This window comes from Meles meles, chromosome 1, assembly GCF_922984935.1.
Source record: "Meles meles chromosome 1, mMelMel3.1 paternal haplotype, whole genome shotgun sequence".
Taxonomy (NCBI): domain Eukaryota; kingdom Metazoa; phylum Chordata; class Mammalia; order Carnivora; family Mustelidae; genus Meles; species Meles meles.
The window spans coordinates 115,369,491-115,641,682 of record NC_060066.1 but is presented as its reverse complement, the minus strand read 5'-3'; the positions used below and the strand labels follow the sequence as shown (position 1 = coordinate 115,641,682).

Below are 272,192 nucleotides of genomic sequence, written 5' to 3'. Positions count from 1 at the left end.
TCGATGGAATGGGCATGAAAGGCTTTTCCAAAGAAATGATATTTGCACACAGATAGGAATGAGGAATTGAGTCGTGGAAGAAATGGGGCAACGTCAGACCAGGAAATTTAGACCAATATTCTCACTGCCAACTAAAATACCCAGACGAAATTTAAATAAGGCCAAAGGTAGTTATTAAAGCAGTGAGGAATTACTGGACAAAAGCTAGGAGAAGAGGGGTATCATCACACAGAGCCACTGTCGCCCTGTGGACACCCATGTGTGTGCAGTAACTATCCACAAAACGGAGCTGAGCTTTTAGTGGTCTCAGAGAGTGAGGGGACAACCATCAGAGCCCAGGGAGAGGGTGGTGGGCTCTAAACCTAAAGCTGGGATTGTCCAAGAGCTATGCCCTCAGGGTAACTATGAACCAGAATCAACTCTGCCTTCAGGTCATCTGACGCAGCATGAGACCTTGAGCCTGGAACTTGGCTTCAAGTGGGACCAGACTGCGACTAGCACTAGGTACCTTCCAGAAGTAAATGAAAATCCCTTCAGGAGGAAAACAACAACAACAACAACAACAACAACAACAACAACAACTATCACCCCGGGCCTCAAATTATTCCAGAAGGAAAACCTCCAGCATACAGCCGGAGATAACCAAGAAATAAGACAAGGTGAATGAGAACCAGCAGATACAACAGAAAGCTGGAACAGGTCCACAAAACCTTGAGAGACTGAAGTTATCTGACACAGCCAATGGAGCACCAAAGCTTACTCTGTTCAGAGAAATACAAACTTGAATTCACACTTGGAAATTTTGTCAGAGAAATCAAATCTGTAGAAGGATCCAGGAGAAGAGCTCTGCCGGCAAGTGCAATGGCCCTGGGACAGGAACAAGCTTGGCATGTTTGAGAGCTAGAAACTCAGTGTGGCAGGAACAAAGCGAGTGAGGTAGAAGTAGAAGGTGAATTCAGAAAGGAAGGCAAATGCCAAATCTTGAGTCTTACAGGAATTTGCGTTTTATTTCATGCATCAAGGGAAACCACTGGGTGGTCTAGAAGATTAAAGTGACATGACTTAATTTACATTTTTTTAAAGGCCCATCTGGCTGTTGTATAGGAAAGTCTATAGTGGAAGTCTATAGGGAAGAAAAAATAGATGCAAGGTGGTCAGTTTGTAGATTACTGCGTAGCCCAGGTGAGAGACGATGGAAGCTTTGCCTGGGGAAGTGGTGGTGGAAGTGGTGAGAAGTGGACTCAGATTGTGAGCTGACCACTCTTCCTGCCAGATTAGACATAGGGTATAAGGCAAAGACCAGAATAGCTGCTCACCCCAATATGCTCTCTATATGACCCCATTTTCCCCCCGACACCACATGGTGTCTATTTCTCTCTCAGCAGACAACTCTGACTAACTAGCACTTTTAGCTCAGTCCTTCCTTGCTTTACACCTAGAGAGCCAACTGCTTTTTGAAATGTTCTACCAGGATGTCACCAGACCTTAGACTGAATATGCCCCACTCATTATTTTTGCCTGGAATCTATTTTTTCCTCTTCAATTTCCCATCTCCATTAGTGATACCACTTTTCACTCAATCATATAAGCCAGAGCCTTTAGATTAATTTTAGACTTCTCACTTTCCACGGCCAATCGGTAATTGGAGCTGCCAACTCTATCTTCTTAACATCTTTTGAAGCTGTTGGTTCCTTTCTGTTTTTGTGGCCTCTGCCCCAGCTCAGGCTTCAGTTCCTCTTTCTAGACTGTTATCCTACTTGTCCATATGCTCTCCCAGGTGATGATCTCACTCTCTGTCCATCCCTCCTTCTAAAGGGCACATCTTCCTAAAGCATAAATGTGACCCTTCTGGGGCCGCCGATTGCTTACGAAAAATTGAGACTCCTTAGAATAGGTTACGGGCATGCCTTCAACTACCCTTGATCTCGCTCCAACTTTTCTCGGTTCTTGATTATTCCCACTACGATCAGGTCTTACCTGGTTACCAATAGTTTCCTGGTTTGGCCTTTGTACGTGCTGTAATTCTGCCTGGTATGCTTTGTCTCCTGCCATGACCCATCAATTTGGCGAACTCCCAGCCTTCTTGTAGAAGCAACGGAACCCCCAGCTTCTCTATGAAGCCCTCCTTCCCGCCTCGCCACTGCTTGCCTTCTTCCGGCATTGAGTTAACCACTGATGAAAGCTCTGTGCTTAGTATAGTCCTCTAGGGTAGTGCTTTTTCGCTGATTTTGGTTATTTGTTTACATGTATGTTTACCTAGTGGGTTTCCTGGGACCAGAGACTGCCCAATGTAACAGTGTCCTCTGTTCCCTGCACTATGCCTGGTGCCTAGAGGGCATTCAACTGAAGTTTTTTGGAATGAATGACGGTGAGGCTAAGCGAATACCCTGGACTCTACCCGCAAGCCCACAGAGTGGGCCTCCAGGCCCTGGGCTCCAGGGAGCTCCAGCAGCCTGGGGATAGGGGTATTTCATGAGTTTCTGCTGGGCGATTTAGTCCCGGGTATAGCAGACACCAAGCTGCTTTGGATAGACGGTTCATACAAATAAGTAGGAGGGCAGATTTTTGTTTCTGCTTGTACCCAAGAACTTTCATTAGTGATCACCCTCTAGCTCCCTCCACAAAGGCCCCTGGCAAGGAACATCTGCCCCCTACAACACAGCCCATCTCCCTGGATCCCCGAGTCTCACCCCAGCCCAGACCTCAGAGCCTGGGGACTTCATCAAGGAGATCATCTCCCCTGACACTTTGGACAAAGCTGACAAGGCATAGGAGGCCACACGTGTGCCATACATTCACAACACAGAATATAATACATGGAAGTCGGCAGGCTTCTTTCCCTTGTAATTCTACAACACTTCTGTGACGCCCTCATCCTCTCCTCCTTTTCCTCAAGGATAATTTCCTATTCATGAAAAAGGAGCAGAAAAGAGAAAAAAAGAAAGGATGAAACAAAGGAGAACAATTGGGAAGGGGGAAGGATTGAAGGAAGGAGTAGAAGGGAAAGGAAAGAAAAAAGATTGAAAGGAAGGGAAGGAGAGAGAGAGAGGGAAAGAAAGGAAGAAAAGAGAAGGAAGGAGGAAAGGAAGGAAGGAAGGAGCGAGGAAGGAAAGAGGGGAGGAAGGAAGTATGGAAGGAGGGAAGGGAGGGAGGGAAAGAAGGAAGGACGGCAGGAGGGAGGAAAAGAAGGAAAAGAGACAGAACCTTACATTAAGTAAGCAGGCATTGTGACTGCCAAGTATATCGGAAGTATCTCTACTTAAACAGCAGGGACCTTGTGGCAGATATTAAACGTTTAATTGACTAGAGAAACCAATCCTAGAACAAAGCCCTTTTCTTTGAGAGCTATCATATGATAACCCAAACACAGTAGTTGCTATTTTTCTCTAGACACTATCAACCACAGCTGTCTGTCTTGGTCCTAGACTGTTTAAACAACAACAACAACAACAACAACACAACAACAACCCTTTTCAAAAAAATGTGTATATGTGTCCATCAGTCCCAAGACCAAAGTAGTCTCTGTTGCAAATGGCCAACCTGTGGTGTTCAGCACTGACCCTCCCAGCCTGCTGTTGGCCACCAGACATCAGCTGGTGGCCCCCTTCATCACCCACCACAGAGCCATCTTGGCTGGCATAGTGCTGGGGGTTCTGGCTGTTTCTGAGCGTTGTCCCAGGTCTGAGGGAGGCTTAATCGCCTGAGGCCCGCTGGGGGGAGGGGAAGGAGCAAAGCCTCCTGGGAGCAGAGACCGGATGGGGTTATCTGCAAATGCTGCTTGTTCAAGGGCTTCATTTCAGCCTGGGAATCCAGTGGTTAGCATGAGGGAGAGAGAGGACAGACTTCCTAGCAGCCTTTGAAAGAGCACCCATGAGCTGGGGGACATGGTGGAGAACACACCCTAGTCCTCACCCCGGGGTTTGCTTCCTGGGTGGTCCTGCAGTCTGCTACAGCCCCAGGAGACAGCTGGATGGTTCCAGACCCCACCACTTCCATCACCTCCATCACTGACCCTTCCCTCACCGCCTTCTCTTCCCCCTTTCCCGCTCTTCCTGCTCCTCCTCCTCCTCCTCCTTCATAACTAGGAATTTGGATGAGCAAGGGCAGTCACACCACACGAAGATGCTGACCAGAGGGCCACTGAGCTGCCCGCCCCCTCGGCCACGAGAGAACGCCAGGAAGGCAATGACAGTTTAGCTTGCCGGTCAAGAGCTCGAATCTGGGGGCACCTGGGTGGCTCAGTGGGTTAAAGCCTCTGCCTTCAGCTCAGGTCATGATCTCAGGGTCCTGGGATCGAGCCCTGAATCGGGCTCTCTGCTCAGCAGGGAGCCTGCTTCCCCCTCTCTCTCTGCCTGCCTCTCTGCCTACTTGTGATCTCTCTCACTCTTTCTGTCAAATAAATAAACAAAATCTTTTAAAAAAAGAGCTCGAATCCACACTTGCCCTTGCCCTTGCCCTTGCCCTTGCCCTTGCCCTGGCTCTGGGACTTCAGAGCAGTTATTTAACCACCCAGCCTCAGTCTCCACACCTGCAAAATGGTGGCAATAGTGCCTGGTTCACCAGAGGAGCTACTGCAGTGGTCTTTGCACAGGGCTAGCATGGGGAGTCCGAGGCCAATAAACCGGGTGACGTTTGCAGCCCACAGTCAGTCCTCAATGAATTCGGTCACTTCACAAATATAATTAAACACCTAAAAATGGCAGGCTCTAGTCCACGCTTGGGGGAGGGGAGGACAGCAAAATAGGTGAAAAGGAAATCCTGCTTGAAGGGAGTTCACTTTCTAAGACAGGGAGACAGACAATAAACAAGTAAACAGGTAAAGGGTGTGGCGCAACCCTGACAGAAAGCCCCAAGAGAGAAAGAAATCCTGGGGTTTGGTGGGGGGTAAATCTGCCCTGCGAAAGGAGGGATTGTGACCTGAAATAGAGCAGTCAGGACCCCTCTGTGATGTTTCTTTCTTTTTTTTTTTTTTAAGATTTTATTTATTTATTTTAGAGAGAGAGAGCACAGCACACGCACAAGCAGGGAGAGTGGCGGGGAGAGGGAGAAGCAGATTCCCCACTGAGCAGGGAGTAGAACGCAGGACTCAATTCCAGGACTGCATGGGGCTCGATCCCAGGAACCCAGAATCATGACCAGAGCCGAAGGCAGAGGCTCAACCAACTGAGCCACGCAGGCACCTCCCAGACCCTCATGGTGTTTGAATAAAGACCCAGAGGAGGTGAAGGAGCCCGGCCCCAGATGTTTGAAGGAAGAACATTCTGGGCAGAGGAACTGCAAGTCCAAAGGCCCTGAGCCAGCCATGCACTAGGTACAGGTGAGAAGCATCCAGGAGGCAGGTGAGACAGGAGCTGGGATGTGGTGGGGGGGGGGGGTGCGCAGCTGGAAGTGAGGTCAGAGAGGTAATGGTGTATGTGTGCAGGAGGGGAGGGTGGGAGCAGGGAGAACAATCGTGTGGGAACTTGCTGGCCACTGTAAAAACCTGGAAGACTTAAGGAGAGGAGTGATATAATCTGATTAATGTTTTAACATAATAGCTCAGGCTGATGTGTTGAAAACAGATTGCAGAGGTCAAGAGTGACGGTAGGGAAACAAGCTCAGGGCCACTGCCATCATCCAGGTGAGAGATTGCGGTAGGAAGCATGGTGGTGAGAAGTGGCCGGGTTCGGAATATGTTTCTTAAGGAATTGCTGACAGGAGTGTGATGACGGATTCGGGGGGGGGGGGGGGGGAATGTGACAAGAAAGGAGTGCCAGAGTGCCTCTAAGGCTTTTGGCCTGAGCAACGGAAAGGATGGAATGGCTGCTTACTGAGATGGCAAAGACTGTAGTTGGAGCAGATCGGGGTTGGGGGGAGTAGACGCTGTGAATTCTATTCTGGACATTGTGAGAAATTATTACCTTCCCCACACCCACACCCAATAAGTCATGCACTGGGTCTCGTGTTTGGGTGTTTGCCTTCTTAGAACACTGCCTCGGCCATGTAAGGAGCCTGTAGCCGTTCCCTCTAGCTGTCAGAGGAGGACAACCAGAGGTTCATGGTCAGTATCTCCAGCTAACGGCCAGATGTGTATGAGGACGCCTTAAAACATCCTGTCACAGTATAAGCCTCCAGAGGACATCAGTCACATGAGTGACCCCAGAACGACCAGGCAAATCTTCCAGTTGAGCCCAGCCCAAATTGCCCCAAAGCTTTCGGGTTTGCTGTGCCGCGATAGATAATTGGTACATTTGTGTTACGTTTGATGATGCCTTATGGACATTCAGATTAAGATGTCAAGTAGGCAGCCGGATGTCTGAGTTTAGCATCCAGCTGATAAGCTGAAAATGCATCTCGGGAGTCCTCAGCACATAGAAGATAGTTAAAGCCATGGTACGGATACTGGGGAGTTGAGTAGAGGCAGGGAGGTCCAACGACTGAGCTCTCAAATAGCATAACATTCAGAAAGGAAGAGGAATTACAAAGGTGGCCAAGAGGGTCCAGCAGGTGCAATGGGAGAAAAGCCAGCCACAGGAGACATCCTGGGAACCATGTTATGTCAAATACTGCTAACTGGGCCAATAAGTTGAGGACTGAGAGCTAAACACTGGATTTAGGCAATGAACATCCTTGGTTACCCTGAACGGGTTTAGTTAGAGCTCTGGGTCATAACCCTTCTGAGGGATTCTGTTAGAAAGGAAAATAGATAACTGGACTGAGAGTGGTAGAAGGATGCAAAGTCAAGAGGGGATATTTTAAGGTTGGGAGCAAGCGGTTTATGGGTGGGAATGATCTAGAAGACAGAGGCAAGTCAAGTGGTGCAGGAAGTGGAGGGATTCGCTGGACAATGCCTTCGAGTAGGTGAGTGGGAATGGGAACTTCGTGTAAGTGGAGGCACTGGGCTTTGCTGGGAGCAAGGATGGGGCACACTTAATGTGGGAGGAAAGGCAAAACATGTGGGCACTGATGTAGGCTGGTGGGTAGGTGTAGGTAGAACATGGAGTGTCTTCGTCCAGGTTTTCTCAGCAGGATCATTGGCTGAGCTTGAGGACAGGAGGGGAGTAGTACTGGAAGGTACGGGAGAAAGGGGATAGAAATGAATGGTAGCTATCATGAATCATTATTATCTATCCGTAGGAAGTCAGTTTTCCCATCCTACCTGTTACTACCCAAGAGCTCAGGACTCCTGTTCTGGCACGTCCCGGCTTTACAACAGCCTTTAACATAGAAGGACTTTAACTGGCACCATTGTGCATAGACAAAGACACCTCTTACTTCCACCTTGACCTGGAACCCAGGTCTGTGCAGATACGTGGGGCCATGTGCTTAGGAGGGTCTGAAATTTTTCCCAGACCAAGGCTGTGAATCTTGATTAACCTGAGTTGATCAAGGGACTTCTGTTCTTTTTGCCAGCCCTTGTTTTAGGCACCAGCATGTGTTGCAATTCTGATCGATAAAATGTGTGAGAGGAGGTCTGCTGGCAGCCTCTGGGAAAGATTTTCCGTTATAATAAAAAGAGAATCATAGAAGGAATGATGATGTTTCTTTGCTTGCCAGTGTTGTATCTGTGTGTAGAATCTGGAACTGAACAGCCACATTGTGACTGGGTCTAAGGGGGGAGAAGGGGTGCTGGCTACACACCTCAGAAGGCAGGCCTTTGATGACATCACTGAATCACCAATCCCAACCCCAGAGCCTCCTCTTTACCTCCAGATTTCTTAGTATTTGTGATATTATTATGTATTTTCCTTGTTGACTCTATCCCTTTTTTGCTGGCTCATCTGTGATTTGCAACTAGAAGAATTCAGATACACAGATTAGCAGCAAAATGCTTGCGGAATTCAGCTTGGCCTTATTGAGGACCCAAATTCACATTCAATGCGATATAGATAAAACGAGAACAATGTACCAGGCATGGTATTATACCCCGATGAATAAAACTCCTTTACTGTGAATGTCTTATAACAAATCTGTGTGTGTCTGGATTGTGGACTGGAGATAACAAAATACAGAAATTACCTTCCTTGAGAGCAGAACATAAGTGCCTTGAAAAAAGATACAGGAGGTCAGAGAAGATAGTGATGACATCCATTTAGGGAGATGGAAGTAGTCTCAACAAGGAATTAGAATGAAAGTTGGGTCTTGAAAAGTAGGTGGGATGTGGGGGAACGGAGATGGAATGGGGGACTACCTGGGTGTAGGAAGTGGGGAACTGTGATAATAAAGCTAGGGTCTGGAAGGTAGACTGTTCTGGAAAACCACATGGTAAGTTCTGTTTAGCCGGCTTGTGGAGCGTGCCTAGAGGAGAGTGGGCTTGATGGTGGAAAGTTACATCAGGTCAGGATTTGAGAGGCCAATAAATTAGGGTTTGCTCAGCTTGGAAATGGCAGCCCTGAGAGAATTTCTCAATAGACTGGTAACCTTATCGGAGCTGAGTGTGGGAAAATTCAGCTTCAGAAGGACCAAAGGCATTTCTTCTTTTGCCCAATAATAACTGTTTTAGTTATTTGCCACACCCTCAATAGGCACACATACTCATACAGACCCACCTAAAGCTTCAGCAAGAATAAACAAGAGAGAATTACACTCTCAGGCCCAAGCAATGGGGAGGGAGGAACGGGGACCAATGATTAGCCTTGACCTCCTACAAACTTCTCCACCCCTACTTCCTGCATCCTGCCCCCTTCTTTTAGGCTCCCTGCAATGACGGAGAGCCCCCATTCCACTTAAAACATGCCTCCAGAGCCCAAATTTGCACCAGGACAGCAGTTCTCTAGCCTCTGGTCTCTATTTTTTCATATAATGGGGTTCCTATCGGTCATGGTACCTTTTGCAGAATGCCATGAAATATTGATATATTTAAGTCCAAAATACAGCCTCTGATTTAGCAAAAAATTACATATTTAGCTACTGTATGCTTAAGTTGCTTAGAAATGTTAAATTTAATTAAATTTACAGGCACTAACACACAATGTAAAACCACAACCATAAGCCCAAACACCTGTCCACAGAAAAAACAAGCTGTCAAACGAAGCACCAGCGGCTATGTCTGGGCCCATTAATATTCATTTGTTACTTGCTAATTCTTTCTGTCATCTGCTAGCACTGGCCAATGGACAAGGAATAACAGGTGCCAAAGATTTAATAAAAATGTAGAGAGAGAAAAAAGTAAAAGCTGGAGAAATTCTATCCATTAACTTAATTTTTTCTGGGAATTAGTATATTTCTTCATTCATCCAACAAAGATTGATTGAGCCGTACTGGGGACCAGGCGCCATGCCAAGCGAAGGAGACACAAGGAAGTAAGGCTCAGTGCTGCTTTCCAGAAGATGGCTATTAGAGGTGGAGGCGATGAGAAAAATGCTACCAGGGGAAGTGAGCGTGATGGGCCGTAGCGAGCAGAGTGTGGGGCCTGGAGCCAGAGAGAGGGCTTCGTGGAGGAGGAGCCATGAGTCAGTCTGGAAGATCAGCTCAGTATTCTCAGTTTTCTAACCCCAGACTCATCCAAGAATGGGGTTTCACACCCAGGACAATGTTCACAGAAGTGGGGATCGAGGCTGAACCAGCAGACGGTCACCAACCTCTATGATCTGTGACATCATTGCTGTTCAAAATATCATCTCCATTACCGTAATCTTATAGATGGAAGGACATTTTCGTACCAAAAGAAAAAGAAAGGAGAAGGACATCACTTTAGGAAAAAATAAAGAAGAAGAACGGTCCTCTCATTGGTATAAATTCAGTTTTGGGAAGATCTCCTCACATTGAATTGTCTTAGTTGGTGGCAGATTCCAGAAAACACAAAGCACAGAGCTATAGTTGGGCGAGAGGCTGGGGAAGGTGCCACAGGCAGAGAAAAGGAACAGGGAAAGAGGTCCTGAGGTATCTGGGTACCCTGGGTTTGAGAGAAGGTTAGGGGTCAGAGCCGACCAGACCCCAGGACTGCATCGTGGCCTCCTACAGCCTCGGAACATTTCCTCGCTGGGACTCTTCTATAAAACAAATTACAAATTACATTTTTTATTGTGTTGGCATGAAAAATAATATAATCTTTATCCCTAGTAGTTCCTGGTTTCCCCCCTTTGGGTGTTAAAAGAACTTCACACATTTTTGTGGGCCGCTCAAAGTATTGGGGGCCTAAGGTGCTCTGCCTATGATGCCTGGTGAGTAAGTCAGGCCAGACTGTCTGGAGATTTGGGCAGCATCCTGGGGGGTGAGGTCCCAGAGGACCTGTGTCATCGTAACCACCTCAGTGTTTTTGTCTATGGAGAACTCTGGCCCTGTTGGGATGCAAGGCATGCACTAGAGGAGATGAGGCAATACGGTCACATGTTGGCCAAAGACCATGGAGATGTGTGTCTCTCGTAACCAAGCACAGCCGGGACTGGATACGCAGGTGGGCAAAGGGCCCCTTGCCAGTGGTCAACGGGACAGGCTGGCCTTTCTGGCTTCAGGGACAGTAAGCAGCAGGAAGCTGCCTTCTTGAAACTCTGCCGGATGCTCTAGCATCCTGGGCTTAGCCTGATCTACATTCTGGCGGCCAGGGCCAGACCCAGCCTTCCACAACTCTGAGCCCCTCCTCCACCAAGACCCTGACCCAAAAGCCACCTCTATTACGGACTGGATAAACGAAAGTTAGATTTTAATCATGGTGTCCTTTTTTTGTCAAAGTCTCAGGGGCGTGCTTATGGGAGGTGGGGGTTGGGGACTGGGACCGATGCTCTTTTCCTCACTTCTGCTCAAAGGAAGTCTTAGCTGGGATACGTGGGGCTGAAGGGCAAGGACCAAGGTCACTTAAATGCATGGTGCATTTGAGATCACTGGTGGGGAGACAAGGGACGGGGGTAGGGAAAGGAGAGAGACAGAGACAGAGTCAGAAAGAGAGAAAGAGGCACAGTAGGAATACATAGCAGGAGCCCAATTAATGTTTTTGAAAACACGATGCGTCCTTACAAGAATGTGGACTCATATGCGACCCAGATTTTTCTAATTTAGCCTAGGTAAGAGAAGTCCAAAGGTAGGTGCATAATAGTAAAAATTGAGAGGATCAAAATGGATAAAATGTAAATGTCTCATTGGAATACTGTCTTAGTGAATACATGGGATTTTCATGCTGTCTGCCAACATCTTCTCCCCCAGTATTTTATAGTGAAAACGTTCCAAGCTACAGAAGACTTGAAAGACTAGCGCAATGAATACTTATGTGCCCCTCCCCAGATTCACTAGTTAGCATTTTGCCACATTTGCTTTTTCTCCCTATGTATCTCTGTCTCTTGAGTGTGTGTGTATACAGGAGTATATTTGTGTGTGTGTGTGTGTGTGTGTATGTGTATCTTTTTCAAAACCATTTCCAAGCAAGTTACAGACATCAGGACACTTCACTATGTAACTACTAAGAATAAAGACACACTCCTAAAATATCATCATCAAGCTGAAGAAATTTAACATTGATGCAACAGAATTATCCAATATGTAGTTTAATTATCTGAAAATATGTTTTCGTAGCATTTCTGTAATCCAGGATCCAATCAAATTCATTTGTTGCAATTTGGGTGCTCTTAGTCTCTCTTAATCTAGAAGTGTCCCCTGCCTTGACTTCTTTATCTCAATGACCTTGACAGTATCTCAGTGGAGTTTGGCTGGCTGTCCTCTTGGATGCCCTAGGATCTGGGATTTGCTGGTTGCTCCCCCATGATTATATTCAGGCTAAGTGGTGGAGACAAAAATCCCACACAGGCGAATGGTGTGCCTCCCACTGAAGGCATCAAGAAGCTGTAGGGCCAGCTGACCTCACTGTGATGCCAAGTTTCATTATTTGGTTAAAGGAATGTCCATCTGATTGCTCCATTGTAAAGACAACTTTTGATCTTTGTAACTAATAATTACATTGTTGGAGCTTTTTGTTTGCATGTTTGTTTGTAGGGGCCAAACGCCATCAACATTTCTTGGAAAAACCATCTCTCTTCCACTGTCCCATCCAAACCTCCTGCTACCAACATGGAGGGCCTTAGGGCTCATGCCAGCATCCCAGAGGCTGCTCCGAGAACAGGAGGCTTTGTGACTGTAATAATTAATAATCAGAACTTTTGAAAAATATTTTTTTTATTTATTTGACAGAGAGAGAGAGAGAGAGAGAGATTGTAAGTAGGCAGAGAGAGAGGGGGAAGCAGGCTCCGTGCCGAGCAGAGAGCCCGATGTAGGGCTCGATCCCAGGACCCTGAGACCATGACCCGAGCTGAAGCAGAGCCTCAATCCACTGAGCCATGCAGGCACCCCGATAATCATAACTTTCTTAATGCTTCTGTTGCATCTTAGAATTGGCACAGCATTTTTGCCCATATTACAGCTTTTTATTGCCCCCAAATTTCCTTTTCTTTCTGCAGGAAGCTTAGAAACATCCACTCATTCATTTACCTGTCCATTCATCCTGACCACATACAAGGTGCTGAGCCAGAGTCAGGGGGCTTTCCAAGATGAGGGAGGGGATCCCATCCCGCAAGTAGACAGACACGTAAACTACAGCACAGCTTAACGAGGACTGTAGGGAAGAGACTCGCTCTGGTGGAGGGAACATGGCGATGAAAGCGCTCCCCCTGACCCAGGAGAGAATCACAGGGAAGTGGAAGCCGAGTCTCCAACCTGCCCTAGCAATTATCACGTGGGAAAATGTATTTCCTCCTCTTTAAAGCATTGCCAACTGGGCTTTTCGTCATCGCAGCTGAATGCACCCTTGCATGTACTCATCGTGGCCTTGCATTTCAGATAAGGAAATTAAGTCCCCAGGAGCTGCATGAGTTTTCCAAACGACACTCAGCTCGTAAGTGCATCAGGAGGCCCTTGACCCAGAGTGCCCGATTCTCTGTGGCCTGTGCTGGTCACCTAAGGGAGGAGGCCAGGAGAGCCCCTTTAACCCAAGCCTGAGTGAACTCTTGACTCCCCTCCTCTGGACGCAAGTAGACATGGCTAGACAGGAGAAAAATGCCCAGGGACAGTTAGTTACTCAGGTGGCCTAGGCACTGGTCATTTCCTTCCAGCCCACTGAGTGATGGGCATCTCAGTCTCCAGAATCGGGAGCGAGTTCATCAAGTCCAGCATTATCCACACAGACGGATGGGGGTGTGCCCAGCTCATCAGCCCAATCAGATGAACAGACTGTCTCAAGGACACAAAGTACACCATGAATAATTCCTGTAAATCCAGACCAATGACCCCGTTTCAGAGGGACTGACTGAGTGTGTAAAAGACAGAAGGGCCCGAACAGGAACAGGAGTTAATGGAGGGGAGGAATCTATGGGGGCTGAGGCCAGAGAGGAGCTCAGCAGAGCAAAGAGCAGGGCTCCCCAGCCTGCTGTGAGTTTGAAGTATGGGAGCAATTAGGCAAGAGCTATTTGTAGACAGAAGGAGAAAAGGTGAGCTCAGCCGCTCCATCCCATGTGCAGGCTTGTTGCTGAGACCGTCACCCTCGCTAAAGGCTATGAAGTGATGCCGAGGGTCATCCTTCTGGAACGCCGGGGGGACGGCTGGCCCCATTTAGAACACCCCTCCTGAGCTCTCAAAGAGACATCAAATATATCTATAAACATGAAGGTGAAGAGTTAAAAGCTTGGCTGATCATTGTCCCACTTCACCGGAAATCATTTCATTAGAAAATGCCAATGCGCCTGTATTTGTGGTGTGTGGTGTGGTGGGGCATTGTGTGTGAACATACGTGCTAGCATGCGCCTGTGTGTAGAGGAGGTGGGGGGGTGGGGTTTTTTGCCAGCATTTGCCTTTTTGTTTTGTTTTTTGGTGGGTTTTTTCCCCTGCTGTTCTCCACCCCTACAATAAGCTGAGGCAGTATAAGTTACAATTTATTAGCTGGTTGCTATGGGTTACACCAGCGCTCCACAGATATTCCCTTCAGAAATAGTAACATTTAATGTAATGTAAAACAGAACTACTGTATCACCACTTGGTTGGCTTCTGCTGGCTTGCAATATTATATCCTTCCCTGCTGAGATCGAAGCCTGGGGAAATTAGCTGGTGCCGTTATTTTATTATGGTGATGGGAGTCTGCCATACCCCTGGTTTTGTGAAAAAGAGGGCTTACAAACCAAAGGCGTCTGGGGGAGCTGGGGTGCCCGCTGATAGTGCCACCCGGTGCCCAAGAGACCCAACGTTTGTTTCATCTTCCTGTTCATTATGTAAGGCAGACTTCCTAAAGCCGAGTTCTGTGAGCCTGAGGCCAGTTACCATTTTAGGAAGGGCAGTTGTAAATACCGGTGGGTTTTATTTATTTTGCCATCTGTAGACCATTCCTAGCAGGCTGGTTAACAAAAATTTGTGGGCTGATCAATTTTTAGAATGTTATTTAGCTGGAAGAGTCACACAAAAGGAAATGGGTAAGAAATGGCAGTCGTCTGAATTTAAAATAAACACGGGACAAGAGAGACCGGTGTTTTCGGGACACCTACATCCTCTCTCATCTGCCCCTGTCTCCATCACCCATGCAGCTCCCCACCACATCACCCAGGGCACACGTTCAGTCTCCTGACTCTCTGCTCACACGCATCTCTCCCTGGTTCATGGAGCTCTGCTGCTGTCTTCCGCCTATAGGTCACTGAGTCCATGTACAGGTAACTTCTTCCCAAACAGGGTCTGCTTCTTTTTTTTTTTTTTTTTAAGATTTTATTTATTTATTTGACAGAGAGAGACCATAAGTAGGCAGAGAGGCAGGCAGAGAGAGAGAGTGGGGAAGCAGGCTCCCTGCTGAGCAGAGAGCCCGATGCGGGGCTCGATCCCAGGACCCTGAGATCATGACCTGAGCCGAAGGCAGAGGTTTAACCCACTGAGCCACCCAGGCGCCCCCAGGGTCTGCTTCTATACAAAGGCTGGGGTGTTAGGAAATCCTGGGCTCTGGAGCCAGATGGTCTGTGCAAACCCTGGCTCTGTCGCTCTCTGGTTGTATGACCTTGGGCAAGTCACAGCTCTCTGGAGCCCTGTTTCCATGTTTTAAAAAATGGGATAACCATATTTACCTGCTTGCATTTCCTAAGGATTAGAGGTGGGCCTGTGTTCTTCCTACCTTCTGCTCTGCTGTGGCAACTTCTGTACCCCTCTGTTGGGGCTGGTGTGCTCTGGACTATCAGTCTCTCTTTGTCAGTGTTAGTCATAGTGGCAGCCACTAGACTGAGGGACAGCAAATGCCATAGTCTCTATGGTTCAGATGACTTTGGCTGCAAGTAACAAAAGATGCAACTTACAATGGCTTAGTAATGAGGAAACTTTCTATGCCCTGTAAGGAGAAGTATTGTTCCCCAGTAATGTCATTGATGACCCAGTTTCTTCAGCTGTACCAGGCCTTGTATCCAGATCAAAAGACAATGTCTGTTTCTCTTTTTATGAAAAGAAAAATTCTTTTAGAACCCCCTTCCCTGACCCTGTGGACTTCTGCTGATGGTTCTGGCGAGTATTATGTCGTGTGCCCTTTCTGAATCTAGTTACGAGCACAGGGAAAGGGAATAATATGAATGGCTCAGTAAAACACACAATCATGAGTAGCACAGGTTGCCAAATAAAATTTGGGTTTTGGTTATGAAGGGAAAAACATAGGGGTAAGGTTATCTTGAATGTGAAACCACACAGCTTCCTATAATGACATCCATTCACTCAGTTGTTCATTCAATACATAGTTACTAAGTACCTAGCCTGCATTAGGCATTGTGCTAAAAGCAGTGGACAAGAAACATAGACCCTGCCCCTAAAGGAACCAGCATTTCAATGGGGGAAAGAGATAATGAACAGGGAAACAGATAAACAAGGTAACTATAAATTGTTTTAAGTGTTAAAAAGGAATTAAGTAGAGAGCAGACACCCACTAACCTGGGTGGTCAGGGAAAATATCTCTGAGAAGGTAACATTTGGCGGAGTGTGGAACACAAGTCAGGTGAAGATTAGAAGGAAAAATCTTTCAGGTAGAAGGACCAGCAAGTGCAAAGGCCCTGAGGTAGGAAGGAGGTGACTATGTGACTAGAGCAAAGTCTGTGCCTAATGACTGATCAAAAGTTGCTCCTGGAAACTAGCCCAGCTCCTGCCCCAGGCTGGAAACAGATCACTGGCAGCAACTCCAGCTTCCTGGAGCCTCTCCTGCCCAGACTTGCAGCCCCACCCAGGTCACAGGCACAGCTGCCGAGTCCATAGGACAATGGGCTCGGTTGTGGGCTCAACTCTGTGAAGAAAGGAAAAGTCACTGTGGATTGGATGAGGAACACACTAATGGGGTCAAAGGCTTCTTTGGGCACTGTTTGTTTAGGTAGCAGCAATTTCCCCTGCCACAGCTATCAGGGGGCAAGGGAAACATGGACCTACTTTCTCTGTGTGTCTTTAAGGGTTTTTCCCCTGGTAGCTCCCCCATAATGGCGGGCTGGGCCAGCTGCTTCTCTTTCACAATGGGGCAAGGCAGGGCAGCTCTGCCAAGCTCTGAGAAGGCAGGGACTGGTGTTCCGGACTGTTGGTATAGTAATCCCCCCCCCCCCCCCATTACCAACCCCTTTCTATAACCTAGCGGCTGGGTGGACATAAGGATTGATTGATGAACAGGTCCCCAAATCTTCTTCCATTTTTGAGACTGGTTGTTCCTCATTTTTCTTCCCCTTGTCTGCAGCAACCCCCTCTCCCAGGTTCAAGTTAGCCCTATGCATCCCAGCCTGACCCCACCAGGCCTGCCTGCCTGCCTTCCTTCCTTTCTCCCTTCCTTCCTTCCTTCCTCTGTCAGCAGGGACACCCGGCATGCTCATCAGGCTTCCTCTGGAGGAGGGTCTCCCTGCCTTCTGTTTCCAGGCAGCCATTTTTCCGAGAATGAGGTCAGCTGACCTAGCTCAAGTCTGGGTTTCCTTTGAAGCTCTAGTGAAATCAGAATAGGCTCATGGGAGCTCCAGATGAGGCCAGATTCACATCAGTTTCCTGTCCCTGGGTCACTACACCACCCATGACACCAGGCTGCTCCGTGTTTCTCTGGCCCACAGCCTCTCTGCCAGTCCCTGGGGATGTCTCACCTATGTCTGCAGATTGCATGGCTTTCCTGGACCTTTGGTCCCAGCACCCTGCTGGGGAGTCAGAGAAGGAGAATAGGTTCTTGTTTTCCATTTGACAATACCACAGGGCCCTAGAGCAGGGTCACTCAGCATCTGGGGCACTGGGAGTGTGGTGAGATGCCCCAGCTGTCTGCTGGCCTCTGGGTGTCTGGTTGTGGTAGAGGCCACCACACTTGATGGGACCTCTGCTTCCTCCTGTCTTGGAGCTGTGCTTCTGGGTCCTTTCCCTCTAAGGATGAGCTGTTTCCTGGGAGCTCCATGTTTGCCTATTGCCAACATCTCCCCACCTGCCTCCCCTCCCTGTCTTGAGTCCGTAGGCAGCTCTTCACAAACACAGCAGGGTTCTTCCTCTGGAGCTCCAGAAATCCAGGTGGGAACGGGTGGGAGAAGAGGTCATACCACCATCCCATGTGTCTAAATCTGAGCTCTTTCCCCAGCCTGCTATAGAAGAGTGATGCCAGTGGGAGTGTGGAGGTCAAGGCCAACTAGCTCATTTTGCAGAGGAGAAAACAGAGGTCCAGAAAGGCAGGCCCGAGCCCAGGACTCAGGCCACAGAGCTCATGGCAGGGCCGGGCTCCCCATGTCTCCTGATTCTCAGTCTGGGTCTCTGTTCACTGGGTCTTCTGTCCTCCCAGTTTCAGAGTTTTATGAATGGTCCTTTTTAATTGGAACACCTCCCTCTTCCGTCCCCATACCCCCACCATACTTGCATGACCTCTGATAAGGAGCCTCAGCCATGAGTGGCCCTCCTGGTTTGTCTCGAGGACGAGGACTACTTTTGTGGTCTCCCTTCTAGCACATAGAGGGGGATCAACACGTATTTATGGAATCAGATTATGGCATCATTTCCCATTTCCTTCCTACTCTATAGTGTGTTAGTGGGAGTGCTATGAAAAATAAATGCATATTTTCGGCCCAATTAGGTGAAGCAAACTTAGACTGTTGTTTTTGCTGCACAACTTAGAACTTCTAGTAGGCTAAAGGGTGCTGTGACGTTGGCTACACAGTATGAGCCTGTAACAACTCCAGAAAACACACTCGGTGCCACGTTTGGGGAAATGCTGTGTGTGGTGGGTACATAGAAAAACGGAGCCTTCCTTGCTACCCCACTGGGACCTTCTGGTTTCCTGGGACAGCCAAAGCGCTGGCTGGCCTCTGAGATGAGTGTTCCTACAACCCAGCTGAGCTGCCTCTCCATGGCCTCAGGGCTGCTGTGGGGCGGGCCAGCGCCCAGATCACCCCATTTGTACAGGTGGGGCTTCTGCAGTGCTCCCTGCTCCCCACTTCCTGGAACAGTTTAAGGAAGCCAGCTGGGCTTTTGGCCCAGGAGACAAGACATGAAATGAAGCCTGTCTTCCGACAGGCATTCTTCTGGCTTTCCTTCAAGTGGGATTTGGACTGTAGAATTGGGCTTAAACATTGAATTTCAATTTTGTACACACACCCACCCACACACACACACACACACACACACACCCCAAGAGGCCCTGGGGCAATGGGGGCGTTTGTAATGAACACCAGCCCAAGTCCTCTACCTGCCAAGTGTTCGATTAAGCTGCTTAGGTCTGTTTCCACCATCCTGTCTTTCAAATATTTATGTGGCAGATTATAGGCAAGCTTCAAAGGCAAGGAAATGCAAATCTGTTCTATAAATCATAGAATAACACAGCTGCTGTCTTCCTCGGAGTGACAGCTTACGAATGGCAGCATTTCTATCTGCAGAAGGGGTGGTGGGAGGTGGGCTTTTGCTCTCAACCAGGACCGGGGTGCACGTGTGTGTGTGTGTGTGTGCGTGCACATGCACAGGTGTGTGTGAGTGTGTGTGTGTGTGTGTGTGTGTGCATGAATTGGATGTACAGGAGAGAATGGGAAGTTCTAACCATAATTGCCTGTTTGCAGAAGAACAGATTTTATTTGTATTTTTCTCCCACTACTTTCCCAGTAGTTAAGGAGTTAACTAATGTGAAGTAAGGAGTTAATGAATCTCAAACAAACTTGTGGAGGGATGGGACCTCTCCCGGGACCTGATGCATCCAGGGAGCTAAAGATGGGAGTAGCTTTCAGTTCTGGGGAAACAGACCTAGAACGTAAAGTAAGACGGGGAGAAGTTACTGAGCGAGAACTTGGAGAATTCCAAAAACGAATTTAATTTAGACTAAATGTGTAAAAAGTAAATTGTGCATTGCAAATAGGTATACACATTAAGGTCTGCCCCCAGGGTCTTAACAATCTGCCAGTGGAAGTCCCAGTACGCTGAAGATGAGGCTTTTATGGGCTCTGCTCAGCTGTTGCCCTGAACACATGGATCTGGTACAGTGGCGTTCAGTGACACTCTGATGTCCGCCAAGACCAACACTGGGGTTTATGGTCCTTGCCCAGCAGCTGGGTCTGGCCTGTTGTCATCCTGCACCAGTACCTGGGGAAGGCTACACTCAGCAGCGTGCAGAGGTCCAGGGGAAGGGGTGTACAAGAGGAAATGTGTTGGGAAAATGCTTGCTGGGTATTAGTCAGAATTTTGCTGCAAGTGACTCAAACCCACTTAGGCAATAGGTGAATTTTCTGGGTCATAGAAAGGAGTACTGAATAAACAAATCATGGAGAAGGAAGGGATGGAGGTAGCTGGGCTTGGGAACAGCTGGAAGGGACTGGAATTCTGCCAGGGCTCTCTGCCATCACCTGTCTTTAATTTTTCTCTGTGTTGGTTTCTAACATGGCTGGCAACCACTAACGGATTTTGTACGTAACACATTTTGCCACTCTCAAGTCCTGTTTTGAATAATCCCAAGGAAGAACTATGATTGGCTCAAATGGGATCGGGTGCCCATGTCTGGACCAACCAACTGTAGGGAAGGGGTGTAGGATCATATAAAAACATGGCAATCCTTATGGTTGTGATACTAAGAAGGGGAGGTCTTCCTACCAAAAGGGGTGGGAGAGCTTTAGGCAGACAATCCAATTACCATCTACTATAGCCAAGGGAAGGCTGGGGAAAAAATAGAGCAAACAGAGCAGTGAAAGGGGGCCTTGGAAGATGGTGGAATAAATTAGTTATACATTGGAATTCCACTGACTCCTTCCTTGAAACTCTGTTCCATAGGATTCCTAATGACACTATATTCTCCTGGTTCTCTTTTATTTCTTCTCCTTGATGTCCCTGGATCCTCCTCTTCTCTGCATTGAGGATTCCCTCAAGATTGCAGTCCCTTTGCTCCCTTGTCTCTAAAGAAGACGAGTAGACTGCTTCCTTCCAAATGCACGAAAAGCCCTTCCTGTCTGGACCCTCCCCTTATCTTTCAAAAGAAATCTATACTTGAAAAGGTGGTTAGTCACTTTTAATGCCTTGCTACTCAAAGTGTGGTCCCGAATCAGTGGTATCAGAATCCCTAGGAACTTACTGGAACTACAGGAGCTTGGGACTTACCCCAAACTGCTGAATCCTTTTACATTTTAACAAGATGACCAAGTAAGTTCATCAATTTGAGATGCATCACTTTAACCCGTTGCAAATTAAACTCTAACTTTTCTGCCTTCAGTGCCTAAATAAATACTTCTCCACAATTTTCCCATAAGGTCAAAAGCAACCAATTTCATAATTTTTTTTTAATTTGAGACATAATCTTTTAAATTTAATTCAGTTTGGGAGAGAGCACACGTGCATGTACATATGCAAGTGGGGAGAGAGGCAGAGGGAGTGAATCTTCAGGCAGACCATGCTGAGCATGGAACCCAACTGGGGGTGCCATCCCATGACCCATGAGACCATGACCTGAGCAGAAACCAAGAGTCAGACACTCAACCCACTGGGCCACCCAGGGGCCCCCAAAGGTAACCACTTTCAAAAACCCAGACTCACAACAAAGGACTGATATCCAAGATCTATAAAGAACTCCTCAAACTCAACACCCAAAAAACAGATAATCATGTCCAAAAATGGGCAGAAGACATGAACAGACACTTCTCCAAAGAAGACATACAAATGGCTAGCACACACATGAAAAAATGTTCCACATCATTAGCCATCAGAGAGACTAAAATCAAAACCACATTGAGATACCACTTTATACCAGTTAGAAGGGCCAGAATTAACAAGACAGGAAACAACAAATGTTGGAGAGGATGTGGAAAAACCCTCTTACACTGTTGGTGGGAATGCAAGTTGGTGCAGCCACTTTGGAAAACAGTGTGGATATTCCTTAAAAAACAAAAAATAGAGCTTCCCTCTGACCCTGCAATTGCACTATGGGTATCTACCCCAAAGATACAGATGTAGTGAAAAGAAGGGCCATATGTACCCCAATGTTCATAGCCGCAATGGCCACAATCGCCAAACTGTGGAAAGAGCCAAGATTGCCCTTCAACAGACGAATGGATAAAGAAGATGTGGTCCATATATACAATGGAATATTACACAGCCATCAGAAAGGATGAATAACCGACTTTTGTATCAACACATACAGGACTAGAGGAGATTATGTTGAGTGAAATAAGTCAAGTAGAGAAAGTCAATTATCATATGGTTTCACTTACTTGTGGAGCATAAGGAATAATATGGAGGACATTAGGAGAAGGAAAGGAAAAGTGAATTGGGGGAAATCAGAGGGGGAGATGAACCATGAGAGACTGTGGACTCTGAGAAACAAACTGAGGGTTTTAGAGGGGAGGGGGATGGGGGGTTGGGAAAACCTGGTGGTGGGTATTAAGGAGGGCACGGATTGCATGGAACACTGGGTGTGGTGCTTAAACAATGAATCTTGGAACACTGAAAAAATTAAATTAAATTAAAAAAAAAACCCAGACTCATGATAACCCTCAAAATTATTTTTTTAATACTTCCTTGTCTTCCTTACCTCTATCCAATCCATCATTAATTTGTACCTATTAATCCCACTGTCTCATCAGTCTGCTTTTTCCAACCATGCCCTCATCGCCTAGAGCAGGCTCTAACAGATGCCTTTGCCAGGCAGCCTCCTCATTTATAAATTTTTTAAATGGGTCTAATAATACTAGGCCTCATTTACATATTTACATATTATCCAAATTTAATGGGTAATTATTTTCATCCTTGTAGGTGTAGTTTTCAACCACGGTTTTGTGAACAGTTGTAGGGAATATTGAAAACAATATATTATGAATTAGAAAGCACTGTAATTTATGACTGTTTCACTGATGATTATAAGCAGGAGTTTTATTCCCTTTGTTGCAAACCCACCTACGCCAATTTGGCTGTTACCAACCTGTTAAATATTGGTCGCCCCCATAGTTAGAGTTTGGGGCAGATACAATATACCACAAAACAAATGAAGCCAAATACGAGAACTCTTCATTTGCTGGCCCACTTCTGTGGTCCTCAGAGGGTCCCTAGCCATCTGTTTACATGGCGGATGTTTTTACAAATTTTGCAGAGGACACATATTTGAACCACAATCAATGAAGTCACCTTCTCTTTCCTTTATGAATTTCTTTCCACCAAACCCCATTAGTCAGGTAGCGTTGAGAGCTATAGGCATTTTGGGGAAGGAACTAAGGAAAGTTCAGTTGGTAATATATTGAGTTTGGGTTGAGTGGCATGTGTTTCTGCGGTCTGCAGACATTTCCACATAGTTAACTGACTCTTATCTGTCCTCTGCAGGAGTGGTCTTACCGCCCACTGGGTAAACTTTCCCATTGACACGATGGGCAAATGCAGTACCAGGGGGCCTACCGTGAAATGAATCTATTCTAGAGCACTAGCATTGGATGTTTAAGGGGAGAGGAAGAAGAGCAAGGTTCTATGTGCAAAGCCGGAAGCTATGCTGCGGAGAGTTTTTCCAATTAAACCCAGAAAATGATAATCGGAAGATTCAGTTCTCATCAATTCTTAGTAAGGGAAACTCTGTTAGGAATGTATGCTATGTGCAGCGTCTGCAATCATAAACACTGTCCGCTATTTTTTTCTTTTTTGAAGACTTGTGCAAAATCAAATTTATCAGAAGTCCTATATTTATAGGGCACAAGTCTTATGGAAGAACTACGGTGAACATGTCCATTACAGTTGCATGTTTTATGAATTGTATAAATTAATGACTCACAAAAAAATTTGATCAACCAAGTTAGAGGAAGAATGGAATTATTTTATTTCTATGGAAAATATTAAATAATAGTTGTATCTATAATATATAGATCATACACATCTATATACTGTATTATAGCTATTTTACATATCCAGCTTTTATTTGTATTATATATCTCTCATTGTACATCAGCCATTAATAAAAAAAATTACGCAGTTTTCTGGACCTTTGTGAATTTATTAACTGTTTAAAGTTCAGAATTTGCTATTTCTTTTCTCATTTCTATACAAATACTCACTTTTGAATACTTTAGTTTTTGTCATTTTTAAATATAAATAGTATATTTTAAATATAAATAGTAAAAGTATTTTTAATACCATTTTTCCCAAGAAGGCCCTTAAATACCAGATCTGGCCTCAGCTAGGGGAAGATAGGGCTCTTCCCCTTCATAACCTTGTTACCGGGTCACAGCAAAGGCCAATGTCAGGTTAGATTCTGCCTCACGTCACAAACACACATGATCAAGCTAGCGGAAAAGCCATCACTGAACCTGTTTGGTAATCACAGTGAAGACCCACTTCTGTGTCCTTGTAGGTGCCCTGGCAGGACATTTCATGGAAAGCTTATATGCAGCAAACACTACTATTCGAAAGGCAGAATTCTGCTAACCATCCACTTGGAGTCAGAACAAGGCTCTTCTGAATCAGCAGCCACAACCAGAATTATTTAGTGATGGAGCCCAGGTGAGAAGTAAGCACTCGCTGGATTCCTACACCCTGTCCCTGCAAGGTGGGAAGCATCTCTAGAAGATTTTATTCAGTCCTCCTGACCTTCACTCAGCACCAACAAAAAGCATTTCTAACATCCCGTATGCTTGTGATGATGATAACTGAAGATAGGAAGACTCTGAGGCCAGAAGACCTCCTCCCAGCTTGGGGAAGAGGACTCAGAAGGGAACAGAGGTGGGATGGTCAGAGAGAGCCATCTGACCTTGTGTTTAACCTTGATCAGTTTGGCCCTTGGTCTCAGTGATGATGTAATCATCCAAGATGACAACCTGGTGCTTCCAGGGGCTTCTGAATGGAGAAGCAAGCCCCGCCCTGCCTGATGGCAAAGCTGGGAGCATGTGAGGCTGGTGGCTGGCAGTCATGCTTCCGGTCTCGAGAGGAAAGTCGCTAGAGGAGCACAGAGCTACGGCGCAGTAAGCTGGAAAGAAGGGTGAGAAACGCCCCAAGAGCCTCCAAGTTCCAGTTCTACCATCACTCCTGCCCCACTTGCTTGGATTATGACCTCACAAATTCTCTGTATTGCTTGAGCTGGTCAAAGTCAAATTTCTGTCACATTTTCAGACCAACATGTTTTAAACAAAGCACTAAATAAGGCAGCAGAATTATAGAGCTCGATAAAATAAAAGAAACAGAAACAACAAGAAACATGGAGGAGATGTTGTAATCTCCAGGAACAAAATAACCGGGGGTGGGGGGGGGATTAAATTTGCCATCTCGGAGGTCCACATGCACTTCAGGGTGCAGGGTATAGACCTGAAAAAAGGGACCCTGGAATTTTAGCTCAGGAAGACAAACATAACTATTGGCATCACCAGCCTTGGAGGATGAGATGGGCTAGCAGCAACAGAAGAGTTCCTTTCTTTTGGTAGGAAGGGGAGGACAGGCTGACCACACGGGAGGATGAGGACACCTGCATGGGCGCACACAAAATAAGGGTAGAGACGGTCATGGAGAAGACGAGGAGAGAGAGAAATGAGACTCTGGCACATGCTCCCGGGTGTAGGACCAGAGGTGGGGAAGAGGTGGCAGGCTTCCAGAGCAGCATCGCAGGCTGGGTGCTGGGCTCACTCCCTGGGAGCAGGGGGCAGGGCTTGAAAGCACAGGGAGTGGCTCCAGGAAGCAACCAGCACGGGGACTCTGGGGCATGAACCACCCTAGATGCCAAATGGATGCACTCAGGAGCAGACAAATATAGGTTCAAGGTCAATCTAAGGGTGCAAGTGAGGGGACGTGAGTGAGTAAGATCTAGAAAGAGAGCCTAAGAGTCAGACACTGGTAGAGGGAGGAGCCCAGGAGCAGATGCTGGCGAGGTCCCGTGGGGTGTGTGGTTGAGGCCAGTGGGCACTGGGCTGCAGGCAAAGGCTTGTGTGCAAGTCCGGCGGACAGCTGTCTGTGCCAAAGCTTTGCTTTTACGCCTGCTTGTCCACAGGCGCGTGGCTCTGCCTGGGGCTCAGGGGCTGAGCGGGCCTTCTGATGGCACATATGAGCTCCTTGACTGGCTCGGCAGCAAGATCCAGTGGATATAGCTGGAAATCTCATCTTACTAGACACAGGGTGTCTGATCAATTCTCCTCGTGCCTCTGTTTCATCTTTTGTAATTTAAAGGAAGAAATAAGAAGTGCTCCCTTGAACCTAACTCTTGGCATTCTGCTCTGTAGATGTCCGTGACAGAGACCCTGAGGGGAGCCAGCCTTTGGGAAAGCTGGTGACATCGAGGGCCCGACCAGGTGGGGGCCCTGAACCCACTGGGAAAGCAGGTTTTAGAAATGTCCAGATAAGGGTTAGAAATATCCAGAATAGCTTTCCTTGAGCAGAGACTCAGTGAACTGGCAACCTCAGAGGAAAGGGAGGGTAATTGGGGCTAATTGGGACTAATTGTGTGTTGTTAACCAATGAAAGCAAGAAAGCAGACCTCAAATAGGACTTTATTTCCAAGTTCTCCATCAGGAAGCTGAATCTTCAGACTGGAAAAAGGCAGAATTAATGCAGGTGAGAGGGAATGAAGCCACATGTAAACGCCATGAGCAGACTTCACACACTCACTAAAATCCTAAAGGCCTGGCAGGATTTATCCCCCTCCAAGAGTTCCTCAGAGAGGATGCCCAGGGTGCCAAGCTGCCAAGGCTTGTCTACTGCTCAAATCCACCCCCCTCCTGCTAATGATACTCAAGGGCCTAGCCCCGTACAGGCCCCAGCCAGCCAGGTCTACAGCTGCTACCAGTACACATGCCTCAGGGTGAGGGGCGCCAACAGCCTTCCCTCAGCTCCCCAGAGCACCGCTGAGATCAACTGACCCTCCTGGATCGACAGTCCAGAACACAAGCTGCACAAGGGCAGGGCATCTGTTGGACCCCACTCCACCCTTGCTCTGGACCCCCAGGAACAGTTCCTGGCAGATAGCAAGGGCTCGGGAAATCATAACTCTAAACCGGTCTTTACTAAACATTCCAAAATTAAAGATGAGACAGAGAATGCGTAACAACCGTTGAAAGATGTTGCTAATTTTGGGGTTCTCAGGCCCAAATTTAGGAATGCCTTTGTACAAATTATAAAAAGTACCCCCTCCCCCTCGAGCAGGCCCATGGCTTTGCATGAAGAAAATGCTTTTGTGGAAAGTGAAGGGTACGCTGGGCTGACAAAATAGAAAAAAAAATGCTTCCGCTAGGGCATGTACATTAGAAGGTGATCCCACTTGGTGGGCACGGCTATGGGAAAAGGGCCTGGTTGGTAGGTGGTAACTTTGTGTAAAGAATAAGACTTGCCAGGGCACCTGGGTGGCTCAGTGGGTTAAGCCTCTGTTCGGCTCAGGTCATGATCTCAGGGTCCTGGGATCGAGTCACACATCGGGCTCTCTGCTCAGCGGGGAGCCTGCTTCCTCCTCTCTCTCTCTGCCTGCCTCTCTGCCTACTTGTGATCTCTCTCTGTCAAATAAATTGCCTGCCTCTCTGCCTACTTGTGATCTCTCTCTGTCGAATAAATAAAAATCTAAAAAAAAAATTAAAAAAATTAAGAGAATAAGGCTTGCCTTAGAAGAAGACGGGAACAGAGAAGAACTATAAAAATCTTAAAATAAGTAAAAAAATGGCAATAAATACATATCTATCAATAATTACCTTGTGGGGCGCCTGGGTGGCTCAGTGGGTTAAGCCGCTGCCTTCGGCTCGGGTCATGATCTCAGGGTCCTGGGATCGAGTCCCGCATCGGGGTCTCTGCTCAGCGGTGAGCCTGCTTCCTCTCTCTCTCTCTGCCTGCCTCTCTGTCTACTTGTGATCTCTCTCTCTGTCAAATAAATAAATAAATAAAATCTTAAAAAAAAATAATTACCTTGAATGTAAATGGACTAAATGCTCCAATCAAAAGACATAGGGTGATGAAACAGATAAAAAAGCAAGACCTCTCTATATGCCCCCTATGAGAGACTCATTTCAGACCTAATGACACCTGCAGATTTAAAGTGAAGGAATGGTGAAGAATTTATCATACAAACGGTTGTGAAAAGAAAGCCAGGGTAACAATACTTATAGTAGACAAAACTGACTTTATTTTTTAAAAGATTTTTTAATTATTTATTTGAAAGAGCCAGAGCAAGAAAGAGAGAGAGCATGAGCGAGGGTGGGGGGTGGTGGGAGGGTGGAAGGGATAGATGGAGAGGGAGAAGCAGGCTCTACCACTGAGTGGGGAAGCCTGATGTGGGGCCTGATCCCAGGATATTGGGATCATGACCTGAGCTGAAGGCAGATGCTTAACCGAATGAGCAACCCAGGCACTCTGGACAAAATATACTTTAAAACAAAGACTGTAACAAGAGACAAAGAGGGATACTATATAATCATAAAGAGAGAAATCCAAGAAGAAGATAAAACAATTGTAATTTATGTAATTATGTAACTTATGTACTCAATATGGGAATACCCAAATACACAAAGCAGTTAATAAACATAAAGGAAGTAATCAATAGTAATACAATAATAGTAGGGGACTTTGATACCCACTTACATCAATGGGTAAATAAATCATCCAAACAGAAAATGATTAGGCAACAATGGCTTTGAATGACACATTGGACCAGATGTATCTAACAGATATATTCAGGACATTCCACCCTAAAACAGAATACATGTTCTTTTATTTATTTGTTTGTTTGTTTGTTTGTTTTAATTAAGTAGGCTCCACACAAAACATGGAACCTAACATGGGGCTTGAACTTACCACCCTGAGTACAAGACCTGAGTTGAGATCAAGAGTCAGAAACTTAGCCAACTGAGCCACCCAGGTACCTTTACACATTATTTTCATGGAACATTCTCCACAATAGATCACCTATTAGGCCACAAAGCAAGTCTCAACCAATTCAAAAAGATTGAAGTAGATTATGCATCTTTTCTGAACACAGTGCCATGAAACTAGAAATCAACCAAAAGGAAAAAATCTGAGAAGAACACAAATACATGGAGGTTAAATAACATACTATGAAACAATGAATGGGTCAAAAAAGGAATCAAAAAGGCAATAAAAAAATACATGGAGACAAATGAAAATGAAGACATAACTGTCCAAAATCTTTGGGATGCAGCAAAAGCTGTTCTAAGAGGAAAGTTAATAACAATACAAGCCTACTTCTTGAATCATCTCAAACAACCTAACCTTATACCTAAAGGAGCTGGAAGAAGAAGAACAAATAAAACCCAAAACCAGTAGAGGAGGGAAATTATAAAAATTAGAGCAGAAATAAATGAAATAAGGGCACCTGGGTGGCTCAGTTGTTAAGTGTCCACCTTCAGCTCAGGTCATGATCCCGAGGGTCCTGGAATCGAGTCCCCCATCAGGCTCCCTGCTCAGTGGAGAGCCTGCTTCTCCCTCTCCCTGCTGCTCCCCCTGCTTGTTTGCCTTCTCTTGCTGGCTCTCTATCTCCAATAAATAAAATCTTAAAAAGAAAGAATGAAAGAAATGAAATAGAAACCAAAAAACGATAGGACAGAAACCAAAAAACAATAGGACAGATGAATGAAACCAGGAGCTGGTTCTTGGAAAAGGTTAACAAAATTGATGAACCTTTAGCAAGACTCATCAAAACAAAAAGAGAAAGGACTCAAACAAAATTAGAAATGAAAGAGGAGAAATAACAACTGACACCAGAGAAATAGAAAGATTATAAGAGAATATTACGAGAAACAACTATAGGCCAACGAATTGAACAACTTAGATGAAATGGATGAGTTCCTAGGAATATATAACCTCCCAAAACTGAATCAGGAAGAAACAGAAAATTTGAACAGACCAACTATCAGCAATGAAATTGAATCAGTAATCCAAAAATTCCCAAAAAACAAAAAACCAGGACCAGGACCAGACAGCTTCATGGGTGAATTCTACCAAACATTTAAAGAAGAGTTAATGGCTTTTCTCCTCAAACAATTCTAAAAATTAGAGGAAGAAAAGCTTCAAATTTCATTCTATGAGGTCAGCATTACCTTGATACTATAACCAGATAAAAACACTATAAAAAAAGGAGGGGGGGGACTACTGGCCAAACATATCTCATGAACATAGATACAAAAATTCTCAACAAAATATTAGTAAACAAAATCCAACAATACGTTAAAATAATCATCCACCACAATCAAGTGGGATTTATTCCTGGGATGCAGTGTGGTTCAATATTTGCAAATCAATCAACGTGATCCATCACATCAACAAGAGAAAGGATAAGGATCATACCATCATTTAACAGTTGCAGAAAAAGCATTTGACACTGTACAACATCCATTCATGATAAAAGCCCTCAACAAAGTAGGTTTAGTGGGAACATACCTCAACATAATAAAGGCCATCTATGCAAAACCCACAGGTGACATCATCCTTAAAGGGGAAACACTGAGAGCCCTTCCCCTAAGATCAGGAGCAAGACAAGGGTGTCCACTCTCACCACTGTTATTCAACATAGTACTGGAAGTCCTAGCCACAGCAATCAGACAACAAACAGAAATAAAAGACATCCAAATTGGTCAGGAAGACGTAAAACTTTCACTGTTTGCAGATGACATGATACTGTATATAGAAAACCCTAAAGACTCCACCAGAAACTACTGGAATAGATAAATGAATTCTGTTTGTATCCTATTTCACAGGATACAAAACCAACATACAGAAATCCATTGCATTTCTATATAATAATAATGAAGCAACAGAAAGAGAAATTAAGAAAACAGTCCCATTTACAATTGCACCAAAATAATAAAATAACTAGACATAAACTGAACCAAGGAGATGAAAGACCTATACTCTGAAAATTCTGAAACACTGATGAGAGAAATTGAAGACAACACAAACAAATGGAAAGACATCGCATGCTCATGAACTGGAAGAAAAAATATTGTTAAAATGTGTATACTACCCAAAGCAATCTACAGATGTAATCCCATTCCTATCAAAATACCAATAGCATTTTTCACAGAGCTATAAAAAACAATCCTAAAATTTGTATGGACTCACAAAAGAACCTGGATAGCTAAAGCAGTCTTGCAAAACTAAAACAAAAACTTGGAGGCATCACAATTCCAGACTTCAGGTTATATTACAAAGCTATAGTCATCAAAACAGCTTGGTACTGGCACAAAAATAGACACATACCTCAATGGAACAGAAAAGAAAACCCAGACATGAACCCACAATTATACGGTCAATTAACCTTTGACAAAGCAGGAAAGAAGATCCAATGGGAGAAAGATTCAACAAATGGTGTTAGGAAAACTGGACAGCCACATACAAAATGAAACTGGACCACTTTCTTACACCATATATAAAAGTAAACTCAAAGCGGATTAAGGATCTAAATGTACGACCTGAAATCATAAAAATCCTAGAGGAAAATACAGACAGTAATTTCTCTGACATTGGCCATAAAACCGTTCGTCTAGATCGGTCTCCTGAGGCACGGGAAACAAAAGCAAAAACACACTATTGGGATTACATCAAAATGAAAATCTTCTGCACAGCAAAGGAAAGAATCAATGAAACTGACAGACAACCTACTGAATAGGAGAAGGTATTTACAAACGACTTGTCCAAGAAAGGGTTAGTCTCCAAAATATATAAAGAGCTTATATAACTCAACACCAAAACCCCTCAAATAATCCAATTCAAAAATGGGCAGAAGACATGAACACATGTTTTTCTGAAGAAGAAATACGGATGGCCAACTGACACATGAAAAGATGTTCGACATCACTTACCATCAGAGAAATGCAAATCAAAACCACAATGAGCTATCACCTCACACCTGTCAGAATGACTAAAATCAAAAATGAAAGAAGCAACAAGTGCTGGCAAGGACCTGGAGAAAAGGGAGCCCTCATGCACTGCTGAGAATGCAAACTGGTGCAGCCACTCTGGAAAACAGTATGGAGGCACCTCAGAAAATTAAAATGAGAACCACCATATGATCCACTAATTCCAGTATTAGGTATTTCCCAAAGGATATAAAAACCTTAATTCAAAAAGATGTATGCACCCCTATATTTATTGCAGCATCATTTACAATAGCCAAATTATGGAACAGCCCAAGTGTCTATCGACTGATGAATGGATAAAGAAGATGTGGTGGATGTATACAATGGAATATTACTCAGCCATAAAAGAGAATGGAGGCAAATGCCATTTGCAACGACATGGATGGATCCCAAGAGTGTAACGCTAAGCGAAATAGGTCAGAGAAAGACAAATACCATATGATTTCACTCATGCCGAATTTAAAAAACAAAATAAATGAATATAGGGCAAAACAAAAGAGGAGAAAACTCTTAACTCCAGAGAACACACGGATGGTCACCAGAAGGGAGGTGGGTGGGGGATGGGTGAAACAGGGGATGGGGATTAAGGCGGGCCCTTGTGATGAGCAGCGGATGATGGATGGAGGTGCTGAATCACTCTATTGGATACCTGAAACTAATATATAACACTGTGTTAACTATACTGGATTTAAAATCTTTTAAAAATTTTTTAAAAAAGTGAAATACGTGCTAACAATGCTAAAAATAATTTAAAAAAAATTTTTTTAAATAGTGTCCTGAAGCTGCCAATCACCTTTCCAGAAAGTGCTGAGTGACACAGATGATTAAGCAGCCGACTGACTCTTGATGTCAGCTCAGGTCATGATCTCAGGGTCATGAGATGGAGCCCCTTGTCGGGTGGAGCTGGCAAGATTCTCTCTCTCCCTCTGCCTCTGCCCTCCCCCTCCTTCACTCATGTGCTCTCTCTCTCTCTGTCTTAAAAAAAGGTAAAAAAAAAAAAAAAAAAAAAGGAAGCAGAAGAAAGAAAGTGCTGAGTGACAGCTAAACGAAAACATGGAATGATTAGGGTGGGGCTGCCTGCTAAAACAATGGAGAATTTTTCCCTGTGAGCGGTGTAGTGAATTGTATTTGACACACCTTCTCCAGATGGATGAAGAAATAGACATATTTGGAGGCCCCAGAAACTTGACATGGCTTTTATCCTTGTTACATGTAATGTTCTTATGAAAATGATGTGATGGCGATGCTGCTGATGAAATGATTATAGGATTATCAAAATCCTGTAAAACATATCACACACTTTTACATATGGGAAGGACAAATAAAAAGAGGTGAAATAGGGGCGCCTGGGTGGCTCAGTGGGTTAAGCCTCTGCCTTCAGCTCAGGTCATGATCTCAGGGTCCTGGGATCGAGCCCCACATTGGGCTCTCTGCTCAGCAGGGAGCCGGCTTCCCCCTCCCCCTCTGCCTGTCTCTCTGCCTACTTATAATCTCTCTCTCTGTCAGTTAAACAAAGAAAATATTTTTTAAAAAAAAGAGGTGAAATAACCAAAAAAAAAAAAAAAAGAAAGAAAGAAAAATGAAAGATGAGGCCTGCCTTTCTCCCAGCAGGGGCCGGCCTGCACCGGAGTGGTCACAGCCCTGTTCTTGGACATATGGCCTGGTGTTACCCTTTGGCCACACGCCTGGGTTCCGTGGACAAACTGCACTCTTCTGACAGGGCCCGTGGTTGGCGGAGCCAAGAGAGCTGCCTGTTTGCAAGCCGGCGGGAGTCAGGCCAGCTCTGCCGAGAATCCCAGCCCCACCCCACTCAAGGTGGGGAAAGGACGAGGGGTTCTCCAGCCTGCCTCCCTCCACTCATATCCTGTCCCAGCAGCTGCTCTCTGGTGACTGGTGATGGACCTCCTTTCTCCCAGGAAACCAGCCCTCATTTCAGGTCTGCGATCCTGTCCTGCGGTGACCTGTAGAACAGTCCAGAACACAGCAGTCCAGAGGGCTTTCCGTCATGCCATGGGGAGGACAGGAACTGTCTGTCCCAATTATGCTGTTCTGAGTGGCCTTCGTTTTCTTTACAGTCTTTCTTCTAGGAGAGGTAAACACTCTGCCCAGATGTCCCTGACAGTCTTCTGGACCCTCAGCTCCCGCCAACAATTGCTCAGACAAAAAATACTCTCCACTGTGCAAGAATGAGCAAACATTCGAACTCCCAGCACGTTCACAAAGTTTAGAACTATTTCTCCCCAGAGCACCTGGGTGGCTCAGTGGTTAAAGCCTCTGCTTTTGGTTCAGGTCATGATCTCAGGGTCCTGGGATCAAGCCCCGCATCGGGCTCTCTGCTCAGCAGAAACATGCTTCCTTTCCTCTCTCTCTGCCTGCCTCTCTGCCTACTTGTGATCTCTGTCAAATAAATAAATAAAATCTTAAAAAAAAAAAAAACTATTTCTCCCCTTCTCTGAAAGCAAGATCCCAGAGACCAAGCTCAGACTTCAGTGTGTACAAAAATAGACACCACCAAGTAAAACATTTATCACCAGTAACCTAAAAATAATAAATAATATTTATTATTATAAACATAATAATAAATAAATAATATAATAATAAATTAATAATAATAATAGAATAACCTAAAAATCATCATCCAGACTCATAATGACTTTAGTCATTCCAAAGAGCACACATGAGACACCTGCTTCATGCGTGTGTGTTGTGTTTGTCCCAAAATGACTTGCAAACTAGTATGTTGTCTGTCCGGATGGATTCAACCCACTGTCTTCTTTCTGGGCAAAGATGGACACAGGTGTGAATGGCAGTTTCCTCAGATTCTATCCATAGGCAGGATTCTCAAAGGGAAAGGCAAGGGTCAGCCTCATCCAGGACACGCCCATCACAAAGAAATAACAAAGGGAATTTAAAAGAGTTTCTTACTATCCGAAATGGTGTCAAGTTTCTTGGTCTGAAACTCTTTTAAGCCTTGGATGCCTAGACATCTTACAAATGTCATTGCTGAGTAACCATTTTTTTTTTTTTTTTTTTTTTTTTTTTTTTTTTTGCTTTTTGAGAGGACTATTGAGCTGGGGAGTCTGAGACAGGGGTCTGTGATTCAGGAAGAAAGCAAGATTATTTATGCCTTCTCTGACACTATAAATCAGAGGTTGTACGTTGGCGGCCCAGGGTGTCCTGTGTTTTGCTTGGCTCTGCCCAGCCAAACACAAAAACAAAAATCAAAAGCAATGATGCTTTTGATTCAGTTGCCAACATTTAAACAAAGAGGGAGCATGGCAGGTGATATTCTTGCCCCGTTGTCCTGTTCTGTCCTGCCCACCCCCACGCCCTGAAGCGGCCACGGGAACAGCACTATCTCCTCCAGAAAGGTGGAGAAGCAGGCCTTCAGGCTTCTCCCCTTGCTCGGGCTTGGCCAGGACACCCACTTTGGCTGATGGAGTGTGGACACCAGTGACCCATGCCACCTGGGAGCTGTGACTTGAAGGGGCACCGCGTGGGTCTGCAGGCTCTCTTTTCCCTCTGCCACAAGATCGCACAATCAGGATGGGACTGCTCTTCAGTCCGGACCTGGGGAAGGGACAACCACTCTGAGCAGAGCCAACCCTGCCAAGCTGTAACAGGAACAGAAATGGACCTTTGCTGCTATAAGCCCCTGATATTTGGGGCTGTTTGTTACTATAGCCCTAACCTAGAGAAACTGACCGATAGAGGAGCTATTCCCATATGAATCTGGATCTTCCTCTGCTCTCAAAGCGTCCGAAGATCGACGACACGGGCCCCCAGCCCCATGGCAATGAATGGCTGGATATGAAGGATCCCCGGCCCCCCTTCTCGTGGAGACCGGTCACCACCTGCCCACTTTAGTATTTTTATTTTATTTTATTTTTTTTGCAGTTTTCTTTTTTAAAACTTCAGTTCAAGGTAATTAACACACAGCGTATTATTAGTTTCAGAGGTAGAGTCTGGTGATTCATAGGTTGCCTAGAACACCCAGTGCTCATTCCATCGCGTGCCCTCCTTCATGCCCATCTCCCCTGGCACCCCATCCCCCCACCCTTATTCACTTGCATAGCGTGCCAGCCCTTCCAAGCTCCCGACTCAAACCCCAAGCCACTCCTGTCAAACAAGAGCCCCAGAGGGCCTGTGAGAGTCTCTCCTGGATAGAACTACGGGCATCTGTCAGCTCTGCCACATGCTTACCATGCTTCCAACCACACCAGCTCCCTCCCGCTGCCCACCACCTGCACTCCTCCCTTCAGCCTCAGCTCGTCTCGAAGCATGTCTCATGGCATAAACCACAGGAGAAACAAGGGTTGTCTCGCTCCTCTCCCAGCTTTTGAGACCCGTCGCTGGAAGCCAGACTCCTAGAGTTTACCCCCCGTGCAGACCCACATATTATTGTCTGTGCACCTGTGAGATCCCATTCGCCCCTCCTCCCATTCCTGGAATCCTCCACACATGCCCCATGGGTGGGGGAGCTTGGGGCATGCAGGAAGTGAAGGGGTCGTGAGTTCTGCCGCTGTGGGGATGCAGCCATATAGAAGCTACCAGAGTCTGGGAAGGCCCACTGCTGACATTTGGGTGGCTATGGCTACCCATCACCGACATCAGTCTTCCTTGGGCCTTGCCTGACTGGAGAATGTTAACCGTACTCATCTGAAATGCAGCGGCATGGTCTATACTCCCATGTGTCCCCTCTCTGGGTCCCTGTCAGGCACCAGGACCCTAAACAACAGGATGGACCTAAGGCCTGGGCCTCCCTTCAGTGGTGGCTCCTGGTGCATTTGCAGGCCTGGGTTGGTGGCAGTGACCCATCAGGATCCCCTGTCCCCAAAGGGTCCCTGCTGGACAGCGAGAGAAGATGAATGCAGAGCTCAATAAGGATTCAGAGATCCATTTTTTTTTTTTTTTAAACATAGACGCCATGCCCAGTGTGGAGCCCAACATGGGGCTTGAACTGAGATCAAGCAAGACCCATGAGCAGAGATCAAGAGCCGGATGCCTAACTGACTGAGCCACTCAGGTGCCCCTCAGAGATCTGCTTTTTGAAACCACTGCCTTCTCCTGGAGCCCACAGTTTGATGAAACTAGACCCAGCTGGCTCCCACCTCCTCAACCTGGCACAGGCAGGTAGAAAGTGGGAAGAGCGTCCCAGGCTCCCCCCACCCCCCGCCACCCCCGGCTAGAGCTAGGACCCGCTGGTTGTGCTGTTTTCCAAAAGTGAGGCACTGGGGTCCTCAACTACCTCTAGGACGTCTCGGTATATGTGCCACACTGGGCCACTCATCTCACGCCCATGCCAACCCCATCTACTGGCTGCTGCCAGAGGAGCCTCATAAAACGCACCCCTGATTATGCCATTCCCCGGCTTCCCCCTCTCCCTCCTGGTTCCCATCGCTTTCAGGATATAGTTGAAGCGGCTTAGCACAACAAGCAAGTCTGTTCATGACCTGGCCCCACAGGCCTCTCTGTCCTCCCTTACCGACTTCCCACCTGCCTCCCTGAGTTCACACCATATCAAGCGGCTCAGGGTTCTGCAAACCCACCAGGCTGCGGCATGTCTCCTGGTCTCCCCTAGGCCAGGAACACCTCTCCTGGCTTCTTCTCACAGCCAGTCCCTCCTGAGTGTTGCCTCCTTTGGCAAGCTTCCCCGGGCCCCTCGAGCAAATTCTGAGGCCCAGCCCATGAGATTCTGAGCAGCCCGGGCTCCCTGAGATTGAGTAGTGTAGTTCTCACCATGCGCTGATGCCTGTGGTCCACAGCCCCAAGAGAACAGGGGCTCCACACATCTGGTGTCCACAGCGCCTCTGCTATCAAACGATCCTTTACTTAAAGACCCTTGGGATTGCTCATCTGTTCATTCATTCATTCATTCATTCATTCATTCCTTCGTTCACTCATCAAACATTTACACGTGGCAGACACTGTGTGGAGTGCATGGGAACCTCTCCATTCCAGGGCTGTAAGAAAGATGGCAGACAACTCAGGCACGGAATGATAAGCTAGTAAATAAAGACCACCTCAGGGCACAGGGTATGTCATGAAGAAAACTAAAGCAGTACAGGGCGGTGGAGCCGGGGTGGCAGGTGAACTCCTCCTTCCTTAGGGACGTCCGAGAGCTAGTGTGCGGGCTCTCCCTGAATGCCAGGGGCCCGGCTGGGCTGCTGCCTGCCAGCAGCAAGACCACACTGAGGCTGGGCATCCGAGGGGGCCAGCTAGCCTCCTCTGCCCATGACTGGGGACAGCGCCTGGCTGTTTGAGGCTACAGAAGGAGGCTGGTGTGACTGGGGCGGAAGGAACCAGGAAAGGCGAACAGGGTGGGGGGTAGCAGGTTGGGCGGTGAGCAGATGATGTCAGCCCCTTCAGGTCCCTCCGAGGACTGTGGGTTTTATTTTTGAAATGGGAGCCCTCGCAGGGTTTGAAGCTAGGCAGTGCATGAAATGGCTACTATTTCAAAGGGGTGCTCTGGCCGCAGAGTAGAGAGCAAGGCTGCTGAGGCCGGGGTCGGGGTGGGAGGGCACAAGTAGGCAGAAGTGTCTGGAAGTGTCTAGAGCTGTCCTACAGGGGCGAGATGATGCTGTCCTGGACCAGGTGAGAGGGCAGGAGGGTTGCGGACCCTCCTAGACAGAGCCCCAAACGGGATAGGAAGGACCATGACCTCTCGTGGACTCCCACTCCTGCCTTCTGAAGAAGCCAAGGGCTGGGGAAAGGGTCAGACAGTATTTTAGGCTTTACTGGCCGCGTTGCTTCTGCTGTAGCTACTCAGCCCTGCCGCTGTTGGGCAAAGCAGCCTTAAACAATATGTAAATGAATGAGCATGGCTGCGTGCCAACACGGCTTCATTTACCAAAACGGGTGGTCAGCTGGCCACGTTTGCGGACCCCGCGCCACCAGTCCTGCGGAGCCCAACTTGTCCTGTCGTCCGTGCCCCCCGTCCCTGGTCAAGACAGTGGTGGCGGGTGCAGAACGTGACTGAGAGCTGTGTCACAGCTGAAAGTCTGGGCGACAGCCACTCCCAGGGAACCGAATTTCTTGTAGTAACGCTTGTGGTGTAAGAATGAATCACGGCTTCCCACTGCCTTTGAGCAAGTTCGCTCTTGACAAAGGAAATGGCTTTTGGCAAAAGCCCTTTTTATTATAGTTCAGGCTCATCAGCTATTCTTCTCTAACTAAATACCTTTATTATGTGTAATTAAGGCAGCAACTGAGAAAAGATGCAAATGTGCTCTGAACACTGACTTTGCAGCAGCCGAGAGCTCTTTTTCAAAAGTTGAAATGGGAGAAGGAGGGAAGAAAAGCTAAAGAGAGACATGGAAAGACAAGGGGGCTGCAGCGTGGTGCTCAGGCTTTCCTGCCAGTCTAGCGGGCACCGCATGAGACAAACTGGCGTGGCCCCCAGAGTTCCAGGCAACAGAAACATCGCAAGCGGCCCCTTTTCCAACTTTGTGCATATTCTCTTTCTCAGAATTCCTTCCGCTTCTTTTCACGGCGAGTTGTACAGGGTGACAAGACAGAGCAACTGGGGAGCATAAAAGGAGGCTGCAGGAAGAGACTATCTCCTCGCCTCATTTATGATGAGGAATGGAAGCCAGAGACAATCCATTCCTGTGGCCCAGGCTTGTCCAACAGAACTTTCTGCAGACTTGAAAATGTCGTGTATCTTCACGGTTCAGTAGGATAGACACTAGCCCTCACGTGTGGCTACTGAGCACTTGAAAGGTAGTTAGTGCCACTGGGCCATCAAACCACATTTTAGGGGCACCTGGGGGGCTCAGTCAGTTAAGCGTCTGCCTTCTGCTCAGGTCATGATCCCTGGGGTTCTGGGATCGAGTCCTGCCTCGGGCTCCCTGCTCAGAGGGACATCTGCTCAGGTTTCTCTCTCTCTCCCTCTGCCCCTCCGCCCTGCTCATGCTCTCTCTCTCTCAAGTAAATAAATAAGATCTTAAAAAAAAAACACACAACAACCCACATTCTATTCTAATGACCCTGTATCTAAATGTACATGGATACTGGTGGCCAGTGAGCATGGTATGGGACAGCAAACTGCAGTGTGTTGGTTAGGAACATCGGCTCAGGAGTCAGACCCAGGTTTCAAAGCTGGCTTCCCGCTTTCTAATGGTGACCGGGCCAGATACTTACTGCCACTTATCCGTTCGCTTCCTCATTTGCAGGCTGGGCACAGTTGTGGTCGTTTGTGGAGTAGCTCGGAGAATGAGGTGAGGGAGGGAAGATAGAGCACTGCACACAGGTCCTGCCAGAAGGTAGACACTCAGGACCTGCTTATTGCGTTTGTTATTCTCTGGGATATCCTCACGGGACCCAAACCCTCCTTCTGAATGTTTTAGAAAGGTCATTCCTAAGGCCTCTGTGCTGTTTTCACATGATTCCACATAAATTGGACTAGGGAGAATGATGAAGGGGGGCAGAAGGAGAGCCAGATGCCACAAACCACACCTTTGACTCCCTCTGGTCCTCTTTGAAGGGCAAAGTTGCTAGTTGCTCACTCGGTCTTTGTGGTGGTGTGACCAGCTGTTTCCCAGGCTGTCCTGCAGTTAGGGGTAGTCAATAAGGTGTAAGCAGACACATTAACTGTGACTTTCAGGAAGGCTTTAGAGGCATCAGGCCTTGTGTACGTGCCCCCTTGTCTGCTTACCATTCCTCCTACTTCCTACCTAGAATGCAGACATGATGGCTGGAGCTCCAGCAGCCTTGAGGAGCTGTCCTTGCGGATGAAAACCCCGAAGACTAAAGATGGAAGAGCACAAACTGAGAGGCCTGGTTCACGTACACTGTAAAACCACCACACAAGCTTGACCCCACTCACTTCCAGACTTCTCTCTTATATACAAGAAAACTTTGTATCATGTTTATGCCATTATTCCTTTTATTTTCTTATATGTGGCAGAAGCTAATATCGGCTGTGACTATTCCTGAGCGAGGATTAATTCTACAAGTCTAGGTTTCTGTGGCATACGTTTAATGAAAGAAAGGTTGAGATCAGTTCAGTCCTCGTTTCCTCATTCTGCCTGCAGGGGGCACCTAAACCTCCTGCAACATTAGAAACCATGTATTCTGGCCAATCTTTTTTTTTTTTTTTTTAAATCATCAAGCCTGTTTGCTATTTTTTTCTTCTATCAATCCCATATTTCAAAATAAGCTCTCCTCTTCCACCACCGATTCAGTCATAATTGGCTTACTCATCATAAGAAACATTTAACAACCATAATGGACTTTTGTCCTACGGGGGGACTGTCCAGCTGCTGGTCCTCTTTCTCTGTCTGGGGAATTCTCCTAACACGATAGAGTTTCTGAGGACCTGCCACTTGCTGTCCCTGTCATGAGCTGGACATGTGCACAGAAAGCTGAAGATGAGCCAACTGGATGGTCTGACGCAGGGCTTGGCATCCAGAGTGAGTGGCCCAGAGCGGCAACCATGATTTGGAATTCATTACTCAGGGCAGCAACACCCTGTGCCCTAGAGAGCTGGTTCCAGGGGCTCAGAGTCTAGTGTCCAGCGGCGCTCCCCCCGGGCTGCTGCTGTGGGGTGACCCCGGCTGAGCACCCCATCCCTCAGCTTTCCCTGCTAACAGCCCATTTCCAGAGCCTGGCTGGCCCTCCTGCTTTTCTCTTTCTTCTGGAGCCAGCTGACATCATTCCAGTGCGCTTGTTCTTCGCCCAAGTCAATCAGACTTGGTTTCTACTCTTTGTAACCAAGAATCCTGATGGATGGATATGCTGAGTGATATGATTTTACCTGTGATACCGCACAGAACTGCCATCGTTCCAGCCAGATACACACAGTCTATGTTAGCCGGTACAGCCTCTACCATATACTCTTGGGCTTTAAAAACTTGAGTCTTGTTGACTCTACTTCTCCATTTTTCCCACTAGTGAATCTTTAAGGACTGGGAACTCAAGCCTGGAAACCACTGATATCATTGCATTTCCTCATTTTACAGATGACAAATGGAATCCCAAAGAACTTCTCAATAAGGGTCACTAGGCATTTGCTCTCACACTTGCTTGGCTCAAAGTCAGGACACGTTGTCTCATGGACCTCAAAGTCAGGCAGGAGGGTGGGTGATTTAAGGACATGCACAATTCTGCCTTTCTGGAGAAAAGCTCTGGGAGAACCACAGAGACGCAGATACCATGGAAATGGGCGGGTGAAGATATTCAGGAGAGATGTATAAGTGAGAAGACAGGAATGTGACCCAAGTTTTGAGAACCCATACACAATGGATGAAAGCAGGCACTTGGCAAGGCAGCCCAGAGCACCTGCAGATGAACCTCTGCTCTGGACCAGATGAGGAGGGGTGCCTAGAGCAAGGTGGGGTGCAGGAGTGGGGAACACAGGAAGTCGTTTAGTAGAAAGCTTCCAAAGTCAGAGAGTGAAACTGATACGTGCTTGTGTCCTGCTTGAAGAACGAGTGATCAGAAACATCTAGAGAAGTAAAATAAACTTTAGAAAGATGATTGACTTTAAAAATGGATCCTTCACTTTAAAGAGAGGAAGACACATCTGTTTCCTAGGGTTCCAGGACTTTTGCTTGGCAGATTTCTTTTCTATAACATTTTAAGGCGGAATGACTATGCCCATTTCACAGATTAGAAACCGAGGCTCAGACAGGTGGTCCAACCAGTCCACCAACTGGTGGACTGAGATGTCTGGCTCCAAAGGCACCATGTTTCCCGGTCCTGCCCTGCCACCTCCCACGGAGCTCCCTGAAACAACAGAGCACTCGGAATGCATTTGGAAGGCACTTCTCAACCGAAGAGACTCAATTTGCAAAGATTAGATTTGCACACGATTCTGAGAACATATCCATTGCCCAAAGCATTATGCAATAATGTAAGGATAAATAGCATGGGTCCCATACAAAAAAGAGGGAAATAATAGAGGAAGTGTGGTTAATTAATGCAGTAGAAACTGAAACACACAGGAGCAGAAACACATGCACTCCCGCAATACGATACAATAAGCGGCTTCATTAGGAAGACAATTTATGTGGTAGGAGAGATAATAGCAAGAGAGAGGGAAAACGTAAAAACAAATTAGTCTACTAGAAAACACCGATTTGAAAATATTTTACAATGATGGATTGGTAAGAAATCCTCTGCAGTAAACAGACACGGAACTCTTGCTTTTTGAGATCTTAAAAAATAGGTCAGCTTCTCTGGGTTGGGCAGGTTTATGTGTGAATTTTTCTCCTCCTCTTCGAGGGAAGGGGCTGCTAGGGATTTTCAAAGGCTCCCTTTAGTTTAGGATTCTAAGGTTCCACTCACGGGCCTTTCTGTGACGGTCACTTTTTAAAGCTGGTTAACTCGGTGTCTCTATTTTTTTCCCCCTCTAAATTCCCCACAGGGCTTAGAACTGAATCAGACCACATTTGGAGTCTCGTGTCACTTGCTGGGCACCACGTTTTAAAAGGGACGTTGACCTGCTCTGCCTCCAGAGAACGGCACCGGGACAGCTGAGTGGAGGTTGCTCAGAGATCAATTCTGACTCAATACGAGAAAAGCCTATCTCCTGCTATCAGAGCCCTCTGACAATGGAACCGGCTGCTTTTTGAGACAGTTTGCTCCCAGGGATTGGAAACACTGAAGCAGGGGGTGTTTTAACAGCTGTCAAAGTTGCTTTGGAAGAGATTTTCTTTCTTTCCTTTTTTTTTTTTTTTAAACTAAGTTTCCTTTCAATTCCAACACTGTATGATTGATTGATCCTATAACTCTTCAGTATGTTTTACCAAGTCAATAGCTCCTTTTTAGGTCTTTTGTCTTCATCATTAGCCTCTTCCCTTTCCACCAAAGGGAGGGGGAAGAAAGGCAGTTGGCAAAAAGCAATGTAGAATGACAGTAACAGTTGCAACGTCAAGGTCTTATTGTCCTTTCACGGTGCTGCCTTCCTTCCACTGGGGAGGGAGGAGGCGATGCGGCCTCTAGATGATCAGAGTAAATGTCTAGAGCCCAGTCAGGGTGATGGGGGCAGCGCTAGGACCTCCAGATTGTCCCTGGGGAGGTCCACATGCAAGAACAAGGGCAGCCCAGGCTGACAGAGCCATGCATCCTCTCCAAGGGTCCCCATCTTGGTTAATGGCACCTCTCCCCATCCAGATTTGTGACCCTCTCTGTGCCCCCACCCCACCTCACTATACTCAGTCCTCCTGCTCACTTCCCATCCATCTTCATGACCTCTTTGTCCTCCAAGCCCCTCCCCTCTCTGTCATCAGAACCTGCACCCAGGCCACACGGGCTCCCTCCAACGTGCTGATGCAAATCCGGGCCCCTCCGTCTCCCCACTGCTCACACTGCTGCTGGGATGAAGGACCTTGGCCTCAGCCCCACCTGTCCAGGCACCCGTGTGCTTCCCCAGTTCTGTCTGACTTCCTGTCCCCATCCCAGTCCTCTCAACCCACTCACACTGACCTTCTTTTACCCGTGAGTCCTCCCCACATATAGGGCCTTTGCCCTGTTCTTGTCTCTGCCTCAGGCAAATGCTCTTCCACCCTCCTGGCCCAGTAAAGGCTCACTGGTCCTTCCCATCCCAGGTCACTGGTGCTTCCTCAGGGAGGCCTCTCTTACCTTGCTGACTCGATCATGTCCCAGGGGGCAGGCCCAGTGCCCACACCTCTCCTCCCCAAAACTTCTCCCATTCACGGGGGTCCCTCTGTTTCTGCGATGACTTCCTCTCCGGACTGGTAGGAGCCATGCCTACCAGCCTGTGTGCTTGGCATGGAACCCCTGAATGAATGAATGAATGAACAGAAGCTGTGTGAGCTACTTTGTCCTTCCAGTGGTTCTCAGAGCCTTAAGAACCACCTGGACCCTGGAGGTGGTCATCAACACGGCACTCCAGCCCTTGGGTCTCCACTCCCACCACCCGCAAACCTCTGCAACTACCAAGTCAGAGGTCTATTGCTTGGTTAACCTTGTCCTCACATTTCAGTCTTCTTTGTAAGGCAAGTAAGGGAGGTGAGAGGGTCCCTAACACTTGTGTTTAGCCAACAGTTCAATCTATTCCTAAAACTCTCTCTCTAGCAACAAACGTCTGACTTACAAAAGAATACTAGGCTTCAGAGGGTGGAGATGGTGGAAAGATTTAGGAAGGAAAGGGAATGAATTATGTCCCAGGTGCCACACACTACTGGAGCCTCTGGGCCTTGGCCCGTGGGGTTCTACTGTCTGAAATGTGCCCCTTGGCCTCTTGTCAAAATCCTAGTCATTCAGCAGAAGCAAGCACAGGAGACTCTTAGAGGCCTTCACTGGCCTCCCCTTGCAGAGTGGCTTCCTCGCCCTCTGAGCTGTCTGGGCATCTTGTCCTTACATCCACCATCATGGCGTCTACCATCTTGCAAAGCTCTGCTGCTATGATGCTGCCGTTACTGGGCTGTGAGCTCTTTGAGAGCAACACCCTTATCTTCACACCTTTATCCCCAGGGCCTGTCATCATACCTGACTGTATCAGTCGGTAGCGAGCCCTACAAATCAACTTGATCTCCTCACTTGAGCAAAAAAGGACGAGCCACTCTGGTTTGCTGAGCGTGCTCCAGCCTCTCGGCAGTTCCTCCAATTTCTCAAAAACATGGCAACCTCGTGGGCGAGCCCTTCACAGGGAATAAGCCAATAGCTGTGCCCTGACCACGGAATGGTCAGCTCCGGAGGAGAGGGAGAGAGGGGGACAGGGAGGTCTGTGCTGAAGACCAGGCCAGCTCCATGTGCTTTAGTTTGGGGCCACGCCCATGGTTCCAGACTCACCATGGCCAAGGATGCCTCTGTCCTTCCCATCTCCCTCTCCTGCCTCTCCTTTCTTTGCTCAGCTCTGACAATTCGTGAAACTCAGGAAATGGGGCCTCACGCTGGGCCCCCGGCATGAGCACAGGGCTGGACAGCACCATGAGCTCCATGCCCGAGTAGCCGGTCACAGGAAGGCTCCCGTGAAGGTTCAGAAGCACGGCGGGAGACCCCTCCTCCCTGCCAGCATCTACCCCACTCTTTCCTCCAGGTGTCCTCACTTTGTAATTGCTCCATTTCTTTTCTTTGTTTTCCTAGTTAAAGGCTAACAAAGAATGAATTGGGTATCTCAACCGTTTGTGGTCATCATTAATTTCATGGTCCTCTGCATTTATTAAGTCTTATTTCCTCTCTATAATCTCCTTTCCCCTGATATTTGTAAAAGCACATCTTATTCTCCTTAATTGCTTTGGCTGGTGTGATCCAATTCTGATTTTTTTTTCGCTACTCTTATCTTTTCCCGGGAAGCTTTAACTGATGCGGCATATTCTTGTTTAATTCTCTCTTTTTTTTTCTCCGCAGACAGGAGAGTATTTCTTTCTCCAGAGCTTCCCAGCAGTCTTTGGGGAAGTTGTACTGATTGCATTTTGTTTCTTCTCTAGAAGTGCTGGGCTGGTCTTTAATTATTGGCGGGGGGGGGGGCTCCCCCCTTGGCCACACGCTTCTTCCCTGAAAACCATCCAGCTTTCTCCAGTCCTCCCTCCGCAGCCAAACCAAGTGCTCTTTGCCCCTCCATGACAGATAATTCTTCCCCTGGCTCTCTCCCTGCTGGAACAGAAGGTTGTGCCTGGGGCAAGAAGGAAGAGGGAGCAGGCACAGTCAGATGGGCTCCCTATTAGCGGCTCTGGTACACAAACCGATGGTGAAGCTAACAACTGAAATGGTGCTCCATACCTTGCGGGGTCATGGCCGAGGATAATTAAGTGCTCATTACCAATGACAGTGAAACTCCACTCCTGGGCTGCCGAGAGTCTGATCTAAATGTCTACCTGTCTGTTGTCTGTCTCTCCATCTCTGACCCGCAGGCATCACAATTAGAGCTTCTCCTGTGTATTTTGCTTATTCTTCTTATTTAACATCGATTTCATTCGGCCTTGACTTGGGGTTAGCCATTTATGGGTCTCTCTCTCTCCCATCTCCCTCTCTAACTTGTCACTTCCCTTTGCAACGGAAATGTGCTTTGGATCCCATGGTCCCCATTTCTAGTGGCATCATTGTCTAAACTATTCTAGAAATATCTCCCACCTCTCTTCGCCCTCAGCCTCCATCTGTGATAGTTCACTGACTCGGATCGTTGATGTGCACCCCCTTCCTTTCGCACTGGATGCCCTGTTAAATTCTCCCGGAAGGCAGTGGACCCTAGCAGTCAGCTACATCCAGTCCCCTTCTCTCAACGATCACTCTTGGTTTTCTTTCCATTATCTGTGTCTCCCCAGATGCTGGAGGAAGCCGGTGCTACCCAGCGCTCTGGGAATAGAGCATGTGGCTCAGGCCCAGCCCAGTCCATGTAGCTCCATCTCCTGGCTATTCTCAGTGGTTCGGCGGTGAGTACATGACACCGTTCAGACCAACGAGCCAAGAGAGGGACACTTATTGAAGACTTCTGGAATGAAAAGCTTCCTTGCTCTTCTGAGAAAGGTTCCACGAGCGGGCCATGAGGTGCCGGTGGCTGATTACCACCATATGGATGAGCCCACCTGAAAATGAAGACAGTGCAGAAGAAAGCAGAGCCAAGAGCTGCAGAAAGACAGAGTCCCAATTTTGTTATCTGAGCTCACAGACTCAGCTGTGCCTGAACTGCTCCTAGACCTTTATCGTATACCCACATGACCCAGAAGCAAATCCCACCGGCACCGCCTTTGGGATGAACCCTTAATGCAACCCTTTCTTGTGTGTCTGCTGATGTTTTCCTGGTCCTCTGGCTCAGACCGTCACCGCAGCCCTCACAGGGCCTCCAGTCCTATCCTTTATGTAGCCAGAGACCCTATTAAAATCCAAAGTCAGATAATACCAGTGCTATGCTCAGAAACCCCTAAAACTCTCCATTCAATCCCAAGATCCCAAGATCCTTAGCTTGTCAGGAACAGGCCCTTCCTGACCTGCCTGTTCCCCTCTGACCTCATCTCTTACTACCCTCACCCCAGCTCAGCCCACTCCATCCTCACTAACCCTTTAACTCCTACGTCAGGGCCTTTGCACTTGCTGTTAGAAATGTTCTTTCTCAGCCATTGCATGATGTATTCCTTTCCTTCAGGACTCTCGGCTCAGCTGTTGCCTATTCAGTTAGGCTGTCCCTGACATTCGGCCCTAAAATGGCACTTCCCCATCACTCTGTATCCCCTGGTCTTGCTTTATTTTTCTTTATAGCGCTTAGCACCACCTGAAAATGTATACATTCACGTGGCTATTCTTACCTATATCTCCCCCATTAGAATATACATCCTATGAGAAATGGGGGCTATTTTGATGGAATTCTTAGAACAGCAACTAGCACCTAGCGGATACTCAAAAAAGTGCTGTCAGCTTACAGACTGACTGACTGAATGAATGCAAAAGCTAATCACCTCCCTTTTTGAGTAAGGTCTTTTCTTTTTTTTTTAGGGAACGTGCTCAAATTTCACCACTAAGCATGACGCATGTTGTTTTTGTGTGGACATATGTTTTCAATTCTCTAAGGTACATGCCCAAGAGCGGAACTGCTAGATCACATGGTAACTTTATGTCTAGCTTTTTAAAAAACATTGCTTATTGAGGTATAATTGACATATAACATTATATTAGTTTCAGGTGGACCACATAAGGATTCAGTATTTATTCATTGTGCAAAATGCTCACCACCATAAGCCTGGCCACATCCATTGCTCTGTACGGTTATGCAAGGCTTTGTTTTTTTTCTCATGGTGAGGATTTTGAAGATCTAGTCTTTGCATCTCTCAAATATGCAATTCAGTGTTATTAACTCTGGTCACCATGCTGTATATTACATTCCCATGACTTATTTATTTAATCACTTATTTGACCCCCTTCCAATACTTTGAGTAAGGTATTTTTCAATTGCCTTTGCGCACCTTGCAGACAAAGTGTCCTAACACAGGCTTTAAACAGTATTTGCTCTAAAAGCGGACAAATGAATACCTTAGTATTGGTCAGATTGTAAGTTACATCTCCTATAATAATGATTCCTGGCCCCTGACAGTCCCTTTTGAGTCCCAAGGCTCATACCAGGTTCACATTGGTCTTTGCCCAATAAAGGGGGCAAATCTCTTCCTTGCCCCCAGGCAAAGTGGGGTTTCGACATGTTCAACAACAGAGCAGGGACCAGATCTCACACTTCCTGTTTCCTTGCATGTTTCAGTTTTGCCCTTCTGTCCACAGATCTGCAACTTCCTAACACCCACCCACCCACAGGCTTGGGGGAAGGCTGTGAAATTCTGGGCCATGTGGTCTCTATTTATCTAACATTTCCAATTCCCTCTTCTCTGAAAGCCAATAAAACTGAATTTTTCCCACATGAGATTGTGGACTTTTGGAGGGAAAAACAAGCAAGCATATGGCTCTCAGGAAATCAAATCTGCCTTGTGAGATTTAAAAAAAAAAAAAATCCCCCTGTAAGTCAGTCCATGGCACCACACTCTTTGCAGCTGCCTTTGACATGTTGGGGACGAGGACAACAGACATGTTCTCCCGCCTTGAGTGGCCATAATACATAGCAAAATCTCACTCTGCAATCCTCTTCCAGAGTGGCTTTCCCCTTCCCCAGCTATTCCCCGAGGACAACATTAGCTCCCTTTTTAATTCCTTTCCCCTCGCTGCACACTCTGATGTTACTTGCCAACCCCCAGTGGACATGTGGAGACTTACTCAGTTTCACATGTAATAGATAAAACAGCAGGGGCTTCTCATTGGAAAACGTTTTCCAGGCTGCAAAAGGCTGCAGCAAACCACAAAGCTGCCAATATGGTTCAGAGTTTATTAATACACGCGTGGCACACGTTGGCACCTGCCCCTGCCCCGGCCCCCCGGGGGAAGGGAGGATGGATTAGTTGTAAGTTTATAGACAAAACCCATAGGGGGACGGAGGCCTCAGAGGCAGCCCTCTTTCCAGGGACCTTCTGGAGACCCCCTTTGTTGTTCTTGTTTTTGTTGTTTAAAAAATTTATGTATAATTGATATCCGAAGAATGGGGCATACTTAATATACACAATTTGTTGAGTTTGGACGTATGTGACCCCATCCCCATGATCAAGGGAACAGACGTATCCAATACCTTCCACAGTACGCTTGCGTCCCTTTGTTTTTGGTCATAAGAGCGCTTGACACGATGGTACAGCCATTCTAGAAAACGGCGTGGAGTTTCCTCAAAACATTAAAAATAAAACTACCATGCGATTCAGTAATCCCACTTCTGGGGATATATGTGAAGGAAATGAAATCACCTTCTCAAAGGGTTATAGGCACCCCATGTCCATCGCAGCACTACTTACACTAACCAGACATGGAAAAAAACGTTCTTTCATTGATGAATGGTTGATATACACCATGGAATATTACCGAGCCATAAAAAGAACAAAATCGTGCCATTTGTAACAGGATGGATGAAACGTGAGGATGTGATGCTAAGAGGAGCCCAACGAAGACAGATACGGCATAATCATACTTCAGTGTGGCGCTACAGGACTCCTGAGGCTAAGTCACAAAAAGCTGGGCAGGTGTGCCGGATCCTCTTGGAACCCTGGCTCTCTGCTGGCCCACTCCTGGGACACTCCTTCTGAGAAGGAGCCCCCCCACACTGTGAGGAGCCCAGACCCATGCAGAGGCCACATGTGGCGCTGCGATCCATGGTCCCCCAGCCTTCTCAGTGCAGGCATTGAGCCTACTAAAAAAGTCACCAGTATCACTCCAGTACATTGGGTCTCACTGGCGGGGCTACAGATACGGCAGGTCAAGGAAGAATCATGCTCACGGTTCTGCAAGCATGATACGGTGGTGGTGGTTTTATTCTACTATGGTTGTGGTGGCTTGCTATGCACCCCAGGACCCACTCCGCACCACACCGGCCTCACCTCCTCTTCCACAGTCAAATCTAGAGTAGACTGCGAAGAGGCTTCCTTTCCCCTTGCTTTCAACTCAGCAGAAAGGACCAGATTGCAAGGCAGGCAGCATTGAACAAACCCCCCGTGACTTCCCATCCAGCCCGCCTGCTTTCCCCTCCCTGTTCTCCCCACTTACTCCTCCCTGTCCCCCACATGCACCAGGCATGGCTTCTGCCCACAGGCTCGGGAGTACTCCTCCCCCATAGCCCTACTCGACTGCCTCTTAGGTCCTTTCAGTCTTCACTCGCCACCACCTTTGCAGCTGTCCTCACTCAAAGACCAAAGGCCCTGACTGGCCTCCACTCCCCTTGCTTACCTCGTTTTCCTCCCGTTGTCACACCCCAAATACTTCGATGTTATTTGTCCATGTTGTTGAGTATCTGTGCCCTGGAGAGGGTGAGCTCGGTGAGTCCGCAGGGCCCCCAGGGCCTGGGAGGGCCTGGAACAAGGATAGCAGCCTGTCAATAAATACTCACGGAAAAAACACATGAATACTATGGAACAAAGTGTCGGTTTTGCTGTTATCCTTAGAAACAAACAAATGCATGCTTGTCACAGTCCTAGTTCTCAAGAGAGTAAGTGAAAGATAGGAGGAACCCACAGCCTTTAGAAAATAGTGAGTTTCATCCTTCTCTGCAACCTCCGATTGCAACCTGCCTGCCTCTCTCCCCTGCCAAACCGAAGGGACCCCGTTCCACCAGAAGCTCCCTGGTGTCTGAGCTGCCCACCTGCTGAGCCCTGTGCCTCTTTGCCTTTCACTGACCTCTTAATGACCTTGTATCCTGCCAGTCTCTCAAGGTCCAGCTCAGGTACCACCTCTCCCAGCTGGAGCGCCTTTGAGCTGGGAATTCCACCTGAACCAGTCTGGGGTTCCTCTCAAGGGTACCTGGCTTCCTGGGAACAAGTCTCCTCCCTCCCCTAACAAAGGTCCCCGTGAGGAGGGGGCTGCATACGTCACCCCTTGCCCCTGGGCAGCCTCAGATACAGATGGGGTATGGGGAGTTGGAGGCCACGGTGGAGGGAAGGGGTAGGAGGGGAGGTCGGGAGAACGCCATGCTCAGACTCAGACCGGCCGGAGTAGTGGCAGAGCTAAATGACACAACCCTGGTGACACCATAAAGAATACAGGTCTTAGAGACTCTGGACTCATCTCCCAGCTGAGTCTCTCCAAAAATTCATTTAGCTTCTCCAAGCTTTGGTTTGCTCAACTACAAAAATGCTTATACTGCAAAGATATTTTGCAAAAACGACAGAATGTCATTTTTGAGGGGGGAAATGCGTATAACCTGAAAACACTATGCAAATACACACTGTTGGCAAAGGTGAGGTGTTCTAACCATCGGCAGAGAAATTAGCAAGGGTGCAGTTCAGCTTCTGGCCAGAGGGTGGCAGAAACAGGCAGAAACTTTTGCCTCGAGGTCCTTAGAAATCGGGCAGCCCTAGAAGCTGCCGGAAGGGGATGGATTTCCTCGGTTGCCCTGAGGTGATGGTTCTCTTTTCTGCAGCCGACCCCGAAGCAATTAGCCTCTCTCCCATTGTGGGATCCCGCCGAGGCTGAACTGGATCGCAGAAACCTGCCCTGGCTGGTCTCCCTGCCTGTTTCTCATGGCCACGCCCGCCAGTCTGGCACTGTCCCTACCCTTCCAGGGTGCAGTGTAGCTTTCTAACTGGTCACTTGATCTGGCCCTCACCACGACCTTTTGATCTAAGTCGAGCAGGCAGAGGGATGCTGCCTCCCCGCACCCGCACCGTCTGAGACAGGGCCCAGGCTCACACCCTGGAGACCACACAGGTGGCAAGTGGGGAAAGTTCCAAAGCAAATCTTACCGGCGGGTCTTCCAGCTGAAATTCTGTCGCACCAACCCTCCCTTCACCTTCTCCGTTCAGTTGTTTCTACAACCATTATTGGGCTCTTGCTGTGCGTTGGAGCGCCCGCCTGGGCTTCCAGCCCCGTAGGCCGCTCTGAGCCCCACCCCGACCTCTGCCCTCCTCCAAACTCCTGCACCCGGCTTCAGGACAGGGCTCAGTCTATCGTCTCTACTCCTCCTTGTGTCCTTGTATTCCCAGTGTGTTCCCTTGTGTCCTTGTGTTCCCAGCCTGGCAGCCCAGAGGTGCTCTGCCTCACAGCTCCTTAGATCACAGAGAAATCGGGGGAGGAAAGGTACAAAAGTCAAAAGCAAAAGAGGCAGGTAACCCAGGCCTAAGGAACCTCATCAAATTTCCTAGTTCCAGCTGGTCTAAAAATGCCCGACTTGCTTGCTGGTGAGTATTCAGAGGCCCCGAGAGCCTCAGGCTTTTCCGGGCTTATTTCTGAAGGTGAAGCTTCTCGAGTTTGTCCCCTGGCTTCTTCACTTGAGTAGGCCCCTCTACGAGGAATGGGGTGGCAAACAGGAAAGAAAGCTGCCAGTTGTTGAGGGTCTCTCTGGGGCCAGGCACCGACCTGGATGCCCAACACGTCACCTCACTTGACTTTCAGAACGAACTGGAGAAGGAAGCCTTTGTCCTCTCTCACAAATGTGGAAACTGAGGTTCGGCGACACGAGCTGAATGCTTGGATCCGGGTGTCTGGTAGGGGGTGGGCTGGGTCGGTGTGGCTCAGAGCTGCTTCTCTACAATCACGTGATTACACGGTTGGCCACCGGCCGTCGGTACCCCTGCTCTCAGAAGCCTTTACCTGCCGGGGGACTTCCAAGCTGGTGATGCTCATCTCAGGAACCCAGACTTCACACAGAGACGGTTTCCGTGGGCTGATTCTGTCCTCCCTGCTGTGTGGGCGGGAGACACAAAAAGATAAGAAAATTCAGTTTTCACCCGGGAGGAGGTAATACTTAGGAGGAGGAGGAGGAGGCTTTCGGAGAAGGGGGGGGTCCCCCAGCATGAATATGCCTGAGGGGCCACCTTTTCGAGAACACCCCACTCAGTGTCTGTACTGCTGACAAAGACACTGGTTCTGACGTGACTGTCCGGACACGACCCAGATGACATGGACCGGTCCGGGCTGCCAACAGACTCGGGGTGTGGCTTTTTGGATCACCCTGAAGACACGGCATCCTTGGGTTTTAGGAGCAAATACTACATGTGGCCTCCTTTCTCATGCTTCTCCCCTGAGCCTGCAGGAAGGTATGAAGGGGGGCTTCTGGGAAGCACCAAAGGGAGGAGATGGAGGTCTTGAAGGAAGGCAGGACCAAACTTAGTGATTCCTAAATCAAGGGAGGCCAAGGTGACCTTGAGGTCTCAGTAGGCAGCAGACAGTGTCCCAGAGGCTGGGGATTCGGCTATTGAACTTGGCCTCCTGGACTCAAGCCCCTCCACTGAAATGTGGAGACCAGATCCCTCCCTGAGTTTCCTTCTGCTCTAAAATCTGACAACTGATGACGTTTACCTGGGTGTGAACTGCCACAGAGTCAGCACGGCCTGGATCTCACTAGTGTGTTCCCTTCACTTGGAGTGAGGGCAGTGGGGGTCAGGGCCGGAGGCATGTCCCCGGTCAGGAATAGGAGCTGGTCCTAAAGAAACCTTTGAGAATGTTTTTTTTCTTCCTCCTCCTGCTCCACTTCTTATTGCCTTCCCTTTAGTCCATTTCCTCGGGAGCATTAGTTGGGTGAGAAAAAGGGTCCATGAATTCAGAACAGGAGAAACCCCAGATGTCAGCAAGGGTGGTGAAGGAGAAACTGGGATGAGTCACCGGCCAGGTTTTCCCGGAACCTCTCACTTAAAGACAGGGACTGCGCCCACCCACAGTGCTGGAACTTCCACTTGAGAATCAAAGTGAAGAGCAATTTCTGTGGAAAAGCAGTATCTGTTCAAGTTAGAAATACTAGAAGCCCAGCAACAACCAAGTTCAACAGAAAATAGCTATGATCACCCCACACAGGGACCAACCCCTGCTGGACAGCCTTCCAGAACACAAACCCAACACTTTTTTTGAGAAGCAGAAATGGGATCATATTGTTTATTGTGACCTCCCCCCATATTCAGTTTGTCCACATCATGATTTGTTTAACCAATTTCCTCCTTTTGCATGTTTAAATCACTTCCACTTTTGACTTGTAAAAAAATACTACAGTATACAAACTTATAGGCAAGTCTTGTAAGTCCTTCCTTATCTCCAGAGGATATAATCATTGTCGTGGACTTGTTTGGCCAAAATATCAATATTTTTGATGCCTTGTGATTCCCACTGGCAAATTTTCCACCAGAAATTCTATACCCGTCTGCATTTCTTCTGGCCATGCACAAGGGGGTCTGTTTCCACCATCATAACACTGTATATTTTAATTTTTTTTAATGAAAGATAAAAATCTATGTTAAAACATGCTCTTCTGATTTATTACTAAATTGATTACTTTTTCATGGCCTTATTGTTCACTTGTATTTTTCTTCTTTTGTGGATTGTCCCTTTTACAACCTTGACCCATTTTTAACATTAAAGTGTCCATCTTTTCTTTCTACATCTACACAAAAAATTTTAATTTTATTAACCTGTGTCATACATCTTGCAATTCATTTGCCCCTTTTAGTCCTTTGTCTTTTAGTGTTTCTTATGGTTTTTTAAAAAAGATTTTATTTACTTATTTGACAGACAGAGACTACAAGTAGGTAGAGAGACATGCAGAGAGAGAGGGGGAAGCAGGCTCCCTGCTGAGCAGAGAGCCAAATGCGGGGCTCGATCCCATGACCCTGAGATCATCACCTGAGCCCAAGGCAGAGGCATAACCCACTGAGCCACTCAGGCTCATAACCCCGTTATGGGTTTTTGTGTATGAATGTTTCAAACTTTACATAGTCCATCCATCCCTTCCTTTTTCATGGTTCTTGCCCTTGAAGCTATGCTCATTACCCAGAATTAATGAGATGGGAGAGAAAATTAATGTTTCAAAAAGAACAGAAAGCCACTGTCCATTTGCTCCATGGTAGCATAGGAAAAATGATCAGAAAAGTGGGAAGAAGTGGTGGAGGGAACTGCCTTTAAAAGCTGAGGCAAGGGGGCACCTGGGTGGCTCAGTGGGTTAAAGCCTCTGCCTTCGGCTCGGGTCACGATCCCGGTGTCCTGGGATCGAGCCCCGCGTCGGGCTCTCTGCTCCGCGGGGAGCCTGCTTCTTCCTCTCTCTCTGCCTGCCTCTCTGACTAGTTGTGATTTCTCTCTGTCAAATAAATAAAAAATATTAAAAAAAAAAAAAAGCTGAGGCAGGGCACCTGGGTGGCTCAGTGGTTTCAGCCGCTGCCTTCGGCTCAGGTCGTGATCTCAGGGTCCTGGGATCGAGCCCCGCATCAGGCTCTCTGCTCGGTGGGGGAGCCTGCTTCCCTCTCACTCTCTCTGCCTGCCTCTCTGCCTACTTGTGATCTCTCTCTGTCAAATAAATAAATAAAATCTTAAAAAAAAAAAAAAGCTGAGGCAAGTTACGCAATGGTTACCACCACGTGGTCCATACCAGACCTGTCTGAAGTTGGACCGCTAGCAGTGGGTGGGCCACTTACAAGTCGAAAGCTAGATGCTAATAGTTTCTCAGACCCTGCATATACTTATTTTTAAAAATAATTTTGTAACTGTCCCTCAGAACAATATATTACTTAAAATATAACCCATGAGAAATTCTACTAGTTACCAAGCATGTTTAGACACAGCCTCAAAAAAAACACATACTGGCAACAGGCTTCTGGGGGAGAGGATGATATACGGCCTTGAAGCCGAGCAGCTGGGGATGGCCGGCCCGCTCAGGGTGGACCGCCGCCTGCTTCATTTTTCTCTTATCTCCCCTCCCCTCTGAGAGCACTGGTGGCTAATTAGATAAGTCCTTTGAATCTGCTTGCTCAACTATAAACTTTATACTGCTTGACCAGACATATTTTGCTTTCCTTCTTGTTTATCTACAAGGCATATGATTAATGTGTAGCCTTTTTCCACTCTTCTGATTACTGTCTGTCTCTAATAAAAACGGGACTGAGGAGTGGTTCGGAGCAACAGTCTTTTCTACTGTCGTCCCCTGCTCCCTTTCTCTTGCAGCTGACTTGTTTGTGCTTCATTCTTCTCTCGTGTGCCATCAGGAAGTGGCAAGTGGCGCCCGAACAGGGACCAGAAATGAAACAGGAGAAGAAGCCCCAATGTGAGTTTTTGCATGGCCATGACTTTTTCCCAATGGTGAGTTGTGGGTACTTATTGCAGGGTATGGGTAAACTACAGAGCACAAACGATTACCACCCTTACGTATGCTTACTGAGACAGCTCCTAAAGGCAGAAGGAGCAAAAGTCAGTGAGAGTCAACTTGTGGAGCTTTTAAAAGTAATTAAAGAACATTGTTCCTGGTTCCCTATGTTAGGGACTTTAGATTTACAGACATGGGAAAAAGTAGGTCATAACTTAAAACTTTTGCATGCTAAAGAAAAACCAATTCTGGGCACCTAGGTGGCTCAGTGGGTTAAGCCTCTGCCTTCAGCTCAGGTCATGATCTCAGGGTCCTGGGATTGAGCCCCGCATTGGGCTCTCTGCTCAGCAGGGAGCCTGCTTCTCCGTCTCTCTCTCTGCCTGCCTCTCTGCCTACTTGGGATCTCTCTCTCTGTCAAATAAATGAATAAAATCTTAAAAAAAAAAAGAAGAAGAAAAAAAAGAAAAACCAATTCCAATTACTATATGGTCTACTTGGACCCTCATTCGCTCCATTTTGGAGACTTTATAAACCCTGATTCTGAGAGCGATAATGAATGTTCAAGAGAAACTAAAAAAGAGGAACCTGAACATGCCATCCAGGAGGAAAAAGAAATTACTAAGGCCATCCTAAAGGAATATATAAAGGAGGAATCTCCTCCTCCTCCTCCTCCAATAACAGAACAAAAGGTGCAAATGGCACTGCTGCCATCGGCCCCACCGTCCTATGAGAACGCACCGTTTAATGTAAAAAAATAAAAAATCCAGGAACAACCCCATGCCCCTATTCCGCAGGAAGAAGTTACAAAAGATGAGACCTTCCACCTTCAACAACCTTATAAAAATTTAAGGGTCAAAAATTATTATAAAAAAAACGTTGCTATGGTCTTACCTCAAAAATCCTATCTAGGACCGGTCTCTCAGCACAAAAATCAAAATTAATGACAGTTATTACATCGTTTCAATATGTTTCTTCTGCATTCAATCTGTCATCTGATTCTTTATAAACAGTGTATGTTTTACAGCACATTGGAACGACTACTGTTTCTACACCTGATGTAATATGATGGCACTCATTAAGGTAGCCGTAAGTCTTCCTGGATGTTATGCACAGATCGATAACTTTACTTATTGGGCTTATATACCCAATCCTCCCCTGCTCCATCCAGTAGAGTGGGGAAAAAATATAATAACAATTTATTTAAATGCCTCAAAATGAGTACCTGGAATTTTGGATCCTAGATTGCCACTATTGCCCCTAGAGGAGGGCACAAGCATTAATCTTACCTTAGGATATCAAAATAGACCAATTTGTATTGGCAATCATTCCAGTTGGCTTATCCCTGATGGTCAAAGACGGTTGGTGGACTTTCCTACTAATAATTATCTGACTAAATTTCAGTTACATTTATTCTCCACTAAAGGATTCCTTGATTGGGGTCCTAGATGTAGCACAGCAGCACCCCTATTCCCGAATACAAACTGACACAAATGTGATCTAATAAGAAATTCGCCCTTTATGGGAAGATTGTCAAGCTTCTCACCCCAGTATCATTATTAATGATTCCTATGGGATTGTATGGGACTGGTCCCCTAAGGGGATGGCAGTCACCAATTGCACTGGGAGACCCTGCTCCTCTCATCAAAATTTTAAATGGCAAGTTTTGGGTGATCTCATTTTACCACAAACCTTAACCTCAGAGATGAGCCTCTGACCTGGCATGCGCAAGTACTTTCGGAGCCATCCCCTTTTGTTAATATCATAAAAGACAAAAAAATTTATAAAAGGTCACATAAGAGTTTGGAACAGCTCTTACATTTACCTGTCTAATAACTATACATTCTCCCTTTTCTTGTTAAAAAAAGAATGGGTAAGAGCATGTGTTAGAGAGCCCTATGTTTTTGTTATTGGAAAATGACTTTTGATCCTAACAATAGAAAAATAAACTGTCCCAGATGTAAAATGTTCACATGTGTAAATAAAAATGTTTATACAGATAATTCTATCATTCTAATAGCTAGAAGAAGAATAGGCCTCTGGTTACCAGTGAAATACCACCGTGTTTGGGAAAGCTCTCCAGATAGATATACTTTTAACAGTTTTAAAGGACTGGGTCCATAGAACAAAAAGATTTCTTGGTTTGCTTATAACAGCTATTCTAGGAATGATCGCCATTACTGCTACAGCTACCACTGCAAAAATAGCCTTGCATCAAACTATACAAACCACACAATTTGTACAAAAGTGGCACAAAAATGCAAGCAAAGCTTGGAATCAACAAATGATCATAGATCAAAAATTAAATAAAAGTATATCTGATTTAGAAGCAGCCATGATATATATAGGAGATGATCTACAAAATATAAAGCTTAGGCCTCACATTTTATGTGACTGAATGTTTCTTCCTTCTGTGTTACTCCCCATGCCTATAATAAATCAGAAATATCATGGAGCAAAATTCGCTATCATATTACCAATCATTATGGAGATAAACTTACTTTAGATATTAAACAACTTCAAAATACTATTCAAGGCATTACTCACTCATCATTACAATCAGTTCCAGAAATAAGTTTTGCACAAAAAATTAAAAATATTCTGTCTAATTTAAACCCTTTTACTTAAATGAAACAAACTGGTCTTGGTGTTACAGGTAAAATGATTGTTCTTTTTATTGCTATAATCTTTTTATACTTAGTCCTCAGATGCACCCGAAAATCCCTCCAACAACTGATGAATCAAAAAGTTACAAAATCAACTTTCCTACTTCTGCACAAACACAAAGGGGAAAATGTAGCTGTCCCTCAGAACAGTGTATTACTTAAAATATAACCCATGAGAAATTCTACTAGTTACCAAGCATGTTTAGACACAGCCTCAAGAAAAACACACACTGGCAACAGCCTTCTGGGGGAGAGGACGATATACGGCCTTGAAGCCGAGCAGCTGGGAATGGCCGGCCCGCTCAGGGTGGCCTCATTCTTTTGTTTGTGCCTCATTCTTCTCCCGTGTGCTGTCAGGAAGTGGCATATTTAATTTATTTATTTGACAGAGAGAGAGAGAGTACAAGCAGCCTGAGCGGCAGGCAGAGGGAGAGGGGGAAGCAGGCTCCCTACTGAGCAAGGAGCCCAATGTGGGACTGGATCCCAGGACCCTGGGATCATGACCTGAACTGAAGGCAGACACCTAACAGATTGAGCACCCAGGCGCCCCAACCCTGCTGCATACACTTTGAAAACACATGCATGTCTAGAGGCTCCTTTATTTTAAAAAAAATAAATAAATAACTTTTCATTACAAAAATAATGTGTTGGTTACCAGGATTTCTGAGTTCACAGAAGATGATAAAGTAAAAAGTGCAAATTTCGAATCAGCCTCCTTGACATCTAAGTTTTGAGAGAGAAGCACTGTTAAAAGTTCAGCATGAACACTTCCAGACTTTTTTCCATGTATACACTAATTATATAAGGTGATGTGATACAGTATAATTGTCACTTTTGGGTCTTCTTTATTCTATTTGAACCGTTACACCGTATTTCATAATATGAATCTACCATCATTTTAGTTGTTTGCAATTTTCTGTTTCAAAAAAATGCTATGACAGACATCCTTGAGCAGAATTTTTGCACATTTATTTAAATATCTGTGTAGGATAGATTTCTCAAATTAAAATTACTGTGTAAAAAGAAAAATATATATATATATGTGTGTGTGTGTATTTTTGAAGTCTGGCAGAAATTGCCAAATTCCATCCCCCGTGAGGTATGGCTTTATAGTTCCTTCAATATTGTATGAAGGCGCATGTTTCTTTCTATAATCTGGTCAATAATGTAAACTATTATCTTTTCTAATTTTGCCAGTCTGGTGGTGTTAATGGTATTTCACGGCAATATTAGATGTCCTGTCATAAGTTTATTGACATTTCTTCTATTAAACATTTCTTCTACAAACTGTTCATTTGTATCTTTGTCCATTTAAAAAACTGAGTTTTCTTTTTTCTTACTAATAGGTATAATTTATGTTCTTGGATATTAACAATTTTTCATATATATTGCAAATATTTTCCATCATGTCTTTTCCCTTTGTCCATTTCTTTGCCTATAAATAAATGCCCCATTTTTATGTGATCAATTGTGTCCAGCGCAAAACTGGACATTTACTTTGGAAATCTGTCATTGCGTGTCCCTTTTTGCCGTGGCTGGCTCCTTCGGTGCATTTTTTTTTTTCTGAGTGCATCCAATACCTCACTTTATTTCTCTCCCTGAATCACAGATTTCTTCCCTCTTCCCCTCTGAGTCCTCTGTCACTTCCCCTTTTCTCTTTATCTCTTCCTTTCCTTAACCATCGGTAGTATTAACCATCGTAAATGCTCTGAACGATTCGTTCTGGTAGTTGGATAGTATTCCCCAGCTCTATTTTTGTTTGCTTGGGAACAAGTTCTCATTTACCTAACTGAATTTCAGCAGAGTTGTAACATGTGTGCTGAATATAAGATCTGGGGATTTCAAGCATTTACAGCTGAGAGTCCATTTATGTGTCCTTTTAATCACAAAGAATTTTAGAATGTAAAAAAACAACTGTTTTAGAATGTAAAAAAACAACATAAAAAGCGTCTTGTTGGAGGCAGCATAGGGGAATGGATAGAAGCAGTCTGAATGGTTAAATTTGGCTCCTTGTTAACCGAAGGGGATCTTGAGTGATTTACTTAGCCTCTAGGTTCCTTTTCTCTTTGATGGGGTAACAAAACCCACCCAACTGTTGTGAGGATTAAAATGAGATAAGAAGACACCCACGCATGATAAACACACCTGCTTTGGTAAAGGAGCCCATCAGCAGGTTGGTTTGCTGAGTGTGTGTGTGTGAGTGTGTGTGTGTGTCTGCGTGTTTTATGCTAACTGTAAAAGAAGTAAAAAAGAGGCACGTGGTTCAGCTCTCAGAGGGTGGATTCCACTGGTCTCACTTCAGTTCCTTTTGCAGGAAGATCTTAGAGGCATAAGAAGGAAACTAACCCTGAAGATGAGACTTGCCTATCAAGTCTTAGCAGGCTCCCTTCTGATTTCCATCGTTTCTACCAAAGGTAAGTTGGTGTGGGTCTCCAATGGAGTGAGCATGCTAAAGTGAGCCTGAGAGTTAGAGGTCGTGGCCCCACTTTCTCTGGCCGTGCGTTTCAAGATCTCAGGAACTGTCTTGCTTTTTATAGGTGCAGACCCTGAACACAAGGTTGTCTGGGGTACCCTGGGTCATGACTTCGAACTGAACATTTCTAATTTTCAAATGAATGACAACATAGATGATATACGATGGGAAAAAGGAAAAACCAAGGTTGCACGACTCAAAGGGGGCAAGCTTAAAGAGGCATTTGAAAGATGTAATGTATCAACAAACGGAGCTCTGAGAATTCAACAGCTAAAGACAGAGGACCATGATACCTACAAGGTGACTATCTATGATACAAATGGAAAGAATGTCTTGGACGAAACCTTTCGATTGATAATTCAAGGTAAGTCTTTGTTCGCCAAATTTCTCCATCTCAGTCTGGGTGCCCTTTAGCAAGTTGGGGAATAGCATGTATGGAATGGTTCCAGCCTGACTTTGGCCTTGGGGGAGCCCTAAAAGAGATCTAATGCATCTCTCCCACCTCAGTGAAGGCTCCGTCCGTGGAAGAGATGGAGTCTCCACGTGGGGAAATTCGCGGCTGTGGAACCACAGTTCTCTTCGCCTAAAATGCTCTCCTCACTGGTTACGGGGATGTGATCTGCGTGTAGAACCTCCTTTACGGTGGCATCAATCAGGAGGAGAGGAACATGTGAGCAGAAGGGAAAAGTGGTCACTTCGGGAGGATGAGGAAGGAGCAAGGTGGGTGTGGGGCAGACTAACTGGAGAACAGGAGGTCTTCCATCCACAGAGACGTTTCAAACCAGCGTGTCCTGGAAGAATCATTATATGGCAGGAAGGGGCTGGAAGTAATGAATTTAAAGATGAACAGTCCTTGGTTCAGATCTGCTCACCATCAGGGTGATCAAGAGAGGAAGATGACTTTTGCTCTTGCTGTAGAAAACACACCAGGTGTGGCCATACGTATGGGATGCCCTGGGAGAGCTGGCGTGCCTGGGTCCTGAAGACAAGCCCAGGGAGCTGCTGCAGCCACTGTCCGAGGGAAGTGGGTGGGGGGCTGGGGGCGCTGCTTGGGGATTCCAAAACCACCTGATGGTGGTCTGTTCGAGTCAACAGAGACTAGGAAAAGTTACCGGGGCCAAGGGCCCAGCCTAGACCAATCAAATTAGAATTTCCCGGCATGGGTCCTGGGCATCAGTAGGTGCTCAGGCTCCCCAGATGACCCTAATGGGCAGCCAGAGCTGAGGGCCCCCGGAGTCGATAAGGGGTGCCTGCAACATGAGGAAGTAAGAGTATGCCCAGGACACTGGGCAGAGAAAGGATGGGCAAATGGTTTGGGTGCAGGAGGCTAGGAAGAGAAAGTGAAATGGAAATTACATTGAAGTTCAAAGTCTAGGAACACTTGGCCGGGGGTGAGAAGAAGTGAGAAGGGGAAGAAGCACCTGGAGACAGGAACGCCCGCATGAGCACAAACCAGAGATTCAGTAGGCAAAAAAAACAGTATTACCAGGGCTTCTTCCCCTTCCCAGGATCACCCTCCAGCGCTGCTCTCAGCACATGGGCCTGGCAGCAGCCTCCGCTCCAGCGATCCCTGACGTGCCTGTTCCAGGGGCAAATGACAACTCTCGGTACCCTAGTTCCCTACAACCTTGAATGGAGAGCACATTCCGGAAATGGGGCAGGACTGAGAATGGAGCTGGAAGAGGGCTGCTTACAGGCTCTGGGAACCCAGATCTCATGACTCCTGTCCATATGGGCTCCAGTGTTCCCTTCTAGAACATGAGCCTCACGTTTGTGTCTTGTCTAGTAAGGCAGTGATAAGGGCTTGCCAGCTTGATGTCAAGTGCTTTGCTCCACAATCTTACTTAAGGTTCCTGACAATCCCCAGAGCTAGTTGTTATTTTCCTCTTATTATCTACAGGGACACAGAAGTGACTTCTCCCAAGTCTCACAGCTTGACAGGAGCAGAGTCAGGGTACAAATCCAGGGTTTGTCTTAACAAGGGTGGTGACATTTTTTTCCCCTGAACAGCTTTAGTGAGATAGAATTCACATACCAGAAGTTCACCCGCTTAAAGTGTACAATTCAACGGCTTCTGGTATATTCACAGAGTTGTGCAACTGGCACACAATTGACTAGAACATTTTCATTACCCCCAGAATAAACCCCACATTCCTTGGCCCAAAGACAGAGATCTTTCTGGACACAACAGCTGCCTGCCGAGTGTGTGTCTGTGTGTGTGTGTGTCCCAATGTCACACAGCATCTTAATTCAGTGTGTGGTCTGGTCCCCATGACTTGCCACATGTCTGCTCTGAGTCTGCTCCTTGTAATAATTACTCCATGGGATATCAATGAGACAGCTAAGCAAAGATCCCAGCACCTGGGACCCAGTACCCATTGTGCAGTGCCGATGCCCTCCCCCACCCCTGTTTCTTCATGCTTCTCGTAGCTTTGTTCTCTGTACCCGTATCTCCTTAATGAGGGCGCTGCTGCTGCTGGCTGAAGAGGCACTGGAAACCCTCTTAAGAGCATGTGTCAGGGGAAGAATGAATAAATCCTAACAACTTAGAACTAAGGAGTTCTCACTGATGTGATGTGCCCTCACTTGATCCAGCCATGCCCCTTCCGGGAAGCCACCTTACAGAGAGAGCTTGTCCAAAGACTTGGCTTCAAGAGCCTGCTCATCGTCGTGTGGCTTATATTAGTGAAATGCTGGAAAAGATTGCAGGGTCCCCAGTGGTTATAGACTTATTCATTAAATTAAGAATACATCATTTAAAAAGATGGTAGAGGTGAATATTTATCAATGCTCATAAAGGAAAGAATTTCATAATAGATCATCAGTAAGGAGGAAGTACGCAGACTACAAAATCATGATCCAGTTTTAGTTTTTAAAACATTACTTATAGGGGTATTATATATAGAAATCACCTTGTAAGTATATACATAAAAATATTAAGAATTATTGGCTCTGGTAGTAGAATTGCATGTGATATTTTTTTAAAGATTTTTTTATTTGAGAGAGAGAGCACATGAGTAGGGGGAGGGGCAGAGGGAGAAGCAGACTCCTTGATGAGCAGGGAGCCCGATGTGGGGTTTGATCCCAGAATCCTGAGATCATGACCTGAGCCAAAGGCAGACGCTTAACCGGCTGAGCCACCCAGGTGCCCTTGCATGTGATTTTTAATCTTGAAACATTTTGCTGCATCTGATCAATCTTTACAATGATTGGATGTCTCCGTTATAAATAGAAAAAAGTTTCTTTCCATTTTGAAGAGGCAAGTAAACATCTTGATTTGACCCCTAGACTCTATACTGACTGCCTTGTAGACTCTCCATCTTCTTCGTTTTGGATCACTCAGAATCTTGGGATGGGAAGAAAAATGAATTTCTACATGCAGATATACTAGGGCAGAAATGAAATCTGATGGGAAAGTTCATGGAGAAGATACGTTGTCCGGAAGGCAGGGAGGAAGAGAGTCATTGAAAAAGAAGCCATCTGACTGCATAATGAATGGAGAGAAACTGAGAGAAAGGTGGCAAGCCCGGGGAAAGTAAGGGTTATATGGAGGACAGAAGAGAACAAAAAGGAGGAGGTCCCGCTAGCTAAGAAGTGGTGGAGTTAGGATTTGGACAGGCCCCATCTGAAGCCAAGGGCTTTGTCTTTCATGCCACAGCCTTGGCGTATTATGGTGTCAGAAAAAGAGAGACAGGGAGTTTTGGATTATGAACAAAACAGTGGCCACCGATAATGTCGGTGATTTGTCCAGGGCTCTAATGATTTGTCCAGGGCTCTGTCACATGTTGTCCCTGTTAGAACAGGCGGGGCATGTCTTCCTTATTATCCATCTCTTACAGATAAGGTCCAAGGTCAGCTGAGGCACAGTAAGGGGAAGAGCAGCTTTGGGTGGGGAAAGGGGCTAGTGCCCACTCATTCCAGCCCGGCCCTCTGCTCCCAAGACCTGATGGATGAGTGGGGGTGGGGTTCGTTTGGGACCAAGGTCCCAGACCACACATGGAACGATGCCCCCAGGCTAGGGTTCCTATGCTGCTTTGAAGCACTGCCGGCGCCTTGGGCTTGTGGTGATCAGGACATGTTAACCACGGTACCCATGCTACTGAACTTGGACTTGGAGGAGAGAGCTCCTCCCCAGTCTGTCCTTTATTAGTGGATGCCCTTAGTCCACCATTTAACCCCAGGTCTTGGGTATGGCCTCTGTAAATGGCAAGAAAACATCATCCTCTTCTGCCTGTTAGGATTAAACGATATCATGTAAGTGAAAACATTTTAAGGTATAAAATAGCACATAAACACTTGCGAGATATATATATATATATATATATATATATATATATTTTTTTTTTTACTCATGTACTGTAGCTATGAACTTCACCAAAAAAAAAAAAAAATGTGTGCTGAATGTGCTGTATGAAAAAAAGAAAATAAAAAGGATTTTCAAAAATAGCTAGTGGTCTTGGAAACTGTTCCCTGGTCCCAAACTAACACCATTCCCCACCTCTATTAATAAGTATGTCTACTAAAATCGGAAAATTAGCTAATATGAATTGGATCTTTTTTTTTTCCCCAGAGGAGGTTTCAGAACCTGTGATGTCCTGGACTTGTACCAACAAGAGCCTGACCTGTGAGATAAGAAGCGGCACTGACCCGGAATTAATGCTGTATCTAGATAATAGACCAATAGATAATGCTGTGGCCAAAACTATTTCTCGCAAGATTGCCATGAACAGGTGGACGACCAAACGGAGTATGTTATTCAACTGCACGGCCAAGAACAAAGTCAGTGAGCAGAGCAGAACGGTGACCATCAATTGTTCAGGTGCGTGGCAAGCACTGGTCAGAAATCCTGAGCTCAGTTCGCAAACACCATCTACCAGGTCCAGGGCAGAGACTCACTTTAGTGCCTGGGTCTCCAGGCTGGGAGGCAGCCTGGGTTCAGGGTGAGAACTGAGAACACACTTCCTTCTAGAAACCTCTAAGGGAAGACTTGGAGGAGACAGAAGGTGGTCTTCTATGGTTACCCATCATGGGCTCCACGGAGCATCATGTCACCTTGGAGAATTACAAAGATCCTTTTCTGGGAGAAAGAATTGCCCAGCTGAAGAGCTAGAAGGAGCTGTAGAGGTTATCTCATGCAAACCCCCATTTCCCAGAGAGGTCAACTGATTTGCCCGAGGTCCCTCAGGTAATCAATGACCAGGATTGTGACTCCCAGGGTAACAATGGAAAAGGGAGCAAAAAAGATTGCTTTCTGGAGGGGTGATGAGCAGTACCTCCTATCAGGAGCCAGAGTAGAAATCCAGAAGTGAGGGTCATGGAGAGAGGATGAGCTCAAGGCCAGGGAGGATGGTAGACACGGTGAGGCAATGTTCCTCTTGCCATAGAGCTGACAGCCCCATGTCAGGAAGTCTTGAAACCCAGGAGTGTAAGCTCATCCCCCAGAGTCCTGCTTGACATGAGTCCCGGAAGTAATGTTTGAGAGGCAGCCTGTCGTTGGGGGAGCTCTGGGAACCAGAAGCCTGGACTTCTAGTTCACATCTGTCCAAATTCAGTGGGATTACCTTGTCTGAGTTCCTTCCCCTCTCTGGGTTTCAGCCTCCTGGTCCACAAAGAGAACGAACCCCATGATCCCTCAGTTTCCACGTCTGGCACTCTGTCTGCTTAACCCTTCTGAAGGGAGACTGAACACAGAAAAGTAGTTCCTCAGCCAGAGGCCCTGAGGTTCTACAGGGACTATGGCTGCTGAGTTACCTCAGGAGACAGCCCTGGAGCTGGTATGGAGTCAGACGTCAGGCTTCCTTGTATAGGCCTTGAAGGAGTTATCTGCCACGGCACAACAAATTATCTTTGTTGGTGGCTTAAAACACCAGAGACTCTCTTGCAGTTTCTGTGAGTCATGAGTCTGGGAGAGTCTTCCCCAGGCAGTTGTGGCCCTTACATGTGGCAGCAGTCAGGAGGCTGGCCGGAACCACAGTCAGGTGGGCTGGGTCCAGGCTCTGCGGGGGGGGGGGGGGGGGGGGGGGGAAGACCCACATCAGGGCTCGCTCTCAGGGACTGTTGGGCCGCCTCACACAATAAGGCTACTCACTGTCCTCAGGGCAGGTTAAGAGAGAGCCTGAGGGAGTGCCCAAGGCAAACGCCAAGGTCCATCCATAACTTAGTCTCAGGGGTACTATCCCATTGCTTCTGCCATATTCTGTTCTTCAGGAGCGACTCAGTAAGGCCAGCCCATGTGCATAGGAGGGTTTGCACAAAGATGGGAATACCAGGGGGCCGGGGGCTTTTGGGGGACATTTTAGAGGCTGATCATTGCACGCTTAGAGGGGCATCACTTCACCTCCCATGTCAGTCCACCAGCCATGACTCCATAACCCCCCCCATCATGAAGGTGCAGTGAGCAAAGCTGCCCTTCCTTGACTTCATGGCCTCTTTTCTCCCTTCAGGGAAGGACATACTTCTACTAAAAGTTATTCATTGTTTATCTGAAATTCAAATGTAACTGCATTTCCTGTGGTTTATTTGGCAACCCATTTCTTCATGTTTATTCTAACCAGATCTCACCAGTACAGAGATCTCTGTGCATCGGGGATGGTGCGGGGGGGGTGGGGGGTGGGGGAGGGGCACGTGCTTTTGAAGACCCTCAAAGGGATCATCTTCACGGTCCAAATCAGGGAGAGGCAAGGAAAAGACCACCCGTTTGACTCAGAAAAGGCGAGCATATCCTTGAAACCAAGGCACTGAGGGAGGAGCAGGAATGGACACAGAAAGGCCACCTTACTTGGACTCATGGGCACATCATCTCCATGAAGGCATGCAGGAAGTCGTAGGCTTGGATTTAGAGATGGTGAGGATGTGGTTTTGAATGATGGAGCCCCAGCTTCCTCTGAGACCAGCTGGAATGTTCCCTGCCGAGAGCACCCCACGTGCCGTGGAGGGCCCTACTGGACACACCTGTGAATGGACAGTGTGAGCCGTGCCTCCACTTCCATGAGTGCCGCAGACAGAAGTGTGCGAAGTGTGTGAGGACTCAGAGGAGCTGAGCAGAGGCTGCATGGCTCAGCCTGTGCTCTCTGACCTATTCCCACCAGGTCAGACCCTGGGAAGGTCAGCCTGAGAGAGACTCCTGCAGCCCCTGGCTCTAGCCTGTGGAGGCTTCAAGGACCCCCGTGCTTTCTTGGTCCCATGCAATGTTCCAATGGAAGCACCTCTGTCCACAGAGCAGGGGAAGTTGTGTGACTGGCAGGCCGAGAGTGGGGCAGAGAGGAAATAAAGTGAGGAACGAAAGTGAGAATTAACAGACTGTTGCTGTCGGAAAATCTGTTTGGTTTGGTTTTTGGGCCTCTGGCTTACTCCCAGGGCTCATTCCGGGATTTGCGTGTATCAGGATCTTCCGAGGGATGTTTGGCTGGAAGAGGGTTTCCTTGTGATGCTGGCTGAGCTCCACTTTGTCCGCCAGATGCACGAGTCCCCTGACACCCGGCCCCAGCTGCGGCCTCTCTAACTGCGCTTGACTCACTAAGGGCAGACGGCCCAGTCCCTCTCCTGGGGACACAGCTCCCAGAAACGCTGGTGCACAGAGCTCTACTAAGAGCCAGAACTCGCCTCTGTGTGTTGTTTTACAGTTTACAAAGCACTTTCACATCCATTATCTGATTGACCTCCAACAGCCACCTTGTGATGCAAGTTTCCTGGTCTCCTTTGTATGCCGAATGGAACAGGTTCAGAGAGGTGGAGTAGCTTGCCAAAGATCACACAGCTCCTGCCTAGAAGAGGCAATGGCTTCAAACCCATTTCTCTGAACACTGAGTGGTTATCCTCATTGAGGTGCGGCAACTGAAGGTCTGCAAAGTCACCCTAGATTGTCTTTCAACTCCTCAGAGTGAAACTTCTGTGACATGCTCCTTGAGAGGGGGGCAGAGGGTGATGGGCAATGCCTAGCACATGAAGAATTTGACATTTCTAGTACAGAGCAGCAGCCCCCCCACCCCAGGAGCCATCTGGGGGGCTTATCCCAGACTCCGTGCCCTTTCAGAGATCAACACAACGGAAAGCCTTCTTGAGTTTGGCTTTTCTGAGGTGGAAAGCCCCAGGAGGCTCTTTTATCTCCTTCATGTGGGAGGTGGGAGTCCTTGGCCAGCGCCATGAAACAGCCCCTCCGCCCAGGGCCCCTCACCTCTGTCCATTTCTGTCCCTCTTGCAGAGAAAGGTCTGGACATCTATCTCATCATTGGCATCTGTGGAGGAGGCTTCATCTTCTTAGTCTTTGTGATACTACTCATTTTCTACATCAACAAGAGGAAAAAACAGAATGGTAGGAGACATGGTAAGGTCCCCCGCTTCTGTCCCATAGCAGGCCCCGGGCAAAATCCCCGTGGAAAGAACTCATGGGGATGACACTGCGAGTCTAGAAGGAAAATGATGGAGATGGGGAGTTTCAGAATGTCAAGGGTTATAACCGGCGGTTACAGGTTTTTCCATTCTCTGGTTAGCTTGATCTTTGAAAAACAAATTCTTCGTGGTGACAGTGGGAGAGCGTTGAGAAGCCGGATCCTGCTTGGCCCCTTGGAATCCACCACCAAGTCTGGCTCAGTTGAAGCCCTATGTGGACGTATTTTGAATGAACCACACATCTCTACGTGGGTAGAATGTTTGGCTTCAAAACATGAGCGAACATCTCTTCCTCCCTTTACGTGGGAGGCGGAGGGGGGCAAGGTGTGTTCAGAACCACGCTCCTAGGAACACAGGCAAAATTTCTGGGGCCCACAGGACACATGTGGTCTAAAACCGGGGAGTTATACCCCCTTTTTCAATTTGGTGCTCAGAGGGGATGTGCTGGTGCTGGGACTGTTTCTTCCTCAAATCAGGCCTGTCCTGATCAACCCAGCAAGAATGAAAACGTCATGCTCATAAGTAGGGAGCTGGGTCCTGGAGCACAGGCCACCCAAGACAGTGAGTTCAGAGAATGGCAGAGCAGGTGTCCCTGTAGACTCTGGGGGTGCCAGGACCCCATGCTGCAGGTGGACCCCGCAGGGTACATCCAGCCACAGCAGGACAGGCAGCCAGGCAAGCAGGCCCCTCGAATTCTGTGCAATCTGACATTCCCAGCAGGACTGGGTCCTCTCACTCTGGGTCTCTCCCTAGAGAAGGCCCAGGATGCCCACGCCAGTGGCCTGCAGCACCACCCAAACAAGGACCTGGGCTGAACCTGCCCAGGCAGGGGTGGTCTTAGGCCCTCTTTGGACTTGGCTTCCTTACTTCAGACTTCTCGCCTTGGGTCCCCTTCGGGTCACTGCCCCCGGCATGGTGCCATGTTTCCACTGCCATCTTTCCAGTACTCTCTGTCCGCATGGAGCAGAATTTCTTGTAAGTCCTGTGGACACCCATGGCTCCCTTGCCTCTGTGCCCTGTTCAGGCTATTTTCTGTCCAAGTCCCCTTGCAAAAGCCCTTGCTCCATTGCCTGAGGGTCAATGATCACATAGTCCTCCAAGCCGGTGACAAGGCAGTCCCAGCTTTCAACACTATAATTAGCTCACATTGACAAAGCAATCACTTGGGCCAGGGACTAACCTCTGTCATATAATGCTTTGCCTTCATTATTGTATCCAACTTCCCAAGTCATCTTCTGAGATAGATAATATTCATACAGATGAGAAAATTTAAGCTCGGTGTGGTTAAGTGATTTCCCCCAGATCCTGTAGCCAGTGGGCTGAGTCAGGACTAGGGTGAGACAAACAAGGTGTTCCGTGCCATTGAAGGAGACCGTCACCCTCAGCCCCCACTCTGCCCTTGCTCACCCCTGGAAGTGAGGGCCCTTCCATTATGTGCCCTGGCTCCCTTACTTGCTTCACCCTAGCCTGGACCCTGGGTGCAGAACCAGGAGGTGAGATGAGGGAGGAAACTAGGCCTGGATTAATTCCCGGGAGCAGATGTTTGGGCAGTGGCTGCTGTGACCAGGGTGGGCACACTGGGAGCTTCCCCCGTCCTGCTCTGCCAGGAAGGCTGCTGAGAGCCACAGCTCACCTGTCTGTGCAATGCAGCCTGGGGGCTCTGCCGCTTCACTGCACTCGACTCCTCCCCCCAGAACTCATGGGACTCTGTCTGCACCTCTCTGGTGACTCTGGGCTCTTACCAGAGACTGACATTATGGTTCGCAGTCCTGGTTCCGGTCCCTTGATTTTAGGCTTCCTGAGGGCAAGTATCTTGTCCGGTCACTGTCTTGTATCCGAACCATTGCTGTTACTTAGCAATGGCTCCTAAATCTAGAAGGTGGGCAATAAATGCGTGAAGGACAAATGTACAAAACAGGGGATGGACAGACTCCTAAGCAAATGGGGAACCCGAGCTCACCTTAGAGGCAATGAGGGAGGCTTCTCCAAAACCACATGGCGGGGAACTGGACTCGGTCGGGGTCAGAGTCCTCTCCACAGCTTCCCCGCCCGCCCTCAGCTTCCTCAGGGCATCAGAGATGGTGTAGAGGATGCGTTTTTCTCTTTCTGTGCCCTTTACCTTTTGTGCTTAGAGCACTCTGGCCCTCCTGTGTCACAGCCACATTGCTGGACTCTGAGTCTTCATGTGGAAACTGCCTAAGGCCTGGATTTCCAGCCCTCAGAGGAGGCTGTGCCCCTGACGTCCTCACGTCAGGGCAATGTTCTGAGGGGACCAGGGCTCCTAAGCTGAACACGCCCATGTCAACGTGAGGGATACTTCACGGGCCCTGGGAGAACATTCTCTTCCTAAGTCCCTCGGGAGCCTCACAAGGATGGCTTTGGACAGAGGGACTGGGACACCGTCCTTGGAGCCCAGCGGAGGCTGGAGGGCCAGAGGGGCTCCTCAGGCCTAGAGAAGCTGAGCCTCCTCATGCATTCCCTGGGTAGTTTTTTGTTTTTTTTTTTTAAGATTTTATTTATTTATTTGACAGAGATCACAAGTAGGCAGAGAGGCAGGCGGTGGGGGCGGGGAGGAGCACGCTCCCCGCCAAGCAGAGAGCCTGATGTGGGGCTCGATCCCAGGACCCTGAGATCATGACCTGAGCCGAAGGCAGGGCTTTAACCCACTGAGCCACCCAGGCACCCCCACCCTCCGCCGTGTAATTTTAAAACATCAAAGGAACAACCACATTATTGGGAGTTGTGGGCCCGTCTTTGCGGACTGCTGTCACACATCACGGAAAATCCCAGAGGGGTGATAGGCTAAGAAATTCTTGTCCTCCCAAGCCCATGAGGATGGGGCTTGCTTATGAATTTCTGAGAAACTAGCAAGTTTCTGAGGGCTAAAGGGCCCGTTGCCTATATTCCAGCCCCTCACCAGAATGAGGGCTGTCTTAGAGCAAGAACCAGATGAAAGGCAGAGCTCAGGGAAACCCACCTGAAAGCAGTTACTAACGTCCCCTCTGATTCTGGAGCTCCTATCCTAAGACCTCTAACCCCAAGGTGCTCTCAGGGCGTGGTCTCTAGGGTAACCCAGAGGCTGGGCTCTGAGATCTGAGTGCCCTCTCCATGCGCGGGACAGCCAGGCACAAAGGCCTCTAGCTGCCTCTTTGCCTCTGGTTCCCTGAGTTCCTGAAAGCCTGGGGCTCTCACTTTACCCTGCCAGTAGGCGCTTCTGTCTCCCCTGCAGGACCTGGAAATTGTATAGGGTTAGAGTGGCTTCTGCTTCCTCACTGCTTCCCCCCACACAGTTAGCATGACATCTCGTAGGTATTATTATATACCTATTTAATATACCTACATTATATTATTATATATTATATTATAAAATATATTATACAATATATTATAAAATATATATTATATATTATATTACATATAATATATATTAATAATATATTATAATATTATAATTATATTATAATATAATATATTATATTATTATATTATAAGTATTATTATATACCCACATTATATTATTATATATAATAATATTATATATTAATATATTAATAATATAATATACAATAATAGTATATTTATATTATATTATATTAATTATATATATAATTATAATAAACTCATAATATAAGTATATTATATTATAATATAATAATGTGTTATATATAATATATAATATATTATATTATATTATTATATACAAGGTCACTATTAAATCGTGACCTTGACCCTGTCTCACCAATAGAACTCTCAGAGGTTTTATTGTTGCAGATGAAGAGCTGGAGGTAAGAACATGCAGAGTAACCTCCAAGGAAAGACGCCAGAAGCCCCGCCAGGTCCCAGGAGCAGCTCCTCAAAACCCAGCCATGTGCCAGCCTCCTCCACCACCTAGTCATCGGCCCCAGGCCCCGTGTCCTCGGCCCCCGCCTCCGAGCCACCGTGTCCACCACCACCCGCAGAAGAAGGCTCCTCCTGCGTCAGCCACACAAGTTCATCAGCAGAAAGGTCCTCCCCTCCCCAGGCCTCGAGTTCAACCAAAACCTCCCCATGGGGCCACTGAAAACTCGTAATTCTGTCACCTGGCATGGTGTTCCCTTCCTTGAATTCAAAGAGATAGGAGTTGTTCTTTCCCATGAAAGCACGGTGGAGTTTCCCCGCCGCGCAGGATCCACACCCGCGCTTGCATCAAGTGCATTCTGCCAGTTAGGATTACTGCCCGCTGGGCTTGTGGGCCATGGCTGGGCCCTCGTCTCCCAGCTCCTCCATGTGCATGGACACCTGGAGCCTCTGGCCTCCTCCCGGATCCTCATCACACCAGGAAGGGCTGGCAATTCAAGGGCTAGCATCGGGATGACAGGCCACCGAGCACAAAGTTCTAGACCTCTCCTCGCCTCCCCTTGGGCTCATGCACAGACAGGAGATGTCTTGCCGCCCCTGTGGCTCACTGCAAGCGGCCGACGTGCCTGAGAGAAACTGCTGGGTTTCTTCTGTGCCTGATGAACACTCGTCCACCATCTTAAGGAGAGAAGTGAAATAAAAGCTTTGATTTGACCCAGTGTCTGTTCATTGTAGAAAGAAACACAGCAGCAAGCTGCTGGGTGAGAAAGAGGCTGGGTGGTGTGACAGCAGGATCAAGTTTGGTCACCCCGGTTCACCTGGACCACCAACTTGTCCCATCATGCCACCAGAAAATGTTCCCCAGGTCTCGGCTGCAAAGCTGGCCCAACAAGCTATTGGTAGATTTGTCTAATGCATTGAAACCTCTACATGCAAACTGCAACCAAGAGGCACCAGCAAATGTAATCGTTTGGGTCTTACTTCCTTGACGGTTCAGACATAGTCACAGTGGTCTGTAGAATCGTCCTTGGTAAGAAGGGAATCATGACTCCCGCAGGTGCTGTGAGGCTATCAAACATCAGCAAAGGGCAGGCTAAGAGTCACCTCTGGAGCATCAAGTCCCCAGGGTCTTACATGGCCACGAGGCAAAGATCATCCCCCATCCCCAGCCAGAAGCCGTGCTAGCTGTACGGGGGGAAGTGGAAAGAAAAACAAAACAGTTTTCAGTTAAGGTCTTAAAACAATAGGCAGTGAGCAGGCACCTGCTTTGAAATGTTTGGTGCCATGTTTGTGGTCCTGTCTGCCCTCCTTCTCCTGGCTTCTTAGACTTGCTAAACCTTGTCAAGATCTGGCAGGAAGCTCTGAGGTCTAAACCGCAAAGCCTATGTGTACTCAGGACTTCCTGTGAGAGCTCGCTCAGGGAGGAACCGGGCCTGCCTCTGAGCCTCAGTGTCTCCTGTGTCGGTACCTGGAGTTAATCTCAAGGGTGAGGATGCATGAGTGCCCACGGCCTCCTGAAATTCACACATGAAATCCAGCCAAAGAGCGGTCATCCCAGGACCCACCGGGTGGGAAAGGGAAAGGTCTTAGCACTGCCCTCTTCTCCTTCCTCACGACAATCCTGAAAGAGTCCATCAGCCCTCCTGCCAGCATGGTTCGTTCCCATTCCCTTCGTGAAGCCTTCTCTGGGCTTCATGAAACCTTTCCAGGGCAGGCCCTGCCTTTCTTCTGAAATCCGGGGGTGCAATTACATAGGGCCAAGGTCATATATGGCCTGTAACTGCTCCACAGTCTATCATTCAGTCGTTCAACATTCACTGAACATCTATGTACCCAGACTCTCTCCTAGGGAGTAGGAACACTGAGGGGTAAAACTGTGTCTTTGCCTAGACTCAGCTCACAGTCTGCTTAAAGAGCGGTGGACCGATAACCAGACAAATGTAACACAGCCTGGGAAGTGGAGGTCAGAGACAAGTATGGTAGCCCAGAGGAAGGATTTTGAATCTACACTGAATGGGGGGACTGGGACAACGTAGAAGTCTTCCTGGAGGAGGTGGCATTTGAATCGAGTCATACTAAATCAGCAGCATTGGTGAAGCTGATGGGCAGAATCACCCGTGCAGAGGGAACAGCCTGGGCAAGCTCATGTCAGCTCCCTGTGTACACACGTATGTGATTCCTTTTTCAACCACTGGGTTTCATTAGCTTGAATATAGCCTTAAAACTAAGGGGCATCAGTTTTTTGCAATACCGCAAGAGAGAAAAAACACTCTTCGCTGCATTATAACAAATGCTAAGATAGAGTTTTTAGGCGTGACACCATTTCTGAGATGTTAAAATAAAAAAATAAATTAAAAAAAAAAAAAAGCTTTTTTAGAATCGGTAAAAGCTTCCTGAAGACAATGACCGTTTCTCAGTGTGGGGTACTAAATATGTCACTAGTGACCAGACTGAATGGGGGAGGACAGCCCTGTCAAAAGAAGGGCAGTGGACATATGTGGCGTCCACAGATGTAAGCCACATTCCCTGCCCTTCTAGAATCTCCGCTTTGAGGTGGAAAACATGGGCTTCGCTCAAGATTTGTGCTGCAGTCTCCCCACGTGTCCGGTGTTGAGTGACCTCCCGCTGACCCTGTCTGGAGCATAGACTTTCTGAGAAATGATCGGGTCAGCTGCGTAAGAACAGACTGTGGATAAAAAAAATTTAAAAACAAATATGGCCCCTGGGTGGGTCAGTCAGAGGAGTGTGAGACCCCTGACCTTGGGGTCATGAGTTCGAGCTGCATGTTGTATGTAGAGATTACTTAAATAAATAAAAATGTAAAAAAAAGAGAGAGAGAGAGAGAGAGAGATTGAGACTGGGGAGCTTGTAAAAGAAATACTAATGATTCAGTAAGTTGGGTTGGGGCCCAAGCCCTTGGGTTTTTAATGGCCTTTCTAGGTAATTCCGACAGGAGTTCAAATTGGAGAAACACAGGATCCTCAAATTATTACTCATCAGTGGCTGGCCAAGCTTGAGGACTTACAGATAATACAGCATTGAAAGAAAAACAGCAACAGCCCAGTATTTAACTTATTTAAGCCTCTGAGGGGAATTCCCGATACAGGAAAGTCCACCAAATTGGAAAAAATATCCAGGTAATTCGAGGGACGGGAGCAACCAAGAGCGTCATATGAAGATAGGAAAGTTTGATCATTTTTATATGCTGCTCCCCCATACCCCACCCCTGCCATCCTCCCTGAAGAGCAGTCTAACCCTAGCTGCTGGGCCAGACAGTGGACTCAGTCCCCCGCCTGCAGCCGCCTACATGGGCCCCCTGGGGGTCGCCATGCTTGCCAGCGTGGTCATGTGTCCCGCTCTTCAGGGCTGTGGCCCACACGGTTCCCCTGGATCCTCGCCTCTCTGCCTGTCCACAGTCTTCTATCAGGATTCAGATCCCAGGTCATTAGAGAGGCCTTTCCAGATCCTGAACTCTGCTGTGAGCTTGTGAAACCGTTTCACCCCTGTGACTTGCTCTGTGGTTCTCCAGCTCAGAGTGGGAGAAGGCCCAAGGGTACCAGAGCCGGAGTAATTTACTCAGCCTCACTGACCACTGGTTTCCTCATCTGTCAAATGGAGAGAATGGTTCACTGGGTCAGAGCGCAGAGTCACTGGAAATAATGTATGTAAATGTAATTGGTGTGTCCTGCTGAGCAGAAAACATCTCAAAACTGGACTTTCCACCTGGCTTGCGGCCTGAATAAGAATACCCCAGATAGCAGGGGCATCTGGGTGGCTCAGTGGGTTAAGGCCTCTCGGGTCCTGTGATCGAGCCCCGCATTGGGCTCTCTGCTCGGCTGGCAGCCTGCTTCCTCCTCTCTCTCTGCCTGCCTCTCTGCCTACTTGTGATCTTTCTCTCTCTCTCTCTCTGTCAAATAAATAGATTAAAAAAAAAAAAAAAAACCCAGATAGGGATGGCTGGCTGTCTCTGTCAGTTAAGTGTCTGCCTTCGGCTCAGGTCATGATCCCAGGGTCCTGGGATCAAGTCCCACATCAGGCTCCCTGCTCAGCAAGGAGCCTGCTTCTCCCTCCACCAGCTGTTCCCTCTGCTTGTGCTCTTTTCTCTGACAAATAAATAAATAAAATCTTAAAAAAAAAAAAAAAAAAGAATACCCTGGATAGGGGTGCCTGGGTGGCTCAGTCATTAAGTGTCTGCCTTCGGCTTGGGTCCTAATCCCGGGGTTCTGGGATCGAGTGCCACATCAGGCTCTCTGCTCGGCAGGAAGCCTACTTTTCCCTCTGCCACTCCCCCTGCTTTTTATTCTCTCTCTCACTGTGCCTCTCTGTCAAATAAATAAATAAAATCTTTTAAAAAAAGAAAAAAAAAAAGAATAACCCAGATAGCAGGTATAAATGGCCCAGTTATTGGAAAGGGACAGAGTAGATTATAAATTAATAAATAAGCACACAGTAAGGCAACTTGTGCTGTGAGTTTGCTTCACCTGAGTTGGTTTCCTGATGTTGGACCCCATGGGACAACTGGATAAAATCTGGTACCAGATGTATTAAAAGCTAAAGATCAGTGTGATCAGCGAGACCATCCCACAAAGTCTAGACAGAGCCACCAGCCCGGCTGTCACCTCCTTGGCCCTAGAAGCAGGGCTACCCTGATGACCTACATAGACTCCGTAAGATAGCGTGGCGGCCATTCACAGCGACTCAAAGCAGGGGAGAGGGAGGTGGAGGAAATTCTGGTCTTTCTGATAGCCTACCTGTCCACGTCAGATCTACCCACTAGTCAGAGCCAACATGGGGAGGTGGTTATGGCAAATGTTTGTGTTGGGCAATCGGCCTTCATGGATTCAAACAGTCAACCCATCCTGGAGGTCCGAAAGGACCCAGTAGAAGAGCCCAGCCATCGGCACGGGGCAGGGGATTTTCTAGTTAAGGGTAACAGCTTCACTCAGGCATCAGCCTTTACTGCCTTCTGAAACCCAACCAAAGTGACATTACGCTTCTTAAAAATTGAAGACATAAACCATAAAAGCAGGGGCACCTGGCTGGCTCAGTCAGCAGAGCATGCAACTCATGATCCCGGGGTCCTGAATTTGAGCCCCACATTGGGCATAGAGCTTATTTTAAAAAAAAATAAAAAATTTGAAAAAAGACGTAATCACAAAAAAAGAACAGAGGGAAAAAAAAATTCATTGGCATCATCTGGGTAGTCGGAAAAAGCCGAGGGAAGGGCAGCGGATGACTAAGAAGACTTCAAAAGTTACAACAATCTCAAGGCAGCAATGGGGAAAGCCATGGTGCAAACCGATTTACTGCATTAAATATACAAAAGGCATAGGAGTTGGTGGCACAAGGTATCTCCAGAAGTAGGAATGATGCATGAGGCTAAAACTGAAAGGCTGGTTAGAGATTTACATAAGAAGCAGTTGGATCTCAGATTCCATCCCCTACACCATGCAGATCAGTTACTGCCCAGCAGGGGCCTGCAGGGTTATTCTCTGGATTGGGGGATGCCAGGAAGAGTTCAGTGAAGGGGACTATATTAAAAACAGGGGGATTAAATAAAAGTTTTCCACTGAACGTTGGAATTGAGCTCCTATCCCACCCAGCTTACGGAAACTCGGCAGAATATTTATGTATTTTTCAAGCAGGATATTAGAAAAGACCTATCAGCTCAAAAAAAAAAAAAAAAATCTCATCAAAAAGATCTTACTAAAAAAGACCCGAACAACACTAACATCCAGGGTTTCCCAATGAAACCAGCCAACTAGATGACCCTGGAGTAAAGTCTGCAGTCACTAAGCCCCTCTACCCACACAGAATTGTCTTTACAGTTCTTCTCTTAAATATGAGCAGACAGACAAGAACCCCATGGAAATGAAGAAAGCCTCTAATATGAAAGACAAAGGTTCAAAAAAAAATCAGAAGTGAGGGAGGAAAACTTAAAAAGCACGCTACCTTTAATATGCTCAAAGAGATGAGAAAATACTGCATCCCTAAAAAAAGAACAGAGTGTTATGAAAAAAGAATATTCAGAGAGTGTTCTTGGAAAATACAAATACAGTAGCAGAAATGAAAAATCCAACAAAGGTGCGGGAAGATAATGCCGAAGAATCTTCTCAGACGATAGAGCAAAAGGACAAAGAAGGAAAAAGTGGTAAGAAAAAGATTATTAAATTGGAGAACAGTTCTACTAGGTCCAAAATCTAAGTAATGGGCATCCAGAAAGAGAAGAGTGGAAGCAGAGGGGGTTTACTGTCCATGAAATAATTCTAGAACATTTCTGGAATGGAAGGATATAAGTTTCCATTTGAAAAGGGCTCACTAAGGACCTAGCACCATGAAAGAAAATGAACCTACAATAAGATATATCACTGTAAGACTCCAGAACATCAAGACCAAAAAACGGGAGGTAGGGAAGGAAAGGGGGAGGGAGGGAGGGATGGAGAGAGTGAGGGAGCAGCGAGGGAGGAAGGAAGGAAGGAAACACTGACTGGTACAGAGAAAGGGACCAGGGAAGATTTATTCAAGAAGATGAAATTAATAAAACATCTGATACATTTAAGCATACTGAGAAAAGATTTTCATTTCTGAGGGAGAGTTTGAGAATAAATTAGGGATAAGTACAGAGCACACTACTCAACAAACAAAAGATAATAATTAACCATAGGAAAAATAATAACTTGCACAGAAAAGCAAATCACTGCATCCCATAGCACTTGGCAGTCCATATCACTTACATGACCACTAATAATATAAACACTGAATGTTGATCTATCCCAAATTATAATGTTGCTTTACTGGTAAGATTAGGGGAGGAGAGTCTATACATAATGCCTAAAATGGAAAAAAAAAAAAAAGTCAAGAAACAACTATATAATCATATTTAGAGACAGGGAAGTAAATACCAAAAGAATCAGTTTTATTTTTTTTAATATTTTATTTATTTATTTGACAAAGAGAGAGAGATCACAAGCAGGCAGAGAAGCAGGCCGAGAGAGAGGGGGAAGCAGGCTCCCCGCTGAGCAGAGAAACCAACATGGGGCTCGATCCCAGGACCCTGAGACCACGACCCGAGCTGAAGGCAGACGATTAACCCACTAAGCCACCCAAGCGCCCCAAAAGAATCAGTTTTAAAATGGTTCTCTCGGGGCGCCTGGGTGGCTCAGTGGGTTAAAGCCGCTGCCTTCGGCTCAGGTCATGATCTCAGGGTCCTGGGATCGAGTCCCACATCGGGTTCTCTGCTCAGCGGGGAGCCTGCTTCCCTCTCTCTCTCTCTGCCTGTCTCTCTGCCTGCTTGCGATCTCTCTCTCTGTGTGTGTATAAATAAGTAAAATCATAAAATAAAATGGTTTTCTCTGGAGAGTGGGCACTGCAGGGGTGGGGATCAGGAAGCTACTATTAATGTTCATTTTCTTTTTGGTAATACGTTTTTTGGGACTACTTGACGTGAAACTATTAAACATATTAAATCTTGATCTAAATTAAAATGAAATATACCCAAAGAAGAAGGAAGTGTGAAGGCAGATGCTTTTTTAAGCATAGAAAGATGACAGGATAGATAAATTGGAACCCAAGAGGACCTCAGGCTGGAAAAGTTAGACCCCATCAGAAAAGAAACACAGTTGTGTGGGAATTTTAGTCAAGAAGCATCACAGGATTCCCAAAGTCAGTCCCAGAATCCCACATTTTGAAACAGTGTAGTGGGAAAAGCAAGATGCTATAAGAGTATAAAAGGTGTGTGAGCTCTGGCCGGCATGGGGCATGGTTTCCCAGATGAGCCAAATAAGGCTGGTGAAGTTTGTCTCCATTCCCTCTCTTTGATTTTTCTCTTGTGCTTCTTGTTGTGATTTCATACTTTAAAATGCCCTCCTCAAAACTCACTGTTGATATTAGTCAGCTTGGGGGTGTTCTAACAAGCCTGGGTGACCTAAATACCCAAAATGTATTTTCTCACAGTTCTGAAGGCTGTCCAAGATCAAGGCGCCGGCGAGGCTGATTCCTGGTGAGGGCCCTCTTCCCGGCTCTCAGATGGCCCCCTCTTCCCTGTGAGCCGGGTCTCCTCTTCTCCTTGTTAGAACACCAGTCCTATTGGGTAAGGGCCACAGCCTTCTAACTTCATTTAACTTAAAATGCCTTCTTTAAAGGACCTATGTCTGAATGCAGTCAATTTGGGGATGAGGGCTTCCACGTGTGGATTTTGGAGGACAAAACAGTCCATAACAGTGCTGAAGTGCTATCTAGAATTTCTAAAGACAAGAAGGCTCTGATGTGTCTTACGGAGAAAATGTATGTTTTAGATAATTTTCACTGAGGCATGAGTTATAGTGCTGTTGGCTGTGAGTTCTAGTTAATACATCAACAATATATCTTAAAGAAGATGCCTTTAAACAGAAACCCAGATAAAATAAGGTTTTGTGTTGGGGCGCCTGGGTGACTCAGTGGGTTAAGCGGCTGCCTTCAGCTCAGGTCATCATCCTGGGGTCCTGGGATTGAGGCCTGAGTCAGGCTCCCTGCTCCTCAGGGGAGTCTGCTTCTCCCTCTGCCCTTCCCCCTTCTCACACTTTCTCTTTCATAAATAAATAAGTAAAATCTTAAAACAACAATAACAACCGAAGCTTATGTGTTGGTCAGTTGTTGAAAATATTGTGACCAGAGGCTCACAGGAACTGAACCCTGTACCTCGCCTTGGAGCGATGGCTTGGTGTTGGCCAACTCCGTGTCATGGTGATTTTCGAGAGCATAACTATTTTAAGTAATGAAAACTGTGCAAGTGTTTGTTTTTTCCTTTTCATTGCCTTTGGACTAGTTCCCCTCCCCTTCTCTACCACAAGCTGATGGGAGTGTTGCCAGGAATTGCAGAGGTGACGTGACAAGGTAGACCACAGCCCAGGGTAGGAGTCCTTTTCTGAAGCCCTTCAACCTGACTTCTGCCTGCTTCTCAAGCATCTCCCATGCTTACGTCCATCATGAAGTTCTAGGCATATTGAGCTCCATTCAGTTATTTAAAAATACTTAAACCCTTTCACTTCTAGACTTTTGTACAGGCCTGCCCTACTATATTATTTGGACAACTTCTATCTGTTCCTTATTAAACATCATTCTTCTTACCTAAAACCTCACACATTCCCCTAACACTTAAGAGTCCTAGGCTCCCCTTCCCGGAATTCCTCATGGCATCCCGTCTGTCCCCTCCTACAACCTTCCTAACATGTTAGAGCAGTCCCATGCTCGAAGCCCGACTTCACACTGGGCTATGCATCCTGCGTCTGTCTGGTGGGCCTCCGAATCACCAGTACTTAGCATGGTGTCTGAAACATAACTGGCCTTCCCTAAATATTTTCAAACAAACTCCTCTACTTTCCATTAAAACCCATTTGTATGGCGTGACTGTTTGGGGAGCCAGAGGGCTGTCTCAGGAACCCCATCAATGCCATGGTGTCTCACATACCCATGTGGTAGGTGCTTCCTGAGTTGGTGCCAGGGGGCACAGGCTGTGTCTAGCTGAAGAGATGACTGGCACCATCTGTGAGAGACAGGGAGTTGGCAACAAGGGAGGAGCCCAGGGACCTGTGGCAGGTTCCCCATTCATGCTACGTGGTCCCCTCAGGGAGGGAACTTGAGAAAATATGGAAACAATTCCTGGAAGACAAAGATATCAGTGTGAATATTTTTATCCTTCTACCCTCAGTGTCAGCAGACTGAACATCAACCTTCAGAAAGATTTGGAAGAAGGCAGGTGGTCTCAGGAGGCAGGTTTTCTGTCAGCGAATGCTGCTTTGGTTTGCTCCCACCCCCAACTTGACTTGAAAGGATACTGTTGGGGCAAGGCTGGATACATGGGTCTTCACTTGCTAAGATCAGCAACGGCCTAACGATGCCAGAGTGACCTAATCAAGACCACCAGATAAATGTTCGGATGAGAAGATCCTACATCAACATGTTCATCAAGGGAGGCAAACCTTGACAGGAAAAAACAAGGTGTCTGTGACCCAGAATGGTCATTGCGTTAATTCCAGCCCTCACAGAGCTGATAAACGAATGCAAGCAGGACTGTTGCTTATACCTGAGAGATATGTTTCTCTGTGAACACAAGAGGAAACAAGCAGCCATAGAAATTCCTGTCCTAAGTGATCGTACCCCTTACCTCTTGGTGGCGGGTCTTCTGTGAAGCTTCAAGAATGTGAAGGAAAGTCAGTCCCCTTCATTGCATCCTGGAGATCCGTGTCTTAGAGCTAGGGCAAGGAGAGCCCACTGGTGTGATTTCTGAGGGGCTAGGAAGGACCCCTGCTTCCCTAGATGGCTCCCATACCACAGGTTGATAACTGAAATTTCACTATCATTTACACCCTGACTGTTAAAGCTCTGTGTGTAAGGACTGAGACCTACATGTAAGAGCCATCAGGCTAGCCAATGATTTCAGCATGAATGTCCAGCTACTAACCTTTTAGTGAGTAAAGAGCCTTGCTGGTTTCCTCCCTGACAATCAATCTCTTATTCAGTAGAGTAGGTATTCTAGATCTTGAGATCACACATTGCTTTTTGTTTGAGGTTTTGTTTTGTTTTTACAGTTTCATTTCAGTGGGAAGCAAACAGGCTGGGGCCCTACGCATTTCATTTTTCCAGAGTGCAAAGATGGTTACTCATCTGTGCATAGGGGTTCTTACCCTGTAAGAATGCAAGTCCTCCTAGAAAAGAGCAGCCTTTGTGTGTGGGAAGAAGAGCCTGTTGGCTGGGTGCTGAAGGGGTGAAAATGGTAGGATGGGACTGGGTGTATAGAAGGAGAAGAGTAATGTGGGGAGCATGTTGGGGCAATTCCTCCCCCACCCCCCAGAACTCTGCCTGAATTAGCCAGCCCTGCTCAGAACCCTCTGGGCCTCAGAGTCCCAGAGCAGAGGGATGGAGGTGGTATGAGCAGGTCAGCTTGCCTGACGCTCTCCAGAGCAGCTGTCAGGTCCATGGAGGCCTTCACTGGTAGCCTCCAAGAGCTGCCAGGAAGATGAAAGAGAAATCTGTCCTCTGCTGAGCCTGAAAGTCCTCAGTTCTAGAGGAGTCTTTTCTCAACCCAGAGCTTAGGGGAGAATCTGTGAGAAAGAGAACAAAAGAACCTTGCTCAGTGGGAGCCATCCTCTGGAAAATTCTCCTCAGGGGGCATACCTTTTGGAGGGAGCACTCCTGGGGAGAGTCGTCAGGGGAACACTGCTCAGGGGGAGCATCCCTCAGGGGGATCTCTTCAGTGGGCATGCATTTCAGGGGGAGCACTCCTTCATGGGGAAGTCCTTGGAGGGAGCATCCCTTAAGGAGACCTCCTCAGTTAGAATGTGTTTCAGAGGGAATACTCCTCAGGCGAACACTCCTCAGGGGGAGAATCCCTCAGGGGGATCTCCTCAGTGGGCATGCATTGTAGGGGGAGCATTAATAGGGGAGCAGGAATTCTCAGAGGGAGAGCATCCCTTAGGGGAAGTCCTCAGGGGAAGCTTGTTTCAAGAGAGCAGTCCTCAGGAGACACTCTCCTCATGGGTAGCTCTCCTCAGTGGAGCTTTCTTGCCCTTCTACCGTTCCCCCTCAGTGTGGGTTCCAGCATTTTCTCAAAGCCAGATCAGTTCTTGCTTCCTGACAGGACAGAATAAGACACTATCATTTACACCCTAACTGAAAAGCAGTTACACATATTCACCACAATGATTCCCCTCACCAGGCCATGTGCAATTAATGGAGAAACCTGGTGCCCTCTAGGAATTTCAGCAAGTGTGTAAGGAACATGGTAAGAACTGAGAACGCTTCTCTTTCTTCTTCAAACCATACTGTGTTTGTGACTGGTGCCAGATGTAACACCCAGCTAGGGCTCCTGCAGAGAGACACTGGGAACAAGTAATCAACCCTCTCTTCTGCCTGCTGCCCTGGGTGGGACAGCACCTGACTCAGAGCCCTGCCCGGTGGAGCTACTATAACTTTTGCTCAGGGACCTGACCCCCACTCCCCACCCCATCCCCAGCCAGCAGGAGCGCTCAGGAACCTCCACCATAAACCACGTGTGTATATGCTGAGGTTGGTACTCGTGCCACGGTGAAAAGACTTCACAAAAACAGGTTGGGCAGGAAGCTATGGAAAAGGCAGAAATCTCTTTTGAATCGTAAAAAACAAATACCATGTAAGAACTTGTTTTTGGTGGAAAATTACTCTTTATGTGCCTTCGACACGTTCTTCTCTGGACCAGCCAGGGCTCTGGCAGGAAGTCGAATTCCATTCAGATGGCTCACCTATAGAGATTCCGAGGAAGGGACCACTCACCACGCGCGGGCAAGGTCGAGGGAGCTAGTAGCGGTGCTAAGGTATGCAGAGGTTAGGAACTGTACGGAGCTGTTAGCCCCTACACTAGAAAGGACAAGGGGTCCATGACAGCTAGAGCTGCAGGGAAGGGGTCACCAGGAGCGACCAGTAGTCCCAGGAGGACAGAACTATAGTCAGAGACATGCATGGAAGAAAGTGGGGAAGAAACCCCAACTTCTCTCTGCTTCTTGTGGCTACTCATTGGCCAACCTCACCAGCCACCAAGTGTAAGGGAGCCCCGGTGACATAGTCCTGATGCGCAGATGGATGGAGAAGGATGGAGAATGAATTATGAGATGTGAGGCCACGTGGAGAAGAAGGAGTACATTCATTGTTATGATGTCCATTCTTTAGGTATAGTATTATCATCAAATATATTACAGAGGACAGTCCCTTGTGTTTTCACTCTTTATGCACATCAGTGTCTCCCGTCCACCCCACCTCACAAATTACTTATAGGAACCATACTTGTCTTCATGAATCATGAAGACTACCTTGGACCTGCCATATATGTAAGAGACAGACTACTGGCACCTTGAGTGACCCTTGTTTTCTTCCTGTCTACAGAAGTTAGTCAGTAAAGGTATAATGGATGAGAGCCTACAGGGCAGTTGGAGAAAGTAGCGTCCCTCTTTCCCTAGACCTGCTCCCAGCCCCCTTTCCACTGGATACAGTCTTCTGGTGAGCACACAGAACTTGTGGAGAGTTAACTCTGCGACCACAGGAATATAACCAGACCTTGAACTGTGGGGAAAGAGGGTGACAGGAGGCAATTCTGAATTTCCTTTGGTGTTAATGAACACATAGAATCTCTTGGAAAGTTCAGGAAATTGCCCAACCTTCTTCAGAAGCTACCTTGACTCCTTCCTCTTCAATTTCCTTTTCTATTTTTCAGTCCAGAGGACCTGCCAAATGTAAGACGTGCTCTTCCTTTGGTTGTTCATTCACCCACCCATCTCTCCAGTAATTTTTTTACGGCGAACATCTATCATGCCAGCCACCATTTGGGGCATTGGCATTAGAAGATGCAAAAATACTACAGTTAGCCTGGAAAACCCACCATCCAGCTGAGGTGTCCAAACACTTATTTGCCAAGTCTCCCCAGCCTGGGCAGAAGTGACAAGTGCCATGGTATGTGACCCAGAGGAGCCCTACAGGCAATTGCTCGATTCTGAGCACCACTCTGAGTCCCAGAGGCAAACCCTCCATGGAGCTGCCGTGGATGCCAGCATCATTCCTTTCGGTCCCAGACAGAGACCCACCACCCACCCTGCTCCTGCTGCTGCTCGGAAGCTTGGCCTGGGCTCTTACAGCCCTGATTCCCATCCAACCTGCTGTGTCCATCGAGATTTCCAGGCTCTGAGATCAAGGCCTGCTGCTCCCACAGCTCCTTTTATCTGGGACGTCACTCTTTTGTGATACGGTGAAGATGGCATCGGCAACTTTGGGGATCATCTACTCATCTCACCTGAAGCAATTCTGGTCAAAGTAGCTGTGATACCAGATCTTTCCTGATTTTGAGAAGCAGGAAGTTACTGACCAGGGATAGAAGGGGGGGGGAGATTCCTGGGTGTTGGGGGACCAAAAAGAAGGGCAGGAGCGCCAAGAGCAAACTTCAGCCCCTGACCCGGGCCAACCCCATTGGGCTGTGCAGACAAATAAAGATCGTGTAGTCCATGTCTTATTAGAGGAGGGCATAAAGGTCTTGACAGTGTAAGTCACATACCTTTGAACATCAGAACATGACATTTTCTCTGCTAGATTACCTCCTTAGTCCATCCATCCCTTAAACAAATATGTGTTGATCTCCTCTGTGCGAGGACTGAGAAATGTGTGGGAAGCGGCTCAGTCTGTCAAAATGCTACATTTCTAGCCCAGGGAGGTGATAGATGGAAGGACGAGTTTTTTCTATTTCCTCACCATCTCCTCCCCTTTTTTCTACCTCAGTATCCAAAATTTCCCTTCTTCCCCACACCAGGAGCAGGAGATGGAGAGAGAGTAACCGACAAGGTATCCAGGAGTTCAGACACAAGGAGAGGAAGGACTTGGGGTGGTGCTGGGCAGGGAAAGGGTTAACTGACTGGCAAGGAAGGGGGTGGCAGCAAGAAGATCAGGGGCAGCTGGCCACCCACAGTAGCTGCTCTAGTGGTAGGCAGACCCCAAGTCTGAACAGAGAAGCCTCTGCCTGTGACCTGAAGTATAGACAAATTAGCTGAAGTAAATTGGAATTAGGGCTAGGGGTTAGGGTTAGGAGTTAGGGTTAGGGTTAGTGTTTAGGGCTAGTGTTAAGTTTAGTGTTAGGGTCGGAACCGTGCGTACTTTGAAGCATAAGGCTTGAGACAGTAGGTAAAAGCTGGTTTTACCTTCGAAGTCAGTCTGTTTGTTCATTGGACCCCATGATGCCTGTTTAAATCACTTACCTGCTGTAGTCCTCTCTGCCTTCTTTGGCCAGCACAGTCTGGCAGACAGGAAATGGGAACTGATGATTACCCTTCCTGAACCCGAGTGACCCACAACTCAAAGGCCATTTTTTTTTTAAAGATTTTATTTATTTATTTGACAGAGAGAAATCATGAGAGGCAGGCAGAGAGAGAGGAAGGGAAGCAGGCTCTCCGCTGAGCAGAGAGCCCGATGTGGGACTCGATCCCAGGACCCTGAGACCATGACCTGAGCTGAAGGCAGCGGCTTAACCCACTGAGCCACCCAGGCACCCCTCAAAGGCCATTCTTGTGTGTCTCTTCCGCCTTCCACGGACTACCTGTGTGTCCAGGTTTCTGACATATGTGGAAATGGTAAGTATTTCTCACAGAGTGATTTCCATGTTCAGGGAAAGGTGATGTTAATGCCTTCTGGTGTGATGGAAAGATATTTTGACAGAGGGAGTGATATTAAAAAGGAGACTTAAAGGACATCTATAATCTGGGTTTGTGGAGATAGAAGGAGACGAAGTTCCAGGCAGAGAGAGCAGAGGTGAAATAGGAATGGGAATGAGATGTGGAGCCTTTATTTATCAGGAATGTCGTGGGATATCATGTGGAAAATCAGTGCGATGATTTATCTCCATGATGCTGACCTCTTTGCCTCTTTGTAATAATAACCTTGGCAGGAACTTGCATAAAATCCCAACTGGAACCAAATATTCATTCCTTATTTTTAACTAATCTGTAGATCAAACCAAACTTGAAACACACATACCTGCCATATATACACCTAATTTTTAACCACACAATAGAATCCTACACATTTTCAACAAACACAGATTGTTAGGAAAGGTGTATGTTTAAATTCTAAATTACATTTCTCTTCTAAATATAATACCAAATTTATTCCGGTAATCTGAGTGTGTCAGCCTTCCCTTTATTAGACACAGAATGCAGTGAGGCACGGCTGTTCATAATATTGATTTCTGCATGTAGCTTGCAGAATTAGTCTTCATAATTAACCTCCGTACATTGCTTTATCCACAGGCTATCAGTCAGGGTTCTTAACTGTAAACACCGGCCCCCGCTTAGCTGGTTTAAGCAGAGAGGGAATTTATTATAGGCTAGCAGGTGTCACACAGACTCTCTGAGAAGGCCAGAGGGTCAGGCTTGGAAGCTCCACTGCCAAGGGTAGGACACTAGGACTCTGTAGAGGCTGAGACCGCACAGGCAGCATGGTCATGCCCCCCGGGGAGGGTGACAGTGTGCAGAAGCCCTGCCACTACTCCCTGGAAAAGGGACATTCTCCTGCTCTTTTGGCCCAAAGATACCTGCCAGTGTTCTGCTCTTCACCTTGGTCCTTTCCAAATTCAAGTTTCATTCTGTGCGTGAGACAAGCAGAGTCCAGATAGCATGCCTGCCCCCTACCCCTGCCTGAGAAGCTGGAGCAATGAGTTCTGGGTTCCATCTTGGGAGGTATAAGTCCACAATGTGGGAGGTTCCCCAAACCTCAAATGCAGGACGCCATTCAGATGACACAGGGGTGGCCCCAAAGCTTGGCAGACATCTGCTGCACATGGATCTGGTGCCTTGTGCCTTGGTGCTCTTTCAGTCAATTCTATTGACATAAAATTCTGTTTCATTTGTTTTGCATTCTGGAGATTTCTGTTTCTGGCAGTACTGCAAACGACGCAGCCTGAAAAAATACCCCACTGTAAGACAGAAATTCTGGGGGAAAAAAATCTATCAAGTCTCCTCTGAAAGGCATCACTGATCTTGACAAATAAGACAGTGAAATATCTACAGAACGAAGCTGAAGCTTGAAAACGTGGAGATGAACTGACCCTAAAGCTAGAGGTGCTGATCCCTGGTGACTTGCTGATCCCTGTAACCCGGGGTTCTGGGTTTGGTGGTTGCATAAGGACCAAGGTTAAAGTTTTGGGCCCATGTCCAGGCAGGAATTGGAACAGATTCCCCCATGTAACCTTGGGATAGTCAAAGAGGCTCAGTGAAACCTGTCTATAGAGAAGCTGCTCAAAAGCAAGGGAGTCATTCAGGGTTTTTTTCAGGGCTGGTTGGTTGGTTGGTTGGTTTGAAGCTGGCTAGGGGGAAAAAAATCTCTCCTACAACTCTGAGTTTGGCATTTGATCCTTTACGGCCTGTGTTGGCCAAGAAGGCACAAGCTGAGACAGGTGGTGACGTGCCACGTGATGGCAGGTAGACATGAACACTAGTTGCCTCTAAAAGGACTATTAGCACAGCCCAGGTCTCTCAGGATCCCCGCAAATACAATTCAGCCAAACAAGAGATTGTATCCTGAAATTATGAAAGGCGTAAGGAAACAGGCCACCACAGGCAAGAGTCAGTGAAAATAGCAAACAGTCGAGTTAGATCAGCTAGGACTCCAGCTACTAGAACTACGGTACCGTTTAAAATGCTAAGAGAAATGGGTAACGGGAGCCAGGAAAATGGTATCGTCCAAAAAGGGATGGGTCACACAAGAGTGGATACACAGCGGAAGGCAGAACGGGTGAACTGAAAGAAATTACCCAGAATGCAAAGAGTACGACAGAAAGATGGAAAATACAAAGGGAAGTTAAGGAGTGAAGGAAATAGATGTGTCTAATGTGTGATTAACAAGAACAAGGGGCACTTGGCTGGCTCAATCGGATGACCATGCAACATTTTTTTTTTAACCATGCAACTCTTCATCTCGGGGTTGTGACTTTGAGCCCCATGTTGGGTGTAGATTACTTAAACACACACACACACACACACACACACACACACACACATAGAGCAAGAATTCCAGAATAAGAGACTAGGATTAAGGGATATTAGAGTTTAAGGGTAAGGCCAATAAATGACACTCCATCCTCTACTCTGTTTGGAACCAGCTGACAAAGGTACATTAGATTCAGGCAGATGGAGATAAAACTGCCAGGTTTATTATTGACGGAACTTTTGAATAAATATGCCTTAGTAGCCTTCCTCATCCTGTATCCCAGAATGAAGCAAACGTACCCACCCCATCATAGGCAGTGGTGGACCACTGAAAACCTGTCTGCTTTCCCCCACCCTTCAAAAGTCTGCCCTGAAAAGAATTTAGTGCAGAGGAACAGAAAGGAATATATACTTCCTATAGTCAGCTCCCAAAGAGAAAGACACAACAGGTGTGGCTGAGCATACTCAGACGTGAGCCCAGCCTCACCTCCTGGATAAGTCATCTTCCTACCCAGGGGAGGAGAGGATGAGTGGACAGAGAGAGGCTGGGAGTGTTACTCTCAAAGGCTCTCCTCCTGTTACTTGAAGAGACAATTCATACTCTTCTGAATTGATGACTACTTTAATCCTTAGATCAATGAAGCATAATAAATGCTGAACAGGATAAATAAAAATAATCTACACTTAGACACACCGTAGTAAAACTGCAGAATACCAAAAATGAAGGGAATTTCAAAGCAATTAGGAGATAAAGACAGATTACTTACTAAGGACTGTCAGAAGACTTGCCAACAGTGAGATGTAAGCCAGAAAACAGTGAAGCAAAATCTTAAAATTGCTAAAACAAACAAATAACAACAACAAGAACAAACACCATCAAATTAGAAATATACCCGGCACGGGAGCCCCTGGCTGGCTTAGTTGGAAAAGCCTGTGACTCTTGATCTCCGGGGCCTCAGTTCCAGCCCCACATTGAGCGCAGAGATTACTTAAAAAAGAAAGTGAAAAAGCACACAGAAATGTACCAGCAAAATTACTTATCAAAGAGAAGGCTAAAAGAAAAATAGTTTCAGGCAAACAAGTGAACCTGGAGCCCTCCTTACCAAAGAAACTTCTCAAATGTGTTCGTTTCAGGAAGAAGTGGGACATGGGCTGGATGGGAGGTCAGAGATGGAAGACGAAGCCTAAGGGTCTCTTCCACCCCCCACCTTTCCTAATTCAGGCCCTTTGCAAAGGATCGTGGCTTCATTTTGTGGATTTGTTATCTGGACTTTGGCGTGGAGGCTGTAACTCGACTTTAGAACCTAAGCAACGATCTACCTCCTTTTCAGGGGCGGCAAGCCCATGGTGGTAGGGGTGAGGAAAAGGGAAACGAAGGGAGGGGGAAAACCGAAGTCATGCGACGCGCTGTACTACCAAGGAGGCCAGATCTTCGCCAGGAGCCGCGGAGAAAAATATTGCTCCAGTGGGATTTCCGCTGGAAACGTGGCGAGAAAAATCCATGCCTCCACGTACCATATGGAAGGGAGAAGGAAGAGAGTGTTTTATCAGCTCGGCTCTCTCCAACCTCGGCCTCCTGTCAAAGTCGGCCCCAGGCGGAACTCACGCCCCCGCACGTTCGTGTGACGTCGCTCAGCTGCTCAGAGAACCTGAGAAGCTCCCGTGCTTCGCGGTGCATCATTTCCTTTAGCTTCCAGAAGTGGCAATGGGACTTGGAGCAGATAAGGCTTGGTGTGGGAGACAGGAAAACTGCTGGTATCAACTAGTCTCCAGATGGCTCCGAAATCTTGGCAGGGGGCCAGCAGAGTGGTGCTCGTGATGGTACTGGTAGGGAGGCCAGCGGTGCCTCCAGAAAAAAAAAAAAAAAAAAAAAAAGAGGCGATCAAGGGACTCTGAGAAGGCGGGCAAAGCTGGACTCCTCAAATAATTTTTCTCTTGCAAAGTTAACTGACTTCTTGGAGATTAAATCCGTGTCTGTGGCCTTATTAGAACTGCCCTCTAACCAATGAGCTAATTAAACCAGATTCCATTTTTTTTTTAACTGAAAATTAGAGGAAAAATCAAACCCTGTACCAACCAGGATAGGATAGGCAATGCTGTGATAACAAACACATATCTCGTGGTGTAACATAGCGAAGGTTTCCTTCTCATTTGTGCGACATCCACCGAGGTGTCCGGTGGCTCTTCCGGGCAGCAGTCCCCATGAGACGTCTCAGGGAGTAGAAGCTCTGCCATACTTTGCTGCTCCAGCTCAGCGAGTGACTCCTTCGTGAGTGTGGCGGGAGAAAAGCATGGAGAACCCTGCACCAGTGCTGAAAAGCTTCCTCCCGGAAGTGGTACATAGCACAGTGGGTGGCAAGCATCATCCAAAGTTAGTCCACGGGCTCTGGCTGACTTCCAAGGATGGGGAAGGATAATCTCCCACAGGTCCGAAAGGGGAAGAGACCACTTGGAACGTCTACCACAAACATGCTCTTAAAATAGGATTTCTGGGACCCCTGGGTGGCTCAGTCCATTAAGCACCTGCCTTGGGCTCAGGTCATGATCCCCGGGGCCTGGAATCCAGCCCTGCACCCTGCTCAGCGGGCAGTCTGTTTCTCCCTCTGCCTGCCACTCCCCCTACTTGTGCTCTCTCTCTGGCAAATAAATCAATAAAATATTTTTAAAATAATAAAGTAATATAAAATAAAATAGGGTTTTTACTGCAATCAAGTATACATTTTAGGGAAATTGAAATTCATTTATTTTGATAATCCCATCATTTCCAGAAGTTTCCTAACGAGAAGTCCTATACTTGATTTTTCTTGAAGTTCTAATAGTAAAGTCAAAATCAGCTTAGGAAAAACAGATCATTTTTGACATGAAAAGGACTTTAGAATTTCCCAAAAATGTGTTTTTAGCCGGATTGGCAGAAATCTACATAGTCAAAATAAGAGTTTGATTTTAATGTCAGTCAGTATCTGCTGTGGAACCGCTGTCCCCATTATCACGCTGTCCTTTTCCCTGCCTCACCCTCCTGTGGCCTCATCACCTCTCCCTGTTATCTGCCAGCTGCCGGTCTCTTTCCACCCCCGTCGGTCCCATCCAACCCACGTCCCCCACCGACGCCCCAGGTTGCTCTTAACATTCATCTCTATTCAGAAAATGGTTTTAACTATCAGACACTGTCTCTAGAATTTTTTTATTACTCCCAAAGTGTGCACTGCCTCTCTATCAAAACTGAAAGCTCCCGAGGATGAGGAGCCATTTCCTACATGGTGGTATATTCTCTCCCCTCCTTGTTCGCTGCCTTTTCCAGCACCTGGCCCTGAACACTGTGCATTCACAGTGCACTCAGTAAATACTAGTTGAATTGAATTCTCTAAACCGTCCTAATTATTCATTCCGCTCAAGTTCCTGCGTCTATGTAGAATGATGGATTTCCAGACACCAGGACTGAGGGTCAATTCAAATCTCTTGAGAGCCTATTGGATTTACAGGGGCACGGCACCTTCCCCTCTCCCTGCTGGTAAATAGAGGGCACGGGATTACGCCGCCCGGGTTTTCTAGACAGCTGCCCTGCATTTCATGCCCTCCCGAGAACCCGTGTTAGTGGCAGCCATGAAAATAAAACCACCTTTTTTTCTCTCTCTCAATTCTGTCAACAAAAGGGTCAATGACTATCAAACTCATGACTCATTGAAAGTCCACTGCATCCTGTTTCTCTGACTTCTTGGAGGAAGTAGACCCCAAGATTTCCGAGAAGGTTCTCAGCAGTTTGTCTACTAAGCGTTCCTCTCAGATGTTTGCGAGAGTGACAGTATCTCCCTTATTATAAGTCTAAGACTCGGAGACATTCCGCGCCGTTTGACATTTGAACGTGGTCACAGTGTATTTCTACTTGGGAGTAAAAATGGTGGCTAGTTTGGAGGAATGCCGTGGGTCTCAGCTTTTTGCTTGTTCTTAGGTAATGGGATCATGCAGGTACGAACACGCAAGATTTCCTACATAGCGGGAGTAGACACTTCTTATTGCTGGGATCAGTTTTAATACTCCACCAAATAAACCGGCCAAACCGCAGCTCCCTATGTACGGAGCACAAAACAGAGAAACTGCACAAGTCATAACACACAGAAACATTGCCCCGGAAACGTGCTAGATGAATCACTGTGGGCCATGGGGACATACAGCCCTTACTAAGATGCCAGAATCTTCTTTCACACAAATGGTCTGACCTGATTGAGGTATATTCCTTACACTCTGGATTTTTCCATCATTTTTTCTAATGCTGTGGGCTGGAAGTACAAAATTTTAGGTTTTCATAATGAAGCTTGAGACAGGATGTTTGTCCAAGTAATTTGACTGAGCCAAGAAACCACTTGGGGGGTAGCTTATAATGAGATCCTTGAGCTTTATACATCGTTTAGCTAAATAGCCCCCCAATATAACATGATTGTACAAACTTGCCTATCTCACTAGTATTTTTAGTAAATTCAATAAAGTCATTGTGGCACTGTACAGTAATAACATCGCTGGGCTTCTAGCCACAAAAAATGTGAGAGATAAACCGCATGCGTGGAGTCACTATGAAAAATAAATTAGCTTTGCTGTTTCATGCACACCTTTCAGAAACAAGAACTAAGTTATATAAAACTTTGGAAAAGGTCATAGGTTAAAATACCCTAATATCGGAAGTGACCATATGATTAAAATGTATTTTCTTCCAAACAGTGGAGACTTCTATTATCTGAGGAGTCCACTCATTCATACTCTCCACATAGAATAATAACCAATTAAAGATGACAGCAGTTATTAGATACTGTTAATGATTCAATTTTGAGACAGTCATAAGACACTCTATTCCCTTTTCAGGCTTCTGGAACAGTTAATTAAAGAGCACTGTTAGATCTCAGGCAAGCTATTTTTTTTTTTTAATTTACGTTTTGTGATTTCTATTCTGTGTAATAAGGATTTTCTCAATGTTGTGCCTTCAAAACAAAACACAGGGGTCAGCTGGCTAATATGAGATTCAAGCCATTATCCATAATCTCAGTCTTAAAGTTATTGTGTTCACCAAAACAGCCTCATTTTTGACTGATTGATTTGATACTACATAATTGGTATGAGTTTGAAGTAAAAACTAAACCCAGTGCAATATTAGGGATTCAGACCAAGAATTTAAATTAGATAAAAAGGATTTACTGCTAATAAAAGTATTTTTAAACAAGGGAATATACTTCAGTCATATGGTCTTTGAGATTCTAGGACCCTAACTGTGCCCTTTGGGGAGCACTTTATGGGTCAATCATGGTCATTTAACAAATAGATCTGCCAAACACTGACACTGTGTAATAAAATGACATTCGTGACTCAGACGACATTTTACACTTGCTAAGACACTTTCATATTCCTTGTGTCATGTAATCTTCAGAACAGTCCTATGATACAGAAAATCGCCTTCTAAGGCTAGACGGACAGTGGACCAAAGATGTGGGTGGTGTTACATCTGAACAGATGGTCAGAAGAGGGAGGAGACAGGAACGAATGGAGATGGAACAGTCATAACTGATCCACGGACTCCCTGACTTTTGTACAGACACGTTCCTTGAGGGCTGCATGGGAGGCACAGTGAAGAGTGGTGAAACCTGGGGCATCTTCCTTTGTCCTTCAGTCCTGGAGGGCATCACTATAAATGAAAGCAAACCAGAGACACACGGAAGAAAGCTGCTGGGAGTCTCCACTGCAGAACCCACTCAAAGCTGGTTACACTGATGTGGTTTCTCTCAGTAAGGGACCCATCAAAGGGTTTCACCCAGTGCCGGGGAAGTTGCACGGCTTCTTGGCCTCTCGCTGGTAAGCACACAAAAAGAGTAGCAGGAATTTCTATGTAGTGAAGACAAACTATGTGAAGGAAATGCTGAAAAATTCCTTGGGGCAGAACACACCTATTTAATGCAAAAACACTGTGGACTAGGGGCTCCTGGGTGGCTCAGTCCTTAAGCATCTGCCTTCGGCTCATGTCATGATCTCAGGGTCCTGGGATCAGGCCCCACATCAAGCTCTCTGTTCAGCAGGAAGCCTGCTTCTCCCTCTCCCACTCCCCCTGCTTGTGTTCCCTCTCTCGCTGTCTCTCTCTCTGTCAAATAAATAAATAAAATCTTTAAAAAAAAAACAACAAAAAGCAAAAAACAATAGACACTGAAGACGAGGCTGAATGAGAAGGCTGAAGCATAAAAGGGAGAAAACTCAGGCCAAATCACAAAACTGTACACAATCAACATTTCTTGGGCACCTGTTTTTATGTGTAATATCCTTCAAACTTTCCATTAACGCTATGGAAAAAGTAAGCCTCAAATAGTCTCGGTTCCTCTCTTGACATCTCATGACATTTTGAGGCCCTGTGTGAGATTTGAACAAGGATCTGATGACTGACGGCAGGCGGGAGTCTTACCAGTCCACTCAGCACTTTTCTGATGTGTCAGAAGAAAATCTGAAATTACTTGTCATGCCCAAGCAGAGGAGTTAACATAGCAGCTGAAGAGGGTGATCCTTGGAAATACCTGCTCTGCGCAGTTGGCCGTCGACCGACATCTGGGAATTACATGCTAAACCCTTCCCTAGACTGATACAAAATTTTCCCTAAATGATAACCGTGGCTCGCTGTCCCCAAACTGTGTAAACAGTGGGGCTTGTGTGGGACACATAGTTGTCTTCCGGAAGTCTGGAATTTCATCTCTTCTGTGCTAGGCTGAGGGTGTCTACGTGACTGGCCCCCAGTAAAAACCTTGAGCGTGGATTGTCTCATGCGCTCCCCGGGTAGACGGTATTTTGCATGTGCTGTCTTAAGGCATCGCTGAAAGAACAAACACGTTTTGTGTGGCTTCACTGGGAGAGAACTCTTGGGAGCCTGTGCTCTGGTCTTGGCCCTGGTCCTTTTCTCTTTGCTGACTTTACTTTGCTCCCTTAGCTGTAACAAGCATCACTGTGAGTACAACCGTATGCATGCTCAGTCCTGTGAGTCCCTCTCAGCAAATCAACGGGGACCCCCCCAACTTCATGCCACAAAAATAATAGTGATAGGTTTCAAGTCACTAAAATTCTGCGCTTCATAGTTAATTACTGATTCACAGAATACTTGCATGAAGACTTAAACCACAGCAAGTGCTAGAAGGTTTACAATAAGGAAGGGCAGTGTCTTACCTCTTGCCTATACCTGTTTTCCTCCCTATAGGGAGCCATTTCCAACTCCTTCAGACATTTCTCCTAACATTTATATCTGCATTGATGCATATATGCTTATACTTAAGATTTCTCGATTTTTCAAGTTTAGTTACTATCTATTGCCCTCCTCCTATGGAAAATGAGGATTTAACTATCTTATGACCACCTCCCCTCCAACACACCCACACAAATTTCTCTTCTTCCATCCTGGTAGTATGTTTTTTCGTTGGGGGGGGCAGGACTGATGATTTTCTATTTAAAAAATCAATATTCAGTGTTTATACTATTATGACTGTACTATGATTCATCTCCTTTCTTCTATAACTTTTTCAAAAACGTCCTGGAAATAAGGACCATGTACTTTTACTGTGCTATCACTACTCTTCCTCTAACTCTCTGTCAAAACTTTCAAGCAAGGCAAATACATAAGGTAATTTGTCCTTTTCATTTCTCTTATTTTTGATAGATCCCTTTTAGGGTTCTCTGTTCCCTCCTGCTGTGGATGTGTCTGGGAATTCTGTTTGCTTGTCTCATACGTTGGATGCCCTGTTTCACCTTCTCATGTTTTCCTGTTTCCCGGTTTGATGAAGCACATTCTCTAGGAGCCTCTTCAAAGTGGCACAAGGGAGTGAAATGTCTGGGATGTGCCTGTCTGGAAATGTGTTTATTCTACCCTCACACTTAATTGATAGTTTGGTTGGGTAGAGACTTCCAAGTTGGTCATCACTTCTCAGAATTGAGAAGGCATTCTTCTTCCCCTGTATTCTAGTTTCTTGGGTCGCTGACTAGGATTGCTAGAAGTCCAACTGGTTTTCAGACTCTAGGATCTTATTTTTTTCCCAGTTGTCTAAAATTTCACAATGCCTTGTCTCTGCATCACTTTTCCAGGAACTCATGGCCCAAGAGATTTCAGTAGGGAAACTCATGGCCCAAGAGATTTTCTTATAGTACCTTTTTAAAAAATTTCTTATTCAACTTTGTTATCTTTCTCCAGAATGCCTTCTAAAATAGTTTTATTTCTTGAATTGATGCTCTAACTTTTGTGTTTTTCTGTATCTTTGCCTTTTTGGTTAATTTCAATGAGATTTCTTCCACTTTGTCTTCCATCTACTGTTGAGCTTTTAAGATCATTATCGTAATTTTGATTTTCCATTTTCTGATTATTCATTTGATTGTTTTTTTCCCTTTCTGGATGCAATGTCTCAGGCCTCAGGTGATAAGGGCAGGATGTTCTTTTTTCTTCCAATTTGTTTCTTTCTGTCCCTTTGTAAAATTGTGTTACTAAACCTGTCTTTTAGGGACAGGTTTTCTTCAGGTGCCTGGTGATTCCAGGTATCTATTTGTATTTATGAGAAAGGAACAAAAAGCTGGTTACAGGCATAGCTGGAGCCTGTTGACCAATGAGCTTCACCACAGGGCTCTCAGGGGAAGCCTGGTCATTAGTTGTAGAACCTTAGGGCCTCAGTGTCTTAAGTCTTTCCTCCTGAATCAGTCTCTTTCTTCCTTTCTCCCTCCTTTCCTCCCTCCCTTCCTTCTTTCTCTCTCTTTGTCAGAGAACGGCAGGCAGGCTCCCTGCTCAGGGAGCCCAATGTTGGGACTTGACCCCAGGACCCTGAGATCATTACCTGTGCCAAAGGCTGCTGCTTAACCGACTGAGCCACCGAGTCAGTCATTTTCTTGAATGCAGAATCCTCCTGCCTAAAGGATGTAATCCTGGATGCTAGTGTTTGGGGCATCAAGGAAGGAAGGAAACTGGGAAATCTCACCTTCAAATATAAGTATTTTCACTTACTCCTTTTCAAACCCTTGCAGTATGTCAAAAGACAGAAGCTACATTACTAATTCAAGCAGAGAAAAATCAAAATAAAGAGATGTTAACTTGTGCACCTGGGTGGCTCAATAGGTTAAGCCTCTGCATTTGGCTCGGGTCATGATCTCAGGGTCCTGGGATGGAGCCCCACATCGGGCTCTCTGCTCAGCGGGGAGCCTGTCTCCCCCCACCCCTCTGCCTGCCTCTCTGCCTACCTGTGATCTCTGTCTGTCAAGTAAATAAATAAAATCTTCAAAAAAAGAAACTTTTACTTGTAAAAAGTGATTAGCTACAAAGAAAAGGGAGGGGAATCTCTAAAAGCTCCAGAAGTGGTAGCAGGGTGGGGGGAGGCGGGGGGGGGGGGGAAGCAGTTATTACCTTCAGGTTATTTAGATTAAGGGAAATGAGACTAGGAACTAGGAGAGGGACACCACAGCCCCATCCCCACCAAACACAAAAGGCTGCGATTAGACCCTCTCAAAGAGGGCATAGCTACTATGGGAACACCAGCCCAGCGCTACCAAAGAGACTACCAGAGGACACCCACCAGCAATGATGTGTGGAAGTGTGGATGGGCTGAGCTGCTGTGGAAATGGCCATCAGGTGAGGAGACAATTACTTGAGGCCCCGGCTACAGCTGCTATGGAAGGAAGTGGCTGCTGGGCGGATGGAGCAGGAGCTGAGTGTAGCTGGAGCTGGTCACCAGGGACATTGGGGTGAGCACCATCAGGCCTCCCTCACCAATCCGCTGGCTCCCCCACTGAATAAAATGGCAGCAGAAACAGAACCAGAAGGAAAGCAAGCACCTTCTTTCTACTGTCACCTCGTGGTATCACTCTAGAAACTTCTACTGACAAAGTCTAATATTGATCCCATCAGCAAAAAACAGTGCTCACAGGGTTCAAGTCCAGTATTACAAATCAGGGCAAGGAAGGGTGGATTTGGAAGAGAGATAATAAATGGGCCACGGGCACACCTGCCCGACTCCGGCCTGGTGTCAGTGTCTGAGTTTAGCGCCTCTTTGTCAATTTCTAGAGCATGAATCTTCTGTTCCCCGCAGTGGGGTGCGGAAGGGGACTTGTGAACTGATTCCTTCTTATACAGACTGTGAATCAATGCTCTTTTCAGCTACATTCCTCATCTCTAAGCTCAGAGGTTCCTAGTACCTCTGGTCTCCAAGCCTCTGAGGCTCACTTGAGCAAACCGGCTTCTCATTATCACTTCTCCTACTGTACAAGGAGATTTCTGCTTCCTCAGCAATGCCACACCATTTACTGCTTGTCTGTCCACTCTGTGACTCCCAAGATCCTGTCCACAGTTCTCTGCCAGTGTCATATTTTCTCTCATTTTTCTCTGTTCCTGTAGATTTCTAGCTTTTACAAAAATCTATTCACTGTCATTTTATTGTAATGTAAGGGGAGATATAGGTAACTATGCCTTTCAATTCCCCATATTTGAAACACCAGGCTTTTATTGAAAATATAAATATTTATTTATGAATTTAAAAAAAACTAGCTGGACTAAGTAGTGATTGATAACAAATTGTTTTTAGTTTGGGAGGTATTTAAATTACACCCACAAGTGCATACTTCCAAGCTTACTCTGTAACTATCAAAGATTGGTTTCAGAAACACAGGTATCAAGATCAAATTACATATTTGTTGAAAATGCATATTCTTAAATCCACCCTAGATTGTATGCATCAGACTCTTTGGAGGTTGAGCCAACTAATCTGCATTTTTAACGCGTTTCTCAGATAATCAATGAGTCTAAAGTTTGAGAAGCACTGTTCTGTTCTGGATTATTAATGCAAGACAGAATATTTTGATTTAGCATTTTGATGAAAAGCTACATTTTGTCAGGAAAAAGACCATTAAAAAATGACTCTCAAATAAGGAATATCTTGTTTGTTTGCTTGCTTTTTCGCCCTACCTGGGCGAGCCTCACTGGTTGGTGCACACAGCCATCAGTGGAAGGACCATCGCTCATCTGTTGTTTGCGACCGGCAGTGGAAGGAAAACGGTCTAAAACCCTTCATAGACTCAGACACATTGACAGTGACAATAAATGGCAACAACTGCCTCCATTAGACTGTGGATAAAAATGAATGTGTGTTCCAAGGTCTTGATGAGCGAAATCAATTATGCAAAGTGAAACTCTACATTACTCTTTTGTTCCATCCCGAATCTCGAGCTGACTGTAAAGTGGGAAGTCAGCCTTCAGTAGTTCCAGGAAAGCCGGAAGCAGGTAACGAGCCACCTCCTCCCTCCATCCTCCAGGCCTTAGCTGTACAGTGGTGGGTTTTGCTCTTTAGTAAGACGTTTCCTACTCAAGATATTTTGTATCTCCTTTTCTTTTAAAATGATAACACTAGGGGTACCCGGGTGGCTCAGTTGGTTAAGGGTCTGCCTTCAGCTCAGGTCATGATCTCAGGGTCCTGGGATTGAGCCCCACATTGGGCTCCCTGCTCAGCCAGGAGTATACTTTTCCCTCTGCCTCTGTCTGCCACTCACCCTGCTTATGTTCTTTCTCTATCAAATCAATAAATAAAATCCTAAAAAAAAAGAGGTAACATTAATGTTCTTTCTGACTGTGAAAGCAATATATGCTAATTGAAGGCAAATTAGAAAACTGAGAAATTTTTTATTTTTTTGATGAAATTTTGATGAAAATTGAGAAGAAAATAAAATTTATCCAGAGACAGGCAGTGTTAATGTGTTTGTGTATTCCCACCTAGTCTTCTGTGCATTTTACATGCTTGAAATAAGGCCTTTTAGCTAGTTGCGTACCTTGGTTTTTTTCCACTTAACATTTGTAAGCATGTCTCCATGTGATTAAAGTTCTTCATAAACACTTTCAAAGGTAGTAGAACATCAATTTTGTATCTACACATTCACTTAGCCACTCCCCAGTTGCTGGATATTTATGTTGTTTCTGACTTTTTTACTGTTTCAAATAACACAATATGAAGCTTTGTATATTAATTTTGGCCCACATTCCCAGCTTCTTCCTAAGGATGTATTCCTAGAGATGATGAATATTTTAAGGCTTTTGATAGTTATCACACTATTTTCCAGAACACTTGTCTCATTACATACTCCTACAAGCAAGGATGAAGAATGTTCCCCTCACTACTGTTTCATCAGGTCTGGAGATTCCAAATACTTCCTTAATCAAAATGATATATGCACAAGGTTTAAAAAATAAATTTCTATCAAGAGACATAATTTAAAAAACACTAGTCCCCTGACCCACTGTGCTCTGCCTTCCTGTCCCCAGCCCAGGACCAATCCACTCTTAACTTTTATAGCTATTATTTTAGATGCTAACCTCTAGTAATAAGTTTGTTCCATTGCTTCAAAGTTGTAGACATTATCTAGTCAATTGTTCATTTAACACTCCTGCATGCCTCCCCCGTGTTTCATCCCTGCCTCCCCCTGATAAACATATCACTACTCTGCTTAACCAATTATAGGTTAATAATTAATTATTAAATAATATAATGATACTATTATCTCACTGTGATTGTCATTAATATATTAATAGTTGTTACAATTATAATACTAAATTATTACTATAAATACTATCCAAGAGACCCACATTGTATGTTAATAACACACTTAGTTTCCCGCCCCGGGTGCCTAGGCCAGTATTTCTCATTGTCCTTTTCTTCTTGCATTGTCTTCCTTTGGCGTCATTCTCATTTTCCTAAATGTACCGTTCCATCAGGGATTCTGTTGAGTCTCCCTTATTTTCCTGGAGATCTTCCCACCAAAGTTCTTCATATTCCTGCTTCAAGGTGTGTCAGGAATGAAACTGTTTTCTAGACAGACTTTTAATGAGTCCTCTGGTTTTTAATTCTCCAAGGCTTTTCTTTCCTTTGTAAAAAGCGCCTGGAGTTTCGGAGCCCGCTGGGGCAGGGACAGCCCGTAGTCACCTGTTCCGCATCCTACGGTGGCCCTGTGGGCACACTCGGCTTTGGCTTCCTCCCGCCTGCTCCATCAAACGCTGCTCTTCAAGAATTTCGTTGTGATTTCTCAGCCTCAGATAGCCCTCATCCCAGTGGTTCTCAACCAGGGGGCTCATTTGTCCCTAGAGGGATGTTTGGCAATATCTGCATTTTTTTTGTTGGTTTTTTTTTTTAATGTTCAGTTAGCCAATGTATAGTACATCATTAGGGGTTCCCCCCCCCTTTTTTTTTAAGTACATCATTAGTTTTTGATGTCACGTTCAATGATTCATTAGTTGCCTATAACACCCAGTGCTCCTCACCACAGGTGTCCTCCTTAATACCCATCACCCAGTCTGCAGACATTTTTAATAGTCACAACTTGGAAAGGAGGATTGCCACTGGCTTTGAGGGGGTAGAGAGCAGAGATGTTGTTCGACATTCTGCAAGGCACAGGATGGCTGCTAGAACATAGAATTATTTGTCATTTTAGTGGCATAGAGAGTATGTATATATATATTCAAATTGATGTCTTTATATCACTCAATCTCTCAGAGAGTCAGTTTTTTCATTCATAAAATGGGATTGATACTTGGGACTATTTTAGGATTAGCAGCCCAACACATACAAATTCTTTTAGACTATCAGAAGTTTAGGGACACCTGGCTGGCCTCAGCTGGTGGAGGGAGCAACTCTTCATCTTGGGGTTGTGCGTTCAAGCCCCCCGTTGGGTGCTGAGATTACTTAAAAATAAAATCTTTAAAAAAACCCATCAGTAGTTACAGTTCAAAAATTTTTTGATAGTTTGACAGGTTTAAAAATGTTATCTTGCTGGGGCGCCTGGGTGGCTCAGTGGGTTAAGCCTCTGCCTTTGGCTCAGGTCATGATCTCAGGGTCCTGGGATCGAGCCCCACATCGGACTCTCTGCTTGGCAGGAAGCCTGCTTCCCCCCCTCTCTCTGCCTGCCTCTCTGCCTACTTGTGATCTCACTCTCTCTGTCAAATAAATAAATAAAATCTTAAAAAAAAAAAAATGTTATCTTGCTTACATCACTTTGTACTGACAATGTTAAATGGTTCAGTAAGCTTATTTTGCAATTTGCAGTCATTCTGCTGTGATTTATCTCTTTAACTCCTTTATTAAAATTTATTAACATTCAATGTTCTTTATGACTCAAGTACTCTGGCCCCACCAGCTTCCGACTGCAAAATAAAGTCCCATTAACTTTAATACCCAAAGTATCACTCTGAATTGCTGTATCTCAAATTGATAAGAAATTCACTATGGGGGCACCTGGGTGGCCCAGTCGGTAAAGGTTCAGCTCAGGGCATGATCTCCCTCTCTTTTGGCCTGCCGCTGTGCTTGGTCTGTTAAATAAATAAATATTAAAAATCTTAAAAAGAAAAAAAAAGAAATTCACTATGTTACAGGGTTACTTTTCCCAAGTATCACTGAGTGAATCCAGAGTTACTTATTTTTTATTTAAAATTTTAAAGATTTATTTATCTATTAGAGAGAGCGAGTGAGCATGCGAACAAGTGGGAGGAGGGGCAGAGGGAGAGAATCTCAAGCCAACTCCCTCTTAGGGTGGAGCCTCATGGGGGGCTCCATCCCATGACCCGGAGATTATGACCTGAGCCGAAACCGAAACCGAGAGGCAGATGCTTAACGCCCCCCTGAGCCATCCAGGTGTCCCCCGCCCACCAGATATTCAATTGCCTGTCCTCGGCACTTGCTGCCCCCTGCTGGGAGAACAGGAACTTGCATTTGCCCCCACACCAGATGGGCTGCACTCTGGCTGTTCCTCTGCCTTCCTTCCTTGGGACTCCTCCTCCTGGTTTCCTGTGCCTCGCATGTCACCATTCAGCCCCTGGTGGTGGTTGCAGCATAACAGGACAAACCCCTGCAAGCCTGCAGAGACAGAGCTTTTTACCTGACCCAGGACTCTTGTTTCCACTCCTTCTGGTGCAGGAACTGGCCAACCCTCCAAGGTAGACGTAGACTCATCAAGATAGGACGAAGCCTTCTGTATTCAGGTCAATGAGGATTGCTCCACAGTGAAACTGCGGGAAGTCCGAGTGAGTGAGCTCTTCGATGACATGTGTGCGCTTAGTGGTTTTCTATATAACTTGTACTGAGCATTGGCTCTGTGTGAATTGAGGACTTGAGCATCCCTGTTGGAGGCTGGAGGCTCTGGCCTGCACGTACTAGCTCAAGCCTGTACGGTTACTTAACTCATCGTCACAGGGGTTGGTAATAACACCTCTCCCACAGTGTCGTTGTGAGGTTTGATGACAGTGCGTGTGGAGTACTTAACGGAACCCCGGCCATCAGACATTGACCACAGTCCTTATACTTGCATTCCCAGGGTCGGCTGCAGGCCCCGGCCCCAGCAGGTGCTATATGCACTCTTGTCACTAATGTCACCATCATCCACTCACTGAGTCACATGTCTCAAGGAGCCTGTGAACAATCTCCAGGTCTGGGGAGTGTGTCTGCCCTCCCGGAAAAGTACACAGAGCCACATCTCCATTACCTGTCTCCACGTTTCAATCTAAGTTTGGCCCGGGAGAGAAAAAGCTCTGTCAAGTCGAAGCCTTCTGCAGTAATAGTAATAATACGTAATACGTAATAATAACTTCATGCACTCCCAGGAATTCATACTGTTTTGAAGTTTGTATCTAAATTCTTGACTTAATTAGATCTTGTATCTTTTTTTTTCTTAAAAGCAAAAACACAGAACCAGAGGATGGGGCACCTTGCTGCGTTCCAGATTAAGCCGCCTTGGGCCAGAATGGGCTCTATTTCTATTTCACTCTGACCTGAGAGTCAGCTAATGTTCTGCATTCGATTTATAATTCTTACTCTAAACCACCATTAGGAACTTATTCCTTAACTCTTAAGAAAGAAGGCACAGCATTTTTGTCCCAGTAAGGATGACTTACCAATTGTAAACACGGAAAGAAGTCTAATTGTAAGTCACTGCAGACGGTGGCAATGTTTGTCACATCTTTGTACCCCCATGGCTCCTGCCACCTGAGGTCTGGTACATAATAAGCACTCGCTACACTGAATATTTCAGTGACTCTCTCTCTCTTTCACTTTTAAAAACAATAGGAAGTAGGAAAGAACCTAAATAAGTGTTGGATATTTAAGGTGATGTCATAAAAGTAACACTGAGCCCAACTTTTACTATTAAGAGGGGTGCTGCACACATATAAAAACACAGAAGATACCATATAGGATTTAAGATGAATGAAAGACAAAAGAGTGGACTGTTTCCTTAATCATTTCATTGTAGCCTACTTAACGTATTCTATAAACTGCTTTTGAGCACCTGTCTTCTGCTGAACACGAAAGAAACTCCCTCAACCCCATCCATGTTCCTGAAAAGGTTCCAACCTAATTAGGAGACAGCCTCTCTTCTTGTCCTGTCCACACGCAGTCGTGCTAGGATCTCGAAGCCTCGAGATAAGGCATGGGGAGGCCCCAAAACAGATGAGAGCAGTTGGTGGGTCTGGCAGAAGGCGGTGGCCATGAGGACTTTGCGGGAACCCGCTGGTGTCCGTGCAGTGCTGGGGCCCTTCACAGAGATTCCTGGGCCGTGTTTTGGTTACAGCCACAGAAGACTATATCCTGAAGACTGAAGTGTTTGAGTTCTTGTCTTGCCTTCCTCATTAGACACTGAGATTCTTTTTTTTTTTAGGATGGGCAGAGCCGGCTGAGGCTTTATTTGGGACAAGACACTCGAGTTGGCTTTTAGTTGGAGGCATGGACAAGAGGGGGTACCTAGGGCAGCAGACTCCCCCCAGGGGCAGGCTGAGGACTGGGGCTGAGTGAGTCTTAGGTGGGTCTCCTGTTCCCGATGCTCCCCTGCACAGCTCCTTCCCCCAAAGGCTCTATGGCAGCCACGAGAGCGGGGAGGCTAGGCGGGACCACCGTGGTTGTTCATTTGGGCAGGACATCAGACGACTTGGACACCAGCTTCCCGTCACGGGTCTCAATCTTCTTCACCACCACAGTCTTGGAGGAGCTGCCTCGGCTGAAGGACGCAGAGGGGCCAAAGCTGGACTGGAAGGAGCTCAGGCCATAGTTGAGGCCAGGGCTTGGGAGGCCCCCATAGGTCGAGCTCAGGCCACCGCTGGTGGTCTTAGTATGGATACTCACGTTCTGTATCCCAGACTCCAGCGGGCTCTCCTCGCCCTCCAGCAGCTTGTGGTAAGTGGCGATCTCAATGTCCAGGGCCATCTCCTGGTACTCGCGCAGCTGCTGGGCTTGGCTCTCTGCAGGGCGGCCTCCAGCTCGGCCAGCTTGCTATTGGCATCCTTAATGGCCAGCTCCCCATGCTGCTCAGCATCGGCAATGGCAGCCTCCAAGGAAGCCCTCTGGTTTTTGAGGGCCTCAATCTGAGCCTGGAGTCGGCTGATGCTCCCGTTCATCTCAGAAATCTCCATCTTCGTGCGACGGAGGTCATCTCCATGCTTCCCAGCCAATGTCTGCAGCTCCTCATACTTGATTTGGTACATGGTCTCGGCCTCAGCCCTAGACACTGAGATTCTTAAACCAGAGATGGTCCTTAAGTGCCTTCTGTCAGCTGCTCCCCTCTTACACCTTGCAGGGTATACATACTTCATGAAACCAGGTTCGTCTGTTATCTTAAGGGATGGATAAAAGAGTGACTGCCTTCCGAAGGAAGAAGAGAGAACTGTCTCTTCCCTCTGCCTCCGCCCTCGCCAGGTCCTCATAGGTGCGCGCCCATGCTGTCACCCACCAGCGCTGAGCCCTGAGCCGTTACCCAACTGAGGTTCCCACGTGTCAGGGGCCTCAGCACTCTGTCTACCTCCTGGGCCAGGCGTTAGGGGACCTCAGACTGCATCCCAGAAGCAGACACTTGCTCCTGTGTTCTTCTCCACCTTCTCCCCTGATTTCCCTTCTTGGTCCCATGTCAGCAGCAAGGGTCCAGCTTCCCTGGTTCCACACTGAGCCAGACCCAAGCTTTCACTGCCCCTAGGAGAAAATCTCTCCACCTACCACCTCCCCATGGCCCCACTCCATGACAGCGGTGGGAACAGGACCAGTCTGCAGTCTTGGGACCTGGTTCTTAGATCAGGCTGATTATACCTCCTGGTGTCCAGGTCCCATCCAGAAGCAAAACACAGGCTGGAGGTGTCTCTGGGGCCCTATTCGACCGTCGCCATCTGGACCTGGGCCCCTGTCCTATTGCCCCTGCACATTCTGACCTCTGGATGTTACCTGTCTATCTACCTGACCCTGAGGATTGATAAGTATGACATTTCTTGTCCAGTGCCCGTTCTTCCTGCATTCATCTCACGCTTCAGGCATGGTGACCTCCTTACTTACTGACTTATCCCTGCAGCCGGAGGCCAGGTTCTCTTCTTCCTGCTCTGTCCCATCCTCCTCCAGTTGCCCTTCCTGAGTGAGCCTCAAGTGTTGACGTGGACAACAGTTCGGTTAAGGAGATTTTGATGGACCCAAATAACCAAGCCCAGACAGTGTGCAGCGACGGATTAACATGTTAGCTCCAGACGGGGATTGAAGGGACTGGGTCTTCTTCAGTTGTGTAAGCTGCATCTTTCTTGCTCTCACTGGTACATTAATGTTTATTTGGTGAGTGGGTGTGCAAACAAATGAACAAGCAAACAGGAGGGGAGCCCCTGTAGAAGTTCACTAGAATCTATCTCCTTGCCCTATCCGGTTCAGCGTTTCCAGCAGCGGGCTGCCTTTTGTGACCCCCAATAAATGGTACTATGGAGGGTAAGATTACCGAATTGCAAATGACAGGATGGGAGTTTAATAATAGCGTATTTCACGAACTCTAAGATGCGCATTTGAACATGTCTAAAATCAGAAGCAGTGCACAACGGATGGCAAGTCATAATTTAATTAGCAGCGTTTCTTCCTTCTTCGTAGGAAATGTTTCTTAGTGGTCCATTTTACAATCAAAAGAGGCTTATACTAGATGAAATATGGTATGGGTTTCATCAATGGGTTGATGTAATCCAAATCAAAGATGATCAACAGGATAGAAAAAATGGAATGACTCTCACAAGATGGTATTTTGTAGTGATAAACAATACAGTCCTGCACTTAAGTTCAAAAAATCAATTGCACAAGTAAAAGATGAAGACAACTTGGCTGAAATTCAGTTCCTGTTACAGCGGCAGAAATGGGCTCGAGCAGACTGTTAACAAAGAGTCAATAACAATGTCGCTGCCCAAGAAGCTAATGCAGCTGTAGGCTGCTTTAATAGTAATACCGTGTCCCCAAACAGGCAGAAATAGCTCATTGCGATTTTCTTGGGTCACATGGATTCTGAGATATTCTCTTGGCATATTTGGACAGGCACGTTAACAAGCCAGAGTGCACACTTTCTTTGCAAGTGTGCTTCCGAGTCAAAACCTATGTCTATACTGAGAGGTGACTTTCTAAGAAACAGCTGGAATAAGTGTGTTCTTGAATTTATCTTAAGAGAATTGTTAGGTGTGTTCTTCTTTAGGAGGACCTGGAAATTTTTCTTTTGTTTCCAGATCCAGGAGTAGCTGTGTTTCCTGTTTGCTCCTATGAATGGGGTAAGTGCCCATGTTTCCCTTTTGCCTTGGTTGCCAGTAAGCTCAAAAGACAAACATAGGGCCCGCATCTAGCCAAGTCCAGAGAACTATATGGTATAACGTCTGTGTTATACCTATGTTGACCTGGGGTCTGCATTTCCTGTACTGATTTCCCCTTTGCTGACCTTTCCTTCATCTCTTTTATAATGTTGTCCTATCATTTATGTTCTGCAAGTTACTTCAAATCTCCTATGGAATAAATTGGGGATCTGAATGAATAAACACCAGAAATAAGTATGTGAAAAACAGGTGCCTATTCAGAGGAGAGCAACTGGGAAAGCAAATGATGAGGACAGTGTTCCTGAAAGATAGGGGTGAGGGAGCTAGAACCATCTGGAAAGATACTATCTACCAGGAAGTGAAAGCAATCCTAAAGGTGTTGGCAGGACTGCCATATTGGAAAGTGGTTAGATTTATTCTGCGAGACCCTAAGATAGAAAAATCAGTGGAAATTAGAGGGAGATAGATTTTTTCCCCCTTGATATAAGAAAAGAAAAACTTGATAAAAATAAGTCAAAATTAGGGGCACCTGGCTGGCTCAGTCGGAAGAGCATGCAACTCTTGATCTCAGGGTCTTGAGTTTGAGCTGAGGTTGGGTGTAGAGATTACTTAAATTATTAAACAAATGAACAAAGATTTAAAAAAAAAAAAAGCTATGCGGAGCCTGGGTGACTCAGTCAGTTAAGCACTTGGCTGTGGCTCACTCAGGTCATGATCTCAGGGTTGAGGGATGGAGTCCCATGTTGGGCTCTCTGCTCAGCAGGGAGCCTGCTTCTCCCTCCCCCACCTCTAATCATGCTCATGCTCTCTCTCTCTCAAATAAATAAATACAATCTTTTTTTCTTTAAGCTAAAATTAGAATGGCTACAGTGTGAGTTATGCACTCCGTTTTGGGAAGTGCTCCAAGGGAGGCTGGAGGGCCACCTGTCAAGGATGTGAAGGATGGGATCCCTGAAGGAGCGTGGAATTCCCACCTGCCAGGGACTAAGTGCTTGGTGAAATGGAAGCCGGGGTGAGGGAGGGGGAAGCCACCGGCTGGGGATGAGGCTGAGAACCTGGCCTCTGTGGGATGGGATTCAGGGCAGAAAGGGCCTATAGGGAGAGAGTCTGCCTTACCTCGCCGGGAGGACTGTCCCCCTGCCCCATGGAGGCATCCCTCCCCCGCACGCACACACTGAAAGGCGCACAAAGGGAACTCAGGATTACTGGATTAACACCCAGCCCATGGGTCTCAAGCTGGCCTTCCTGCTCCTGCTCTCACCCTTCCCCTCACAGAGTTTCCGGGGCTGTAGCAGGGAGCGGTGGGGGGAGGGGGCAAGAATGTGGCACTGTCAGTTCTCCCAGGGGGCCTTTCAAATGCCGTCCTTCACTCTGATTGGCCGACAATTACCTCATTGTTCCCTCACTTGTTGAAAATCACTTCTCCCCTCTCCTGGTTTTTATTCCAAAATGACAGAGGATTTCCCTGGCTGTGTCTTCCACCCCTCAAGTTCAAAACTCCCATTGTCCTCGACCCCAAATACCCAGGCTCTGCTGGCTCCTCCTGGCTTCATTAGCCCCGCAGATTCAGGCCAGGCTTCACTCAGTCCTGTCTCCCCACTCTGCTCAAGTTCATGTTCAGTATCCCCCCACCCCCTTGTGCTCTGCTGATAGGAGCCCTCATGCCAAACGGCGCTGCCCAGAGCAGCAGCCATGAGTAGGAGGGGAAGAAGGCGCTAGGAATCCCCCACCCCCAGCTGAGGCTAAAAACAGACCTGGCAGCCCCCCGCAGCAGGTTCCAGGGATCAGGACCCTCTTCCTCCTGCTCCATTCCTGCCATCACTCCAAAACAGGAAGCCACAAATCACACAGCCCCGTGGGACTTCTTTTCTCGACGAGGCCCCCAGAATGTTCGTCTTCATTTGAGGGTGACGGTGTGATCCGTCCTCCTCTCCTCGCCCACCTCGAAGCGGCCTGGGCTTTGGCATAATTTACAGCCTGAGACCTCGGAAGGCTGGAACCTGGCCAAGGCCAGGCCATAAACTTAGTCTGAGTGCCGTTCGATTGTTTCTGGTGAAGGACAGACACCACTTCCTGGCCGTGGGCCTGCCCTTTCAGTAGGGCGCACCCCCGCTGCTGCTCTTCTCAGGATGTTCCCAGGCGTGTGGTGCTGAACCGCAGCTGGTGAGGGGACACAGTTCCTGAGCCGTGAGTGTTCACACGCCCACCCGGGCCCTCTTGCGCCAGGGTGCTCGTCCGGCCAGGTCCTTGCATGCCGAGCTGGGGCACAAGCAGAGGTCAGGGTCAGAGTGGGTACCTGAAGTGGGATTGGGGGCAACCATCCAGGAAGGTAAGAGGGGCCTTGCTTGATGCCTTGCTTTGTCTAACTGGGGAAAGGATATGCAAATGAACTCCAAAAGCAGCCTTTGTGGGAAAAAGACCACAAAAGAAGAGGGGTTGGTCGGGGAGCGGACAGGCATTTATGGTGCTGGGTGGACTCACTGTGTGCCAGGGTAAGGAAAATGTACGTGGCTTTGCCAAAAGTGTCTAAATGGAAAGGTCACATTTCTACTTAAAAACAAGTTGTGGAGGGGCGCCTAGGTGGCTCAGTGGGTTGGGTGTCTGCCTCCCACTGGGGTCATGATCTTGGGGTCCTAGGATTGAGCCCCACATCAGGCTCTCTACTTGGTGGGGAGTCTATTTCTTCCTCTCCCTCTGTGCAGTCTCTCTATCTCAAATAAATAAATAAAATCTTTTTTAAAAAATGAAAAAGTCGTAGAACCTATCCTAACCCCTTCTTACTCCAGGAAACTTGTTTGCTTCCCCCGACCCCCTTCTAAATATTCCTGGTAACCTGCGCCCCAGGAATTCTTCCCTGGTTGGCACAGCTGCTTTGGCTGATGTGGGAAACAAAGGCAGAAGAAAAATTATTAAATTTCCTTACTACCTACAGCCCATTGACAAGTCCTGGAAACGGGCAGAATGACATTCCTCTAAGGGACTCAACTGCTTCAATGTTGACACTTAGCTAAGGGCAAAAGGCAATCCAAGCCCAACCGCCAACCCCCACACTCAGGATCCTATAAGCCTACTTTAGCAAATAAAAATTCCTTTGGAAACTTCCTTTATCTCTGCCCCCCAAGATACATGTTGGCAATCATCCCCAAGCATATGGCCCACTGATATAGGTCTGAAGGGTCTCATGACTAAGGTTTTATTAGACAGTAATAAATGACCTTTTCCCAATAATAGCTAGGCCCCTCAAGGTCCTGAAAACCTTGCTTCCAAAATTCCTTAAGACTTAAATTATCCCTAACCCCCTCCCAACTTGGAATGGGCCACTCCTCATGACCCCCCAGTGCAGCTCTTTCTGCCCATGGGTCCTGTCCCTGTGCTTTAATAAAATCACGTTTTGCACAAAGATGTCCCAAGATCTTTCTTAGCCATCAGCTTCAAACCCAGTGTCTTTCCTTCATCACTGGCCAGCCTGAACCAGTCCTCCAAACTGGGTACAGTCCTGTCCCTCAATTCCTCACCATGACAGCAAAAAAGAGACGATAGCACTTCACAAGGTTCCTGCCTGAAACTGAGGCCAAGGGCATCACAGAACATCCACCAAACTAACATCAACCTCCATGCTAGGTGCAGAGGTTCACAGAACCCAGGGGTCCTTACTGGATGCCACCCCACTCCCCTTTCAGCCTGTGTCACTCAAGGAGACGCCATTCTTTCTCACCCCACTCCTGAGCTTGAAACTCTTACCCCCGATTGTAAACTAAGGACTCCTTCAACAAATACTTGCAAATATTTACTGAGGGACTACTATGTTCCAGGCACTGTTCCAGCCACAAACCCCTGCCCTCAGGAAGCTTATCTCTTGCATTTCTGTGAAGATGAAATAGATCAGAGCGTGGAAAAGCCCATTTGTCTATTTTCTTTTTTGTTTACTTAACACCATATATTACGATAGCTGTGTGTTGTTGCACATATATCTATGCCCTTCCTGTGTCCCATGGTTGCCACCCCCACATCTTACTTGCTCATTGTCCAGCAAGAGAAATGTGGGTTGTGTGAGAAGACTCAGAGACAAGTGTAGTTAGACAAGAAAAGCAGAAGTTTCCATATAAAGAAGGGCAAAGGAGTCAGCCTTTAGAAGAGGGGTTTTTCAAATAAAAACCACAACAGGTATTCAAAGGAAAACGTATAGGGGCGACTGGCTGGCTCTGTGCTTATTTCATTTGTTTTACTCTCTTTGGGTTCCATTTGCTGAACTTTCTCTGCTTTCTTGAGATGAGTGATAAACTTTCTTCTTTTCTAATGTGTGTGTTAAGAATTATGAATGTCGGGGCGCCTGGGTGGCTCAGGGGGTTAAGCCTCTACCTTCGGCTCAGGTCATGGTCTTGGGGTCCTGAGATCGAGCCCTGCATCTGGCTCTCTGCTCAGCGGGAGCCTGCTTCCCCCTCTCTCTCTGCCTGCCTCTCTGCCTACTTATGATCTTTCTCTGTCAAATAAATAAATAAAATCTTGAATAAAAAAAAATTTTTTTTAAATAAAAAATAAGGGGTGCCTGGGTGGCTTGGTGGTTTAGGCCTCTGCCTTCAGCTCAGGTCATGATCCAGGGTCCTGGGATCGAGCCCTGCATCAGGCTCCCTGCTCGGCGGGAAGCCTGCTTCCTCCTCTCTCTCTGCCTACTTGTGATCTGTCTGTCAAATGAATAAAATCTAAAAAAATAAAAAATAAAAAATAAAAAATCAAATTATTCCAAAGTGGGAATGCTGGGACACAGAGTAAATTACATGGTAAGCTATACAGTTAAGATAATGCTCCAACATATCGACTATCTAGTAATACATTTAAAAGGAATGTAAGGGAAACATGGCAAATATATCAGAATATATTAGAAGATTAAGCTGAATATATGTTCCAATGAAAAACAAAGACTGTCAGGTTTAATGAAATAGTTTGGATAGACTACCTAAACATTAGGCTATGGAAATTTTAGAAGGAAAGAGACAAAAAATATGCTATCTGAAAACTAAGCAAAAGAAAGTCCATATTACTATATTAAAATCACACAAAGTAGATGTTACAGCAAAAAGCATTCCTAGCTAAACAGATGTACTCTTTACAGTGGTAAAATGTGCAATCTACCAGGAAGACACAGAATTTTAAGTTTGCATGCAGCTATAAAATAGCCTCAAAAATGTGAAGTAAAAGCTGACAAATATAAAAAAAGAAATAGACAAACTGCCCAATGTTAGAGGTTTTAATACACTATCTCAGTATTGACAGAACAAGCAGATTAAAAAAATAGAAAGGGTTTAGAATATATGAAAAAAACAGTATCAGCAAAACTGACCTAATTAACATATAGAGAGCACTGCACCCAACATCTGCAGGATACACATTCTTTCTAATTGTACATGAAATATTTAGAAAAATTGACCATATGTTTGGCCATAAGACAAGTCTCAACAACAAGTTTCAATGAACTAAAATCTTGCAGAATGCATTCTTTAGCCACAATGAAATTTAGCTAAAAGTCAATAACAAAATATAGCTAAAATATATATATTTCTATATTATGCTATATTATAAATATATATGTGTGTGTGTATGTATGTATATATATATATATATATATATGATGATGTGGGGCTTGATCCCATGACCCCGAGATCATGACCTGAGTCGAAACCAAGAGTCAGATGCTCAGCCGACCAAGCCACCCAGGCACCTCAAGACACCATCAAGGCACCCCAGACATTTATAATTCTTAATGCACACATTAGAAAAGAAGAAAGTTATCACTCATCCCAAGAAAGCAAAAGAAGTTCAGCAAATGGAACCCAAAAAAAGTAAAGCAAATGAAAGAAGAAAGAGCAGAAATGTTTGAAATATAAGATTGAGATAATCAATTGGGTTATAGGCCAGTTATTTGAAAAGATTAATAAAATTGTTAAATCATTGGCAAGACTGATATATATCTATATATCTATATCTATGTCTATATACATATCTATATATCTTTATCTATATATATATATATCTCCAATGTCAGGAATGAGAAAGGTAACATGACCACAGGCAGGGAACCAGGCATAAATACCTTGACTTCAGGTTCCCCTTTTCTCCAATTTTCAGTGGGGCTTATCTTTTTAATGCAAACATTACAAAGACATTAGACAGATATCAGGAGCAACTTTATACTAATAAATTTGAAAATTTTGATGAAATGAACACATTCTCAAAAAAATACAATTTACAAAACAGAAAAAAAGGAAAGAATTCCTAATAATCACAAACTGTTACAGAAATGAAAGCCATAATGAACAACTTTCCCTCTCAAAAAGAAATTCCAAGGGTGTCTGGCTGACTCCATCAAAGGAGCAGGCAACTCTTACTCTTTGGGTTCGGAAGCTCAAGCCCTGCGTTTGGTGGAGAGATTCCATCCATCTGTGTGTGTGTGTGTGTGTGTGTGTGTGTGTGTGTGTGTGTGTGTATACACATATGTATATATATCACATATGTATCTGTATATATATATATGTATATATATACATGAAAAGGATACAACGTCATGACCAAGTTGGGTTCATTTGGGAACACAAATTAGTTTAGCTTTCAAAAAAATGTAATTAACACAGAAAATAATTAAAGTCATATGAATACTTCATTTGATTAGATTCAACATATATTTGTAATTTAAAAAAAACCTCTTAGCTTTGTATATGAGATAGAGAATTGGGGGAAAAGTTGAAAGGATTGGAAAAAATAAATAAAACTATCATTATTCACAGATGATATGATTGTATGCATAGAGAATCCCAAAGAAGTTAAATTATTAGAATTTTTAGGAAAGTTTAGCAAAGTTGCTAATAAAAGTTCAATATTCAGAAATCTTTTGCTTTTCTTTATCTCAGCAATAGAATTAGAACATGAAATATTTTAAAGATATCACTTAACATCAAAATATAGAAAATTTCTAGTTATAAATCTAAAAGTGATGTGTGGGCAACTGGGTGACTCATTCAGTTAAGCATCTGCCTTTGGCTCAGGTCATGATCCCAGGGTCTTGGGATTTGAGTCCCACATCTGGCTCCCTGCTCAGTGAGGAGTCTGCTTCTCCCCCTGTCCCTCCCCTCCACTCCCCTCCTATACTTGCATACAGACGGAAATAAATAAATAAAATCTTAAAAAAAAAAAAAAGTAATGTGTAAGACTTGCATGCAAAAACCACAAAACTTTTTTTAATTAAATGCCTAAATAAACAGAGTGGGGTATATAATATTCATGGATAGGAAGACTCGACACTAAAAATATATACTTTCCCCCAAGCTGATACATAAATTCAATTTAATTTCAGTAAAAATTCCAAGTGTATGTTGGAGATTTCTTGGTGGAATTTGGCAAATTCATCCTAAAATGTATATGAGAATGCAAAGACCCAAGGGTAACATAAACTCTCTTGAAGAACAAACTGTGAAGATTTGTTCTTATTACAATACTACAATACTTAAGATGTCATGATATTGGTACAAGTACAGACTATGAGACCAATGATAGAAAAGAGAGCCCAGGGGCACCTGGCTGGCTCAGGGGTTGGGCCTCTGCCTTCAGTTCAGGCCATGATCTCAGGGTCTTGGGATAGGGCTCTCTGCTCAGCGGGGAGCCTGCTTCCCCCTCTCTCTCTGCCTCCTGCTCTGCCTACTTGTGATCTCTCTCTGTGTCAAAGAAATAAATAAAATCTTTAAAAAAAAGAAAAGAAAACAGAGTCCAGGAAAAGGTTCACACATACATGGCCACTTGACATGACAAAGCTGGAAATGCCAGGCAAATCAGTTCTGCCTCTAAATGTGAAATGTAAATAATAAATCTCCTAGAAGTAAAGGAGAATATCTTTATGACTTCAAAGGAGTAAATATATATATGTATATTTAAACATATAATATATATTTTTATATATATTTATAAAAATGTGTGTATATATATATACATATATATATATACATATGTGTATATATATATTAAATAGGCTCCACATCTAACATGGAGCTCAAAGTCATGACCCCAAGATCAAGAGTCACATGGTCCATCAACTGAGCTAACCAAGTGCTCCCGAGGGAGTAAAGATTTTTAAAATAGGACACAAAAAGCAGTAACCACAAATTTTTTTGATGAGACTGCACCAAAATTAAGAATTTGTTTATCAAAAGACATCACTAACTGAGTAACAAGAAAAGCCACACAGTGAGAAAATACATTGGCAACACAAATAATTGGCAAAGGGCATATATTCAGAATATTTAAATGCCTATGAATCAACAAGAAAAAGGTGACAGAAAGAAGTATTGAATAAGCATTTCATACACTCCCTCCCAAAAAATAAAGCAAATGGCTAAAGCCAAATAAAAGAGATGTTTTTATTAGACTAGATTATCTTCAGTTTAAGCCTCCAGATTCAGCAAATATCTCCTCCCTGTGGGGAGTCCCACCAGAGTTCAGAAAAAGGAGGAAAGTGAGGTCAGGATATTTATCCTCAGGTTCCCTCCCTTACTCCCTCCCTCTGAGTAGTTGCCTTGAACTAGCTCTGTCTTTCAGAGATCAGTGGTCCTCTGAATGCAGCCTACTCAATGGGACTCTATCTTTTTGGCCTTAGAGTAGTGACAGATTCACTACCCCTAGCTTTGAGTTTCTGCATTACATCCAGAATTCTTCTATGCCAGCCCACATCTATATTAAACTACTCCTTGTGAGTGCGCGCACACACATACACACACACATGTACACACACAGGACATTATCCTAAATTGAGCGTGTTGAGTATGCCACCCTTCTCCTTTTGAGGCTCTCTCTTAAACAATGCTCAATATCATTACTGAAAAACAAAATGTAAATTAAAACCACTAGAAAGTATCACTTTATACCCGCCAGAAAAGCTAAGTAAAAAGATTGACAAAACTAAGTGTCGGCAAGGGTATGGAAAAACAGGGACCCTCATACATTGCTGTTAACATGTAAATTAGCATAATCACTTCGGAAAACAGACTGACTTTATCTAGCAAACTTGCAATGAGCCCAGCCATTTCACTCCTAGACACATACCCCAGGGCGCTGTTCTTAGACTATACTCTGCCATTAGCACACCTGGAGGACTTGTTAAAAGATTGCTAGAGGCACCTGCTGGCTCAGTCCACAGAGCATGCAATTCTTGATCTCAGTGTAGTAACAAGCCCCATGTTGGGTGTAGAGATTACTTAAAAATAAAATTTTAAAAACAAAACCCCCAGATTGCTAGATCCCTCTCCCAGCATTTCTGATTCAGGAGGTCTGGAGATGGAGTCCAGATTTTGTGTTTCTAACAAGTTTCCAGGAGATCTGGTGCTGGGACCACATTCTGAGAACTACCGCCCTAGAGAAATTCTCGCCCACGTGCCACAGAAAACTTGTACAAGAAAGTCCATAGCATTATTGTCTTTGTAGCCAAAAAAATAAATAAATAACCCAAATGCCCATCACCTGTAGATTAGACTAATGAATTGGAGTATTTGAAATATTAATGAGCATTCCAAAGAAATGAAATGCAGCCACACATATTAATATAGATGATTCATGAGTAAAAAGCCAATCGAAGACAGATACATAGAATACGATTCCATTTAATTAAAGTCCAAAAACAGGCAAAGCTAAAAAATGGTCTTTAGGGATACATAGATGTTAAAACTATAAAGACAAGCCACGGAATAAAGAAGCTGTGATTGGAAGGCATACAGGGTACTTGAACTGGAAATCAATGTTCTATTCTGACTGATTGATGACACAGAAGTTTGTTTTATAATTATTCTTTAAACTGAATATATCCATCCTTGCCCCAGGGAACAATGCCCTAGAGCCTCACAACGGATCCATCAAAGCTAAACATTCTACACCAACACTTTCTCCCCAGTCTGGTTCACCCATTCCTGAGAAGTGAGTGTGTCATAGCCCGAGTCTGCACCTATGTCCAGCTTAGGGTGAAGGTGAGCTGGCGTGGCCCTCCCACCACCTTCTGAGTCTATCCTGAGCAACTGCTGAGACCCAAACCCACATTCCCACCTCCACAAGTACAAGTTATAGTATAGCAATGGTCCAAACCCACATCTAGGAAAGCAACATTTTCTCCCTGAAACACAATGAGTAGAGATGTGACTTTCCCCCCACAAAAAAGGGAAAAATATTTTTCATTATTATGCGATGCATTCTAACACAGGAGAGCCTGGCTCTCTAACCTGTCATTTCAGAAAAGGGTCTCTATTCTATATTTGCATAACAAAAGTTTCTTTAGGAGTGTTGTTGTTGTTGTTTTCCTTCCCAGAACAATGAAGGAATCTGTCTGAAAGTTAACCCAAGGCAGAAAACTCCTAACCTTCAAATGAAACCTGACTCTGTTGCTCCTCTGTAAAGAAGCCTGTTTTTTTCTTTCTTCTCTCTCTCCTTTCTCTGCTTTTAAATCAACAGTAACTTCCTTCTTCACACCAGTCACCACCTCACATTTGTGGATATTCAGGCCCTATTAGAAAGTTCTTTCTTAAAAAAAAAGAAAAGAAAGTTCTTTCTTTATTGAAATATTTCTCATGAGGAGCTTTCAGCCAGTGGGTTCTGTTTTACCCCTTGGGACCAGAGTATAAATCTAATCCCTCTTCAACATGACACCCTTTCAAATAGGTTAAGACGGTTATCATGTCTTCTTGGTGTCTTCTGTTTCTCTCAGTCCCTCAGTCCTTCCCAGCTGGCAGGTTTGAACCCCTTCTCCATCCTGGTTGATGCATTATTGGGTTCCACTTCGTCTCTCCCCAACAGAAAGAATGGAGCCCAACCTTAAGGTAAGTTCTGATTGTAGAGCAGGAAAAAAAATTTTCCTCCCTACCTATCTTATATTCATTGGTGGACCCTGCAAATTACACTAACAAAAGACACATTAGCTCAGCTCAGGGGTCCTGGGATCCAGCCCAGTGGAGAGTCTGCTTCTCCCTCTGCCTCTGTCTCCCACCATGCTTGTGCTCTCACTCACAAATAAATGAATACAGATCTTTAAAAAGAAAAAAAAAAGACATTAATGAGAGCAAAACAAACAGGAGTGTATTAGCATGAGCATCATGGGTACAGATGGGAGTGGTCAGTGAAAAGTAACTCAGAAAGGTGGTTAGAACTTCGGCTTATAGAGGATCTTAACAGAAGAATGACACATTTTGTAGAGAAGTGACAAGACAAAGGAAATACTGAGTTTCTAGGCCAGTAAATATATAGAAAAACTAATGGTAGTTAAGGGCTAGATTTAGCAAAATTTGTTACATAGGTTCCTTTGGTGCTGGTCTCTGGGTGATAAAAGTCTCTGTTATCTCTGGTGATTAACTTCTTTCCTTCTCAGTAGAGAGGGGAGGAGGGGGACACTTTTACAAACTTACATTCTGCTTTTAGGCGGATGGGGAGGGCAGAGAGCTTTCCTATATCTGCTTCTTCTCAACTACCTCCAGCCCCAAATAATCCTTGGGCCACAGTGGCATCTTTTGGGGTGATGTGCTCTGCTTACCCTTCACAGTTCTCAGTTGACGAGGCTGGACGGCCACGACATTATCCGCCAGCCATTCTACATATCATAAGCCTATGAATGCCACAGTTTTACTGATGACAGTGTGCAGAGTATCTACTGATGCCAAGTGTAGGTACTGGAGGAGAAAAAGAGGAGAAAATTAGTTTGTCTTTTCAAAAGCAAAAGCTATTAGGACCATTTTTATGAAATGTTTATTATTGATGCCTAGTTGTCATGCGGCACAGTAACGGCTGATGTCAAAGTCTGAAGGGCTGCCAAGCAAATGAGGGATTTGTCAGATTACATTTGCCATGCATTGAATTTGACAATAGCAGTTAACTCTAGATAAGTGGCCTCAGTCTTCATGGTGTGAAGTGCATTGTATTAGTAACAGATAAACCCTGAAGGCTCAGTGATTTAACACAATAAAAGTTTATTTCTTGTCTCTTTCTTGCAGCTTCTCTATAGGTGCCTCTCGCCTAAGCAGGGATTCTGAGATCCACCCTCCTCTTCTGTCATAGTCAATAGGATGTCCCCCTCCTGCCCCCCAAGATTGTCCTGCGCTGGGGGGTGGGGGAAGGGAAGCCCATTTCATTCCAACCAGCCGGAGGGGAGACCATGGATGGTCACTGGTGGGAGGCCTTTGGGCCAGGTGTGAGAGTGGAAGGCGTCACCCCTGCCAAGAAGCTATTGGCTGAAACTCTGTCACAGGGCCAACCTAAGCACAGGAAAGCTGGAGAATGCAGTCTAGGTATGTCCCTAAGGAGCAGGACTGGTCTCTTGTCTCTTACCAGTCCAATGGGGGAGGGGGGGTGGTTCTGTATGGGTGGCAAATAACATCTTGAGTTACTATGAAAATCATTTGACCTCATGAGCCTTGGAAAGAGTCTCTGGGACCTCCAGGGGTCTCTAGACCCCACTTTGAGAGCACTGTCTTAGAACATCAGATGAGCCTTCCATGGGCTAATTTTGGAACACTACAGGAAGATGTTAAAAGGGCATGCAGTAATCTTTGTCTTCTTAAATATTTCACATTCAGAATTAGAATGTCCTTCTTCAGTTTTCTGCCTTCCCCAGGCTCTGTTCTAGGGAACTTGGCTAACTGCCTCCCCTCCACATTAGGGGACCCTGCAACTCATCCTGACTTCTCAGTCCTTGATTATGTCAGTGCTCTGCTCACATCTGTGGCTAGTGACCTCTTCCCATCTGAGATCTCGGCTCAGATGGTGTATAGCCCTCCCTGGGGGGAAGATCTCCGCAGTCTGTCACTGCTGACTCAGTTCCCATCCTTGCTCTTTGAGCATCCACACTCCCCTCTGACTCCCAAGACCCCTTATACCAGCATCCTTTCTCCTGGGCCTTCCTAACAGGCCACCCAGCCCCCCAAAATTAGACTGGAACCCTCCCTCACCACTCAGGAGCCTGCAGTGTCTGATGTCTCGGTGGCCCATGGGACACTCTGTCCCCTCCTCATGCCCATGCAGGAAGCTCCCCAGGCTCCAAAGGCAACTCTATTTTAGATCCTGCCTTCCATCACCTTCTGGCAGGGGATAAAGATGGGGCAGACCTTCCCACTCCTGTGCTGTTAGAACTTCCAGAGCTCTCCCCATCTTCTCTCCCATCACTGCTTTCTCCAGGTGCTGTGTCTAGCGTGAAGAGGAGACCCTGGGCAGAAACCTGTTCTGTCTCTTTGTACTTGAAGTCTTTCAGTCTCACTAGAGATGGGGATTTTAAACCCTGAAGTCAGGAATCAGGCACCTTTTGTAGGTTTGTTCCTTGCCCAACATGGGCCCCCCGTGAGGCAAGCAGAGCCTCACACCTCCACAGACAAATGCAGTGGGGAAGAGAACCGGAAGTGGGGAAGAGAACAGCCTAACACTGCGCTTAATGGCTCAAGTTATTAGTCAGCCAAGGACTAGGACTAAGGACTAACGTGAGCGCAAATGGGTTAAGTGGCTTCTGGGCAACTATTATCCTTAAAGGCACTTTGGAGAGAAAGAGGACTGATTCCAAAGGCAGGGCTTTGAAGTGGGCCCTTTGGAGTTGTTTGGCCAGTAGCCCATGGGGTCAGGGGCCCTGGTGTTTAGGGAAGATGAGGGGAGAAGTAAGTACTAATTCTCAAAGTGCCCTTTGGAGGGAGAGGAGAAGAGCTCAGGGCCCCTCCAGGCCATTTTTATCTGGGAAGTTGTTTTCTTCCAACACTGGCTCCTGCCCTCAGCTCTTATTCTGCTGAAGCCCAGGTGGGGCCCCTCTTCCTCCAGTCCTCTACTTCCTTAATCTTGACAAGGCTATGGCTGGTTGGTAGAGGAATCCAGGTGGTAGGAAACACTGAGAATGATGGAAACAGCACCTGATCTGTCCCCTGGGCCCAGGCCCAAGAGGTGCCAGGTCTCGTGTTATCACGATAAGTGGATCTCTGAGCACTGATCAACACCTGCTCTCTGACAAAGCCCTTGTCCTTGAGCAAACTCTAACTGGGTTCCTCTGAACTTTCTTTTCAACTAGGCCCTGAAGTTGGGCTTCCATGTTTGGCTCCGCGTTGCCCAATTTTAGCAAGAATCCCGCTGAGTCAGTTTAGCAAGACTAGTGGGTGACCCGCATATCTGATCCGCTCTCCATCCTCCACCATCCCCCCATTGGCCTGCCTTCACCAAGAATCCTGGGATATCAATTTTGCCAAAATCCTTCCTTACGCTTCCTCTTAACTTTCCATCCATCACCCCTTGCCCTGCTCCTTGACTATAAATCTCCCCTACCTTTCCTTGTTGTGTTCAGAGTTGAGCCCACTCTCTTTCCTCCACTGCAAAACCCCGTTGCAGTGGTCCCTACACCTAGCATGACAGTTCCCCTGAATAAAGTCTGTCTTACTTGGCTTTAACTGGGCCAGGAATTATTGCTTCTTTAACAGATACAGTATCTTTTCTTTACCCTCTCATACCAAGAGCTCACATGCACAACATTGAGGCTTCTGAGGACTCCCAGAAAATGCACAGGCTCGCCACAGAGAATTCCCCTCTGAGGAAGCAGGATGATGCATGTTGTCCCTGAGCCTTAGGTGGTTTCGTTGTGCCCAGCAAGAGAAAGCTCCACCCTGACTACCAGAGAGGACATGGGCACTGCCCTCTCTGCTCCTGGACCCCAGAGGAGCAAGAGCCACAGGAAAGAGGCTGCCGCTGCAGACCAGCTGCAAAGCCACAAAGGCAGGAGAGAAGAATAACTCCAACACACAGTCGACCATGTGAACACGACTGCTGTGTGACCCATAGAGAAGGGAAGTCCAAAGGACTCAAACTGGAATTTCTGCCAGTTTGAGTCACTCACTGGACACCCCATGGCCTTCATGGTCACGCCACCAAATGCAGACTTGGGTAAAATTTGGTTCTGATACAAGTGACGACATGTCCTGGAATAGCAGGGATACAGCGGAAGGAAGGCTGAGCTGAGGGCGGGGCAGTGGGATCTGGCTCAGTACCATTTGCTACAGGATAGAGGCGGAGGACAAGATGGAAGGTGGAGACCCTTCTCCTTTTGACTAGAATGATAGAGAAGGTCACTTCCTGAGGATAGGAGCATCCCGCTAGGGAAGTGTATAGTTGTACTCAAAGAGTAACATGGCTTAAAGGGCATCCAAAAGACCAGGGGAGTGACAGTAGAAATAACTGCATTTCCTCATAGGTCCCAATAAAAATCCTAGTATTAAGGAGCATGTCAGATGCTAACAGGGGTATCAGAGATAGGAAAGCTCTGGAATAACACAGGGAGTACCATGGCCCCCACCAGCGGTCTTGCATCTTCATGAAGCACTCCCTACTTGCGGGGACTTTTCTGTGTGATTAAAGAATTTCTAATAAATATGGAATATTTCTCAGTTTCTCCAAAATAATCAACAATGTGGTTAAAAAGAAAGAAGTCTGGGGCACCTGGGTTACTTATTCTGTTGACTCTTTATTTCAGCTCAGGTCCTGATCTCAGGGTGAAGAAAGCCAGCCAGCTTCTGGCTCCTCCCTGGGCGTGGAGCCTGCTTGCCTTTGCCTGCTTAAGATTCTCTCTCTCCCTCTCCCACTGCCCCTCCCTTTATCACTCCCCCAACCCCACCGTGTGCAAACACACTCTTGCTCTTCGGAAGAGGAAAAAAAAAAAAAAAAACAGATAAAAGACTGGAAGGAAGTAAGACAAAATGTCCCTGGAGGTAATTCCCAGTGTGAGGACATGAATGTTTTTTTGTTTTTTTGTACTTTCTACATTTTTTTTAATATTCTAAAAACAAACTGAAAAGGCATCAGAATAGTAAAAAGCAGCACAAACCAGTTGAAACCCCTAGGATTGGGGTGCCTGGGTGGCTCAGTGGGTTAAAGCCTCTGACTTCGGCTCAGGTCATGATCCCAGGGTCCTGGGATTGAGCCCTGCATCGGGCTCTGCTCCACGGGGAGCCTGCTTCCTCCTCTCTTTCTCTGCCTGCCTCTCTACCTGCTTGTGATCTCTGTCTGTCAAATAAATAAATAAAATCTTAAAAAAAAGAAAAAAGAAACCCCTAGGATTTCACAGGTATAATCTTCCTTAATCCTCAAATCATCTCCAATGGAACAGATTACATTCCCCATTTTCAGATGGGGAGCCTGAGGCTGCAGCTGTTAAACTGTCCGCTTAAGCTTACACAGCTAGTACATGAATGAATCTGTGTTAGAACCTGGGTCTTTTTTTTTTTTTCTTTGAGAGCAAGCATGAGTCAGGGGGAGGGTGTGGGAGCAGAGGGAGAGGGAGAGAATCTTGCCCAGCATAGAGCCCAAAGCAGGGCTCAATCTCATAACCCTGAAACCATGAGCTGAGCCAAAACCAAGAGTTGGGTGCTGAACCAACTGAGTCACCCAGGTGCCCCATAACCCTCGACTCTAGATTTCACTTTCCTTCTTCTATACTCCCTGTTTCCCAAGAATAGCATATTCTTCCAAAAGCTAACACAACAAGATACATCAGGAGGAAAGCCACCGGTCCTCTCCTGTCCTTACCTAGAATGAGTGACCAGGCTGCAAACACCTATGAGTGAACAGGAGAGGGTACTGGTCTACTCCAGACTCGGAGACAGGTGACTGAGGAGACACAGAGACATACTGCCTGTGGAGGAATGAGCACGGCTTGCTCATGTGCTCACGGAATCCTCAGATCAGAGCTTAGAAGGCGACCTCTATTCTGCAAGTCTCCTTTGCAGAATCCTATAATTCATGGGCTTCCCTACCATCTTGATGAGGCATCTATAGGAAAAAACAAAACAAAACAAACAAAAAAAAACTTCAAAGCCTTTACACCAGCTACCACTACTGAGTTACAAATTATCCCAAACCTGGCATCTTAGATCATATTAGTTTACTTGGGATCTTCTGGGGGAAAATTTCAGGAAGGACATGGCTGGAAGTTCTTACATGGGGGTTTCTTGTGGTTAAGTTGGCTGGAGGTGCAGTATGGAAGGACTCAGCTGGTCTGAACAGGCTGTCAGTTAGAGAGTCCACACACCGGCTCTCCCATCTGGTCACCTCGGGGTGCTAGGACTTCACACCTGGTGTCTGAGAGAACCCTGCAGGAGCTGCAAGGCCTTTCTGACTCAGCCTTGGACGTCCTGCAAGACCACCCCCTTGGCATTCAGTGAGTTAACACATGAATCATCAGACAGACCAGATTCAAGGGGAGGGGAATGAGGCTCCAGCTCTAGAGGGAGACTTGGGAAAGTCACTTCGTAAAGGAGCACGTGGGTAAGAAATATTGTTTTGGCCAATTCTCATTTAACCAATGCTTAGTCACCTCGCAGCACAGAAATTGGGAATATATGTGTGGCTCACAACACATCAGTTAGTAACCGTCGGTGATTAACAAAGCATCCTTTCCTTGCTTTCTGACTAATGTGCACTTGAGAGCAAAATGCCCCACATGCTTCAGGGTAATCTTTGAGCCAACAGAAAAGAAACTTGCCAGCTCTGGTTCCTCTGTGCTATAGGTTTCTCTGCTCTAAACTTTAAGACTGTGTGTCTTAAGTTTTGTGTCCAAAACTTTAAGACTGTTTTCCACCTTCTCTCCCATAAACGTTAAAGGGGAGAATACATATTCTTCGTGCATTGGATCTGCTTAAAATATCTACTGCCAATCATCAAGAATAATAATGCAATTGACCGAGCACATCGAGTATGTTGAAATCTACAAGTTCATAGTGATTTCAAAACAACAACAATCGAACTCATGATGGCAGTCTTTGGAAGTTTCCAGGGCACTAACTCATTCAGAAAAGCGGGGAATAAAGGGAAAGGACAAAGTGTCTCTCCTGCCCCACCCTTCCTGATTCCGTAGCAGGATACTGGTGCTGGACCCTGTGAACATCTCTCCTGCTGCCACCTGGTGTAGTAGTAAGCATTTGTCAGTAGAGGATGCTCCAAGGACATAGCAGGAGGAAAGAGGTTCTCCTGGCCCCAATGGGCTCTCTTGCCTGTTTCTATGGGGGCATCGTGACCAAGGGTGACAGCTTATGACCGCTTATGACAGCTTTCCAATGAGCAGCGTCAGCACCCCAGTGTCCAGTTTCCTGCTTCTCGCCCTAGCCTAAAGTATTTCAGTGAACTTCTCCAGTATCCAGTGGGCTACAGCAACCCTCTGTCCATCCTTGGAGGTGGGGAGAACTTCTTCTGGTTTATCACCCTCTTAGGTGCTCCAGATCTGCTCTAGAGGTATAGTGACTCCCTGTATCTGCTATTCCTGTATTCTTTAGAGTTACTTAACCCTTTATGGCTAATCCTCCATTATAAGAAGTTGATAACTTCTTAATTTTTTTCTATTCACATGACTGTGTGGTTTCTATCTCCTACCTAGACCTTGACCGATTCTCAAGGTAATCAAATAATTGGGGCGCCTGGGTGACTCAGTGGGTTAAAGCCTCTGCTTCAGCTCAGGTCGTGATCCCAGGGTCCTGGGATCGAGCTCCACATTGGGCTCTCTGCTGAGCAGGGAGCCTGCTTCCCTTCCTCTCTCTCTGCCTGCCTCTCTGCCTACTTGTGATCTGTCTGTCAAACAAATAAATAAAATCTTTAAAAAAAAGTAATCAAATAATTGATACAGGAAGACCAGGTAATAAACGTTCAAGGAATGGTGGAATTGGAATATTTCATTAAAAAAATTGGATCAAGGCAGTGATCATCAATGGATAACTCAGGCATTCAGTGAAAACCCAACAGGGAACATAATAAGGGATGGACCATGTTGATTTCACCTGAATCCAGAGACAAATTTACCATGAGCTAACCTACGGTACGTTTCAGTACCCCTCACTTGCATGGCCGCCCTCACCAAGGCCTAGAAGCTAATATTATACTTGTAATTCTGATTTCTTGCTCTTAAAAAGGAAGCCCCTCAATTTGGAAACTTTGATCTTCACAAAACCGGGATCACTGTGTGAACACCCTGATCAACCTTAAGATCACGAAAAGGAGACAACCAAGTGTGTGCCTCCTCATGGGATGGAACAGAAAATAGCACGTCTATGAGATATTTTCACCAAAAGTTAATTCTCAAACTGATCGGGTCTACAGATATAACCAATAGTTTGGGATGCCTAGTGGCTCTGTTGGTTAAGCGATTAAGCGTCTGCCTTTGGCTCAGGTCATGATCCCAGAGTCCTGGAAACAAATCCCGCATCAGGTTCCAAGTTCAGCAGGGAGCCTGCTTCTCCCTCTGCCTGTTCTTCCCCTTGCTTATGCTCTCATTCGCTCTCTCAAATAAATAAATTAAAAAAATAAAAAACAAAACCAAAAACACTAGTTTATACAAACACTTAGGAGAACAAGAAAAAGACACTGTGAAAATATAGCCAAATACAAAACCGGGGAGATTTTGTAGGACAAATTACCTCGTTTTTCAACAAATAAATAGCAACTTTAAAAAAACCTATGCCTGGAAGAGAGACTGTAGAGAGACTGTCATTTCGGTTTCTAAACCTTGAAAAATATCACCAAAAGAAATGTGTGCACCTTGTTTGGATCCTGATTTAGATTAAAAAAAAATTTATTATATCGTCAGAATTTTTAGGCTGACTGGATAAGTAGATGGTATTAAGGAATTACTATTCATTTCTTTTAAAGATTTTAAAAAAAAGATTTTATTTATTCATTTCACAGTGAGAGAGGGAACACAGGCAGGGGGAGGGGGAGAGGGAGAAGCAAACTTCCCGCAGAACAGGGAGCCCAACGTGGGGCTCAATCCCAGGACCCCGGGATCATGACCTGAGCTGAAGGCAGATGCTTAATGACTGAGCCACCCAGGCACCCATAGAACTTACTAAAAAAAAATAAAATAAAATGTGAAGTGATGTAAAGTCTGGGATTGTTTTAAAAATAATTGAGAGATAGTTATCAAAACATTCTGAACACCTATAAACTTAAACAGAGACCGAAGAGAAGAGCAGCAATTCTAGGAACAGAAAATCGACCACTTTCTGGAAGGTAGGACGTGGGGAGATGTGACTCTGAGGTGATATATGGGAAGAGAGACCGCGGCAGGTGGGGGGTGGTCGGCTCCCAGCAAGCGGTGGAGCAGTGGAGCACAAAATCGGAACTTTTAGAAGTCTGCTCCACTGAGAGACGGTGCTCCAGAGGCTAAGTGGGGTTGGACCCCTCGCAGGGACAGTGTGATCTCAGGTCCCGTAGGGTCACAGAAAGACTAGGGGAGTCTGAGTGTGACAGAGTTCCCAGGTATCAGAGTGGGGAAGCCGGCTGCAGAGATGGAGCCAAGGTAGGGGCTCTCAGCTCGGGGTTACCTTAAACTGTGATCCGAGACAAAGTTGGCCACTGCTCTTTGAGCAGGAACCCCACAGGTGGCAGATCCGGGGAGACCCCCACTTGCCTCCCAGGGGAGCGGATGGCATGGGAGCTCACTGCAGGAATTTGCTGGGTCTGGAGATTCCAAATGGGGCCATGTGCCAGAGATAGAAATGCTGGATCACAGGCTGGGTGAACTCAGAGTGCAGCCGTACACCAGGAAGACTGGAGGGATTGAGTGCTTTTCTCTGACGATGCATTGAAGAGCGAGTCCCCACGCTCTCCGCTCCTCCAGGCTAGAGATTAGGAGGCCACCATCTTCATTCTCCTCCTCCAAAGCTCTACAGAAAACATTTGAGAACAAAAGTTGCCAAGAGCAAACCATACAGAGCAGATTGCTTAGCCCGACCCCTGGCAAGGGCAGTGCAATTCCGCCTCCGGCAAAGACACTTGAGAATCAGTGCAACAGGCCCCTCCTGCAGAAGATCAGCAATATCATCCAATCAAGACCAAGTCCACAGATCAAGAGAACTGCAAAACTTCAGAGCTAGGAGGGAGCAACACATAGAATTCATGCATTCCCCCCCCCCCCCATGATTCCTTAGCCTTTCAAAGTTAAATTAAAAAAAATTTTTTTTCGTATTCTATTTTAAAAAATGTTTCCTCTTTCCTATTTTAACATTTTAAACTATTTTATCTTATCAATACTTTTTAAAAAATCTTTTTAAATTTTCATTCTTATAGTCATATTCTATACCTTCACTGTATTTAAACTTATTTTTTGTATACATACAGGTTTTTCTTTCTTTAAAATTTTGGGATACAGTTTCCACTAACAGATCAAAATATACCCTAAATCTAGTGTATCGCTTTGTTCTAGTCTCCAACTTGATCACATTCTTTCCTCTTTTTTTTTTCCTTTTTTCAACAAACTTCTTATCTCATCAATTCCTCTTTTAGAATCTTTTTCTTAATTTTCATCTTTACAGTCATATTCCAACCCTTCATCTTGTTTACCCATATATATATATATATATATATATATATATATATATATATATCAATATGGACATTAGTAAGATGTCAGAACTAGAGTTCAGAACGATGATTATCAAGGTGCTAGCTGGCTTGAAGAAAGCATGGAAGATATTAGAGAATCTCTTTCTAGGGAAATAAAATCCCTTTTTGGGGAAATAAAAGAACTAAAATCTAACCAAGTTGAAATAAAAGAAAGCTATTTGAGGTGCACTCAAAACTGGAGGCTCTTATTGCTAGGATAAATGAGGCAGAAGAGAGAATTAGTGATATAGAAGACCAAATGATGGAGAATAAAGAAGTTGAGAAAAAGAGATAAACAACTACTGGACCACGAGGGGTCAATTTGAGAGATAAGTGATACCATAAGATGAAACAATATTAGAATAATTGGAATCCCAGAAGAAGAAGAAAGAGAGATATATTGGAGCAAATTATAGTAGAGAATTTCCCTAATTTGGTGAAGGAAACAAACATCAAAATCCAGGAGACACAGAGAAGCCCCCTCAAAATTAATAAAAATAGGTCAACACCCTGTTATCTAATAGTAAAACTTACAAATTTAAGTGACAAAGAGAAAATCCTGAAATCAGCTCAGGACAAGAGATCTGAAATATACAATAGTACAAATTTTAGCTTGGCAGCAGACCAATCCACAGAGACTGGCAGGCTAGAAAGGACTGGCAGGATATATTCAGAGAACTAAATGAGAAAAATATGCAGCCAAAATACTATATCCAGCTAGGTTGTCATTGAAAATAGGAGAAATAAAAAGCTTCCAGGATAAACAAAAACTAAAAGAATTTGCAAACGTCAAACTAGCCCTACAGGAAATATTGAAAGGGGTCCTCTAAGCAAAGAGAGAGCCTGAAAGTAACAGACCAGAAATGAACAGAGACAATATACAGTAACAGTAACCTTACAGACAAAACAACTAAATTCAAATCTTTCAATAGTTACCCTGAATGTAAATGGGCTAAATGCCCCAATCAAAAGACACAGGGTATCAGAATGGATAAAAAAAACAAGACCCATCTATATGCTGTCAACAAGAAACACATTTTAGACCCAAAGACACCTCCAGATTTAAAGTGAGGGGGTGGAAAACAATTTACCATGCTAATGGGCATCAAAAGAAAGCTGGGGTGGCAATCCTTATATCAGATAAATTAGATTTTAAGCCAAAGACTATAATAAGAGAGGAGGAAGGACACTATATCATACTTAAATGGTCTGTCCAACGAGAAGATCTAACAATTTTAAATATCTATGCCCCTAACATGAGAGCAGCCAATTATGTAAACCAATTAATAACAAAATCAAAAAACACATTGACAATAATACAATAATTGTAGGGGACTTTAGCACCACCCTCACTGAAATGGACAGATCATCTAAGGAAAAAACCAACAAGGAAATAAAGGTTTTAAGAGACACACTGGACCAGATGGACATCACAGATATATTCAGAACATTCCATCCCAAAGCAACAGAATACACATTCTTCTCTGGTGTACATGAAACATTCTCCATAATAGATAACATCCTGGGTCACAAATCAGGTCTCAACTGGTACCAAAAGATTGGGATCATTCCCTGCATGTTTTCAGACCACAGTGCTTTGAAACTAGAACTCAACCATAAGAGGAAAATTGGAAAGAACTCAAATACATGGAGACTACAGAGAATCCATTAAAGAATGAATGGGTCAACCAGGAAAATAAAGATGAATTTTTAAAATTCATGGAAACAAATTAAAATGAAAACACAACTGTTCAAAGTCTTTGGGACATGGCAAAGGCAGTCCTGAGAGGAAAGTATACAGCCATACAAGCCTTTGTCAAGAAACAAGAAAGGTCTCAAGTACACAGCCTAACCCTACACCTAAAGGAGCTGGAGAAAGAACAACAAAGAAAACCTAAACCCAGCAGGAGAAGAGAAATAATAAAGATCAGAACAGAAATCAATGAAATAGAAACCAAAAGAACAGTAGAACAAATCAATGAAACTAGGAGCTGGTTCTTTGAAAGAATTGATAAGATTGATAAACCCCTGGTCAGACTTATCAAAAAGAAAATTGAAAGGAGGGGTGCCTGGCTGGCTCAGTAGGTTAAAGTCTCTGCCTTCAGTGCAGGTCATGATCCCAGGGTCCTGGGATCGAACCCCACATTGGGCTCTCTGCTCAGCAGGGAGCCTGCTTCCTCCTCTCTCTCTGCCTGCCTCTCTGCCTGCTTGTGATCTCTGTCTGTCAAATAAATAAATAAATAAAATCTTTTAAAAAAGAAGAAAATAAAAGAAAAAGGATCCAAATTAATAAAATCATGAGTGAAAGAAGAGAGAGATCACAATCAACACCAAAGAAATACAAACAATAATAACAGATTATGAGCAACTACACACCAACACATTTGACAATCTGGAAGAAATGGATGCATTCCTAGAGATGGATAAACTACCAAAACTGAACCAGGAAGAAAGAGAAAGCTGAACAGACCCATAATCAGTAAAGAGATTGAAGCAGCCACCAAAAATCTCCCAACAAACTAGAGCCCAGGGCCAGACGACTTCCCAGGGGAATTCTACCAAATATTTATTTATTTATTTAAAAGATTTTATTTATTTATTTGACAGAGAGAGATCACAAGTAGGCAGAGAGGCAGGCAGAGAGAGAGGAGGAAGCAGGCTCCCCGCTGAGCAAAGAGCCGGATGTGGGGCTTGATACCAGGATCCTGGGATCATGACCCGAGCCGAAGACAGAGACTCCAACCCACTGAGCCACCCAGGTGCCCCTCTACCAAACATTTAAAGAAGAATTAATACCTATTCTCCTGAAACTGTTCCAAAAAAAATAGAAAAGGATGGAAAACTTCCAAACTCATTTTATGAGGCCAGCATTACCTTGATCCCAAAACCAGACAAAGACCCCATCAAAAAGGAGAATTATGCAAGCTGGTGCAACCACTCTGGAAAACAGCATGGAGGTTCCTCAAAATGTTGAAAATAGAACTACCCTATGACCCAGCAATTGCACTACTGGGTATTTACCCTAAAGATACAGACATAGTGATCCGAAGGGGCACGTGTACCCGAATGTTTATAGCAGCAATGTCTACAATAGCCAAACTATGGAAAGAACCTAGATGTCCATCAACAGATGAATGGATAAAGAAGAAGTGGTATATATACACAATGGAATACTATGCAGCCATCAAAAGAAATGAAATCTTGCCATTTGCGACGACGTGGATGGAACTAGAGCTTATCATGCTTAGTGAAATAAGTCAATCGGAGAAAGACAACTATCATATGATCTCCCTGATATGAGGACATGGAGAAGCAACATGGGGGGTTAGGGGGATAGGAGAAGAATAAATGAAACAAGATGGGATTGGGAGGGAGACAAACCATAAATGACTCTTAATCTCACAAAACAAACTGGGGGTTGCTGGGGGGAGGTGGGATTGGGAGAGGGGGAGGGGGCTATGGACATTGGGGAGGGGAGGCGAACCATAAGAGACTATGGACTCTGAAAAACAACCTGAGGGTTTTGAAGGGTCAGGGGTGGGAGGTTGGGGGAACAGGTGGTGGGTAATAGGGAGGGCACGTTTTGCATGGAGCACTGGGTGTTGTGCAAAAACAATGAATACTGTTACGCTGAAAACAATAAATAAAATGGGAAAAAAAAAGAAGAAAAAAAAATTGAAGCACAGTTGACAAAAAAAAAAAAGAGAGAGAGAATTATAGACCAATATCCCTGATGAACACAAATGCAAAAATTCTCACCAAAATACTGGCCAATAGGATCCAACAGTACATTAAAAGGATTATTCACCACAACCTGTGGGATTCACCACAACCAAGTGGGATTTATTCCTGGGCTGCAAGGTTGGTTTAACATCCTCAAATCAATCGATGTGATACAGTACAGTAATAAAAGAAAGAAAAAGAACCACAGGATTCTCTCGATAGATGCTAAAAAAGCATTTGACAAAGTACATCATCCTTTCTTGATCAAAACCCTTCAAAGTGCAGGGATAGAGGATACATACCTCAATATAATCAAAGCCATCTATGAAAAACCCACAGTGAATATCATTCTCAATGGAGAACAACTGAGAGCTTTTTTGCTAAGGTCAGGAACACGGCAGGGATGTCCACTATCACCACAGCTATTCAACATAGTCCTAGAAGTCCCAGCAATCCACAATCAGACAACAAAAAGAAATAAAAGGCATCCAAATTGGCAAAGAAAAAGTCAAACTCTCACTCTTTGCAGATGATATGATACTTCATGTGGAAAACCTAAAAGTCTCCACTCCAAAACTGCTAGAACTCATACGGGAATTCAGTAAAGTGTCAGGATATAAAATCAATGCACAGAAAAAAAAAAATCAATGCACAGAAATCAGTTGCATTTCTATACACTAACAGCAAGACAGAAGGAGAAATTAAGGAGTTGATCACATTTACAACTGCACCCAAAACCATAAGATACCTAGGAATAAATCTAACCAAAGAGGCAAAGAATCTGTACTCAGAAAATTATAAAGTACTCATGAAAGAAATTGAGGAAGACACAAAGAAATGGAAGAACATTCCATGCTCATGGACTGGAAAAACAAATATTGTGAAAATGTCTGTGCTACCTAAAGCAAACTACACATTTAATGAAATCGCTATCAAAATACCATCAATTTTTCTGAAGGAAATGGAACAAATAATCCTAAAATTTATATGGAACCAGAAAAGACCACAAATAGCCAGAGGAATGTTGAAAAAGAAAACCAAAGTTGGTGGCATCACAATTGCAGACTTCAAGCTCTATTACAAAGCCATCATCATCAAGACAGTGTGGTACTGACACAAAAACAGACACATAGATCAATGCAACAGAATAGAGAGCCCAGAAAGACCCTCAACTCTATGGTCAACTAATCTTTGACAAAGCAGGAAAGAATATCCAATGGGAAAAAGACAGTCTCTTCAACAAATGGTGCTGGAAAAATTGGACAGCCACATGCAGAAGAATGAAACTGGATCACTTCCTTATACCACACACAAAAATAGACTCAAAATGGATGAAAGACCTCAATGTGACATAGGAACCCATCAAAATCCTTGAGGAGAACACAGGCAGCAACCTCTTCAACCTCAGCCGCAGCAACTTCTTCCTAGAAACATCGCCAAAGGCAAGGGAAGCAAGGACAAAAATATACTATTGGGATTTCATCAGGATCAAAGGTTTTGCAGAGCAAAGGAAACAGTCAACAAAACCAAAAGACAACCCACAGAATTGGAGAAGATATTTGCAAAGGTCATATCAGATAAAGGGCTAGTATCCAAAATCTGTAAAGAACTTATCAAACTCAACAATCAAAGAACAAATAATCCAATCAAGAAATGGGCAGAAGACATGAAAGACATTTCTGCAAAGAAGACATCCAAATGGCCAACAGACACATGAAAAAGTACTCAACCTCACTCAGCATTAGAGAAATACAAATCAAAACCACACTGAGCTGCCACTTCACACAAGTCAGAATGGCTAAAATTAACCAGTCAGGAAATGGCAGATGCTGGCAAGGATGCAGAGAAAGGGGAACCATCCTACACTATTGGTGGGAATGCAAGCTGGTGCAGCCACTCTGGAAAACGGTATGGAGTTTCCTCAGAAAGCTGAAAATAGACCTACCACAATCACACTACTGGGTATTTACCCTAAGGATACAAATGTAGTGATCCGAAGAGGCACGTGCACCCTATGTTTATAGCAGCAATGTCCACAAGAGCCAAACTATGGAAAGAACCTAGATGTCCATCAGCAGCTGAATGGATAAAGAATAGGTGGTATAGATATACAATGGAATACTATGCAGCCATCAAAAAATGAAATCCTGGGGCACCTGGGTGGCTCAGTGGGTTAAACCTCTGCCTTCAGCTCAGTTCATGATCTCAGGGTCCTGGGATCGAGCCCCGCATTGGGCTCTCTGCTCAGTGGGGAGCCTGCTTCCCCCTCTCTCTCTGCCTACTGCTCTGCCTACTTGTGATCTCTCTCTCTCTCTGTCAAATAAATAAATAAATAAAATCTTTAAAAAATAAATAGAGGTTTAAAAAATGAAATCCTGCCATTTGCAACAACGTGGATGGAACTAAGGGATATTATGCTAAGTGAAATAAGTCAATCAAAGAAAGATAACTGCCATGTGATCTCTCTGATATGAGGAATTTGAGAGGCAGGGTGGGGGGTTATGGGGGGTAGGGAGGGAAAAAATGAAACAAGATGGGACTAAGGAGGAAGACAAACCGTAAGAGACTCTTAATCTCAGGAAACAAACTGAGGGCTGCTGGAGGGTGGGGGAGGGATAGGGTGACTGGGTGATGGACATTGGGGAGGTTATGTGCTATGGTGAGTGCTGTGAATTGTGTAAGACTGATGATTCACAGACCTGTACCCCTGAAGCAAATAATACATTATATGTTAATAAAAAAATAATAATCTAGTCATGGGTGAGATGGTAGAGTTTATCTAATGCAAATGATCTCATGTTGGTAATGCTGGTAAACAGTGAAGTTGGGCGATAGGTACATAGAGGTTCATTATAAATATATTTATTATATCCAAACACACTTCAGTCTGTATTTGAAAATGTCATCATAAAAAGTTTAATGAAAGCAAATGCATGCTACTACAGGTGACATATTACCTGCATATTAAGAATAGCCAAATTCATATCGTACATTGCAGTTTACAGAGCACTTTCCGTACGTATATAATCCTCACCTTACGCCTCCAAGATGGGTTTTATTATCTCCATTTCACAGGTAACCATTTCAGAGGTAACCGCGGCTCAGAGGCCTGGAGCTAGCAGAAGGCAGAGCTGGAATTCAGATTCAAGTCTTTCCAACACCCATACTCTCTCCCTGGTGAGGTAGGAGAGGGCTGGATATTCCTGGTTAAGTCATTTAACTTCCCAGGTTTAGAAAAATGAGAAAAATACCACTTAGAACCTGCCTTCTTAGTTGCTGGGAGGTTCGAGTATGGTAAGTTCTAGACAAGGGCTTTGTAAATCGTAGGGTGCCTTATAAATGTGTCACATACTAATGGGGTTTCTAGCAGGCAGGGCCGTGGCAACAATGGAAGAAAGGGGAGAGCTTCAGGGGCTGGTCTTGAGCAATGCAAATCTTGCCCTTGGCAACTTCTGCATCCCCTTTCTGCAGACCTCCTCTCATTCGAAACACTATCCCTCCCATCAGTATTCACCGGCAATGGCTAAGATGTTTTCCTCGTGAATGCTTGCCATGGTCCCTGGTGTACTGTGTTGTTACGAAGCTTGTGGGAGCAGAGGCTCGGCAAGAACTGTTTATAACTGAAAGTTTTATGGCTTGTTTTTAGGCGAGGAAAATGAGTAAAAATGGCACGGTGTCTTCTGCTGTTGTCCAGAATTGTCTATTAGATTATCCATGCTAAGTCATCCGTACTCGTGAATATTTATCAAGCAACCCTGAAACACAAGAGACACTCCGGATTCTCCAGGTTGGGGAGAAGAGTGGAGTGGTACGGTTCCAACTGCTGACGATTAACAACCACACCAACTGCAGAAGCCAATAAAAACAAAACCTCGCTTGGAACTTGAGGTAGACATCTAGACACCGCCATCAACTTGGGCACCTGCAAACAACCCCTTAAGATGTCGTGCTCTGAAACACACCTGCCAGGAGTGCAATGTAATTCTGCCAGTGTATTAGTTATATACAAACAAGAGCACTTAGGGGCGCGTGGGTGGCTCGGTGGTTAAGCGTCTGCCTTCGGCTCACGTCATGATCTCTGTGTCCTGGGATCCTGCTCCCTACTCAGCAGGAAGCCTGCTACTCCTTTACCCACTCCCCCTGCTTGGGTTTCCTCTCTTGCTCTCTCTGTCAAATAAATAAATAAAATAATAATTTTAAAAAAGAATACTTAAGTATAACTATTTTGTTTTCGATATCTATAGTAATGTATTTCCCTTATAATTATTTCTTATTTTATGGTAATAATTTTTGCCATAAATAACTTTGGAAGTCCCATTGTCTCCAGACTCAATTTTTGTAGGCATAAGTTAGGAACAACGATAATATTTATTTCATGGGTTAAAAATTAAATAAGATCATATGTGCAGGGGCACCTGGGTGGCTCAGTCAGTTGAGCGTCTGCCTTAGCCTCAGTTCATGATCCCAGGGTCCTGGGATCGAACCCTGAGACAGGCTCTCTGCTCACCGGAAAGTCTGCTCCCCCTTCCTTGTGCTCTCTCTCTCTAATAAATATCTTTAAAAATATATATATATTATATGTGTAAAAGTACCTTATGCCTTTCTCAGGGCCTGGCACAAGGCAGGTACTAAATGTGAGTGCCTCTTTGAATGTAAGTACTTATTAAATTATGCATTTAGGTCTACAGTTGCCATAGGAGCTCGGAGAAGGAGACCTGCTATAGTGATTGAACACCAGAGGTGCTCAAAACAGGAGGCCTGCACGGGTGACCAAACAGTGTAAGATGTCAATTTTAGAATCTCAGTGCTCAGTATATGGTTGCTCACTGCATTTTTCCCCCCAACTTTTCTGAATGTTTGAAAATCATTATAACAAAATGTTAGGAGGTAAAGTTAAAAATCTTATCGAGTGGTCCCTCCGAGCTCTCATGGCCATGAGCAGCCTTGACCAGGTACAGGGATCTCAACTGTCAGATCCATCAGTCCACAGGCAGTGGGGACCGAGAGCTGGAGGTCAGGGTGTACTGGGCACCTGGGTGACTCAGTCATTAAGCGCCTGCCTTCAGCTCAGGTCATGACCCCAGGGTCCTGGGATGGATCTCTGCACTGGGCTCCCTGCTCTGCAGGGAATCTGCTTCTTCCACTCCGCCAGTGTTCCCTCTCTCTCTCTGTCTCTCTCTGTCAAATAAATCAATAAAATATTAAAAAAAAAAAAGTTGGGGTGTACTGGGGAGGCGGAGGAAGCAGCTCTTTCCTGCCTGTGGACACGGGGCTGAAACCAGAGGGTCTTGCTGGTGCAGCCAGGAAAGTTTGCATCACTTGGAACATCTGCGCGGGATTTCTCCCACCAGCCGAGCCATGATCGTTTCCAGTTCTGCTTCCCGCCTGCCTGGGGGAGCCACATTACAAACAATTCCTCTGCTTCAAGATGGGAAATTCCAGCCCCAGGATTTCAACAGAAACTTCAGGAGCTGGTGAGAGGCACCCGGCTCTTCGAGAATGAAATGGTGAAATTTCAGAACTGCTCATAAAAGGGTGCCTCAGACGTCCTGAAAATGAAAAGAGTGTGGGCACCCCCTCTAAGTGTGGTGCAGGTGATTCATCGGAACTCTGATGTCATGTTTCGGTCTGATGGATCGCACAGGGTATCAGTCAGAAGAATGGCGCCGTATTTATGTGAAACCCAGAGCAGGGGGTTATTATTATAGTCGCGGTTCACAACGAACTGAGTAACGGTTCCCTTAGCATTTTGTGAAATGAGAGTATACATGTATATCTTAACTCTGGACAAACTCTTAAATATTTTAAATATTACTGAGGCCAATAAAACCTGTCGCACCCCTACTCATACCATATCAATATAAGGGAGTAGAACAAACACTCCTTTCTCTATAAGGTGTGATTATGTAATTCCAGGAACGTGTTTCATTCCAACCTTTACAAGCATAATCTTTCCACCTCCACTTCCCTGTGAAAAATCACTGTTCTTGGGGTGCCTGGGTGGCTCAGTGGGTTAAGGCCTCTGCCTTCGGCTTGGGTCATGATCCCAGGGTCCTCGGATCGAGCCCTGCATCGGGCTCTCTGCTCAGTGGGGAGCCTGCTTTCCCCTCTTTCTCTCTGCCTGCCTCTCTGTCTACTTGTAGAGCTCTCTCTGTCAAATAAATAAATAAAATCTTTTTTTAAAAAAAGAAAGAAAATCATGGTTCTCTTTACAGTCATCCAAGAATTAAGTTAGAAGCAAAGTTGAGACTCTAAGTTCAGCTGGTGAGGAGTTGTCGTAAAATTATGTTTTAAAAGATTTTATTTATTTATTGGACAGAGAGAGGGCACGCACACACACAAGCAGGGGCAGTGCCAGGCACAGGCAGAGGGAGAAGCAGGGTCCCTGCTGAGCAAGGAGCCCGATGCAGGGCTTGATCCCAGAACTCCGGGATCATAACCTGAGCCGAAGGCAGATGCTTCACTGACTGAGCCACCCAGGCATCCCTGTAAAATAATTTTTAAAGTAACAATGCCAGGGGTTTGAAAGAATAACAACAGAAAAGTAAGTCCTTATCCACACAACATCCCCAGGTTCCCGTCTTGGAGGTCACCCTGATAACATTTTGGCAAATGCTTCTAGAATATTTCACATGTGCGTAGCATATGTGTGGCCCAGATGTTGGCCAGCTACCTCATCGGCATGACTGAGTCTCTTTTGGTCCCATGCCATGCTTGACACAGAACTCAGCCCTTTGACCAGCATTTACAAGAAATCCAATCCTATCGAATCATACCAAATATATTCTGACGTTTAAAGTAGCATTAAAGATCAGTGGGGTTGGGGAGAAGGGTCACGTTGTCTGGTATCTGCATCTCCCACTCAAATAAAACATAACTGTGTTCAATATGTATGTCCTCCACAGTGCTGCCAACCCCTACTGGGCATACTCCTCTTAGCCCCTGTTCACTGCAGCCTGCCAACACACATACACGCAGACACATACGCACGCATGCACGCGCACGCACAGGGGTACGCAATCTCAGTAATTCTGCCATACCTATTGCAAGGCCTCTGCACCCCAACCCCAACCCCGTACCTTCTCCCAACCCACCCCAGTTAAAATATAAGGTTGCAACACATTTTATTTAACCAGTCCCTTCGTGATGGACTTGTAGGTTGTTCCGTTTTCTCTCGCCCCATTAAACAATGTCATCATTAATACCACCAAAGACACGCCTTGTAAACTTGTGAGTTTGTTGTAAACTCTTAGAAGTGCAGTGTCTGAGTCAAGGACATCTGTGTTCACAATTTGGGTATACTTTGACAAACTGCTGTTTAAAAAATGACGTGACTGTCTATGAATGTACACTCCTGTAGTGCCTGGGACCATCTGTTTCCCACACCGTGGCCAAGACCGAGTGTTACTAACCGTTGTCATCTTTACCAATCTCACAATGAGAAGCGGTAACTCATTATTATTTTAATCTGCGCTTCTGTAGTGATGAGTATGATTAAGCATCTTTTCATGTATGTATTTGCCATTGATTTTTTTTTCCCCCTGCAAACTTCATCTCAGTACTGATACCAGCAAAAAAACTTCTCCTAGAAAAGATCTTTTCTCTTTCTTTGCCTCCAGGACACTGCCATCTGTTGAGTCTTTGGTACCTGTTTCTCGTCCTTTGCTGGCTTCTTTGTCTTACCTCTGGAATATTGCCGTTCTCTGTGACGCCAGCCTCGTCTTGCTTGCTCTCCACTGTACACACTCGCCCCTGTGATTTCATCTCCTCCACTTCTTATGTTGGATGTTGTAATGCTTATAATTTATATTTGTAATGTTATAACATGACACTCTGAGGTTAGCATTATCAGCCCCCAATTTCCAAATGAGGAAACTGAAGTCACAGATGCACTTGCTTGAGGTCAGACCATCAGTAAATAAAGGAGTGGGATTTGGTGTCAGAGCTATTCCTCTCTGTCCCTCACCTTGCTCTGTCCTCATGCACCATCTACGGAGAGAGAATCCCAAATCTGATTAGCACTCCAGGCCTCTCCCATGGTCTCCAAACCCATACACCCCATTCCTCTGTAGAAATCCCTACCTGGACATCAAAGGCAATAGACTTCCCTATGAAGCTGCCCCTCCAGTGACCCCTTCCATGGTTCTTGGGGGGGGGGGGTCTTCTGGCCTCCCAGCCTTGGCCAGTCTATCACCAGATTGCGGAGAAACAGCACTTCTAAACTTCTCTCTCCTTCCCTCTCCTGCCCCTTTGCTCAGGGCCTTGTCATGTCTTGCCCAGAATGTCACACACTTCCTATTCTCTCTGCCATCAGGATCTGCGCATTCTAGCTTATCCCCCAGTCTCCTGCCAGAAGTAGCTTCTCTAGTAAGCATAATAATCCATAAATAGTGATAATGCTCTTTATCTTATAAGGCTCTTACAAGGAATAAGTAAAATAATCTATGTAAAATATATAGCTCATGCTAATTCCTCAATACATATTAGGACTCCTACCTCCCTCCTAAAAGGCAAATCTGGTCATATAAATCCTTCTTCTGGCTGCATAATAAAGTCTAAAGACCAAATAAGGACCTGACCTACTGATCCCTGCTTCTGCCCTACTCAGTTAAATTCCTCGCTTGTCCTATCTCTGTGCCTTTGCATAGACTATTCCCTCTGCTTGGAATTCCCTTCCCCCCACTTACACTGCTAGTAAGCACACTTGCATCTGTGAGATCTAGCTCAAACAGCACCTTCCCCATGATGCTCTGAAGTTCTCCAGCCAGGTTTCTGGGCCCCTTCTCTGCACCCTTAATTTTTTTTTTAAGATTTTATTTATTTATTTGACACAGAGAGATCGCAAGTAATCAGAGAGGCAGGCAGAGAGAAGGCGGCGCTGGGGCGGGGTAGAGGGGAGAGCAGGCTACCCACGGAGCAAAGAGCCCAATGCAGGGCTTGATCCCAGGACTCCCAGCCCATGACCCGAGCCGAAGGCAGAGGCTCAACCCACTGAGCCACCCAGGCGCCCCTCTGCACCTTTTATTTACTTACAAGCCTGCATTGCAATGATTTGACTACCTGTCTGTCTCTGGGACAAGGCTGAGAATAAGAGCTGTTTCTTACCCATAGTTATATTCTCAGCATGTGGTACACAGGAGTTCCTTTAAAAATGTGTATGGAAAAAAAAAAAATGTGTATGGAGTGAACATGTTCTGTGTGTAAAGAAGCACTGAACCCCTCCCTGCCTTCTTCTAGAGCTCTGGAGAAATCCAATAAAGGTCAGGAAGTGTCGTGAAAACTCATGGCAGGCTAGAGGCCCAGGTCCAGATTCCAGGTCCCTGCCCTGAGGCATGACGCTAGCTGAGTCACCCCAAGCCTTGGAAACCTTGCATTTAGACCCGGATGTTGGCCTCAGCAGTCTCCCAGACTACTGAGGTCAAAGGACACAATGTGTGAGAAGCTGAAATACAGCCCAGATGTAAGTAGATGTTAGATTTGCTAACCAAAGTCAGGAGAAGAATGATCATTTTTAGGAGGCAAAATGTTGCCTGGACAGAACCCAGGTGTTGGGAGTCCGAAAAGGCAAAATCAGAGTGTTATCCTGTACTAAAAAATTAATTCCCAAATATCGCCGACTTAGCATGGCACAGGCTAGTTTCACTCCCAGTAGGCGTCCATGAAGGGGACCCACGCTGGCTGACAGAGTGGGGCAGTCCCAGAGGGAAGCAGACACTGAAAGGAAATGAACACGGGAGGCGGGGTGTTGGGAAGTACCCTTGGGATCAACACCTGTGAAAAAGAGCAGAGGGAGCCTGGATTGTGCCAGGGGAGATGAGTGGCAGTGCAGGCCTGCAGCAACCTTGGCCTAACCCCCCGGGATGCCTGCAGCTTGAATACCCCCCCCCCCAGAACTGTCTGGAGCCGGAGACACAAAAAAGTAGAGAGCTGGTCCTTATACTTCCATGTCAGGCAGGGGTAAACCACAGGTGAGGTGGCTCTGGGCAGCTGAGGTGATCCCCGCAGGAACGGACAGCACTCTCAGCCCCAGGGGGCCACATGTCTTGCATGGAAGGGGCTACGAACCAGGCAGGACCGAGCCCACAGATGGTTCATGTCATCTAGTAGCTGGTGCACCTCTGGAACCCATACCAGGCCACCTGGGCGTGGGTTTTCTCCTGGAGGCCCCTCCCTCTCCACTGTGCCCCAGCTTGGGATGGGAGTGTGTGTAGCTTACTTAGGAACATGGAAGTGAGCCGGGGAAGGACAGGAAATTAATATGGAGTGCTTTCACGATCAGGGCACTGCTGGCGAGTCTACGAGACCAAATAAAACAGGCCTGCAGTTGTCCCACTCCGGGGCCGAAGGAGGGGCAGTATTTAATCACCAAATTCTTGGCATCCTGACCCCCAGCCACTCCTGGAGGCCACCCTTCCATGGCCGTTCCAGCCTCCATGGCCCACCGGAGCAGAGGCTCAGGTGATTGTGGAAAGAAGCCTTTGTTGGGAACAGTAACCATGAGCACTCACAGGGTCGGCCACACCAAGGAGGGGATAGTCGGCCTCAGCCCGGAAGTGGGAGAACTAGTCACCTGGGCCACTTGTGTGGGGCTGGGAGGAGTCGGTCTTGACCTCAGGGAGGGAAGGAGAAGTGGACATTACTATGCCTTAATATCATCTACCATACCACCCTTCCCCCTACCAGCTGGGAGGGATTGAGAAGTCCATTTATCTTTCTGAGGCTCAGTTTACTGATTCGTAAAGTGGGGAGAGTAAGGTCTATGTCATCTGAGTGTGAAAAACAGAACTAAAGCACATGAAGAATCTGCCACACTGTAACAGTACTGGTGACCTTCTGGTTCTAATCTGGGGTCACGTGATAGGCTCACGTTGTTTTATTACTATCTTTTCCAATACACCCATGTTTTTATGTGTCACTGTAAGGCGAACATTAGAAAGACACTCACTCGACATTGTGTATTGTTGAAATTCTAAGACTAATTTCAAATATACAAGTATCTGAATATAAGTATTTATATTTATTTCTAAATAGTGCATCACAATTTTGGAGTACACAGCGAACACTCAGTAAATGGCTACTACTATTACTTGGGAACTAGTGACCATCAGTCTCATTAATCCCAGGCAAACAATGGATCTGGAATGTGAGTTACTCAGAGACGCAATCAGCTCAAGGGTCTAGTTGGAGAAGAGAGCTGACCTATGCCTATTGACTCACCATGTAAACACAAGCCAGAGTAATTTACTAACAGCAAGAACTATTTCCTGCTGAGCACTTCCCAGCCCCAGCTCCAGAACTACTCACAGGGGAAGAGGTCAAATATGCTCACATGGAACCTGTTTCCCTTTCCACTAACTTCTAAGCAATTAGACGCTTGCTTGTTGCAATGTCATCAAAATGAGACATGGAAATTCTTCACCTGCCATGAGCTAGACAGAGCTTTTGAGATGCAAACTACATACGTTCTCAGAGGAGAGGAGTGAAACGGAAGAGAGAAGTCACTTTCAAAGAACCATCCCCCTGCCTTCCCCCTCTATACACATGCTAAGCACACAGAGCTTTTGCAATCTGCTACGAAAACAGAATTTTAAAATAAACCCAAGTCTGCTCTCTCAAATCAGAATTTAGAGGAAGATGGATTTTTGTAAGGTGAATTTGTTTTCCCAAGTTAATTTCATTCTCACACACACATCCACACCCGTGTGTGCGCGTGCATGCACACACACTCACACACACACATAAACATCCACAAAACGAGGCATCCATTAATAAGCTAAATATGGACCGACCAAGTTCACCCTCAGCACAAGAGAAATATTCAATAATTATGAGGACACGCTTGAAGCTGCATAAAAATAAAACCCACAGAAGCCAGCAGATGGCACTTAATCATAATTCTTCCTATGATTTCTATTAATTGTTAAATATTCTTCATTCTGTCTTCCTGGTAAGATGAACGATATGCTAATATGGCATAGTAAGTAATGTTTTTCCTTTGAGATATTAAATAGGCTTGTTCCATAAAATTTCCCCACCTATACAACTAGCCCAAGACCCGTGTTCCTCATGCATATATTTATCGTACCACAGTAAGCATATGCATACCCATATATCTGTGTGCTTCCAAGCATGCAGCACATTTGATAAATGTATGAACTAAAAGCTCACACCTTCATTTCTCTCCAGAAGCAAATCCAAATCAAGGAGCTGTTGTTCCTGAAACAGTCACATAAAACCATTTAAACCACATTGTCTGCCAAAAATAGAAATGTAGAAATACCTCAGGGAGGCCACTTTGGCAATTTCCTTCAGGGCTCCTATTACAAGCATTAACAAGGTGGGCGACCCCCTCTAGGCTGTTCTGCTTCACCTGCCAATCCCTGGATTCCAAATCCCCCAACTTCCCCCACTCCCCCACTCCCCACCATCCCTCCCCCTTACTGTGACTCTCTTTCCTTCTCCCTGCACGTCTACAATGCCTCCCCCTGTTCTGCAATTCCTCTTCTTTATTCTGCTTCTCCCATCTTTCATCTCTCCTTCCCCCTCTTAAGCACTGGAGTTGGTTTCCTAAGTCTTGCAGGGACAGATGCTGTACCAGTCAGGGGTCCTGGTTTCTGACACTTGAAATTGACTCTGTTAAGCAGAAAAAAAAATTTTTTTGGAGAGTGATCAAGTAGTTCACAGAATCAACAGGAAGCCCACAGAATCTGGCTTGGCCAAGAGGCAAGAACCAAAGGAGACTGGCACTGGCGAAGACAGCCAAGGTCACACCACTGAAAACCACTCAGTTGGGACAGTGCCACCAGAGCCACAGCCCCTGGCCACTAACAGCCACCGGCCACCGCTGCCACTTGACCGTAAGGAATGAGTGTGCACTCACTCCAAACCCTCCAGACTCCCCGTCCAGGCCAGAGAGCCTGATGCCAAGGCAGGGAAGAAGGCCAGGCCTCATGTGTTGCTCTCCAAAAGCAGAGCTGTCGTTCTGGCTCAACACGAAACGGGGGCTGAGAATTCAAATGAGAAAGCTGGGGGAAGCAGATCTCCAGAAACACTAGCGGGTCGGAAACTCCCAGTGTCACAGACACAACTCGTTTCCAACCCACCCTCGTTCTGGTGCCCAGATTGGAGGTCTGCACTTCTGCTTTGTGGGGAGGACTTTGGGAAAAGAAAAGCTCTGGGGCGGTATAAAAATCAGTCATGCCCGTTCTAGAAAGACAGACTGTGAGCTGAACTTCGGCTGATGCCGTAGCCTGACAACGTCACCGTATTATTTCATACGTACTGTTTTCTAGACAAAGCAAGGAGCCACGCTTCCTAATGCCAACACCCTTTGTTTGCAGGTTCTTCCTATAGCCCATTTAAATTTCAGCCACTCAGCACTGTGCCTTTGACCTCCCCATATCTTAACCCTTAAAGGAGCAAGTCAAGTTTCTTTCTAGGGATGAAACTTGTAACATGATTCCTGGCTCAGTGCAGGGGCCTCTTTTCTCCTCCTGCCAGCTGGTCCCAATTAGGAGCTGGTTGGGGTAATTTAAGAGTGTGGAGGGTGTCTGTGCAGTAGGAGGAGGGTTCTCTTAAGCACCAGGATCCCAAGCCCAGCTAGAACTAATGGATCCTTTAATATTCTCAATTATGAGGTGATTTTCACCAGGTTTTCAAAAAAAGGAAATAAAATATATAAATAAAACCACCCGCTGGCGTGCCTGATAACCACTGCCAACACAGAGCGAGAAATGAAGGCAGCTGTTTATATCTTCCCGGCAAAGCCCCAACTTCGCCTACATATCTTGGGTGCTTGCCTCCATTTTCCTCTGTGCTTTAACAGAGTGGGCCTGTTTTGCTGCAAGCTTCCTTTGTGATAGGTGACACCCGAGGCAGTGCCTTTGGGGGATGGCTGCCCGTTTTAAAGGGCCACCCGCCTATCTGAGTTGGAGTTTACGGTCAGTCAGTTTCATGTTTATTGAGCATCTATTACACTGGGACTCTGCAAGCTCCTGATCTAGGAAGATGGATCTCATCCCACCAGTGGCATTCCAGGGGGGTGGAGGGTGGTGGAGTCAGCCTTGGGCTGGGAGGAGCATTATGTCACTGACATTGTTTAGAATTGCCAGGGTACATGGTGATAATACAAACCATATGGCTTTTAGTCGGCTTTATTATTTTTAAGCTCTCTACAGACTAATACACCCCTTATTGCCTGCACCTGGGCTGACTTCTCCCACCAGCTCCCTCGCCATAGCCTTCTGCTTACAACCACAAGTACTCTGAGAAGGTGCTGGAGGGGAAAAAAAAAAAGGCATCTGAAGACATAAATGTTACCGGAAGACAGGGACCCCTAGCTGACTGGGCATGAGCTCCTCTGGTAGGTTAATGCCAGTGTTAGCGCATGAGACTTGATCTTTGTGGGGCCTGAAGCACTCCCTCACCCTCACCCCCAGAGTCACATTACTGGCACGTATGAGCCAGCTTCTTTTCTCGTTAAGTTATTATTCCATGTCTTTGGGCTCAAGTATTTTCACGTGTAGAGTATGGCTAAGAACCATCCTTCTTAAATTTAAAAAAAAAAAAATGAACGAAAGAACGGTCCTTCCTGGAAGGATTGTTGTAAGGATTAAACAGGAGAATATGTAAGCACTCAAAAAATGTTACCTGCTATTATTATTATTAATTCCTTTTTTTTGAAAAGCACAGATTTCACTTTATATTTGTAAACAACAATAATTAAATGGGAAGCATACTGTATAGTTAAATTGTCAGCTCTTTGTTGCTATTATTTTTTAAATCAGTGTGAGTTCTTTTATTTTTTTAATTTTTTTTTAAGATTTTATTTATTTATTGGACAGAGAGAGAGAGAGATCACAAGCAGGCAAAGAGGCAGGCAGAAAGAGAGGGGGAACCCGCTGAGCAGAGTCTGATGCAATGCAGGTTCCATCCCCAGACCCTGAGATCAGGACCTGAGCCGAAGGCAGAGGCTTAACCCACTGAGTCATCCAGGTGCCCCAGTGTGAGTTCTTTGAATTTAAGTATAGTAGACATATAACGATACATTAGTTTCAGGTGTCCGACATAGTCTATACATTAAGCAGTGCTCACTACAAATGTAGCTACCATTTGTCACCTACAATGCTATTACTGCTATCATTGACTATATTCCCTATGCTGTGCCTTTTATTCCCGTGACTTATTCACTCCATGGCTGGAAGCCTGGTCTCCCACTCCCCTTCCCCTATTTTGCTCTTCCCCCTTTGTCCCTTTGTCATTATTCTATTAGAAGATATGAGATACACAGTGCTTAATTCCAAGGAACAATTTTTAAAAATCTTTCATTAAATTCAAGCTTGTGAATTAGATTGCGGGCAATAAAGAAAGAGAAGGAACCCAGCAGACAGACAGAGTTATGCATCCTGGTCAGCACTGCAGGTATAATTTTATTTATTTATTTATTTAGAGAAAGAGAGAGAGTAAGAGAGTGTGAGTTGCCTGTGGGAGGAGCAGAGGGAGAGAGAGAGGGAATCCAATGGGAGGCTTGATCTTATGACCCTGACGTCACAGCCTGGGTTGAAACCAAGAGTTGGGCACTTAGTGACTAAGCCACTCAGGTGCCCCTGCAGGTGTAAGTTGGAGCAACCCTTGCCTGAGCACTGTCACCCACTCTGATCCAGGAATGGCTGGGACATAGGTGGTGGAGAGGCTGGGCTCTTTCCTCTCACCCCTGTTACCCATATTCACCACCATCCATTGATGTTTCCTGCCTAAATTATTACGCTGATGATTGTCAAATGGTAACTTCCTTATACCATTATTTCTTCTGCATTTATTAGTGGCTTTCTACTATAAGAAATAATTTTCTTCACTTTTTTTATATAACTCTCTCTGCATGGACTTAAAGGCTTCCATTTTGTTTAATGGGTTATCATTATTTTGATCGTCCAATTGTGCCAGATGTGGTCAACGAAAGCCCCCTTCGAGACAGTTTCTGTGTCCTTTTGACACATCCTCATCATTCTTGGAGAAATCCCTTACATTCTGGTGCAACAGACATTGTCCTTATACCATCTTGTTCTTTCCCTGCCTCACCCCTGGAATCATCCATTTGTTCAAGGAAGCCAATGTCCCTTGTGGTGGAGAGTAGTGCTGGAAACCAACATCTGAACACCAAGAATTCTTATTGTTGCTTGGGATGTCAATCCTTCTAGGTTCTTTCACTGGCCGGAGCTAGAAAACACATATCTGTGTTAGCTCAACCTACCTCTCCATGGACCATGTCCCAACACTACTGTCTCATGCCCCTCCCCCCCCCATCCCTCCTTGAGCTTGCAGCTCCCTTGTTCATGCTTTTGGATTAAAAAAGAAAGCGAAGAAGCCAATAAATATTTTTTCCAAGATGGGAAGAAAAAGGAAGGAAGGGAAGGAAACGGAAAAGAGGAGAGGTGGGTCATCTTTCAATTTGCATTTTTGAAAAAGCACTTTGGAAGATTTGTGGAGAAAGACTTGAAAGTAAACAAGAATAGATTCACCGCTGACTCATCTTGGCATTCCTAGCACTCGGTAGCATGCTTACAGAGAGGCACTATATAAATGTTTGGAGAAGGAAGGAAGGGTGGGAGAGAAGACAAAAAGAAGAAGAGGGGGGGACAGAGGTTTCCCCAGAGGGACACATCACAGAGAAACTTGTGGTTTTCTTTTCTGTCTGTGGTAGAAGTTGCCTCCTCCTATAGTCAAGGATCGAAAATCACATTGAAGTGTATCTTCCTTGTTCTGTGAAACTCTCTTAAGTGGTTTCCTGCTGTTGTTTATACAAATGTGGAAGGGTTGGACCATTGTCCTGTAGAGGGCTAAATGATCCTAAGGCAGATATCCCTGGCTCAGTGAAAGTCACCACAATTTCTTTTAGTTCTAGAAATGTCGGACAAGTAGGCTCTTTGTCCTGAGAGAATTTGTAATAGGAATTTTTTTCCTCCCTCCCCTCTCCCCACCTCTGAAACCAGTCTCCATCTTTCATCTGTAGATGGAGATATTCTGGAATTGGAGGACCTGGTTTCCTGAGAGCCCAATGCCTCCTGGGAGGGAAAGGATTAACATTCAAGACCCTGCTCCCTGAGGTTCAAAGTCAAGAGTCTCTAGCATGGTGACTCAGGGGCGAGGCAGTAGAGTTCCCATGAGGCTACAGTGCACCTGGCATCGCTAACAAGCCTCAGCAGAGAGTGGGACCCTCCAGTCATATGAGTCCACCAGGGGCAAAGGCTGGCACTGATGTGGGAAACAAAGGCAGAAGAAAATTACTAAATTTCCTTCCTGCCTACAGCCCATTGACAAGTCCTTGAAACTGGCAGTGACATTCCTCTAGGGGCTCCACTGCCTCCAGGTTAACACTTTGCTAATGGCAAAAGGCAATCCTAGCCGGACTCCCTCCCCCTCCCCAAGTGTCTCCTTAACAAATAAAAACTCCTTTGGAAACTTCCTTTATCTCTAAACTCCCCAAGCTACGTGCTGGCAATCATCCCCCAAGGACATGGCCCACTGATATATGTCTGAAGAGTCTCATGACTAAGGTTTTATTAGACGGTAATGAATGACCTTTTCCCAACAATAGCTAGGCCCCCTCAAGGTCCTGGAAACCTTGCTTCCAAAATTCCTTAGAGACTTAAACTATCCCTAACCACTTCCCAACTTGAAAGTGTATAATGGGCCACTCCTCCTGACCCTGGTGCAGCTCTTTCTGCCCATAGGTACTGTCCCCTAGGCTTTCATAAAATCACCTTTTTGCACCAAAGATGTCTCAAGAATTCTTTCTTGGCCATCGGCTCAAACCCTAACGTCCTTCCTCCATCAGCACCAGTCCTGAACTCACTACTTTCAGCCAGCGTGATATCAGGGAGGTGACTGTGTGTGTGCAGACAAAAGAGTTGACTGGTAAGAGCTGTAAACCAGTGGTGTTCTGGAAATCAGCTTGCAAGAACTCGTTGTTAACTTGTCAGGAGTTTTGCCAGCCACTTGTTCAATATAGCCATTATTCAATATTAAATGATGTAAACTTTCAACTAAATCATTATATTAAAAACAAGGGTAATAAATACTCAAATGTCATCACATACTAATTATTTGACCACATGTTACTATTACTTACACTCTATTGATCATAGCTGCTGCATGGTGAATGGAAATTTTACACCTAATGTGGGTTACTATGCACCCCCAACTCTGCCTTTAGTGCTGGTAGCTTGAAAGCAGCCATGGTGGGGGGTACTTACACCATGGGAATTGGCAAACTGGTAATTAGCACTCCCTCCCCTCCCCCTAGCCAGGTGTCAAACATTTAGCAGCACACCCTGACTAACCATTGAGACTTACTCATTCTCTCAGCCTTTACAGGCTGAGAGCAGCTGGGCTATGGGTCCTCCTGACCCAGCACACTAACTGAAGGACCCTGAAGGATCTGAACAGCGGGCTCAGGTCCTACCTCTATTTTCCAGGCTTGAAAAATTCTGGAATTGCTTCAGCTTCCTGAAATTGTTACCTTCTACCGGGAAGACTCAACCACCATGATGTTTCTTTTTCTTTTTTTTTTTTTTTTAAAGATTTTATTTATTTATTTGATAGACAGAGATGACAAGTAGGTGAGAAGCAGGTAGAGAGAGTGGGGGAAGCAGGCTCCCCGCTGAGCAGAGAGCCTGATGCGGGGCTCGATCCCAGGACCCCGGGGCCATGACCTGAGCTGAAGGCAGAGGCTTAACCCACTGAGCCACCCAGGTGCCCCCACTATGATGTTTCTGATCCAACTTTTCTTCTACTAAGTTTCTCAGTCACCTTATGGCCACATGGCTCCCCAGCCCAAATTTCTGCTCTTGTGCCTTCTGGGATCCCTGGACATAATATGGCGGTTACAGATACGGAGGGGGGAAAGTTTGGCTTCTCCCTTTGGACTTTCTGTATGTTACCAGCTTATGGGGTCCTGAATGACATGTTCTGGGAACCAGTTAGACACATTATTTGCATCTCCAACTTGCATTGTTGAAGCCCACTTCAACAGGAAGGAACAAAGGACAGAAATTAGGAAATTAGGGAAGAGCACCAGATACTCTTCCTCAGACTACTTCTTCCACAGAATCCTCCATCTCAATTAATGTTATTTTCATTTTCTGGTGGGTCCGATCTTGGTATCATCCTTGATGCCTACCTTCTCTCCCAACCCAAGTTCAAACCATTATCCCCTACGCTTTCAAAATACACCTGGAATTCAGCCTCTCCTCATACCGTTTACCACTGCCACCGTCCACACAAGCCATCATCATGTTTCCCTTGCATGGTCGTAAAATCTCCTAAGGGGACTGTGTTTCTGCATTTTACCTTCTCTGTTTTCAACACAGCAACTGGAGTGATCTCATTCAGTCATGGGTTCAATGATATCGCCCACCAGCTTGAAGTCTCCCAGTGGTTCCCATCTCATCCAGAATGAAGGCCAATGTCCTTCAGACCCACAAGGCCCTGCTGCTCTGCAGCAGCGCCCTGCTCCCAACCCTCTTGAACCTCTAACAGCGGCTACTTCGCCCTCCTTCTCTCTGTCCCAGCTGTACTTGCTTCTGCTGTTCTTAATTCTCCCAGATACGCTCCCACTTCAGGGCCTTGGCAGTAACTGTTGGCTCCCAGGACATGGTCCAGACAGCTGCATGGCTACCTCCCACTGCTCTGAGTTTCTGACTCAAAAGTCATCTCCTCAGTGATCCCTCCCCAGCTACCTTCACCAAGCCTAACCCCACCCCCCACTCCTCCACGCTTCAGACTCCCCTTTCTACTTTATTTTCCCACCATGGCTTTTATTACTATTTGTGATTTTTTTTTTTAATTGACTCTCTTTCCTGCTATCCTGTGGGTTCATGAGAAAAGACATTTTCCTTTATTTTGTTCACTCTCCAAGTTCTAGAACGGTGCCTGGCTCATTCCAGTTATTGCTACATCATAAACAACCTAAAATATGGTGACTGAAAACAACAGTTCATTCTAATCTCACAATCCTGTGGGTTGACTGGGCTTGGCTGGGTGGTTCTTCTCTGGGAATCTTTCACGTGGTTGGGGTCGACAGTATCTTAAGCAGTCACCTGAAAGATACGTCTGGCACCTGGTGCTCGCTGCCCGCTAAGCGTTCAGCTGAGACTGTGGTCTCGAGTCCCTACACATGACATGACTTCTCCCAGTTCATTGGGAGTGACATCTACCACAGCATCAAGAAGTATCTGTCAGGGGAAAGAAAGGGAGGAAGGGAGGGGAGGTGGTAGGAGGAACGGAATGGAAACTTTAGAAAGGAAGAAATGAGGGAGGGAGGGAGGCATAAAGAGAGCAGAGAGGGGAAAATGGAGCTCTATTCACATTTCTGAGTGTGATGGTTGTACGTGATAACCATGAAATGAAACACTTCTCCTGCCTGCCTCTCCTTTCCCATCTCCCTCAAGTTGCACAATGACCTGGCTTGGAAGCAGAAATTCATCCAACACTGCTTATCAGAACTGGAGTGCTCTTGGCAGAATCTTTAACGATTTATACCCCATGTTCCAATTTGAGCCAAGGCATATTTCCAAGGGAAGAACAACACAGCACTTCATCTTGATGTAGCTTTTCCCCTTGGTAATTTCAAAGCAGTTTTAGAAACAAGCACTATCATTGTATGAGAGAGGAAACGGAAGGGAGCTAGTAACATTTAGGTAACCAATAGCAAAATCATGGAATCAGTGTTATACTGAGGTGATTAAATAATGATGTGGAATCAGAGGTAGGCTTCAACTGCATCAAATTAATAAAATAGAATTTGGAAGAAATGGAATATGAAAATTTCCATGTAAAACCTGAAGCCAATGGAGATCTAAGGAATTAAGGAATAAAAATAGATTTATACCAAACTAGATGGAACAAAATTTAAGCAGTTGTTGGGATATTAAGAATGGATTTGCTTTTAAAACAGTTTGGAATAGTTTAGTCATTTTCCAGAGCCACAGATATTCTATGCCAGTTGGGAAATTTTTCCTAAACCAACCTGGCAGACAATTGTCTAATAAGGGAGCTTTGCAGGCAAGCTTCCTGGCTAAAACCCAGAGAAGTAAATGAATTTGGGTTTCTGAAGCCCCAGTGTCTCAATACAGAGGGATAGGTATTTGTGTATCCTAGAGAGATTGACAATAATGTAAATTGTGGAATGTGAATTCCCTGAGTGTGGGATTCTCCTTGAACTTATGTGTCATAGGACAAGGTGACATCTTGTTTACCTCAATTTATGGCCTCTCTAAGCCATTTTTTGGTCTTTAGCCTCCAAAATATGTTCACTTTAGGGAAGTTGGGATAACTCAAGTAAGTAATTTCACATGTATTAGTTAGGATTAGGTTTGGCTGCAGGAAGTTGAACTCTTCTTACCCTTCTCCCCTACAATACAAAAACAAAAACAACACAGTGACTTAAAGAACATGAAAGTTTATTTCTCTTTCAAAGAACCCAGGTAAGTAGTTCACAGATTGCCAAGTGTTTCACAGTATCAGGGATTCAGATTCCTTTTTCTTAATTTTGCATGACCTTGAGTTCCCAAATCACTGCATGGTCCAAAACAGCTGCTTTAGCTCCAGCCCTCACATCTCATTCCAGCCAGGAGACAAACGAAAAAATAAAGAGAAGAAAACTCTCCCTTCCTTTAAGAACACTTGCTAGAGAGGCGTCTGGGTGGCTCAATTGTTGAGCAGCTGCCTTTGGCTCAGGTCATGATCCCAGGGTCCTGGGATCAAGCCCAGTATCCAGTTCCCCACTCAGCAGGAGGCCTGCTTCTCTCTCTCCGTCTGCCTGCTGCTCTCCCTACTTGTGCTCACTCTGTCAAATATATAAATAAAATCTTAAAAAAAAACAAACAAAAACACTGGCTAGAAATTGTTCACACTACTACTTATACCCAGTTGATGAAAGCTTAACCACATGGACTTACCTAACTTGAAGGCAATCAGGAAGACTGGGAAGTGGAGTCTTTCAGCAGCATATGCCCACCTAAATATGAAGTGTTCAATACTATAAAATCAAGGAAAACAAATGTTTTCAGACAATTAAGCAGTCTCTGCCAAGGTTTACCCCTTTTGATGTCCCCAAAATATATGTGCAAGACATATTACCTCCCCAAAAAGGAGAACCACCAAAATTTTATGAAGGGACTGCCTCCAGCTCAAAATCGAGAACAGTGGATGGTATGTAGTCTCTTTGCATGAATCCATGATCTTGCAACCCACCAATGAAAAACTAGCTATCTGCCCCCTACCACACTGTCCACAGTGACAGAGTTAGAACAGGAAAGCCACAATTAAAACTGCCATTCAGAAAATGGGAAAACCCAAGAAGTCGCCATCCATAGCAATTACCAAATCATGCCAAGCAAGAATAGAGGAGGCCAACTTCTTAAACAGAAGAGGTCAGCCAACCATCCTCTGGGAAGTTCCCCCATGTCCATTACCCTCCACGGCACTAGCTGAGGCATGGAGCAGTGACTGTGCCCTCCGCACAGCTTTCACAACTGTTTCCTGCAGATGCCCATGTGGAGGCACGAGGGTTAGGCTTTTTGTGGGTTAGGTCTGTGGTTTCTTTGGGAATGCAGTTCTTTCAAAAACTCAGTAAGCATCTCTTCCCTCTGCCTTCCATGGGTTCTGTGCACAAGGTTCCGTGCACAAGGAACAACAGCCAAAGATCTTGTCTAAAAATGCTGTTTGAATGTGAAGACTCGGGTTTTTACTTACAGATGTTTGTCCTCTATCCCTCCCTCCCCCCAGTTTAGGGCAGTTCGTTGAGGCTACCTGAAACCATAAATTTGGGAAGGAAAGCAACACCTTTAATTGGATATTAACCGCTAAGCTGTCACCCATTGTCTAGCACAGAGCTTTTAATGGTACTTACCAGAATGGAACCTAACACAAATTTAGAGCCACTGCTTGTGAACATATGTTTTTTTGCGGGGGGTGGGCATTCAGAACATCTATCTTTTTCACTTTTTAAGTTCCCAAATGCCTGGACTGCTAGTCAATTTCGACGGTAGGTCAAAGGCAGGAAGCATCTCTCTTGTCACTTTCCTAACATTTTACAAATTGGATAGATTTAGCTTTAGTTTTCTACTCTTCCTGCTGTTCAAAGATTTTAAGATTGTGTAATGACAATACTCCACAAACCCCAAATCCCGATACCAATTCATGTTTATCTAAGATAGGCAAAATGACTACCGAAAGTAGACCTCATAATTTAATCTCTCTAAGACAAGAGAAATGAATTTCCCTTTGACATATCTGTAGGGGATGGGTGCTCCAGGAATTTAGGGTCCCAGATCACTGGGACCATCTGCATAAACAAAGCAGCTATACTAGTATTACTGAATAGGATGAGTAAGAGCCTCTTATCCTAGACGCTGGCCCCAGAAAAGATCTTGAGGGAACCTAGACTGCTCTGTAGGCAAAACTCAAAAGTTTTCAACTAATAGAGTTTCATGTATGTGACAGTAGAGCGTCCATATAAGAGAATATCTTATTCCTTAATTGAGAGATTGGCTTCCCCTGGTTCCCCAATCTGAACCCATAGCCCCGGGGAACTCCTATGAGCTTCACACAAACCTGGGTTCAAATAGTCCTACTTTCATTATTTACTACCTCTGTGACTTGGACAAATTACTTAACCTTTCTGAATCTCAGTTTTCTTGACTGTGGAATAGATATGAAAAAACAAAACTACATGTTTTCAGAGATTTAGACATAGAATTGAGAATTTTATGTGTGTATGTGTGTATATGTATGTATGTGTGTGGGTGTGTGTATACACTTTTACATATACATAAAATGGTGTTTGGGATTTAGTAAGTGTCTATAAATGGTAGCTACACTTATTTAGAAGCACGTGATTACGATGTTAGAACTTGGGTCTTAATATGGACAATTTGTGTTTGGATCCTCATACTGCCCCTTGCAATTGGTGTCACCAGGGGCCAACTCTTTCCTTGTCAGTTTCCTCTTCCATTAAATGGGGATCATAATGCCCAGCTCAGAGCGTGGTCATGAGGATTATACGCAAAAGAACAAGAAGCATACAGCACAGCAATTAGCACGTAACAGTCAAGATGAGGTTATCACTTTTGTTTTTATTTTTTATTAAGAAGACAATGTGTGCTCGACCAAGTTTGGAAAAGACATAGTTAGGAAGGAGAGAATAAAACTCAGTTGAACTCCTACTGCCGGGGGTGACACTGTCAGTATTATATCTCGATAACTTCATTATATTCTTTCTCTTTCTATTAGGCTATTATTTTAAGACTGTGGACCACGCTGTACCCTTTGATTCTATTACTCGCAGGCAGTTCCCCACTCTGTGTTACGGAAGGGAAGCCAGAAGTCTATCAGTGTGAAAGTAACTTCCCCATTAGAAACAAAAAGGCTTTGTTAATATCTACCATGTTGCAAGGGACTAGAGAGTAGCCTTTCCTAAATTAGGAGGCTCTGGGATGATCCCCTGGGGTGTGGGTGAGTGCCTCAGGCTAGTTCTGTTGAGGAACGTCTAGTACTCATCCCAGTCAATAGGGTATTCTAGTCTCAGAGGGGTTGTGAGATTTGGCAGAGAGCACAAAGCAAGAAATGCAGACAGAAACACTTAAAAATTGCAACTTGGCACAGGGCAGAAAGAAAACCCCTAACTTTGGATTTACATATTCTGACATACCCAGGCGAACTGAAACAAAGATCAAAAATTTAAATTGGACAGCTACCAGTCAGGACTTATTTCTTCCCCAATGGACTGTGTAGAAATTGGCACCCAAGGACTATTTTTATAATAATCAGTGAGAATCTGATAATAGAATAACAGATCAGTTTGTCATTTTTAATTTCTATACCTCCCCTTACTGTTATTACTGCCTAGACATTTTGCATTCGTCTTTAAAATGTAAATTTACCTGCAGCTATTCATTCTGCCTGTTCTAAAGCCTGTCAGAGATGAAAGAAAGCTGTACCAAGGTAGGTCTGAGATCTTCGTCTCAATCAGTAAAATCTTCCGTGGAACCTTGCACTACTCAAGCAAGATAGATCTGAGCTCCTGATATGGTGAGAAAATGTGACCTACTTTAAAACCCAGCAGTGTGTGTGTGATGAAATGAAAGTGAATTGTTTTGCTGAAATCTGACACTAAAAATAGGGCACCGGATCCTTCCCCTGCTGGAAAAAAAAAAAAAAAAAAAAGCATTAAAATGAGTGTGTGTCTGTATGTCTGGGAATTTGTTTCCATAGCAACCATTGTCCCACCTCCCCTATCAACAGCATTACCCCTTTCTACAGAAAGAGGTCATATGAACGCCTTTTCCAAAACCCCTCCCAATCCCTTACTCCATGAAATCTAATTAAAGAGTGAAATGAATTTTAGTGATGGTTCTGGAGACTGGGAGAAGTCCAAGGTTGGCGGTGGTGGGGGGGGGGGTGGCGGTTAGAGGAAGATGGCTGGGGAGAGGGACACATGCTGCCCTTCCACATCGGAGCAGCAACACACAACTGTTCTCATGTTTAAAAAGAGCCACAGCTCCCATGCCGAGGGGCTGCAAGGGAGTGATAAACCTGCCAGGCTACGATGTTATTACTTTAATGGATACAGGACTGGTTGAACACTTTATTTCCACCAGGGCTTTTTTACGTGTATCTTCTTCCCTTTACGCAACATCCAATTTTCCTCAGACACCCCCTCCCCCTTTATTAAGGAACACTGTCCCCATTTCCAATCCCACTCCCACGAGGGGGAAAGAAAGCATCACTGGAGAGAAGAGGTCTGTCTCTAGAATGAGGTGTGTGAGACCATCGCATTCATGAATAACCCCCCCCCCCGCAAAAACCCTTTTTTGTATAGATTAGAAGTCAGAAAAGAATGGGGGAGTGGAGTGGTTTGGGGTCTTCCTGACACTCTGGGGAGGTTGAAGCAGATTTGTGCAAACCAGCCTCAGGGTTTTTTGTTTTTGTTTCGTTTTGGTTTGGTTTGGTTTTTTAGCATCTGCTGGGGACCTCCCTTCTTCTTTTCCAGCAGCTGCCTCCCTCCCTCCCTCCCTCCTCCCCACATCTTTAGTGTCCAGTCAGCAGCCTCAGGCGTCCCTCTCCCTCCACTCTGGCCATCGCTGACCTTGCTCTCTAGGCATCCGCGCCTCCTTTCTGCTTCCCAGTGTTTTCTCCAGGTTGGATGTCAGTCGGCATTGAGCCGCATGGGGTCCTAGCAGGAGCAGCATTGTCCTCCTGGGAGGATATGGTCAAGTCTGGGCTTGTGGAGCTGGGAGGCAGGACCGCCTATGGGGCCTCCAGGGAAAGAGAGTCAGTCACACGCACATTTCCACCCCTGCACTACTCAAGGGCGCAGAGGAGGGGCAACGTGAAGAGAAATAAAGGATTTGTCACCCAGACTTGTCTCCATCCTGATGGGCTGAGTGTGTGGGGGCTGTGTGCATGGGGAGAGCAAAAGCCATGTTTTCACAAGGACGGGGTGGCAGGACCCAGGGAAGATGGGTGTGAGGCAGCTGGTGGGAGACTGGCCATCCGCAGGACACAGCACCAACTGTGGGATCCACAGTGGCCTCTGCCTTATCTGCCCGCCCGGCGGCAGTAGCATCAGGCACCTCCCTGTCCTTGGAGGAGATAACCAGCCTCTCCCTGCAGGTCTGCAGCAAGCACAGGAGGGCTTCCCTCTTGCCAGCTCACTAAGGCAGCCAGGACCCCCCCCCCCCAAAATGGCCAGTAACCCCCCCTCCCCACCACGCCGAAGCCTCCTGGAGAAACTCGGGAAAGATCTGCAAGACCAGGTTGTGGTCAAGCCAGAGAAGAAATATCTGTGCTTTTAGGTTGTGTTTATATATATATATATATATATAATTTTTTTTTTAATTGTGCTTTTAGTTTTTCGCCCAGGCTGATGCGGCTTCAGGCTTATGGCTTATCCACGATATAATCAAGAGAACTAATATTTACTGAGTGCGTGCTCTGGGCCCAGAATTTTTCCAAGCACTATACATATACTAACTTAGGCTTACATTTGCCTATGAAATAGACATCATTCTTATCTCTGTCTGACAGGTGAGATAAGAATATGCTCAAGGTCGCAGAGCTAGAGAGTAGCCAAGTGTCTCCAGCCGGAGGCCCAGCTCCAGCCTCTCAGAGTGGGACTTGCACCTTCCCTGAGAGACGCAAACCACCAGTCTTCATCAGATTATCTACATTTTTTTTTTCAGAGTGCTTAGGAATTTTTTAAACCCCAATACCTTTATAGAAATAACATCATTAAGAACGTGCTCGAATGGCGGGGGGAAAGCAGTGGCTGCTAAAATTACCCCTTTGATTCCACACATGCCTGTTTCCACAGTCCAGGAACTCACAGGTTTCACAGAGTGAATGTCTAATTCTGTATTCTGTGGGCTTTTTCGGGTGACATTATAAGGATATTTTCATAAGATTATTTTCTTATTGATTTTAAATGCTGCACAGCATTCCTTCGGGTTGATGTACCATAATTCACTTAGCCAGTCTCTTCGTTTGGACATTTAGATTGTTTCCAGGATATCACCATTTCAAAAGGAAAAGACAAAACAAAACTATCTCGGCTCCCATTTTTCCCTTTTATTGACTGCATCAGCTGTGTTGAGCCAGAGGAGAGCCGAGGAATCTGTGCAGTTGGAGCCATTCTGATCACCTTTGGCCTGCACCCAAGGTTTACTCGCAGGTTAGAGGTGTGTGCGCTGCGAAGGATTTCACAGGTGCTCTTCTTTACGGAAGGATTCGGAAGATGCAGAAGAGTGGCTGGAATGCCGTTCATTCTGGAATGGAATGTTGCCACCGAGGTGTCAGAAGTGGTTGTGGATAGCAGAGACCAGCAGAGCAGGCTGAGCCGCAGCCTCGCAAAAGTGACATTTTTAACTTGGTAACAGATGGCGCACTGGCCAGAGCTCAAAAGGTCGGGGCTCCTTAAACCAACGGGACGCAGGTATATGATTCAAACGCTCTTCGCAAGCTGAGGAGCTGCCACTGTCCACTTGCCAAGGGCCACAATGCCGTGTGTGAATATGCAGGAGATATGAATTATTTCTGCTCCTCTAACCTCCCTGATCTCTGCTATTTCATTTTCCTAGCCTCAGGTAGAGGCTTTTAAAATTATGAATCACCACCAACTGCATTCCCAGCTCCATCTGAACTCAACTCCTCTGGACTGATAGCAAAACCTCTCAGGATCTAGTGTATGTTTAGACCAGATGGAATTCAGCTTAAACCCTGGTAAAAAAAAATGATCCATTTTCCCATATCTTTTCTTTTTTAAAGATTTATTTATTTGAGAGTGAGAGTGCACGTGCGCATGTATGTGAACGGGGTGGGCAGGGAGGGACAGAAAGAGAGGGAGAGAATCACAAGCAGACTCCCCGCTGAGCACAGAGCCCAATGTGGGGTTCGATCTCCTGACCCTGAGGTCATGACCTGAGCCGAAATCAAGAGTCGGACACCCAGCCGACTGAATGACTCAGGTGCCCGTCCATCTCCCCATTTATTAAAAGGCACTTCACTGGCCTCACCCTAGTCCTAGCCCTGCTCTAAAATCACAGCAAGGCTCTGGCTTGATCATTGCCACCCTCTGGAAGCCTACCTCCCCATTAGACTCTAATTAAACATGACATGTTTAAAAAAAAAAAAAAGTTCACTTCTGCTAAAAGGTAACAATAATGGAAGGGGATAGGCTGACAGTCTTTCCATGCCCCGTTTGCAAGTATAAGCCAGTGTTCTCCAACTGACTGCCGGCCAGGATTTTTAGACAAACAAGAGGTACAGACAACCCAAAGCATGACTTCTGGCAGACTGGTACTCCTGGTTTTAAGCCCGCCGAGAGAATTAGCATTCAACAGCTGTGCATATTCACACTGCTAAATGCATATTACACAATATTATCAGACATTCTCCTACGCAGAGCAGCATTATTGGCCCACTGGGTGATTCACGAGGTTCCAACACCAGCCGCCAGGGAAAGAGACCTATCAAGATTGTGGTGATGAGAGAAATTGGAGCACGTGGTAACAGAGGAAGGTAGACCAGATAGCTTTTCAGGACGGATCAAGAAAAAGCTTTGACAGGATGAGATATGATTTGCCTTTATTTGAAATATTGCAGGTCTAGAGAACTCGGTGCAATTTGTTCCGAGTATGGAACAATGCGATGAGTCTTCCCACCTGAACAGCTGAGGAAGGAGAGATGTGAAGGGCAGGGAGGAAGCCAGGTGAGTTCATGCTTGAATAAGAGGTTCTCATGGTAACCAAATCACAGAGAAGTTTGGGGCCAGCCCAGGTCCAGAGATAACAAGCCCCTCTTCTTGAGTCTCAACTAGCTTAGATTTCCTTACACATCACCTTGACCATGCCTGTCCCTGGAGCAAGAACCTTCAAAGTTTTCCCAGTGTCTGAGCCAGGGTCCTTCAATGTGGTGTGTGTGTACTGATCAGTTGGGGTGTGGAAAACATATTAGATTATCTTTAGGGGTGCCTGGGTGGTTCAGTGGGTTGGGCCTCTGCCTTCGGCTTGGGTCATGATCTCTTGGGTCCTGGGATCGATCTCCGCATCGGGCTCTCTGCTTCTCGGGGAACCTGCTTCTTCCTCTCTCTCTGCCTGCCTCTCTGCCTACTTATGATCTCTGTCTGTCAAATAAATGAATAAAATCTTTTTTTAAAAAAAGATTATCTTTAATAATTATTTGGCCTCTGCCTCAATGTCTAGTCTTAAATAGGTTGTATATTAGTATAGCTGTGATGACTCTTCATTTCAACAAGGGCTGTGCAAAAGGTGTCATATTAACAGGTTGCGTGACCAAAAGGTTTGGAAGGGACTGGTCTAAGCAAGATGAACCACCTTAGTCTGCCATTCACGGTCCCCTGCAATGCTCCGTTCTACCTCCTGTCCTGCTATTTCACTTCTCAGCGCACCCACTACAGTAAAGTGGATCTGATCAACCAGAGATTCCCGAGTTTTTTGTCTGCGTTCGTTTTTAACACTTTCTTGCTCTTGTGTCTTGGCTGCTCAAACAATCTCAAATGAGACTGTGTTCCCTTGGATCCATTGACCCTGAGACCCCTTTACCAGCAGAGACTCCAGTCCTTTCTAGGATAGCCCATCCGAAATAAGCTCCCCAAGGGTAGCTAAGATGCTCAGAGATGAACAAAACAGAGCCCACCGTCGTCCAGGGAGGCGGTGACTCAGGTATAATCAACTCTTGTGGACAAATGCTGCAGTTACTGCCTCCCCCACTCACAGCTGCCCCCAGTGCTTGGTAGACTGCCGAGCATCAGCATCACGGGAACAATTACCAGCCATGTACCTAGCCACACCAGCCTTGATGATGAGATCTTGGCATCATGAAGTAAAAATAATTCCAGGAGGTACAGTATGGGGATCCAGAAAACTTTACATCTCCTTCAATTCACGCAGTCAGGGGTCTTCCCTGAGGCCAAGGGAGTCATGTATGTTTCTACAACAGGTACATGGCACAACAGTGTTCAGTGGGGCGGTAGATCCAGCCTTCGATCAGCTACCTTTTCCCAAGGTCCCCACTGGCAGACTGTATTTTCCAAACATGGCAGCCTCAATAACTCCTATCTGTCTTGTTCTTCTGACAACGTGATCTGGACACTCCTCCCATCTAGTGGTGAGGCTGAAATCCACTCCTTTTAAACATGGGTAGATCTGGGGCTCCTGGGTGGCTCAGTGGGTTAAAGCCTTTGCCTTCGGCTCAGGTCATGATCCCAGGGTCCTGGGATTGGAGCCCTGCATCGGGCCCACTGCTCAGTGGGAGCCTGCTTCCTCCTCTCTCTCTCTGCCTGCCTCTCTGCCTACTTGTGATCTCTGTCTGTCAAATAAATAAATAAAAATCTTTGAAAAAACAAAACAAAACAAAAAAAACCATGGGTAGATCTTTGTGATTGCTTCAATCAACAGAAGATGGCGGAAAGGACTTGTGACCTCTGAAGCTAGGTCATAAACACGCCATGCACTTCTACGAAGATCTCCCCAGACATTTCATGGTCTGTGGCACCTCCCATGGTATGCGCCAGTCAAGCTGTGTGACTGTGGGCAAGCTGCCTAAATTCTGGGAACTTCATTTCCACATCGGTAGAATGGGGATGATACTAACGCCTGCTCCATGAAGATGAAATACGGCAATCTAGGCAACTGCTTAGTGTAATGTCTGGCATATAGTAAGCATTCATGGTTAGCAATCCTTACGATCACCACCTGCCATTTGGTAAGTGGCCAACTAACATTTGTGCACTAATTAATCAAATTATGCTATCTACTGACTGAAAAGAAGATAAAGATCCAATTTGTATCTAAAGGCCCGGGAGGCTCTTTGCATCCTAGCTCTGGTAATGCCTCCAGGCTCAAGCCTCTGGCGGAGCACCCCACCTACACAGCCTTCCACAGCTGCACCCCTCCCCCACGGTTCTCGGTGTCTTCCCTCAAACTCCACGTTGGCTCTCGGCATTGGTTTTCTTTCTTTCTTTTTTTTTTTTTTTTTAAAGATTTTATTTTATTTATTTGACAGAGAGAGAGCACAAGTAGGCAGAGAGGCAGGCAGAGAGAGAGGAGGAAGCAGGCTCCCTACAGAGCAGAGAGCCCGACGTGGGGCTCGATCCCAGGACCCTGAGATCATGACCTGAGCCGAAGGCAGCGGCTTAATCCACTGAGCCACCCAGGCGCCCCTCGGCATTGGTTTTCACAGTTTGCTTTTCCTGACGGATTCCCTTCAGCTCCTCATTCCCCTTTCAACTAATTTTTACCGGGACTTCCATTCTCAGCCTTGAGGGCACCTCTTCAGCAGCCTTTGCTGACCTCAAGATTAGATAAAGTCCTCACTCTGCTTCCCCTGTTGTGACAGGAGCTCACCATATGGCAATTGCTTGCTGATTTCTCTGTCCCAAGCACCCGAAAGCTCTGGGAGGGCAGGATTTGGGTCCTGTTCACCAGGTCATTCTCCACGGAGTAATAGTTACTTAATAAACATTTGTTGAACAAATGATTGCAAACGAATAAGAACCCGAAAATATAAAACCCCAAATAGCTACATAATATTCAGCACCATCACTTTAAGAAAACAGAGGCCTGTGTAATACATTTTCAAACGATTTCCATCAAAACAGATTCAGATCAGATCTTGGCACTTAATGGAGTAAGCTTCAGTTATCTGGAAAAATAATTTGCTCACAACGTTTTAACGGAAGATGTTAAGTAAACGCGAGTGTTCTCTAGTTTTTCATAGGCTTCTTAGATGATGAAGCTCTTGGGAGGGTGGCGGGGTGGGGGAGGGGGTTGGGAAGAAAAAAAGGCACATAATTTCCACAGTGCCGGGGACGGAGCACTGAACACTTAGTTGCACAATCAATATTTGATGACGGACTTGTAGACATTTAAAGCTGAAAGGGACCTTGATGGCTGACGGAAGATTGTTTGAAAATTGAACCGATTAGAAGCCTGGGGAGTGGACCACAGAGCAGCCGTCACTGGCCAGGAGAAGAAGGGAACACCTCTGTTGCTCCGAGATCTGGCCTCAGGTGTCTCTGCACTGGGGAGCTTTCCAGGAACCCCAGCGGTCCCTGCCAAGACTGCATTTTCTGGTTGAACTGCTATAGCTTTCTATACGGAATGAGGAAATCTCTGCAATACTTTTTGTCCAAATGTGATGAACACAGCATTCTGTAATGTTCCTTTCCAAGGAAAGCACACCTTACTTAGGCTGGGAAAACACCCCAAATTTCCATTGTGATGGGATCCACCAGGGTGAGGTTAACTTCAATTATGAGCATAACTCAGGCCATTGAAATCTCCACGGAAAGGTTTCTATCACCCAGCTAAGGCTCCACCTTGGTTTGCGGGGCCAGAACCTGTTGGAGCACTCCATGCCCTGACCTGTGCTCATCAGTCTGTTGCCTCTTATCAGAAAGCCCAAGACTATGACATAATGGCAGTACTCCACAGAACGCTGAATGAGTCTCCTCCTTGCCTGGGAAAGCCCTCTTCCAGACAGCATAGGACATATTGGTCTGGGAGATCTCGGGTTATTAAATTTTTCTGCCACCATCCGGGGGAAATATGGAGGTTGGTATGTCCACTCACACTGGGTCCATCATTTCTAAACCTTCCTCAGGTTGTCCCCACCCCCACCCCCCCCATCCAAAGGTACCGTCCTGACAGTCCTGCCCCATGAAGTCTAGGATAGGTGATTCAAACACACATCAATTTTAGTAAAATACAAAAAACTGTGGGGATCCAAAGAACCCAAGCGGCTGGGTTGCACAACTCCAGGGGGCGCTGTTCGCACATTATTCTGCCTACAACCTGGAGCTGGCTCTCCTATGTCATTTCTTAGTTCTCTTGGTACAAATAGAATACCTCTAACATTGGATTCCTAGGCATCTCTCTCGTCTTACAGTCCCTTCCCCTAGGCTGTGACCTTGGGTGTTGACATTTCTTCTGCTTAGAAATATAGCTTGCTTACTTTCACTTATAGTTAAGAAAACACTTTCAAGTACTTTGTATCACTAGAAACTCAATATTCTTTTGAAGGGGTCAGGCAGTTACTGAGAACAGTCTCAGAGGTCATTGACTCGCTAAAGGTCACCCAACCCAGGAAAAGCGAGTTCTTGACTCCTCATTTATTGTTTACCCCATCAGACAAAGGAGCTTTAGGACACAAACAGAATTACCCTCATAAGTGCTAGCTGGCTCTCTAGTCAACCTTGAAGTCTCTCATCCTTATTTTTGGGAGCCCCTGGAAGACTTGTGTGTGCTCCTGCACAAGCCCTTTCAGCTGTCACGTGACATCCTCCTTTCTCCTCTTCTCTGCTCTTCCATCGGTCCCGTGGTGCTCTGCTCCTGGAGCTAGTCTCAGGGCCAGAGCCAGAGCTGCCATTCTGGGTCAAGTCTACCATTCTGGAGTGGAAAGAGGAAGGGGAGGAAGCCAGGGAACAACCCAACAGCTCCTAGTCTTCTCCTGGGGCAGAGGGGCACTGCTAGAGAATGGGAGGTCTTGACACAGGATTGTAAATCTCAGTCTTTGGGATGGCTCTTTTTTCTAATAGTCTAAACACTCCCAGCCCCTTCATGCAAATCGTCTGCTGACAGCTTGTGCTTTTAATCCTCCAGATATGCCCAGACACATCTGAATTTCAATCGGAGATAGATTAAGATGATCCAGCCAAGCAACTACCTAGGGTAGCAGAATACCACTGTTATAAATGGGAATGATTGCCACTTAATTCAGATATCCGCCCCCCCCAAGTCATGCGAACATTGGTCTCTTTGCTGAAAACACACAGCATGCTTGAGTGATAAATGTAAAAACCCTGCCAGATTGACCTGTCTCTGTGGACTACACTCAGATAAGCCACCTCCACGTGCTTGATGCAACCAAACCTGAAGCCAAAAGTCACCACTAAACGAATTCTGAACTGGAATGGGGCAACATAGCGCTACTTACTGATACTGAAGGATTGAATTCTTTTTGTTTCAATTTTAAACCCTTTCGTATTCCTATCATGAAGCTGCCTCGTTTAGAAAATTGTGAAAGAAAACTGAATCGAGAACAAGAACATCAGAAGAGAGGAAAATATTTTGCCAAGTTCTTTTTTTTTTTTTAATTTTTTTGCAAAAACATCAAGTCTGTTTTGGCCAGTGGGTGTAAATGAACAAGAGAATCTGTTTCTAGATGCAATTTTTATTAATAGAAGGATCAGTTTATTCCTCGAGTCACTAAATAAATGTTGAACAAATATTTCAAAACAGCTCATTAGCCTGCCAGGTGCTGACAATTTTGGTCGCGCACTGATCCTGCGGGGCGAATCAGCTCAGGCCTCTCCAGCCTTGGCTGGCCTCTGGTTTGCTGTCCTGTGAAAGGAAGGAATTCTAAGTTGAAGCCTAACAAATGCGGGTTAATTGAGTACCTTTAAAAATCATAGGAATTGGGTGCCTGGCTGGCTCACTCGGTTGAGCGGCTGCCTTCCACCCGGGTCATGATCCTGCAGTCCTGGGATCGAGCCCCGAAATGGACTCCCTCCTTGACAGGCAGTCTGCTTCTCTCTTCCTCTGCTCCTCCCCACCTGCTTGTGCGCGCTCTCTCTCTCTCAAATAAATAAATAAAATATTAAACAAACAAACAAACACGCATGGATCTTTGAAGTTCTTCCTCGGGAGAAGTCGACAGTCAGCTGGAATGGAGAAATCATGCCGCTCCCAGGGATTCTGCCACGCCAGTTTTGCTGCGGTTGTAAGATTTGATCTGAGGAAGGAGTGACTGTTCATTGTGCCAAACGGAGCCCCGCCCAGGCCGGCTGGATTCCTCTCCATGGCAGCTCATTTTTCGCTACTTCTTATACAAGGAAAGTTGTGGGCAAGAGCCAGCTTGAGTGGTCAGAGGAGATGCTTCTAGAGGCTGCCAATCAAAGCCTCCTTTGGGGGTGGTCAGACCCGTAAAAGGTGCCTGTGAATTCATAAACACAGGCTCACCATTCACCTCCATCAGCCTCCAAACCAGGGCTTTTCAAACTGGAATGTGCATACAGATCGCCTGGGGATTCTAGAAAAGGCAGATTCGATTAAACCAGTCTGGGAGGGGCGGGTGTGAGAGTCTGCATTGTCGATAAATTGCCTAGGGATGCTGGGGCTGCTGGTCTTCAGACCACACTTTGAGGAGGGAGGTTCTCCTCTGACACAGGAACACAGCATTCATGGCAGGAGGATCTAGGGACAGGGGCAAGTCAGGGAAATGAGAGCCTAGAGCAGGAGGTAAATACACAAGCCATTGTTTACTTTATAATGTAATGAGTGTTAACAAAGGGGCATGTATGTGCATGGAAGTAGAGGGGAGAAAGAAACAGAGTAGAAGGTCACAAAGACTCGGAAACAACAAAAAAGAAAAGGTCAGGCAGAATTAGATGGATTTCTATCCACGGATTCTCCGGACGGGGTCGAGGAAGAGAGCAGGCCAGTTGGGCATGGCTATATTTGGCACCTTGGAAGGGGACGGTAGTATTTTGTACTCACTTTCATATTCCGTTTAGTACAGCAGTGGCGTCTGAGGTCTTCATGAATGCTGAATGAATGAATGAATGACTCAGTGACTCATTCCACTTCATTTCGTTTTTTTAATTGGGTCAAATATACAAAACATAAATGTGCCATTTTTACCATTTTTAGGTGAACAAGTCAAGTGGCATTAAGTATATTCACCTCTGTTGTGCAACCAACACCAGTATCCATCTCTGGAAGCTTCTGCTCGTCCCAAGATGACACACTATACTCATTACCGATAACTCCCCATTCTCCCCTTCTCTCCCGCAACCACCACTCTATTGTCTGTCCCTCTCAGTTTGACGACTCTAGGTACCTCAGGAAAGTGAAGTCATAAGACATTTGTGGATTTTGTGTTTGGCTTATTTCCTGAGCATAGTATCTTCAAGGTCCATCCATGTCGTAGCGTGTGTCTGAATTTCCTTCCTTTTGAAGGCTGAATAATATTCCACTGTGTATTTATACTACATTTTGCTTGTCTGCCCACCTGTCGATGGACATTTGGGTTGTTTCCACCTTTTGGGCTAAGTGAATGGTGCTGCTCTGAGCGTGGGTGTGCAGATATCTGTATGAGCCCCTGCTTTCAATTCCTCAGGGTAAATACAGACTCAGAAGTAGAATTCCTGGGTCATATGGTATTTCTCTGGTTAACTTTTTTGAGGAGACTCCATCCCATTTCATTTCATTTTAAATTTTAAAACCTTAATTAAATAGTACAGGAGATAAGCAATTTAAACATCTAGGTTCTCCTGGTTGGGAGAAAGGAGGAATGACCTTCAAATCTGGTGATTTATAAAATGGCTTAGCTTTGCTTCACCTCCCTTATAAGATACCCTGAACGTAAAGCTGGAAGGCAGGCTTTAATCAGCTCACCCAGCCTGGACCATTTAGCAAGGGGACTGTCAGGCCTTTGCATTTCTTGATGGACCAGCCCATGCCTTTCGGAAGTCTCTCTGCCCACCCTCCCGTGCAGAGAAGAGAGATGGGCCTCGTGTCAGTGCTGCGTGGCTTTCCTCCCACGGGAGAGCCTAAGGAAGGTTAAGCCAGCAAGGTTCCTTATGCCAAAGGCAGGATGGTTTCTGCAACTGGTGACTCTAGCAGTAACATTTTCCAGGGAGCCAGTCTAACTCAGAGACAGCCAAACCTCGGGAAGCACAGCCCGCCCAAAAAGAGAGTGCACTGAGGGTGTGGCTAAGGCCCCAGGGAAGAGCTGGTCCAACAGCTGGAGGCCATTAAAATGTGGCAAAGGTTCCTTTCTTTGTTCTCAGGATCGATTTAAAGTGCTACCAGCCTCTTGGGCAGGGACTTCAATTCCAGGAACAGGGACTCAGGGCCCTCTCCTGACAGAACCCTGACTCAAACACAGGATATCATTTTTAAAAAGCTCTTTTTGTGAAATTACAGACTTAAAAAGAAAATCATTCATAGTCCTACCCCACCCCCCAGCAAATTCACTGTTTTCATTTTTCCATATTCTCCTCCTCAGCTAATGCAATTTTTATTGCTCTTTTTACTCCATCAGTCATGCCTGGATTTCTCTTGTCTCCTCCCCATCTCTGAAGGCAGTTCTACCCAAAATGTTGTCATTTGCATGTTTCTGGGATCAAAGAGCAATGGCTCTCCTTCCTTCTCTGTGTCTCTTGGCTCACTCCCCCCAACACACACACACACACACACACACACACACACACACACAAACACACACACACACATGCTCCTTCCCCCCTTCCCTTCTTCCCTCCAGGTGCCTCCTTTCTGTTGGGGCTGTGTCTCCAATGACCAGCTGACTCCAGGACTTTGCCCACCTTCTTTGGGAAAGGCACTTGTTAGGAATAGAAATGAGCTTTCTCAGCCTCCTCCCCGTCTGGTTGTGAGCCTGCCCAAAGCGTGTCACTGCAGAAGGATGTGTCAGTACAGTTGACCTCCTGGAACCCAGCCTGGGCATGTGGCCCTGGGCCAAGATCGCCCCATCCCCACTCCCTTCTCCCATTCGGGCTCGGGCTCCAGAGTTCCTCTCTCTCCAATGATAACAGCTCTCAGAGCCTGTGCTTACATTAAGTGACTATGGGAAGGGTTTTCGAAAGGATTTATAGTGTTTGTACACCATCATAATGCAGCCCATCTTTTACATTTCTCTAAGTCTTAAAACTATGACTTTGGTATTCCTAGCAGGCACTGGGTATGATTAAGGATTGTGGCTCTTTGCAGTACCTCTAAACGAACACCATTCAGGTTCCTGCCCATAACAGGACCATAACACAGGTCTTGGAGGCTTCCTGCCCCTCCCCACCCCCATAACTTCTGTCTCCTACTTCCTGTGTAGTTCACTCCCAGTTCTTCCTTCAATTCTGAGACCCCCAATGATGCTTCCGGGCTGCTCCTTCCAACCTCGGCGCACATCCGGGCCTCTTGTTTCAGGGGGCCTAGCTATTTCCTGGGTCTTGGCTTGCTTAGGGTTTCTCTTGGGGTATTTTGTATTATGATTCCCCTACCTGTCATGGCTTAGCAGAAGATGTGCAAACCAATATCTCAGAAACGGGCAGGCAGGGGAAGTCAGGACACAGGATTCAGTCTGGAACTTTCCATCCACTGAGTCTAGACTAACACTCATTGTCCTGGATCCCTGTCTCAAAGGGTTTTTGTTTTTTTTTTCTCATTGATCAGCTTTCTCCTTTTTAGTGAAGAGAACTGTGGTCTAGATTAAGTTCAAGGACCCAAAAACCAATGTTGGAAGACTAAATAATGTAACTCTGAAGGCAGAGAGGCCGTGATTGGATCCTGGCCATGCTGTAGACTAAACATTGTAAGCTTGAAAAAGGTACTGCTCTCTTAGCCTCAGATTCTGCAAGTGTAAAATGGGGTTACCACTAACTACCTCCTAGGTTTGATATGATAGTAGGTGAGATAACATGTACGAGACTCTTAGCACGCCACCGAGCTGGCACACAGTGCTAGACAATCCTATTTAAAAATTACCTCCTGGCAATTACTAAGCAATCACGATTTTATTAGTACACTAACTTGTATTAATGAGGGTACTTTTAATGTCAAGTCACAAAAATCCCAACCCAACTGGCTTAAAAATTAAGAAAAAAAAAATTTGTTCACATAGCGGTATGTCTCCAAAGTGGAGGGGCGGGGGCTCCGGGGTTAATTGGATCAGCGGATCAACAATGTCACCAAGGACTCAGGTAATTTCTACTTCTGTTCCCTGCCATTCTTGTCGTGTTGGCTTTGTGTGTAGGCCAGCTCTCATCATGTCTCTAAATTGGCTTACACGTAGCCAACCTCACAGCCAGGCACGGCAGTATCCACTCAAGAGAAGATCATATGTGTATGTGAGGTTTTTTTTTGAATGTGTCCCAAATTTATTTTATTTTATTTATTTTTTATTAACATATAGTGTATTATTTGTTTCAGAGGTACAGGTCTGCGATTCATCAGTCTTACACAATGCTGTTTTGTTAAAAAAGAGACTTTTCCATTTCTGGCCATAATGGGATTACCTTTGGCCATAAAGAATTACAAAACTGGACAAAATATATTAAAAAAACCTGTTTTCCATCATTGTACACAGGCAGTCCAGGGTGATTCTCAAGAGAAGTGGAAAAATTAGATGAACACTACAATTGCCCTGGTTATCTTCCTGCAGACATTTCTGGATCCCAGAGCAGGAGGGGGACCCACATGGAACATGACAACCTCTCCAAGTATGGGACACAGAGATCAGAGTTTGGGGCCATGGAGTTTAGGATGGGGGAGTCAGAGCCCTGGAGAGACGAAAGCCACACAGAAAGAACGCACAGCAATCTGTTTGAGGGGAAACTTTGAGTCTTTGGTTGAAACTAAGTTGCATAAATTCAGAGTGAAACTGCAGGGGCTGGGCAATAAAACAACTCTTGAAGCTTCCTAATTCTGTGTTCACACAGGAATGACAGTTGTTTGTATTCTAGCCGACTGGAGTGGAATCTTCTCTGGCTACCTGGGCATTGGCTAAGGACTCCGGAAGGGTCATGCCTTAATAGTAAGGCTAAACTAACCCCAGATTAAAAGCGACTTGCTTAATAATAGTTTTAAAATGCTCAAAAGAATCAATTTTTTTGTTTGTTTTGGGGGATTGTTTTTGTTTTTGTTTTGTCTCATGCAATACTCAGGATATACTTCTACTAAAAAATTGCTCATTGAAGTTCAAGATTAACTGGGCATTCTGTGTTTTTAATTGCTAAATCTGGCAACACTGGATGAGTGTATTATAGTTATAGAGATGTTAACATCAAGGGAAGCCGCAGGAAAGAAACACAGGAACTCTGTGCTACCTTCTTAATTCTTCTGTAAAACTAACATTACCTCAAAATAAAAGGCTAAACAATTAAGTTTATAAAAGATTTTTTTGAAGATTTTATTTATTTATTTGAGAGAGCATGAGCCAGGGGAGAGACAGAGGGAGAGGGAGAGAAGCAGACTCTGTGCCATGTGGGGAGCATGACTTGGGTCTCGATCCCAGGACTCTGATATCATGACCTGAGTCAAAGTCAGATGCTTAACTGACTGAGTCACCCAGGAACCCCAGGTTCATAAAAGATTTTTAATGATATGAAAAAATGTTCTTACATGAAAAAGAGAAAGAAACAGAGCTGTATACTCATTGTGGTAATATCTATGTATTTTTTTAAATAAAATGTATCCTTAGGGGAAAAAACATCGAAAAGAAATATATAAATATTAACAGTGGTTATTGCTGGATAATTATATTCTGGACTGCTTTATTTAATTTTTTTATACTTTCCAGTTTATACAACTCTTGTGTAAAAAGGAAACATTACTTCTAATAATAAAAACATTTAAAGTAGTTAAAAAGAACTGAGCTGATCTTCAGGTAACCTAATTGCTTCCTCATGCAAAGCCTATCACTCTTTCAAGGAAGACAGCAAAATCCAGATACTTAACATAACACTCACAATACCTAGCATCCAGTAGTTACTAAAGATGCAAAGATGCAGAGAAAAGTGACTCTTTTTTTCTTTTTAAGATTTTATTTATTTATTTGACAGAGAGAGAGAAAGAGAGAAAGAGCACAAGCAGGCAAAGCAGCAGGCAGAGGGAAAGGGAGAAGCAGACTTCCCACTAAGCAGGGAGCCTGACAGGGGACTCGATCCCATACTGGGATCATGACCTGAGCTGAAGTTAGATGCTTAACTGACTGAGCCACTCAGGCACCCCCAACAATGGTGACTCTTTTTTTTTTTTTTTTAAAGATTTTATTTATTTATTTGACACACACAGAGAGAAATCATAAGTAGGAAGAGAGGCAGGCTGGGGTAGGGGTGCGGTGCAGAACAGGCTCCCTGCTGAGCAGAGAGCCCAATATGGGTCTCCATCCCAGGACCCTGAGACCATGACCTGAGCTGAAGGCAGAGGTTTAACCCTCTGAGCCACCCAGGTACCCAAGAAATGTGACTCTTAACCAGAAGAAAAATCAGACTGAAAGGTGATAGTCATGGTGGAATTTTCAAAAAAAAGAATTTAAATGGCTATTATAAACATGTCCAAGAATTCAAGACCAAAACATGAAAATAATAAAGATGGAAATGGAAACTACTATAAAATTAATGAAATAGAATTTTTGGAACTGAAAATACAATATCTGAAATAAAAAATTCACTGGGTGGGCTTACTAGAATAATCAACATGGCAGAAGAAAAGATGAATGAACTTGAAGACATAGTAATAAAACCTATCAAAACTGAAGCACAGGCAGGAAAATTTCTTCAAACAATGGGCAGAGCCACAGTGACCCATGGAATAATACCAATGATAAATATACACATAAATGGAGTTCAGAAAGAGAAAAAAAAAAAGGACAATGAGGGCCAAAAATGTATTTGAAGAAATAGTAGCCAAATTTTTTCAAAATTTACTAAAAACTATAAAAGCACAGATCTTAAAATTTTTATAAACTCCCGACAGGACAAACACAAGGAAAATCACAGCAAAATACATCATAATAAAATTGCTGAAAATCAGTGCTAAAGAGGAAAACCTAAAGAGAGAGAGAGATACGTTGTAAATAAGCAAACAAAGATAAGAGTAACAGCTGACTTCTTGTCAAAAATCCTGTAAGCCAGAGACAACAAAATAACATTTCTAAAGTTCTGAGAGAAAAAGAAAGCTTACAACCTAGAATTCTTTATTCAAGAGAAATAATATCCTTCAAAAATGAAGACAACATTTTTAGGTAAACAAAAGCTGAGAGGATTTATCACCAGAAGACTTACACTACAAGAAATGTTAAGAAAGTTTTTGAAGTGGAATGAAAGCAAACCAGACGGAAGCTGGGAACCACACAAAGAAATGAAGAGCTCTGGAAATGTAAGGATATGAACAAATACGAGATATTTTTCTTATTTTAAAAAATTTTTTAAAGTAATCATCTGAAGAAAAAATAACAGTGAGGTAGTCTGAGATTTATAACGTATGTAGAACAAAATTAATGGGGAAAAATAGTACAAAGAAGGAGAAAAGGAAATGGAAGTGCAGTGTTGTAAGACTTTTATATTTACATGAGGTAGATCATGACAAGTTGAAGACCCAATTTGGAAACTCAGAAACCACTTTAAAAAAGAGTAGCAAAGAGGTATAGCTAAAAGCCAAAAGAAGGGGTGCCTGGGTGGCTCAGTGGGTTAAAGCCTCTGCCTTTGGCTCAGGTCATGATCCCAGGGTTCTGGGATCGAGCCCCACATTGGGCTCTCTGCTCAGCAGGGAGCCTGCTTCCTCCTCACTCTCTACCTGCCTCTCTGCCTGCTTGTGATCTCTATCTGTCAAATAAATATATAAAAAAAAAAAAAGTGTTCTTTAAAAGCCAAAAGAAGACATAAAAAGGAATACTAAAAAACAAAATGAAACTCAGACCAAATAAAGGCAGAAAAAGAACAGAACAGAATGGATGAGACAAATAGAAAACAAATAGCAGGGTCCCTGGGTCACTCAGTCAATTAAGTATCTGCCTTTGGCTCAAATCATGAGCCCGGGGTCCTGGGATCAAGTGTCACTTTGAGCTCCCTGCTCAGCAGGTTGTCTGCTTCTCCCTCTCCCACTCCCTTCCCCCTGCTCAGGCTATCTCTCGCTCTCTCTCAAAAAAAAAAAAAATAAAATAAAATCTTAAAAAAAAAAAAAAAGATTACAGCTTAACCTCAATTACATTGAAACTGCATTAAATGTAAATGTTTCAGATATCCTGATTATAAGGCAGGAATTGTCAGAATGGATAAGAAAGGAAAACCCAACTAATATACTATCTAATAAAATTGTACTGTAAATATAAAGTCACCAACAGGTAAAGGTAAAAGGATGAAAAAAGATAAACCATGAAAACATGACTCTGGAAAATAAATCCATGTAACATGTATTGGATGAAGAACTTGTATTCAAAATATATATGATGAACTCTTATAACTCATGAATAAGTAGACAAACATCCCAATTAAAAATGGGTGAAGTGTTTCAATAGATATTTTACCAAAGAAGATATACAGTTGGAAGATAAGCACATGGAAAGATACTCCACATAGTTAGTCACTAAGGAAATGCAAATTAAAACCATAATGAGGGGCACCTCGGTGGCTCAGTTGGTTGGGTGACTGCTTTTGGCTGAGGTCATGATCTTGGAGTCTTGGGATCGAGTCCCGCATCAGGTTCCCAGCTCCATGGGGAGTCTGCTTCTCCCTCTGACCTCAGCTTTCATGTTCTCTCTCTCAAATAAATAAATTTTTAAAATCTTAAAAAAAACAAAACAAAAACAAAACACAATGAGATTCTACTACAGACCCACTGGGATAGCTTAAGTTAAATACATCTGACAATATCAGGTGTTGACGAGGGCACAGAGGAACTGAAACTCTCATATGTTTTAGGTAAAAATGCCCAAATTTGGAATATATTCCAAAATGCTACTCTGGAAACAGTTGGACAGTGTCTTATAAATTTAAACATAGAACTTATCATAGGATCCAATAATACCATTTCTAGGTATTTTCTCAAGAGAAACAAAAAGGAATGAATATCCATACACTTTCCTGCAAGTGTTTATAGTAACTTTATTCATAATAAACAAAAACTGGAAAGAACCCAAATGCACATCAACTGGTAAATGGATAAGCAAATTGGGTTATATCTGCATAATGGTATACTCTTCAGCAATAAATAGTATTAAGTGAACTTATCCGTATAACTGTGATCTGTACAACAACATGGATGAATCTTAAAAGCATTATGTGATGTGAAAGAAGCCAGACATATAAGACTATACCTGTATGATTTGACTTATATAAAATTTTAGAAGGGTAAAACTATAGTGGTAGAAAATTGATCAGTGGCTGCCAGGGCCTGGGTTTGTGAAGGGAGGGGATTGACTACAAAGAGGCACAGGAATCTTTAGTGGGAGATGGAAAGGTTCTTTCCCCCCCCCCCCTTTTTAAGAATTTATTTCTTTAAGTAAACTCTACACCCAACATGGGGCTTGAACTCACAATCCTGAGATCAAGAGTCACATGCTATTTTCAATGAGCTAGACAGGTGCTCTGGAAATAATCTTTATCATGATTGTGGTGGTGGTTGCATGACTTTGTAAAAACTCCTCAAACTGGTGAATGTTATTATATCTCAATAAAGCTTAAAAATTATAAGAGGAAAACAGAAACAAGAAAAAGCGGTAATCATAAAAAAGCTGGAGTAACATTGATGTAAGGAAGAGATCTCTACAAGACTCCTCCAGAAGACCTCGCCTTACTTCTCGATGGCCAGAGTTTTCTCACCTGGTCATGCTTAAATCAATCACTGACCAGGGAATTAAACTTAGAAATCTTGGAGTGTAGAGCTTTAGAGACCTGGAGCTGTAGAGTAATCAAGAATTCCCCTGGGGAAGGAGCCAGCCTCCCTTGGTGCATATGGTTCAACAGAGGTGGCCAGACTCAGCAACAATGAGGCTTCTTGGAAAAAAAGAAGGGAGATGTACTACTTGGGGTAACTGTAGCAGCTGGAACAAGTACGCCCCACATTCCAGTGACTTAACACCATCGAAGCTTATTTCTTCCCCGCCTAACAGGACAATGCCGGTGCTCCTGGCTGGGGGCAGCTTTCCTCCATGCCGAGGTTTGGGGACACTTGTTTCTTTCCCATCTTGAGCCTCTACCATCTTAAGCCTCTGCTTCCAGCTAGCAGATGGGAAGAGAGTATGGAAAAGCCACATAACTACTTTTTAACCTGCTCCCCTCCAGTTATATATGTCATTTCTGTCATGTCATCTAGGCAGAAAGGAAGCTGGAAATCCAGTCCTCCACGGAAGGATGAATTTCCGGGGATGGTTCCACAATGGGGAATGGGGCACACATTTCGGTAGGCAGTCGTGGTGGAGGCGGGGACACTCACTGTTGAGTGACAAACCTACAGCTTCTACCTCATGAATATGTAATGAACCCTTTCTCCGTTCCCAAAATAACACTTTGCCATAAATATTATTACTGTCCCCATTTTATGGATCAGGAGACTGAGAGCCAGAGAGGTTAAATAACTGGTGCCAGGTCGGAGGACTTTTGTAAGGGGCAGAGGCCGAATGTTCACCTACACCGTGTGACTTGAGTCCTGTTAACCTTCATTTCTACACTGCCAGAAGGAAAGTGTGACTACTCCTTTATCACTTGACCTTTGGAGCTTCTGAGCCAGGTGAGTGTCAGAAGGAAGACTTTAGAAATGCGCCTTGCAGATAAGAAGCAGGAATCTGCTTTACACTCATCAAATTTTTTCTGTTTGCTTTTTTTTTGGAGTTTTTGTCACGATATTATGGACTCTGAAAACACTAAACGAGCCCCTCTTTTCTAGACTAATGTTGGCCCATGTCTGGGCAAATGAGAAGTTTAGTACAAGTATGTCTGTTCAAATGAGTCCTCACTCTCTCATTTGGCAGGACGACTAGTTCCCATGACTCACAATCTCCCCCTGCCTGCTCAAGTTAAAGTTTTTCATTGTTTTGTTGTTTTTGTTTTGTTTTGTTTTTCTTTCTTCTTCTTCTTTTTTTTTTTTTTTTAGCATGCAGTGAGGAGTGGTAAACTTATTTTTCTTGGTTTTCATCATAATCTTTGACCATCCCTGGCATTCTGTGCCTCACACATGTGCTGAAGACTGCAGCAGGTTTTCTAGGGGTAGGAGGGAGATAGGTGAAGAGGGGGCATTCAGAGGGTTTTTCATTTATTAAGTAGCACTATCCACATCCCATTTTTTCATTAAAAGCGAAAACACCTCTCCCTATAGCTGCCACTGTCAGATGAATGGATTGGAGGAAGAGAATGCTAAGTAAATTCATTCTGATTCAAAGTCCTGGGTACAGTACTTGAAAATGTGTTTACAGAGGGTGAATTTCTTCTCCAAGAGAGAGCCCCATTCAAGCCATTCACCTCTTTAATCAGAACTCAGGAACTTTCCAAGTTAATTTATTTTAAGCAATTTCCTGCTGGAAATCCAGCACAGAGTGGTCATACCCTCCATTTGAAGTGCTAATAATTTACCTTGTAACTCCCACGGTCTCCCTTGTCTGCATTTGGCATACTTTGTGGAATCATTTTAATATTCCGTAATCACTTTAATATACTGTGTAATCTCAGACAAGTTACTCAGGCTCTCTGGGCTTCCGCTGTCTCATCTGTAAAACAAGGGGGTTGGACTAAATAAGTGGTTTTGGATTATTTTTTTCCAAATAAACTGTTATGCTGACACTCCAGCATTTGAAAGAGATACAAACTACACTAGTCAGAAATGATACATTTATGGAGTCAACCTACTCTGTGTCAGGTGCTGTGCTGGGCGCTGGAGTCTAAAGCTGAGTAGAATGCAGCCTCTGTTCTCATTAGTGGGGAGACAGACACGTGCAGAACTGTTGTATAACCCTAAGACACATATTAAATGAAGAGCGGGAGCTACCCGCAGGACATCTCGGGAAGGGGGACACAAGCCTATAGAGAGGAGTGACGCCCGGAGTCACATCTCTTGGCCTCTCCTGGGGTTTCCACAAGCTGTGGGGGACTGTCCAGCCCATGCCATCAGTGACCCACATCACACACACCTGTGTCCTTCAACTTTCCTGCATTAAGGCTCTAGGTGAGGACAGGTACAGACCAGAGGAATGGAGGAGTAGGAAGAATGTTTCAGAGGTTGGGCCAGGTGGCAGCAAATGGAAGTGAGAAGCCGCAGAGTGTGGGGAACCCCGAGAGTTCAGGGCTGGCTGGACCTTCACGGTTGAGCCGTTGACTATGTAGAACTCGTGGTGAGTTACCATCTATCCGCTCAGGACTTGCTCGGACCCCCTCAACCCTGCACCCATCGTGTGCTTAGAGAAAGCAAGTGAATTCTAGTATTTGCCAGCCAGTGTGGACAGAGACCCAGTACCCCCGTGCTAGGGTAAGGGGAGGAGAGGCAGCTGTCTGATGCTCTCAGAAAGATGTCCTTTCTCAGGAGCACCTGATGGGACACCCCACATCTCCTCAAGTTCCAGGGCTGTCCCAGGCTCAGCCTCATCCCATTCCAGCCTTTCCCTGGAAGCAGAGTTCATTGTGATTATTACCTCCCATTCCAGCCTTTCCCTGGAAGCAGAGTTCATTGTGATTATTACCTTATTGCATTTAATCTGCAAATGAGGACTGAGAATGTAAATGTCTCTTGAAGGGCAGGAGGTATGGAATAGAATATGACAGTAGTAGGAATATGAGAAACGGGTTCCCATATTGTGCACATGCATGAACCTAAAAGAAAGGAAAATGACAAGAGTCAAAGGAGGGAAAGGGAAAATAACAGCAGCAAGTAAGGTTATTCAAAATTTGGGCTTTTGACCTATTCATTTCCTGGGGGTGGGGAGGGACAGAGTTAGAGATCTGACCAGAAGGTTTCTTTTTGCTTTTCTTTCTTTCTTTTTTAAGATTTTATTTATTTATTTGACAGAGATCACAAGTAGACAGAGAGGCAGACAGAGAGAGAGAAGGAAGCAGACTCCCCACTGAGCAGAGAGCCCAATGGGACTCCATCCCAGGACTCTGGGATCATGACCCAAGCCAAATGCAGAGGCTTTAACCCACTGAGCCACCCAGGTGCCCCGACCAGAAGCTTTCTAATCACTGACATGAAAAGAAAACACCACCACTTACAACATTTACAGAATCCATAAGGTAAAAAGAAACCAGTTGCTAAGGAAGAGCGCAGTCATTTGTAGTACTGAGAACGGGGTAAAAACGTTCCACGGGTCCTAAGTAGAGAGGCTGCTGCCTGATGTAAAGAAGAACATCTGTAAACCTGTCCTTCCAGGGAAGACAGTGACAAAGTGCACAGGACTGTTTGTTAGGTCATCCCTCAATAGAAACTGATGGCATCGTGACAAAATAGAATTCATAAAAGCAACTTTATGCGGGTGCCAATATGATATAGCTAGGTATCAAGCTTACTGATGGGCTCCTTAATTCATAATTCAGGGGGATCTTAGGGTATCTAGAAGAATGTACAGGCTGCATTTACTTCAGGTAATCTTCCATAAATATTGTTGCTCTCAGTTGGGCTTTTAAAAATATCGAGAAGCAGTAAGTTTGCAATCATTACCTGGATGGTGGCTGTTCTGGGTGGCTGGTTAAGCTCAGACACACTTACCCTACACATCCATCAGCCCTCTCCGGGCAGGTCTGACATCCCCTCGGGAAGATGCTGGGGCCACGCCAGGACAGCCCGCCATGGTTCAGAAGTGGCCCTCCAGTGTTTCCATGGGCAAGGTGCCCAAGGGTCTCCTCAGAAAGTAACTTTGCCTTCTTCCTACCTCGGAGGCAAACTGTTGATTAAGACCCCCACAAGCTTTCTATTGCAAAGCGTGGATACACTTTCAGGCCAGAAGAAAATACTGAAGCAGGTGCTATAAAGCCGCTCGGCTATGGGGCACAAAAGTCATACGGTAAAGTTCCATGAAGTCGCTGGCTGGCAAAATGCCATTCCCCACGCACCTTCCAAGATAGACAAAATTGCCAGATGGACCCCTCTGCTAAGTGACTTGCTGAGGGGGATTATGGGTTACGGAGTGGATAAAAATGGGAGATGTCGTCCCAAAACAGCGGCTGGGCTTTAGAACTCACCTGAGTACTCTCCAGTAGAGAGGAGGTAGGTGTGGCATCTGCATGAATTTGCAATGTTCTCTAAGCTGCAGGACTGACAGCCAGCCTCGCCCCTAGGGATAGGCGGTCCAGAAAAGGGAGGAGCGGCATGGACAAAGATTTCACTTTGGAAGAGGGACTAGGAAAGAGTTGGCTGGCCTTGGATAATTCACAGGATCTTGAGGTTGGAAAGCATTGCCTTTGAGATCAGCTTCTCTGTAACCCCCTACCCAATGCAGTAATTCTCCCAAGGCTATGCATACAGGTAGGCATTTAGTGTCTCGCCGAATAATTTTTAGAGAGGACAGGATTCTAACAAATCCTGTAGCTCCCCTCATCATTGAGCTCACTCTGGTTCTGACAAATGAGGCCAATTCTGTCTCTTGGCAATTTTTACCCAGTGACTCAACATAACACCCCGAAGCAAGTCTATTCCTCCTTTGAAATGCAAAACTCCAAAATAATTGGAAGATAACTACTTAGAGCTCCCCGTTGTCATCTAGAAAGAACCTATTTCCATATATGGGAACTCCTCTCTGGTCAAGGGTTGCCAGATTCAGCAAATAAAAATGCAGGATGCCTGGTTGACTTGGATTCGGATAAATGAGGAATACTTTTAAGTAGGAGGGTGCTCTGTGCACTCTTGGGACATACTTATCCTGAAAAGTATTCCTTGTTTTTCTGAAATTTGACTTAACGGGCCCTCCTGTATTTTAGCTAGCAGCCCTATTCCGAATGCGTTTTAGGTTGCAAATATTTTAAATGTGTAGTGTTCATGTTCCAGTTGAACCCCGAAGCAGAGCTCAAGTGGGATGAGAAAGCCTGGTGGGGGGAACCCGTAAGAGAAAGGAGGACATTCCCCCTTCACCTCCTGCCTCTCCAAGTGCACGTGTGAATGTTATGGTGTGGTGCCTTCCCAGGAGAGCACGAAGTCCCCTCCGCACCCCCCGCCAGCTGCCAGGCACAAGGTTAGGCCTGGTGGGGCACCCTTGGCCTTGGGTAAAGAGTCTCTGCTTATATCCTGAAGCCCGGCTAACAGCGACCCCGCGCCACCCGTGGACCCTGTCGCCTCTCCCAGGACAGGCCACCTCTCGTTCCCGTGTCAGCCTGAGGCCGGAGGTCACAGAGCACAGCCCTCTGCAGGACCCTGTTTGACACATTGCAAACAGATAAGGCCCTTACTGTCTTTCAAGCTGGGCAGTTGGGCATTTCATAACTTCCCCTGTGGGCTCCCCGGCAACGGTGAGTGACTGTCACTCATCAGAAAATGAAGGCCTCCTCTCCCTACTCTTCTCTTGTAACTCTTTTTACAAAAAGATTGTATTTATTTATTTGAGAGAGAGCAAGAGAGAGAGAGAGAGAGAGAGAGCACGAGCAAGGGGAGGAACAGAGGAAGAGGGAGAGACTTTCCAGTAGACAAAACTTTGAGCACAGAGCCTGAGGCCCTGGGGCTCCATCTCCTGAGACCATGACCTGAGCTGAAATCAAGAGTTGGTTGCTTCACTGAGCCACACAGGTGTTCCCCAGCCCCCACTTTTAACTCTTAATTCCAACTTCTAATTCTATGATTAAATCTTACATTTCTTTTTAATTAGTAATCCCTTAACTTCCATAGGGGAAAGACACCTGGAAAAAAAACAAGGACTTATTTTAATGAAAATGATGAATGGAATGAAAGGTTGAATACACTCCTCTCCACTCTGCTGAAATAGGGTCAGGGTCATCTGAAGACTGTGTGTGTGTGTATGTGTGTGTGTGCATGGGTTGGTGGGATGGGAGAAATAACACACCAGGCCCTGGTGAATCTTAGACCAATCGGCAAATTCATTCACTGGGACCTTCTAATATTTCCGTTCTTGACTTTAAATAATAGGTGACTTTCCTGATCTCAGCAGGAAAATCTGTTGGGAGTGAGAGTGTGAGGACCTTCCTGGGGTTTTCAGGAGCAGTGTGTGTAGGCAGTTATGTGTCATCAAGAGACAAGGCTTGGCTGTTGTGACCAGAGCCTCCCAGGGTCACTGTGATTTGGCAAAGGAAACCCAGGGTAGGGCTCACCTCCCTAGGAATGGGCGTGGGTCAGAGTTGCTAGAGATATGAGCCCTTCTGCCCCAGGCAAGCCCGAAGACTAGCCAAACTGAGAACAATTGGTTGGGGCAAAAGCCTTACCTGTGTAGAAGGTTACTCACTCTGACAAATAAATATCTTTCATAATAAAAGCATCATCAGATTCCAGAGTCGTGAATTAACAAAGTGTGCTGGTCTGCTGCGGGTATTATGTTTCTTTAGGATTTTATCTTTTGGTAGTCAGGGCTATGCAAAAGGTGGTGGTTATGAGCAACTGTCTAGAGTTGAGTTATTAATTTACACTCATTTTCTGCTACAAAACGGCTGTCCTGGGGCGCCTGGGTGGCTCAGTGGGTTAAAGCCTCTGCCTTCAGCTCAGGTCATGATCCCAGGGTCCTGGGATCGAGCCCCGCGTCGGGCTCTCTGCTCCGTGGGGAGCCTGCTTCCTCCTCTCTCTCTGCCTGCCTCTCTGCCTAGTTGTGATTTCTCTCTGTCAAATAAATAAAATATTAAAAAAAAAAACCAAAAAAACGGCTGTCCTGGGCTGACTCTCATGACACAGCTGACTGCCTACCACCAACAGGCTATCCACTTTTGTCCTCATTCTGCTTGCCCTGCCTGGACAGTCTTATTTATTATTTCCATTTCAACTACTATCCACTGTTACTTCCATGATTGAAAATGCACCATTAATTTAATAACACCTGGGGGTGGGGAGGGGAGGGGAGAAGAATCCCTATCATATTAAATATACAACATCTACAGTAAGCACATCCCTCCACCTCACAGCTAAAGACCTCCCAGTCATTCCAAACTCATTTCATGGACATCCTCTCTGAGCAGCTTTTCTGGGCAACCTTCCCAGGACTGACCACTCCCTGTGTCACAGCTACCAAGTCATGAAGCACGGATTGAGAGCACCTTAAGGGCAGGAACAGTCTTACCCTTCCCTGTATTCCCAGAATCTAGCCCAGCACCTGGCATGCATTCAGCTTATAAATATTTATTGAAGACCTATCATGTGCCAGGCACAGCTCCAGACTTATACTTACCTGTTAAATAAAAGAGCTTTTAGCATTGACTCATTTCTTTATTAGACAAAAATGGGAGTGGTATGTATGTTGTGCTGTTTCGGCTCAAGTTGCCATGGCGAATGCCAAAGACTAGGTAGCTTAAACAAGAAACATTTATTTATCATAGTTCTTTAAGCAAAGCCCAAGATTTAGTTCCTGGTGAGGGCCTTCCTCCTGGTTTGCAGACTAGCTGTATCCTTACATGGTGGAGAGATCATCTATTTGGTACCTCTCCTTATAAAGGCACTGATCCCATTCATGAGTGTTCCATCTCATCCTCAGGACCTAATTACCCCCTCCAAAGGCCCCACCTCCAAATGCCATTAGGGATTAAGGTTTTAATATATGAATTGGGGGTGGCAATCAAACATTCAGTCCACGCATGAGCTAACCTTGAAGAGCCAAAATGTGTGATCCAGACATTAAGGGCTGTGGTGGTTAAGAAAGAAAAAGCTCTGGGTTTCCAGAGGGGCCAGGCTCTACCCTTCTCTGTAGTTCCAGCATCTCCCAAGGCCTAACATTACGCCTGGCATTTGAGGTCGATTGAATTAAATTAAAACACTTTCCAGAGAAATTCTAGAAGGTTCCATGAGATGGGAAGCAGAAAGGGATTTCAGGGTGGGTGAACAGTATGAAGAAAGGCTCGTGGCAAAAATGAAATAAAAATTGTTTCTAAAAAAAATTGTTTATTGTGTTAAAACAGAATTTACCATTTTAGCTATTTTTATGTGCATGGTTCAGTAGCATTAAGACATTCCCATTGTTGTGCCACCAAGAAAGAGTTTTTGAGTCCCTTTCAGAGGGGTCCATATCTGGCTAATCATATGTTTTGTTTTGTTTTGTTTTTTTTAAGATTTTATTTATTTGACAGGCAGAGATCACAAGTAGGCAGAGAGGCAGGCAGAGAGAGAGAGAGAGAGAGAGAGAGAGAGAGAGGAGGAGGAAGCAGGCTCCCCCCTGGGCAGAGAGTCCTATGTGGGGCTCGATCCCAGGACCCTGAGATCATGACCTGAGCAGAAGGCAGAGGCTTAAGCCACTACGCCATTCAGGTGCCCCGTTTGTTTGTTTGTTTGTTTTTAAAGATTTTATTTATATGACAGAGAGATGCACCAAGAGAGGGAACACAACAAGCAGTGGGAGTGGAGAGGGAGAAGCAGGCTTCCCCCTGTGCAGGGAGCTGGATTCCAGGCAGGATCCCTGGACCCTGGCGACCACGACCTGAGCCTTCCACGACCTGAGCTGAAGGCAGACGCCCAACCATCTGAGCCACCCAGACGCCCCTAATCACACGTTTTTTTTAGCAGAAATAAGAAATGCTTGTTAGTGGAAGCAATGATGCATCAGAGTTCAAGCAGTGCTCCTCTCCCCAGTCTGGGCAGTTTGGCCATTCACATCTGTGATGTGTTTTGCATGTATTAATGAAAGGCTGTGGACCCAGGGGTGTGGGTGCCCCCCCCCCCCACTGGGCATCAGGGTCGCTCCCTATGGGAGCACCTTGTGAACCATCCTTGTGAAGTTTTAAACAATGAACACTAATTTTTTTTCAATACTGGGCCTTTTGTATTCAAATTAGAAGCACAAAACCCTATTGTGGGGAAGAAGGGGGTCTTTATTGGCAACTAGTTGTGTCCACTCAAAGCAACACATATTTAGACTTCAGAGTACATTCCATTTTAAGAACTGTAGCTATTAATACACTTGGTTTGTTTGTTTGTTTCCCCGTGGGTGTACTTGTGGGACGTGTTCTAATCAATGCCATAGGCACCCTGGAGAGGGAAGGGAGGCCCACCGGCCGCAGGGCAGGGAGCAGAGCCCGTGAGATCGACGTTCTGCTCTTGCCACTTCGCCGTGAGCCCTTGGGTAGGTCACTTCTGGCCTTGCACCACGAAGAGGCTGGAACTCATGACCTTTAAAGTCCTTTCACCTCCGGGGAAAGTCCTACCTGAGCAATTTTTAGCAAGAGCCCAGCGGCTGATGGGTGGGGTGCTGAGCCTAAGACGAGTGGGGTGAACGGCGGGGAGGCAGACACGCGTGGATGACTCCAGAGGGACGGGAACGCGGGGTGTCCCAGAATGGAGCACAGGCGATGGGGTTTCCAGAGGAGTCCTTCCCAGGCCAACTTTTAAAGGTCGGAGGAAAGTTGGTCGTGGGGCGGGGGCCCGAGGGGAGAGCGGGGTGGGCTCCGACGCCTCCTCCCCTTTAAGCGGGTGGCCGGGCGCTGCCGCCGTTACCTGGAGCGGGGAGGGGCTTGGGAAAGTTTGTGTTTGTAGCTGGCAGAGCGCCGGATGGGAGGCGCGGGCGGGCGGGCGCTGCGGCTCTTCCCTTTTGCTTTCGGGAAGCGGTCCGGACTGCGCGCTCGGCTCGGCGGGGCGGCTCCGGCGCCCGGCTCCCGGTGCCCGGCCGGCGGGAGGCGGGAGGCGGGCGGCGGGCGGGGGCAGGCGGGCGGGCGGCGCGGAGCGAGGGGCGCACGTACGGCCCAGCGCTGGGATTTCTCGGCTCGCGAGGAGAGCAGAGCAGGCGCGCGGCCCAGGCGGGGGAGCACGGACTCTGGAGCAGCCGGAGCTGGAGGAGGAGGAGGAGGAGAGGCGGCGGGGACGCAGGAGGCGGGGGAGAGTCGCTCCCGCCCGGCGAGCATGGGGCGCCTGGCGCCGAGGCCGCTGCTGCTGGCGCTCCTGGGGCTGGGTGAGTGCGCGCCGGGCTCGGCGGGGCGCGGGGGCCGGGGGAGGCTCGGCGGGGCGCAGCTGCGGCGCGCGGCCTGGGGCGCCGAGGTGCCGGGCGGCTCCCGGGAGAGGCGGCGGGGTCCGCGGGCGGCGCGGGCGGGTGGGGAACGGCGCGGGATTGGGGAGCCGGGCGCGAATCCGGCCGGGCCGCCTCGCCAGGCCGCGCCTCGCCCCACCTGTGCGGGGGGGAGTGGCCGGTGGCCGGCTTCCCCCAGCTCTCCCTACCTGTTGGCCGCCCCGAGCCCGACTCACCTTGAACTCCGGGCCCGGAAGGTGCCGGCGGCCCCCGGCGGCGTCTCCAGCAGGGGGGCGGAAATACGCGCCTTTGATGTGCCCCGCAGCAGCCGATATCGGCCGAATCGTCCCTGGCACATGCCAGCCCACGCCGAGCTGCCTTTCCAGGGAAGGGAGACAATCCGCCAACTTCCTTCTACGAAGGTCACGGGGTGGCCCAGAGCGCTAAAGGAAAAATCGGTGTGCGCGTCCTTCGACATGTTGGCGGTGGCTCGATATTCTGCCTCAGTCTTTTCCTTGAGCTCTTCTTGAAGCTGCCTAGCTGCACATTTGCACACAAAGACCCGGGAGCCTTGGCTTCTCCAACTTTTCCTACCTGTTACTTTTCTTCCCTTTACGGCCCCCGTCTTCCACCCTCCCAAACCTGGGTGCCTCTTGATCATTTGACCCAGCGGGGTCCCCTCTACCCAAGGAATCTTTGGTGGGGTTGGTTTTTTTTTCCCCTCCTCTCCATTTTCCTTTTACCCCATACACACAGACACCATTTTCGTGTAGATACACATGATTATGGTAATACGGTTATTTAACATAACTATGCAGTTATCCATAGAAATACATATGTTTGTTAAGTGCAGGAGGAGGTGCCGGAGGACTGACTCCAGTGCTTTGATATTCTTTCATATTCTTGGATCCCTTCGGTCTGTGTCAGCCAGAGCAGAAGGAGTCCTGTGACCTGACCCAGGGTTCTCTTCCAAGCCCCTAGAGAAGGCAGATCTGAATCTTTTGCAGAATGCATGGTGTGTGGCGTTTGTCCCAGCCAGGACCCAGCTGCACACAGGGCAAATGACTACTCTGCACTTACAGTCAGAGGGTCCCAGTGGAAGCCTTCCACAGCCATTGCCATCCTGCCCACACCAGGGCCCACATTGTCCCCACCCCCATGACTGCCACTGCCCTTTCTAGCCGATACTGTGTTTTCTTTCTTTGAAGGGTTTTCTGGAATTCACTCCCCAAGAGAGCTCATCCAGCCATGCTGCTTTAGCTGCAACCACGTGCAGAAAGCTTCCAGATCTTTCACTTGGTTTTGTAGCATGTTTTGTATGGTCTCCGGTCCCAGAGCTTTCCCTTTCATACCGGGACCCTTGAAGTTCTCCGTTTGTTGTGACAGTCTATAGACATTAATTGGCTAATGTGTCTGGGTCACACCAGGCCATGCCCTATGGTCACACAGATTGTGCACTGCACTACTCTAGGAGCTGCTCTTCACTTTGGAGCCAAGATGAATGACCCCCTAGAGTTGTGCTCTTGACAACCCTTGTACCAGCTTAGATGGTGGGCTCATGAAGAAGTCTGAAAAGAATGCCCTTGAGTAATTATGATGGGGGAGAAAAAAGGATCCGGGGCAAAGAGGGATGGACAAAAGGAAAAGAACTGAAGTGGGAAAAGCACAGCTTGGAGAAGTCTTGGTTGTATGTTGGCAGGGCATTTCATGTTAACTACACATAAATATCTGAGGAGTCACCAGCCAGTGCCTTTGCACCTAACAGCTTCTGAACTTGGTGTTCCAGATGACAGTTCTGCCCTCCAGCACTCACCCAGTGTGGCTTCTTTGTGACCTCTGGGAAGCCCTCCATATTCTACTGGCTCCTGAAACTTAGTATGTCAATAAACAAGCTCATCTTTCCTCTTGTATTGCATCCTGGGCATAATCTTGCCATCACTGCCCTCTGTGACCTCCACGTTCACACAGTCTCTCAGTTCTGTGGCTTTTCCCCTAGCACAGACTCAGGCTTCTTCCCATTCCTGTTTCTACAGCTGCTATCCTAGCCCAGGTTCTGATAATTCCCTGTACAGATTAATTTTGGACATCTTCCTGGCTGATCTTTCCTCCATCCTCCCTTCTTAGCTCATCATTTTCCAGAAGGATCAGTTTTGGGGAGTGTCTCACCTTTGCTCATTGGTTCTTTGTGGTTTTTCTTCCAAGGATATTCTGCCCCTTGTGTTCGCTTCCCTCTGAATCAAACACTTCATTCTAAGGAATCTGTTTGCTGTCCTTTACAGAGAATTGTGTGAATCTTCTGGCCTTTCCCTTTCCATGGCCTGGGAATGTCCCTCCTGCTTCTCTTCTCTCACCTGTGTATTTACGTTTCCCCCAAAACTCTATTCTTCCACAACATTTTCCTAAGTCTCCCTCTCAAAGATCACAATCACATCAGAACCCACTCAGCTTCACAGAGCAGGTCCCTGTGTCTGACCAGTCTTGTCCACCTATTCACTATGGCATTTCTTAAATATCCATCAGAGTCCACAGAACATCGCAGACAAATACCTCCCTGAGTGGTCAGTGCAGGTAGATGGACAGATAATAAATAAAACAGTTAACTACAAGACCAAATGAAATACCTGACAGAGACATCAAGTGCTGGTAGGAAGCAGGGAAGAGGATGATTAATTTTGACTTGGGGTTGGGGTTGATTTTGCTGAAGAGCTGACATTTGAGCTGAGCCTTGAGGATGATTAGAATTTTGAAAGAAGGAGTGGAAGAGCGTTCCAGGAAAAGCACGTTTGTGGAAGGGCATCGAGTGGGGCTGTGTGAAAGTGCTAGGCTTATTCAGGAAGGGCATGTGAGATCCATGGAGCTGGAGGTGGGATGGGGAGGTTCTAATGGGAGAGCAAGCTGGAAGGGTGGGTTTAGGATAGCTCCTAAAGGCTTTTCGTGCTGGGCTGAGCAGTCTGGGCTGTGAGGGGTGGGTTCCTTGGTTTTGGGGGTGCTGCCAGGCAGCCCGTACTTTTCTTGTCATGTCACTTATCTCACTGTATATAATATTTGTCTGTTTCTGGTTTGAATCCCCACACTGATGATATCCCCAGGGGCAGGGATCACGTTCATCCTGTTCACTGTAGTAGTCCTATTACTAATAGGGTTCCTGGTGGGCCGCACGTGTAGGTATTTGGTAAATGTTGGCCAACTGAGTAGATACGTGGGTATATCCCTCTCTCTGTGGGTATTGGGTAGCCATTAAAAGCTCTCAGGGTGAAATTAACACAACACAGCAATGTGCGTGAGGAGGTCAGTCCTCACTATTGTGCAGCATGAATTAGAGAAAGGTAGGAAGGGGGGAGGAATTTTTCTTCATTTGTGTCTTAAAAAAAAACAACAACAATTTCAAATCCATTGAAATGGTTTTTAAGTGACAGAAGCATTATGTCTGTATTTTCAAATGCAAATGAGATAGAAGACTTATATTAATTAGGTAGGCCAAACTGCTTTAACAAAGGAAGAGACTCACAGCATCACAGTTCAGAAGCACCAGGGTTCAAGCAATAGAAAGGTCTCTCACAACAGTGCCAAGGGGAGGCTTCACATGACTAGGGTACGTGGTATGCCTGGTCCTTGCAGCCATCCTGGTGCCCAGGCTGTTGGCAGCTCCCCTGTCTTCTGCCCATCTAAGATCACTTTGGTTGTCCTCATCCCCTCTCCTGCCCCATAAAGGGGGAAAGAGCCTGGAGGAGAACACATGGAGGTTTCATAGACCAGTATTGGAAGGGGCACGCATCATTTCTGCACACATTCCACTCAAGAGAACTTAACCTCTCACACTAGCTGCAAGGGAGGTCGAGGAATGCCAAGTAGCCTGGCGGCTGCTGAGCACCAACATCCACGGGCGAAAACAGTGGACTTGGGGGGAGAGCTAAGCAGTCTCTTTGTCAGCTCTGAAGGAGGTCAGGTAAAAAGCTTAGCCCACGCGAAGCCACGCCTATCACGTGCACGTGTCCGTGATACCAAATGTTTTGTTTCTTCTTTTCTCTGTTTCTATAGAGGGCTCTGTATGGAACAGAAATGATAGCTGCTGTTTAGAGAGTACATATCAAGCACCAGGTTTTATGTGCCTTCTCTTATTTAGTCCTCACAACCCTTTGAGAAAGGTGCTGTTCTTTCCTCCCTATTGCACACGAGGAAAGCGATGCCCAGAAAAGTTAAATCACGTGTCTGGAGTCCTACAGCTGTTCGGAGGCCGAGGCAGGATGTGATCACGGGCTCCACTGTGCCTGTACTCAGGAAAGAGTTGACTGATGCTCTCCGTAACCTCACGCTGTGTGTTGCCTGAGACTAGTTTCCGTAGAAAAAAGGACGGCCGTGTTTTGACAGCCAAAGTGCAGTTGCAAATAAGAGAGTCTGGGGTGAGCGCAGTCCAGGCACAATTCCTGGAGGGGCTGGACCAAGGACCTCTATTCCCACCTGTGGTGACCCCTGACTCCTAGCAGGTCCCCATGCCTGCGCCTGCTCTGAGGGTTGGGACCCAAAGGCAGAAGGGGGGGGAAGGTTGGCAGGAGGAACCTTCGTGAATCCCCCCAGCTTAACAGTCTTTGAAGCGCTGTGGCCTTCAGAGATTCCTTGGCACTCATTTTAGCCTTGTTAACAGAATTCCTGTATCTGCCAAGCTGATTAATGCCTGCCCTGGCTATAATTATTCTTATTAGCCTGCTGAATAGGAACCCTAGTTGTCAGTGATCGTTCCTTACAAGGCAGTCGGGCTGGTCGGCGTGTATATGGCTATTTTGCTTCAGTGATGAGCTGCAGAGCTGACTTTCACCCCTGGATGTACTGGATGTACATTTCCTGGTGGTGCTGTGTCTGGCAGTTAAAGAAGGTGTGTGCTTGTCTGTCAGTGTGTGTCTGCGTCTCACTGTATCAAATGAAGTTGGGGGGAAGCTGGCGGGGCAGTTCGTAGCTATTCGGTGTAATTGCATCTGTGTCTTCAAGGCAGGGTACCAAGGCCATTCGACTCTCGGCGTTGGGAAAAATAACTTGAACTGGCAAAAATTCTTCATAATTTATCTTCTGGAAAAGGCAAAATGCTGCAGTTGGCACAGTGAGTGGTTTTTAGATCTCGGACTATTTTTCCCCCATACCAACCGGATAGTCTTCGCAGAGCAACAGAATTAGACCCAGTAGTTAACACTCTTGCAGACCAGCGGTGTGATTTCCAGGAGGCCGGAGATAATGGCACTGTGTCCACGTTTGCGTTCTTCGAATGCTGATTCCTCCACAATACTCTGTAAGTGTTTGTGCGAGATAATGGAGTCGCTAAGCGGCGTGATTCGAGTTTAAGTATGATGTTCTGGGACCTTAATTGCATCCCGCTTTGCACCTTTATAAGCAGCTGGGACGTGAGCATTTACATCACGAAGGATATTTCAGGGGAATTGAGAAACACTGGCCAGTGTTGCTGTGTCTGGGAGGAGTTTCACTTAGCACCGCAAAGAACAGAATTATGATTAAGGTTCAGGGCACAATTTAGAATGGGTACTACCTTTGAATCCTAATGAACTACAAGTGGTGTGCAGGCAGTTGGGTTACTCCTCAGACCTCAAAAGGGACGTGAGGCTAAGAGCATCCTGACAATGGCTCTTCTTTATCCTTACTTCAACCTGGACAGGGCCGGAACTTCACAGCTTTTGGACCGCAGTAAGGAGACCCAAGTGGATAGGAGGTATGTTAGGATGCTGAGACCCTCAGTCCCCGGAGCCCACAGGTCAGAGCTGCCCCTAAAACCGGAAACTGTGTTTACTGAAGACAGTTGTACTGTTATTATCACTTCCCCTGTATCCTCTGATTTGATGGAGATTGCTGTTTCTTTCTTTTACCTGGTGAGCCACAGCCTGCTAGCCCTGGCCTGGCCTTGGAATGAGCTGTTGGAAGATGGAAGTTGAGCAGCCCAGTGACTTGGCGAGGAGGTCATTCATTTAGCCAGTGGCCCCGAGAGAGTGCACACTATTCCAGCCCCGGCATTGTTTTGAGTGCTGATTCCTTGGTGACTCAAGCTGACTTGGGGCTCCCATCCCGGGTGGGACAGGGTGTGTCATGGACATGTGGCGGGTGGTGTCAGTACGAAGTGTGGCACCACCTGGATGATCAGGTGGTGAGGTGAGGTGAGGTGAGGGTCAAGGGCATGTTCTTGGGAATGAGGGCAGTGAGGGGACTGGGCCGGGAAAGGAGAATTCTAGAAGGTGTAGTCAGGGACAGAGGAAGACCCAGGAGAGCACTATGTCAGAAGCAGATAGGGGGTTCGAGGAGACCCGTTAAAGGGATTGGGCAGATGCTGCTGAAATGAAGGAAGATCAAGATGACGAGAAGCCCCAGACTGGGAGACTGAGTTGGACTCAACAGTCAGAAGAGGAGGCTAAGGATCAGGTTGGGGCTGAAAGGGGGAAGTGACAGCGGTGTGAGATTTTAGATGCATTATGTCCGGGTGTTAGGGAAAAGGCAGTAACCTGTGACTAAGATGAACTGGGGGCTGGGGAGAAATCAACTCAATGGTCAGAAGGAGGAGGCTGAGGATCACCGACCTGGAGATGAGGAGTGAGCTGAGTGGGGTCCCCATGAGACACCTCAGCCCACCTTTTCAGGTGGTCCCACATGGGAGACCACCATGAGGGGAGTAGCTTAGAGCATGGCAGGGTCAGGGACCTCACAGTACCCAGGGCCTCCAGCGTGCCCACAGGGAGGATGACTGCTGGGTCTGCCTTCTGGGGAAGGTGAAGCAGTGTGGGGTGGGGGGCTCCCAGGGCACCCCTGGCCTTGGAGGTCAGAGTGCTAGGCGGTCTCCCAGAGAGGAGGGAGGGGCGAGGTGGAGGTCAAATGTGCAGGGAGCACTGTGGTGTGGGAAACATGGTCCCCACCATGCTCTCAACCTTTTTAGCCCAAAGAGTGGCCACAAAGCCCCCAACATGCCAGTTAGAGGTTATCTGTGCATTCCCTTACATTCCCTGCACAAATGGAAAGTTTTCCTTCTGTTCCCCTGGATGTCTTCTTCCATGTTGACTGGTGGAATTAACCTACTTTCTGTGAGCTGCTTTTAGGCCTTCAGCTGTTAGGTGGACTCTCCAGCATGGGGACACTGGCTGTTTTATAACCCATCTCTATCTCATCCTCATCAGCTAAGAAGATTTCGTATTACGAATAAACCATTCCATGTGCTTTTCTTAATGATTTCTGCTCGTGGAAATCCCTTATGTAGAGCAAAAGTAGGTGTCAGGTTTTGGAATATCTTCCCTCCAGCAGCCCCCTGTCCTTGGACTGGTTTCTTAATCTCTCTGAACCTCAGTTTTCTGCATCTGTAAACTGGGATAACTATCTCTCTCGCAGGTTTGTCATGAAGATGAAAAAGAATAGATCTGCAACAACGTAACCACTGAATTTTATGTGATCCCTTGAACTTAGACACTCAAAGTGGGAACCAGCAGCATTGGCAGCACTAGGGAGAAGCTCAGGGCCTAGTCCAGTCCACTGAATTAGAGTCTGCATTTTAACCAGATCCCCAAGGGATTCGAATGCCTGCTAATGTCTGAGAAGCCCTAGTCTGAAAGAGCCTGTCATCTCGGTTCTCTGGTGGCTTTGGCTTCCTTGGTGAACTCTGAGGCAGAGGACATGGTCAGAGTCACAGAAGAGTGGGCCAGGGTGGGCGCCACAGAAATGTGGCAGGCCTCCAGTTAGCTATGAAGGGTGAGGTTATCATAGTCTGTCCTGGAGGCAGTTGGCCTGGTTTCTGGACTGTTCCACCAAGTTTGGCAGCCTGGGAGGGATGTGGTGTGATCTCTCCATGGGATGAGGGATGCAGGAATCTATAGGGAGTCGGCGACAGCATCACAGAGAAGGATGGCCAGGGAGTCCAAGGTAGGACAGGCAAGTAAGTGAGTTTGGAAGGCTTGTGATTGCAACAGGTTTAAGGGACTAGAGTGTATCATGAGGGTCAAAAAGCAGACCCCAAGACTCAAAGGAGCGGGTGGGTTCAAAAGGTAGGAGGCGAGGATCCGAAGAGGTAACTTTTGAGTCCATGATCTTGGAAGTGGAAATCTGAGGGTGCAGTAGGCTGGGTGGGCAGTAGCCAAAGTGGACCCTTAGCTAGAGTTCATACCTCTTGGGGCATTTTGGCCAGTTTACTTCTAATAACTGACTGGGTTGGGCCTGAAAGGGGGAAGAGACAGCGGTGTGAATTTTAGATGCATTATGTCAGGTGTTGTAGGGAAAAGGCAGTAACCTGTGACTAAGATGAACTAGGGGCTGGGGAGAAACCAGTATGGGGATTATTTCCTCCCTAAGAAATTCCTTTCTGCCTTTTACATACCACTTACTTTGTGCTGGACACTGCATTTAGCACATATGAACTCATAACCCATGAGGTGGGTGGTGGTTACTCCCATCTGGCAGATGAGAACACTGAGGTGCAGAGACATGAAGTGACTTGCTCAAGGTTCCAGTAACTGACAGAGCTGCCAGCATTCAAACCCACAGGGCCTGGCTCTAGAGTCTGGGCTCATTACCACTGTAGGCTGTTTTGCATCTCTGTGTCAGTATAGACACTCAGAGGCAAACATGTGTCTGAATACCTAGAATAGGAATTGATACAATTAGCTAAAATGTGGTAACATTTGTTTCCTTGTCTTTTAAAACAGGAGGCTTGCGCTGCCTTCGGCTCGGGTCATGATCTCAGGGTCCTGGGATCGAGCCCCACGTCGGGCTCTTTGCTCTTCGGGGAGCCTGCTTCCTCCTCTCTCTCTGCCTGCCTCTCTGCCTACTTGTGATCTCTCTCTCTGTCAGATAAATAAATAAAATCTTAAAAAACAAAACAAAACAAAACAAAAAAAACCAGGAGGCTTGGAATTTGGCCCTTGACCTTCCACTCACTAGCTTTGTGACCTTGGACAAGTTGCTGACTAGCTCTTAGCTTCAGTCAAGTGGGGTCTAGGCTAGTTGTTCCCTGAAGGCTCCCTTACATCTCCAGAACTCACTGAGTCCATGCTAACCCCTGCTGGTGGCCATATGGGCTGCTTGGTCCAGCCCTGGAATCCCTGGCTGCTGGCCCATCATCCGTAGCCTGCCCCTCTCACGTCTCACCTGCCTGACCCCCCTCCACAGAGGGTTGGCTGGTGCCTCAGAGGGCTCTGGGAATAGTTCATTGTTTTGTCTCCATATTGGCAATTCCTCCTTCCAGACTCCTCCCCGTGCTGGGAAACAGGGCATTTTTCCTGGTGGTTCTTCAGGTTATGGAGGTGTGTCCCTCCTGCGCCCTACCCCCGCCCCCAGGCTAACCGCACCTTCAGATGGACTTGTGGGAGAAGTTGCAGAAACAGTAAAACCAATAGGCGTTTCTAGATGGCAGAGTTTTTCTTATTACTATTTTTTTTTTTACAACTTTTGTTTGAGGAAATCAGCCATAAGTAAGTTGGGGTTGAGATAATTGAGTCTTAGCCCCCAGAATTGTGACTTGTATGTTCTTCCCCATTTTGCCTGGCAGGTGATTATGCTGCACAGGCTCTCCTTTCCCGAATACTCTCCTTGCTACCATGAAAAGAGACAAAGACATCTTTAAAAGTGTCCAAATATTGACACGAGTTTGGATTTTCCACTTTCCTAAAGGATAGGAGAGTCGAAACTCAGACGTTTCTAATCAATAGCCTTAATTGGCTAAGAAATGTGTTCCCAGGGCTTGGGGACTTTCTTCCTTTTCATTCTCTTCGTCTGAAGAGGGGAGGTGAGAACAACGTGGGATGCAACACCAGTGAAAAGGGTGTAGCCTGGAGAACCTCCATGTTGTTGCTAGGGAGTGTATTTATGGCCTTGGTCTTCACTGTGGCCTGGCTACTTTGGGATGTAACCCTTAGTGCTGACCCCACATGTTCTCTCTCACTCATCTTGGATGCCTGAAAAAGCCTTGTAGGAGTGAGTTCTTGCAAATGTTCGAAGTGCCTTGCTGGCTTGCGCTGTTCTGGAGGTGAAGGGGTGGAGAGCCCTTTATAAATGCACTGTCCCCCTAGGATGTCCTGAGAGCAGAATAGTAGCCGATTTGGTGTCTGTTCAGTGTGCCACTGCTTTGTTTAGGTTGCAGTGAGGACTTTAAAAAAAAACCAAAACAACAAATAAAACCAAACCACTTTTGGCACAGCTATTCATTTTTCCATTTTCTGAAGGCTGGCATGCCCAAATGTTTTCTTATTTATTAGAAGACATTATATATAGTCCATCATCTTTGATTGAGAAATCTATCCGGTAAGTTTCAAGTTCAGGCCATAGTGTCTTGCCTGGAGCCTGGCACACAGTGGGCGCTTCCGTTGGGCAAAGTGAACACGTTTGTGAATAAATAATTTGTGCCCAACTACGACCCTACTTTCCAATCTATGACATTTTTGCTCTTTCTCATGATCTTAATTTTTAGAACTTCGGCAGCATTTAGGGACTGTTTACTGTGTTTCTACCACTGGGAGATCACAAAGGAATTAGGAAATGAACCAGTTATAACAGAATGGATCATTGATGCTTTTTAAATGTTGAAGTGGCTAAATCATTAGATAGCTGTGCATATGGGGCTGTCAGAATCATAGGGAGACCAGGAGCTGTTAATGGAGAAAGGCCCCATGGAGCAGGTAGGACTAGAAAGCCGTTTGAGCCTGGAGCTGGCAGACCACTTCAGGGAGGAAATGACTAGCACAGTTTCTCGGAGGTAAGGAGTAAATCAGTGTGTGCAGGTTGGCATTCCATTTGGGAATTAGCTGACTTAAACTGGAACCGTAAGGGAGACCTCAGTGGATGTGGATATTAAACTCTGAGGGGGGGAGGTTGGCGGAGAGGCAGAATGTGAGCAAAGTCACCCTGAAAGGTGTTGGCAGCATCGTCAGCGCCCACAGAGCAGCTAAGAGCCCACGTGCGTAAGTAAGGCTGGTGAGGTCTGCTGGGGCTTACAGGAAGCTAGCGGGCTAAATTAAGGTGATAAGTCAGGCCATAATCCTATTTTGGGTGGTTTCTTACAAGGAAAATGGCTCACAAAACAATTACTGATACTCCCCTCAGGAAGCTGATCAGAGCATTTCTTCGAAGGACTAACACCTGATAAGAGACACAGATAAGTTTTAGAGGAAAGAGGGGAAATTGTAGATGCTTTTCTGGGGGAAACAAGATCTACACAATCATGTGGCCTGTTCATCAGAGTCCCACTTTAATAACAATTTATCCCACAAATAAGCTGCGCTCAGAGCGGCAGTATGAGTTTCCAGAAAGCTTAGCGTCGTACCTGGCTTGTAAGTAACTGGCCCATCTCTGGAATCTCACAGAGGTAGCGAGGCCATGAGAGCTGCCCATTTGTAGCCTCGGGAGCCACAGGCCTAATGGGAATTCTCACGAAGCCGGCTGTGAGTGTGGTCCTAAGAAAACAGCAGTGCTAAGGCAAGCTCTTTGTTCCACCCAGCGTGTTGGTTGAGGCATCTGGCCCTCCAAACAGAGAAGTGTGAAAACGGGATGCATGATCGAGCTGCGAGGACGCCTCCTGAAGTTTTCCCAAGTAACCCTCACTCCTTGCCCTTCCAGACGACTATCTAATCTCTGTATGCAGTGCCCCTCTTTTGTTTATCTGTCAGTTATTTCCATTTGTTTGAGTCTCTGGAGCCCAGGTGGAGCCTCACTGCGCTGAGAGGATGAGAGGACCGCACATTCTGACGTGGAGCAAGGGTGCCGGTGGCCCATTCCTTTGGTGTGGGCTCTCATTGAGCCGCGTCCCTTGAGAGCACAGCCCTTCCATTGATAGTGATCTGTTTATTAGGAGGGCTGTCTGCCTCATCCCAGCTGTCAGCACCACAAAAACGCAACAGTGTCCGTTTTGTTTATCCCAGTACCTAGGAATTCGAGTCTGTGAATAATTAGGTTCATTTTTTGTGCATAGAGAACATCTGTAGATCTCTATGCAGGTACATACAGCGTACATACATATGTGCGGTCTGTGACCCACGACACCCACGTGAAATGCACATGTAAAGTCTATGTTGTGGGGCCGTAAGTTGTAAAGGAGGCAGAGGTTATCCATGTGTCCTTGCTTGCTTTTTTTTTTCTTTTGTTACTCCCACACGGTTTCTGAGAGAATGGCTTGTGACTCCATTTCTAGGACAGAGGTTTGTGGAGCAGGGGAGTCCACACATGGAAACGAAGGGATGGGAAAGTATCCAGTCCCCCTCATGAGAGTTTCCCCAGTTACTTGCGTGGCTGCTGGTATGGGAGACACACGACTCACAGGTCCTCGTTTTATTGTCCGCCTGCTCCCTCCACCCTTTCCTCCCTTGGTGGGGTTGAAACAACCTCTCCCATCCCAAACCAGCATCCTTGCTTCCCCAGCTTTGTCGTGGTCATTCCTGGGGTGGAGAAGCCATCCTTCCTTGCAGGACAGGCTGCAAACGCCTTGAGTCTGTGTTAGCCCTGACCGCAGACGGTCTGCTTGTCATCCCTGCTCTGGCCGGCCAGCAGCCAGCTCTGGCCACATCTGAGTGAAGGGACAGCCATGCTGCCGCAGGGAACACAAGCCTCGTCTCTCTGTTTGCCGACTTTGCAACTCCTCATTATCCACCCTATGCCAAACATTGTTCTAGAGCTCTGGGCACGTAGGGACCTAGCGCAGTCCCTCGACTCCTGTAGCTGCCAGTCTATTGGTGGAGGCAGGACAAATGCACAGGAGGAGACGTGGCATTGAAGAAGCACCCAGGATGGTTCGAGACAGAACAATGTCAAAAATTTGGAGAAAAGGGAAAGTATTAGGGACTAGTTTAGACAGAGGTGCTCTTGCAGAAGAGGTAAGGTGACTGATATAATCCTCTCTACTTGTTTGTATTACTACCCGTGTCTCCTCTGTACCTGTCTATACATTTTTTTAGGCTTTGGTGCCATGCCTGGAATGAGTCCCTTCTAGAAGTTTCCAAAGCACCCAGATATGTTGGCTTCTCTAGCCCCAATGAAGAGTGATAATAAAACCGATGTGCCAGACTTTGGGATTTAGAATATTGTGATTGTGTCCCATCCCAAGGTGCTGAGGTCCCCTACCCCGGGGTCTCTTGGCTGATGCTATGTGTTAATGGTGGCTCTAACTGTGGGAGCTCCTCTTTCTGTGATGACTTTATTAGCAAAGAGCTTTTTTGAAAATAGTTGATTGGGGGTCCTTTCTCATATAAATGAGATGGAGCCATGCCCGTTAACCCACCTAGACAATGAAAATTCCAGTTTGCAAAAGTTCCTTGAGATGGCAGTGATCATATCATTCTATCACCAGGCATGTTGCGGGGCTGGGAATGTGATAATGAGCAGGGAATGATCTGCCCCTTCGAAGGGCTCACAGTCCCGTGAGGGAGGTAGGTAAGCAAGTAAGCTCAGGCTGTTTAGCAGTGGCCAAGCCAAGCTGATCCCCAACAGACATATTCAGAGCTCTGGCCGGGAACGGAGGGAGGGAAGGACAGGAAAGACTTCCTGTGGACTCATGTGAGCTCCCTAAGTCTTATCAATCAGTGGGGTTTTGTCTGCCAGAGAAGGGGTAGGGTTATTTGTTTCAGACAGAAGGAAGATCATGGGTTAAAAAAATAGACCTATTTATAAGAGCATGCCGATCTTGCATGAGGAAAACTTTTTGTGGTTGGAGTGGAGCGTTGTGTTGCAGGTTCTTCAGAGAGAGAGTTGGGGCTGGAGAGAAAGTCATAAGATTGGGAAGCTCTTTGAATGTCACCTGGAGGACTTGAAACCTGATGTCACAGGTGAATTTGTTTTGTTTTGTTTTTCTGGTTCTGTCTTCCCTAGAATGACCCTAACCTCTCATGTCCTTGATTTAGTTATATTTTAAGATTCCCGTTGTTGGAGAACTCCTCTCCTCCTGGCCTTTCTGCATAGCTGCCACACTGTTCCTCCTCAACTCTGACACTGGGCGGGGCGTGTGCTCAGGAGCTCACCTGGTGATGTGGTTCAGTGCACGCTAGGTGTGCAGTAAAGGAGTGCCGAATGGAGGAATGAAATATCAGATTGACGGAGCCAAAGTCTTCTCTCTGAAGGGCATGTAAACCCAGAGTCTTCTGTTCAAGCCAGTTTATCACACTATTCCTCACTGGGCCTCAGTGGGGAAGCTGGGCAGAGACCACCACACCACCCGTGGCGTCTGGCAATGTGCCTGGAGATGTGGAAGGTGGACTTAAGGCCTTGTTGGTGAGGAAGGGTGGACAAGGCAAGGGAAGAACAGGAAAAGGGTACAGGAAATAGTAAAATAGGGAGACAGGACAAAGCTGCCCATGGTAGGGAGTGGGGGAGAATTTCAACTACTACCTCAGGTGCCTTTCAGGCCCACATGCAAGTTTAAACCCAGCATGAATCCCCCATTCTCTCTAAACTAGAGGCTGAAAGGAGGACCAGGTGTTCACACAGAACTTGGCAGACTACGTTGGCAGATCGAACATGGGGAGAATTAAAAATGGCTGAGTAGTGAGGGATGGTGGGCAGTGGTTGGTCCGTTAGCAGCTGTTAATTTCATAGAACGCTCTAGAGTAATCCTTGTGGGTAGATCTTGTCTCAGCCTTTTCCATCTCTGGTCCTCGGACAGAGAATTGTTTAAGTCATTCCATGCATTTTGAGTTATTTTGGTGACTGATCAGCACAGATTGCCACCAAGTGGTTTTCACATCTGTCCTTTGGTCACCTGACTTCTCTGAACCTCAGTTTCCTTATTTAATCCTCTCAAGGTTGAGTATTCAATCATGTGAACAGGATTTTCAAACTGTAAAGCAGTGCTATAAATGTAAGGTGGTTTCTGTCAATTACTGGGTCCTTGAGGGCAAAGCCGTCTGCTCAGTGCTTGGCTTACCGTATCGGTTAGGGTTCCATCAGGGAAGCAGAGCTGCCATAAATATTATGGAATAAAGCATGTGTTAGAGGAATTAATCTTCACACAATTATGGGAGGAGCTGGGGAAGTGATAGCTTGGGAAGGCGAGCTGGAGGGTCCGAGGAAAACCACTAGTCAGCTCTCCGGAAGCACTGGTGGACAGGTTAGGGCTTGCAGAGGAGCTGGGAGCCAGGCAGAGTGGGGCAGGGAAGGGGGGAATGGCATAGGAGTCCGTGGAAAGCTGCCACCTCTTCAAGCTCTTTAGAGATGCCATCTCCAACTCTCCAGCCAAGCATCTGGTGGTCTTGGGGTCACTATCCTTGGCCAGTAAGGATAGTACTTGGGAAGAAACATGGAGCAGAAAGAAAAAATGAGGACCAGTTAGTGCCCACCAGCACCTGTGCCTCCGTCTCTCGCCACTGTTGACCATGGCAACCAGCAGAGCACAATGACTGCAGGCTTCCTTGCTTCCACCTCCCAAATCTCAAGTGTACTTCTACTTCGTCTGACTCTTAACCCGGAACTGCACAGGGAGGAGGATTCTGGGAAATTTAGTTCCAACTTGGCCAAGCTGACGTGGTACCCAGCCTCACAATTTCATAATAGAGAATTAAAGATTCCAGCCTCCCAGGATCTCTCAGAGCCCACAGAACTGGACGCAATGTCATGGTTGTATGATGCAGCATTTTACCAGTGAGAAGGTCAGTTAATGATCCAGTCTTTTCAGAGGTGACTTTCAGTTGTGTTGCTGAGTTGCTGGTGGCTCTGCACCTCTCCTGTCTTCCTTGTCATCCTGTCTGTGGTGCCGGAGGCGACAGTTATCTCGGCACCAAAAGCTAAGTAAAGGTGGCTAGGTCCTGGAGAGCCTGTCTCTTCTGGTGGAATCAGTCTCCTTTCTATTATGGAGTTCTTGTTTGACCCAGGAAATACGGATGCTTACTGCTCCTCACCCTGTAGGAAGGCCCCAAGGTTTCTAGGTATGAATGGCTGCAGACCAGAGCAGAAACTGTGATGTAGAGGTTAGGTGAGAACTGGGGTTCGATCTTTGGACCACCCTTCTCCACGGCACGGTCTCTGAGGCACACCAGCCCTCGCTAGTGCTTCCGCAGCCAGCCTGGGCCAGCAAGGACCCAGTGAGTGCCTCCTATGGTAATCTTAGCCCCTGGGAAAAGAATACAATTTGTGAGATTTAATGGCTGCACCTGGACCTTGTCACTCAGAAGTCCTTCACCTTTTTGTCTTCTCTGATATTTTCCTCTGTGACCACAGTCTTTTCCCTTTACTCCTTTCAAATTCCCCGGTGTCTGTGAAACCTACTCTTCATCCCCCCTGGGATCCCTTGATCTTGAATGTTCCTTTGTCCAGCTCACCAGGCCACTCTCACCGTCCCGGGCTCTACTCTCGGTGTGCATTTCAGCAGGGGGCTTGTAGCGTCCCAGGACCCTCTCCCATGCTCCTTTGCCAGTCCTCACACTGTGGTCACACTGTGGTTGAGTGATCCCCACCGACCATTGTCTCTGAGCCTGAGCTGTATCATCTTGCTGGGGAAAGTCTCAAACCCTGCCCACATGAGTTGCCCAAAAGTCAGGGTGTGTTTGCTGCATGTCAGTCCTCCCTCGTGTTCTGTGATGGCTTCTGATTGCCTGCCTTCTAATGCTTGTTCTGAACCTTTTCTGTGATAAGGGTCACGACCCCTCTCTGCTACTTTACTGAGACATTGGAGACAAACCTAATGTGCCTCAAGCTTTTGCCTCAAAACTTTTCTATAATTTTATCCATCCTTTTCTCCTAAATTCTAACAAAAGTAAGGACCTATTTTTGGCTCTTTTTTCCTCTTTATGTACATACTCTCTCCCTGTGTGAACCCATGTGACCCGTGGCTTTAAACACCGTCTATGTATTGATGACTCTTTAATGAAGGTCTCTGCTTGGGCATCCCCCCAGCTCCAGACACACACACAGTTGACCTTGAACAACATGGGTTTGAACTACATATGAGGATTCTCTCACATGGGGATTTTTTTTCAGTACTATAAACATATTTTCTCTTTCTTACGATTTCCTTTATATTTCCTTTCCTCTAGCTTACTTTATTGTAAGAATATAATATATCATCCATAAAACACACAAAATATGTGTTAATCTACTTTATGTTATTAGTAAGATTTTCAGTCAAGAGTAGGCTAATTAGTAGCTAAGTTTTTGGAGGGTCAAAAATTATATGTGCATTTTTGACTGTGTGTATGGGGTCAGTGCCCCTAATCCCCGTGTAGTTTAAGGATCCGCTGTATAAGCTGTATCCTGACTCCAGCCACTCCTGACAATCACCACCACTACAACCTGAGGCCGGGCGTCTTGTACTTGGTCTACGGTAACTTCCTCCATACTGGTGTCCTTGCTTCCAAATTGGCCCCACCATAATCCATCTTTTACACAGCATCTGGGGCGAACTTTCTACAAAAAAGCAGGGTCTGTCATTCCCTAGCTTACATGCTTCCCATTTCAGCCAGAGTCCAAGGCCTCTGTTCCTCATTCATTATAATGCCATCATGCTGATCTTTTTTTCCTATCATGTGAACACACCAAGTTTGCACCATCTTAGTGCCTTTGTACTAGCTGTTCTCTGTGCCTGGTGCACTCTTGCCCCAGAGATCCACACCCCCCCCCCCCCATTCTGGTATGAACTCAAGTTCAAGGTGATCTTGTGAGAGCGTCCCCTTTGCAGACTATGCTGGCTAAAGCAGCCTACCCCCCCCCCCCACCAGTCACTATTACATCAGGTTATTTATCTTGATGCGCTTATCAGTCCTCTGGGTCCGTTCCTAGCTCCCTCCTTCTTAGAACCCCAGCTTCTGATAAGCAAGGACCCTGAGCTGCGTGTCTGCAGGGCCTAGAATGTGCGTAGGGAACTGGCAGGCTGACTTTACAGAATAAACTTTCCACGTGCGCCCTTCATCTCCTCTTGCCTGCTTTGGGTCTTTTTCATGCTTGTGCCCTGTCTTCATTGCCTCCTTGATCGGTGCCTTTCCCCTGGCTCTTTCTCTGCGAATCCCACGTGGCCTCGTCACTGCAAATGCACTGCCGCTGTGGTTACCAGTCATCAGCGGTCATCAATTCCACCGTCTTTTCTCAGCAGTTCTCTCCCTTGACTTTTCTGCAGGTTTGACATTGCTGTCCGTTTTCCTTCCTTCCTCCCTCAGTCCCTCCCTTCCTTCCTCCACCCTGAACGCAGGAGTCCGCTCTAGATGCCGTGGGGGTAGGAAGCGGGTCTTGCCTGACGAGCTTACGGGCTAGCAGGAGCAAGTAAGTGGGCATGTCCAGGGGCAAATGGCAGATGTATTCTCATTCCTTCCTTTTTGAGATCCTTGCATCCCATGGCTTCTAGGATATAAACCTTTTCTGGTTTTTTTCCTAACTGCCCGAGACTTTTTTTTTCTTTGCTAAGTCTTTTTCTTCTGCTTGTGTCTTAAATGCAGGAGCTCATGATGGCTTGTCCCTCCTGCTCTTCTCTGCACCCTGTTCCTCAGTGACCACCGTGATCCCACATCTTTGCCTTTAGGCTGATCTCCTCTTTACCCACCTCCTCCATGCGTGTGACTCCACATTCACTTTGGGCTCAGATACCTTTTGGGGGTCTCCATCCCCATGGCCTGGCAGAGCTTTCAACTTGCCTAAATGTCACTGGCTCTTTTCCCCCCAGCTGTTAGCTTCCCCTCGCTGTCTCTCTCATGCCTCGGGTCTGTCAACTGGGGCTGCACCTAGCATGGCCCTCAAAGCTGCTGTCTTTCCATTCCCACATTGCCCCAGTTTGGGTTCTTATTACATGTCCCCTGTCCTCTTGCAAAGGACTCCCAATGGGCCTCCCAGGTGTCTGTTCCAGTCTGCCTTTGGTACACTACCCTCACCCGCCGTGCTCCCCACAGGCCCCCCTCCCCCCACACTCCAGGTCTTTGCTTGTGCTCCTCCCTTCAGCTCTAGTCACCTTTGTCCTCAGTGTCCCCTGTCCAATGCTCCCCCTCAGCCATTTCTCCAAGGCCTCATTCAAATGTTGGCACCGCATGAAGCATTCCACCGATCCCTTTGGATGGACACGACATCACTCTCGAACCCCATGGCACTTGTTGGTACCTCTTTTTGGTTTCTTCTGTGCTTCCTTATGTTGCCGTTCTCACGTGGACCACGTGGCCCTTAATGTACTCTAAATCTTGTAAAAGAAGATCCAGAGGCTGATTAACCTTTCTCTCCCCCATCCTCCAGCGCATAGGCTTCCTGCTCCATAGAGTGAATAATACCGTCTTATATTCGTCCAGTGTACCTCTGTGAGGTACCTAAGACCTCTGTGAGGTCTTAGCTGAACCTTCTTTTTTTCTTCGTAATGATTTTACGGCCTGCTCTAGTAGAACCTTATTTGCGTTCAGATGGGATTTTGAAGCACGGCCATATGTGACTTCATTACACATTCTCTGCTGGCTGGGACTTGTTTAATGTGTACATTGCTGCATTTTCCTCACTTAGGGAAAGCTGGCACGATCTCTTCCTGCCAGACCTCTCAATGACAGACATGAAGAGACAAGGTTTTTCATTTGTTGCGTCCAATACTCCAGTAAAGGCTCTGTGAGAGCTTACAAGTTTGACCTTCCGTGTGCTCATCTCTAGCTTGCCTGTGGACAGGGACCCCGTGTTGAAATCCACAGCCCCCCCACTGTCTTTTAATGGCCTCGCAAGGACTCACAAAGAGGGTTTTGGTGTCCTTTGACAAGGCAAGCTGAAATACCATAAGCTCTCTGTTGCAGTATTTCTACCTGTACCAATGGATTCAGGAACTGCCAATATTTATCTTACAAATGGCTCAGGTTGGAGAGTCGGATTGTTTGCTTCTAGGCAGCTCAGCGAGATGATAAAATTTGAGCCATAATAGAAACAGTTGCGAAAAATCCTTCTCAGATAGGCTGTACTCTGCGGGTCTTGATTTAGAATAATGTTGATGATAACCCAAGAAATAAAATCTACATATTTCCCATGGATATCATGAAGGGGTGGAAGAGGGTAGATAAATACAGTTTAGTCTTCATTAGCTTGTCTCTCTTAATGATTCCTCATGGTTGCCAGTAAGCACTTATTGAAATAAGCTTTGCAGGAATAGCTTACCTTGAAAAACTTGCCTGCCTTTCCTATCCCCATCCACTCTACATGATAGAAGAAAGTTGAAGGCATTCACTTATTTTCTTGAGTACTTCAAAGGGAGGGAAATGGGAATCTGGAAACGATTACCTCTTGCTTTTGTAGTTACTCCTGCTGCTGAAAAGTCACAGCACTAGGATTCCAAAAGCACTTCCTCTTAGGATTTTGGGATAAAGTTCCTTTCACCTTTTTTGAATATGAATGTGTGAGATGTTAGAGTTGGTTTCGCTTAAAATAGTAAAGGCCATACGTCAGAAAAGGTTTTGAAGAAACTGGAAATTATCTTTAACAATTCTGTTTCTCTTGTCTATCCGCTTCATACTGAGGATGTGTAATATTTCCTCTGTTAGGCTCTCATTGTTGTTACTTTGCTGCCTGTCTGGTTCACGTTGCCCTTGAAGAATTTGAAAATTTTTTTTTTTTTTTTGCTATTTACTTATTTATTTATTTTTTCATTGACATATAATGTGTTATTTGTTTCAGGGGTACAGGCCTGTGACTCATCAGTCTTGCACAACTCACAGCACTCACCATAGCACATACCCTCCCCAATGTCCATCACCCAGCCACCCCACCCCACTCACCTCCCTCCCCTCCAGCAACTCTCAGTTTGTTTCCTGAGATTAAGAGTCTCTTATGGTTTGTCTCCCTCTCTGGTTTCATTTTCCCCTATGATCCTCTGTTTTGTTTCTCAAATTCCTCCTATCAGTGCGATCATATGGTAATTGTCTTTCTCTGATTGACTTATTTCATGTAGCATCTATACCCTTTAGTTAGGGAATTTGAAGCTGATTCTTCTTCCTACTAAGAGCAAGGGCAAAACCAATAGAAGGGGGTAATATCAACAATATCTGCAATTGAAAGCAGACCAGCCCAGCCCACCTTTGCCTTGACTCCGCAACAGAGAGACCAGAGGCATCTGGGGTCTGGCCCCTCATTGGCTAGCTCTTGTAACTTCTCTGAATCTCAGTTTTCTGTTTCAGTTCCTAGTCTCGTCAGTTCTATGATAGGAGAGGTAGTATCCACCTTAGGGTTCTGCTCTGAAGTGAGTTAGGAACAGCACCTAGCTCAGTGCATGGTACAAGAGACACGCGGTATATTATTCCTGCTTATACTCTGTCCCAACGTTATTGTTGAGCGATTGTTGCTGATGAATCAAAGTGACTGGGTCACAAAATAAATGAGAAATGCTTACATGATTTTAGCTGCTGTTTTGGATTCTTTGATTAATTAGGTATTTCGTATTATTCCCCTCCCTCCATTAGTTTGTTACACATTCTTTCATTTTTGTGGTTATTTTAGAGATTTGAGTATACATTGTTGACTTAGTAATGTGTCTACTGGTGGTCCTTTTATCGCTTCCAGGATCTTGCAAGAACTTAGAACATTGAAACTCCATTTATTCCACTCTTTCTCTCACTTTTTTTGTGCCATTGATGTCATATATTTTAATTATGCCTCTATTTTAAATTCCAGAAGGCATTAGTAATACTGAACTATGCAGTCAGTGTCCAGTAGATTCACCACAGAGTTATCCTTTAATCCCCCCCCCCCCCATTATCCTTTCTGTTGCTCTTTATGCCTCCTTACATTTCCATGATTCCATCTGGGATCATTTTCCTTCCATTTGAATAGCTCCCTTTAGTATTACTTTTTGGTATTTCTTTAGTACTTTTTTTTTTTTTTTTTTTTGACAGAAATCACAACTAGACAGAGAGGCAGGCAGAGAGTGAGGAGGAAGCAGACTCCATGCGGAGCAGAGAGCCGGATGCGGGGCTTGATCCCAGGACCCTGGGACCATGACCTGAGCCGAAGGCAGAGGCTTTAACCCACTGAGCCACCCAGGTGCCCCTCTTTAGTACTTTTAAAATTAATTCTCTTTCCCTTGTTCAGAGTTGGTTGAATGCATATTTATTTTGCTTGCCTTTTAAGGAATTTTTTTTTTCTGTGTAGAGTTGTAGGTTGGCAGTTCTGTTCTTTCATTACTTTAAAGATGTCATTCCATTGTCTTATGAGCAGAGTCTGTTAAAAAAAAATCACTTGTCAGTTGTGTTGTTTCTCCCTTCTCTGTCCTTATAGAGTTCCATGATGTTCCTAGGTGTGGTTTTCTCTATATATACCTGTATGTACCCTGTGTAGGGTACGTAGGACTTCTGGGATCTGTGGCATGATGTTTTTAGTCAGTTTAATATCTTGGTCATTATTTCTTCAAAAGTTTATTTTGCCTAATTCTACCACATTCTTTCTCCTGGAGGACTCTCTCACATTTGTATTTAACCTTTTTACTGTTTCTGTGTGTCTTGTATACTATTTTCTGTACTGTTCGTCCTTTTTTTTGCGCCCTGGACTTCAGTTGGAATAACTTGTACTGACTTTTTTCCTACTACATCTAATCTGCTCTCAAACCAATTTGAGCTCTTAATTTCAGAGACTCAATATATGTATGTTTCAGTTTGATTATTTCAAGAGATTTTAATTAAGGCGTGAAATCCTGTTATCTGTTTCTTTAGTAAATTAATCATAGTTATTTTAAAGTCCATACTGATAACACCAACATCTATTGTCTGGTGTTTTTTTTTCTCTCTTTTGTATTCAGCCATTTGGTCCTGTCATCTGCAATGTTGGTAAGTTTTGGTTGGATACTGAAAAACTGTGGAGACTCTGCATGATGTTCTCTTTTTCCTAAAAGATTTGCTTGTTTTTTGATGGTCTAATAGAATAAGAGATACTCACCATGATCCAATGAGAAATTAAGATGTTTTGAGCCTGGACTTCAGTGTTGATGAGAGCTAGTGTTTTCAGCTTTGCTCTCATTCCAAGGGCATGGCCTTCCAGGGTTGTAACCAAAAGCCTGGGGTGTTTACTATCATCTACCTTCCTTTGTAATGTCAGAATTCCAATTTTTGTCTCCTCAGTACTGGGAGATGGTTTAAAACTTTGCTTAACCTTTTAACCTTTTACTATTTACTTTCTTCTTAGCTTCTCGATCACTTACCCAATCCCAGTCGGTTCCCTCCCAGTGTAACTTTCATAATATCAGTTTGCCTTCAGGAGAAAGCAGTGCAGCATGTCAGGCTTGCTTCTCTGCTGTTGCCTTTTTCTATGGAGTCCTGGCTTCTCAAACTATGACTTTCTAAAGGGTCCTTAACTTTACTTGTCTTCTGGACCCCATGAGGTGTTGGAAGGCTCTGGAACTACACTTACTTCTCTGGCCTCCATCACTTAAAAATTGGCAAATGTTTCCAGAGAAAAAGCAGTGGGGCCCACCTTGGTGTTTTTCTGTGATCTTAGCACCTTGAGCCTGCATATCTTAATTACTCACAATGCATTCAATTAGCTGTTTCTTGTATTTTGTCCATCTTTTGTAGTTGTTTTCAGGGCTGGAGTTGATCTGATGCAAGCCACTCTATCATAGCAGAAGGCAAAAATCTCCTGGAAGAGGAAAGCTGAATTATTGATCTCTTGAAATTTATACCTACTTACCTCTCCTCCTTCCAAAAAAATATTTGAGGCAGTTTACAATGAAATACACATACACATGCAAGAACAACCTTAAAATAATGGTAAAAAAAAAAAAAAAAAGTGCAAGGGTAGCAGGGAAGACAGAGGAAGGTATAATACAGAAATAGAGAAAGGAAATTATTAGAAATTTAGACCATGTATGGTTTCCATAGTTGTCCATCATTTTTAGTACTAGTCTTGAAGCTAAGATACAAATGACTCATGAATTTTATTAAGTTGGAGAACAGGACTTGGAAGTTGGGATAGAAAAGGAGATAAAGTTAGCAGTAATGATTACATAGGTTTTTTTGGTTTAGTTTAGTTTTGTTTTGGGTTTTTTTGTTGTAGGCTTAGGGAAATTTTCTTTTAAAAAACAGGAGTTAGGAGACAATAGAAGATACTGAGACTTATTTATAAGGGTCTAATCAGGGCATTGGGATGTGGTGGTGCTGGGCCACTTAGGAATTGGGAGTGCTAATGCATTTGGCCTAGAAGCCTTTGTACCACTGCACAGATGTGATATTAGAGTGTCCTTACTTTGTCTTGAGTTTCAGAGGTACTCTGGGGCTATGCTAACTGGCATGAATGTAGGAGATACCCACATACTTCTTATTTTCTGGGGAAAGGATGTACAGTGGTCCTTCAATAGTTTTTTTTTTTTTTTCCTGGTACTGAAATTTTGAGGGCATTTTATCATATGGATTCTTGTATCCCTAATAGTACTTTTAAGGCTGATAAAGAAATGCTTTTCATGGAGCGCCTGGGAGGCTCAGTTGTTAAGTGTCTGCCTTCAGCTCAGGTCATGATCCCAGGGTCCTGGGATCAAGCCCTGCATCAGGCTCCCTGCTCAGCAAGAAGCCTCCTTCTCCCTCTCCCACCCTCCCTGCTTGTGTTGCCTCTCTCACTGTGGCTTTCTCTGTCAAATAAATAAATGAAATCTTTAAAAAAAAAATGCTTTTCATACGAAGGTTTCTTATATTGACCCCTAAAAACAAATGAAACCACAATTTAAAATTGTTACTTAAAAAAGACATATTTATGAAGAGCTCAATTAATACAGTTCGGTTACCTTTAAGAGTCTGGGGCTCCTAATTTGAAATACTGGTATGATTTGGAAAACCTGAGGAAAATTTCGTTCTTGTTCCCCTCAGTTATCAACTGTTACAAGAGGTTTTGACAAAAATTGGCAATGGGTGGCTATGCAGATACTCTTTTTGATTTGAAAAGAGCCATATGCTTTAATATTTTACAAGTTCTATTTACTTAAAAATATTATTAGCTGTTATTTAACAATATTAAGGGAAATCTGTGCTGAATACCAGACTGCTCATGGCAAGTTGAAATTCTGTTACCAAAATTTTAAATCTTGATTTGTATGGATGAGGAAACATCTCTGTTCTGCATGCAAGACACTGCTTGGGTTTATATCTTTTTAGATTAGAATTTGATCTTTCAAGCATCTGTTCCCACCTGCTTTACTTTTCCCAGTGGCACCATAACATAGTCAGTTTTGGAGGGATTTTTGCAGGTTGAGTTGGAACATGGAGGCAGGAGTGCCCACGGGATCCCAGGAGAGTTGTGGAAGGCTTCATAGAGGAGGTGGTGCTGGAGCAGTTTCTTGTGGGGCCATGAGGGGCATCTCAGGTGAAGGAGACACAGAAGCAGGGGCCGTGGGACACAAGAAAGCAGGGCATTTCCAGAATGTGAAGGGCCATTTGTTTTGTTGGAGGGTAAACTTTAGAGGGTGGGAGAATGGGAGGAGGTGAGGGCCAGACTGTGGGCCAGACTGTGAATTATCTTGTAGGTCTTTTATTCCATCATTAAGCAAATATTTACTGAACAACTGCTATGTACCAGGCCCTGTTCTAGGCACTGGCATTCAGCCATGAACAAAGCAAATCAAAAGCACTGCTCTTGTAGAACTCACATTCTAGTAAGGAGAGATGGACAATAATAGTAAAAGTACACAAATTTATTAGTGTATTAGTGAAACGGGATAAGACAATTTGGCCGTGCAAGAATGCATATGTGTGCACGCGTGTGTGTGTGCATGTGCACGCACAGGCATGCGTGTAGGAGGCTGACCCAGGAATAAAGATGGGGAGGGAGCCTGCAGGGGGAGTGTGCTCAGACTCAGGGAATGTATAAGGGCCCTGAGGGCGAAGTGGATCTGGTTTGTTCCAGAAATAGGGGGAAAGCATGGCTGGCTAGGTGAGAGAGGAGCAGGAAGTTCTGGAAACAGAGGGCTGGGTCCTGCCGGGCCTCTGTGGGCCTGGGCTTTTTCCTGAGGTGGGCAGTTATTGGCGAGTGTGCAGCAGGGTGATGACATAATGGAGCTTAAGTGTTTAAAATAGCGCACTGGCTGCCATGTTGGGAGTGGAGGGCGCCAGCAGGAGCCAGAGGCCGGTTGGGAGGCTGTAATCATTCAGGTGAGAGGGATGCTGGCTCGAACTGGGGTGATCGCGTGGGGGCTGCTGGGAAGATTGATTGTATCCTGGAGGTGATGAGGAGCCACTACAGACCTTGACCAGGGAACTGACATATGATTTGTGTGTTAAAAAGATGATTTGGGCAGCCATTTGGAGAAAGGATTACAGGGCTGAGACTAGGGGCTGGGTCAGGTTCCAAAGCTCAGATCACTAAGGAGAGAGAGAGACCCTAAAATGTCGTAGGCTCCCACCTCAGGGCGCTGTGAGCAGCTTGTTAACCGTGGTTGACTTCCTGGCAAGGGGACAGGAATCGACAAGATTTACACATTAGGGGATTCCTTTGTCAACCTTGCCAAGAAAGCAGAGTGCAGGGCTTGTGATCAGGTTATTCTGGTACAGTCTGCAAAGCAGATAGCTAGCTACAGCTCGTTCCTGCGCAGGGTTCTGTGAGGGTGCACAGTCTGGGGGTGGGGGTTACTGCTGTCTCCACTTCACAGATGAGGAACATGGGCCCCAAGGAGGTTAAGCGGCAGGCCACACTGTCTCTGAAGGGTCTCCCCCCACGACGGTTCCTTCTGAAAGGTCTCTCAGGGAGATGCAGGATTGTCTGCTCATGGCTAAAATTAAACGGAAAAAAGAAATCGCGTATTTCCTTTGTGAACTCTGGTGAGGTCGGCTTCAGGGCTGGATAGCTGTGTTATTTCAGGCCCTGGGTTGCCACTGACAGAAATTCACCAAAGGAATGTAAGTGGGCAGGAGAGAAGTTGCAAGAAACAGAAATGTGTGCTCCTGTGTGTGTGTGTGAGTGGAATGATAAAATGGTGTGGCTGGATCCAGTGGCTTGTGTGACGCTGTTGGGTCACTAGGTCATGTTCATTCCACCTCTCTGGTCCAGGTGCTGGCCTGGCTCTCTTCGCTCTAGATGGCCTTCTCACCTAGTCAGGAGGGCTGCCCAAGTGCAGCTTCAGAGCGAATCATCTCTCTCTCTTTTTTTAAATTGAAGTGTAATTGACAGAAAGTATCAGATTTGTTTCGGATGTGTACGGAGTGGCGATTCAACCTTTGTATTTATTGTAAAATGATCACCTCAATAAGTCTAGTTACCATCTGTTAACACACAGAGTTAATATAATACTATTGACTGTATTCCCCACATGTATATCCCCATGACATTTTTATTTTATAACTGGAAGTTTGTGCTTCTTGATCCCCTTCAGCCATTTCACCTCCCCCAAGTCCCCTCTGGGCAACCACCAGTCTGTTCTCTGTGTCTTGGAGTCTGGCTTTTGTTTGATTGCTTTGTTTTTTAGATTCCACGTGTAAGTGAAATCATATGGTATTTGTCTTTTTCTGCCTGATTTCTTTCATTTAGCAGGATACTATCCCTCAAGTTCAGGTAGATACCCAGAAGTGAAACTGCTGGATCATGGTAGTTCTCTGTTTAATTTTTTTGAGGGACCTCAGTACTGTTTCCCACAGTGGCTGCAGTAATTTACATTCCCACCAACAGTGCATGAAGGGTCCTTTTCTGCACGTCCTTGCCGACACTTATTTCTTCTCCTTTTGATAATACCCATTCTGACATATTTAAGGTGACATCTGATTGTGGTTTTGATTTGCATTTCCCTGATCATCAGGGATCTTGACTATCTATCTATATGATTTTCTTTAGAAGAATGTCTATGCAGATTTTGTACCCCCTTTTTTAAAATACTTTTTTAAAAATATTTTATTTATTTGACAGAGAGAAATCACAACTAGGCAGAGAGGCAGGCAGAGAGAGAGGAGGAAGCAGGCTCCCCATGGAGCAGAAAGCCCGACGCGGGGCTTGATCTCACGACCCCAGGATCATGACCTGAGCTGAAGGCAGAGGCTTTAACCCACTGAGCCACCCAGGCGCCCCTTTGTACCCCTTTTTAAATCAGATTGTTTGGGCTTTTTTTGTTATTGTATGAATCTTTTATATATTTTGGATATTAACTCCTTATTGGAAATATGATTTGCAAATATCTTCTCTTCAGTACGTTGCCTTTCCATATTGTTGGTGGTTATCTTTGTTGTGTAGGAGAATTTTATTTTGATGTAGTCCCATTTGTGTATTTTTGCTTCTGTTGCCCATGCCTTTGAAGTCAGATCCTTCAAAAAGCATCACCAAGACCAATGTTAAGAAGCTTACCACCTATGTTTTCTTCCAGGAGCTTGGTGGTTTAATGCTTACATAAATGGATGTTGAATTTTGTCAAATGCTTTATCTGCATATATTGGGATGATCATATGATTTTTATGTTTCATTTTATTAATATAGTATATCTTATTGATTGATTTGTGGGTGTTGAACTAGCCTTGCTCCCTGGAATAAATTCCACTTGACGGTGGTGATCCATTTAGTGTATTGCTGGTAGTATATAATGGTGTGTGTGTGTGTGAATGTGTGCGATCCATTTAATATATTGTTGAATTCAGTTGGCTAATGTTTTATTGAGGATTTTAGCATCTGTGTTCATTGGGATATTTGCCTGTAGTTTTCATTGTTTTTTATTGCAGTGGTGTCTGGTTTTGGTATCGGGGGAATGTTGGCCTCATGAAATGAATTTAGAAGGATTCCCTTCTCTCAGTTTTTTGGAAGAGTTTGTGAAGGATAGGTATTAAAGCTTCTTTGACCAGAGAGGCCATCTGGTATGGACTTTAATTTGTTAGGAAGTTTTTGATTACTGATTCAATCTCCTTACTAGTAATCAGTCTTTTCAAATTTTCTATTTCCACCTTATGACCCAGCAATTGCGCTACTGGGTATTTACCCTAAAGATACAAACATAGTGATCCGAAGGGGCACGTGTACCCGAATGTTTATAGCAGCAATGTCTACAATAGCCAAACTATGGAAAGAACCTAGATGTCCATCAACAGATGAATGGATAAAGAAGATGTGGTATATCTACACAATGGAATACTATGCAGCCATCAAAAGAAATGAAATCTTGTCATTTGCGACAACGTGGATGGAACTAGAGGGTATCATGCTTAGTGAAATAAGTCAGTTGGAGAAAGACAACTCTCATATGATCTCCCTGATATGAGGACGTGGAGATGCAACATGGGGGGTTAGGGGGATAGGAGAAGAATAAATGAAACAAGATGGAATTGGGAGGGAGACAAACCATAAATGACTCTTAATCTCACAAAACAAACTGGGGGTTGCTGGAGGGAGGTGGGGTTGGGAGAGGGGGAGGGGGTTATGGACATTGGGGAAGGTATGTGCTATGGTGAGTGCTGTGAAGTGTGTAAAACTGGTGATTCACAGACCTGTACCCCTGGGGATAAAAATACATTATATGTTTATAAAAAAAAAAAAAAGAAAAGAAAGGATGAATACCCAACTTTTGTTGCAACATGGACAGGACTGGAAGTGATTATGCTGAGTGAAATAAGTCAAGCAGAGAGAGTCAAGTATCATATGGTTTCACTTATTTGTGGAGCATAACAAATGACATGGAGGACATTGGGAGATGGAGAGGAGAAGGAAGTTGAGGGAAATTGGAAGGGGAGGCGAACCATAAGAGACTATGGACTCTGAAAAACAACCTGAGAGTTTTGAAGGGGCGGGGGTGGGAGGTTGGGGGAACCAGGTGGTGGGTAATAGGGAGGGCACGTATTGCATGGAGCACTGGGTGTTGTGCAAAAACAATGAATACTGTTATGCTGAAAAAAATAAATTAAAAAAAAAACTAAAAAATTTTTTTTTCTATTTCCTCCTGATTCAATCTTAGAAAATTGAATGTTTCTAGGACTTGATCCATTTCTTCTAGGTTGTCCAATTTGTTGGCATATATTTGCTCACAGTAGCCTCACTATCCTTTGTTCTATGGTATCAGATGTAACTTCTCTTTCATTTCTATTTATTTGGTTCCTCTTTTTTTCTTGGTGAGTCCAGCTGAAGACTTGTCAGCTTTGTTTATTAAAGAACTGTGTTTATCTTCTCAAAGTTCTTAGCTTCATTGATTTTTTTCCCCTTTTTAGTCTTTATTCCATTTATTTCCACTTACGATCTTTATTATTTCCTTCTATCTACTAACTTTGGACTTCTTTTGTTCTCCTTTTTCTAGTTGACTTAGGCATAGAGTTAGATTGCTTATTTGATATTTCTCCTATATCTTGAGGTAGGCCTGCATTGCTATGAATTTACCTCTTAGAACCACTTTGTCATATTCCGTCGATTTTGGTATACCATTTCTGTTCTTTTTTCTCTGGGTATTTTTTTTTTCTCTTTTGATATCTTTGTTGACCCAGTGATGTTCAGTAGCATGTTGTTTAATCTCCATGTATTTCTGGGGTTTTTTTTAGTTTTCTTTTCGTAATTAATTTCTAGTTTCATAGCATTGTGGTTGGGAAAGATGCTCGATATGATTTATTTCAGTCTTTCTGAATTTATTGAGATTAGGCCATTGCATGGCCTAACATGTGAGCTGTCCTGGAGAATATTCCATTTGCACAAGAGAAGAATGTGTATTTTACTGCTTTTGGGTGGAATGTTCTGTATATCTGTTAAGTCCAACTGGCCCAATAATGTGTTGTTTAAAGCTGATGTTCCTTACTGATTATCAGTCTAGGTGATCTATCTACTGATGTAAGTGGGGTGTTAGAGTCCTCTCCTCTGATTGTATTGCTGTCAGTTTCCCTCTTTACATCGGTTATTTGCGTTAAATATTTTGGTGCTCCTATGTTGATTGCATAAAAATATATAAATGTTACCTCTTCTTGTTTGTTTGAACCGTTTATCATTATGTGGTGGCCCTTTTTGTTTATTACAGTCGTTGTTTTATAGTTTGTTTTGTGTGATGTGAGTATAGCTATACCAGCTTTCTTTTCGTTTCCATTTGCATAGAATATCTTTTCCCATCTCTTTACCTTTAGTCTGTGTGTGCCCTAAAGTGGGTCTCTTGTAGGCAGTGTATAGATGAGACTTGTTTTTTAAAATTCACTCAACCAGTCTGTGTCTTTTGATTGGAGAATTTAGTCCATTTACATTTATATTTATAGAGAGGCATGTACTTCTTCCTATTTTGTTCATTGTTTTCTGGCTGTTTTTGTAGTTCCTCTCTTCTGTTTTTCTCTTCCCTTTTGGTATGATTTCTTTATTTAGTGTTATATTCCTTTCTCATTTTCTTTTGTGTACTTACTGTAAGTTTCTGCTTTGTAGTTACTGTGAGGTACGTATTTCCTGTCCTATGTATATAACAGTCTATTTGGATTGATAGCAACTTAATAGCAACTTAAATATGAACACATTTCAAAACTCTACATTTTTACTACCCCCAGGGCCCACATTTTGGTTTTGATGTCACATTTTACCTCTTTTTATTTTATGCATTTATTAACTAATTATCATAATTTTAATTTTACTACTTCTGTCTTTCAACTTTTGTGGTAGCTTTATAAGTGGTTAATCCACTACTTTTATTATACATTTACCCTTTCTAGTGAGATTTTTTTACTTTTGTATGTTTTGTTGTTAATTCATGACATATCTTTTCAGTTTAAAGAAGTCCCTTTAACATTTCATGTGAGGCTCGTTTATGTGATAAACTCCTTTAGCTTTTGCTTATCTTGGAAACTCTACTTCTCCTTCAGTTCTGAACAATAACCATGCCAGGGAAAATATTCTTGGGCGGACTTTTTTTTTTTTTTTTTAAAGATTTTATTTATTTATTTGACACACAGAGATCACAAGTAGGCAGAGAGACAGGCAGAGAGAGAGAGGAGGAAGCAGGCTTCCTGCTGAGCAGAGAGCCCGATGCGGGGCTCGATCCCAGGACCTGAGATCATGACCTGAGCCCAAGGCAGCGGCTTAACCCACTGAGCCACCCAGGCGTTGGGCGGAAGTTTTTTCACCATTTTGGATATGTCCCTCCACTCTCTTCTGGCCTGCAAAATTTCTGCTGAAAAATCTTCTGATAGCTTTATGAGGTTTCCCTTTTATGTGATAAGTTGCTTTTCTCTTACTGCTATTAAGGTTCTCTCTTTATCTTTAACTTTTGACATCTTAATTATAATATGTCTTGGTGTGGCTTTCTTTGGGTTTATTTTATTTGAAATTCTCTGGACTTTCTGGACCTGAATGTCTGTTTCTGTCTCCAGGTTAGGGAAGTTTTCAGCCATTATTTCTTGAAGTAAGTTTTCTGCCCCCTTTCCTGCCTCTCCTCCTTCTGGAACCCCTAAGATGTGAATGTTATTCCACTTGATAGTGTCCTATAGATCTCTTGTCTTCATTTAAAAAATTTATTTAGTTTTATTTTTTTCTTTTTGCCACTCTGTCTGGGTGATTTCCAGTGCTTTGTCTTCCAGTTCATTGATTCATTCTTCTGTGTCGTCCAGTCTGCTCTTAAGCCCATATAGTGTATATTTCAGTTCAGTTAATGTATTCTTCAGTTCTGTGACTTTTGCTTGGTTTCTTTTCTTTTCTTTTTTCTTATTTTTTAAGTAGGTTCCACACTGGGCCAACATGGGGCTTGAACTCATGACCCTGAGATCAAGACCTGAGCTGAGATTAAGAGTTCCATACTTAACCAACTTACCCAGGCACCTTGCTTGGTACTTTCTTAACTCTTACCTTTGTTGAACTTCTCACTGGGTTCATACATTCTTCTCCCAAGTTTGGCAAGCAGGTTTACTTTGAATACTTGATCAGGTAGATGACTATCTCCATATCATTAAGGTCTCTTTCCAAGGTTTTTTGGGGATGTGTGTGTGTGTGTATGTGTTTGGAACATATTTCTCTGTTTCTTTATTTTGCTTGACTTTCTGTTTGTTTCTGTGTATTAGGTGAAATGACTACCTCTCTCAGTCTTGAAGGAGTGGCTTTGTAGATAATGATCCTTCTTGTTCAACCTTGCCCCAGCTCTTGGTTGTCTCTGGAACGTTTGTGATTGTCTAAGTAGCCTGATTTATTCTTGATATGTCCCTGTTGTCGAGGGTGTGCCAAGACCTGTCAAGTGTTCCAAGGGGACAAATCTCATTTATCACCTAGTTTTAGGTTGATTAGAAGCCAGACTCTTAGGCAGCAGTTTTTAAAGTATGCAAATATATACAGTCCTGTGGGAATGCAGTTGTAGACCCTGCTGGCCTCCAGACCAGGAGATTTGCAGGTGTACTCTGGGCAACAGTTGAAAAAATTGGGACTCTAAAGGAGCATATAATCTCATCAGGCTGTAGTGAGGCTAGTGTGGTACATGGGGATGGTATCTCTTTGGGAGATACACAGGTAATTCCCAGGGAGTACCTTCATAGCCTCTAGATGTGTTGGAAACCAGAGGGTTGTCCCTCAGGTTGAAGCTTCTGGATAAGTTAATAGGCCTTTTTCATAGGAAGATGGTATGTGTGTTTCAGTCTGCCGTCTGTACAGTGCCCTGCAGGTGTTGGCCTGCTAAGAACTGTTTTTCTGATTCTTACAGTCCCTTGGAGCTCAAGAATGCCAGCCACCAGGGCCAGGGGCTGTGTGGTGTCTGCTGACTTTAGCAGGGCAACTGGACTTGTAGGGGTGGAGCACACTCACCAACCCCAGAAAGGCAGTGGGAAAATGCCCTCACTGTGCATGCCTATGGGGTTTAGCAGTGCAGCAGGAGCGGGCCCTGTCTGCATACCTGCTTTGGCCCAAGTTGGGGATGAGGGAATGCCATGACCATGAGTGCTCATCAGCCACAGCCAGGGGGTGAGAGGGTGTCATAACTGCCACCTCACTCATGGACTGGAGTAGCAAGGCTAGGGAGAGAATGCTGTGATTGTCCGTGCTCGCTTGCCCCTGCCAGGAAGCCAGGAATTGCTGCAACCTTCCAAGATATGCAGCCTCAGCAAGGCGGCAGGATGGTGCCATAACCATTCACCCCTGCCGGACCTGGTGAGGCAGTGGGAGGGTGTTTGACCTGGTCTGCACTAGCAGGGTAGGTGGAGAGCTACAGATGGTGTCCCCCAGCACCTCCAGCTCTGGAAAGAGCACAGACTGTCCCCTGCCCCTCCAGCAAATGCCCCCAGGCAGACCAGCAGATGAATCTCCTTTACATATAGTCCATGTGCTTTTGAAATTGGTGCTTTTTTGCTAGGTTCTGTGGAAAGTGAGACTGCAGGTGATCCCTTTAAAAGGAGGATCTCAGTTTCCTATGGCACTTGGGTTCCTTGGATGTCAACTCTGTTAGGTTTCTAAGCCAGATGTTTTTGGGAGCTCGTCTCTCTGATGTAGATCCCAAGGGCTGGAGGGCCTGACATGGGGCACTGTGACTCCTCACTCCTCCAGAAGTGTCTGTCCAGTGAGATCCTTCCCTCTGGTGGGTCACTGCGGTTGAGTGGGGGGGTGTTGGCAGGACCGTGTCCCTGCCTCTCCCATCCATCTCAGTGCAGTCCTTTTATCTTTTGTTGTAGGGAGCAGTTCATCTAGTTTTCAAATCTTTTTTCCAGAGGGAAATGATCCATATGTAGCTGTTGATTTCATGTGTCCTTGGCAGGGGAGTTCAGTACCTTCCTACACAACCATCTTGGACTCTTTTTTTGCAAATCATCTTTATAGTACCCTGATTCAGGAGGAATTGAAAATTTCTCAGTAGCTTCAGCAAAAATGAGCCCAGAGGATCCTGAGTGACCTGGTTTTAGCCATGTGCATCCCTGGGGCTGGGGCATCCAGGGTCAGCCCCAGCTGAGGAGCCGTTGAGGAACGCATATGCCGCATGTTTGTCAGAAGTAGTAGGTGTGAGGTCATGGGCATTTTCCTGTTGGTACTGAGCTCCCTTAGGAAGAAAGAAGCAGCATGTTTCAGCCCTACTCCGCAAGAATATTTGGGGTTGGTCCTGTTGTCTGCAGGAAGAGATGTGACCCCAGGCCTGAGTTGTCACTCTATTTTTAAGAAGAGTGCTTTCAGGTGCAGTATCTTTTGTTTTAAAGATTTTTTTATTTACTTATTTGACAGACAGCGATCACAAGTAGGCAGAGAGAGAAAGGGGGAAGCAGGCTCCCCGCTGAGCAGAGAGACCCAGGCGGGGCTCAATCCCATGACACTGAGTTCATGACCTGCGCTGAAGGCAGAGGGTTAACCCACTGAGCCATCCAGGCACCCCAAGTGTAGCATCTTTTCTTCGAACTGCCCCTGGCCAGGCTGGCCCATAGCCCCATGCTCAGAGCACATGCTGGCCTTATTACCCTTTCTCTCCTATGGATGCTTTCCCTTTTCAAGGGAAGTGATAACAGGTGGAGGAAACAAGAGATGGCTTTTAAAAAATGTTCACCTTCCTTTTTCTTTTCTACGCCAACCCAAATTTTGATAAATGTTTTCATCATATTCTGGTACACACACACCTTTGTGTACTTAAGATTTAATGAAAGAGTGTTTACTCCTTACTAAATGCGGTGGGCTCTAATATTTCCTTTTCTGTTTCATTGTATTAACACACACACACATGCTGGTCACAACGGCTATAAATTCATTTCACAACCACTAATTGGCAGCTCAGACTTTGAAAAAGAAATGAATTAAATCATTGAAAAACAAGCAACAATGGTATATTCGTTTGCTCGGGCTGTTGTAACAAAGACCCACTGACTGGATGTCCTCAGTGGCAGAAGCGTGCTCTCTGAGAGCTCCAAGGACGAGCAGTTCACTTGTCGGGGGGGGGGGGCGAGGGGGAGTCCGTTGCAGGCCTCCCTGCCAGCTCCTGGTCGTTTGTGAGCCGTCTTTGATGTTCCTTAGCTTTTAGAGACTTCACCCCCTTTCCTGCCTTCATCTTCACATGGTGTTCTCCCTGCATGCTTGTCTGTATGCAGGCTTCCCCCCTTTTAAGGATACCAGTCATTGGATTAGGGTCTCACCCTCTTCTCGTATAACCTGACCCAATGGTGTCTAATAACCACTGATAACATCTGCAGGGACCCCGTTCCCCAGTCAGGTCACATGTTGAGGTACTAGGGGCTAGGACTTCTCCATATGAGTTTTGTTTTGTTGGGGGAGCAGAACTCAACCCATAACAAATGATAAAAACACAAAATTGAAAAGACATAATAGAAGTTCCCAACTTACTGAGCTCTTACGACATGGCAGACTCTCAGCCAGGTATTTTATTTCATAAACTCAGTAAATCTTCCTTGCCCCATAGGATAGTTGAGGAAGCCAAAACTGAAGAGAGTTCAGTCTCCCACATTTAAACTTTGGTCTCCTTAAGGGTAAATCTGACATGGTAGTTGCTCTTGCAACTAAACTTTTTGGGCAAATGACTCAATTTTGTGTGTAATTTCTGTATAAAAGATAACTGATTACCTTAAAAAAATATAATCTCTTCATATCAGGAATGAGCGCTTCCTAGTCATTCTAACGACTTCATGCTTTCTTTTCCTCCCATTATAATTGTTAGCATAGTATTGATTTTGTTCAGTTTTTGTAAACAGTGAGTATTTTTCAAAATTCCTATAATTTTTGAGTGATTTTTTTTTTTTTTTGTTAAAGATTTCATTCGAGACAGAGAGAGCGAGCATGGGTGTGTTCAGGCAGTGGGAGGGGCAGAGAGAATCTCAAGCAGGCTCTGTGCTGTGTATAGAGTCAAGGCAGGGCTCCATTTTAGGACTCTGAGATTGTGACCTGAGCTAAAACCAAGAGTCAGATGCTCAACCAACTGAGCCACCCAGATGCCCCTTGAAAAATTTTTTAAAGATTTATTTATTTATTTTTAGGAGTGCCTGGGTGGCTCAGTTGGTTAAACATCTGCCTTCAGCTCAGGTCACGATCCCAGAGTCCTGGGATTGAGCCCACGTTGGGCTTCCTGGTCAGTGTGGAGTCTGCCTCTCCCTCTGCTCCTCCCTCCTGTTTGTGCTCCCCTCTGTCTCTTTCAGATTAAAAAAAAAATTTTTTTAAGATCATATTTATTTATTTGACAGAGAGGGAGAGATCACAAGTAGGCAGAGAGGCAGGCAGAGAGAGAGAGGGGGAAGCAGGCTCCTCTCTGAGCAGAGAGCCCAGTGTGGGGCTCAAGCAGGCTCCCCGGTGTGGGGCTCAATCCCAGAACCCTGGGATCATGACCTGAGCTGAAGGCAGAGGCTTTAACCCACTGAGCCACCCAGGTGCCCCATCTTTCAGATAAATTTTTTTTAAATCTTAAAAAAAAAATTTTTTTTTAAAATTGACTTATCTTGAGAGAGAGGGAGAGAGAGCACACAGGCGCAGGAAAGAGGCATAGGAAGAGGAAGAGATAAAACTCAAGCTGACTCCACGCTGAGTGCAGAGCCTGATATCAGTTGGATCTCAGAACCCTGAGACCATAATCTGAGCTGAACTCCAGAGTCAGATGCTCAACGGACTGAGCCACCCAGGCTCCCTGAGTGATACTTCTTTTGACATAGCTTATGCCTGATGTTAATATTGAAGACATTAATTTAGAGAAACTTAGTGAATGTACCCTTATTCCAGTACAAGGAATATGTGTGGAATGTGGGTGTTCTATTTTGTGTTATGTTACTCAAATACAAAATAAAAGAAATTTTTGACTTAAGAAAGTAAAACCAACTTGAGTCTCCTGGATTTCAGAACCCATGCTTTCCCTTGTTTTTCTTCGTGCTGTACCTCTTCATAGAACATTACACAGGAGCCAGACAAGCTCATTTGGTCCAAATTGAAATGCTATGCACAGGTAATAAATGTACTACAAAATCTCACCGAAGTTCATGGCAAAGATGACCCCTTAAAGGACGCACAGGTGAGGGTCCCTAGGGCCCTATCAGAGGCCTGGGAAGTATGTGCTCTTGGGGCAGGGAGTGCCAGTAAACTCCTGGCTTTGTCCCCTGAACTCATCATCCCCCCGCAAGCTGCCGCATTCCTAACAACGCCCAGCAACCAGCCAGACAAGGCACTGTCTCCCTTTGTGCTTCCCTATCCTCATTCTGAATTTAGATCAGGGTGAAGAGTAGAGAGAAGGAAATGAGCCAGAAAATAGAAAATTAATACTTGGTGGAGTCGTCATATTTTAATATTAATTTATAGGCAATGTCAGATAACCAGAGTTAAATCTTTTTATCAGCGGGCTGCTCTAGGGTTTAAAAATTGGCATCCATCATTGTAAATCAGGTCTCAGGAGCCCTGAGGAATGGTCTCTAGGGATGAGGGTTGATCTAGGGTGGGCAGAAATGTAAATACTTGATTAGCTGTGTCCTTTTCTTTCACACCAACCCTAAAATACTCCTACATCACACTGAGTGACAATGGTATGTTAAATAGTAACGGGAGGGAAGAAGCTGTTCAAGTTCACGGTTAGCCTACTTTTAATACTTGTCTTCTTCCCTGTCAATCCTAGGAAACGGTTGTGTGAGAGGCACTCATTTCAGGGTCGTATTCCTGGCTCACAGTTGGGGTTTACCCTCTTTCTGCTGAGCCCCAGACAGCGCACCCTTTTTTCCCCAGCTGGCCAGATGTCCCTTTTTTTTTGGCCACGAGCCTGTGAGCAGGAACACCTGCAGGTTTGACACATTGGTAGCAGGATGACCTTCCATGACTCAGGTCCCACCTCTTATCTCTTGTCATTGCAGCTCTTTGCCAAGGACGCGTGGTGAGAGTCCCCACAGGGAGCCTGGTGCGGGTGGTGGGCACTGAGCTGGTCATTCCCTGCAACGTCAGTGACTATGACGGCCCCAGCGAGCAGAACTTTGACTGGAGCTTCTCATCTTCGGGGAGCAGCTTTGTGGAGCTTGCCAGCACCTGGGAGGCGGGCTTTGCAGCCCAGCTGTACCGTGAACGCCTGCAGCGGGGCGAGATCGTCCTGAGGAGGACTGCCAACGATGCCGTGGAGCTCCACATCAAGAACGTCCAGACCTCAGACGAGGGCCACTACAAATGTTCCACCCCCAGCACAGACGCCACCGTGCAGGGCAACTATGAGGATACGGTGCAGGTCAAAGGTACATCCTCATGGAGGGGTCATCACATCAGGGGCCAGACTTTTCTCGGCCACTCTGCTTTGTCAAGAAACTTACTAATCCTCTGGGTCTCTGCCCCCTCCTCTGTCCAGTGGGCAGAAGTGTCTTCCTTGATTGAAAGGAGAGGATAGGCCAGGTCCCCTCTGAGGGCCCTTTCTCTTCCCTGTGATTCTGAACCAACCATGGCTGGCATGGTGGCGGAGCCCAGCTCTAGCTAGGATGCCTGCACTCAGTCTGATGATTGGTTCTATCGCTTGTCAGCAAGTGGCCGCGGGCATGTTACGTGCCTCAGCTTCCTCCTCTGTGAAACAGGGCTTCCCTTTTAAAGGTTATGAGGACAAGGGGAGTTAGCTTGTGTCAGGCCTCAGAGCAGTTCCACAGTAAGCATTCGTAAGGTTTGCACTCAGAAGGTAATGGTCATGACGATGTTTACTTTTACGGGGATATCAGATGCTTTGAAGCTCATGTCTGTCTTTGTGCTCTTCACAAAGGGCAGTTTGTTCTGGAATTTGTGGGGGGTTATATGTAGAGAAAGAAAGATGTCGTCACTGCTAGCTTATGATGGAACCCTACTAGCCTATTGGCCTGATTCTGCAGAGAATCACGCCTTATATATATGGAAGGTTTAGGGTTTTGTGGGTTTTTTTGTTTTTTGTTTTTTGTTTTCCATTTTCTAAGTCCTATTAGATTTATTCCCACATTCAGTTCTCTAACCCAATGAAGAAGATCAGGCAGACTATTTCCCTGATTTATAAATGAGAAAATGAAAGAGCATAGGTTAATTACTTGGCCAAAAATCATATAGCTAATTGGTAAATGAGCAAGAACAAAGTAATTTGAGGTCAATAAAATAGAAGCCTGATTGTTGTTGTTATTACTTAATTATGCATTTCTTTGTATCCTGCCTTATTCCAAAAAGCATTTATATCAGAATAGGGAGTGTAGGTAAAGATCGGGACAGTAGAAGATGTACATGATGATCTAAAAAGAAGGGGCTCATCGCCACACACATGAAGAAGTGCCCAGCGTCACTCAGCATCAGGGAAATACAAATCAAAACCTCAATGAGATACCACCTCACACCAGTCAGAATGGATAAAATTAACAAGTCAGGAAATAACAGATGTTGGTAAGGAACCCTCCTACGCTGTTGGTGGGAATGCAAGCTGGTGCAGCCACACTGCAAAACAGTAGGGAGGCTACTCAAAAATTTGAAAATAGAGCTACCCTATGACCCAGCAATCGCCCTACTGGGTATTTACCCAAAGATACAAATGTAGTGATCCGAAGGGGCATGTGCACCCAAATGTTTATAGCAGCAATGTGCACAATAGCCAAACTATGGGAAGAGCCCAGATGTCCATCAACAGATGAATGGGTAAAGAAGAGGTGGTATAGATATACAATGGAATACTATGCAGCCACCAAAAGAAATGAAGTCTTGCTATTTGCAACCATGTGACTAGAACTAGAGGGTATTATGGTAAGCGAATTAAGTGAATCAGAGAAAGACAATTATCATATGATCTTAGTGACAGGAAGAATTTGAGAAACAAGACAGAGGATTATAGGGGAAGGGAGGGAAAAATGAAACAAGATGAAACCAGAGAGGGAGACAAACCATAAGAGACTCTTAATCTCAGGAAACAAACTGAGGTTGCTGGAGTGGAGGGGGGTGGGGAGGATAAGGTGGCTGAGTAGTGGACATTGGGGAGGTATGTGCTATGGTGAACACTGAATTTTGTAAGACTGATGATTCACAGACCTGAACCTCTGAAACAAATAATATATTATATATTAAGAAAAAAAATGAAAAAAATAAAAAGAAGGGGATGATCCTGGTGTTTATCCCCCTCTGTAATGATGTACAGAGCCCTGGCATGTCTTAGGGGCTGTTCCCTCCATCCAACTCAGGAGGGAATAAAACAGCCATATCCATTATGTAGGTATCAAAACATCAAATCTACCTCTTCTTTGTAGGAAATCCTAAAGATGTCTTTTTTTTTTTTTTTTAAGATTTTATATATTTATTCGACAGCGAGAGACAAAGTGAGAGAGGAAACACAAGCAGGAAGAGTGGGAGAGGGAGAAGCAGGCTTCCTGCTGAGCAGGGAGCCGGATGCTGGGCTCCATACCAGGATTCTGGGACCATGATCTGAGTAGAAGGCAGACACTTAACCCACTGAGCCACCCAGCCGCCCCCTAAAGATGTCTTTTAGAAAAAGGTCCCGCAAGACATTCCTGCATTGCAGTTAAATAATGTGTTGCTTTCAGTTAACAGACCCATGATGTACCTCCATTAGGTTAGGTGCACACTTACCTCCCCTGTAATTCTCATCTTGAGGACTAGGGGGCAGCTGGAGAATTCGCGTGACCGTGTCCCCCAGTGTCTTCTTGTTTCTTCTCCAGTCTTTGGAAGGAAGGAGCAAGGAGAGGCTTTTCTTGGGTGAGGAAAGCAGATAGATGGCCATGAATGAGACTGGCTGGCTGCCCAGGTGGGGCCTCTGGTGGGGTCCGGGGTCTGTCTGGCCTTCAGCTTTGTGGGTCTTGAAACTGTTCAGCCATGTGCTGACAGATATCTGGCCACGAGAACCGAGTCCTGTTAACTGGACTCCCAGACTGATGGATATACTAGAAGGTCATTATATTCATTTTGCTGTAGAGATGGGTCTTTGGGATAGCTCTTTCTGAGGACTGAGCAGTTTTTTTCCTCAAGGACACTGAATTAGTTTCCAAGTGTGGAATTTCGAGAAAAATGAAAGACGTCATGAATAGTAGCGTTGGAGGGTTCTTTTATCCAGTTTTGTAGACAAGCCTCAGAGATTGTCCACGGCCCTTCATAGAGGCCTTTTCTCTGATTATTTTGATTATCACTTCCCTTACCAATTAGCACTCACCAATACTTTCCGGCTTTCTGGCCCTCTCATTCTAGACTTCGTAAAGAGCTCACCCTTTCCCAAATGGCCCTAATAGGGTACATCGATAGCTGAGGGTTTGACCAGTTTCTTTTCTGCCTATACATTGCACTCTCCCTCGTTGTTTGTAAGCATTTCCCAGTCCTCGGGGCACAGGCAGCTCATGCCAGCTTCTGCCCTCCTTGGATCATGCTGCTTTAACTGGTATTAGATTCTGGAGCCTGGTACCCTAACAGGAATTTTACCCCTATTGCTGAGCACCAATCACCTTGGCTTAACATTCCTTCAACTCTGTCACCTCCCTGAGATGGGTCCAGTTGTCATCCCTTTTTAGAGATGAGGAAACTGAGGCTTAGAGGAGTGAAGTAACTTGCTCAGGGGTGGCAGAAACCCGTCCCTAAGGCACAGCTCCCGAAAGAGAGGGAGTGTTCTCCACTCAGTTCTAGACTGGGGGGGTGGGGGTGGGAGTGGGGGGTGGTCTTTAGTGCCTCTTCTTTTTTCTTTTTTTTCTTTTTCTTGTTTCTCCCCCCACTCCTTTCCTTTTTTCTTTTCCGGGTCAGAAAGTCAGTTGGGATTACACATGAATTAAAATGGGAGAGCGTTCCCACGTGGGCATTAGAACAGGGCAAGGGCACCGTGCCACACAACCCCCCGCGGAGAGCCCCCTCCCAGAAGGGGAGGGGGTCGGCGGGAGGGGGCGTGGCGTGGCAGGCTGACGGCTGTGCTTCCTCCCGCAGTGCTGGCCGATGCCCTGCACGTGGCCGCCGCCCCGTCGCCCGCCCCCGGCCTGAGCCTGCGCCTGGGTGAGCCTTTCGAGCTGCGCTGCGCGGCCTCCACGGCGTCGCCGCTGCACACGCACCTGGCGCTGCTGTGGGAGCTGCAGCGCGGCGCGGCCCGGCGGAGCGTGCTGGCCCTGACCCATGAGGGCCGCTTCCGCCCGGGGCCCGGCTACGAGCAGCGCTATCGCGCAGGTGACGTGCGCCTGGACACCGTGGGCGCTGACGGCTACCGCTTGTCAGTGGCCCGCGCCCTGGCCTCGGACCAGGGCTCCTACCGGTGCGTGGTCAGCGAGTGGATCGCAGAGCAGGGCAGCTGGCAAGAGATTCAAGAGAAAGCCGTGGAAGTGGCCACTGTGCTGATCCAGCCCACAGGTGAGCTTCTGGAACGTGTCTGGCTTACACTCTGGCCTCTTTTCCGGCCGGGCCGGGGTCAAGAACCAGGCGGGAGCCCGGCCCTCTGCTGACAGGGTTGTTGGTGCTGGCCGCGTGAGGCCTCCCGTCAAGGGCCTGGGCGAGAGGGGTCGTGGTGAGTTTGAGGAAGGTGTATGCGTTTCGTGCCGGGTGCCTGTGGCTTTGCTTTACAGCGGCTTCTCTGGATTCGTACTCTGGACGCTGCAGGTTGCGTAAAATACTAAGACCACAAGATGAAGTCCCTTCAAGTGCCAGAATGAGGTCTGACCTGGTGTTCAGGGGACTTTGGGGCCGAGCTGCCCCCACTCTGCTCTCTTTATTTTGTTTTGGTTTTATCTTATTTGGGTGTTTCCCGAATTTCTGGCTTCGCTTTTTTGCACAACTGTTAGAGTGCATCTGGCTCACCACCTGCCCTCTGGTCTACTGTAGATCCTCTAGCTGTGTGCTCCCAGCTAGGTGAGACTTCTCTAGGCCTGGGCCTCTTCTCGTGCTGTGTATGACACATTCCCCAGGAGTGTGCCTCCAGCCCTGGGGTCTCCCTGCGAGAAGTTCTCTGTCCTCTCACCTGGAACCAGCCTTTGTTTTTGAAAAAAACATATAACGTACTTTCCTACTCCTCCTAGAAAGTAAGAAAATACAAGATACATTTTTAAAAACCCATCAAAAGTAAGCTATTACTGATTCAGTGTCCAATAAGCATTGGTAAAGAACCTACCGGATAATCAGTTCTGTCTGGGCCCTGGGGTCAGAGGTGCTTGAGGAACGTTCCCGGGCCCCGTAGAGCCTTGGGTTTTGGCAGAAACAGTGTAAAGAGACTATCTCAGGATGAGGTCACTGCTGTCGATGGATGGCTATCCTGGGTTCTCTGGGAGGCTAACATCATCAGATCTGTCGCTGCTGCCTCCTGCTTTGCAAACTGGGAGGACCTTGGGCAGACTCATTTCCTGAGTGTAAATATGCATGTGTGGCTGCTCGGATGGGAAGGAAAGCAGGAGACAGTCCTCACGGGGAGTATTTTTCCCCTGTAGGCTGCATGGTCCCAGGCACTTTACGCTGCTTTAATATCACTGCACAGGAGTTGGGTTTGGTAAAAAAGCAGGACTAAGGTTCCTTAGCGACTGTGGCCATCAGTGAGGTGGGAGGTGCTCTTGCCGAGGAAAGGAGCTACCCATGTTGGTCAGTCTTCCAGTGGCTGCAGAAATCACTTTCTTTCTTTTCTTTTTCTTTTTCTTTTTTTTTTTTTTAAAAGATTTCATTTATTTGACAGAGAGAAATCACAAGCAGGCAGAGAGGCAGGCGGGGCGGGGGAGTGGCAGAGGGAGAAGCAGGCTCCCCTCTGAGCAGAGAATCCAATGCGGGGCTCCATCCCAGGACCCTGAGATCATGACCTGAGCTGAAGGCAGAGGCTTAACCCATTGAGCCACCCAGGCTCCCTGAAATCACTTTCTAAGTGGACTTAGGTCACCTTCCTTTAAAGACGTAATCTGCCTGCAATCTGTCCTAAGAAACCAGGGTATTCAATTTGCATCACACAACTGTTCCCTGGGGAGAGAATGATTAAGAGGTTCAAATTTGCAACAAGTTATCTTTTTATGCAGAATTTTAATTGCAAAGGTATTTTTTATTTCAGACAAGCCACAAAACCTTTAATATCGAGTTTAAGAGTCGGAAACTGAACCTCTTAGGCATGTAATAACATCTGGCTTTCTCCTAAGCCTGGGCTTCATAACCATTTTGTTGCCATGGACCTCTTTGACAGCTTTGAAGCCCACAGAACCCTTCTCGGAATTAATGTGTTTCAATTCACTGAAAATGTACATAAGATGACAAAGGAAAATGATTCTATCAAAATAGTTACTGAAGTATTTTAAGACAAATTTGTTACATAGTAATATTGTGCTTTATTAATGCATTAAATAATATAGACTGGCAGGCTTAAGAAACCACTCTAATTTCCAATAGCAATGAGTGCAAATGATATTTGAAGATAACTGTAATTACTTGCAATGAAATTTGAAAATATCCCTGACTTCTTTTGGGCCAAAGTCCCAGGGACAGATAATACTATAGTGATTTGTTGCTTAGTTTCATCATGAGAGGAGATGCTGTGTTTCAGATAGAGATTAGTAAAAACAAAGATTAGATTTTTTTTTTTCTCACCCAAGTCACAGACTTCCTAAATTATCTTCTTGGACCCCAGGTTAAGAACCACCACACTGGATTGCTGGCCTCTCTCTTTTTGTCAACACCTGCACTATCCATATTAAATACTCTTACTATCTTGGTATGATGAACAGCCCAAAGCTGCTTAAACAGTGGGGCTGTGTGGTGGGTGTAGCAATACCCCTCTCCCCTCATGTTAGGAGTGGTCTGCTTCAGGCAGATCTTGGTGTCTAATTTATGGCTTCAGTTCTACCCAACCAGAGAAAGCTTCCCCACCACAGGCTTTGTCCAGGGTCTCCCCTTGTATTACGAGTCCTTAGAAATTATTCTTTTTTTCCCCCTTCCACCTGCTCTATCCTCTCTCCCAGTTGTGAATTGCCCTCCAATCCAGAATATATGGGAGCAATGGTTAGTGCCGTGGCAAGCTTTTTAGCAACTTGCAGAGAGACAATTACAAAGTGAACTATTCAGTTAAAGAGACACTTCTGCCGATACTCCTCAAGCTAAAAATCCATTTTCTCCATATGTGCAGTTCACAGCTGTGTCTTTACCCCTTCCTCACTCAACCTGCTTCCCTCCTGAGCCTTCTTTTACCTCTAGCGGGCACAGAGGGACTCCAGCAGGGTTCCAGAGTCTCTGATCACAAGCAATGCTCGTGGGGCGGTTCGAACCCCAGGGCAGGCTCAGAGCAGCAGTTTCCATACTGACTACTCTCACAGGAGGCCCTCAAGTTCCTTTTGGGCCCTTTTAAAGGGTGAAGGAGGTGGGGCGCCTGGGTGGCGCAGTGGGTTGAAGCCTCTGCCTTCGGCTCAGGTCATGATCTCGGGGTCCTGGGATCGAGCCCCGCATCGGGCTTTCTGCTCGGCGGGGAGCCTGCTTCCTCCTTTCTCCCTCTCTGCCTGCCTCTCTGCCTACTTGTGATCTCTGTCTGTCAAAATAAATAAATAAATCTTAAAAAAAAAAAAAGGGTGAAGGAGGAGGAAGAATTTGGAGGGTGGGTATTGGTGAGAAATCAGACTTTTAAATTCCCTTTTATAATACTGTACCCACCTCATTTTCTGTCTTCATCAAGGTGGGTCTTGACCTTGGCCTGAAATGCTTGTTGGAGATGTTGTCGGGCTTTGGAAATACTCCTCTGAAAGCAACCTGCTCCAAAGGGCATGGGCTTTGGGGTTGGGCCTTTTCTGAGTCAGGCACCAGCCTTTGTTGCTGAGCCAGTCTTGGAAGACCAGGGCTGTGCTTCCACTGGAATCCCCTGGGAGGTGTTAGCTATTCCTCATCTAAGCAGTGGTTCCCAGAGCATTACCACGAATTGAATGTTTTTCTACTCTGATTACAGATGTTCAACTTCTTTAAAAAAAACAAACACTCGAATAAAGTAAAATGTTTCCATGTAAAAAGCTTTGACAGGGGAATGTTGAAACCAGATCTGCATTGAGACTGTGACACCAAATACTTCAATGCTTTCTCTAAATATAGTCTACTTTTAATTATCCACACTCTTGCGAGAAGGCAGGGGTGTGGATAACCCAAAAGTCATTGTGGTTTGGTTTTAGAATATCTGCTTGATGTTTGGCGTTAAGATGGGTATGTCTAATGGAATAAATGATGCTTCGCATTTATTCCATTACATTGCATTTTGAAGGCTTGACTTATAAAGCATATTGTCTGGTTTCATCTTCCTGGTCCTTCTGCTTAGGATTTTCTCCTTTTTACCCTCACCTCCTGCATTCCAGCCTCCAACCCCCAGCCCCTGGGCCCCAGCCAATATTACATGCCAGTCAGCACTGAGCTGTCCTTTCTCTGTAAAATCACCCAAGTCTTAACCGTGCACATGGAAAAAATATAATGCTAATTTGTGATATTCCGACTTCTTCCCAAACAAATGTTAACAGTTACGAGCTGAGTCCCTGGAGGCAGGGAGCCTGTGTTTGAATCCCCGCTCTGCCATGTATTACCTGTGTGACCTTGGGCAAGTTACTATGTGACCTTGGCAAGTTACTTAACTTCTCTGTGCTTCTGTTTCCTATCAGTAACATGAAGATAATAATCACACTTAACTCCTAGGGTTTTTTTAAAATTTTTTATTTATTTCTTATTTTTTCATAAACATACAATGTATTTTTATCCCCAACTCCTAGGGTTGTTTTGAAGGTTAACATTTCCAAGGCACTCTAGAGCAGTGCCTGGCATTTAGTAAGTGTATGTAAGCATTTGCTGCCGTTAGTATTTCCATGGAATGAAAAGAAATGTGTTATAATTTCCTTAATTTATTCAGTAAATATTTCTCAAGCACTTAGAATTGCACAAAGCCTTCTAACTCTAATGCCATAAATAAGAACATAGAAGGAGATGATCTAAAGGAGGGAAGGGGCAAACGTAACCCAGTTGCTCTAGATGTATTTTTTTTTTTCTTCAAGTTCTGCGAGCGGCCATGGCCAGGAGTGTGTCTGTGGCCGAGGGAAAGGAACTGGATCTGACCTGCAACATCACAACGGACCGAGCAGATGATGTCCGACCTGAGGTCACGTGGTACTTCAGCAGGTCCCCCGACAGCATCTTGCCTGGCTCGCCCGTGTTGGCGCGGCTGGACCGGGATTCGCTGGTGCACAGCTCTCCCCACATTGCTTTGAGCCATGCGGATGCACGCTCTTACCATTTACTGGTCCGAGATGTTAGCAAAGAAAACTCTGGCTACTATTTCTGCCACGTGGCGCTCTGGGCACCCGGACACAACAGGAGCTGGCACAAGGTGGCAGAGGCCAGGTCTGCCCCGGCCAGTGTGGATGTGACCTGGCTAGGTGAGTGGCTGGGAAGATGGCCCTTAGCCTCTGGGGCTTTCCTCCCTCCTCTGGGCACTGCTGCCTTTTTGCATCATCTTGGCCTTCTTTACATCAGGACAAGCATGCTTTAGCCTGGAGAGATCCCAAGCTTGGCTGGGGGGGGGGGTGGGGGGGTGAGGGGGGTGGCTGGTAGGGGAAAGCAAAGCAGGCTGAAATAGAATCTGGCAGGCAAGGGAAATGTTTAGATAATGTGGACTCAGTTGTCTCAATGCCCTCATTTGAGAGGATATAGTTTCCTTTTGTTGTCAAGATTTGCAGGGTCGGCCCTGCTGAATGGTTCTTTGAAATGGATCTTTGTTGGAGTGAGAACACTTCCATTCTTCCTTTCCTTTTCCTAGACTCTGAGGTGCTCTCTGGCAGGAGCTGGTAGCTTTCCTAAAGCCCAGAACAGAAAAGAGAATTCCGTCAGTTAACGGAATGTGGTGTTTTTGGTGTTTTGTTGTTGTTTTTTTCTTTTTCTTCCTGAGGGCCCTGGAATCCCAAAATGATTTTATTTGCAGATACCAGTTAAATGGAAGGGCCTTCCTGCCACCCCAGGCTGTCCTGGTGGACTCCTTCAGTCATCTGCAAGTCCCCAGTGGGGAGCAGAGCGGCTCTCAGCTGTTGGCTACTGTGGCCCTCACTTTAGAACAACTTGGCCTATATGTGAAACTATCGTGCCTTTCTTTCATTCTCATCTTCCCTGGCCCTTATTTTCCTAAGTGCTTGCCCTTCAGGCCCGACTTTCTAATTTCTGTTACTGTCTTTTTTTTTTTTTTTTTTTAAGATTTTATTTATTTATTTGACAGAGAGAGATCACAAGTAGACAGAGAGGCAGGCAGAGAGAGAGAGGAGGAAGCAGGCTTCCTGCTGAACAGAGAGCCCGATGTGGGACTCGATCCCAGGACCCTGAGATCATGACCTGAGCCGAAGGCAGAGGCTTAACCCACTGAGCCACCCAAGTGCCCATAATTTCTGTTACTGTCTTATAGTGACTTGCTGGTAAGCTTAAGCAGGATAGGGGTGAGTGGAGGATGGGGTGCTTCACCTCCCACATCCGCCATTACAAAGGTGGAGATGGGCCTACCAGCCTCCTCTGTTTTGAGCTCGATCTCTCTGCTGTCCCGTGGCTGTTCTGAGCCCTGATGTGGGTATTTGGCAACGCTCTGACGTTAGTAGGTAACCCAGACCTTTAAAGGCCAGGAAATCATTTCCTCTATCATCTGGTGCTGAGTGTCCTCCCACCATGACCCCCCCCCCCCGCCCCATCTCCCAGGTTACTCTTCCTCATCCCTACATCACAAACTCGTGGGTTAGTGGCCCTTTTGCTGTCTGTTTCTTCCTAATGAGCCTTTATTTGGCGGAGAGGGGGAGTTGGCAAGTGTGGGGACAGAGGGGGCAGGAAGAAGAGGGGAATAAGAGAGTGAGCAGAAGGTATGGCCAATTCTGAGTGAGCCCAGGCAGGGTGTTAATCATCCCTGGTAGCAAAGTGATTTTTTGCTATCTGCACAGTAAAAGGAGCAGGATTTATCTGGCGAGCTTTTATTCCCGCCGTCTGAACCCTGTGCGAGAGTCTCGCTATGGAGTACTGAACTGGAACAATGCTGGCCCAGCTAGAACTCTCCTTAGCAACCTTCAAAATAAAACAGATGTTGTCAGCACCGAAAGAAGATTTTTCATCTCTGGAGCTGAATTTGTCTCTCGGCTCTGATGCTCGGTGCATTGTGCGGTGCCGTCAAATCCCAGCGCCGACTCCTGGTACCCCCTCCCTGCCCCCCAGCCCCCAACGTAGAATCACAGCTCCCGTGGATTATTTTTTTTTTTTTTTTAGAAAGCTCTGCCTACACTCCAGGGTGAGGGCCTCTTTGAAGTGCTGGTGCACTGATCCCGGCGTCGCCCCGGGGAGATGCAGGGACTGTCAGAAAGCGGGAGGGTTGCTCCGTGAGGGAATGGGGCTCTTTTCACTGGAAAGAATTTGTTGGTGGCTCTGTTCTTCAGAGAGTGAGAAGACATAAAGGGACTAAATTGTGGGGAAAGGCTCCGTCATGATCCTGAGGACCCAGTTGCTCGTATTCCGGTGGAGTGCCAGCACCCCTGTCGTGAAAGTCCGCGGCGGGCTTTACCTTGACCGCTGGAAGGGGTGCAGAACCCGCACCTTGCATGGCTGTTTTGCACGTGATGAGCCCTCGGTAAACGTTGGCTGAATGGGTAGATAAACCTGGATAGTGTGCAAGTGTGCGCATAGGAAGATGAGAACTGCAAAGAAAGCAATCACATTCAACTTACAGACTGTGCAGAGATGTTTGCACCTGGGTAAGCCTCCTGGGCGTGAAAGCGGTAGAGAAACCGCCCGTGTTCTTCTTTCTTCCTCTTAAATCTCCTCCTCCTTCCCTGCGCCTCACATCGTTACAGCTGCTCGGACACTTGTTCAGGAAGTGAGTCAGGCGTGAGACCAGCAGCTGACCTTTCTCCAGGACCTCCGGTCTGGATCTGTGCCAAGATGGGTGGGCCTGGCCTGATGCCACACGATTGTCTCCAGATACACATGTATGTGGGTACTTTACCGCCTGCGTCTTGGGGCCTGTTGGAGGTGACTGAGAAGTTTCCGAAAGAGACAGGAAGACACGTGACCTATCAAGGACTCTGCTTATTTGGTCATCTTACCTGTTGTGATTATGGGATGTTGGCACAAAAGAGTTCTGGAGAAAGTTGGTTTCCTGTGCAGGTGGTATCCAGAACTTTCAGTTTTGCTGCTTGATATATTAAGAATCATAATTAGTGCTTATCAAACACTTGCTGTACACTTGGCCCTGGACTAAGGGCTGCACATGCATTAAATATCTGATCCCCACAATAACCTTGTGAGTGAGGTACTGCCCCTATTCCCATCTGAAAACCACTGATTTTTATTTTGCTTATGATTTTGACAGTCAGGATTTAGGGAAGGACTCAATAGGGTTTCTCTCTGAGGCACACAGGGACGGCTGGGGATCCTCTTCCAGATCGCTTTCTCATGCGCATGACGCCATGTCCCTGGCCCTCTCCGCCTCCACGCGGCATGTCATTCGGGCCCTTTCCACATGGTTTGGGCTTCTCCCAGCATGTTGTGCTTGGAACAGTTACACTTCTCAGGTGGTGACTAGCTTCCAAGAGGCAGGAAGTGGAAATGCCCAGCCAGCTGAAAGCTGTCCTGGGATCTGGCACAGTGTTACTTTGGCTGTTTTCTACAGGTCAGAGCCATTATGGTGTCTGCCCAAGTTCAGGGAGGCAGAGGGAGACCCCATCCCATCTCTTAAGGAGGGAGCGACAAGGTCACACAGCAAAAGGGCATGGGGGATTGGAAACAGAACTGCAGATGTCTTTGGAAAATAGAATATACCAAATGGTGAATGCTTGTTTCTTTTATTTCATAAGAAATACTTACAGTGACTTAGAAAATGATGCCCCAAAGTCAAGTCTGTCCCAAGTGTTGTCCTCTTCCGTGGAAACATTTTTGGCTTTGGGAATCAACTTTATTCCTGAAATGCTAGAGCATAGAGTTCTCAAAGCCCCAGAGGGGGCTTTCTTGTCCTTATTTGCTTGGGGTTGGTGTAGAGAACAGACGAGGGAGCTAAGCTAATTGGGGTCTTCTCATACGTTCCATCGTGTTAACCAGAGAGAGATCAGGGCAGCGATACGCACAGGTCCAGCGAGTCCAAGAGCACTTGCAGCAGCTGGGATGACGGTGTCGGTTTTGTAGAGGGTAAGAAAAAGCTTCTTTTACTAGGATTTATGTCCTACTTTTGCAGGAGGAAAAAAAAAATTCAGTTGGCTTGCAAAACGAAGCCCGATTTAAAGTAAGAGACATAAAAATAAAATCAAGATCAAAGGCTGGTAAAACCAAATCAAAGAGGCGATATCGCAAGGTGGTTGGGGTACGTTTAGTTATCCACACTGGAGTGCTGAATTTGCCTCTGAAGTTCTGAAGAGTCGGGGCGAAGAGAAACGTGGTTGCACGGTTCACCTCTGATGAAGGAAACCGGGAGAGCCAAACTTTGTGTTGGCACCGAATTTATCATGCGCTTTTTTAATGTAAGGGCATTGGGTAACATAATGGACAGTGCTTTCAACTGTTCTTTTATGAAAGGCTCTGAGTGATTGTTTAAATGGATGTTTCTCATATCCACTCTCTATAAAAGCTGAGGGCGTAAATCTTGAGTGTGTGAAGGAGTTTCTGTAAGAAGCTGAGTTACCATGGAGGACAAACGTTGCATTGTGTCGATCCAATTTAGTCTAGGGCTAAAACTAGAGAATCTAAGGAGGCAGGGCTACCTAATCTGCATAGTAGGCCATCTCTCTCTGCAATCAGATGTCTCAAATGAGTCTTTGGCACGAGTTGGATACTAATCAGTTTATGGTTGAGCTCTCTGCCCAAAGTACCAGGCTTCTGTGGTGTTAATTGGAGGGCGTTCCAGGGTTTCAGCTACAGGAGCAGGAGGAGGCAGAGCTGAGTTGGGCTTTTTAGTCTTAAGAACCTGATTTGCATTCTTCCCCACTAGAGGACTGTCCCCTCTTCCAGCAGTGTGCCAGTGAGGAAGGTAATTATTTTTCTTTAAAAGGAGCTGCTAATCTGCTCAGTACTTGGTAGCGACTTCAGAGTCCTGTGCCATCCATAGGAGATAAGGTTCAGATCTGCAGAACCTTATGGGCAGCTCTTAGCAACTCTCTGTCCGCAGTTATCTCAGAAGGCAGAGTAGCAGTGGGCAAGTCCTGGGGTCCTGGCCTACTGCTTTCTGGGCGGGTTAGCTTGGGTGTGTTGCTTTGGTTTCCTTGGTTCCATGGGAGAATGCATATGAAGTGCTTAGCACAGTGTCTGGCACCCGAGGTCGCTGTACTTTCGCAGGGTGGTGATAATGACATTGGCGTTTGGGGAAAGGCAGGGTCAGTATGTAGCATATCCTTCTGCACCAAGTTCTTACCTAACCAAGACATGCAAGTCTGTCTCAAGGCATGAAGGGACTAGGGGTGTGTGTTCTGGAAGCAGCTGCTCCCAAGGAGAAGGGGCTGGGCTGACCACACCCAGCCCCATTCCTGCCCCTGCTCCCAGACCTAGGAATTCACTCCTCCTCTCTGGGGGCACTGAATGAGGATGAAGAGAGAAGAACTGCACTAGGGTTGTCCCAATAATACTGCTGTTTCCTCCGAAATGGTGAATGCTGAAAACAACCTCATAAGAAAGGCTCAACTCAGGTGGGGTAAATTGTCTCCCCCAAACAACAGGCTTTTATAGCCTTGTCTGCTTAAACTGGAGAGAACACTTAATTGTTCTACAAATGATGAGAGTAACACCTCTGCCGGCGAGTCCACTTGCTCGGCTGCCCCCAGCGTACCCACCCAGTTCAAGAGAATAGAACTGGGATCAGCAGAGACAAGGGCCTGCCTTCTCCTGGTTTCCTCTAAATTGGGCATGCAGCCTGCTCCTCCGATGAGCTCTCCCAAGTTAACGAAGCTTCAAAGTGGGTGAACAGGGTTCAGTTGTACACAGTTCAGGATTAGTGCCTGGGCTATGATTACCACTCTCGCCTTCTGGGATGGATTCGGCTTCGAGAAAGCGTTGATAACTGGGTGTGTAAGGGGGTTGTGCGGTTTGGCGCTGGTGGGACCCAGGCCATGTAAGATGCTAGGCTTCTGACCTGACTCTGGGCTTTGGGTTTTGTTTTGCTTTGTTTGTTTGTTTTTTCCGTTTAAGAAACGGATATGAAATGTACCTGTGTCATAAGGTTGGTTTTTGTTTGTTTGTTTTTAAGATTTTATTTATTTGTCAGAGAGAGAATGAGCACAAGCAGGGGGAGTGGCAGGCAGAGGGAGAAGCAGGCTCCCTGCTGAGCAAGGAGCCCGATGAGGGACTCGATCCCAGGACCCTGGGATCATGACCTGAGCCAAATCCACATGCTTAACTGACTGAGCCACCCAGGTGCCCCTGTCAAATGGTGGTTAAGCGAGAAGCAAGGAAAGTGTACAGCATGGCCCGTGGCATGTAGGAAGCCCCCAAGTCAATGCCAGCTGCAGTGATTGTCATTGTCAAACAGGGATGATGCTAATACCGTCCTTGAGGAATTACTGTGAGAGGAAAAGGAGGCAATCTATGTGAAAACCTCCAGTGCAGGTCCCTGCACACAGGAGGCACAAAATACCTGCTTTACTAAATTAGCCAAGGATTCTGACAGCTTTTCACTGTTTTTGAAAGTTGTAACAAGGGAATTTAATGTCCGGTATTAGAAAACCAAGTCTTTCTTTGGGCAGGGGGTGGGGAGAGGGTTGTAGTGTTGGAGGCCGTAGCTTCAGGAGGTGGTGTGTAGATGAGCAGACAGCATCCTGGAGCCAGATTAGGGAGTAGATCCTTATTTCTGAGAGTAGGAATGATGATGTCATGGTTAGACTGATCTCAGTATTCTGTGAAAGGGCTTGCAATGTGGGTGGGTTGTTTTTTTGTTTTTGTTTTGTTTTGTTTTTTACTTTTTGGAATATAAATTAAAAAAAAAAAAAAAACTAACACAGAAGTAGAAAGAAGCACCAGCTTCAATAATTACCAGCATTCTGTGAATCTTATTTCATCTCTCCTCCCTCCTGCAGACACACACACACAACACATTTTCTTTTTTCTTCTTCTGGAAGAATTTAAAGCATATCCCAGACACATGTCATTTTGACATTAAGTACTTTAGTATGCATCCTTAACTGATAAGCATTTTTTGAATCTAACCACCATTGCATTCTTAGCTGATTTCTTGATGAGATCAAGCAGGATATAGCGGTAATCAGTAGTGATGAAATGCTTATGCCAAAAATGAGCATTTTTATGCAAAATATTAAATTTACTCCAATTCAGCAAGCGTGTTAATGTCTTTTACGTACAAGGCATTGCAGGCATAGCACATACAGATAACTTAAGTAGGGGGTCCCTGACCCCAGGAAGAGTCCTATAGAAGGTCCATAAGACATACATACACTAATCATCAAAGTTCAAGGCAGCATTCAGATAAAATCCTTAGAGAGCAGGAAGCCTGGTGGGTAGTAGGGTGAAGATTTGTTGAGCACACAGTAGAGATATGACAGGTAAATTCAAAGCAGGCATTCTCCGTTAAGTAGGAAACACTATATCCTATAGAGACGTCCGTACTTGATGGATTTCAAGGAACAGGCACAGTTTCCACACAGAATGTTTAAAATTGTAAAACAACAATAAGGGAAAATGTCTACACGTGCACTAAAACAAAAACCAAAGAAGAACCCACCTGTACTCCTGCCATTGAGACATAGTGGAGCCACAGCTTCTCCAGGAGTACAAGTCCAAACCTGGAAGGCTGGTGGGTGGTCCGGATGACCTTCGAACATCCTTTAAATCCCTGGAACCTGTGCGTTACGAGTTCCCGAGCCAAGAACCCACTGATTTTTGTTTGCCTTTGCATTAAGGTCCTCCCTTTGGGAGGCCTGGGATTTAGTCTATACTGACTGAACAGAAAATAAGACCATCAATCAGCGAAGGGCTTCTCTTCTCCTGCCAAGCCGTGGTTCCTATCACTAGATGCGCATACACCATGACCTCGCTGCGCTCACCTTTCTCTGTATTTGGAACCATAGGGTTTAAACAGACTCACTTGGAGGTGGAGAGGCTGGAGTAGAATGGGAGAGTCTGTTCAGTCTTCTGTTCAGCAACGAACTGGGCAGGTGTCCCAGGTGCTGAGGCAGAGGGAACAGCAGGAAGGGAGGCAGAAAACCAGAACCATAAGGGGTAGTTAGGGAATGGTGAGAGCTGTGGTCTCAGTGGGGCGTAGAATATGTATCAGAAGGCAGGAGGCGGTGAGGCTGGGCAAATGAGTTAGACTCACACTGATGAACACTTTGTGGGCCAGACTGGGGAGTGTGTTCTTACTCAGGAGGTGGGAAGAAAAGCCACGGGAGGTTTATTGTGCAGGTGACCTGATAACTGTGTCTGCCTAGATTTGTGTTGGGTGGTTATCATCGTCTTGGCTGGAGGCAAAGAGAGCCCAGATGAGGATGGTGTTCATGAAGTTCCCACTTCTGTTCACTGATTATTGATAAATCATCTCCTGTGCACAAGTCCCGGAATGGGAGCCGTGTGAGAGCTAGGGACCCTCAGAGTGGAGAGTTGGGGATGGTACACATTTCTAGCAGAAGTGACCACCAGAGTGAATGGTGGGTGTGGCAGCAGGAACAGTGGTTGAGGAGTTGGCCATGTCTGTTTGGAGTGGGAGTCAGCTGTGTGCGTGTGTATGGATATGTGCTTATGTGTGTGTGTGTATGAACCAGTGTGCCTGTGTAGGAATATGTGCTTGTGTGCACGTGCATGCATGTATGAGTGTGTGAATGTGCTCATGTGTATACTTAAACATATGTGTGCGTTCGTGTGTAAGTGAATGTGTGTGTGTGCATGCATATACGAGTGTGACTGTGCACATGTGTACACATGTGTGCGTGTGTGCATACCTGCACACGTGTTGCATGCATGTGTGAATGTGTGCACATGTATACTCGCACACATGTGTGCATGCACATGTGCATTGGCAGAGGCAGGTGGGGAGTGAGGGGATTAGGGTACAGTTGTGTTATGCTGGTAATGCCAAGGAAGCGTGAAACCAAGATGCCTAGAACCCCACTCTGTGCCCGTGTTAGGGTCTGAGCCTAAGGAAGAACCCAGGGGAACATCTGGGTTCTGGTCCAGGGAGTGCACCCTGCGTGTTTCCAGGCCAGGGTATAGGAAGGAGGAGAGGGAGAGGGCTGCTCAGGTGGATGGTACGGGAGCTAGTTTGCCCGCCTCCTCTGTGTGTCCCATGGTCTGACCACTGAGGTCACCGCTTCTCTACCATTTTTTGTGCTAACTTGGACAGCCTTTATTTTCAAAGTGCCACTTCAGACGACTATGCTCAGGGGAAGGAAGTAAACCCTGAAGGACCAAGGGGTTTCTTCCTAAGAGCTGGTGACTGATGAGACAGAAGGGAAATCTCATAGATTGCCTCCTGGCCGTTTGGATGGTGCTGGTCATCCAGGCTGAGAGGATGGCCTCTGGGGCGTGGTCTTCCTGGGTCCAGTCCCTGGTGGCAGACCACAGCCCTGTCATTGCCAGTCATGGCATTCTGTGTTGCTCCAGGTTATGAGCCAGTCAGTGGTGTGGAGAAAATAAGGCTTTCGGAAGACAGGAATTTGGCCCATCTGTGAGGTGCAGCTATGCTTGAAAGGAGATAGGAGGCACATGGCACCGGCTTCAGATTTGCCGCTTTTGAGCTGTATGGGCATGTGACTGACTCTCCGAAGCTGCGGATGGTGAATAGCAGTCCCCAGATACGTACGTATGTGTGTATATACGTGTGTGAATATATACATACGGACATGTACCAGGCACTAGTTTAAGCACTTTCATGTATAAGTACTTTCTTTTTGAGTAATCTCTACACCCAGCATGGGACTCAAACTTACAACCCCGAGATTAAAAGGCACATAGTCTCCTGACGGAGCCGGCTGGCTGGGCACCCCTGTGTGTTTTGACTCCTAATCCTCACAGCCGCATTGTGAGCTGGTTACTGTTACTCCCTCTGTTTTTACAAGTACACCTCTCTTTACCAGAGAGGTGAGGGAATGTGCCTGAGTACACAGCAAGTGGTTGGCTAAGCCAGATCCCGACAGTCTGGCTCCAGGTCCCTGGCTCTTCACTATTGCTCTTCACAGCCTTGGGTTGTCGTTCAGGGTATCGGGAGCACGGGAAGGGTCTCCGTATGATGCTCCGCATGGGAGGCGGGCTCCGTGAGTGGCAGCGGCAGCAGCTGCTGTGTCCTGAGCACTTGTGATGGCGCGGCGTCCCCAGCCAGCCCTGATCGAGGGGCGCCATTGTGCCCCATGCACAGCCAGCCTGCGGGGCTGTCCCTGCCACGTGGGAGGAATCTGGCTGTCCTGCCTGCCCCTGGGTTGCTCTCCGGGAGAGAAGGGTCTAAAGCCTGAGATGCGGGTCATGCGGAGCACTTTGTCTTCTGCACGTGATGGCGTCAAGGCATTTTGGTGTATTTATCCCGTAGACGGTGTCACCTCAGAAGCAGTGTGGGGTGCTAGCCCTCTGGTCAGGAGGCAGGACACCCCCGAGCTGTACAACCTAGGCACGCTCGCCTGCTGGGGGAGAAGGCATGGTGACATTCTAGCGGTGTGTGGTGTCCCTGCACAGTGTCCACCTCATGACACTGCGGGCTCCTGGTGGCGGCTGGGGCCCTCTGGTCTAACTATTATATATGCCACGGGGACCACCCTCGGGCCACTTAAATGCTCGTGAGGATGATATTTGAAGGAGTTGGGATTTTGAGTTCTCTCCATTTCCTGGCCACTGAATCATTCTTAGAGAAGTCATGATGTTACACATTTTATTAGAAGCGTAAATCACAAAAGAACCGTTCCTTGACCTCAGCAGTTTATAATTCAAATGAGTCATAAATAAAAGCAATGTTAAATAAAACAAAACTGTTTGATTGAGGTGTTGGGAATAAAGATAGTGGTGGCAGATGGAAAGTTCTGTTCAGGGAGAAATCACGTTCTAGTAGGCCATGTGCCGCAAGAGAAAAATGTGGCTTTCCCTAAAAGCCAGGCAGCACACACAGACCGAGTGCCTACTGCACACAAGGCTGTGTATTTGGAGCTTGGGGACCTGACCTTTATTTAGCAAGGCGTAATGACAGGGAGGGGCTGCTGCTGACCAAGTGTCCCTCCACAGCTTGTGGGAGCATGGAGAAAGGGGGCCATGCTCTGGGGACCCAGGAGGGGACCCCAGAGGAGGTTACATTGAAGAATGAGTGGAAGTTTACAGGGTGGTCAAGAGGAGAAGGCCACTGCTGGTAGGTGACCACAGTGGTATGACACGGTATGGGGGCTGGAGTTCCTCAGGTCATTGGAAATGACCTGGGGAGGGGGTGGGGACAGAGGGAGGAAGGCGACAGAGAGGTTCCAACACCAGTTCTTGGCAAGCGTGGAGGAAGGCCTAGGGTTCGGCGAAGACAGAAATGTAGAGTCCCAAAAACGGATGAAACGGGTGCAGGGAATGTCAGAGGAAGAAGGGGTTTCCACACGAGTGAAGACAAAGAGGGCTGCGACGGTCACAGGGCATGCCAGGAGAGGGCTGGCTTTCCTTGCACCCCTGTCAGAATTTGTCCTGGGCAGGGGAGTGGGGTGGTCCTAAGGGAGCAGGCTTTACAGGAGCTGGCATCCACAGGAGCCAGCTTCAGGGTTGGCAGAATTGTGTGAGAGGGTTACGTGTGGCCGTGAAGAGAGTGTCATCTTGGGAGTGCGAGGATGGCTGTTGATTGACCACTGAGCACAGACTGAGCCGAAAAAGTCAGAGGACCAGGAAGGGAGAAAGAATCGGCTGGGGGAGTGATGACCCGAGGGCCTTGCCTTTGGAGCCTGGCCAGGGATGGCGGGAGCCCAGGCCCGGGTGGGGACTGGCCTCAAGTGCCGGCATGTACTCTGGGATGGGGTTTTCCTGTGCTGCCCCAGCAGGAGGCTTTGAAGGTCTGTGGGCTCTGCTTGGCATTCCACGCAAAACCTTGGTGGAGTGTGAGCACTGAGCATCTTTGATCCTTCTTGGAGGACTGACCCCCAGGGTCACTGACGGCAGCTCCCAACCCTATGGAAAGGACCAGACTCGGATTGCAGATATTTGGCTTTGTCCTTGGAAGGTGTCCTGGGGACCACGGTGGTGTGGTGTGGTACGAGTTTTTCTGTAACAGACTCTTCCTGGATCCTTCTTGTCCAGGGCGAAGACTTCCGTTTCCATCACTGTAGTTAGCAGGACAGGCATTTGATCGTCCGGACAAGAGCAGCGCTTGCCTTGTTCCTTCTGCTCATTCTTAGTGTGCTGCTGTCTGATTTTTTGTTTTTTTTTGTTTTGTTTTTATCCTGGCACCTCTCCCGTTCAGAACCAGACTACCAAGTGTACCTGAATGCTTCGAAAGTCCCTGAGTTTTCAGACGACCTCACGGAGTTGGAGTGCCGGATAGTGGACGTGAAGAGCTCGGAGACCAGCGTCCGCTTCACCGTGTCCTGGTACTACAGGGTGAACCGGCGCAGCGATGACGTGGTGGCCAGTGAGCTCCTGGCGGTCATGAATGGGGACTGGACACTCAAGTATGGGGACCGGAGCAAGCAGCGTGCCCAGGATGGAGACTTCATTTTTTCTAAGGAGCACACGGACACGTTCAGTTTCCGAATCCAAAGGACTACAGAGGAAGACAGAGGCAATTATTACTGTGTTGTGTCCGCATGGACCAGACAGCGTAATGACAGCTGGGTGAAGAGCAAGGATGTCTTCTCCAAACCCGTCACCATATTTTGGGCATCCGAAGGTGGGCACTTTATTCTTGTTCGCTGAGGTTTGGGGTTTTTGTTGTGGCCCACGTAGTCCCACTGCGTGGTTTTATATGCTGGGTCTCCCTGCTAGGAATCCAAGAAAATGCGAGCTCAGGTGACTACTGCTCTAAAACAGCATGAACCCCTTTGAGATGCTGATGCCAGTGAAGACTCAGTCCCAGGGAGAGAACTGGTACTTGGTGGCTGGTAGACGATTGTCTCGATGGTGCCCACAGCCCTTGTCACTGTTGTTCTGCTGGGTGCTCTTGGGCCTTGGGGGTGTGTTCATTTCTGGGAGTTCCTGCTGGGTGCAGTGCCACAAACGGGGGGTAGGGGTTAAGGTTGGGGGGCCCAGACTATTGCACATACCCCTAAGGTGCCGGTCACCCCTTCAGAAAAATTGTTTCTGGGGAGGGGTGATAAGAACTCAAGGGAAGCAGTTTCTTTGCTGTATCTCCTCTTGATCCTTGGAGCACTGTGTTGGGACATCAGACTTGTTAAGTCCAGCACGACACGAAGCCCTGGTCTCTTAGGTCCCCCTTGTGCCCCTGGATGTGAAGTACCACACGCCTCTCGACATGCCTCAGTTGACTGATTGCCACCCTCTCCTTGTCCCCAACCCTAAACAGGGCTCTCTGGAGCTCAGCAGAATCTCCTGTTGCCTGACACTCAGCTTGGAACCTTCCTTGCTCTTTCCCACAGTAAACATGACCAACCTCGCTCCCCCGCTGAGGCCACTGTTGGCCCTGGGGTCTCCTGAGTGGAGGGATTTCCTTCCCACTCTCTTCATACAGCAGGACCTGTTCATCAGCTCATGCCCCTCTCCACTCACTGGACTCCTGGGTCCTCCTCATTCCCTCGGGAAAGTGGTTAACTTCTGTCTCATAGCCATGCTCTCTGGTACTCTCACTGACTCGTAGCTTCTCTCCACGCACAATGCTGGCCCACATTTGGACCGCGCACCTCATGATTATCTGAGGAGCTTTAAAAAAAACACTGACGCTTGAGTCCCACCAGAGGGCCTATCTTAGTTGGTCTGAGGGTGTATACAACCTTGGGCATTGGGATTTTTTCTTTTTAACATTTTATGTATATACATATGTATGTGTGTATGTCTGTGAATGAGTGAGCTGTGCACTCAGATGGGGAGAGGGACGGAGTGGGGGCAGAGAGAGAATCTCCAGCAGACTCCAGCCAAGTGTAGATCCCTGTGCGAGGCTCTATCCCACGATCCTGAGATCATGACCTGAGCAGAAACTAAAAGTTGGACGCTTACCTGACTGAGCCATCCAGATGCCCCTGGGCTTTGGAATTTTTAGCCAGTTTTACTGAGCAGCCAGGGTTAGGAACCCTGATGAAGATCAGCGTTTACTTCTCGGTCCCCTATCCTCCTCTTGAGTCATCTAGTCTTCTCTCTGGTTCGGTCATTTTCTCCTATGCTCACACCCTGCAGTAGATCATTTCAGTTGTAACAACTGAAAGCCCTCCATGCTCTCAATTCCATGCATCCTATTCTCTAAACATACCTTCTGTTTTTCTAGATCACTCCCTGTACGCCTCCAGCATTACCCCTGCAGCCCACCAGATTGGCCACTCATGAGCCCTACCACCTTGTGTTGGCCTCCTTTTCTCTCTCATGCAGCTGGACCAGCTGTCCAGGGCAGTCCAGTCTGCGCCTGCTGTCCCGTGTCATTTCTTTTCTTTTCTTTTCTCTCTTAAAGATTTATTTTATTTATTTATTTGACAGAGGGAGACACAGTGAGAGGGAACACAAGCAGGGGGAGTGGGAGAGGGAGAAGCAGGCTTCTCACCAAGCAGGGATCCTGATGCAGGGCTCAATCTTGGGACCCTGGGATCATGACCTCAGCCGAAGGCAGACGATTAATGACTGAGCCACCCAGGCGCCCTTCCCCGTGTCATTTCTAGCACCCTCTTCCATTCTTAGATTATGTCCAGGGTTGGAAGAGAGGATAAGACAGGCAGTCATGCCACTTAGATTCCTGGCCATAACACCCCCTGCACCCCAATCTCCCTTGCCCCACTTAATTTTGCATTATGCTCTGGCCAGACCACAAGGCAATCCAAAGCCAACTTTCTGTTACCTCCCTACCTACATTTGTAGTTGGATAAAAACATTTAAACGTGTTGACTGGCTTCACTTTAAGTCTGTGATCGTTTCTGTCAATGGGTTCTCGTCGCTGCCTGGCAATCATTCTGCATTTCCATAATCTGTTTACTTCCCTGCTCCCCAAAACGATTATTGCATACCACCTTCCTGACTGAAAACCTTCTCTCCCAAAGACTGAAAACCCCTTACCCTCAGCTGTTGGTCCTGGATTCTCTCTCCTCAAAGAGAATTTCTACAGGGTTGCCCACAGCCTGTGTCCTAGCAAAGGCCAGGCTCTCTCACTGGTCAAGCACAAGACCTGTCTCTCTTATGTCATCAATATTCCTGTCTTCTCTGGACCTTTCATGTTGGCCTCTAAACACCTGTTCCTGTTTTTGTATTTTGTAAAGTAATTTTCACTTTACTTCTCCCTCTGTCTTCCCTTTCCCCAAAGCCCTTTGCCCCCAGCCATTGTTCTTTCTTTCCTTTTATAGCCAAAGCGTTTGATTTGTCTATACTTAGCATCTCCACTTTCTCTCGTCCTTTTCTCTCTGGCGCCTGCTTCTGATCAGACTTCTGCCCCGTCCCCGTGTTAAGATTAGTAGTGACTGACATCCTGCAAAATCCAGTTCATTATCTTACGTAGCGGGATTTAATGCAGGTGGTCGTTCCCTCCTCCCAGAAATACCTTGGCTGTGGGGCGCCCCTTCCTCGAGCTTTCCTCCCACCTCACCGCAACTCCTTCTCCACGTTCTTTGCTGGATCTTTCATTTCCTGAGCCTGAGACATGAGACTGCCTCAAGACATAGTTGTCAGACTTCTTCTCTAATTGACTTCCCTCTCTTGGTGATGACTTCTAACCTCGTGAATTGAAACACTGCTTACACACCAGGAACTCCCAAATGTATATTTCTAACCCCGACTCCTTCCCAGAATGCCAGATTCAACACTCTGTTGCCTTGTTGACACCTCCACTTGTCTAACGGGCATCTCCAACTCCCGTTCAGAATGGCGCTTCTGGTCTTCTTTTGGCCTTCTCTGGCACCTTCATTGTACTTGTTCAGTCCAAAACCTTCATCCTCAATTCCTAATTCTTCACGTGGACTCAGAGTCTTGCCCCTGCCACGCTTCCCTGTTAGCCAGCCACCACCATCTCCTGCCTGGATTACATCACTGCCCTCCTGACTGTTCTCCTTGCTCCCGCCCATGCACATGGCAGCTGGGGCAGCCTCTTAAAATGTCAGATTATGAAACGCCTCTGCCCTAACCTTCAAAGACTTCACATCTCACTCAAAGCAAAACCCAGGGTCCTCTTGGTAGCCTTGCATGCCCTATGGCATCTAGCTCCCCGTATCTTCTGACCTCACGTATAACTCTCCCCAGTGCTCACTTCTCTTCAGCCCCTCCGCCTTTCCCATGGTGCCTCCGGCACGCTGGGCATACCTCTGCCTTTCGGCTTTCTGCCCATTCTTCCCTCTGCCTAGATTGTTGTTCCCCACACGGGTACAGGGCTCATTCCCTCACTTTCACAGCTCCTTGATGCCTCACGAGGGATGCTATTCCTGACCACTCTGTAAAATTATGATGTCTCTCCCTGCCCACACACACACATTCTTTTTCTCCTCTTTCCCTGCTTTATTCTCTCAAACATATCACCATCTAACCATGCCATTTATTTTCCTTATTGTGTTCATCTTCCTTCACTAGCATATAAAGGGAGGGACTTCTGTATGCTTTGTTTACTGTGGCATTCCCAGTGCCTGGAATGCTGGAGACTCTCACTAAGTACTTGTTCAATGAATGGATGGATTACCACACACACAGGAGAATCAGGAAAGAATGTAGGGGGCTCAGTGGAACCTCAGGCGTCCGTGATCATGGAGAGACACTCCGACATACATGTTCTGCTTAATAGGTTTGGCAGAACAGCTATTCCCACCAAACCCAATGTAAAAATTTTGTTTTATAATGAGACAGATTATAGAATTAATAATCTTATTAAAGGATAAAAAGCCTGTGTTTAATTCATTTATTCATGCATTCAACAAATATTTAAGTACCTTCCAAGTGCCTGACAGTGAGCCATTAGAATATAGATGGCTTCTAATGTGTATATGCTTAGGAATTTCTTTTTTCACAGAGAAGCGGGGAGTAACATACTTAAACCTAAAGTTGGCGTGGCCACGGACACTTGCTCAAAATGTTAAAATGTCCTCTCTGTGGAAATCACTTGACAGTTGTGTGTTGCATTCACCTGACCCACAATCTGTTCTGTATTGTGACCATCATATAGATTTAACAGAAAGAACCCATCTCTCCCTTGCCCTGATCTTCCAAGCAGACTTTCCCTGTACTTTCCGCAGCAGAACCTCAGGGAGAGGATGCCCTTGGCATGGTCTAGGGCCGGACTTGGGAGTTAGGTTCTGCCGCATCTCCTCCTATTCATGAACTATGAGCCCTGCCTTGCATCCTTAAGGATCCCAGCAGTCTGCCGGTTTCTCTCACACCCATTAAATCATTTCAGACTGTTCTGCTTCATCCAGCCGGGTGGTTTGTAGTCTGCTTACAGATACACGTGATTTTCTGTCTGAGTCTCCAGATTTTCTTAAGTGCTATTGTGTAGCAATTTGCAAATAAATTCCAATTTCCGTGTCATTGTGCTTTCAGATGCATATCCATTTTCACTAGTCCTGTTGGGAATCACCTCTTTCTGGTACTTCTTCCAGATTCTGTGCTCGTGGTGAAGGCAAGGCAGCCGAAGCCTTTCTTTGCCGCAGGAAATACATTTGAGATGACTTGCAAAGTGTCTTCCAAGAATATTAAATCACCACGCTACTCTGTTCTCATCACCGCGGAGAAGCCTGTGGGGGACCTCTCCAGTCCCAACGAAACCAAGTACATCATCTCCCTGGACCAGGATTCTGTGGTGAAGCTGGAGAATTGGACAGATGCGTCGCGGGTGGATGGCGTTGTGTTAGAGAAAGTGCAGGAAGATGAATTTCGCTACCGAATGTACCAGACTCAGGTCTCCGATGCGGGGCTGTACCGCTGCATGGTGACAGCCTGGTCTCCTGTCAGGGGCAGCCTGTGGCGAGAAGCAGCCACCAGTCTCTCCAATCCTATTGAGATTGACTTCCAAACTGCAGGTGAGCGGGGACCCTGTTGAACACAGACTGGACTAGAGCGTGACCCTAGGATTTTGAGCCAGTGGCTTTGTTTCTCTTAAACAGCTTTCTTTGTGAGATGTAATTCACAAGCCATACAGTTTACTCATTTAAAGGGTATCATTCAGTGGCTTCCGGTATATTCACAGAGTTGTGCAACCATCACCACATTTGATTTGTAGAACATTTTCGTTATCCCCCGAAGAAATCCTGTCTCCTTTAGCTGACACCCTTCAATTCCCAGCCCTCCAGCAACCACTCATCTACTTTCTGTCTCTGTCAGCGTGCCTGTGCTGGACGTTTTACATTGCATTCATGGAATATAATATGTGGTCCTCACGTCTGTCTTCTGTCGCTGTAACATAGCATTTTCCTTCTTGGTCTTTATTCTTTATTGTTGTACAGTGTTTTCGAGGATCATCTGTGTTACGGCATGTATCAGTACTTCATTCCTTTCTATGACCAAATAGTAGTACTCCGTGGTGTGGGGACACTACATTTTGTTTATCTGTCTATTGGCCAACGGCCATTTGGGTGTTTCCACTTCTTGGACTATTAGGAGCACTTCTGTACAAATTTTTGTGTGCACATGCTACCCTCATTACTTTTTTTTAATAGATGAACCAAAACTCAGCAATTTTAGCTTCTTTAGAGAACACCGTGGAGTATAAATAAAGAGAAAATGGCACTGCACCTCCGCAGGGGTTACGTGACTTGCTGCATGTGCAAGGTTCAGAGCCAAGTTCATCGTGGTCCCTAGGACTGAAGGTGATGGGCACTACATTTGGCCTGACTTACAGAGCGGTATTTCCACACAGGGGATGAGTATCCCACCCTTGTGCCTCATCTTGCTTTAGGACTGGAAAAAGATTTCCCGTCAATTAGTCGAGTTGCCAGAGCTGTGCTGGTATGGTTGAATGTATCTGTCAACCAGCTCGTTAAGACTAGTTCCTGGCGGTGGTCATGTATGGCAAGGTTAATTAAAATGGGCATTTTTGTGTCTTTTCTTAATTGATTTTGTTTTTGGCTAAATAAAACATTTTTATGCCATAAGACAGAAAGGTCAACTTTTTTTAATGGTATGGATACATATTCTTAAATAGAAATATTTCTTATTTGTCCATGTAATTCATTAAATTCCTCTGAAATAATCTTTCTGTGCGTGTATGTGTGTGTGTTTCAGCAGGTAGATATTTAAAAGTTTTTGATCCGCCAATTTTATTTAGGATATCAAGGTGAAGGATCATCATTTATGAGTTTAATATTGAATGTTTTCACTAAATCTGCCATGGATTCCCATTAGGAGTTTCTGACTGTGTAAATTTATACTCACCTATAAAAATTCAGGTATTAATTGAATCAGCATAATGAATACAAGATATTTGTTGAATTACATGGTTACTTTTTAGAGTACAGGTAAGCTAGACCTTGAAGTGTATTTTTTCCATTAAAGTGTTTATTAGTATTATTTTGTATTAATATAAACTTCAATATCTTCTAGCATGCTCTAAGTCTGTTAACATTTAGCTGAATAAGGAGAAAATACTGATTTAAACCCTTAGATTTGGAAAGAGCAGAGAAAGCACAGGTTTTTTTTATTGTGTATCCGCTTATTTGTTTTTTAATAACGGCTTCATTGAATTATAGTTCACATATAAAATTCACCCATGTCAAGTGTACAATTGAGTAGTTTTTAGTATATTCACAGAGTTGTGCAGCCATTGCCACGACCTTATCCCAGAGTTTTTAACCACTCCAGAAAGAAACTCTGTACCCATTAGTACTCCCTTCCCATCCCCAGCCCCTGGCAACCGCTAATCTTTCTGTCGCTGGAGATTTGTCTCTTCTGGATGTTTCACATAAATTGAACCGTATATGTGGACTCTCTGACTGGCTTCTATCTGACGTACCATTTTCTAGGTCCATCCACGTGATGGTACGCGTCAGCACTCTGTTCTTTTTTAAGGCTGAGCAGTATCTGTGGTGTGGATGGACCACATTTTGTTTAACCATTCATCTGCTGACGGACGTGAGGTTGTTTCCACCCTCGTGGCTACGGTGAATAATGCTGGCGTAAACATTAGTGTAGAAGTCTTGGGGGTGGACATCAGAGTTCATTTCTCACCTAGGAGTGACGCTGGATCATACGAGCTCTGTTTAACTCTGAGGAACTGCCAAACTGTGTTTGAAAGCAGCTACCCCCTTTTATATTCCCACCAGCAATGTGTGAGGGTTCTAAGTGTGCCACATCCTCACTAACCCTGTTATTCTCCATCTTTTTTATCGTAGGCGACCCAGTGGGTGTCAAGCTGTATTTTATTGTGGTGTTAATATGCATTTTCCTAATGACTGTTGATGTTGAGCATCTTTTCATGTAGCTCTTGGTCGTATGTGTATCTTCTGTGGAGAAATGTCTATACAGATTGTTGGCCCATTTTTAAATTGTGTTATTCATCTTTTCATTGTTGAGTAGTCAAGTTTTTCAGAGAGTCTGGATACAAGCCCATTAACAGACACATGGTTTAAAAATATCTTCTCCCACTCTGTGGGTAGTTTCTTCACTTTGCTCATGGTGTCCCGTGAAGTACTCAAGCTTGTAATTTTGAAGAAGTCCAGTTTATTTTTCTTTTTGTTGCTTGTGTTTTTGGTGTCTTAGCTAAGAAACCATTTCCTGATCACAGGTTGTGAAGATTTATGCCTCTGTTTTCTTCTAAGGAACTTTACAGTTTTCAGCTCTTACTTTTAGTGCTATGACCCATTCTAGTTAATTTTTTTTTTTAAAGATTTTATTTATTTGAGACAGAGAGAGAAGAGTGCGTGAATGCTGGGGGAGGGTGGGGAAGGGCCGAGGGAGATCTCCCCGCTGAGCAGGGAGCCTGACATGAGGCTCCATCCCAGGACCCTGGGATCATGACCTGAGCTGAAGGCAGACGTTTAACCCACTGAGCAACCCAGGCACCCTGATTTTTGTGTGTAGCAGAGGATGGGAATTCAGCTTTGTTCTTTTGCATGTGAACACCCATTGGTTCCTCCAGTCAATCATTTGTGGACCATCTTCTTCCTTCCCCTTTGACTTGTCTTGGCACACTTGTCAAGAATCCTTTAACCATGAATGTAAGGATTTTTATAGACTCACAGTTCTGTTGCATTGCTCTGTATGTCTTTTCCTATACCTGGACCACATTTGATCGATTACTGTAGCTTTGTAGTAAATTTTGAAATCAGGAGGTATGAGTGTTCCGACTTTGTTCTTTTTCGAGGTTGTCTTGGCTATGCTGGGTCCCTTGCATTTCTGTATGAATTTTAGGATCACCCATTAATTTCTGCAAAGATGACTGCTGGAGCTTTGCTAGGAATTGTGTTAAATCTGTACATCAGTTCGAGAGTATTGCCGTTTCACAGTATTGCCTTCTAATGTGTCAACATGGAACATCTTTCTGTTTAGTTGGATCTTCTTTCATTTCTGTGAGTGGCGTTTGGTAGTTGTCCATGCACAAATCTCGAACTTCTTTCATTAAATTTCTCCTAAGTATTTTATTTTTTGTTGCTACTGTAAATGGAATTGTTCTCAATCTCCTTTTCCGGTTGTTCTTTGCAAATATATAGAAGCACAGCTGATTTTTATATATTGATGTTGGATTCTGCAACCTTGCTGGACTTACTATTTTAATTATTTTTTGGTTGATTCCTTAGGGTGTTTTAAGTATAATAAAATGGCATCTGTGAATAAAGACAACTTTACTTTTTCCTTTCTAGAGTGAATACCTTCTAATTCTTTTTCTTGCCTAATTGCCCTGGCTGGCGCCTCTAGTAGAGTGTAGAATAGTAGTGGCATAAGTGGACATCCTTGTCTTGTTCCCGATCTTACCGGGAAGGTTTACCATCTTTTCCCATTAAAAATCATTGTAACTGGTTTTTTTGTTTGTTTGTTTTTTTCCATAGATGCCCTTTATTGAGCTGGGGAAGTTTCCCTTCCTTACTGGTTTGTTGAGTGTTTTCACCGTGGAGAGATGTTGGATGTTGTTAAATGCTTTGTCTGTGTCTTTTGAGCCAGATGATTATGGGGTTTTTGTCTTTTATTTGTGTCGCTGTTTTATTCTCTGTAGGAGTTTATTCCATCTTGTTTTACATTTGTTATTTGATGTTTTGCTAGAACTGTTACGGGAAACAGGGGAGACATAAAATCTTTTGTATTTCTGGGTGAGGAATGGGCATTGAGTCTATTTCTCAATTCTTTACATCTCTGCATAACAGGTAAAATGACTGGAGCTTCCAGGTTGAACAGACTGGCTGAGTTTTTATATTTTCTTTAGTCCACAGAGTTGTCATGGCCAGTTCACAGTTTCATTAGGAGAAGTGGCCATCCGATCCACCGAGCACCGTGCCCTTGCCCTAAATGGCTCCCAGCAAATACTGACTTGACACTGAAAAGTCTTCACGTCCTAAAAATCAGCAACAACACCATAAGATACCCATAACAGAGAGGTCCTTCCTGGTGTCTGCCTTTCTTTCCCTCAGTACTGGGGTGCTTGCCTCTTCGTATGCAGACCGTGTTTCCAAAGGGGAGCAGCTGAGTCACGAATTTCACTGACCCAAAGTGTCAGGGGGAAAATACAAATAAAATGTTATGGTGTTCAGGGTGTTGGCCTTTAAAGAAGAATAAGAACAAAGTTTTTCTCCTTAATAGAAAAAAGCTTGAAAATATGGTAGAGTAGAAAGAAGGAAAAGAATTAGCCATAACCTACTGGACACTGTTCATTTGTGTTGTTAGTGTTCCTAGAAACCTTCCCTTGCGTGTTTTCTTCATGGCTGTGAGATCAGGCTGTCTGTACAATTTTGTGACGTGCTTTCCCCCCCCTTTAACTTTCTAAGATCAGTAGTTTTCATGTTAAAATGAATTCTAGGTAAATAATTTTAATGACTATACCTCCTAGAATTTAGTCAGTCATTTAAGCCTGTTGATGGTCATGCAGATGGTCTGCAATTTGGGCTCTCACAAGAGGACTGCTATTTACAGTCCTTTGTAGGGGCTGGGGTTAGAACACGTTCTGTCAGCGTTTGTCTTTAGAAAGCTGAGTGAGGCCCACCTACTCTCCGGAGGCTAGGAATCGGGGGACATGTAGTGACTCTGGTTCACTTAAATTCTCCGTGCTATAGTCTGTCATCCGTGAAGTTAACCAGACAAATTCCCTCGCAAAACCAGCATTACCACAGAAATTGACCATATTAAATATTTCCAAGCCTGGGATAATGACCCACATTAACAGTGAGTTGTTGATTTCATTAGAAGGAAATCCACTGCTGTGAATATTTTACAGCGAAGGCCTTTTCCCAGACCCGTGTCCACATGGCAAACCATAGCATAGATGCTCTCTTGTTCCTACAGCCACAGCTACTAGGGGAAATGAGAACCATAACTTGTGACCTAGAAGGCATTTGGGTTTTCTTTGGAAATATAAAGAAAAGAAGGTGAAATGTGTCCAAATTGCTAAGTCTTTGTGTGCTGTTTCAAAGTTAGGAACCTAAATCCATTATAAGGGTCCTTATGTTTTATCATTTTGTGGAGTCTTAGAAGGGACCTCGAACACTTGGAAGAGTGTTCTCTTCCAAGAGTGTTAGTGTAGCTCTGTTTATGACTGCAAAATTTCTAGTCAGAGAAAGAAAACATGGTCCCTGTTGCTCACCTGGGTCGCTACTGGCCTGTGCTCCCAGGTGGCCATATGTGGTATGAAGTGCTCCGCAGTCATGAACATTGGGCCAAGTCAGAGCCACTGGCTTAATCCTATCCCACCTCACTCCAATAAGAAGAGCAAATCCAGGGTGGTCAGACCTGTGGGAACTGTGGCTGGGAGAGGGGTTGATTGAAGGGCAGGCTACTCACAAGTAGGTCAGGTTTCCTTGTCTCCTCTGTTTTCCTTCCTTTCCCCTTGCTCTGTGACCACCGTCCTGTTATGTTCTCCCCTGTGCCCGGAGTTGATGCCCTTCTGCTGCTCTCTGGTTAGTCTGAACTCTCATCACAACCTGCTCAGGGCTGCCCTCCCTAGGTTGCCATCTCCTCCACCCACCCTTCGCCTTTCACCCAGCAGAACACCAACTGCTCCCACTCTAGGTTTGAGGAAAGTGTCCGATGAATTCATCTTACCGCTCACAGTGAAGTAAAAACACAGCCTTTCTAGGTCTTTGCCTCATTGGTTTGCATGACCTTTTACACACTTTCTCAGTCATTTTTGTGTATGTTAACGTCCACTTATTTTTCCTTTTTGGTGATCTGATTTAAAAGGTAGTAATACTTGTGTTGTTAGCATCTAATGATTTTCAGAATCAGTGTCCAGGGCCATCTCTTTTTGCTTCCCAGGGAACCCAAGGAGCATCCCATGACACTGGTATTCTGGAACCTTCTACAGGTTTGCTTGTTCTTGTTAGGATAAGGTAAATTTCGGACTCTTAGGATCGGGTTGACTTAAAGCTATGCGATGCTGTTGCCTGAAACTGAGGAGTAAAAGGTTTTTTAAGAAAAAAAAAAAAGGTAGTATGTAGCCCCTCTCTCTAAGAAGGGGATAGGAGCCAGATTCCTTCCATCTAAGGCATACTTTTTTTTAATTTAATAAATCCACTTATTTATGCCTCGTCATCAAATAGCATAACAATAATTATACTCACAGTCAAATGCATCCAGCAGACTCTATGGTAAATATTATTAAATTCTGGCACTAAATTCTCTCTATGTGTTCAATCTTTATACTTCCTATTTTGTTGCTCATTTTTGTGCTCACAACTCAAAACAGTGGGAGCATCTCTGCCTTACACAGTTAGCTTAGTTTGGGTAGACACATCCTTTGGCCTCTGGAAGAAGGAAAGAGCTTTTTTATTTTTTATTTTTTTAAAGATTTTATTTATTTATTTATTTATTTGACAGACAGAGATCACAAGTAGGCAGAGGCAGGTGGGGGGTGGGGAAAGTAGGCTCCCCACTGAACAGAAAGCTCGATGCGGGGCTCGATCCCAGGACCCTGAGATCATGACCTGAGCCAAAGGCAGAGGCTTTAACCCACTGAGCCACCCAGGTGCCCCGAAAGAGTCTTTTTTAAAGCGAACTGAATATCAAGGGGATGCTCTCAGGCAGGTGTGTGAGTCTGGGTAGTGGTTTTTTTTTTGTTTTTTTTTTGTTTTTTGTGGGTTTTTTTAGATTATTTATTTATTTATTTGACAGACAGAGGTCACAAGTAGACAGAGAGGCAGACAGAGAGAGAGAGAGGGAAGCAGGCTCCCTGCTGAGCAGAGAGCCCGATGCGGGACTCGATCCCAGCACCCTGGGATCATGACCTGAGCCGAAGGCAGCGGCTTAACCCACTGAGCCACCCAGGCGCCCCCTGGGTAGTGTTTTTTTTTTTTTTTTTTAAAGATTTTATTTATTTATTTGACAGACAGAGAGATCACAAGTAGGCAGAGAGGCAGGCAGAGAGAGAGGAGGAAGCAGGCTCCCTGCAGAGCAGAGAGCCCGATGCGGGACTCGATCCCAGAACCCTGAGATCATGACCTGAGCCGAAGGCAGCGGCTTAATCCACTGAGCCATCCAGGCGCCCCGCTGGGTAGTGTTTTGAAGCGAAACTCGTGCTGCTTCGATTTCCCCTGACAGATTGGAGCCGGGCCTCTGGTGCTCCCACTGTCCCCTACAGGATGTTGTCATGGTTGGCATGTCTTGACTCCTGACTGCATTTCAACCTCCCAATGGCAGAGCCCCTGTCCCCAGCACAGTGAGGCCTCTCACTCCGTCGGGGCCAGAAGTGTCACTGGTTCAATCCCGTGCCTTTTGCTCTCCTGCCACCTCGGTCTGGAAGTGAACCACCCAGAACCAGATGCGGCACCCAAGCAGCAGGTAGGGGTGGCCTTCCAAGGGGTCTGTGGTTGTCATCAGAGAAGGGGTAAAGGAAAAGCCAGAAACAAAGAGTTCTGTTGTGGGTGTAATTCAGGTGATGGCTCACTTGGCTGTGCCTGACTGACACACTTGTCTCTCTGAAGAGAAGAAAAGCAGCCTGAGAACACCATCTCGCCCAGGCCCAAGGAAGGGGGGCCGCCCATAGATGCTCATGAGAGCGCCAGGAGTGGAATTGAAACAGAAGCGTGAGTGGAAATAATGAGGGGCTCTCACTCTCTTCCAGGGCCTGTATTTAATGCCTCCGTGCACTCAGACACACCATCAGTCATCCGGGGAGATCTGATCAAATTGTTTTGTATCATCACTGTTGAAGGAGCGGCCCTGGATCCAGGTATTTCGCTCTGTCTTCTCCCCTTGCCCATGTCACTTTCTGTAAATGCCTCTCGTGTCATCCCCACTGTGTGACCCAGACGCCGAGGTCACGGATTAGACTGCAAATCCCCGAACTGCCCCGCTCCGTACCTGGTACTCAGTAGGTGTTGAGTAAATCCTGCTGATGAACGCCTCTGTCTGTTAGATGATTTGGAAACCCATCCAGATGTTGGAATTGGAGTTGTCCAAGGCCTCTTCCAGGGCTGATTCAAGTTCAGGCTGGTTTGAAACCTATCAGCAGGGTCCAGCTCTGTTAGTTTGTCTTTTAAGCCTTGATTGATTCAGATATTTATTGAGCTGCTTCTAGTAACAGGCACTGGGACGAGAGGAGGGGCCAGACGCCCCATATCGTGGAGCTTGCAGTCTGGTTAAGGAGATAAACAAGAAAGCAATCCTCATAATATACTATCAGATGGTGTTAACTCTCTGGTGAAGGTCGGAGCAGAGTAAATGAGCAGCGAGTGACCAGATGGTACTTTGGCAGTTTAAATTCTTGGGAAATCTTTGTAGACCGTTTCTTTGCAAAAAATGTTAGCATTGCCCATGGGATGCCTAAGAGCTCTGGGCTGTCAATCTTACACCTTTTCTTCAGTGACCAGTTGGTGTCCCCACCTTGCTTGTAGACCCTTGGGGTTTGAAAGAACATTAAAGGCACATAAGGTGTCTGCTGCCAAGCAGGACAGTACCCACCGCTGCCTTCTCCTAATGAGACCGTGGAGAACCTGATACGCTGAGTGGGACCTGCACTCTCCCGTACGCTTTGTCCTTGGGTGTCTTCGTACCGCCCACCCCAGCACAGGCAGAGCCGGGGCATCTCACCAATCGGCACCTTGCAAAGGCCAAAGTATACGAGGCTCTCAGCGTTCTGTGCAGAGACCACTGGGCCTATGGCCCTGGAGTGGAAAGCGGAAGCAGGTGTTCATTCTGTAGCAAGGGCAGGTTGTAAGCAAAGTGAGGACGGCCCGCAGTGAAACCAGAGTGGACAGCATGAGCAGGGGACTGGGCAGAGCCGGCATCGAGGAACAAAGCCCTGGGTGGCCACCAGCTGAGATCCAGCTTCTTTGGGACCTCGGGTCAGAGGGGCAGGTGGTAACTAGTTCTGGGTCAGCAGTTACTCCGGTAGGAAGTCTTGGCCTCATGGGCCAGATGGTCTCCGCAGCAACTACTCGGCTTTGTGGCTATTGGTGTGAAAGCAGCCGTAGACGGGATGTAAGCAAATGGGCTTGACTGTGTCCCATGAAGCTTTATTGACACACACAGCTGGTGGGCTGGATTTGGCCTGCGGGCTGTAGGCTGCTGAGCCCTGCACCAGCTGATGAGTCCCAAACTGGCTCTCTCGGGGAACCCAAACATGGCTGAGCTGCAGAGGTAGGGAAAAGAAGGTAGAAGAAAAGGAGAAGGAATCCATCCATCCAAGCCACCCGGTGAGCTGTATTCTCAAGGGCAAAGGGTGGGTAGCTCAGGTCTTGAGGATGCTGGGGTGTGGAGGATCGCTGGGGTGTGGAGGATCAGGGACACAGAGTGGGGCTAGGAAGAGAAAACGAAAGTGAGAGTAGAAGAGGCTGCCAGGAAACGGGGGAGGGGATCGCGTTCAGAAATTGGAACCATGTTTACCCTCGAAGCTCATGGATGATATATACAAAAATAAATCATTTAAGTGTTCTTTCTCGGTAAATTAATGGGTCACCCGTTTTGGCCTTAATATAAAAGTCTTCCTCCGGGGTGATTACAGAAGCTATAGGTGGCTGTTGTCATGCAGATCACAGTTTTCCAGAACTTTGCCCTCTTGGACTATGTGGGTAGAAAATTCTGAATAATGAAGCACACACTGTAATTTAGTTTTTCCTCACACACCTGCTGGGCTGTGAAGGAATTCTCTTTTGGAAAGGGCATACCGTGCAAGTGGGCCGAGTGCCAGGGCACTCCTGTGCTGAGAGGGGAGGGACAGGGCAGATCACCGCCCTTTAGAGGCCGTGTCTTAGGTCAGGTTCTCCAGAAGCAAAGCCTGAAACAAGCGTGCGGGTGGTTAATTGACGATGTGCTCCCAGGAAGCGAGGGAGTAGAGACAGAGCAGGGAAAGAAGCCAGGCAAAGATGTGAATTCAGAGCAAGTCTGACTCCCCCAGGGAGCTCTGGAGCATCGGTGGTACCGCAGAGGACAGCTTCCGTGAGGTAAGGCACTGGGCTTTTAGATCCCCACCATTCCCCAGTCGCTGCACACAGGCCAGGTGGTTGGGGAGCAGGGGTGTTTCTTAACCTCCAGGAAGTGTAACAAAAATGGTGTCATTTAACATTTATATAAAAGGCCTTATCAGGTGAATTTAAGATAGAAAGTGTGTGTGGCCTTGTAGTCCTTCCTTGCCTGCTGAACGCGCCCCAGGCCCAACATGGCAGGTCTCATTAGGGAATGGCTAAGAGAAGAGGTCAGGGGCTTATGGTGTGTCTATCGTCTTCACATGCCAGAGTCTTCCTTCTCCTCTGCCCATGTTCATTTGTTTGAAGCTGTTAGAACCTTAACTTTGCAGAGTCCTTTGAGATTCAGCAGCCTCCTTTCTGGGACTGTTAACGGTGTTCCACTTTCTCAGCTGGACGTGTTTTCCTCTTGTTTTGAACTTAAGCACATCTGCAGGGGAAAAAAACACAGTGAACAATAAAACCTAAACTGTTGGGGCGCCTGGGTGACTCAGTTAAGCATCTGCCTTTGGCTCAGGTCGTGATCCCAGAGTCCTGGGATGTGGCCCCGTATCGGGCTCCCTGCTCAGCAGGAAGCCTGCTTCTCCCTCTTCCTCTGCTGCTCCCCCTGCTTGTGCGCACTCATTCTTTCTCTCTCTCCGATAAGTAAATAAATAAAATCTAAACAAACAAACAAACAAACAAAAAACCCAAGACCCCAAAACAAATAAGAAACCCCTAAACTGCTATGACTCTACATTTTGTCTGGTTCACTTTATGTACCTTTCATTCTTGACTACATTAGTGTCCTCCAGTCTTAGGCTCTTCTGCCTGACGTCAGAGGACCCTGCTTTGGGATTGTCGCCACCTAGCCCCTTTATGTCCCGTGTTCCCTGCGGGAGATGGTTTTGGGTGCGTCTTAGGTTGGGTGGTGGTGGCAGCGTGCTAAAGAGGGAGGACTCTGGAGCTTCAGTCCCTGGGTGAAGCTGCATGTTGTGCTGCTCCCGGCTCTGTGACCTGGGACGAGGTGTTGGGCCCCACCATGGTGGTGGGGAGTGTGACAGTAACTTCATCATGGGGCTGGCCTGGCCTAAGGCATGGTGAGCCATGCTGGCCCCCAGTGATGTGATGCGTGTGTTAGCCACACTTGCGATTTCTGCCGGTTACACTGACCCAGGGTTCCGGCTCGGTCTGTCATCCACAGACGACATGGCCTTTGATGTGTCCTGGTTTGCGGTGCACTCCTTCGGTCTGGACAAGGCTCCCATCCTCCTGTCTTCTCTGGATCGGAAGGGGATTGTGACCACTGCAGAGAGAGACGGGAAGAGCGAGCTCAGCCTGGAGCGTGTGAGCGAGCTGGAATTCTTGCTGCAAGTTCATGGCTCCGAGGACCAGGACTTTGGCAACTACTACTGCTCTGTGACTCCGTGGGTCAAGTCCCCAACAGGTTCCTGGCAGAAGGAGGCTGAGATCTACTCCAAGCCCATCTTTGTAACTGTGAAGATGGATGGTAAGAATGATATGCAGCAAAGTCTCTGGGCTGGGCTGCTGTTGATGGGATCAGGTGGCCACCATCGGAGACCATGCCACAACACGGCCTGCTTGCTCCAGACCTGGCCTGGGCCTGGACCCCAAGGGAGCACACACAGGCCGTGCTGTTTCCCCAGCTGTGGTATCGCCCACAGGAGGCACCACTGGGAAACGATTTTGAGACTTCCTGGAGAGATTTCTGATGCTTTCTCTAAATTCTGTGCAAACCCACTTTCCTTGTCAGAGGTTGGCCCGGATTCTGCCAGGCAGAGGCAGAGAACGTCATCGAGAGAGTGAGTTCAGGACCCCAGCGGAGGCAGTGAGTGGCTTCCTGCCCCTCCTGTCCTCCTCCTGGTTTTGCTTCTTGGACAAGGGAGGCTCCGCCTATTGTCATTAGCATAGATGGGGTTCTCTCCAGAACCCTGAGATGGCAAGGGGGCTTTGCCGCCAGACTCATTCTAACTCGGTTGTCAGAGGGCCCCCTTCCCACCCCTCTGTTCCCCAAACATCCCAGAGTGGGGCCAGTTCTTCCTTGGCTAGTGAGAAACCGGTCTTCTCTGTGAAAAGCTTCAGAGTCAATGTTAATGGGGGAAATTCCATGGAGAGCGTTAAAGCCCCAGCGCCTCCGAGGGTTGGGAGGGGCCTTGGAGTGTGTTTCCCTGATGGGCTGTCAATTTGGGGGAGACTGAAATCGAAACCCAGCTTGTCCACAGATGACTTCACTTCTGTGGTCCTTTGTTTCCTCTCTCGTACAATGGGGTAACCTTCTTGCGTCGGGCTGTTCCAAAAGGTGAGCCGTGTGAAATGTCAGGCAGCCGTCGGCATGCCAGCATCCGCCCAAGGAGGGCTGGTGCATCTGGGAGAAGAGACTTGGGATTTGAATGCATGCGATCTGTACGGTGTTTGCCTTCCTGAAACTTCATCACTTAGATCCTGTTTGCATCTTAGAAATTCCTCGCATGGAGTAGCTCCATACGAACACCCAGATTCCCAAACAAGGGAGCGATTATTCACTTTGCTAGATAATTTACTATGGTGTTACTTAAAATAGCTCCCCGAGTACACTTCAGTTATTTGATGCAGAGAATTGATTTATGAACGTTTTTTTAAGGCTTCATCTGCTGCTGTATGTGCGATGCCCTTATCCTGACTTTTAAAAATCCATCTCCTGCCAAAACCCTAAAAAGCAAGTTGACATTCAAAGACATCAAATGAATTCTTTTTCCTGGTTTTTTGTTTCTCCCGCACAGAGCTGGGTGGCTGTGATCTGTACACTTTGTGCATAGATAAGGGTGCTCCTGTCTCCAAGAGCACTGTGCTAGGTGCAGGATAGAGCTCAAGTCCCCTGGGGGGTGGGTGTTTGGGGGGTGGTTCCCTGTCCTGAGGGGAGGGAGGGGGGCAGGCAGTGAGCTTCTGGTGTCTGCCTCCAGCACCACTGACCCCGCATCCCCTTGCTTGTCCCTCCCAGTGCTGAATGCCTTCAAGTACCCGCTGCTGATCGGCGTGGGCCTGTCCACCGTCATCGGGCTCCTGTCCTGCCTCATCGGGTATTGCAGCTCGCACTGGTGCTGCAAGAAGGAGGTCCAGGAGACAAGGCGTGAGCGCCGCCGGCTCATGTCCATGGAGATGGACTAGGGCCTGGCCAGGGAGCAGCCACCGGCCCAGCGTCGGAGCCCTCGGGGCGGGAAGAGGACAGCAAGCTTTTCACCTGCAGTGTGTGACACTCAAACCCAGTCCTCTCTAATCTCAGGTGGGACCTGGCGCGCTCTCTTCTCTGCATGTCCAGTCCTGAGCGCGGACACGTTTACCAGCACACGGCTCTTCTCCCCACGGCACTTTCTGGTAGAACAATCGCGTGTGTGTTTTCCCAGCTGCGGCTTTTTAATGGTTACCCCGTTCGTCTAATTTTTTTCTCCTGCTGGTTTATAGATCTCTGACCTGTGTGTGTTCGTCTGTTTGGTTTCGAGGGGTTGCGGGGAGGAAGGATGATGGCTCTCAGAGTTCTTGGTCTCGGGGCGGGGGGAGGACGCAGTCGCCCGCCGGGAGCCGGCTTCCACATGGGGGGCCCGTGTTAGGAGCGCTGCCAACGCCGCCCTCTGCCCCGCACGGGCCTGTGCCGAAGGCTAACTGGTGGCTTTTACCGCCCTACCCACCCCAGATCTTCAGGGGTTTAGACGACATTTGAAATCTAAACTTGCAGTATGTAACTTCTTACTGAGCCCAAATGCTTTCCTTTTTTTCTTTCCTTTTTAATTTTTAAAAATTTTTAATGCTTCTCTGCCCCCTTTCCATTTCTTTGGTATTTGCTTTTATGCGAGCGTGCTGACATGGCCCTGACATGGCCCTGGAATCTAGAATTTGGCTCTCCACCAAGCACCTTATCTTGCCACCTTAGCCTTAAGAATGAGTATGAATATGAAGAAAAATACACAGCCACCTCTGTCCAGGGCAGTAAGGAGGTCCTCAAGGAGGGGGAGGTTGGGGACGAGGGAAGGAGGCACTCACCGCAGTGGTTCCGGGGCCACTGTGCCTCAGGGGGCCCCAGGGAGAGCGGAAGAGGGTCCTGGGAGTTAGATGTCCGCAGCTCGTGCCGGGCGGGGTGGTGGTGCCGGGGCTATGTCCGGAGAGAAGGAGCCGTCCCCGTCCCCCCTTCCTGCCTTTTGTGGGCAGCAGAGGCCTTGGCCCCCCAGGGACCGCCTGTGGCCCCCACAGATGCCCCATGTCCTTCACGGGCTGCTTGGGCTCCTTCACGTGAAGGTGTGTTGCTGTTTGCAAGACTGTCTGCCTTCACAGAATCAGAAATTACCTGGAAGAAAACCATGCATTTTCCATGACCTTTTCAGTCCTTCAAGTCTTTGTAAGATCCCCTGCAGGGGTTAGCGAGGAAGGGTATGCTTTGTGATAGGTTTGCTTTCCTGTTAGGAGCGCGGAGGAAACCAGCAATTTACTGCTGTGTGAACAGCCTACAAAGCAGATCTGAGAGCAATCCGTTTGGCCCGATTGCTCGTACCAGGAGTAGGACACGGACCAAAAGAGATCCTCCGCTCCCCAAGGCATCTGCCCCTGCACAGCACTGGCCTCTCAGAAGCATCCCAGTGGGGTTTTCTGAGGCCCACGGGTGACTCATGGCCCGCATTGCATCCTCTCTGCTTTTATCCCGGCTCTGACGGGTCTAACACTGCTCTGTCTTCCCAAGGGAAAAAAGATTCGTTTGTTTTGAGCAATAAAGTCATACAAAATGATGGCCATTCATGTGTGGCTCTTTGTCACAATGGGCCGGATGAGCCACACTCCCCCCCCCCACCCCAGCTCACCATTGTCCCCTCCACTTCCCTCACTGTGCTGCCCGCAATCCATTCTGCCCTTGTCACCAAGTCTCTCCTCCCCCCACCCCAGGAAGGGGGGAGGTGCAGATCACCACCCAGCTTCCCCTTTTGGTTCTGCCCACCTAGGGGACCCCTCGTGGTGGACACTGTGCTAAGAGTAATGGCACAGATGCACTCCAGGCCCAGCATCTGCCCCACCAAAGCACAGACGACCAGAGGAAGAGGGGGAGGCCTTGACAGCCCTAGGTCCGGGTCTTTTCCACCTGTTGTTTCTTGCCTATGCGGTGTCAGG

At 46.1% G+C, this 272,192-nt stretch overlaps 2 protein-coding genes and 1 pseudogene across 3 annotated transcripts; 2 read left to right on the top strand and 1 right to left on the bottom strand.

Moving 5' to 3' along the window:
* The first annotated feature begins 56,037 nt into the window (after positions 1 to 56,037).
* CD2 (CD2 molecule) lies at positions 56,038 to 74,277 on the top strand. Of its 2 annotated transcripts, none has more exons than XM_046003859.1 (6): positions 56,038 to 56,204; positions 61,186 to 61,285; positions 61,409 to 61,708; positions 65,915 to 66,163; positions 69,545 to 69,655; positions 73,504 to 74,277. In XM_046003859.1, the coding sequence occupies exons 1-6, from the start codon at positions 56,145 to 56,147 to the stop codon at positions 73,800 to 73,802; spliced, it is 1,119 nt and encodes a 372-aa protein (XP_045859815.1). In that variant the 5' UTR covers positions 56,038 to 56,144; the 3' UTR covers positions 73,803 to 74,277. The 2 variants fall into 2 exon arrangements, with proteins under 2 accessions (XP_045859815.1, XP_045859806.1); XM_046003850.1 differs by having other exon boundaries at positions 56,054 to 56,204; positions 69,545 to 69,667.
* Positions 74,278 to 107,711: 33,434 nt separating this feature from the next.
* Positions 107,712 to 190,786, bottom strand: LOC123951079 (annotated as a pseudogene).
* PTGFRN (prostaglandin F2 receptor inhibitor) lies at positions 190,470 to 271,816 on the top strand. Its single transcript, XM_046021209.1, has 9 exons — positions 190,470 to 190,833; positions 229,437 to 229,805; positions 233,476 to 233,889; positions 238,512 to 238,892; positions 250,865 to 251,290; positions 256,128 to 256,547; positions 264,725 to 264,832; positions 268,249 to 268,554; positions 270,043 to 271,816. The coding sequence occupies exons 1-9, from the start codon at positions 190,785 to 190,787 to the stop codon at positions 270,207 to 270,209; spliced, it is 2,640 nt and encodes an 879-aa protein (XP_045877165.1). The 5' UTR covers positions 190,470 to 190,784; the 3' UTR covers positions 270,210 to 271,816.
* Positions 271,817 to 272,192: the final 376 nt, after the last annotated feature.

Excerpts from the sequence above, each read along its gene's own strand:
- PTGFRN (XM_046021209.1), top strand. The coding sequence starts at position 190,785 with ATGGGGCGCCTGGCGCCGAGGCCGCTGCTGCTGGCGCTCCTGGGGCTG. Across the intron at positions 233,890-238,511 it reads TGTGCTGATCCAGCCCACAG|TTCTGCGAGCGGCCATGGCC; the intron begins GTGAGCTTCTGG and ends TTTTTCTTCAAG. Across the intron at positions 268,555-270,042 it reads TGTAACTGTGAAGATGGATG|TGCTGAATGCCTTCAAGTAC; the intron begins GTAAGAATGATA and ends TGTCCCTCCCAG.
- CD2 (XM_046003850.1), top strand. The coding sequence starts at position 56,145 with ATGAAACAGGAGAAGAAGCCCCAATGTGAGTTTTTGCATGGCCATGAC. Across the intron at positions 56,205-61,185 it reads GCCATGACTTTTTCCCAATG|GAAGATCTTAGAGGCATAAG; the intron begins GTGAGTTGTGGG and ends TTCCTTTTGCAG. Across the intron at positions 61,286-61,408 it reads TTCCATCGTTTCTACCAAAG|GTGCAGACCCTGAACACAAG; the intron begins GTAAGTTGGTGT and ends TGCTTTTTATAG.